The sequence below is a fragment of the Misgurnus anguillicaudatus genome, chromosome 5, assembly GCF_027580225.2.
Source record: "Misgurnus anguillicaudatus chromosome 5, ASM2758022v2, whole genome shotgun sequence".
NCBI lineage: Eukaryota > Metazoa > Chordata > Actinopteri > Cypriniformes > Cobitidae > Misgurnus > Misgurnus anguillicaudatus.
Window position 1 is genome coordinate 41,372,652 of NC_073341.2, and position 283,827 is coordinate 41,656,478.

General features: G+C 43.8%; 17 protein-coding genes and 1 long non-coding RNA gene across 50 annotated transcripts; 11 read left to right on the top strand and 7 right to left on the bottom strand.

Annotated features, from left to right (window-relative positions):
* Nucleotides 1-208: 208 nt before the first annotated feature.
* Nucleotides 209-3,114, bottom strand: LOC129414920 (protein-lysine 6-oxidase). Of its 3 annotated transcripts, XM_055169033.2 has the most exons (7): nt 2,460-3,110; nt 2,272-2,380; nt 1,708-1,839; nt 1,345-1,501; nt 1,117-1,212; nt 925-1,040; nt 209-764 (listed from the first exon to the last, which is right to left on the bottom strand). In XM_055169033.2, the coding sequence occupies exons 1-7, from the start codon at nt 2,863-2,865 to the stop codon at nt 758-760; spliced, it is 1,023 nt and encodes a 340-aa protein (XP_055025008.2). In that variant the 5' UTR covers nt 2,866-3,110; the 3' UTR covers nt 209-757. The 3 variants fall into 3 exon arrangements, 2 of the variants coding, with proteins under 2 accessions (XP_055025008.2, XP_073724290.1); XM_073868189.1 differs by lacking the exons at nt 2,272-2,380; nt 2,460-3,110 and adding an exon at nt 1,999-2,097; XR_008634626.2 differs by lacking the exon at nt 209-764 and having other exon boundaries at nt 1,117-1,219; nt 2,460-3,114.
* A 2,594-nt stretch (nt 3,115-5,708) lies between these two features.
* On the bottom strand, nt 5,709-10,687 carry prr16 (proline rich 16). Of its 2 annotated transcripts, XM_073868190.1 has the most exons (4): nt 10,070-10,687; nt 8,695-9,547; nt 7,640-7,938; nt 5,709-7,577 (listed from the first exon to the last, which is right to left on the bottom strand). In XM_073868190.1, the coding sequence occupies exons 1-2, from the start codon at nt 10,184-10,186 to the stop codon at nt 8,861-8,863; spliced, it is 804 nt and encodes a 267-aa protein (XP_073724291.1). In that variant the 5' UTR covers nt 10,187-10,687; the 3' UTR covers nt 5,709-7,577; nt 7,640-7,938; nt 8,695-8,860. The 2 variants fall into 2 exon arrangements, with proteins under 2 accessions (XP_073724291.1, XP_055025066.1); XM_055169091.2 differs by having other exon boundaries at nt 5,709-7,938.
* A 97-nt stretch (nt 10,688-10,784) lies between these two features.
* Nucleotides 10,785-17,562, top strand: hsd17b4 (hydroxysteroid (17-beta) dehydrogenase 4). The gene is made up of 24 exons (XM_055169090.2): nt 10,785-10,985; nt 11,280-11,333; nt 11,423-11,530; nt 12,236-12,295; nt 12,399-12,420; nt 12,509-12,555; nt 12,636-12,720; nt 12,920-13,107; nt 13,229-13,320; nt 13,397-13,421; nt 13,650-13,778; nt 14,671-14,765; nt 14,855-15,085; nt 15,175-15,226; nt 15,309-15,380; nt 15,579-15,682; nt 15,766-15,831; nt 15,986-16,055; nt 16,136-16,242; nt 16,326-16,412; nt 16,563-16,646; nt 16,726-16,864; nt 16,975-17,102; nt 17,189-17,562. Exons 1-24 carry the CDS (start codon nt 10,934-10,936, stop codon nt 17,276-17,278), a joined length of 2,187 nt encoding a protein of 728 aa, XP_055025065.2. The 5' UTR covers nt 10,785-10,933; the 3' UTR covers nt 17,279-17,562.
* A 1,900-nt stretch (nt 17,563-19,462) lies between these two features.
* Nucleotides 19,463-41,616, bottom strand: LOC129414967 (dmX-like protein 1). Of its 4 annotated transcripts, XM_055169089.2 has the most exons (45): nt 41,456-41,616; nt 40,689-40,809; nt 40,416-40,541; nt 39,792-39,863; nt 39,636-39,714; nt 39,417-39,549; nt 39,256-39,322; nt 37,593-37,771; nt 37,327-37,504; nt 37,077-37,245; nt 35,759-35,914; nt 35,469-35,683; nt 34,236-34,899; nt 33,579-33,700; nt 33,395-33,484; nt 33,224-33,311; nt 33,023-33,142; nt 32,718-32,927; nt 30,985-32,610; nt 30,787-30,897; nt 30,500-30,669; nt 30,219-30,316; nt 29,959-30,124; nt 29,585-29,837; nt 28,413-29,464; nt 27,946-28,134; nt 27,794-27,870; nt 26,252-26,373; nt 25,931-26,173; nt 25,595-25,764; nt 25,377-25,516; nt 25,211-25,296; nt 24,858-25,059; nt 24,634-24,751; nt 24,346-24,378; nt 24,095-24,181; nt 23,890-24,011; nt 23,672-23,813; nt 23,521-23,581; nt 23,062-23,189; nt 22,891-22,968; nt 21,851-21,939; nt 21,712-21,764; nt 21,412-21,629; nt 19,463-20,915 (listed from the first exon to the last, which is right to left on the bottom strand). In XM_055169089.2, exons 2-45 carry the CDS (start codon nt 40,773-40,775, stop codon nt 20,727-20,729), a joined length of 8,778 nt encoding a protein of 2,925 aa, XP_055025064.2. In that variant the 5' UTR covers nt 40,776-40,809; nt 41,456-41,616; the 3' UTR covers nt 19,463-20,726. The 4 variants fall into 4 exon arrangements, with proteins under 4 accessions (XP_055025064.2, XP_055025061.2, XP_055025060.2 ...); XM_055169086.2 differs by having other exon boundaries at nt 35,469-35,914; nt 39,636-39,711; XM_055169085.2 differs by having other exon boundaries at nt 35,469-35,914.
* A 2,158-nt stretch (nt 41,617-43,774) lies between these two features.
* On the bottom strand, nt 43,775-92,203 carry LOC129414994 (uncharacterized). Of its 3 annotated transcripts, XR_008634650.2 has the most exons (4): nt 90,667-92,203; nt 76,765-76,894; nt 51,199-51,301; nt 47,116-51,028 (listed from the first exon to the last, which is right to left on the bottom strand). It is a non-coding gene; the product is annotated as an uncharacterized lncRNA (long non-coding RNA). The 3 variants fall into 3 exon arrangements; XR_008634652.2 differs by lacking the exons at nt 47,116-51,028; nt 51,199-51,301 and adding an exon at nt 43,775-44,594; XR_008634651.2 differs by lacking the exons at nt 47,116-51,028; nt 51,199-51,301 and adding an exon at nt 76,330-76,664.
* sema6a (sema domain, transmembrane domain (TM), and cytoplasmic domain, (semaphorin) 6A) lies at nt 46,914-86,534 on the top strand. Of its 4 annotated transcripts, none has more exons than XM_055169096.2 (19): nt 46,914-47,118; nt 60,704-60,849; nt 61,771-61,888; nt 65,899-65,959; nt 66,316-66,378; nt 66,672-66,773; nt 68,233-68,323; nt 69,120-69,239; nt 69,571-69,659; nt 70,430-70,647; nt 70,991-71,122; nt 73,194-73,349; nt 73,883-74,056; nt 74,614-74,754; nt 74,831-74,908; nt 75,549-75,607; nt 75,871-75,891; nt 78,536-78,655; nt 83,741-86,534. In XM_055169096.2, exons 2-19 carry the CDS (start codon nt 60,750-60,752, stop codon nt 84,817-84,819), a joined length of 2,922 nt encoding a protein of 973 aa, XP_055025071.1. In that variant the 5' UTR covers nt 46,914-47,118; nt 60,704-60,749; the 3' UTR covers nt 84,820-86,534. The 4 variants fall into 4 exon arrangements, with proteins under 4 accessions (XP_055025071.1, XP_055025072.1, XP_055025073.1 ...); XM_055169097.2 differs by having other exon boundaries at nt 78,539-78,655; XM_055169098.2 differs by lacking the exon at nt 78,536-78,655.
* An 800-nt stretch (nt 92,204-93,003) lies between the features above and the next one.
* On the bottom strand, nt 93,004-103,187 carry commd10 (COMM domain containing 10). Of its 2 annotated transcripts, none has more exons than XM_055169122.2 (7): nt 103,034-103,187; nt 102,657-102,747; nt 102,468-102,578; nt 102,219-102,374; nt 101,948-102,061; nt 93,374-93,430; nt 93,004-93,291 (listed from the first exon to the last, which is right to left on the bottom strand). In XM_055169122.2, exons 1-7 carry the CDS (start codon nt 103,060-103,062, stop codon nt 93,253-93,255), a joined length of 597 nt encoding a protein of 198 aa, XP_055025097.1. In that variant the 5' UTR covers nt 103,063-103,187; the 3' UTR covers nt 93,004-93,252. The 2 variants fall into 2 exon arrangements, with proteins under 2 accessions (XP_055025097.1, XP_055025096.1); XM_055169121.2 differs by having other exon boundaries at nt 93,374-93,433.
* A 1,585-nt stretch (nt 103,188-104,772) lies between these two features.
* On the bottom strand, nt 104,773-111,422 carry ap3s1 (adaptor related protein complex 3 subunit sigma 1). Of its 3 annotated transcripts, none has more exons than XM_055169124.2 (7): nt 111,215-111,422; nt 109,758-109,849; nt 109,559-109,670; nt 109,417-109,488; nt 109,225-109,332; nt 108,576-108,632; nt 105,103-105,300 (listed from the first exon to the last, which is right to left on the bottom strand). In XM_055169124.2, the coding sequence occupies exons 1-6, from the start codon at nt 111,281-111,283 to the stop codon at nt 108,582-108,584; spliced, it is 504 nt and encodes a 167-aa protein (XP_055025099.1). In that variant the 5' UTR covers nt 111,284-111,422; the 3' UTR covers nt 105,103-105,300; nt 108,576-108,581. The 3 variants fall into 3 exon arrangements, with proteins under 3 accessions (XP_055025098.1, XP_055025099.1, XP_055025100.1); XM_055169125.2 differs by having other exon boundaries at nt 108,576-108,617; nt 111,215-111,421; XM_055169123.2 differs by lacking the exon at nt 108,576-108,632 and having other exon boundaries at nt 104,773-105,300; nt 111,215-111,419.
* A 1,777-nt stretch (nt 111,423-113,199) lies between these two features.
* cdo1 (cysteine dioxygenase, type I) lies at nt 113,200-118,351 on the top strand. The gene is made up of 5 exons (XM_055169120.2): nt 113,200-113,412; nt 114,726-114,803; nt 116,349-116,512; nt 116,687-116,856; nt 117,492-118,351. Exons 1-5 carry the CDS (start codon nt 113,243-113,245, stop codon nt 117,519-117,521), a joined length of 612 nt encoding a protein of 203 aa, XP_055025095.1. The 5' UTR covers nt 113,200-113,242; the 3' UTR covers nt 117,522-118,351.
* Nucleotides 118,352-124,850: 6,499 nt separating this feature from the next.
* tmed7 (transmembrane p24 trafficking protein 7) lies at nt 124,851-127,000 on the top strand. Of its 5 annotated transcripts, none has more exons than XM_055169114.2 (4): nt 124,851-124,997; nt 125,195-125,367; nt 125,455-125,700; nt 126,221-127,000. In XM_055169114.2, exons 2-4 carry the CDS (start codon nt 125,200-125,202, stop codon nt 126,455-126,457), a joined length of 651 nt encoding a protein of 216 aa, XP_055025089.2. In that variant the 5' UTR covers nt 124,851-124,997; nt 125,195-125,199; the 3' UTR covers nt 126,458-127,000. The 5 variants fall into 5 exon arrangements, with proteins under 5 accessions (XP_055025089.2, XP_073724298.1, XP_055025090.2 ...); XM_073868197.1 differs by having other exon boundaries at nt 124,870-125,000; nt 125,207-125,367; XM_055169115.2 differs by having other exon boundaries at nt 124,876-124,997; nt 125,175-125,367.
* A 712-nt stretch (nt 127,001-127,712) lies between these two features.
* On the top strand, nt 127,713-133,244 carry LOC129414980 (protein fem-1 homolog C). The gene is made up of 3 exons (XM_055169104.2): nt 127,713-128,100; nt 128,941-129,510; nt 130,936-133,244. The coding sequence occupies exons 2-3, from the start codon at nt 128,967-128,969 to the stop codon at nt 132,243-132,245; spliced, it is 1,854 nt and encodes a 617-aa protein (XP_055025079.1). The 5' UTR covers nt 127,713-128,100; nt 128,941-128,966; the 3' UTR covers nt 132,246-133,244.
* A 4,252-nt stretch (nt 133,245-137,496) lies between these two features.
* Nucleotides 137,497-143,122, top strand: LOC129414983 (coiled-coil domain-containing protein 112). Its single transcript, XM_055169109.2, has 9 exons — nt 137,497-137,740; nt 139,534-139,628; nt 139,714-139,803; nt 139,915-139,990; nt 140,075-140,459; nt 141,108-141,521; nt 141,609-141,704; nt 141,803-141,924; nt 142,918-143,122. The coding sequence occupies exons 1-9, from the start codon at nt 137,607-137,609 to the stop codon at nt 142,946-142,948; spliced, it is 1,443 nt and encodes a 480-aa protein (XP_055025084.2). The 5' UTR covers nt 137,497-137,606; the 3' UTR covers nt 142,949-143,122.
* Nucleotides 143,123-143,158: 36 nt separating this feature from the next.
* Nucleotides 143,159-150,948, top strand: pggt1b (protein geranylgeranyltransferase type I, beta subunit). Of its 3 annotated transcripts, none has more exons than XM_055169111.2 (9): nt 143,159-143,410; nt 145,113-145,231; nt 147,664-147,731; nt 147,806-147,960; nt 148,086-148,218; nt 148,912-148,957; nt 149,079-149,263; nt 149,504-149,612; nt 150,155-150,948. In XM_055169111.2, exons 1-9 carry the CDS (start codon nt 143,301-143,303, stop codon nt 150,301-150,303), a joined length of 1,074 nt encoding a protein of 357 aa, XP_055025086.2. In that variant the 5' UTR covers nt 143,159-143,300; the 3' UTR covers nt 150,304-150,948. The 3 variants fall into 3 exon arrangements, with proteins under 3 accessions (XP_055025086.2, XP_055025088.2, XP_055025087.2); XM_055169112.2 differs by having other exon boundaries at nt 143,220-143,410; nt 147,809-147,960; XM_055169113.2 differs by lacking the exon at nt 149,504-149,612.
* A 523-nt stretch (nt 150,949-151,471) lies between these two features.
* Nucleotides 151,472-165,807, top strand: trim36 (tripartite motif containing 36). Of its 5 annotated transcripts, XM_055169103.2 has the most exons (11): nt 151,472-151,711; nt 152,623-152,863; nt 153,280-153,342; nt 156,804-157,147; nt 157,229-157,375; nt 157,762-157,857; nt 158,422-158,675; nt 158,927-159,048; nt 161,899-162,198; nt 163,457-163,754; nt 163,946-165,807. In XM_055169103.2, the coding sequence occupies exons 1-11, from the start codon at nt 151,646-151,648 to the stop codon at nt 164,295-164,297; spliced, it is 2,283 nt and encodes a 760-aa protein (XP_055025078.2). In that variant the 5' UTR covers nt 151,472-151,645; the 3' UTR covers nt 164,298-165,807. The 5 variants fall into 5 exon arrangements, with proteins under 5 accessions (XP_055025078.2, XP_055025074.2, XP_055025075.2 ...); XM_055169099.2 differs by lacking the exon at nt 153,280-153,342 and having other exon boundaries at nt 151,476-151,711; XM_055169100.2 differs by lacking the exons at nt 151,472-151,711; nt 153,280-153,342 and adding an exon at nt 152,054-152,210.
* An 11,077-nt stretch (nt 165,808-176,884) lies between these two features.
* On the top strand, nt 176,885-210,112 carry pym1 (PYM homolog 1, exon junction complex associated factor). Of its 3 annotated transcripts, XM_055169118.2 has the most exons (5): nt 176,885-177,006; nt 177,568-177,636; nt 207,909-208,051; nt 208,748-208,841; nt 209,030-210,112. In XM_055169118.2, exons 3-5 carry the CDS (start codon nt 208,021-208,023, stop codon nt 209,523-209,525), a joined length of 621 nt encoding a protein of 206 aa, XP_055025093.1. In that variant the 5' UTR covers nt 176,885-177,006; nt 177,568-177,636; nt 207,909-208,020; the 3' UTR covers nt 209,526-210,112. The 3 variants fall into 3 exon arrangements, with proteins under 3 accessions (XP_055025093.1, XP_055025092.1, XP_055025094.1); XM_055169117.2 differs by lacking the exons at nt 176,885-177,006; nt 177,568-177,636 and adding an exon at nt 207,501-207,599; XM_055169119.2 differs by lacking the exons at nt 176,885-177,006; nt 177,568-177,636 and having other exon boundaries at nt 207,926-208,051; nt 208,748-208,833.
* Nucleotides 186,010-206,466, bottom strand: spats2 (spermatogenesis associated serine rich 2). 6 transcript variants are annotated; one of them, XR_012369758.1, is made up of 14 exons: nt 206,299-206,466; nt 204,509-204,557; nt 197,863-197,942; nt 197,499-197,607; nt 197,287-197,336; nt 196,861-197,095; nt 196,560-196,754; nt 195,848-195,983; nt 195,203-195,261; nt 192,302-192,411; nt 191,275-191,377; nt 191,040-191,194; nt 187,090-187,781; nt 186,010-186,962 (listed from the first exon to the last, which is right to left on the bottom strand). XR_012369758.1 is itself a non-coding variant. In XM_055169105.2 (13 exons), exons 2-13 carry the CDS (start codon nt 204,531-204,533, stop codon nt 187,506-187,508), a joined length of 1,533 nt encoding a protein of 510 aa, XP_055025080.1. In that variant the 5' UTR covers nt 204,534-204,557; nt 206,299-206,466; the 3' UTR covers nt 186,010-187,505. The 6 variants fall into 6 exon arrangements, 4 of the variants coding, with proteins under 4 accessions (XP_055025080.1, XP_055025083.1, XP_055025082.1 ...); XR_012369757.1 differs by having other exon boundaries at nt 186,010-186,894; nt 186,953-187,781; XM_055169105.2 differs by having other exon boundaries at nt 186,010-187,781.
* A 5,629-nt stretch (nt 210,113-215,741) lies between the features above and the next one.
* On the top strand, nt 215,742-223,289 carry LOC129414993 (protein yippee-like 5). 2 transcript variants are annotated; one of them, XM_055169126.2, is made up of 3 exons: nt 215,742-215,887; nt 221,398-221,571; nt 221,901-223,289. In XM_055169126.2, exons 2-3 carry the CDS (start codon nt 221,431-221,433, stop codon nt 222,123-222,125), a joined length of 366 nt encoding a protein of 121 aa, XP_055025101.1. In that variant the 5' UTR covers nt 215,742-215,887; nt 221,398-221,430; the 3' UTR covers nt 222,126-223,289. The 2 variants fall into 2 exon arrangements, with proteins under 2 accessions (XP_055025101.1, XP_055025103.1); XM_055169128.2 differs by lacking the exon at nt 215,742-215,887 and adding an exon at nt 215,927-215,951.
* A 1,009-nt stretch (nt 223,290-224,298) lies between these two features.
* Nucleotides 224,299-226,542, top strand: slc30a10 (solute carrier family 30 member 10). The gene is made up of 4 exons (XM_055169110.2): nt 224,299-224,773; nt 225,168-225,242; nt 225,335-225,574; nt 225,760-226,542. Exons 1-4 carry the CDS (start codon nt 224,299-224,301, stop codon nt 226,206-226,208), a joined length of 1,239 nt encoding a protein of 412 aa, XP_055025085.1. The 3' UTR covers nt 226,209-226,542.
* The last annotated feature ends 57,285 nt before the right edge of the window (nt 226,543-283,827 follow it).

Below are 283,827 nucleotides of genomic sequence, written 5' to 3' on the forward strand. Positions count from 1 at the left end.
CCCCTCAGATGTTCTGCCTTTATCTCATTACCATGATTTAGTAAAAGGGGATCATTTGAAACTTAATTTGATGGCAAATATGGGTGAAAGAAGAGGCGTTCAGAGACGACATCAGATGTGATGGTGATGAGAACTTGTGGCCAAATGTTCAGACTAGAACGTCACTGTAATTTACCATCATGAACAACTATACATGTTGATTCAGTAATGTGGAGAATGGATTTTATTTGTTCTTTTTTATTAGTTTTATAGCAACTGACAAAAACTGTAAGATTGAGCAGCGCAGTGTGTAGATTGTATGAATCATGTGTGTGCCATATGGTGCCAAAATATGGTTTTATTACATTTTTGTAATGTTTTGAATGAAGTGTTTTGATTTGCAAAAGATCTGAGGTCTTCTTCTACTTATGAATGTGTGGATGTGTGAACATTGACAAAATGAGCCTTGTTTTTAAAATTGAGCTTATGAAATCCTTAAAAAAAAAACTGTAAGAAAATAACTATTGAGTGTAAAACATCTACGGCGATTTCAAAAATATAAACATTCTGACTCCAGCTAGATTGTCTTAAATAAAGACAACATTACATTACAGGTATGTGAATCTAAACAATTAGATGCACAAAAGTTCAAAGTTGACGTTGTCACATGCAGTGATTTTACATTGACAGCTGATATACAGATAATGGATTGAACTGATGTTGATGTCATCATCATGAGCCAGATGAGGCTATATGTCCATCCTCTGCACCTGTTCACTTAATGTCTGTCAACAGAAGAGACACATTATTTATACACTACATTTTGTTATTATCTTCACTGTTTAGTACTGGTTTGGACATTTCTCTTCTGACATACGGTTTAGTTTCACACAGCTAGGACTTTTATTATGAAGCAGTCAGTAAAGGAAAACCTCAGGCACTTACGCAGACGTGATGCATCCAGACACGTGAGCATAGTTACCAGTGTAGTGGACATCACAGCGAACAATATTATTGCTGAAGTCTGATTCTGATATCTGGTAACCTGGATTAACAGTAATCTGAACCAAAACAGAGACATTTCACAACCGAGACAGATGATTATTACTCTACATAATAATGTAAATGTGGTGTAACCTTGAGAATGTAGTCCCCAGGCTGAACATCTGTAATATCAATCCACTGGCAGTCGATGTCTGCGCTGTAAATGTCATAACATCCAGGACTCAAACCCTGTGCCCTCCACCACACGTTCATTTACAAGAAGAAAGAAAATGAAATGGCAGAATAATTATAATGATGAACATCTCTTTAGTGTGCTGTAGGAGAGAGAGAGCAATGATGATGATGATGATGATGATGTACCTGTGTATGGGACGTGCAGGCGTACCGTCTGTAGTATCCCGGGTCACAGCTGGTGTCCTCCAGACAGAAACTGGCTTTATGACCTTCTGCACCTTTTTTCTGTGTGTTTGAATCCAGCAGGTCGTAATGGCAGAACTCATTCATACTGTTATAATGTCTGATTGTGCCACAGGAGAGAAAAGACATCATTCATATTTATGAACCCTTCTGCATTAAAAAAATCATGTTTGATCATCAACAATACATCCAGAAACAAAACATGGATATAAGGTCATTGCAGTGAACGAAAAACAATCTTGACCTGTATGTGATGTGAATCACAGTAACTTAATTCATACTTATAGTGTCAAAGGTTTTTCTCACTGGTGACAGCTGTGCCATTCCCACGCGTGTCGTGGCCTGTTGGGCAGGAAATCTGCAGTGCCCTGATTCTTCACACGCTGTGGAAAGCGCAGTAAAACTCTGGTGTCATAGTCACGCGCGTGAGCAGCCGAACTGATGAACAGAAAAAAGATACAATAGTCTTAAAAAATAAAAATAAAGCTACTTTAATAGATCCCAATGACTCTTCTCTTATCCAGAAGAACCATCTTTTATGACATATAGATATATGGGTCTGTGGAGATTCAATCAAGTTCTTTTTCTGTCTCTGACCTTCTTATGGATTTATCAGCTGTTATAGTGCAGTGTTTCTCAACCCTGGTCCTCAAGGACCCCCTTCCAGAAAGTTTTAGATGTCTCCTTATTTAAAACACCTGAACCAACTCATCAGCCTCCTTCCAGAATGTCACCATATCAAGCTAATAATTTAAATCAAGTGTGTTAATTAAGGAGACATCTAAAACATTGTGGAAGGGGGTCCTTGAGGACCAGGGTTATAGTGGATGGGTGTACCGTGTGATCTATGAGTTGTGTTTTATCACTAACCTCGCCAGGCATTTTTCCTCTGCTGCACATCTGAGACTGTACATGGAAACCCTCTGGACATACGTGGACACCTGGATCATATAAGGGTCCATCACGAGATCTGGAAGCCCTGAGGACATTAACGAGCTCTTTGGGTTGGTTACCTCATAATAATCATCAAACTAACTCTCATAAACATCACATCTTACCATTTTGGAAATATCTGGTGCCATAGCCGTGATGTCTCTGTGCGCTTCTCTGCCTGTAGTAGGAGTCATAGTAATTGTAGTAGGGATTATATGGACTGTTCCGGAAGGATTTGTAAGGATCATACGGGTCATCTCCGATCATTATGTCTTCTGCGCTCAATGCGTTTGGAGAGCTCGTGTTCTGAACGACTGCTGGCGCTCTGCCGTTCGTTTCTGTTCGGCGCGGTGGCGCGTACTCAGATCCGGCACTGAGCAGCTGATAAACGCGTCCGTTATTCGTCCATCGCGTCCGCGCTCGCAGCGCACCTGCCTGTTGCGCGCGAGGAGCTTCTCGAGATTCTGCGTTTAAAAGTGTCGGGACACAAACACACACAAACAGCAGAAGCACACAAACACAATTCTCCATAATACACACAAAACCAAAGAAAAATGGCAAAGAAAATGCTGCTCTTTCTTCGACAGGAGTCTGATGTGGCTCTTCTGTGCTCTGATGTTGTTTTAGGAGGGGGCTGTTCAGGTGCTCTGGGAGGGTTTTAAACTTTCTCTATGGGTGACGTATTAATCCTGTACTTTCTGCCTCTCGTTTCTATATTTTATGATTTATATTCGTACTGAGTTACAGTAATGTAATTGTAGGGTTAAACTGAGATGAAGAACTGAATGATGCGCAGAATGAGTTCACAATGACAGACAGCAACACAAACTGTGTAAAACTCTTTTCCAAACAAAGGATTTACAGTAAATAAATATTGATTTTCTCGACTTTATTCGTGCTGTACAAACAGTATTTGCATATCCTTAATATGCAATACATGATTATAAAACCTAACACTGCATCGCTTTGTTTAACACAAAACCTCATTATTATTTCTCCATTTAAATAAAAATCTTTTTTGTATTATACCAGAACAAAGCTCAATAAAAGATCAATAAAGAAAATGCTGAGTATGTGTTAATTCTTTAAAAATATAAAAAAAGCTCAGTTTATAAAGCATTAAAGGTTGTGGGTTTAATTCCCAGGGGTCACACATGGACACAGAAATAAAGAAATGTCTATAGCTTGAACAAGTTGCTTTGGATGGCAAATGTAAATGTAACGTTTAAGTGAAATGACTCCAGCAGTATCTTTAAGATCAAGATTTTGTTTAGATCTCTTACTGCTGGATTTCAGTCTCTCATCCACTTCTTAATGTTCTCGTGGACAACACTTCAGAAAGACAGATAACAGAAGAAGCACGATATGAGAGATCTCCAGCTATTACTGTGATGACAACTTTCACTTGTGGTTAATGTGCAGCTTTGTCTGTATTGAGGTTTTGAACGTGCTTGCCCAGCTGTTTGCTAAATATGCTTTTTTTTAGGTCTTAAATGGTGTCCTATAGGTGTGTGGGTAACCTTTCCCCATTAAACTCAAATAAAACCTCCTCACACACCACATGTGGCTCAGAGCTTTAACTTCTCCAGCACAGCAGGACCACAGCTAGAACCACATCAGCACTGACGTGAAGGACTCATTTCACAAACATCATTACGCTTTGATTCGGACACATGTAACATCCGTCACAGAGACTTCATCACATGCAGAGCTTCTTTGAGACAACACACATTGAAAAAGCGCTTTAGAAATAAAGTTATATAATCATTTCATTCATTCTGAAATATGTGTTACATTCTCATAAATTAAGGTTCCTGAAAGGTTCTTTGTCTGGCTGTTTGGTTCCATAAAGAATAAAAACTTTCTATTGCACAAAATGTTCTTTGTGGTAGAAATCATGGTTCTAAGTAAATCAATGTCCTTTTGGGGAACCAAAAATGCACTATATGTTTTTATGTTACTTTACCTTAACAAAAGTTAAACAATTTCAACTTGTTTTTATAAGTTATGTCAACTTATCACAGGTTAAAACTTTAAAAAGTGGGTTAAATTGATTTTAAACCAAGTTGTTTGAACTTCATGCTGCATTTTTTTTTTTTTTGCATCACTGTGCAAAATATTTTTAGCACCTTTATTTGTAAGAGTGTACAAACACACGTGAGAGCAACTGTGTGTGACAACTAGCCCCCGTTAGTCTCCTCCGGTAACCAAATACAGGCCCCACAGCCTTTTTACGAAAAAATCCTTAAAAACTTTTCAAAGTGGAAGAGAGTTTGAGTCGGTCAGATTATTTCAAACAATGGAAAGAATAATTCCTTCTTACTTATTAAAAGAAAACATAAGCACACAGAAGCTACAAGCTCTTAAACACGCATACAGACACACACAAACATGCAAACGCATATACGCACACACGCACACGCACTTGGTTATTTGTACAGCTCTGGAAAAAGTGAGAAAAAAGTGAGAATGTGAATGCAACAGTTTTTAAACTGTAGTTAAGATCAAAGTGAAAGGATTTTTATCGCACTGAAAGTATTTCCTACTGAATATAAAGTCAAGTAGGTGGATGTTTGGATGAGATGCAGATGTGCAGCAGTGATGTGAAGACTTTAATCTGCAGTATAATGAGGAGAGACTCGGCAGGGAGACCAGCGTCTTAAAAACCAGCAGCTCAGATCACCGACTATAAAAACATGAGTGCTGCTGCTGCTGACCCCCTAAAATCTCAAAATCAGATGTGTTTTATTAAAGCAACACTATGTAGTTTCCATGTAAAAATGACTTACAGCTCCCCCATGTGGTTGAAAAGCGCAACAGTGCCTGGTATCAGACACTCTTCTGCAGGCAGGGGGAGGGGTGGGGCTGTGTGCTCTACCCTCCACCTTAACCCTTTCAGGGTGTGCTCGTAGCAGCTAGGAGGCTGCTCAGGTTGCAGCAAAAGTACAATTTGTCCAGTTAAAAGTTGTTCTATCACTGAAATAATTTTAGAGACATTATTTAAAGGTAAAAAACCCACATAGTGTTGCTTTAACATTAACATATTTTCATGTTTACATGCTTCATGTTCTTCTCCAATAGAACCAAGCTAGAGAAGCTGTACACTCCAGTGCTCTGATGGTTTTCATTTCACAAAGTCCATCACAATCTCTGGCATGATTCTGCTTCTTCTACTTCATCAGCATGTGTGAGCCACAGATAAAAGTCATCACAGACTCTTTGCTTTGACCAATTTGAAATAAATCATTCAGAGTTTTTAACCCTTTAAAGCTAAAATGTGTAATTTCTTAGCAAATAAAGTGAATGTTTTCTAGAACACGCTGTCCTGTCCAAACATTTTAACATCCAAAAAACTACTGAACACAACCAGACCATTATTATATCAAAGCATGTTTGGCTGCAATTTTCATGTTTTTAATTGGTACTTAACGTACAATTTTTCATTTTATACTGTCAAAAATGCTGACATCTTTAAAATCATCTCATATCAAAAATAAGCTCTTTATATATTTCAAGGTTCTCTATACAAAAACAAATGCCTTTAAAAATGTCAAGTTCTATACACTGATTGATTGAGAATGTGGCAGAAGTGAACAGTGTTCTTTTGACTTTCTATTGGCAGAGCTCAGCACTGTATACCTGATCTCACACTGCATCTCACACCGCATATGTCATCTTACACTGCATGTCCCACTGCATACGTCATCTCACACTGCATCTCACACCGCATACGTCATCTTACACTGAATGTCACACTGCATACGTCATCTCACACCGCATACGTCATCTTACACTCGATGTCACACTGCATACGTCATCTCACACTGCATACGTCATCTTACACTGCATGTCCCACTGCATACGTCATCTCACACCGCATCTCACACCGCATACGTCATCTTACACTGCATCTCACACCGCATACGTCATCTTACACTGCATCTCACACCGCATACGTCATCTTACACCGCATACGTCATCTTACACTGAATGTCACACTGCATACGTCATCTCAAACCGCATACGTCATCTTACACTCGATGTCACACTGCATACGTCATCTCACACCGCATACGTCATCTTACACTGCATGTCCCACTGCATACGTCATCTCACACTGCATCTCACACCGCATACGTCATCTTACACTGCATCTCACACCGCATACGTCATCTTACACTGCATCTCACACCGCATACGAGATCTCACACCGCATACGTCATCTTACACTGAATGTCACACTGCATACGTCATCTCACACCGCATACGTCATCTTACACTGCATCTCACACCGCATACGTCATCTCACACCGCATACGTCATCTTACACTGAATGTCACACTGCATACGTCATCTTACACCGCATACGTCATCTTACACTGAATGTCACACTGCATACTGCATCTCACACCGCATACGTCATCTTACACTGAATGTCACACTGCATACGTCATCTTACACCGCATACGTCATCTCACACTGAATGTCACACTGCATACGTCATCTTACACCGCATACGTCATCTCACACTGAATGTCACACTGCATACGTCATCTCACACCGCATACGTCATCTTAAACTGACTGTCACATTGCATACGTCATCTCACACTGCATACGTCATCTTACACTGAATGTCACACCGCATACGTCATCTTACACCGCATACGTCATCTTACACCGCATACGTCATCTTACACTGCATCTCACACCGCATACGTCATCTCACACCGCATACGTCATCTTACACTGAATGTCACACTGCATACGTCATCTCACACCGCATACGTCATCTTACACTGCATCTCACACCGCATACGTCATCTCACACCGCATACGTCATCTTACACTGAATGTCACACTGCATACGTCATCTCACACCGCATACGTCATCTTACACTGCATCTCACACCGCATACGTCATCTCACACCGCATACGTCATCTTACACTGAATGTCACACTGCATACGTCATCGCACACCGCATACGTCATCTTACACTGAATGTCACACTGCATACGTCATCTCACACTGCATCTCACACCGCATACATCATCTCACACTAAATGTCGCACTGCATACGTCATCTCACACTGCATGGCGCACTCAAAGTGTCACACTGTATACATCATTTCACACTGTATCTCACATCTGTATACAGCATCTCACACTGTAAACATCATCTCACACTGTATATAGAACTGTATACATAATTTCACACTGTTTACACCATTTCACGCTGTATCTCACACTGTATACATCATCTCATACTGCATGTCACACTGTAAACATCATCTCACACTGTACGTCACACTGTATACATCATCTCACACTGTATACATCTCATGGATGTTTTGATGTAAATCAGTATGTGTAAAGTTCAGTTTGAGTTGATAGCAGCAACATTAAGAGCTCTTTTAACCCCACAGACTTCATGTTACTAAATCCTTTTTAAATGTTGATCTTAGAAGAACTCAAATAAGTCACATATAAGATGAAACGTTGTTGTGTTTCTCTGTGTGGAGATTTGTGATTTTCCAGCAGAATTCCACTGCCTTAGATGTTCTGAACATCATGTTATGAGATGAAGATGCTCATCACAAGACCTGCAGGGAAACATGAGAAAGACATTCAGCTGAATTCATGACAGCAACAGATGAAGAGCTGTACTGACAGAAAATGAAGCAAACGGCAAAAGAAAGGAAATAGTTCAGCCCTATCAAGTGTTAATATTTCAATTAAAAACATCTAATGGCAAAAGTGAAACATGCTCCAGACAGACAGAGCAACGCTTACTAAATGAAACCCCATAATATTCCAAGAAACATGACAGCAGAACCATAAAACAAGTCCTGGATCTCTGCGTCTTCTGCACATCAGCAAACTAGTAATCTGATATAAACATTCAATGACACAGTAATTTCCATCAAGATAATATTGAGTCAGCAGTCAAAATATAATTTGACACAACATCAGAATCTCAGTGACAGACAGACAGACAGACAAACAGACAGACAGACAGACAGACATACAGACAGACAGACAGACAGAGAGGTCACATTAAATCTGTTTTTTCACTGACTCTATAACTGACCAGTGGCTTCATCAACTGGTTATTTCCTATCTACTGTACCTTTAAGAAACCCATAATGATCTCTTGATACATTGTGTGATATGAGTCATAGCGCTGTTATGTTTGCCAGGTTGACTAACTTTATAACATTTTATTTTTTCTCTTATCATTAATCCTTCAGCGGTTTAACATCAACAGATGTTAAAATCTTTAAAAGATTTTGATGCCTCAGTAGATAAATAATCTCCAGGTTTGTTATGACGAGTAAGCTCTGATTGACAGCACTTACCATTCAACATCTCCAGCCATGTGAGGTGCAGCGGTTCTCCTGTGTGGTTCTCCTGATCCTCCCTCTTAAACTAACTCATGAGCATCTTCAGGTGAAGTGGATGGAGCTCCTCAAATGAAAGAGACCTGCAGAGAACTAAACAGCGTTCAGTCAGATCCAACAAACATCAGACAGTCGTGCTGGTGGACTTGCGCAGGATGGTCTTGTGTGGTTTTTGCGAGGCGCGGGCCGTTAGCGGGCTGAAAGCGAGGTTTCCGTTCTCCGCCAGGATTTGAGCCGGTGGCGAACACCGATGATGACTCGGACTCAGTTTGACATCCATCACTTCTGTATGCAAGTGCAAATCCGTCTCGTCCACGTCGCACTGCAGGTCACAGTCGGGACAGTAGCCGTGATATTGGACCTTCTCGCTGAACCGGACTCGTTCCCTCGTGGTCTGAGGACAGCGGTTCTTCGCGTGCCTCGACATCGGAGCCACCGGCGGCCCCACGTTTCTGGGTCCGTGACAGGAGCCTCGGCTGGATGCGATGGCTGGGAAAGCGCCGTTCCGCATCAGCGGCCCGTTTGCCGTCGTTCGCATCCCCGAAGATGGGTCTTCGTGATCCTCGCCTCTGGACAGGGTGGTGCGGGGCGGAGGCAGGGGCGGGTTGGGTCTCTTTAGAACCGTGAGAATGGCAGAGGAGACAGATGAAGGTCTGAGGAGCGTCTCCTCTGGGTAAACTTTGATCCTCTCCATGCTGGAGGTGGTGGTCATACTGCTGGAACTACTGTTGAGCGTGTCCGTCTTTGAGCTGTCCCTCGTCTCCTCCTCCAGATGAAGGTCTGATGTCAGACAGTCAATATCATGGACCACCTGAGATCAGATCATCACCAGATATAATGAGAAAATCAGCTGCTAATACACAACAGATTAAACTCCATCAGTATAAGAATCTGATTATTATTCATTTCAGGTATATCTGTGAACAAGTTTGATTTATATCACATTAATGTGCCTTTGGTTTTGTATTTCTGTGTTTATTATGCAAGCAAACATCCAGCTGCTCTCTGACATCATCAAGACTGATGTTAATGAAAAGTGACCAAAGCACTATTATAGAAAAAACACAACAAACTACATCAGACAGATGTGATCGACATCAGACTCGAACCAAAGGAGGACACTCTCAGTGTTTCATAGATAAACGCGATTTGTGATGATGTGTCCAGTATCAGGGACAGTAAATGTTTACATGAAGGCCTCAGTTGACATCAGATATGATACACAACACACATCAGCATCACATTCACATATGTCTATACTGTGAGAGAAACACACACACACAGAGAGAGAGAGAGAGAGAGAGAGAGAGAGAGAGAGAGAGACCACACACACCTCTTTGAGTTCCTTCGCTACATCCTTCAGATCTCCTAAGATGTTCTCCAGATCTTTCACGATGCCACGGATCTGTCGCTTGACCTGAACTTTATTCACGGCTGTGACGCCGGACATCCTCCGAACCGGAGCGGATCACGGCTGTGTTTCGTGTCCTCTCATGACGATCACCACACATACTAATAATGTTCGCGTGTTTTCTTAAAGATGCAGCGGGTCCCGGTGAGCTCGCGCATGCGCACTGGAGCGACTCAAACGGACAAACGCGCCACATAAACACCGACCTCATGAATCACGAATAATGCGGAGAGGACGAAAATATTCAGTTGTTATTATTCATTCATTCCTCCTACAACATTTAAACACTGACACGAGCATTATACACGAGCAGCAGCAGCAAGTCAGAGAGGGCAACAGATTTTATTCACATAACTTTTCTCTGACAAACACACACAGAGCCTGGGACTGATATCGGCTCTCTTGAATCTGAATCGATCGATCAGTTCACTGACGTGTATCTGCTAATAAATAACTACACGAGTACTGCTCGTGGATCATTTAATGTGACACTTTAACCAACAAAAAATAGATATTTAAAGGTATGTAATTCTTTCCATCAACAGTGAACATAAAGGAGGAATGATGACAAAAAAACATGAAACGTTAAACACTTTCTCTCAGCGTTTAAAGATTCGCGGATCTGATTGGCTCCTGTGGCGTGAGGTCGGGGGCGGGGCTCCATAAGCGGAAGTAGGGCAAAAGTCACTGTGCAGTGCAAGTTTACCAAGATCCGAGGATATTCAGACCGATAGATCCCGAGAATCTGACGCTGTAACAGATTATCTGAATTATCACAATCTAAAGATGTCTTTGACGTTTGATGGCAGAGTTGTGCTCGTGACAGGAGCTGGAGGAGGTCAGTTTGGTTTGATTCTTCATCACTGTCAGTGTTTGTGTGAATATTAAAGATTCAGTAGAACTGTGAGCAACATCTTTAAACGTTGTTATTTTCTATGATTGCACGTTATTATGAGGACAGTGAGTGTGAAATGCGCTGACCTTTACCAGAGTTACTGTGTTGATCAAAGTACAAAGAGCAGATGGAACACAAAAGTACACACTTACATAACATTAATAAATCAAGCAGCACTTTTAGAGTTCTGTGCACGGGTGTCATGATGTCACGAATGTTGTTTTGTGCATTTCTCAGGTTTGGGGAGAGAATACGCGCTGGCGTTTGGAGAGAGGGGTGCAGCGGTCATCGGTGAGAAAAACAACACACGCACGCGCACACAAAGCAGGTTATTCATTCATCTCCGTTTGATTGTGATCGCAGCTTCTGTTGTCACGCAGTCAATGATTTGGGAGGAGACATTAAAGGAGGTGGCAAGAGCTCCGCGGCGGCTGATCGGGTGGTCGAGGAGATCAAAGCTAAAGGAGGAAAAGCGGTGGCCAACTACGGTACGTGACGTCATAAGGACCGGGGTCAGGGTTTATGTGAGAGGCACTGACACATACAGCTGAATATTCAATTCAGTTTTATTTACAAAGCAGCTTTACAATAATAGAAAGAGAAAAATCATAGGACAACAAAATAGAAAGCGGCTAAGATTAATCCGTATGTAATAATGTAACGTAAAGTTAATGTCAGCTGACTCCCAAGGAGTTTATATTATAAAAATGTATGTGAATTAAAAGTTTTAATAATTTAAATTATAAGGTAAAGGAATTGGTTGGTTGTCACCTTTGTGATCCATTAAAAAAAAGAAAATTATAAGATTTATTAAGAATGAAGAAATAAACCCCCAGCATAAGCTGGTAGCTGTTTTAAGGTGGCAGTAGCTGGTCTTAAGCTGGTTCTCCCAGCCTGGCAAAGCTGGTTAAGTTGTTGGGTCAGCTGGTCTTCCAGCCTGACCAGCTAAGTCCAGCTTGCTACACCAGCTAAAACCAAGCAGGGAGACCAGCTAAAACCAGTAGGGTTTCAGTAGGGAAGCGCTCTGTGGTTGCTGGTCAGACATCAGCTATATCATCTCATGACTGAAGGATATCATCCTGATTTTTATCATATTTGGGTGTTTTAAATCTTTTCTTTTTAGGCAGTATATGAATAAAAGTTGTATTATTAATTTAAAGATGATTACTGGTATGCTCATATTATCTACACAGATTCAGTAGAAGATGGCGAGAAGCTCATTCAGACAGCTTTGGATGCGTTTGGACGAATAGGTGCGTTGAATATTTCCACATTATTTTTTAGGATATTAATATGTTAAAGGTTTGTGAGGACTGCAGTCAACAATGTTTTTTGTGTGTGTTTGTTTTATTGTAGATATTGTAATAAACAATGCTGGGTAAGTTCTGAATATCCTCAAGATGTTTTTGGAGGAGCTGTGATCTCACGAGAAGATGAACTTTAATTGTCTTGTGTGTTTTGTTAAGGATTCTGCGCGATCGGTCATTCGGCAGAACAAGCGATCTGGATTGGGGTATGTAAACGGAGCAGAATCATATACGTGTCACATCTGATGTCATATCACACGAGTCACGTGAGCGTTTCTCCCTTCAGATCTGATTCATCGAGTTCATCTGAGAGGATCTTTCCTGGTCACACGAGCTGCCTGGAATCACATGAAGAACCAGAAATTCGGGAGGTACCTAATCTGTAACAGGCCAGAGACAAGTGATGATTATAGGAGAGATTTAATCAGCTGTCAGAGAAGTTTGCTGTCTGAAACTCAAAGCTGTTTTCTGTTTATCGTGAAAATTAAAATCTGATCTTCAAGAAACCGACTAGAAGAGTTTGTCATTTCACTGGCTGTTGTAGTCGGATGATATCGTATCTCTTTACAGAATCATCATGACATCATCAGCAGCTGGTATCTATGGTAACTTTGGACAGGCGAACTACAGCGCCGCTAAGCTGGGTGCACTTGGCCTGTCGAACACGCTGGCCATCGAGGGCCAGAAATACAACATCCACTGTAACACGATCGCCCCGACCGCAGGATCTCGCCTCACGCAGACCGTCATGCCTCCTGGTACATGAAGCTTCAGCAACAGAATCATGAACGCTCATATACGCACAAACACAACGCCTTTAATATAAGGAGAATGATGTAGTGCCACATTATGATCTTGCCTCACGTTGTCTTTGTTTAGATCTCTTGGAGTCGTTGAAAGCTGAATACGTGGCTCCGCTCGTTCTCTGGTTGTGTCACGAGGACTGTCAGGAGAACGGGAGTCTTTTCGAGGTGTGTAGAATAATATTTCTCATCATTTAAAGCTTATATGAGAATTATAGATCATTTGCTGTTTGTCTTTCTTTAGGTTGGAGCCGGGTGGATCGGTAAATGTAAGTCCTGCTCTCTTAAGAATCTGATCTCTGTGGGAGGAGTTCACCAACAGAAATAAATACATGAATCACTGTTGCATATATAACAGAATATATCACATATGTTAAAGACGACCGTAAGCAACCCTCTAGAAACCTGATGGAGAGTTTTGCACCCTTTATAAGATCCAGTTAGGTAGATCTGTTACGGTCAATCCTGTATAAATCATTATAAATATGTTCATACAGTACGGTGGGAGAGGAGTCTGGGCCGAATCGTGCGACAGAAGAATCTCAGCATGACGCCGGAGGCCGTACGAGATACGTGGAATGAAATCTGTGACTTCACCGATGCCGGCAAACCTTCCAGCATTCAGGGTAACCGGCTAGAGAAGATCTGTCCTCAGTTCAGCTGTTAGCACACAATGGTCTGGTTTCAGCTAAAGCCAGGACTAGGCCTTAGTTAAGCATCTTTTATAAACATGCCTTGGAAAAGATGTTACTGGTGTGTATCTTGAGACAAATCAATGGCACTGGCATATGTTAAAGGAGACATAATCTAACTTTTTCCATGTTTAAAGGTGTAGTGTGTAATTTTTAGATGGATCTTTTGACCAAAAACTATATGATCAGTGGTGTATAAAGACCTTTCATAATGCAGTAGACTGAGCCATTGGTTGCAATTCACCAGCACCTCACCACTAGATGCCTCAAAATTTACACACTGCACCTTTAAATGCTATAATTGGGTCCCCAGAACTTCTATCAACTAGAAAACGTAAAAAAGATCAACCCAGTAACTTAGTTTTGGTAAACCATTCTCTGCAAGCATGTGAAAAAATAGCTCATTGAAATGTGGCTCCCTTGTGATGTCAGAAGGGGATATAATAATAATAATAATAACGCCCTTTAATCTGCATTATCAAACCACGGCACTGACATTTAGTACAGAGATCAGCTCATTTACATTTTAAAGGACACACCCAAAACGGCACATATTTGCTCACATCAACAAAGTGTCAATTTAAACATGTTATTATAAATTATCTAGATGATATTTTCAGCTAAAACTTCACATACGGTCTCTGGGGACACAAACGATTTATTTGACATCTTAAAAAAGTCTTGTGAAATGTCCCCTTTAACATCTGTCAGTGCAAGTTTTTTTCAGTTGAGACGGCTCGTCTATAAAACCAGACTAATAGAGCTCATTAATAAAGAAAATGATTCAGGTTTAGTAAGAGCAGTCTATGATTGTCTGTTAATGAAGAGTCACTGCAGACGCTGGTGGACGTTCTGTCAAGAGTCGACACTGAAGATGGAATTAAAGCCAATCCCACCAGCGCTGCGGTCCGGATCAATCCTGTGAGTGCATCACACACACACACACACACACACACACACACACACACAGACAATAAACATGTTTCATAAGAAATCTCCTGCTTTCACAGTCAGATGCTGTTGGTCGATCTCTATCAGAGATGAGCTTTACGTACACACACATGAACACAATCCTGTACGCTCTCGGGGTGGGCATGTCTACTAAAGAGCCCGATCACCTTAAATTCCTCTTTGAGGGTCACGAGAACTTCAGCTGTCTGCCCACGTTTGGAGTGATCCCGGCCCAGGGCTCCATGATGGGACTGGGCAGCGTTCCAGGACTCGACATCGATTTCACCAGGGTGGGCGACTCGCTACTCGCAGCTCCTAATACAAAAGTTTTTCCTGTGGAGTTGTTTTCTTAAATGTTTTCTCATCATTGGTTGTACAGCTGCTGCATGGTGAACAATACCTGGAGCTGTTTAAACCTCTGCCTACTTCAGGTCAAACATTCAACACAATCTCACTTCAGCTCACGTGACTTCATTAACTTGCGCTTCATTAACAACTTCACTTTATTCACAGGGACTCTGACGTCTAAGACGACGGTGGCAGATGTTTTGGATAAAGGATCCGGCATGATTATTCTGCTGGATGGTGAGTGTTATTCAGCTTACATCCACCAACATATTCATAAACCTGCAGAGTTTAACTTTAAACTCAAACACATCTGAAAGGGTTTGGTGTTAAACTCTGCAGGACACAGATGTATATTATAATAAAAGATACGAGATGAACCGTGAGATTCATCAGTAAATATTTAGTGGTAATGAGGTCACATTTGTATTGTCACAGTTCATACGTACAGCGGACAGGAGCTGGTGTGTTATAATCAGTTCTCGGTGTTTATCGTGGGAGCCGGAGGATTCGGGGGGAAACGGACGTCAGAAAGGGCTGTGGTGAATAACTCTCTCAAAACATACTTCAGCTCATCTGTTCTCATAGCGGTTCATTTTTCACTAAATGCTTTTATTTGATGCAGGCTACAGCTCCTCCTCCCAACAGACCACCAGACGCTGTGACAGTAGACCAAACCTCCAAAGATCAAGTATTATTTTCATTTTGTTGAAATATAAGAGTTAGATTCATTTATCACCTGTTGATGCTTTTAGAAATTCTTAAAGAAAGAGTTTACGCTGAATTAAAACAGAAATGTTAAAGCTATGAGATGGAGTGAGTGTAATGTTGAGTGTTTGATTCAGGCAGCGCTGTACAGACTGAGTGGCGACTGGAATCCACTTCACATTGACCCCAGCTTCGCTGCCATGGGAGGTACGAGACCTTCAACATCTTTATTTTACTCGTTCCTTTCTGTTGATTTGGCTGAATAATGATTTTAAAACGGCACACAGGGTTTAAATCTCCCATTCTTCACGGTCTCTGTTCATTCGGCTTCGCCACCCGGCACGTTCTGAAGCAGTACGCAGATAATGACGTTTCCAGATTCAAATCCATCAAGGTAAAGCATGGACGACGACGAGGAAACCCCTTCAATAACATCAGACATCCCATAATAATCAGCTTCTGTCTGTTGTCACGCAGGTCCGCTTTGTGAAGCCCGTGTATCCGGGACAATCTCTGCAGACTGAAATGTGGAAAGAAGGAAACAGGATTCACATTCAGTGTAAGGTCAAGGAAACATCTCCCAGAATGCCCCTGGGCCAGACGAGTCTTATTTTTAGTTTAGTTTTATATGTAATGTAGCCATGGGCAATGATGGTTCAGTAATGGCACAGTTTGCTTTAAATGGTGATGCAGTGATTTGTTTTGGCTTTCTAGGTCAAGGAAACAGGAGGCGTTGTGCTGTCTGGAGCGTACATAGATTTACACGCAGGCTCATCTGTCAGCCGCGGGCCGCCGGAGGCACGTTCACTAACACTTAACACCAATCTCATACATCGTGAAAACACTGCTTTATATGAAAATCTTTGCATTCATGTAGAAGGAAGAACTTCAGAGTGATCTGGTGTTTGCTGAGATCGAACGCAGAATCAAAGATGTCGGTGGTGAGCTGGTGAAGAAGGTCAATGCCGTGTTCGGGTGGGAAATCACTAAAGATGGAGAAACAGTCAGACGGTGGAGTAAGTGACGCCGGGTTATATGGCACAAACATCAGAAACGCTCCAGAATAATACACTGAAATTGATTAAAATCAGTTGTGGATTCCCATCTGATGCTCGATTGATTTCAGCTATGGATCTAAAGTCAGGACGTGGAGATCTTCACAGAGGAGCATACAAAGGCAAAACTGATGTGACCTTCACTGTGCCTGATGAGATCTTCATGGAGGTGGTGAAGGGGAAACTCAACCCTCAGAAGGTACAGATGAAACCACACACACACGCACACGCACACACAGTTTAAACGCACATCAGCAAGCTTTTCTTGGCTTTGTTTCTCTCAAGGCGTTTTTCGCTGGTAAGCTGAAAGTCCGAGGGAATATAATGTTGAGCCAGAAGCTGGAGACCATCCTGAAGGACTATGCCAAGCTGTGAAGATCTGTCTGAGAAACACTCAGGAGTTTATGGATTAGAGAAATCTAAACACATTCAATCCTGATGAGTTCTCTCTCTACGACATAATTAATGATTAAGATTTCAGTTTATCTCCTAATTCTGTGTTTTATTCAGATTTAAGGTGTTGATCTGGATTTTGTATCTTCACACATTTAATATCAAACTTGTACATTAATTGTAATCTTGTGAATGCTAACGGTTAGTGCTGCATGGCGAATAATTGCAACTAATTGTTTGCAGAATAAAAGTTTTTGTTTACATCATATATGTGTGTGTGTGTGTGTGTGTGTGTGTGTGTGTGTGTGTGTGTGTGTGTACTGTGTTTATATATTTATATATTAATATCTAAATACTTTTTTTCTTAAATATATACATGTATGTGTGTATTTATATACACATAATTATACACACATACAGTATTGTTCAAAATAATAGCAGTACAATGTGACTAACCAGAATAATCAAGGTTTTTAGTATGTTTTTTTATTGCTGCGTGGCAAACAAGTTACCAGAAGGTTCAGTAGATTCTCAGAAAACAAATGAGAGCCAGCATTCATGATATGCACGCTCTTAAGGCTGTGCAATTGGGCAATTAGTTGAATTAGTTGAAAGGGGTGTGTTCAAAAAAATAGCAGTGTGGCATTCAATCACTGAGGTCATCAATTTTGTGAAGAAACAGGTGTGAATCAGGTGGCCCCTATTTAAGGATGAAGCCAACACTTGTTGAACATGCATTTGACTGCTGAGGAAAATGGGTCGTTCAAGACATTGTTCAGAAGAACAGCGTACTTTGATTAAAAAGTTGATTGGAGAGGGGAAAACCTATAAAGAGGTGCAAAAAATGATAGGCTAAAATGATCTCCAATGCCTTAAAATGGAGAGCAAAACCAGAGAGACGTGGAAGAAAACGGAAGACAACCATCAAAATGGATAGAAGAATAACCAGAATGGCAAAGGCTCAGCCAATGATCACCTCCAGGATGATCAAAGACAGTCTGGAGTTACCTGTAAGTACTGTGACAGTTAGAAGACGTCTGTGTGAAGCTAATCTATTTTCAAGAATCCCCCGCAAAGTCCCTCTGTTAAAAAAAAGGCATGTGCAGAAGAGGTTACAATTTGCCAAAGAACACATCAACTGGCCTAAAGAGAAATGGAGGAACATTTTGTGGACTGATGAGAGTAAAATTGTTCTTTTTGGGTCCAAGGGCCACAGGCAGTTTGTGAGACGACCCCCAAACTCTGAATTCAAGCCAACGTACACAGTGAAGACAGTGAAGCATGGAGGTGCAAGCATCATGATATGGGCATGTTTCTCCTACTATGGTGTTGGGCCTATTTATCGCATACCAGGGATCATGGATCAGTTTGCATATGTTAAAATACTTGAAGAGGTCACGTTGCCCTATGCTGAAGAGGACATGCCCTTGAAATGGTTGTTTCAACAAGACAATGACCCAAAACACACTAGTAAACGGGCAAAGTCTTGGTTCCAAACCAAAAAAATTAATGTTATGGAGTCTCCAGCCCAATCTCCAGACCTTAATCCAATTGAGAACTTGTGGGGTGATATCAAAAATGCTGTAAAACCAAGAAATGTGAATGAATTGTGGAATGTTGTTAAAGAATCATGGAGTGGAATAACAGCTGAGAGGTGCCACAAGTTGATTGACGCCATGCCACACAGATGTCAAGCAGTTTTAAAAAACTGTGGTCATACAACTAAATATTAGTTTAGTGATTCACAGGATTGCTAAATCCCAGAAAAAAAAATGTTTGTACAAAATAGTTTTGAGTTTGTACAGTCAAAGGTAGACACTGCTATTTTTTTGAACACACCCCTTTCAACTAATTGCCCAATTGCACAGCCTTAAGAGCGTGCATATCATGAATGCTGGGTCTTGTTTGTTTTCTGAGAATCTACTGAACCTACTGGTAACTTGTTTGCCACGTAGCAATAAAAAATATACTAAAAACCTTGATTATTCTGGTTAGTCACATTGTACTGCTATTATTTTGAACAATACTGTATGATACATAAACAAAAACGTATTTTGCAAACGATTAGTTGCGATTAATCGTTATGCAGCACTACTAACGGTGTAATTCACTAAACCTGCACAAGCTAAACAAACTTGTAGTAAAAAAAGACAAAATATGAGAATGTTGTAGCATTAAATGGATTTATTTTGTCATGATGTATTTTGCACAGAATCTTGCTAGTCGTTATAAAATTAGATTGATTTGAGTATATTCACATTTGGGGTCAAAGGGGAGGAAGCGTGATGGACTACAACACATCATAACTAACAGCTTCATCCTTATTTCACTTCGGAAAGAGCTTTGAGATCACCTTCATCAGCTAAAAATCTCACATGAGAAACAAAAGTCAAAAGTTTGTGCATTGGCAGGAGGTAAAAAAAATAACAAAACCAAAACCCTAGACAATATCTCTAAAACCCAAAATCTGCCTTAATGATTATAAATAGTTCTTATATTTTTATACAGATCATTTCATCAAGCTCATTTCTTAAGTGACATATTTACATTGCAGAATAAAAGAAGAAGAAATAATCTTTAATCCAGTTGTTCATTCTGATATCAAGCTTATATGAACATATTTACACTCTTTAAACTCTCCTACACTTGTGATTCGTTAACCTGTGTGACCGATCTCAACCGATCATCAGACTGATCTGACTCTTAATCATCAGTGGAGATCGGACACGCAGGATTTATTTGTACATTGATTCGTCTGTGGAATGATATTCCAACTAAAAACAAAGTGCTTCATTAACATGAAAATGATTGAACAACAGGTACACGTCGTACATACGGACGGGTGAGATCAGCTCCTCTTTACCTCGCTGGTTTAATACCTAACGGTAACGCTTCAGTACCTGCTAGTTAATGGGGCTGTGGAGACTAAATACTGCTTATTGTAGTACTATACAGTACCCGTCCAATATAATCATTATTCTTACAACACAGTAACTACCACATGTAGTTTAACAGGAACTTTATGTTTCAAGACACTTCTGCAACTTAAACCAGTCCACAATAATCTGTTTAACCAGCGAGCTGAGATCCAGGTACATTATGGATATTAGGTAGAAATATAAGGACACTTAAATCACTAATTCAATCTAGAGCACAATCACAACATTGCTTAGCAACTGTTTGGCTAGTTAAGGCTGATATATATGTATGTATATGATGGGTTAACTTGCTGTGTATCCCAACGAAATGTGCTTCAGTAAGTATACCGTCCCGACGTGGGATGAACCAGGACTGAGATCACAGAAACCGATTCCCTGTATTATTAGGGGAGAGGGAAAGATTTGGAGCAGTGATGTCCGTGTCTCTCGTATTGCTTCTCTTACCGTGTGCAAAGATAAAGAATGTGCTACGTGATAAACTTCACATCAGTTTAGACGCCGCCGACGCCGTTCGGCAGGACTCGCATCTTCATGGTACCGTCCGCTCCGCAGGAGAAGAGGTGATTGGCCGGGCCTGTTTCGATCTGCATGACGCCCGTGCCGAGGTTGCGGAAGAGGGACTGGCGGGCGTGTTCGTTGCTAAAAGTGTGTAACAGGCTCTGGGTAGACATGCTCCACACCTGACAGATTCACAAACATTCACAATATTATAAACATCATACAAACAAACAAACAAAAACATATTGTCAACTTCTGTGTCTGTATTAATATTTCATCTTATTTTAGGTGTGCGTGTTAGACTTTAGATTTATGTAAGATTTCTGGTTAGCTCCAGATGGTTGTTTACACCAGTTGGTTTTCAAACTGGGGGCCCCAGTTTTATGAAATACATAAATTTATCGTGAATTCTGTGTAATTAAACCTACAAAAATAAGGCTACTAACCAAAAGCACAATTTTTTTGTATAATTTAAATGGGTTTTTTTTTGTTAAAATGTTGAGTTTTAGAACAGTTTTTTGTCACAAATTTTCTTTGGGGGGCCGCAAAGGAATGCACCGTACACAAGGGGGGCCGCATGCTGAAAAAGTTTGGGAACCACTGGTTTACACGACTTTTCAAGATCAAATTTCTCTCATTAAACATCAATCTTGCCCATCAGACGTCAAGGTGTCGTACCTTGATGTTTCCCTCAGCCGATCCGCTGATGAAGCGTCCTTCGGTGGAGTCCACGGCCAGGGCTTTGACGGGCGAGTCGTGGGCCTGGAAACTCTGCCTCTGGATCTTCTGACTGAGGTCAAGGACACTGATCCAACCCCTCCGGCCTCCGCTGATCAACAGCTGCTGTTTGGAGGCTAAAGCCAGGACGGTAGCGCCGGACTCGTGACAGTTGAACGCTGGAATCACACGCAGAGTTGAGTTGGATTCATTCGTTCGTTCAGATGCGTGTGTTTGTTGAACAGCATGTATATGACTTACCCTGCACCAAACTATTGGCTGGCGTGACCAGTGTGTCCCACAGGCAAACGTTTCTGACGAGAAAAGAAAGAAAGAAAACACGTTCTTAGTGATCTATCCAAGCAATGATTTTACTGAAGTGTGTGCTTGTACGCCGTACCTGTTGTCTGTCGACAGGCCTGCTGTGGCGATGAGAGATGATGATCCCACAAAAACAAAATCATTGGCCGTTTTATGACACTGAAGCGTCTGCATAAAAACACAAAACACACATCTGACTGGAGATCACATGATGTTCATTCTTCTCTATTGACTTCTGTAGTGCTCCAGTGATTTCTATCTTCCTTCTTATTACAAAAGACGGCGGCATTACAGCGGCTGCGCTCTGGTGTGAAAAAGTGTTGAACCCCTTCCTGATTTTTTTATTCATCCTGATTTTTTTGCATGTTTGTCACGCTTTAATGTTCGTGATCATGAAACAAATGTAAATATTCATCAAAGATTACACAAGTAAACACAACATGCAGTTTTTAAATGAAGCTTTTTATTATGAAAGGAGAACAAAATCCAAAACTACATGGCCATGTGTGAAAAAGTCCACCTTTGAATGGCTGAAGAAAAACAAAATAAAGACTTTAAATGGTCTAGTTAAAGTCCTGACCTCAATCCTATTGTAATAAAGCGGTTCATGCTCGAAAACCCTCCAATGTGGCTGAATTACAACAATTCTGCAAAGATGAGTGAACCAAAATTCCTCCACAGCGCTGTAAGAGACTCTTTACAAGTTATCACTAACACTTGTTTGCAGTTGTTTCTGATAAGGGCGGCCCAACCAGTTATTAGGTTTAGGGAACAAACACTTTTTACACAGGGCCACATGTGGGTTTGGATTTTGTTCGCCTTTCATGATAAAAAACGTTCTAAAAATTGCATGTTGTGTTTACTTGTGTTATTTTTGATTAATATTTAAAAAAAATAATGATCTGCAAAAAAATTCAAATCAGGAAGGGGGCAACACTTTTGCACATCAATGTATATCTGTAACATCTAAACTGTCCTTATATACACACACAAGTACATCACATTGGTATCAGCAAGTGCCAAACAAAATCTCAATAGTCAGACTGTTAGAATAGACTCATTAATACAGCTAATAACGTATATATACAAACATGAGAAGAGGAAAAAAAACGGATTTACCAGAAATGGTTTGGGTGTGATTCCACTGGTGCTGGTCTGCCATAAACTCAGAGCTCCATCTGCATCCACAATCCCAAACTACAGAAACACACAAAACTACAGAATCACACAACTCCTCAACACAAACACACATCGTAGTGAGTTTTTCTGGTACATACAGTCCTAACCCACCTTGTTACCCTGGTAATTGAAGCGTATTCTTGTGACTCTGGGGTTTCCAGGACTTCTGAAACAGGTGATCTGCTGTGAATGACCCCATTCAAACATCCGCACACTTCCATCTTGAGCTCCGGTTAAATCTACAGACAGAGAAGAAGAGAGCTTACACTGGGAAAAAATCCTGGTTGTATTTACATTTTTAAGTTTAAACTACATTAACTAATTTCTTGACTAGTGATATAGTTGGTATATATAAAAGTTGAATGGGCTTAAGTTTTGCATTTATCATTTATATCAACAACTAACTAGTCAAAAAAGTTGAAATGCCTTATGAATTCAAGTTAACATTTAAGTGCAGCAAGCATGTTTTTACAGTGTAGTGAGGGCGATGGTCAAGAGAATAATGAGAGAGGATCTGTGCAGATTTATTGAATGAAGATGACTTACAGTATAAGAGATTACAGTACTTACAGTATGGGAGGGTGGGGTGCGATGCCATCCGTCTCACATTATTAATGTTTCGTTTGATCAGCTGCATTAAGAAACAAAAGAGCAGAATATTCAAACTCAGCTCAGTTTTCAGAAGCGTCTGGGACACAAGTGACGTGTCTGCTCATCTCACCACGGCCGCTCCTCTGCCCGTCTGCAGGCTGCCTAACCAGGGCATGTTGATGGGCGTCCCGGGGCTGCTGTGCGTGTACGGCGTGGCACCATGTAACGCGCCAAACTCATCGCGTGCGTGTACCACCAGGAAATCATCATTCCTATCAAAAAGCATAATGTTGTGATCGAAGGGATAAATAAAGACTTGAGACGAGCTCCGTAAAACAAATCTCTCACCCTTTGACCTCCATCTCCGCCTCCTCATCGATCCACGTCATTATCTGAGTGGCGAGGATGGAGGAGACGTCCAACTCGTGGATCTCGTGAGTGGAGGCAATCACTAAGCAGTTACGATTGGCCTAAAAAACACAGCGAGATGTTAATGAGATATCAGCTTATACAAAGAAAGGTGTAAGAACAGCAGGCAGATCTTTCACTTCACCTTATTGATGGCGAATGCAGTGATGAGGTCGGGCTCCTTGTGGATGATGCGAGCTTTGGCACCTGGACTGCCCAGATCGGTTTCAATCTGCGTGAGAAACAAGACATCGCTGTGACATCACAAACACTAAGATCTATTGAATGCTGCTAAAACAATGGCACACGGAGGTGAAATGTGGGGTGTTATTTATCCAGAACCGAGTGAATGGTGAAACATCAGTTAATCGAGAGGTTGTGAGCAAAAGCTGATACCTGATGTTGGTTGGGCTCCGCCGGCACAGAGTCCTGATTTAAGATTAATGATGAAACGTGCAGGACAATCACACACAGCACAAATCACAATTAGATGTTATCAAATTACAACACAAGAATTACATGACATGCATTCATTATTAACAGTCAGTGACAGTTAGAGATAACAAAACAAACCAGCAATGGCTAACCGAGTTTAGTTTGCTCACGTGAGGTTATTTCAGGGGTTATAAAGGAAAGCTTTCATTTTGAATCATCTCTTTCAACAAGCCATGAAAGCACAAATACCTCACTGCGATCTTGTTTTTTAGTGAAGATGTTTCGTATGAAGGTTTCCTGAACGTCTTCCTGTTTGACCAGGAACTGCCACAGTCGTCTGACGGGCAGGGCAGAACGTCTGCGAGACCTAACACCAAAACATTCACACAATTACTGCAGGACATCACAAACAACATTACTCAAGTCTCACATTCAGAAACTACACACACACACAAGCAGATATCAATCTTTACTTGAAAGGTGTGTTGGCGGGTTCGAGCAGGGCTTTGTGGCGCAGGAGCGCCGGTCCAGACGACACGCTCTCATCGTGGAGCTCTGTGGAGATGTAATCTGATGGAGGACCTCCGAAAATCTCCAACCTCTGCAGCAACAACTGCTCCCATCGCTGCAGGGTCTTCAGAGCCGTGTGGCACAGCGGTGAACACACAGGCAGATCTAACACACACACACACACACTTATACACTATACTGCACATGCTCGCATTTATTCCTGTAGCAGATTCTTTAACCCAAAGTTACAGAACACAGATGGAAAAAGTCCTAGTTGGTTAGTTAGTTGGAATTATGTAAAGTTGATTGCGGTTACCTAACAGGTCATGACCGGCCGTCGGGTAGAAGCTCTTGAGGTTCAACATAACCTTCTGAACCATAGCCAGTCGCATCAAACACCAGCTGCACATAAACAACATGACATCATAGTTTCTTTGGTTTCTGACAGCACACACACACACGGTTCATTTTAAGACACACACCTGTATGAGTTATTGTTGACGTGTTCATCCAGTTGAGAGTTAGCATCACAAACATCTCCATCTTCATCTTCCTCATCTTCACTGCCTTGGCTTTCTTCAGAATCATATTCCACACGGCTGTCAGACGGAGGCAGGTACGGCTTCAGGGAACAACACACGTGATGACACACACACATATACAAACAGATGCAAAACACAAACACAAAATAAGCAGAGACCTTTGCGATAAAGTAATCCCAGATGCTGAGCTCGGGTGGAATGAAGCGCTCTCTGAAGACAGATGTCGCCTGCTCCGTCACGGGTCTGGGACTGAGAGGACTGTCGGGAATATCTCTGGAGTTACTCGATGAGGAATGAAGCCTGGAACGCCTCTGCTTAAGTTCTGCATCTTACACACACACACAGACACACTTTAAAGTAATTTATTTACTTCATAAAGTTCATAGCACAAATTTCATTTTAGAGGCACATGAGGTCGGTGGGAACCACTAAATGAAATCATGAAGCTGAAGTTGACTCTGAGAATCTGAACCAAGTTGAATAACAAAAAGCACCTGGCGTTGAGCTGGACTTCTGCACCGCAGGAACACTAACACCCCCTCCAAACACAGCGACCCAGAGCCGGGCGTTGAGCGGGTGAGCCACGATACGATAGAGCTCATGACTGGAGTGAGTGGCCAGACCGTGAACAAACAGACTGAGGAAGACCGCGGTCAGAATCTCACACAGAAGCACAGACGGACCGGGCTGATTCTCATCTCCTGAAGCGCTCAGCAGACGCAAAAGAGCGGCGATACCTGCGGAGAAAACCAGAGATCGTCCATGAGTCTGTCTCATTGAAATCACATGGTGGCGTTCAGAGAGACGACGGTTACCGGGCCATTGAGCAGGTGATGTGTTGGGCAGAGAAGTTTCCTCCATGCTGATGCTTCTCACCGGTGACTGATGGGTAAGCAGGACGCTCTGATAAACGGTGCCAGTGAACGGATTCACGTGACTGAAAAAGAAGAAGAGGACAAAAACAGATTGACCACCATCAACAAAAGACACCACTGAAGAAACGTTTGTAAATCCTCTAAATCTCAGTTGCCAAGGTTTGATTGTGATTGTGTTGCATTACAAGACACATAAAAATTTCCATTAATGACTAGATTGACACAAACTAAATATTTCCTCCCAAAACACACTTTGACTTTAGTAGAACGTGTTGTTTAAACTAAACTAAACTCCAGTTGTTGCTGGTTTCACCTTTAACCGTCATAAAGTACAGCTAATACAGGTTTATAATTAGAGAAGTGTTGAAGCCACTGATCTATAATAATGACTAGATTGAGCATAAAACACTTAAAATAACAGCGAGAAGTCAAGTCATTGCAGTGTTCGAGCGGCCATCTTGCTATATCCCACCGACAGAGGGCGTCATTGACTTACATTTAAAATCATGATGTAAATTCACCCAGCTTACAGCGCTATCAGTCACAAAAGATTTATTTTTAGGACATTTTAATCGGGCAGGATAAGGCATTTATAAAAAACATTAAGGTGTCTGTTGCGTTCTGTTGTAATGACACAGATGTGTAAATAAAGTTTTATGACATTAAGTTGTAACGTAAAGAAGACTTAAATTAAATGGCTTTTTATAAACATAGCGCCATCAAAATTGGTTGTTTTCATTTTGTTGAATCAAATGTTAGTTTAACCACGGTTTAAAACATGCCATTAACATTTTACTGTACAAACAAAAACAATAATGTATAACATAACATAATTGCAAAAACAGCCCATTATTGCATGCATACATGGCACTTAAAACATGATTGTTTAATTAAATTTCAGAATGACCATGATTTTATTAATAATACATGAACTGATAAGTTAAATTAAAATAAGTTTAAATTACAATAGTGAACACATCAGATCATCAGTTCATTTATTATTAATAAAAACTATCTGAAATAAAGTTCAATGTATAGTAACTCACTGTTTTAAAACTAAAATGTACAACTTTAGTTGAGTAGTGTTTTATCATTAAAATCTGATAACTTCTTATGTATTTAATCGAATGTTTGGGCATACCAACATGGCAGCACAGTGGCTTCACAATTGTGATGTCATGCGCAATCTGCCACAATTTCAAACAAGCCCACACATATTAGTGTAATAGAGATTAGCTTCCTCTAGAAATGCTTGTTCCTCTTGTCATTAACAGACTTCACAAGTCAAAGAGATTACAAGAAAGACCCTGGACGTAGGTCAGCACGAGATGTGTGTGTGGTGTATAATGTTATATGTCTTTAACCCAGCCCTGCTCCAACACTCCTGCCTTTAATCTTCAAGTGAAGATCTTGTTTAGCTGGATCAGGTGTGTTTGAGTAGGGCTGGAGGAAGGTTGAAGACCTCTGATGTAGGGGACCCACCTGTAAATATGTCCATCACACAGACACTGATAGATGCAGGCTGAAAGAGATGCTGCCAGCGTGTGGATCACATAGATCTGACAACACAAACAGAAAAACACATTCAGAGAAGATATCACAACGATCAGATTGTCAGGTTCTGTGATGAATACCTCATTGTTGAGCACATCTGGGTGTGGAGGAGAGTCCACAGCATTGATCGTGTGCAGTATGTCGTGAGTGAGATTGGTCAGGTGCACTATGGGATTGGCCACCACAGTTTTGGAGCGGGCGGTCCAGGCCAGCAGAAGAGGAACCGATGCGTGTTGTTGAGCAGGGACAGAGATCTGCTGACTGACATCCTGTTGAGAGCAAATACACATTTAAGAGAAATAAAACTGAATTCTGGGAAAGACGTTTATCAGCGCTTGTGCCTTAAGTCAAGAGACAACGAGAAAAGTAGTCAATTTTACCACACTGCTGTGTGTGTGTGTGTTAGTCTTAGAGCATCAGCTTCATTGCTCAGTATAAGAAGTTATCATGTTTGTGTAAATCTCATGACGCATGTCATCATTGTGCTATTGTCCAACATCTAAACAAGATAGAAATTTGGACTCCAAGATCACAAGTACGCAAGTACCTGTTGAGACTCTTGCAGCAACAGAATCAGCTCCATTCTGACCGAGGCCAAACCGCCTCCGTGAGAGCCATGCAGGCTGCAGTAGCTGAGGAAGATGCGCAGGAGCGGTTGGTTCCTCTGCAGCCACTGTCTGCGTCTGCGCTGCACGTCTCTGGCGTGTTCCGGCGCGCCCAGGACCTCCGGATCGTCTCCGGCACCGAGCCGGCTCAGGTCTGCCGAGATGCCTTCGGGCAGTTGTTGGAGGAACGGGTTGTAACCGCAGCATCTCTGCAGGGCCGCCACCCCTCGCTCCAGCCAGTGGCACAACTGATGACGCAGCTTCCCTCCTTCCAGCTCGTAGCCCGTGGACAGCGTCCGTAATTCTGTGGTGAGGATCTTCAGACAGGAGCTGAACTTGAGTTGAGCGGCCAGGATGTCCTCGGAGAGGGCGAGCGAATCGTCGTCGGCGTTATCTGGGGAGGTCGCTTCCGAAGCGTTGTTTAGAGGGACGGCGCTGTTCTCCGGCAGGATGGTCTTCATCGCCAGTCCGGATTCTTCTTCCTCCGAATCGCCTCTGTCACTGTCCCACTTGAGCTCCAGAGGTTCATCCTGCAGGGTCACGGAGGGCTGACTCCAGTCAAAACTGAGCACAGAATCCGACTGGCTTACTGGCTCTCGAGGAGAAGAAAGCGTATCGGACAGCGACTCAAAGCCGTTCAGCACTGGGCGAGACCAGTCTAGAGCAGATGCCGTATCTTCGTGTTTCTCACTTAACGACATGGACGAATTGTCTTGTCTGTGTCGCGCGTTTGATTGTTTAACAACGTCCGGCATTTTGGAGAGGACTTCCAACGCAAGCATGGGACAGCCAGCTTGTAAGTGTGCGTGAGCAGCGGTGAAGAAGAGCCTTCTTTCTACAAAACTAATAGAGTCGGTCACACGTCTCTCCCCGGTCAAAGCCACTTTGGTTTTGTCTGCCGAGCTGATGTGATGGCGGAGCAGCAGCGGGTGAGTTCGAAGGAAGGTGTAAAAGTTGAACACGTCAGGATTACAGGGCGATGCGGCTGTGATTTCTGAAAGGAGAACCGAGAAAAACCATTGCAACATTTTGGAATAACATCTAGACTAGCATTAGTTAGCATCAACGTCTGGTTCATTGCTCCAAACCAGCAAAAAAATCATCAGCGCCTCACCTTGATTTAATATATCTGTACGTCGTATATGGGGCTCCTCAAGTAAAGTGTCCAAAGCCCTGCTGTAGTCATTTAAGACCCAGTACGCCATGCTTCGCAAGAATGGATCCTGATGGGCCGGGATCTGGCGGTCCTGACCCAGCACGTGTCTCTGCAGGATTCGTTTGTACGTGCTGGACATCTCAAACTCAGACTCGTACAGTCGACATATGACCAGAGCCAGCTGAAGGTCCTGCATCTTCTCTATACAAACCTGATCATTAAACAAACATCATCATCACAAAACTAGTTTGCATGTGTAGACTAAAAAGAACAACATTTCAGATGAGACTGTTACCACATTAAAACAGCTGATATTTACAGGAATGTCATACCTCAACAGCATCTTTCAGAGATCCGGCCAGTAGAAAAAAAGCAGCAGAATGTTGGAAGCGTTGTTTTCCGAGCAGAGAGAAAGCGTTTTTTAACGCAGCCTTCCTCCAGCGGTCCTCGCTGAAGTTATTGCTGAAGAATGCCGTCATCTTTACATTGTGTTGAGACCTTCAACAGACATACAGAAGATCTCATAAGACATGTTAACAGACGGAAGGCTTGTCACTCTTTACTTTAACACGTTATGATGTGTGTGAATTACCTGTACAGCCCCCAAACAACAGCTTTCTTCTTCATTGCAAGATAAAACAACGCTGCATCCAAAGGGTCATTATTCCTCTGATACGAGGCTTTTGCCACCTGGTGGTAAACAAGACAAAAATAAAATCATGTCGGCACTGAGGACGCATTCAAGCCTTTAAAACAAACACTTACTAGATGGCAGCACAAAGAGTCCAGCACGTAATGTTGTGCAACTCGTGTAATTCATTTATCATCAGAAAACATGCAGAGAAGGAGAAACATATGGCTTCCTTGTCAAACCTTTTCAATGCATCTGCGAAGTTTATTGGTGCTCCTCAGCCACCAGCCCACGCCCATGGATCTCAGCTCCGGCCACGTGGGATCTCCCTTCTGCAGGGCTGGAAGCATGTTGAGAAGTTCCTCCTCAGCCTCAGAGTGAAAGGCCCAGGCATAGTGACATGTAGACAATCCTGTTGACCAGAACTTCCCAGTTACTGACACAACAACAACAACATATTGTATTACAGCTGAAGAAGCCGCTCGGTGGGACAGTCCTCACTTTCATTCACTATAAACAACACTGATACCTCGACAAAGGAGCTGAACTCGATGAGCTGGAGGTAGAGACGTCAGGAGGAAAGTGTGAAGACGAACAGCCAGAAGAAACTTAAGCCCGCATTCATCCAGCATCTCTCCACCTGATTAAAGACATTTGAGCATCTTATCACCGCTCTTTACAAACAAACGTACATAAATCGACAGTGAACAGAAACAGAAATAATGACCTTGGCCTTTCCCTTGACTTTCTCCACAGTCTGTGCTGGTAGAAGCAATCGTGTCTGCCAAAGCCATCAGGGACATCTGCTCCAACCGCGTCAGGCCCGGCAGACTTGAGTGCAGCAGGTGATCAGATAACACCTGAGCATGCTCGGGGCCAAAAAACGTGGGGCCGTACTTTGACAGATCAATGACTTTGGCCTTTTCGTCTTCCTCGTCCACAGTGAATGTGTCTGCGTCGTCCGCACTGATCCCGGTGGCTTGAAAGAGCTCGTCGTAAGTGTCCGTTCGGCTGGACGTACGGGGACCGTCGATGCCATCCATTCGTTCTTCGACTCGTGGGGCAGCCTCCTCGTCAGCCGCTAACAGAGCATACAGGGGCAAGGGAGGGATAGAGTCGATCTCTGTGTAGTCCGAGCTCTCGCTCTTGCTGAACATCTTGGGGTCTCTGGCGGTGCTTCCGCTGGCACTGATCGTGAGGGAGCGCAGACGTCGCTCCTGGTTGACAGGGGTGTCTTTTAGAGGCACGATCTCCCCGGCGATGCACTTCACCAGATGGGACAGGATGGCTTTGGCCCTTTTGACCTTCCCGAGGTCCATCAGCTCTAACAACTGTACCGGATGATATTGGGCCAAAGTGGGAAAGAGGTGTTGAGCTGCCTCAAATAATCCATAGTCCTCCATCTCGGCCGGGAGGTCGTACATTGTTTTCTTTCCGCTAAGTTTCTGAGCCAAACTAGTCATTGACCTGGTGAGCGTCTTTTTTGGGGGATTAAAACTGAGGCCCTCCAGTTTCACAGCAGCAGGAAGAGATGTCATGCTACCCGTTCCGACGCCGTTTTCGGCTGCCGGCTTGGGCGGGGCAGGAGGCTGCCACTGAGAGTAGACGTGCATCTCGCAGTCCATGCCGACCACCAAGATGCCATCTCGCACCCAAGACAGAGAGACGGGATACGGTAGTGACCCCTCGACAGAGGACACCAAATCCACTACTCGCAGGGGAACCAGGCGTGAAGAACAGCGCTCCTGGCTGCTGTCGGACAGTCCCATGTCTGGAGGTTTTCCCGAAAGCATGCCGTACATGTAAAGTTTGGATCCCAAACCCACGGTTAATATGTGAGAACCGTCCTCCCGGGAAACCCAGTCTAAATGGACTCGCCTCTTACCGAGAGCTGAGCAATTGTTAACAGCCAAGCGAGCGTCCCTGACGCTCGGTACCGTCAAGCTTTTAGTGCAGCCGTTACTATCCGGACTGTAACAGTCACTTACTTTAAGCGTCTGTTCCAGTATCCACCGGGATCCGCCCGTGGACTGGCACTGGAATATGCTCACGTGTGTGTGAGGCTCACCGGCGACACCCCGAGGTCCCTCGTTCCTGTGTGCCACCGCTACTCTGCTAGTATGACAGCAGCTAAGACCCAGGAGCTGTCCAGACAAACTCAGAGCACTGCTGCTGGGCAGACTCTCCTCTACCAACAGAGGCCACTCCTCCCAGACGTATGATGGTAACACAGAGGTAACGGGGTCAAAGACGGCTCTACACCTCCAGAACCTGACGGTGCCATCCGAGCAGGACGTGGCAAACAGATACGGCGCTCGTGCGGCCGGCTGCAAAGACGACGAGCTCAGGTGACCTGCAGAATAAATGACAGCGAATCCATTTTGATATTAACACTGAATGCACAAAGAAAAATAATGAAAGTATCTGCACACTTGAATATTTATTCGTTGGTATTATCACCTGCAGCAGGTGTTACACGTATGACCTCGACACCCTCGGGCAGATGGAGTTCCTCGCAGAAAACCTTAGCGTTTGTAAGAGTGAGGCGACAGGCAGTCTGTAGGTTTGATGTGTTTAGCTTTGATTTTCGGGTTTGCGGTGAACTGAACGTCTCAAAGTTAAACTGTGAAGAGTTCTCAGGCGATGTCACAGGAGGTGTTTGACTTTCATCTAATGGAATATGAACAAAATGTCATCAACAGTGAAACATTTTAGGGTGTAATTTATTATTTAATGCATTATTGTGCATCAGAGCCATTACACACCCATAATGACCGGCTCTGCCTCTAGATGGAGACGCCACATATGAAGGAGCGATCTGCCACTGCGAGTAAACTCTAACACCACCAGAAAGAAACGAGCCGAAAAGAGCGTCCGGCTGGAATCTGAAAGAAAAACAAGAGCTGATGAATTTACACGGATGAAGAAGAAGCGGCACTATGATGTTATTAGAGATTGTGCCCTACCCGACTCCTGCAAGCAATCATCTGATTTCTCATTTCCCAGGATCAGGTCTTCCTCGAACACATGCAGGAGCTGCGTCTCTTTCCCCTGCTGCACAGACAGAGACAGAAACGCAAGACTCTTACATCTGATGATCAAAACGTCTGTGTGCACATTATATATCGTATACGTACAAAGTCTGTGATGATGTCCAGCTCAATAATGCAGCCTGGTCTGGCCGTAGATTGTTGACTGATGATATTAAAAACTTCTCCAACATATTTCTGAAAAATCAATCAATCGTATGACATCAGCTTAAATACGCTACTAGAAAAGGTAAAATAACAACTGGTTTTATTCAATTTGGATGTTGCTTACAGAAATATCAGGATTAGAGAGTTCACTCAGCAGTTTTTTGGCCTCAATAACAGCCTGATAAAGTCTCAGTGAATGTCCATCACTGGCTACGAAACAGGCACTGGGTGAGTTTCCATACTCGCCTTTTAAGAAAAAAAAATATAAATAATGTCAAAGTAGCATCCCATTAGAAAAGAGCATCACAACATGCAAGGGTTCACAAATTAAACTTTTAAAGATACACACTAAATATTCATGAATGCTGAATACACTTTAATGAATATTCAATGTGACGCACTGTAGTGGACTCAATATAGCGTGCAGCAGACCATCACAAAATAACACAGAAGTGTTGGACTGAACTAGAAACAAACTATAAAAGTTGCCATAGTGAACCTGTCTGTTTCTACTGTTACACATCAGATGTTTGTGTGCATCAGGATTTGTGTGAGCTTCACAAGCTGTCTTCTGCATTGGCTTTATTTGAAATCATTTTCATAAGTGGAGAAAAAGACAAAACTCTCCACACCGTGTCTATAATGTAAGTCTGATATTGATCTGGTAACATCTTTGATTACATGGCACACAATGCCTACCACCCAATCACAGCTGTGCTGATATTCAGTACTCTCGATGATGTGATGTTGTTGTATTAGAAACGGAGAAACCTATTCTCACCGAGACAGCTGCTGGGGATGAACGTGGGCAGCCAAGCCACATTCGAGAAGGCGGACGTGTGCAGCGAGTTAATTCTGGCCAGTTCAGAGACGCCCCCCGAGAACGACAGCGGCCCCACCGGATCCACCCGCCACAGGATCAGCTCGCTGTAAACAGCGTTGGGGTCCTGGGGGACGCTGCCCGATGACACTCTGTTCCTGCGAGACGAGGCGGGGTGGGGCACAGAGGCGCCCCCATCGGGCGTCTTCGGGGCGTTGTGGTGTGACGTGGTGAGCAGCAGAGGTAGCAGAGAGTGACAGGCCAGGTCGTTGAGATGAAACCGGTGGCCGCAGTATCGGGACTTGTGAGAGACGCTGAGCACCGTGGAGAAGGCGGAGTCCTCGGCGAAGCTGACGGCCCACTGGTTGAGGGAGCCGTCGGTGTGTTTAGAGATCATTAGGACGTTAGGCGTGGAGATGCTCAGACGGAGGCCATTAGAGGTGGGTTTGTTCTGGCTCAAGCCGATCAGAGCGGAGGTCGAGTGGGGCAGACGTGCGGGCCGCTGACGTCCGTGCTGAATGGCCAGCTCCACATTTTTGTTGCAGGCGTACATCACCACACTTCCACTTAGCGAGTTGGCATCGCCGGTGGGAAAGGCCACGGGAATACGTGACACGAAGGAAACCTTGAAACGGAGAAGAAGGTGTGTTCGTTTAAACAATTCAATCAATTCAATAGTCATTTAAATGCTTCGTTATAGATTATATGAGACAACTTTATTAATCCCAGTAAGGGGTTAAACTCATTTACCACCATTACACATTACAAAAGACAAAGTAGACAATCACCAAACATTAGACAACAATCAGTGCATACAAAAATCATGAAAATGGAATAAAAGACCCTCTAAAGCACTCTGTAAACACTGGGCCATTACTAGTCTTACACTAAATTAACTAAAGTCCACTAAAAATACTAGATAGTGGATGACTTCTAATTAATAACATCTAAATAATTAGTAATGGCACATAAAGGGTCAGTTTCCCAGAGAGGGATTAGGTTAATTCAGGACAAGGTCTTGGTTATATTAGGACGTTTAAGTAGTTTTTACAAACAAACCTTACAAAATAACATTAATAACACTAATACTACAATAAGAAAAATATCATTTATTCTATAATTTAATATCAAAACGAACAACAGAATAAATTCCCACGACAGTAAATCAACATGATTGCCAATCCTATTATAAACCTGTGCCTGACGAAACATGCCGGGCTGATATTCGTCCAACCAGTCAACGTGCCACACCAGCAGCGATCCGTCCATCGAGTGGATGCTGAACAGCATGTCAGCGGCTCTGTTCCAGTTACACAGCAGCACGTCCATCTGATGATCCACAGCAGCCGCAGGGAGAGAGAACGAGCGTGCGGCAGAGCCGTCTGCGCCGTCACCGTCCTCATCTGTATCTGCTCGGAGAGGAAATTTGTTATGAATGACGAGAATCAAATAGAGGAAGAGCGGTGAAGGAGCTGTGATTTTACCATTCTCCTCTATGCTGCTTCTGATCTGCTGAAGAAACACCTCCATGTTCAGTGTCAGGTTCAGCTCTTTGTTATTGAGCCAGTGTACGGTGAAGGCGCTGCCCGCTTCCTCCTCAGAGCCGCTCATAGATGAGATTGAGGGCAGCAGAGGAATGTCTGGATGAAAAGTTTCATGTTCAATTCACTCAACAGAATCACTTTATCGTGTTCATCTAACACTAGTCATTTTTTTCTATTAAAGGGGCCATGGCATGAAAATCAGACTATTTCCATTTTTAAGTGCTATGATTGGGTCTCCATTGCTTCTATCGACCTAGAAAATGTGAAAAAGATCAACCCAGTAACTTTGGGTAAACCATTCTCTACAAGCACATGAGAAAATAGGTCGTTGAAATTTGGCTCTCCTTGTGATGTCAAAAGGAGCTCTTATTATAATAATACCACCCAATCACAGCACTGACATTAAGTGCAGAGAAAAAGAGAGAGAAAATAATTCACAGCACAATTGAGTTTCAATTGCAACAAACCATTCATTTGCATTTAAAAGAACACACCCAAAACGGCACATTTTTGCTCACACCTTCAAAGTGGCAATTTAAAATGCTATAATAAATGATATGTGGGGTATTTTGAGCTAAAACTTCACATATGTACTCTGGGGACAGCAAAGACTTATTTGATATCTTAAAAAAGTCTTGTGGCATGGCCCCTTTAAAATATGTACATTATTTGCTGTCAAACAGTGATGCATGATTTTTTGAGGAAGCATAATAAGAATTTTCAGTGTGTTCCTCACACAAAGCTTAATTATGACAAATGGGGCATATACACACCAAATGCAAATTCAACAATTTGAGAATTGATTACGTACAACTCACTCAGAGAAATGCAAATGATGCGAATTGGGCAGGGCATTTGCCGCGAAAACACACACTATTCAGCTCAAACACATCTTTACACAAGTTAAAAATATCCAACTCGAGCAAAAAATGATCATGACACAAAGTTAAATCCTACGAGTGATTTAGAGCAAGGAACACAATGTGGTGTGTACGCAGCATTAGAGTCAGATATACTGATGAACTAATGAACTGTGTTTACTGTATACTTCTTTATGACCTTTAAGTCACATTACACTTTAATAAAAAACTGCAGTGTGATGGGGAAAAATGTATGATGGACACAGGAAGTAAACGCTTAGTTATATCTTTTATTTCAATTCTTTGTCATAATCTAACACAGGTTGTATTTGGTAAGATTCATTTGGAAAGCAACATCATTACTAAAGACTAGTTAAAGGTGAGGTTATATCTATTACCTGTGGCAGGATTTATGCTGGCGGCGATGTGGAAGTGACAGAGTGAATTGGCGTGCAGCATGTTTGTTCGATGGCTGTAATGTTTGTTCTGTTGCTGAGGCAGAGGGCCTGTATATGAGAGCTGAGACAAACATCTCACCTGCTCTCTCCACGACTGCTTCAGGTTCACCTGCAATCACAAACGAGCCGCTTTAGTAGATTCAACATCTAACTGAAAACAACTCTTTTTTTTTTGACCGCACAATCTCACCTCCATCGGGTTCTGAGTCAGGCTGTTGCTGGAGGATTTCTTCACATCAAGGTTAATGCTGTTGCTGGGATTATGTCTGAGTCCAGACAGTAGACAGTCACTGGGTAAGAGCGTTTCTGCCCAGAGTCGACACACGCTGTCTTTGCAGCAGGTCAGTAAGACGTTACACACTGCACCTCTGGAGAAAAACACACGCTGGCTGCTCTGTGAACTTCTCAAAGCTCACGTGAACTTCATATACGTCAACCTCGGATTCCTGGACTCACCTGGGCATGTGCTTGCTGGTCTTCCTCCAGGAGAAGCCGGTGACGGAGCGAGGGTGAGCCAGGTAAATGAAGGAGAAATTGATCTCTTCCCCAGTGCCCAGATCAATGGGGCTGAACAGTTCAGTGATATCTACCTGCCACCTGCTGGTGCTGTACCACACCTTCACCAAACAGTCATCCTGTAACCAGAAAATCCTTCACTGAGACCACCCAACAAATGCATGACATCACATGGTCACAAGCCAATTCCTTAGCTGATATTTAACCACTTTTAAACGAATGGTGGATTAACATTACCACATTACACACACACACGCACATATACACTCACCTAAAGGATTATTAGGAACACCATACTAATACTTTGTTTGAACTGCCTTAATTCCACGTGGCATTGATTCAACAAGGTGCTGAAAGCATTCTTAAGAAATGTTGGCCCATATTGATAGGATAAAATCTTACAGTTGATGAAGATTTGTGGGATGCACATCCAGGGCACGAAGCTCCCGTTCCACCACATCCCAAAGATGCTCTATTGGGTCGAGATCTGGTGACTGTGGGGGCCATTTTAGTACAATGAACTCATTGTCATGTTCAAGAAACCAATTTGAAATGATTCGAGCTTTGTGACATCCAGCCATCAGAGGATGAGTATATGGTGGTCATAAAGGGATGGACATGGTCAGAAACAATGCTCAGGTAGGTTGTGGCATTTAAATGATGCCCAGTTGGCACTAAGTGGCCTAAAGTGTTCCAAGAAAACATCCCCCACACCATTACACCACCAGCAGCCTGCACAGTGGTAACAAGGCATGATGGATCCATGTTCTCATTCTGTTTACGCCAAACTCTGATTCTATCATCTGAATGTCTTAACAGAAATTGAAAATCATCAGACCAGGCAACATTTTTTCAGTCTTCAACTGTCCAATTTTGGTGAGCTTGTGCAAATTGTAGCCTCTTTTTCCAAATGCTTTGCTGCATACCTCGGTTGTACCAAGTGGTTATTTCAGTCAAAGTTGTTCTTCTATCAGCTTGAATCAGTCGGCCCATTGACCTCTGACCTCTAGCATCAACAAGTCATTTTCACGCACAGGACTGCCACATACTGGATGTTTTTCCCTTTTTCACATCATTCTTTGTAAACCCTAGAAATGGTTGTCCGTGAAAATCCCAGTAACTGAGCAGATTGAGAAATACTCAGACCGGCCCGTCTGGCACCAATAACCATGCCACGCTCAAAATTGCATAAATCACTTTTCTTTCCCATTCTGACATTCAGTTTTGAGTTCAGGAGATTGTCTTGACCAGGACCACACCCCTAAATGCATTGAAGCAACTGTCATGTGATTAGTTTGATTAGATAATTGGATTAATGAGAAATTGAACAGGTGGTCCTAAAAATCCTTTACGGTGAGTGTATACACATATATACACAGGTGCATTTCAAAAAATAAGAATATCATGGAAATGACTTTATTTTTTGCAGTTTCTCCAAACAAGACACTTCCAGTCCAGTACTGTATTTAAGTGTAAATCAAAATAAAGTACTTGATATCTATTATAATCTAATTTCTTGAATATAATTTACGCACCTATACGTAGACACACACACAAACACACAGTTGTCTAACTGACACACAAGGATGGCCAAAGCACAAACCTTTCCGGCAGTCGCAAAAAACTCTCCATCTGGTGAAAACTTGATGAAATGAGTCTGTGCGGCCGTCCTGCAACATTTCAGGATGAACAAAATATTATTAGATGAGTGTGTCATGTAGTTGATGAATATGAATGCAGTAGATTTTATAGTGGACTACTGACTTGCATTGCCATACGCATCTCCACGGGCTCAAGGGACCGTGAGTCACAGACGCGCCCTCCTCTACAGCATCTGAGCTGACGTGTAGATTACACCACAGCTGGAGAGACGCCGAGCCCGTCAACAGACACGTCACTATAAACAGCGTGACAGAAGAAAGGTCAGCCGTTAGGCTTTGACAGAAGTTTAACAGCGGTCGGATGTCACAGTTGTTGATGTACCTGTGGGATGCCAAGTTAGGATGTGTGCCGCCGACTCCAGAACAAACTGACCGCTTTTCTGCCAATGGTAGTTCAGCTTCTAGTAAACATTAAACACCAATCAATGACATCACACAAATATTACCATTAGGGTTAGAAGAGAAGAAGAAAACATACTTGTGCTTTCCCTCGTGGACTGACCTCTACAGGCTCAAACACACAAACAATGTTTCCATAAGACGCTGCGATCTGTTGATGTGAAGACGAATGAGATTTTAGTCAAGCTCATGAAACCCTTGCCCAGTAATAAGCTTGTTAGTTCCTTGTCGAAATCTTGCTGTGAGTACAAGAGCCGTGGCCATGTGCACAGCATTTTGGGTGAATTTGTGGCCCTCTCTTCCTGTCTCTCTCTATTATTCTATAAAAAAGCCCCAAAATATAACTCAGCAATGAATGCTGTGAATGAATCATAAAAATCAGAATCAAGGACTGAAACTAAATGTTTCATAAAATTATTTTAGAAAGATATCAAACTAATGACTTATGAAAATGTATGTTAAATCAGTTGTGAATGTAACAAAAAACACACACGCACATTCATAGAGAAGTTATAATTGGAGCATCCAAAAATGAATATTGTATATATTGGACGGTTACTCCAAGACTAAAATGCTTGTTTGAGCAGTCTATACTGCAAACACTGAGCTGTCTTTTGAGACGTTGAGTAAAGATAGGACAAACAATAGCAAGAGCTTCTTAAATCAACATGTAAGGTACACAGTGAGCGTCTCTCTCTCTTACCTGACCGCCGTGCAGCGAGCAGTCCACACAGCCCACCTGAATGTTCCCATGTTTGGCTCCTGGAATGATCTGGATCCTCTCAAAATCACCACCCAGAATGACAACATCACAGCCTGAAGCGTACGCCTGTTACACATGAACAAGAACGTATATCAGTCCATCTGTACAAAACTACTAAGGGTTTCTATAGCAACGTCAGGGCCGCAACATGTACAGCGTGAATGCACTTTAAAATGCGTTTTGGTTAAATGTGAATGAGTTGATTGTCTTTACCGTGAACGGCTGGTTGTTTATTTTGCCCACAGAGAAGCAGTTGTCTCCGGGGTTGACGGCCCCTGTGAGCACCTGGTGAAGGTTCATTGTTCTTGGCACACTTGAGTTTTAGCACAAACCCCTGAAATCAATGACAGCACAGCAGATGTGTTCACCACCAATAGTGCAAAACATAACCCCCCTGTCAAAGCTTCAGCTCATCTTGAACTACTGTACACAGATCATGAGACTCCTTTAGTAATGTGTGTCTACCAAAACACTCATCCCATCTATTTGATCAATAAACTTATACATTAAACTTCAATGTTTCCTCAAACATAATCTTACGTCACAGGAACACACTGCGCACAACCCTGATGTGTGATGTGTCACTCACGTGATGTTAACGCTAAAGCTTTGACCTCTTTTAAATAACGTTTGAACTGGACGATGTTTCACTTGTTATTCTCTCTTTAGTCTTTGGACATTTGTTTATTTGTGTGTTTAATAAACTTCAGATTGTTCACTTCACGATTGCAGTCTCGAGCTCCAGTGAGTCTTGCTAAACCGCAACAAACTGACAGCTTTAACAATGTTATTATTTTTCAACACTTAACAGTTACACCTCTCACAGATCTGGGATGTTTAAATGATGGATGTCACTATACTCATGATTGTTTTAGGTCTGTTGATTTGATCTGAAAGCCGTTAACATGATTAGCATGTACTATTAGCATGACAGCAGACGAACATCCGAAATGAAGTCATTCAAGATAAACGCGCCTTACCTCACAAACGGGTTTCACTGATGTTTCAATTCAAATATAACTCGTGTTTCTCTCATTGTGAGAGATAAATAACACACACACACACCCGCGCGCGCAATGATTAGTGCTGTTTGTGTGCGGAGACTGAACTGTGCGGCTCAGGAAGTAAAGCGCGCACTGCATGATGGGATTTGAAGTTCATCTGACTCTGAGCGCTCTCTACTCTCATGCATACAAGGAATTCATCGTCATCTTTATAATTATGCCCAGGACTAAACTTATTTACAAAGTAAAGTATAGAAATTTTGTTTAATAAATTCTTATTCAAAACACATATGGGCGGTTTCCCTGACAGGGATTAGACTAGTACTAGACTAAAATTAATGTAAGAGCTGTCCAAACTAAAAACAACCTGCTCTTAAAGGTGCAGTGTGTAATTTTTAAAAGGATCTCTTGACAGAAATGCAAAATAATACACAAAACTATATTATCAGGGGTGTATAAAGACCTTTCATAATGAACCGTTATGTGTTTATTACCTTAGAATGAGACCTTTTTATCTACATACACGAGGGTCCCTTTACATGCAAGTTGCCGCCATGTTTTTACAGAAGCCCTTTACGGACAAACTTTTTTATTAAGTTGTCTCTGGCGATGACATGTTTGTCCGGTGGTGGCTACCGTAGCTTTTCTATGTGTATCAAAAGCGAGGGGTGAGCAGTGGACTGAGCCTTTGGTTGCAATTCGCAACCTCACCACTAGATGCCGCTAAAATGTACACACTGCACCTTTAAAATACACCAGTGCCCTTTGTTTTGCCTCAAAATGTACACAAGTAATGTTTTTATTGAGGCATGTTTGTTAAAACTAGGTATACTTCTTAAATAAACTAAGGCCTAGTGCTGGTTTAAGCTAATCTCTGTCCAGGAAACCACCCCTTAAAGTCAAGTTCTAACATCAAGTGGACTGTGCAGCAGTTTCTGTGCCTTTATGGTCAAATAAAGACCCTGACACACACAGGGGTACATCTCTACAAAGCTACCATAAGACTGGTCTCATGTAGCCAGACCTTCAATACCTTCAATGTTTAGCCAACATTCTGTGGCCGTGACGTCTGAGGCTGAGACTACCGTAAGACTAATATAAAAATCTAGTTTTAGGTGGATGATTCAGAGAAAAAAATTAGTAATCGAATGGTCAGCATACATGGAGACATTTCTGGTAAATACATACTTTCCTATCTGTCATTTTATTGCTTTAATGAGTATTTCTGTGTAAAATAAGTCAATGTTTGACAGGTTGTGCAGTTATACAGTATATGAGTACAATTAAACACAAAAAAGTACACAAAAAGCTGTTGAATTTTAACCTATGTTAGATGACGATTCTGAAGGTTAAATGAATATAAATGAGATCTTGCTGAGTTTGTGACATCTGACCCGACTGGCATCAATCCATTAAAACACTTCAGATATATGACAGTGTCAACATCTCATCCTCCTGTGCTGTTCAAGGACTTTTAACATTATAGAAAGCAGCGCATCCTTTATCGTTTCTAAATCTAGTGTTCCTGAACATGGCAGACAACAACATTCTTCAACACATTTAATGTCCATCTCTCTATCATCTCTTATTGACTGCAATCTGCACATATTTAAATTTTATTGCTGTTGTTCAAATATTTACACTGTAATTATATCAGCTTTGACATGATTTTGGTAGGGGTAACATTTGATAATGTGGAACATGATCTGATCCCATCATGAACGTACAGTAACATTACAGTATTATGTGATTAAGTACAGATCGCACATTATCATTGATTCTGTCTCATCATCACAGTTCTTTGCACTTACAGGCCTGATAAAGCTGACACACAAAATTAATCAGAAATAATATCCTCTTTCTATCAGACTACACACCTGACTTTTTACATTTTAAAATTCGTATACAATTTTATATTATTTCATATAAAGTATACTTTTAATAGGATCGCCAAGTGTCAACAAATTGCTTTCTTAAATTTTCTTTTCATTTCTAATTCCTATAAAATTGTATAATTCAATATTTAATATATAGTATATTTTCTATAGGATCTGCTTAGTCTGTCTCTCTCTCAAGGGTTTATTTCTGCCTAGGACTTTTTTCCCAGAGGGTTTTTCAACCCCTTGAGAGTCTGCTAACATTAGCCTCCTATACGTTATTAATACTTCGCTCACTAGTACGGTTTAATTTCAACTGTATGTTCCTTCCTACATTTATTGTCCTCTGATTTTTAAGCTGCTTTGGAACAATTAAGCAATTGTGAAAAGTGCTATATAAATAAAACTGAATTGAAGCTGAATTGAATTGAAGTTTAATTTTGCTGGATGTGATTCAGTCTTGCTGCACATGATGAGAGAGACACTAGAGGGCAGAATTGAAGCTCTCTGCAGGCTTTGATGGACATCAGAGACTTCACACAAACATTCAGGTTGGAAAATGGTTTTGGAATCATAAACATACAATTAAAGAAGCAATGAGAAACTGTTTTCCTTGATTTTAGTACAAAACTATTTCTTGATATTTTTCTTTAAAGTTTACGTTTCTCTCTGAAGTCTGATGAAGCAAAGACAAATATTTCTGAAAAGAATCAGAGTATAATTGACATGCTCTCTACCAAACCACGAGGAGTGTCATATGTCACGTAAATCAGATTGAGAGGAAGAAAAACAGCAGCAGCTTTAGCTTTGAAGAGAAAAGTGCACGTTGTCCTAACACGCCATCTGCATGCTTTCTGAAGGTTACTGTGTTGTGTGCTGAATGTCTGATCTCAGTGTGATGTTGGCCGAGCACCAGCTCACTGTGTGTGTCACAGGCTGAGAGGCCTTCGCTTTTCTCTTCATCTCATGCAGCGTTTTCTTCTTCTGCTCGCTTTGTTTTCTTTCTTCGTGTCTCTGAACGACTGATATATCTCACAGGATTCTTCTGCAGATGAGGACCAGGACAGGGTGTCCTCTAAAGCTGTGGGAAACAGAGGCCTGGAAGGAAAATAGGGAGTGTCCGGATTTCCTTTCTGTTAACTGCACCCTTTTCCTGATGGGCTTTCCAGCAGGATCGTGGAAGCGGCTGAAGAGGTTGACGAGCCCTTTCCTTCAGGACAGTGACCGTCAGCTCTTCTCTAAAAACACAGATCACGACATTAAATTACATTTAGCACACGCTTTTTATTCGACAGTGCATTCAAGCTATATGGTTTTTCATCAGTACCGTGTGTGTGTTCCTTGAGGATTAATCCTCACACATTTGTGTTGCTAACCCAACTGAGCTATAGGAAGACTGTTAATCATACTGAAAACTCCTTCTGTGTATTCGTTTGGTGTATTATATCTGGGTCCTTGAAATGCACACCCTTACACTTAATGTTTGGAATTTTTGTAAGTAAATTGTTCCTTGAATAAGTCGAATCTTTTCACACATTTCATCTGTGTGCATAAATTCTCCAGTTGCTGACACAAAGCTGATCTGCGCAGCAGGTTTAATGAGGAGAGGTGAATAAATTTACACACTTTAACATCTGAGACAGACACACACACACAAGCTCATGCTCAATTCATGCAGCACTGAACTATTCAACAACTAGCAGCATTATTTATTTAAATCAATGTCGATTCTTTAAATACATTATACTCAATACTATACATTTATACTTTGGAATCAAGGATTCTTTGGACAAATTCACGTTATTCTGAGTTTTGTCTGGGAATGTGTCCCTACTTTTATTAATGTGTTTAAATGTGAAACAGGGAGGAAAACCACATTTGTCTGCATCAATGTCTGTTGCTTAAACTACAGCACAATCATGTGGGGTTTGTTTTGTTTAGAGATCTGATCTGATCTCAGAGACATTGTCAAAGATGACTCTCTTTTGTTATATCTGTTGACTCGTGTGAATAAAGACTGGTGCTACATTGGTGTCATCCCGAACTCTTCAAGTGACCCGATCGGATTGTCCCGTAAAGAAATTCAAACTGCAGGAGGAACGGATGAATAAGAAATGTGAGCTCTAAATAGTCAGATAGCGTCGGCCTTTCACATACTGTACGCATGCATAGGCAGTAAGTAACTGTGATGCATGAGCTGAAAAATTGATAAGCACTATGGTGTGCCAGTGCTACACGATTATTTATTCAGCAGGAACTGTGAGTGCTTGTCACTATACCAGCAGGTTTACCTACATCTAACCTTTCAAGAGGAAAACGCATCTCATAGAAGATTTTTAAGGCTTTTTCTTTATCATCATGTCTTATTATTTCCCAAGAGATACTTTGGTGACAGGTTGGCTTCTCCCAAAAGACACCGTGAAGCCACATCTTCCTCTGCAGTCACCGCCTGTTACAGTAATAGAGCCAGAAGTGTTTCACTTATTCATGGATTGATGCAGTTCTGCCGTCGCATCTGCCCATCTGGACTTGATGATTTGAGATCTTTTCAGTCTGATTTACAGCAATCTGTCCTTCCTTTAACATGCTGATGTGTGCGTCTGCTCACACTATATTCAGTTGTTCATTAGGGGAAGTTGACCCGACCAGTGATTGTGTCTTAACGGATTGATCAAGAACAACAGAAAGGCCATAACTCCTTTTATAAGTTATCAAATGGTTAACAATAATAGAATCCCCCAAAAATCGAATAAAAAAACCGATATGCTATTTTTAGAGGAAATTGGGTTGTGGTATATTTATATTATTCATTTTCTGTTTTGATTCATTGAGATGAAGGAAGTGACAGTGATGTCATTCTTTGAACAAAAAGTGCCTACAATAAAAAATCAATTAAACTTTACACCGTGTCATATTAAAGCTTGATGTGCTTTAGTAAACGTTTTCATGACAGTATTTTACAGTATGATTCGAGCTGCATGGTTAAAATGAAGGGTTATTATGTATGCAGCACTACACCCTGTTATTACTGCTGGAGAGTCGTACAGTATGGAGATACATGTAGGAATGATTGACAGTGTAATGATGGAGCAGAGTTACACAGATGGCTGTAGTGTATAAACACAGCATGGCAACACATCATTATAATATGGTACCTGCTTTGCCTCTGTGACCTGACCATGGACCCCATTCACACACTTTTTTTCATTTGAAACTTTGAATTTTGACAAATAAATCTTGACGAGTTTAAAAAGAGGTCATGTCACTGTGCCTTGTCTTCCTCACAGTTTCACTGGCATGTCTGTTTGTCAAAGCATCAATATGAATAAAACTAAACACACACACACACACACACACACACACACACACACACACACACACACACACACACACACACACACACACACACACACACACACACACACACACACACACACACACACACACACACACACACACAGGTGTCAGTACGAGGTCTTGTTGATGTGTGAGGTTGACAGCATCTCTCTCGGATGAAACAAAAGCTCGCGGAGGTCTGTGGCTCCTCCCTGGGTGCGCGCGCGCGCTCCCGCGTGTGTGACAGCCGCGAGCTGATCTCAGTCAAGCTTCAGCTGTAATAGGATGAGCAGCGCGCGCCGCTGAATGAACCCTTCATTGTTCGCTTTATTCTTTGTCTGCTGTGTTTTGGGGATCGATCGGTCAGTGATCGGATGTGATCGGGTATCAGATGGATATATCGATGTGAAGAAGGGATCAAACAGGGTATGTGTGTGGTAAAAATAGAGATGAGATCTTTAAACTTCAGCCTGTGCTCTCGTTTTATCTGCAGGAATAACAATAAAGCGCTCGCACTCTCATATCTGACTGTATTTCTGACTGTATATTGTCAACGTGTATATTGTGTATTATTGTGTTACATGTTCTCCTGTTAGTTTGTAGCCGATTACACGCGAGGGGCTTTATGACGTCACTCCGCTAAACTTCTACAGTCGTTTATTTTATCAACACGTGCCAATTAGAAACAGTTATAGTGATTTATGAGTTGTAATCGATGAAGTCCGTGTGCTGGATCTCACCTCTGTGTTTATGGCTGAATGTTGCACTTCACAATGAAATTAAATGCAATGCTCTTCTATAATAAATAAACGTTTGTTTTTTTCGTTTATCTGCAGCTCAGTAAGAAGTAAAGGGCTTCGGGAATGTTATTGGGATGTTATTACGCTTTCTGACATATGTCAATATTCTCTGTATTTGTAAAGTCTTACAGTAGTAACAGTTTGCTTAATATTATTCAAGAGATTAACAGGCCTGTATGCCTACAGTAATAGGCTGTTAACTCATTCAGGTTGGCAGTGAAATATGAGGTGTGATGGAGGTTAAAGGGTTAAAGGGTGGTCCGCTCTCCTCTGACCCCTGAGCTGGTGTAAGGGTGTGTCTGTGGGTTCATCTGCAAGAGTCTGGTGGTCACTATAAAAGCGACATCTGTTTGCTTGCTGTGGTCCGGGTGTTCAAACGGCTTTTGCCCTCAGATGCGGAGACTCTCAGCAGTGATTGCTTTGATTTGGTTGCTCTAATGTTTGTTATTTTCATTGTCTGCTGTTGTTTCTGGGTTTTCTCTCTGTGATATGGCAGGCGACCACACATGCGACCCTGCCAACGTTCTACAACCAGCAGTGGTTTTTGTTTTGCTGATGGTGGATTTGAAGTGAAACTGTATCTTTCTGCCGTGTTCTCTCTCAGGTGTGACTTCTCATCATCATGTGTCATATGGAATCTGTAATGCACGTTTATATGTATTCATAGGTATCATTTGGGAAGATCCTGAATTATGGATTCACGATACAATCCCACTGTCTCTGTGATGTGGTGACTGGGATCATTTTGATGAAAAAAAATCCACATCTGCTGAAGCTTGTACTTAAAAAAAAAACAAGCAATACATGAATAATTAAGAGTGATCTCTTTTGAAGCGTGTCATGATGATAATAAACAAGTTTCATTTTATCTAGAAAGGATTTTTTTATTTTAGGATAATGCATGTCATGTGTGGAAAATAATTCAAATATTTTCATGCATGAGTACAGCTTAATAAACATGGGAAAATGCTGGAAAGTGTCCAGCTGATGTTATATTAAATAAGGTCATGATTTTGATGCTATGGTAATGAGGAGAATTGGCTGTGCACTCTTGCACAAAGGCAATGAGGCTTCCATTGAGCGTGACTGATCGCTGTTTGTCACACCAGCGAGCGTCAGTCGTGTAGTCGTATATTTGAATATTCTCAGTCAAAGAGCGGCAGATTCACTCAAGCTGAATTATTGATGACAGCCAATGAATTGCACTCAATTATGTTAAAAGAGCGCAGCTTAAATCAGAGCTTCAGAAATACTCTCAATATCTCTCATGTATGATTCACAGCAGGTATCATCTTTTATGATGAATGAGACTTTGAGAATAAATGAGGGCTGTTAGGGTGCAATCAGAACATTTAAATATTGTATCTTTACTCCAGTATACATTAGCAATAACATGTCATACTGTATCTATAATCGGTTTTTTTACTAATCAATTTGGCAAAATGTTTCATTTATTTTTAGGTTTTGATTGTTTAATAGAAGCATAAATGCTGTTTAAAATGAAAAGTCTTCAGATGATGATGAGTGTTTTGAGTAAACTTGAATGGATACAGGTGCAGCACAACAAACAGAGTAAATATCCACAACAATAAAACAATGTGTAGACATTTACTGTATACATCGTCTATAACGTGGTTCTTTAGTAATAACACATTTGAATTTATTTGAAAATATTTGTAATGATCGCCATAGATTACATAGTTAGGGTTTGAATAACATTATTGAATGAATGTCATGAAACTAAAAAGACTCATTCTTGCTAGGTGTATTAAAACATGCTATAAAATATGATACGTGTGTGTGTGTGTGTGTGTGCGCACACATGTGAAGTCATTTCATTCTACATGCATACATGTGTGTGCAATCATTCTACATGTGTTGTGTTGTTCATATGTATGTATGTATGCGTGTGTGTGTTGTATTATACATGTGTTTGTGTGTGTAAATTTGTGGTGACATTTTGTGATTAGGCAAGGTTTTCACAGAGAGAGAGAGAGAGAGAGAGAGAGAGAGAGAGAGTACATGTGTCTCGTCCCCAGGCCCGGCGTTTGGCACCGATTCGCTCATCTATTAATCATGGCTGCTGCTTTCTTATTCTGTTGCCATAGTTTCAGGCTGTAACAGTGTTGGGGTGTGTGTGTTTGTGTGTGTGTACAGTATGTGTGTGTGCATGTGTTTTTGTGTACTGTGTGTGTATGTGTAAGGGACCACGCTGATCTTTAACGGCTCTCAAACATCTTCATAATGCAGCGATTGAATCTGTCGGCTGTGAAGATTCAAGCATCGCTCTGTTCTTGTGAATAAACCGTTAACGCTGAGACAGACACAGAGAATTGAGCTGGATGCTGGTTACGCAGGTGAAAAAGAAGTACACTTCCATATATTTGTGCCCTAATTTTGTACTTACGTTACTAAAACAACTTCTTTAATACTTGATAAGAGAATCTTAAGTATTTATCTGTGCTATTTTGAGACACTATGAACTAAAATGTGCTAATTTTAATACAGAGATAGTATGTTAAAAGCACATTTTAGTTCATATTCATTGAAGTACACTTAGATAATCTTTAAAGAAGAATTTTTAGTATATTAAGTAGAAAATGAGTATGTGAAAGTAGCGCACTTTAAGTACATTATTGAAGTGTGCTACTTTATCAGATGGGCAGAGATTGGTGACAAAATCTCAAGCACACCATTAAAACCCCACATTAATACCTCAGACTTGACTCGAATTGACTGTAATGTGGGATTGTTTGGTGTGATTGTGTCGGATCATTTCAGTGTTTCTGTTTCTTTACTTGAGCTGAAGCACATGAATGTATTTGGTGAATTGTTGCCTGTAATTTGTGTCCATTATGATTTGGGGCTCTTACTGTTTTATCTTTACACATCACTGATCTTGCCGTGTAACAGAAGCTGTAATATCATGCGAATGAAGATGTTTGTCAGTCTTTGTGCTCTCAGGCTGATATCAGCTAATGGTTTTTCTGACCTGATCTTCTCGCTTTATTTCTGCTGTGGCTGGAAGTTTCTGTCGGGGGCCGTAAATGAATTTATGATCTTTATTTTAAGAGCTACACAGCAGAATTCATTCAGACATTTACACAAAGTGTTTTATCATTGACATTTCTCTGCTGGGAAATGTGTTTTTTTCTCTCTCTCGCTGGATTAACAGCACGCGTCTCATGTTTACTTATATATTTTGTTACTTAAGTACTGAGGAGTTGACGTGTATGAAGAGATTTGAACAGTCTAACAACACTGCTCCTTTGTGTACATTTTATTTCATATATAATGAAGAAATTGCAGCCATGTGGCGTGGTGAGCACAAGGAGCTCAGTGTTTGACTCGGTCTGTCCGTCTGAAAACACTTCGCACCTCACAGACCGCCCGGCCCACCGCGTCTCTGCCACTGCAGATCTATTACAGATGTGCCTTTCATCACCAATGCCTTTTTGCTCTTAATGATCTCTGATCTTTGTTTCTTTAAGTGCTGTGCTGATGTGATTTCTCATATGATTTGATTTACAAGCACGCTGATGAAAAAGAGACAGGTTTATGTTGAAAATGCATGCGATACTAAATGAACAGTCTCATTTTAAAAGACAATAGATAGACATAAGATCTCCAGCTCAGGCCGGCTGTACAACATGTGAGCTAATTTGAGGTTACCGCATGGTTCTCCAGACATACAGCAACAACTGACCTACATATGGAGCTGTCGGTTCATTTCCTGCACCTGTCTTTGATCTCGCAGCAGCTCTCGGGATTTCTGCAACCCGTCAGGGCTCGTGCAGCACCGCCTGTGTCTTTAAACAAGACGGAGAAAGGAAAACAAACAGTGCTTCATATACCACACGGATAAGAGGGAATATGAGGGATGTTCATTGTGTTCATTCATCTCAAGAATAATTCATACAAGCATATCAATAGGTTGAAAATGGAGAAAATCGTATTTCCACAGGCAGACATGCTGGACTCAGTTGGACACGCTAGAGGTTTCTATCTACATAAAAAGGCAAATCTGTTCGTACTTCAGCAGTACAGAAATATTCTTATGTCTATGGTCACTGCTTATGTCAAATCCTAGAAGAAACATCTGAGGCAGTGTCGATACTTCAATGACACGTAACAAAAAACTCTGATAGGTCTTGAGGATGTTGGACCCTGATGGTCTTTATAAGAGCATCACGGATGCGCTGGGTCTGATGTCCTGATGGCCTGTTAGGTGTCTGATTCACGGATCGATTTCAGGGAGTTTCAGCCGCTGTGATGTTACTTCAGTCGTGTCACTTGAAGGTTCGAGATGGTCTTATATGCTGATATAGCAAAGTTATTAAGAGGATATTTACAGTAACATGACAGTTTAAACCTTCATTGTGAGCAACATTTATCAACTGTATATTACTGCGTAGGGTAATTGCCTTTGAACTGCGTTTCCATAATGAAAGGTTTCCAGATTTACAGTCCAGGCATCCGTATGGAATGTGACAGTGTTTTGAATAAATGCGGCTTAATTGAGTCTCATTAAAGGAGAAAGGAGAGGGCGGCGAGCGACAGGCTTCATTATAATGCCGCCCGTCCGCTTCACTGCCGATTCGGCTTAATGTGAAGCTGTTTAATGGTTAAACATCACAAGAGCTGCACTCATTTTCAACTTCCTATTTTGTAACGCACGGCATGCTAAGAACAATCCTCGTTGGCAACTAAACAGATGCAGAACATTAAACTGGATTAAATGTGTTTGTCAGTATATTTATACACAGTACACAGAGTATAATATCTGTGTAAATACAGACAAAGACTGAGAGAATTTCATACTAAACAGAATTAATCTGTTGTATGTGGATGTTGTGTGTGTGTGTTTTATACTGTAGATGAAGCATTGAACCTTGAGTCTGGAGAAAACACTGTCTGTCTGGTCTGTACTACTACAGTCGTAAAGAATCCTTGTGATAATCAAACGCAGGATCTTTAGAAACCTGTCTAACTGACATGTCTTTTATTTGATGTGTTCCTTTATAGCTCAGTGGTACAGCGTTGCGTTTGCAGCGCTAAAGGTCATGGGTTTAAACCAAGGGAACACATACTAGTAAAAAATAATGTATAGCTTGTAATGCACTGTAGGTTGCTTTGGATAAATGTCTGCCAAATGCATAAACATAAAATGCATAAATATTTGAGATAAAACTCAATCCAACAGACATCTGTGTTCAGCCGGAGGACCGGACGGCACATTGAAACGGTTTTAGTAAGACGCTGAACCAAAAGATGCATAACCTGGAGCGCAAGAGTTGAATTAAACAACTTTAATTGAAGTCAAAGCACAAAATAAATCCTTTTATTAAATTGTATTCAGACATGCAGTAGGAGCGTTTATCCAGCGAATGTCCTGTTTAATGGATATTTTCATTAGAAGTTGGCATAGTTGCATTGTCAGCTGCAGTTCTCAAGGCAACCCTGAAGGAACTCGCATGAGAAAAAGACACACGTCAAGGTGAAAGATAACGTAGATGAAGTTCACTTTAGGCAGCGTGCATTTCTTTTTGGGAAATTGTTTTAATGTGGAGGACGAGGCTGTGGTGGGGGGCGTGTCCAGGTGGAGGTAACATCACGTATATGCGAGACACATGTGGAGTCTATCGCTCATTCTCTTTACTCTGTCAGATATGTATACGCTTATGGAAAAAAAGTAGTTCTCGTTTATGTTGTGAAGGCATGCTGACCCAATGAACTCAAACAAACACAAACAAACAAACTTACGTTGACGTTTATCAGATCAGTGTGAATTCTTTTTTATCATTAACTCTCTATGAGCTTCTTTTGAATAGAAAATTCAGCAAAAAATTATTTGTGTCTTTCCACAGCCTGAGAATTTGTAGGTATTTTACGAGTTGGATAATTCCTATGAATTTGTACAAAGTTATTCGTACTAAACGATTATGATAAAAATGGCAAAACCCTACCCATAACCCCCAGAGTCAAAGGGGCAAAAGCAAATCATATGAAAATGTAGGAATGAGGTGGTATGAATTAATACAAATTAGCCACCTCATAAAATATGCACAAATTGCCATGAACTGCCTTTGGTCTCGCTGACTGATGCGATAGATGTTTCTTTCACTTTCTTGTATGTTTTTGGAACGCTGTGTTTATTTAATGATCAGTATTAAGTGTTGTTTTTATTGTTCATCGTCTAACATATTTTTACATTACAAAATATTTTTTAAATCAAGTGTTCCTGTATAGCTTAGTTGTAGAGCATTGCGTTAACAGCGCACGAGGTCATTATGTGTTTGACAAACTAATAAAAAAACTTGTATATCTTATAATGAATCTTGTAATCTGTTTTGTCTACCAAATGTATAAATGCAAATATTAAAATAGAAGTGGTTTTATAAGAAAATCAATTCAAGGTTGGACTCTCTTGTCAGTTGCCACGTTTGTCGTGTTTTGGCCTCTACAAGCACAAATGACAGCAAACGATTTCCTTCGACTATTTGAGTTGCCGTGTTGTACGATGAGTCGTGATTGGCCACCTGCTGAACTCTTCTCTTCTTAAAGGCGCAGTGTTGCTCCTCTCACAATCTCATCTTACAATTTTTGTTGTGTCCTTTGGATGAAAGAGCAACAATCTCATCTCATTTCGAGCTTTTCTTTTACTGGGTGCTCGACACACCGAACACAGAGGTACGTGGGACCCCGGCATATATACAGACCGTGTCACCCCATGGGGTTCAGCTAATTGGTGGTCCTGGCTAGAACTGGTTTTCAATGGGTTTTGGACAAAGGCGCCAGTGTAGATCACGTGGGGAAGATGTGAGAATGAGAGACGAGACGAGGGGCCCAAAACAAAGAGCTCAAGACGCCCCTTTACTGACCACAAATCAGCCCAGTGTTTGGCCCCGGCGCACTATCTGTGACCCACATACTCGCCCGTGTGTAAAGACCTCCTTTATTTCCCACAGTCCCACATCTCTGGAGGAGGAGCGTCTTCACAGGACTGAAGATTATTATTGATCTTCAGTACATTGATAGACACCTCTGTAACACATTGACTATTGAGTACGGTATGTATGATGTTTAAAAGCACAGGGGCAGATTGAAGAATAGATTTAAATTCATGTGAATCCTCGACATTTACAGAAAGAATTCAGTCTGAATCGTCTTTCTTTGTGATGTTGTTGTTTGAGTATATAGACGGCAGTAAATGTGTACGGTTGTATCCACTGCCACTAGTGCTTCAGAAATGTGAATATTTCACATAAATCTCAGATTGTATGACTGATTGTAGATCAGTGAATCTCTGATGATCTTCTGTGGAGGAGTCGTGTGGGATGTGAGAAACAAATTCAACAGGAACGCTGACCGTTTTAGAAAGGTTTCTTACAAAACACGCATCATTTAACACGTTCCAGTGAGTGTAAACCCAATGAATTCAGTGTTTAGCGTCATATCCTGTAAGAGATGAACCGCCAACCGCTGTGTGTTTGTCTACTTTTACAGGGTTCAGTGGGGATGATCTTGTGTATGTTTGACATAATGTTTTTCTGACTGAAAACCTTTCCCCGCTAATCTCTCTGTGTGTGTACTTTAGTATTTGTTTGAATGAAATTGTTTAATCTCAACCCTAACTGATTAAGACTAAATCTACAACCCTCACTCACTTCTTGTTTATTACTGTAAAGGACTAATGGACCTTAGTTAAATGAGGATATTTAAATCACTTCTATAAAAATTTCTTTAAAAAAACATTACAGATGTGCATCATCTTCAGACAAAACAATGGTTCATGTTAACGATAAGTAAACCCCAAAGTAAACGATGATGTGAGTTATCATCTCCAACGTTAATCTCTTTTCTTGGACTACAACAAACACACGGATTGTAGGCAACAGTTTACTTCCTGGGATTAGTGATGTAGACGAGAACGACATTATCATAATTCCTCACGCTTCTGACTCACAGCCTGTAAGTTAACTAAGCTAATAAGCTCACTGCCTTCTCCAGCACAAAAGCATGCATGAAGTCTGATAATGTTGTTGCGGTGACGTGATGTAACGGTGTCTGACTAGAGTCGAGATGTGGGGTGATGACATCATCATGTCTCAAAATATAGGCCCTGTCCCAAATGGCGCACTTCATGTGGACTTTCGGTCTCGTGTCCTTAAATTGCGCGTGCTCGCTTAGTCTACGAGTCCGTAGGGTGTCCCATCTGTCATTTTTACACTTCAAAGTGTGCTCCTCAGCGCTCCCTTGAGCACTGCAGCAGGCTTCATGCACTTTACCAACCCAGAAGTCCTTGCAAAAGAGCGAACAGACCAATCAGACGATGGAAGGGAGGAGTTCACACTGATGGGGAACTTCTCTACCTATTTCCAGTTTGACGCTCGAGTCTATCCCAAAATACGACTCTGGTGCACCCTTGTGGACTGCAATCAAGGGTCCCTAAAGTCTGAACTACATGATGTCATCAAAGTGTGGACTCTGAGGAGAACCACAAGTCTGGAGTGTGCCATTTGGGGCAGGACCATACTGATTGGCTGTTCACATGACACCGGCAGGGTGTGGTGGTCAGATTTGTGCATTCTGGTTTCAAAAACGCTTTCAGGCTCCCAAAACTCCGGATCCGTCTGGACGAAATGCCGATACGATACAAAATATTTACATATACAGCTGAACGCGTCTCTGTGTGGACGGCTCTAACAATCCTATCTGCTGATTGGGAATGTTTGTGGATTTTCATGGCTTTAATCCCATTGAGTGAAACAAAGGAGCAGCACTTTGATTTGTAGTGCGGCCGTCTGTTCTGGCAGATAAGAGACATTAATCCGCTGCAGACAGTGGGATTTACCTGAAGCGCGTCATACTCGCCCTGCTTTCATACACGTTCACTGTTCAGCTCTTCTTCCTCTCTTCGCTGAATTTGGCATTATTTGAGCGACTTGAGCTATGTCTTAACCCGCTCCATACTTCAGCAGTTAAGTACACTACCCGGACAGTCAGGCTTTGTCCCCGTGCACCCCAGACATTCCCAGAATCTCATTACTATTCGTATGTAAATGATGCTGCTGGCACATGGACAGAATTGAAAAAATAAACCTTAACATAATATGAACAAAAGCAATCTTCTAAATCTTTACCAATTGTAAAACAAATAGTTAGCATTTAAGCAATTTTATATGAAATAATCGATGGAAACATGGATTGTATCTGTGCTTTGAAATTGTTCAGCTTAATAGATCCAGAAGTTTCTTCCTTTCAAATGTGACAGTATAGAAATGGGTAAAGATGTTAAATGAAAGCCACTTGACTGTTTTGTAATCTAACTGAAGGCAAATATAATTCAGCTTGTTATTAATGTGAGAGCTGGTTGCACGTAGTGTGGCCTTATGTTCAGAAGTCTGTTGTCCTCTGCAGGGTTTCTCCTCATGACCGCCGTCAACGCGTCTTTGACATTTATTGGTCACGTGAAAAATTGCTGTAATTGGTAAAGCTTCTGTCTAGTTGTTTGACTTTAAGTCTTTATACAGCTCTGTTTCATTTTAAATAAATGTGGAGGCTGAGAGACATTAGTTTGACATCTTGCTTTATCACCTTCAGGATTTCTTTCGATGTCTGTATAGTTTTATGGCTGATGTGTGTTCAGGTTGCTTCATATGATTATTTAAACAATGACTGTAAAACATGAGTATCGTGTGCAGAACAGTGCCGAGAGCTTTTTCTGAACAGATATTATGTCTGCGGGAACAGCCGTAAAGACGCTGGGATTATCTCAACGCTGAGACGCAGATGAAACGCTTCAGTCAACGATGATAAATGACATTGACAAAAGCGAGTGAAATGAGATGTTAATGTGGGTCGCTTGTGGCTGTGACCTGTTTGTGGCAGGAGCTGTATAGGAAAAAAGCATTTTAATGTAATCATGATTATCTTTCATGACTAAATGTTTATAGTCATGACATAGACTTGTGTTTGGTTTGTCCTCACTGGATGCTGTTCTGTTTTAAACTTGTTTTGTTATGATGTGGAAGATTTTACTTTAATTTCTAATAAAAGAGATGTATATATATGTTTAAAGAGCCAACTATAAAATGATTTAATGGCTTTGAAGCTTAAATAGTCTGTTATTATTATATCAAATGTTTTTATGCATTTGTCTAAAGAACCCCAAACTGCATTTAAATCCACAAATCTGTTTGTTTTTGGAGATGATCTGTGATATGAGGTTTTAGATGAACGTAAGGTTATTATTGATATGAAAACTGCTGTCTGTTCACATCAAGATACGCTCTTCTCACCACAGACGCTCAAGGCCATTGAATCATTTTCACGGTGAGCTCTTTGTTTTTTTCAAGTCAAAGTCAAAACTTCCACTTTGTGATATCAGAATACAATTTCAAATGTCTGGTTTATAAGCAGCTTTAACGCGTCGGTTTATTTTGCATCAGCGGAGGTTTTTATCTGAAGTGAATGATAATCCTCATGATGGCAGCTCTGAATCTCTCATTACAGAGCACAATCACAATCTTACTTTCAATAATGATTCTTTCACATGTGAAAAAACACTCATGAGCTCATGATTCAGTTTAGTTTTCGTCTAAGACTTAAGTCTTCACTTCATTTTTTCTTCATGCACGTGTTTGTAATATGTATGTATGTATATTGTATAGCACATTCACAAACACAGTGGTAATTTAGAGTGCATGAAGAAGATATATATATATATTATATATATATATATATATATATAACATTGGTTTCTATATTGTCATGAAGACAAGGGTTTTAGATTTGGCATGTAAAATGAAATGAATGGTTCAAACCTATGCTTTAAAATCTGTAGTCTGCTCACGTAAGACCACGATTCAATTTAGGGGCTTCCACAGAGTTTTGCCTTCGAGCAAGACATGGACTCTCACTGTAAGCTTTGAATGAAACAGATACCTGCTGTGATCTATGGTGCTACCCACTAAATTAATGAGAAATTTCCATTAGAAAAATTGCGTGACACAGCTGATATCAAGAGTAGCTCTTCAAAATTGCCTCTTGACGCAGTAAAGAAAATGAGATATTGAACAGTCGTCGTGTGTCTGCAAGAGAAAATCTCACGGGAGAAATATAAAACATCTTCTTCACTATGGATGGCTCTTACGTGTATTTGCTTAAAGGTCTCAGATGTAGGTTTATGTTGTAACGCTGACTGACAGGCGTGTCACGCTGTGATGAATGAAACCTCTTCTTTACTAATGCTATTGAAAAGCAGAGAGTTAGCATTGATATTGACCATATTTTGTATATTTACTAGCGAGGAGTGACACCAAAAATGATGAATAGTGAAGCGAGTGGATCTGTGTGACTGCGCTGCTGTTATCTGATGCTTAATGCGGCTTTAGTCCGGTTCAGAGATTCATGATATCCAATTAACACAAGCTCTAATGACAAAGTACGTCTTGTGTTTCTGTTTTGTTCTCTATGTGTATCAATAACACTACAGACGCATGTACATGTTCTTTATTTTGAGAATCTAAAGAATCTGTGAAATGATGTCACCAGCAGTGCATCATGGGATCAGCGTGTTACTTATTATTAATGCAGTGTTGAGGGGTTTTCTGAGAGACAAAACTACAAACATCAAAAATATGTGTGTGTGTGTGTGTGTGTGTGTGTTTCTGGTTTCTTCGGACCACTGTGAATTTCATTTAATTTTCCCACAGCTGTGCGTTGGAAGTGTGTGAAGGTTTTGGCAGGCTTGCTTTGGTGTGTGTTGCATTCTGTCTTGTGTTTTTTGACAGCAGATAAATTGGTTCAAAGACTCGAGATGGATGCCCTTCAATGATCTTTGATCTTCCTCTCAGTGTTTCTCATGATTGACACACAGGATGGAAAAGGTTGTGATATTTAAATGCATATAGTGTCATGTTGTATTTGGGTGACTTGTGAGCAGCATGCCGCCAATCACACACCACGAAATATTCAATAAAATCAATGCCGTGTTCTTTTCCTATAAAGTGTGTAGTGACGGCAGATCTGCTCATCCGGTCCTGTTTTCATTTATTTCTGCCGGTCAGTGTTTGTGTTTACTAGTTTCTATTAACAAGAGTGACTTTCTATTTGAGGGAGGGGAGGCAGAAACATCATTTAGCCGAGTTTCAATTACAGGGCATCTGGTGAAGTATTGCAGTAATGAATAACAGGTCCTGTTAGTCTGAATGAGATGCGGGTCCGTGTGATGTTCCTCTGGAGGTTTGCTGCGGTGTTCTCGCTCATCAATCAACACAGCTTGTTTTATTTGCTGACTGTTGAAGGACGTCTGATATCTGTTGTGTAGCTGGTTTGGGTTTGTGGTATCAGGAGATGATGTTAAACTGCGTCATAATGTGATGTTGTGTGGATTGAGTTAAGGACAGACCGTGGAGTTCAGTTGAATTTATAGAAAGCTTTAAAGGTGCAAACTAGTTGTTTTATCAACATTTACAGTAACTTCCAGAATCCTCGGCTGCTGGGATTTATTTCAGTTGAAATCTTTAAAGTGTGTTGGTCGCTCTCAGCCGACACATCTGTCAATCAATCAAACTTGAACTGAAACCGTCAAACGAAGCATCTGAGTGCAGAACGCTCGTCTGTTCGTCCTCTACACACAGAGAAGATAAATCCGCTTTCTTTTAGTTCAGATCTGATCTTACATAAACTGAATCTGATTCAATCTCACATTTATAACCTCTCTCTTCTTCTGTTTCTGTGTTCAGAAATATGATTCAGTGATTATTGTTTTACCACACATGTGTTTGTTTGCAGTCTTCTATTTATCTGGTTTATCGATTCCTTCACTTGTTCTTTACACAGATGGTTTAAGTCATCGAGTAGCTCAGTGTTTTCTCAGGATGATCTTTAAGCGCTCCTAAGAGTTCCTCCAGTTTCTCAGATAGATAGAAGTTCATCGTTAGGACGGTTTAGGTCACGATGAGCATCATTCAATCTCATTCTGCATCCAATCACTTAAGCTCTGCTCTTCATTTCACTTATTGGCCAAGATCCAATGAGATCAGCAGATCCCCAAAGTGCCCGTGATGCTCAGCGCTGTTTTCCACCTCAGACACAGTTAATGTGACGCGCTGCTCATTTGATCTGAACCAGAAGTCGTCGCTCTGTTATCTGTGCTTGTTTATTTGGCATGAAACGTTTTTTTTGTGCATGTCTGTTTCCTGCAGGCTGAAGTTCAGAAGTGATCGTGTGGGACGCGGTGAGCAGGGAAACATGCGGTCGGGGCTCTTGTTGCTGTATTTCACACTGGTGCAGATGGCCGGCGCCGCTTTCCCAGAAGACTCTGAGCCAATCACTATTTCACATGGGAACTGTGAGTCTCTATCCTTTCATTGCTCTCCTCCCTTCATTTCTTCTTCTCTCTGCTTCTGTAAAGCTTAATTTAGTGCCTGACTGTAAATGAGTGTCTGTGAGATCAAAGCTTGATTTTTCCTCCCCGCCAGGCATCTAAATGTTGTACGGGTCCCTCAGATACCACATCAGTCTCCACATTTACTCAAATCACCTGCCGTTCTCTTTGATAATAGTGTAAAACTTAAGAGAATGTATTGGATATATTCAGTCTGGACATTATTTCTGTTGATTTAGCACAATTTGTTTCACTAGAGGACATTGCGATGCTGATGTAAACCATTATTGCATCCATGCATTAAAACAAATAATTGATCATTTAAAAAGACAGTGCAGTTGCGTCTCTCTCTCTCTCTCTCTCTCTCTCTCTCTCTCTCTCTCTCTCTCTCTCTCTATGAGGTGGTAATGAAGCACATTTTTGAACATGGACCGCTGTTGAAAGTTCTTTCAGATCGCTCAATCGAGAAGTTAAAGATGCCACATTGTGTCTCTAAGCGATACACACCTTATCAATGAAGAAGAGTTTTAATGCTGGGCTTTGACAACAGTAAAAGTGTGCGGGAGTGAGGGAGATACACTTACACATGCAATAATATTTCACCAGTTCACATTAACATGTCATCAAATATGAAACAAAGTATATTTGACATGCTGGGAGGTGAGGGACAGCTGAGATCTCTTTGTGCTGTGTTGGATTACATGACCATGCTGAATGAAAATTGTTGATATAATAATCACAACGTGACGATTCAACAAAAATGTCATTCTGTTGGTGTTGAAGAGCAAACACAAATATAAAGCACATGACCTCAACACAAACTAAAAGGAGCTGGAAGACACAAAACTAAATAGTTTAACTGCACAAATTGTTTTTTTTTTACAGATACAAAACAATATCCAGCATTCGTTGGACACAAACCAGGCCGGAATAACACGCAACGGCATAAACTGGATATTCAGCTGATTGTGATTATGAATCGGACTCTGTATATCGCTGCCAGGTGAGTGTGTGCTATTTAAAGATTTCAGCTGCTATCAGCAGTGAGTTAAACCAAATATCCTCCAGATTGTTGGCATGGTAACCAGACATCGTTCCAGTTCAGCAGCGAATTGAAATAAAACATTGTGTGTGTAGTATCGTATGAGTCAAAGAGCAAAAGAGTTCACGTAATAGGATTCTGGATGTGTCTAGAGATTCAGTACTGTATGATAAACACACTGCTTTTTGGGCTAATAATGAAATCCAGCCATTAAAATAGTCGCCAGTTAAACAGCAGGAAAGAAAAACAAACACACACAGTTCTGTCGCGTCGAGCTGATTATTAAAAACTGATGAGGCGTTGGATGCCAGAAATGTGTTTATTTACAGAATAACTGGTGTTGTGTTTTGGCACGGCTGTATATTAATTATGGGTTCAGTTCATGGCTGTAGTACGTTTGCATGAGACGTTCAAAGCTCATTCTCAGTGCTATGATATCAGACTCTGTGATCAGACACACACATTCACTTCTGGAGGTATCGGTCTGTTGATGCTTCTGTATGTAGGACATTATACACATTACACAGAGCAGTGCACCATAGAAACCACATCTCCCCTTCAACATCCCATCATGAACGTCTGCTAATATCAAAATGACTCAAAAAACAAAAAAGAAAACATGTGTCCGTGTGTCTCGGTGTGTGTGTGTGTGTGTGTGTGTGTGTGTGTACCTGGTAATTATCACGTTAAGATAGGAATACCAGTGTTTTTGTGACCTTGTGGGGACATTTTGATGTTTCTTGAAAATGTGAAGTAGTAGAAGTGTTTCTGTGATGGTTGGGGTTAGGGAATGGGGTAGGTAAGGGGAATAGAATATACCGTTTGTACAGTATAAAATGCATTATGTCTATGGAATGTCCCCACAAAACATGGAAAGCAGAATGTGTGTGTGTGTGTGTGTGTGTGTGTGTGTGTGTGTGTGGTATGTAAAATAGACTCAGATCATGCATGATGTTGTTATGAAAGGTGGAGCTAAGCAGAGGGGGGTGTTTCATTTATGTGGATTGACAGGTCTGACACGCATACTAATGAGATCTTTTTTGTGTAAGCGTCGGAGAGTGCGATTGTTTGACAAAAGGCCACCAGATGGACAGCGCTGGCCCGTGATCGGCCCGCATGAGAAACACATTCCTCAGCACAAAGACTTTCTGTTGAGCTATATGGAGACTCTCTGTACCTCACACACCCATCAGCTCACACATTCACTAATAAATCCACTGCACGTTACAGTTTCAACAAAACAGCGTCGTGTTTAAAGAACTCACCAGTTAAAGTCTGTTGTGTTTGTCTGATTTCAACTGTACATCAGTGATATGATATCAAACAGCAGATCACGCTTCATGACTGTGACAAATAAAGACGGTCAGTGATGAACGAGTGCTTTGATGTGTCAAGACAGGACAGAAAACTTCTTGTCAAGTTATTCCCGAATGTTTGTATATGTGCACACAGAACGCGTATATATATGTGTGTGTTTGTGAGTGTATGTAAATATCTCTGAAGTGAGCAGGTGTGGTGATGGATGTTTACTGACCGCTCACACTCATTGAGGATTATTTTATTACTGGTGTTTGTCAGGTTAATCATCACTGTCTGCTATCTGTCTATCACTCATAAACAATCCAGATGTTTTAAAAGATATAAGAAAGCTCTACAGTATAATGAAATCCTCACTGTGATCTTCAGCTGAACGCGTATGGGTCACATTCACCGCATGATATGAAAATATAAACATGTTGTGAATCATCTGTCATATTATTTATCATCTGTCAGGTCTTTAAGAATGAATGAATGCAATGTGGAGCAGCAGATGTTTGTAATGATGAGCTACAGCTGACAGCTTCATCACAGTATATATATATATATTACAGTGCCCTCCACAATTATTGGCACCCCTGTTTAAGATGTGTTAAAAATGGTCAAATAAATTCTTTTTTTTTTGCAGAAGCATAATCTCTAACAGAAAAATTGTGATAAATATAACCTTTAACACAAGTTAATAATCATTTTAAAAAGTCCATGACATATATATTCACCTGTTCCACAATTATTGGCACCCCTAACAATTCCTATAAAAAATGTATTTATTTTTTTAAATATATTTGTCTGTGGTTGCTAAAGTTGGTCAGGGTATCTAGGAACTTTTAATTAGTAATTCATGACTTCCTATTTCTCTGGGGTATAAATACGACGTGACACAGAGGCATTATTCTCTCACCCATTTGTCAACATGGCAAAGACAAGAGAAAACACCATTTAAGTAAGGCAGATGTGTGTTGACTAAGATTGAGCTTTTTGGCAACAAACACTCTAAGTGGGTCTGGTGTAAAACAACAGATGAGTATGACGAAAAGCACCTCATGCCCACCGTGAAGTACGGTGGAGGATCTGTGATGCTGTGAGCCTGTTACTCTTTCAAAGGCCCTGGGAACCTTGTTAGGGTGCATGGCATTATGAACGCTTTGAACTACCAGGACATTTTAAATAAAATCCTGTTGGCCTCTGCCAGAAAGCTGGGTCGTCATTGGGGCTTTCAGCAGGATAATGATCCAAAATATGTGGCAAAATCTAAACCAAAATGGTTCGGCAGTCACAAACTTATGGTCCTCCCATGGCCATCTCAGTCCCCAGACCTCAACCCAATCGAAAACCTGTGGGGCGAGCTAAAGAAGAGAGGACCCAGGACACTGGATGATCTAGAAAGATTATGCAAAGAAGAATGGTCAAAGATCCCTCTCTCTTTGTTCTCCAATCTTGTGAAATGTTATATGAGGAGATTAAGTGCTGTTGTGTTGGCAAAAGGGGGTTGTACAAAGTATTAACATCAGGGGTGCCAATAATTGTGGAACACATGATTTCCATTTTTTTTTCTAAATGTGTGATTTTTTACTACCAAAGTAATGTACTTAAATGAAAGGTTTGATTTTTCTCTTTTTTTACATTTGGGTTTTATGTTGTTTAAAAAAAAGGAGAATAAAAAAAACACAACCACATATTAAACAGGGGAGCCAATAATTGTGGAGGGCACTGTATATTGTACCCTAAAGTTTGATTTTTGATTTCAGATGTTAAAAAATGAAATTAAATAAATAAACTTGGCAGACGTGAAGACAGTTCTGATGAGACCTCAATGGTCAGGTGTAAAGGAGACTCAATGTATGTGTGATGAGCAGGGACTTTATCTGCTTTATAAAGGAAAGGGTTTCTTCACTTGATCCCCATTGAATCTTTTCCAATGCATAGTACCCCACCCCACAGGTCGGGTAAACTCACTTTACTTTGGCTCGGTTAGCTTTTCCACTGAGTCTGGTAACACTTAAGAGTGGGAGGGATTATAGACGTGTCATCATATTTGCGCTGCATACTGCTGTGACATCATATAAAAAGTGGGAGCGAGCATCATTGGAAAGCAGTGTTTCCCAAACATTCATTTATTTCTCAGTCTGCCACAAAATCAAAATTGACCACCACAAATAGTTGTTTGCACATCACGTTGCACATCACTCTGTCTCACGTGACAGTTTCTGTACAAACACCCGTGGCGTCAGTCGATGTGCACCACTAAGTTGCAAAAATGCCGTGCATACATGCGGACGTGCATGTCGCAGATGTACCGCCACAAACTCTGTAAAATGCTGGTATGGTGTTCCTGATTCTCAGCCTGTGGATAACAACATGTTTGCTTGAGACAAGCATCAAGGTAAAGCTAATGACGAAGGTTTAGCATGACGCTCGTCATGATTCTCTCAGACCAATCAGTGATCTACAGTGTTTTCGCGTCACATTTTAGTATGAGCTCAGCTCCCTGGAACCCAAACCGAGGCGGTACTAAAAAAAGTATTGGGTACTACGTACTGTGTCCAATGGAAAAGCCCCCAAAAGTAAGCTGACTCAACCCGTGCTGAGCTATGAAGATGTTAGATTTAAATTTGATCTATAAGAAAATAAATGAAATGTTTATCTCTTTACAGGGATCACATTTACACCGTCGACATCGACACGGCCAACACAGACGAGATCTTTTTCAGCAAGGTGAGTCTTCCTCATGTTTCTGTCCCTCCTTAATTACCTGGCAGGAAACGAACCCGAGCGGCTCTGTGACCTCACTAAGCACATTATCCTATCAGGAGTGAGTGTCATGCGTCATCCGGCCAGAATAACAGAGGAAAGCGGCGAGCCAAAGATTTGTTTGTAACAGCGGTGAGATTGATGAAGGTGAATGAGATTGATGAGCACTGGCAACAGGCTGTGTTTAATCATTGGGTCTGTAAGTCCTCTGTGAAGTCTGCTAACAGAGCCACAGCACTCTCATTTAACCTCCAGGATCACCAATCGCTCAAGCGTGTCAGCGTGTCACTATTGATCTGTGATTGATTTCCTGTCCACAGAAACTGACGTGGAAGTCCAGACAAGCTGACGTGGACACCTGTAGAATGAAAGGCAAACACAAGGTATAGTGACCACACACACACACCGTTCCTCACTCCGTCTGATGCGTTGATGTAATTGAATAAAGGCTTTTAGACTGATGGGGTTTGGTATCACAACATGAGAGTCAGGTTACCATGACTTTATATTTGGTATTGTAATGATGTCATTGATAATGGACAGGAATGTTTCTCATCATCAGGTCATCTGAGATGAACGTAAGAGGGATTTGCTGTGTTTTGTTGTTGAACAAGTGAGCACTAACTTCCCTGCTGAAATCTCAAACTTGATCTTTCTCGCCATCTCTTTCATTTAGGATGAATGCCATAATTTCATCAAAGTTCTCCTCCAGCAGAACGACGAATCTCTGTTTGTATGTGGAACAAATGCATTCAACCCTTCTTGTCGAACCTACAAGGTATGAATCCTCTGTTTCCATTACGTGTGATCTCGCTATTCAATCAGGCCAATAAAAACATGACAGAGTGAAGGGGGTCCGGGCAGTGATGATAAACCTAAAGATATTGAAGATATGTTCATAGTGATTTTCGTTCCTCACACATTAGCTCAAACCCTTATGAAGATGTTTGCACGGCTCAGTGCCTCTTTTGATTTGAGTTTTGTCAGTATCTGGGGTTTTTAGGTTCGAGTTTTACTTTCTAGGGCCTTTAGACTCAAAGCATTGCTTGAGATACTTGATGTCTTGGTGTCATTTTGTGTCTGTAACTGCTGTGTAATAACTGGCGTAGTGGAGCGTTGCAGGAAAATGATGCTGCAGCACGTTTGCCAAAAGCCACTTGCAGATTTTCGCCCTGCGGGTCGTCTGCCTTCTATGATGGCGTCTCTGTCCTGTCCACCTTGGCCACGGTTCTGCTTTCCACGTCCCCGGTGTGACGGTTCTGAAAAGGCGTCTGTTTCAGGGCCAAAGTCGTTCCATTAATCATCATCAGTATAAGGGGGGCAACTGTTCTCCTGAGCACCCCGTCAAGAGGGCCCATCTGCGACCCGCGGGCCCTCACCCACTCCGCATTTGTGTTCTCTGTTGGGACGCTCGCTTGCTCGAGGGCTCCTGGATTTACGGCCGGTGTCGATTACATCAGCTGTTGTCGGGCGGAGCAGGCCGATACGCGGCGAGGGGTGCAGGTGATACCCCTCCAACAATAACATGCCTTGAAATGAGCTCAGCACATAAAGAGTGTTGTCTTTCTTTTTTAATTAAAGCTCATTTAAATCAAAACAATCATCGCTTTACATTTAAGACAGTCACATCTTGGTTGTTTATAGTTCAGGAACTGAAACATTTTAGAGAAGATTTTGCCGGGAATCAGGCAGGAGGTTCAGAAGCCCCTTTGTAAATGTGATACACAGCTGAGTATGTGAATATTTGCACTGTCTGGGAATCTTTTCCTTCTATTGAGTAGCAGAAATAGCAGCGTGAGGAAAGCTGTGACCTCGGGCGACTTTTACACACAATTGACCATCGGGATTTGACATTACTAGACGGTTACCATTTCGGATTCCATTCCAGAATTCCTTAAAATTCATTTCTTGAGTACTGTTAGGTTTCCAATACGTCACAACTTAACCTCGGCGGGTTTTCTGTGTTGGATTTTTTTATTGGATTAATGAAAGATGGAAGCAGAAAATAAAATGACCCATTTAGATGCCAGGAATTGGTGGCACACTGCCTTATTGAGAAAGAAAATGCTTTAAAATAAATGCTGGAGAGAAATACTTGACGACTCTCATGGCGCCCCATTGGCTCTCCGTCCATCATCATCATCATCATCGTGGTGTAATTGCTGTAGGTGTTGGGCATCTTTCAGTGCTGCTATGTGGGTGTGGTTGACGTTTGACCCTTCTCTCCATTCCTGCAGATGGACAGCTTGGACGCTCTCGGCGAGGAAATCAGTGGCATGGCCCGCTGCCCGTATGATGCTAAACAGGCCAATGTTGCCCTCTTTGCTGGTAAGCAGAATTTCACAGTCCCGAATTAAAACACCATTAGTTACTCAGGGATCACGTCCGAGTGGCAGAGATAATTGCTGTTATGGATAAATGTTTACTGATTTGATGCCCAGGAATATGAAGTATGCCAGGAATATGAGGAACTCCCTGACGCAGCCTGCGCTCATACAGTTGCTCTTTTTTTCTGGGAAGAGCGTTTGCTTGGCAAGCGCTGATGTAGTTGGTCTGGAATCACATGAATCTATTGTGGTATAGGCAGAAAAAAGGCTGGGAGTTTCCATAAAATACATGATCAAAAATAACTCTAGATGGAAAAAAGCCAACGAGTCATTGCTTCATTAAAGGAGACAATTCACAAGAAATTTTTAAGATGTAAGGTTAGGTGTAAGGTGTAAGTCTTTGGTGTCCCCAGAGTACATATGTGAAGTTACTGGGTTGATCTTTTTTACATTTTCTAGGTTTATAGAAGCACTGGGGACCTAATTATAGCACTTAAACATGAAGTCAGATTTTCATGATATGTCCTTTTTAAAACATTTCAGTTAAAGGTTAGTGTTTTGCACCAAGTTAAACTAAACTGCACTGTGCTAATGTTTCATACTTCATGATTCTAATGGATGTCAGCTATCACACTTACTACAGTGTGTGTGTGTGTGTGTGTGTGTGTGTGTGTGTAGATACTGAATTGCTTTAATAACTCTGTGATTGTTGCTCTCTGTTTGTGTGTCTGTCTGTGTGTGTGTGTGTGTTTGTGTAGTTACTGGATTGCTTTAATGATTATTTCTCTCTGTTTTAGATGGGAAGTTATATTCTGCCACCGTCACAGATTTCCTGGCCATCGATGCCGTGATCTACCGCAGTCTGGGAGACAGTCCAACCCTAAGAACCGTCAAACACGACTCTAAATGGCTGAAAGGTGGGGAGCAGATAGAAATGGGCCTTATTTTCAAGAAGACATTTCACGCATTCACACACAAACACGACCTGCCGTCACCTCATGTCTTACAGCCACAGAAAGCCTCTTAATCTGATCAGTCTCTTACAGACAAGACGTGAGTGACGTGTGTGCCTTACAGAGCCACAGCTGAATTTGTGCAAAACAAACAAACATGCGTTGTGTAGGAGTATTCTTATAGCCGTGTTTGCATTACACCATAAAGCAATTCTTACTAATGTCAAGTTTGATGTTTCGTTAAGGTGCTATAGCATTTAAGATCAGAGTTTTTCAATCTTTTGTTGATCTTTAGAGCCATACTTTGTTCAGGCGGTGGATTACGGCGACTTCATCTATTTCTTCTTTCGGGAAATCGCCATGGAATACAACACCATGGGAAAGGTATGGATACAGAAGGGAAAAACATCTCGTGTTTATTCAACTTCAACCCCATAGACAGGATGTGACATCATAAATCAACAGGAATTGGGCGTATGGAGTATATAAGAGGTTCTTAAGAATTGTTGCGCAGGATGCAGGTGCTAAAAATAACCGAAATCATTTAGCGGCCATTGTTTGGTATTTGAGCTGAAGAACCTAAATAACATTTCGTTTATAATTCACTTCCTTATCTGTGGATGTTGTAGAAAAACAAAGACTGCACTACAAAGGCTTATTGTTCTCAGTTCAAAGTCAAAAGTCAGAGAGATTTCAGATCTCTTTCAGGTTCAGTGAAGGCAGTAATTACTGTAAGCCCGTCCTTTGAATATAACTCTCTCCAGTTACTGTACGGATGTACCTGCCAGATTACTGTAATTACACTATGATCTCTAGCCGGACTGACTGCGAGAGCTTCTCAAATAACATGAACGTGTGTGACAACAGTGCTGCTGATCTCTGAACGAGTCCATAAACGTGCAAGCTTTTCGTTTCTAATCTCATTCACCGACAGTAAGAGACGCTTACATCTGGAGCTTCACTGCTCATGCAGATACATCATCATTCAATCTAGAGATAAATCACCATCATTTGGTTCACACTGTGCCTCAGTTTAAATCGCTTGCCTATATAAACCCGAAAGTGTAAAGCCAGATGGAAACTGCAGGATGAAAACAAGCATACAACAATGTTTAATGAGGGGAACAAACAACATAAATCATTTTTCTGAACAGGTGGTTTTCCCGCGTGTGGCACGCGTGTGTAAGAACGACCGCGGCGGATCTCAGCGCGTCTTGGAGAAACAGTGGACATCGTTTTTAAAGACGCGAATGAACTGCTCCATCCCCGGAGACTCGCATTTCTACTTTAACATCCTGCAGGCCGTCACTGACGTCATCCGCATCAATGGACGAGACGTCGTCATGGCAACCTTCTCCACGCCATATAACAGGTACCGCTCGCTGCCCGTTGACTTTATCTAAATTACAATCGTGCCTCGAGATAAGACGAGTGCGGCCGGGCTCCATTCATGTGAGCTTTAGGATTTCAACATTGGCAAAATTCCAGTTAATGTCAGAGAAATAACTGATCTGATTTGAAATGCAGCCACACAATGGCCCGTTTCATTCAGACCGACTGGTTTCCCGCCTCACACTTCATATTACAAAGATTTAACAGAATCACAATTCCTGCCGCGTGCCTCACCGCTCAGAGCGTCAGAAACTAAAGATTCACAGTTTGGTTATTGGCGTCTCTGTAGTAATAATAATAATAATAATAATAATGTGTTTCAGCATCCCGGGCTCGGCTGTTTGCGCGTACGATATGACAGAGATCGCGACGGCCTTCACCGGACGCTTTAAAGAGCAGAAGTCACCGGACTCCACCTGGACTCCCGTTCCTGAGGAAAAGGTGCCTAGACCGAGGTACAGTATCAGCAGACTCATCTTACAGCACAGCTCACAATTTCTGTCCTCAGTTATTCATGAAGTCTGAATTGTTCGTTCACATCCAACACTCTTTGCCGTATTGTACGTGAGGAATAATTGACGAGGGAGCGTTAAAATTTAACGTGCATGCTGATTCGGTAATCCGGCCACAACACGACCCGTCAGATGCACCACTGTGGGGATTATAGTTCAGAATGTGGCGGAGTGATATGATGATGTAGTGAGGTCAACAGGCCTGGAACTACTTCACAAATGAACTGTTGGAAGGAATTAACACTTTCTTAAAAAAACATCCCCGTGTCATCCAAAATGTTGATGTCTTTCTTTGATCGAGAAGAAATGTTTTTTGAGGAAAACGTTACAAGAAAAATAAAAAATATGCACTTTTAAACCACAACTTCTTGTCACGTGCCTACTAAGACCCGCCCCCCTTAGTTTTACAATGGGGGCTGTCAGTTTGAAAACCTTGATATATTTTGGACACAGAAGGACCACCTCTCATCGAGTGGGACTTAAATATGACACAAAGGGATATTAATATAAAGATTTAATTTAAATATAATTAATTTAGAAGTGAGGGTTTACATCCCTGCTGAAAAAAACAATAAAACCATTAAAGAAAATTCTAATGGCTTCCATTAAAATACCAATAGGAACCATTAGCTTTTACCATTAAAACCACTACACTGTAGTGTGTTTTGGGCAATATTCCATTTGAACCAATACATAGAGCCAATAGAACCAATACAATTCCCAATAAAACCATTAGAATTTTCTGTAATGGTTTTATTGTTTTTTTCAGCAGGGATATCACAATTCAAACGGTTGAAGCCTCGTGTTACGGTCGTCACGATCACAGATGACATCAGGATTAACACTTCATGTACCGCAAGATAAGATTTAATAAATATTTAAACAGTTTAAAGGCGCTCTTAGCGAATTCATGCGTTTTAGACCATAAAACATTTTTTGTTACATACAGCAAACATCTCCTCACTATCTGCTTGCTGTCTGTCCGCTGATCAAACTGTAAAAAACGCGACCTCTGTAGACAGCCCAGGCTCCACAAACTGCAATACAAACAAAGTGGCCAAACCTACAAACAGAAACCATAACAAAGTGTTCCAGACAATAAACGACAAGAAGGATTTGAGGGTGGGGGTTTGGCGCATCCATGAAAGCACGGTAGGGAGGGGGAGGAGTTAGCTACACTCCATTTGTTTGAAAACAGTTCAACAAAAAGTGACGTCACACCGGACGTGGCTGGTTGCTGAAACCACGCCCACCCAGGTCGACTCTAGTGACAGCAGTGGCACTTCACCTGTCACTCAAGTGGCCACGCCCTTAATTATGCAATTTATCCAAGTTTAAGGCTTCATATAATTTAAACGGATGAGTTACAAAAAATTCACCCTCTTCACAGTTGTCATGAAGGGCAAAATTAGCTATACAGAGCAAAAACACTTTTGGTACCAGGCTGTAAACATATTTTTTTCTGCTCTAAAAATGATTCTTTTAACATGAGGGTCCATGAGAATTGATTCAATGAATTACAGTTTAAATCACTTTCGTATTGTCTTCATCAGAGAGAAGTTGCCCCTCGATTTAAACCGTAAACTGTTGAGGTCCAGTAAAGTCTAATAAATTGAGAAAAATCCTGGAATGTTTTTCTTAAAAAACTTAATTTTTTGCAAAGCAGCTAAGTAAAGACAGTAGATACATGAGTAAAAAAAGTGATCAGATGGTATTTGATGCACAAGTTATTGGTGAGTCTCATTTTCCAGACAAATGAGGTGATTTGATCAAAGTCTGATAGAATCATCTTACAAACAAAGATCTTCTGCTTTATTCCTCCATGTTTCTGTCATCTTTGTGATGAACATGAAATGTTGTTTGTGTAAAATGGCGAGAGCAGCTCTCTTTCATTATCATGTAATCTGTCAGTGAACCGTTCTGTATGTGTTGGTTTTTCATTGGTAGTGTATTAACCTTCTCTTGAGAACATTCAAATCAAACATCTCTGAGAAATATTCATGTGTGTGTTTAGACCTGGTGTCTGTGCAGGATCGTCTTCTGTAGAAAAGTTCAAAGTGTCTAACGAGTTTCCTGATGAAACGCTCAACTTTATCAAGATGCACCCGCTGATGGACGAGGCTGTGCCCTCCATCACAAACCGGCCCTGGTTCCTCAAAACGATGGTTCGGTGAGTGGACAATATCAGTGTTTAATTATTTAAAAACTAGTTTTTTGTTTAGATGTAATTAAAAGAAGCTGTTTTGGATGTATGAGGTTTGGGTTCACGCTCATATGTTTCTACTCATCAGGGTTTGTTATTCTGCATAAGTTATACTGAATTATTGAAAACACACGTGCTACAGCTGTGTGTGTGTGTGTGTGTGTGTAAGTTCAAAGACTTGAAAAGATGAAAAAATGATTGCTGTATAATTTATTTGTCTTTCCATTTCTATCTTGCCAGTTATAATTACCCTGAAAATGTATTTGCATACTGATTTGGAAATGATACATAAAGTACATTAACACAAATAAGTGAGATAATTGGAACGACAGTCGCCAGATAAGAGTTTAATTTCTTCAGTGAGAACTGAGCCACAAATCCAAGGATTTCATTATAACCCTTAATCTCTGTCTGTCTCGCTTGTCGTCTGTTTCCGTCTATCTCTTTCTCTCTCTCTCTCTCTTTGTATGTCTTCCTGACTGTCTGTCTCATTCCCTCAGATATCGTCTCACTCGAATTGCGGTGGATAATGCTGCTGGTCCCCATCACAACCACACGGTGGTTTTTCTGGGTTCAGAGCGAGGGGTCGTCCTGAAGTTTTTGGCCAAGATGCGGAGCGGTTTGCTCAATGACAGCCTGTTTCTGGAGGAGCTGAGCGTCTATAATCCTGAGAAGTGTGTATTTTATTAAGAAGAGGGCTACTCTGTTATTTACACTCGTTCATCAGGTTACAGCGCTGCACGCGCGGTTGCTAAATTAAAGGGAGCGCTGTGGAAATTCTTCTGCTGTTGGTTTGGACCACGAGGCCCGACCAAACAAACAGTGAATGATGAAAGAGTTTGACTGCGGCTCACATTTCAATGAATGATGTGGGTTTTTTCAGAGAGACTCACAAACGCTCTTAAATTAAACAGACACACACATACTAGATAAAGATTTAACCCTATACACACACACCTTACACTGTCAGTGTTAGCAGTAAGCCATGATGTGCATTAGGGTTAGAGACTATTATAACCTCAGGTTAGGGTCTTGATAACCCCGACATGAAGCCAAATAACTCTACATCATGTTCTTGTGACCTTGAATGTCTTTTAGAAATGATGGCAACAGCACTAATGTTCAAATGATTAATAATACTCATCTGAAAGGCTTTTAATAAATCATGACTGTTGACAATAAAGTATATTTCTATGGGCACGTGTAAAACTGAAGTGTGTGATGTGTTCAGGTGCAGCATTGATGGAGTGGAGGACAAACGCATCATCAGCATGCAGATCGACCGCAGGAGTCACTCGCTGTTCGTGGCGTTCTCATCATGCGTGGTCAGAGTTCCGCTTTCTCGCTGCGAACGACACGGAAAGTGTAAAAAGTAGGTCCGAATTTCAGTTTGACGGTCGCGCAGGACGTGTGTCCGTGATTTAACTCTTCGTGTGTGTTTCTCTCAGGTCCTGTATCGCCTCCAGGGACCCGTACTGTGGTTGGATGTCAGACGGCACCTGCAGAGAAATCACGTCTGACACAAAGTACGACGCTTTATTCTCAGTCCTGTTATTATAGTTCACCCAAGCCAAATGATGATGTCAGTCTACCCGAAATCTTTTGCATGCGGCTCGATGTGATTGTGGTTTGAACTGGTGGAGAAACGGAGCGAAGGGTCCATATTTCATCATTAGAGTCTATTTATATATCACGGTTGAAGAAACAACATGTGGCGTTTTAAAGAAACGAGGTTGTTGGCATCCCATCACACAGCAGCTGATCTGTGCCAAGCTTCAATGGATTTTTAAACGATGGCATTATTGCTAAAGTTTCTGCTCTTCAGAACAACTTTTCCATTTCCAATCTGAACATACGAGCTTTCTTTAAAATGACTCAGTGTGGGATTATGAGGCTATGATCGATGTGGTTTGTGACCGCGATGGAAAGTCTTTTGACTTGATGTTTTGCCCGATGCTTCACCACAGCTTTTATATGAAGTGAAGAGTTCAGAAATCATTACTTACTGGTTTAGCTTTAGTGATAGTGTTGTAACTCAATCTATTGACCTTATTATTATTTTAAAATGTGCTTGTTTGAGATTATAGTTATTAAGTGTAAATTTTACTCCAAAAGATCTTGAGCTTTCAGTCACTGTGTGTGTTTGTGTGTGTGTTTATTGTGCAGATGGTCTTTTGAGCAGGATGTGGACCAGGGCAACACAGATGGACTGGGTGACTGCCAAAGTAAGCAGAACCAGTTCACTGAGAGATGTGGACATGACAAGATCCTCAGATACACACACACACACACAATTATGTTTTTTTGTATACAGATAATGATTAACATTATTTTACATTGTGTCATTTGTACCTTTAAAAACTTAATGTTCACATGTAAATATGATTAATGTTATTGTGTCGTTTATTGAGTTAGTGAGCTTCTCTAGTTGTCTTTCATGAAATCTTGAAGTCATCCAGTTAACATGTTTTTTAAATTTTGTTTTTAGATTCCTTTGTGGCTCTTAATGGTAAGTAAAAGCTGATAAGAATCATTAAATGTTCATATTTTTATCTCAACTTGCTTCCTATTCCTCACATTTTCATCTGTTTCTCTGTTAGTTCATGTATTATTTCTTTTATGCGATATTATCCAGAATCCTTCACCTGATCAGTTTCTTATGTTTTTAAATGAGTTTTGTGCACCCCATAGATGAAGTTTCACAGGCCCCGCCCCCTGTGTGTCATTCATTCTGACTTGTCATCATCTGATTGGGCAGATTTCTCTTCATACTGTCACACAGGACACATGACCGCTCTGAACATATTATGATTGTGTTATATTAAAGTTTTGTAAAATAAATGCCCATTTATTATTTGTGAAATATAACTCTGACACACGCACTTGTTGGGTTAAGTATGTTCCTGAGAACATTGTCATAACCGGCTCATTATAATTGTGTATCCCAACGGTAAATGAAAAATATGATTTGCCTGAATTATGAGCAATTAGCAATTACTTAAATATCTTCACCTGAACATTGTTAATTCCCTACGAATATAAGCAAACACGCACGCAGGCACGCACGCACACACACACACACACACTGAATATAACACTAAAGCTTCTGAATGGATGAGAGACACATATAACCTCAGCTACTGTTTTTTTCTGAAAAGCATCTCATCTGAGTCGTGTTATGAAAATATCAGTATTTGGTATTTTGAGCTTCTTTAGTCTTCAGTACTGTGCTCTCATTGCCTTCATCCTCTCTGTGTTTGTCATTTGCAGTATTGAGTTTTTCTGCTCATAAGAATGTGTTTTAAGTCATTATAATGTAGAATATAAATGCATTTATAATAAAGTGAAGCGTCATTTTAGGAACAGATCCATGTGGATTTACCTTTTGAAACTATATTCCTCACTCCTGGCATCAGCGTATGTGCAGTTTGTCAGTTCAGAGATTATTTTTGTAGGGAGCTGTCACCTTCTTCATCTGGGTGTGTCATGCTTTTTTCTGGCTCTTCCTCTGCCTGTGGAAAATGAATTATAAAATAGCGCTGTCACAGTAATCTCTCAGCCTGTGGTACTTTCTTAAATAAATCATTTTAATGGCTTTGGCTGGGAGCTGCTCGGGCGATCGCCGTGAACAACAGCCACAGCAGGGATGCATGAAAGAACGTTTATCTGTCCATTCATACATGACATGACAGTAATGCCCGGGTGTGTCTTTCTACCAGAGTACCAGTTTATAGAAAGAAGTGTTTAGTTTTTGTGTTTGCTGATCTGTCTATCAAGCTCTTATGAAAAATGACCGTGAAAGCATTCCGCCCGCCCCTGAAAGCATTCTGCCCGCATTCCCCCCGCCACTGTTTGCATTCCGCCGGCCCGTGAATGCCTTTGGCCCCACCCTGAACGTATTACGCCCGCCACTGAACGCATTCTGCCCGCATTCCACCCGCCACTGAACGCATTCTGCCCACATTCCACCGCCGCGGAACGCATTTCGCCCGCCACTCAATCCATACTGCCCGCATTCCACCCGCCACACAACGCATACTGCCCGCATTCCACCCGCCATTGAACGCATTCTGCCTGCATTCCGCCCACCACTGAACGCATTCTGCCCGCATTCTGCCTGCCACTGAACGCATTCAGCCCGCATTCCGCCCGCCACTGAACACATTCCGCCCGCCACTGAAGGCAGTCTGCCCGCATTCCGCCCGCCACTGAACGCATTTTGCCCGCATTCCACCCGCCACTGAACACATTCTGCCCGCATTCCGCCTGCCACTGAACGCATTCTGCCCGCATTCCACCCGCCACTGAACGCATTCTGCCCACATTCCGCCCGCCACTAAACGCATTCTGCCCGCATTCCACCCGCCACTGAACGCATTCTGCCCGCATTCCGCCTGCCACTGAACGCATTCTGCCCGCATTCCGCCCGCCACTGAATGCATTCTGCCCGCATTCCACCCGCCACTGAACGCATTCTGCCCGCATTCCACCCGCCATTGAACGCATTCTGCCCGCATTCCGCCCGCCACTGAACGCATTCTGCCCGCATTCCACCCGCCATTGAACGCATTCCGCCCGCCACTGAACGCATTCTGCCCGCATTCCGCCCGCCACTGAATGCATTCTGCCCGCATTCTACCCGCCACTGAACGCATTCTGCCCGCATTCCACCCGCCACTGAACGCATTCCGCCCGCCACTGAACACATTCCGCCCGCCACTGAATGCATTCTGCCCACATTCCGCCCGCATTCCACCCGCCACTGAATGCATTCTGCCCGCATTCCACCCGCCATTGAACACATTCCGCCTGCCACTGAACGCATTCTGCCCGCATTCCACCCGCCACTGAACACATTCTGCCCGCATTCCGCCCGCCACTGACCACATTCTGCCCGCATTCCACCCTCCACTGAACGCATTCCGCCCGCCACTGAACACATTTTGCCCGCATTTCACCAGCCACTATTCGCATTCCGCCCGCCACTGAAGGACCGCAGATTTTCACGCATTCCACCTGATGTTTCCACCTGAGCACCGTGATGTTGGCATCGTCTGCCTTTAGTGATGTTATCTTACTGATAAGTGACATCACAACAGAAAGAAATACAGAATCCAGGTTGGGTAAGAGACAGAAATGTGTTTGTGCTCCAGCAGGCCTTCTCACCACTGTACCGCCCGCTGCCAGCGGTCCACTGGGCCGGGGTCGCATGGTCAAGCCGAAGGACCCTCCCCAGCCTGACGATAAGAGGGACACGCAGCCCGAGGATGCGGGTAAGCCTTGGAACGGGAAAGGGTTCGTCCTGTGGAGGTCTGCTTCCAGCTGTTTCATTCACTTAACCGACCGATTCATAAATCTAGTAACTGGATAAGAGAGAGATTTATCTAAGACTGTAACGTCCAGAGAGTCTCATTACTCATTCAATCATCTTCAAGATTTTTCTGCCTACATAGATGCCGTTTTAAGATTTTAAAAAACAGCATTAAAGTGTTTTCTGCATGACAATCCCAAAATGCTTTGTGAAGATCTCTTTGACTGTTAACAGAGTTGATGTTTTATTAAGAGCAGTACAGATGAATGAGGTTTATCTTTGATTTAAAACATATTGAACAGGCTGATGGTTTTATCTCCTGACTGTGGTGTTTTTGTGGTGTTACATTATGAACTCATTACAGACCGCATTCATATTCATTGTCATTCATTAAGTCAAGTTAAGCCCCTGACACACATCAGTCAATATAAGGTTTAGATTGATAAATCTCTCTTTTTCTTGGTTTACTGAGACGAAACCTTTTCAAGTCTTTTTCTGTTATAAACAGAGGATGAAGTTTGGCTTCGATCAAATGAAACTCAGCTGGAATCAGACCATGTGTCACATTTACACAATGGTGGCAGAGAAACTCATCGCTGCTGATGTTTGTGCCTCAGTTACTGTGTTTTTACCATGGTACTGAGATCAGGCTTGTGTGAAAGCTTCTTATGAAATGCTTCTATTTATTTCATGCAGATTTTGTTTGTGATTTGGGTTTTGCTCTCTTCTATTCTTTAGTTTAAGTTGATGATTATATTTCTTGTTTTTTGATGCATGTCTTTTGTATTTGCTGCTTTGCTTTGCTGAATTTTGTGGCTGTCACTCTGTCACATGTGGCCCAAATGTTTCCTGTGCTCATGAATATTCACGCAGCCCCTCCTCTCTGACCACACCCCCACTGTCTGCTGATTTACTTTTGATGGGTCAGATGTACTGTGAAAGAAGACCGCCTGTCCGGTTACATCCGGCTCATATTTTACCTCAGCATTTAAATTTGATTCAAATGTATTTCTTTAGTGCTTTCCACAATTTTGCATTTTATCAAAGCAGCTTCAGAGTGAATACATAAAAATGCAGGCAAATAAAACTATGAATACATAGATGATATTATTACAAATACTAGAAGTGCTATTATAAAAAAAGACATATCAAATTTTTATGTCATGTAAATTTCAGCTATAATGTTAATGCAAACTTTTCTATTCATTCATTTATTGTTTATTTATAGAGCGCAAAGGTTGACCAAAGTGCTGAACAGGACAATATAATCCAGAAATACAAACATAAATTCATTAGGTACTGTACATTTTGTAAAAGCAAATTTTAAGTAAATCATTTTTAAGTTTAAATTTTAGAGATGTTGTGATGAAGATGGTAAGCTATTGCAAAGTTTAGACCTTGTGTTTCTGTTTAGACCTGAGACCCTCAGACCGAAGCGGTCTTGATGGGTTAGGAGGACGTAACAGTTTAGACTTTTATTAATTTAAAACAAAAATAAATCATTTTGAAATCAATTCTTAGTGCAAAGAAGATAAACTAAGGGTGATATGTTGAAACATACGACTGCCCGTCAACAGGCGGGATGCAGCGTTCTGAACCATTTGTAAACGATCAGTGGATGATTGGTTGACTCTCTGATAAAGTCAATTATATTTATCAATGAAACCAGAAAATATTGATAAAAGTACATTTAGTAAAAAACTAAATGTTTTATCTTCACATATAACACAAACATCTCTTAATTTGATTGACGTTCGCTCGCAGTGAAGATGTTTTCATGAGCTAGTTGTAAATATTTGATAGTAGTGAGTGCCCTAAAATCAACACCTGAACTCTGGGAGGAAATCTACCGATGAATATTCATAAATGAGTTATTTTGGTGCCATTTTCACAGTACGTTTGAGTCCTGTTTGTGTATGTGTGTTCTGGTATATGTGGTTTATGAGTACACAAATCTTTATAATGATGGGTGTATAACCACATAAACATCATTTAAATCAAAAGGCTTAAAAACATACGTGATGATTTTTACAATGAATTAGCAATCACCCTCGCACACCTGTAGCTAAAAGGTGCGTAGGAAGAAAGACCAAACATGGTCAATATTCAAAAACAACAGAAAGATCTCGCACTATAAATCTTGCAAAAGTATCCAAAATATTTAATAATCACATGAAACATAAAGACCAAGAAAAACTAAGAAACAAGAAAAACTAAGAAACAAGAAAAACTTCAGGTGCGTAGAGCCAAGAGGATATTTGAGAAAAAAACAAAAAGGTGGCTAGCGGCACACTGAATAAAACTTGACTGGAGAGGTCTAGAAAAACATTTTTTAAATTGCATAGTGCATGTGAATTAAAAACACAATTAACTGAAATTACTGAACATTTTCAAATTAAAACCAGAGAAAGTTTTCTAGAATATAGCCTACAGTTTATACAGCGTGAAAACATTAATGTACCCTTATGAAGGTCCCCGTAAACCACATATAGTGTTTGTGTCATTGGGTGTGTGTTGTATCTGTGTGTGTGTGATTCCAGCTTTGTTGTTCACCGCTCAGCCCCCCCCCTCCCTCCCTTCATCTGCTGCCATTGTGACCTCACAGGATTTCCAGCTCTTGCGATGGATCGTTCCAAGGCTGAACCTCTAATGAACCTCAGTGTTTGACTAACTAACCTTAATCTAGTCTCTCACTCCCTCTTCAACCAATAGATGCGAGTCTCTCTCCCTCACTTTATCTGGTTTCTGTCCCTCTTCCACTCCTCTGTAGCAGCATCTCTTTCTCTCTCTTTTGTCATTTTCTTCAGTTGTATTTATTGTAAGCGCTCGGTTTTCTGTGATGTGGGTAAACAGGTATTTGATAATGAAGGTGGGAAACTGTGTGCTGTTAATCAGTGATATTTAACCCTAGTTATGGATATGCATATGAGAGTTTAAACGTATGATGCTGTTGTAATAATAATAATAATTGGTGGTGGTGATATTATAGTGGTTAGGTTAACTAACTTCTATTAGTTACTATGACTTAGACTAGTTTGTATTCTCAGGACATTCTCTGAAATAATTGAATGCTGACACATAATTCATGTAAAGATGATCTCATACACATTCATTAGATTATAATATTTGCACACAGGACATTGACCTTCTGACCATCTTTGAATTAAAACCAGCAGATTTAACTGATGAAACGGTGAGATCCATTAAAGGCTGTAATATTTTACACTGGAGTCATGTGTTATAATGAGATATAAGAGCGCTGAATGAGGCCGTTTCTCATTTACAACCACTGTCTCTATTAGTTGGGTCAGTTGAGATAATGTGAATTATGAACACATTTTACCAGAAGATGATCTGTGAACATCAGTTGAGTTGATGCTCTCTTGTCATGACGCTTACGTGTTGGATTTTTACTCGCAGACGCAGGAAGAGAATCGCGCTGTGTGTGTGTGTGTGTGTGTGTGTGTGTGTGAGATGATCTGTCTTACACCTTTAATTATCAGCAAGTCACATAAAATGTAAATGTCATGCGTGTCTGTGTCTTGAGAGTCGCCTGCAATGTACAACATATACCAGCTTTTACAATCTACAGCTAACATTGAGATATTGATTTTACATAACAAACTGTACAGATTATTAAGCTTTATTTAGGATCTGAGTAAAGGAAAGTTGTTTTAGTATTATTTCACGCTTTCCAAAAGGGAAGAAAAAGATTTTGTCTGTGAGTTCAGTGTTGAGCAAACCATGACCTCATCCTCCTCATAACAGACGCTTTGATGTTGAGAAACAATTGACTTTATACATGAAAGTTAGATGTCTTCAAAGGTTACGTGAGTGCTGGCAGTGTCTTCAGAGAGTCAGACCAGAAGCTCTTTAACTATTATACGGAAGAAGAGTCGTCGTTCATTCGTGCTGGATGATCTCCATTTAAAAAGTGATTTACTGTCTGTTGAGAATCTGGTGATGTAGTTTAGAAAGGCGGAAGACCTTAAATAAAAACTGAATACGCATCCGAACATCAAATAGATTATAAGGAAGAAAAAGAAACGCCTCTCAGGTCTTTCCATTAGATTTAGATAGTTGTGGTCGTGTAGAGAGACGCCATCCATTCGGCTCCATTAGGAGATCCACAGCAGAGGCCAGATTAAAGGAAAATGAAGCGTTATAAATGAATATGCAGCGCAGCACAAGACTCGGTGTCCATTAAACACAAGCTACTGGTGTACAACACATTACACTTTAGATTTGTCATGAGTAATAAATCCATGCGGTGTCTGTCCGTGTTAATGCATCTTTACTCCCCATGCGCTGTTACACACTACAGCCCAATGGATTAGCTTTAATGTGTTTGTAACTATTGTAAAGCACTGAATTGATTCGCCTCTGTGGAAATGTAAGCGTGTCCTGTTTGAATTTTAAATTGTGGATGAATTATGTGGTTATCTTGGGATTTAGTGTCTGGCTATCTACCTCAATGAGTTTTTCTTCATTTAGCAACAGATGGGCAGCTTTAGTATTGTCTTAAAGGATACCTATAACTATATGGCAAACGTTTGTTGATTTATGTCCAATTCCAGTAAAATTTTTAAAACATTGCCTTTTTAAGAGACCAGAAAAACATTAGGCTATGTATACAGCATATTTATATTACAACAGATTGATCAGTACGGTTTGAGTCTAATTAAAAGAAATAGTTCATTCAAAATGAAAAAGTAATCACTGTCATGCCAACTCGGATGACTTCATTTCTTCTGCCAAACACAACAAAATGATTTAGATTGAAATGACGTCATGTTATTTTCTTATGTGGAGTTTACATGGCAAGGCTCCAAAAAGCTTTCTTCATTAAAGTATTCCAAACGACTGCAATGGATGATCAATCTCAACCAGTCTCCCATAGGTTTTATGTAAAGCTGCTCTCTTTAATAAAAAAGCAAAAATGGTAGAATTGTCCAAGAGAGAGGTTCAATACAGCGTTTGTTATTAGCACTTACAGTCTCTGTGAATCTAAATTCCTATTAACCTCATTTTGAAAATCTCTTCGCAGGGGTCATTCGAGAGACGTACCATCGAGATCGAGATCAGATGGTTCCCGTGACCCTTCTGGCCATTGCCGTCATCCTCGCCTTCGTGATGGGTGCCATCTTCTCGGGCATCATCGTCTACTGCGTGTGCGACCACCGACGGCGTGACTTCGATCTGCCCAGCCACAAGGACAAGGACCCCGTTCAGTCCAGACGAGGTTCCATGAACAGCGTCACCAAGTTGACGGGCCTCTTTGAAACACAAGGCAAAGATGGCCGCCCGGAGGCCGTTCTCACCCCGCTCATGCACAACGGGCGTCTGGCCAACGGCAGAACGCTCATCAAAGCGGACCAGCACCCGGATCTGAGCGGCCTGCCCACGCCGGAGTCCACACCCCTGCAGCCTCGCCGCAAGTCCAGCCGCGGCAGCCGCGAGTGGGAGAGGAACCAGAACCTGATCAACGCCTGCACCAAAGACCTGCCCTCCGTGGGCTCTGTGGTCATCCCCACCGACCTGCCGCTGCGGCCGTCACCGGGCCACATCCCCAGCGTGGTGGTGTTGCCCTTGCCTCAGCACCAGCAGGCTTACCAGCACGAGTACGTGGAGCAGCCTCATCGGGTGGATCTCCCAGACGACCGAGCCGCCACGCTCGAGTACAAAACCCTCAAAAGCCCGTGTCACGGCCTTGGCATCTCGGACTGCGATGGCGCACCGCCGCGGGTTCCCCAGCGCGAGGCGTCTCTGAGCGCCGCCGTCCCTCCTGCCGTCCCGCAGATGGGTAAGAGACTGGACGTGCACGGTTCCGTGTACGGCCGCGGCTTCCCCGTGAGCTCGGGCCTCAAGAAACAACATAACACCAACTCGTCCAACTCTTCCCACATGTCCAGAAACCACAGCTTCCACGTGGACACGCCTCCTCCCGCTCCGCAGAGGGTGGACTCGATGCACATCACTTCCCCGCCGATCCTCGGCCTCTCGCGCCACCTCGGACTGAGCTCGTACGCCTCGCTGTCACGCAGACACCTTAAGCCGGACGTCCCTCCCAAACCGTCGCTCGTGTCCCTTTCCACGAAAGTCAAGTCTAGCGACTCCTGCACATAATCCGTGCGCATCTGCAGGTTAGACGGTGCATCTGCTTTGTACAGCTGGAAGCGCAACTCTTTATTACCTTTCTTTTGATACATTTTCCAATCCATACACGTCCAGCTCGGACTGACGAGTTCCCGGACGGCAACCCGTAACATCGGTTTGTGAGGAGCGATTAGAGATGGAGACTCTGCCCGGCTGACGACATGAAGCTACGTTGCGGCTGTCGCGTTATCTGCCAAAAGTGGGCAGGAATTACACGACACACCCCGGTTATCAAGCACTCGGACATGCTGAGCTCGAACCCGAAGAGCTGCTGGAGTTTACAATGTGAAGAAATGCCTGTGTCAGTGTTAATGCGCTACTGGTCAAAGCGAAACAAAAAAACATCTACTGTAACTGTTGACTAAACTAATAACAGCTTGTATTTATTTTTTAATAAAGTGCTTTTGGAGAAGGACAGACTCTTTTAGGATGAAAGGGAGAGAATTCTTTTTACTTTGAATTAATCAATCAATTATTTAAAGTCATTAAACTGGAGCCAGTACTTTTGTCCACTAACGTTTTGGACGTTGTTAAGTGAAGGCTGGAAGAGTCAGTATTTATCAACCTGTGCCAGAAGAGCTTGTGAAGCTCACACAGGAAAATCTTTTGTCTTACACATCTCCATTGAACACTGACGGCCACTGATCACCGATCATCACAAGCAAAGCACTTAGCAGGAGACTCATTAATAGCCAACGTGTTTCATTCACACACACATTTCAGTTTTTTCTTTCACCTGTAAATTTGTGCCTTACACCCCGAGTAGTGAAGAGTTGGTTAGCTGTTAACTGTTATCTTACTGTACTTATGATATTTTTTGTTTGTTTGTTCCCCTTGTTTTGACTCGAAAAATGAAAAGAAAAAAAAACGACGTAATTATAAGAATGTAGATGTTGTCATTGTCAAGTCTAACCACAAATGATTCTGTGCTTAATTTCTCATTGTGCCAATGAAACGGCCTCTAGAACGATGTGATTTGATTTCAGTTTTTCTTTTCTTTTATACTTTTTAAGATGGATGTTTTTACACTGTTTAGTGGATGAATTGATGTTGTTTAACCTCTCTTTATCTGGCTGTTTATAAGGCAATAAGATAAAAGATGACGTCTCTCCCAAACACACACACACACACACACTTTCTAATGTATTTGAGAAACAGAATTTGTAGGCAGTGAATACAGGCTGGCTCCTGTGTAGACACGCACTCGAATAATATTAGAAAATATATTAATGTTATCAATGTTTGTGACAGATTCCCATTAATATAATTTTCTAGCTCTATATCATTGTAATGTAATATGACGGGTTTGTTATTTAACTATTTTGACACGTTTTATTAAACACTCCACGTGCCGTAATCTAGTGCACGTCATCTGACTCGGTGTAGATAATTACATTTACGTGTCGATTGCAGCTACGTTTAAAACTTTTGCCTCAATCCGTCTGAATATTCCCATAAACTCCAGCTGTGTTCTTCACACGGTTCGTCCTGAGATCGCATCTCATCTGTGGACGTAGATTTTTGTGCTGGTGCCTTTTGGCGGTGGTCCTCAACTTATTTGAGTTTGTGTGAATTTGTGTGATGTTGTTTTGTCACAAGGTTTCTCTGGATCTCTTCTACATCTGATTCATTCACAGCTAAATGTTGTAAAGAAATTCTCTTTAATAAATGGAAAAAGTAATGATTCACAGACATTTTGCTTCTTTCTCTGAGATGTAGAAAGAAACCCGAGCCGTTGTAGATGTGGGGTCACCGTCATCCATAGAGAAACGGCTTCCTGTCGCCAAGCTGACAGATTTACGCTACGATGAGCTTTAGTACAGCGTGTCAGATAAGTCATCATATGCGGGCTTGACAAAATATTCAATTGTTTGACATCTCTAGCCATGGAAAACGCGCCGATAAGAATCGCTCTGGCTCGTCTTCAGACTTTTCAGTGGGTTTTTATGGTCTCACGTCTCTTTGTCTTTTGTCTCAACAAGCCCTGTTGTTGTTATGATGCTATTTTCTTCTTACAAAGACTAACTCGGCCAATTATTGTGTCGGTATAACATTACGTGTCTCAGCTGAATTAGCACTACAGTTCTGAGATCTTCATATATATTCACATCAAGGTATATTTTTGCATAAAGAATAATGTGAGCAACTTCATCGTACTCATTTTAGGCGAGGTTAAATTATAAGGAAACACAATTCAAGTCATTAACAATGTGTTCTGGTATGTAGAATATAATAATGGTTATTGTTTTACGTTTAGACCTGGTTAGGGTGAGATGATGTGTTTATATCTGAAACAAAGCTACACCTGATTTATTCCTGAACTGGATCATAAAGCACATGAAAGCAGGATCAATATGACACGGGCTACTTTGCCTTGGCTTGTAAAACTGTTAAATATGAAACTGATCTCAGAACAGTGAGTGAGCCAAGTGTTTGCTGAAGCAGTTTGAGCCATCGAAGTGTCTCCAACCACAACAAAAGACAAACGAGACCGAAAACAGGCTTGTACTGACATGTTTTTGTCTGTATGATTCTGGATGTCTCTCTGGTAGTTCAGACTGATCCCAGATCGGTGTAAGAAACGCAAGCAACTGTCAGATAAATGGGTCAAACAGATTTGGTGAGGTTTTCTGATGTTCATCTCATTCATGAAGCAGCTTCACAGTCTGGACTGGCGTGTGGTTCTCCATCTCAGGTTTGTCACCGCTGTTTTCTGTCATAAACTCTTTTGATCTGTTGTTATCCACAGAGTAAATCAATGGACTGCTAACAACATTGTGCTGTGGTGATTTTTATTTTGTCCTCGTGACAGAATCACACAAAGAGCCTCCAAACAGACGGCTGAATACACAAAAGACAGCTGATCTTCTCTGCAGGGGGATCAGGTGTGTTGGGACAAACACTGTTAAGTGGTCATTTTGTTGAAGGTCTCATGCTGCTGATCTTCTGTCTGATTGGCTCACAGATTGATCTTCTGTCTTTCATCACAGTAATAGCAGCATCAGATGTACAGTCTCTGTATCAGACATTGTTGAGATTTAACCTCCCAAAATCTCTTAATGTTTTTCTCTATGTTCCTTTCACCAAACTAAAAGATTACTTTGAGGTCTCGTTTGAAATGGATATTTTGCAGTGTTTGTTTATTGTCTATGCACTTGGTCATTCATCAGTCTGAGTGCTGATGTTCCCTAGAGAAATAAATGTGTCTCAGGGGGAAGTGATAAACACATGAGATATTGAATAGATATACATACATATGTTCAGTGTATAGTAAATGATTCTGTCTTGTGTAAGCTACAGGAACTTCACCGTCTCATCTGATACAGACCGAAACGAGACCGCAGCAACAGATTCATCTATAATAAATGATGTGTGGCTCCGCCTTATCATTTCCAGGTGTCCTACAGCTGTGACACAATTTGCATACTTTCCCGCCCACTTTCCTTAATCATGCTGACGATCCAGAAACACAAACACACAGACGTCTCAATCTACCCTGGTAAGCATCATCCTAATGGATCGCCTTGAATCTGTGTAAGCTGCAGTTTGAAATAACCTCGTGTTTTTAGCTTGAATTTGTGTGTTGCATTTGCAGATGCCACAACAAAAGGAAAATGTAAATAAAAACAAGCTCATTTTGGTCATTAATAATGCATGACATTGAGCTTCTAATCTGAGCCTGAGGAAAGATCTCCATTAGATCCGCTCTGCAGCTCAACAATCGAAATAAACTCACGGGGCCTCATTTAAAAAATGCTGCATAGAAAACTTACTACATTTGATCTCACTATTACTTCACAAAAATGCATGTGTTTCATAGAACAAGAAAATGTGTGTACCTTTCTTTCAGATGTGAAATCTATAAATGGCAAATGATCTTGAACTTGTGCGCAGCTGAGCGGTTTCAGATCTCACCTTTCAATGTTTAAATCCTCGGAGCAGCAAGAAAGACTTAGATTTCCAAAAACCTGCAGGAATCAGACAAGCAAAACGATACGTACGTCTGCTAAGACCCTGAAGTGGCGCTAAATCAAACACGTTTTTATAAATGTGAACGTTGCCGTGAATTTTTGTGTACGCACACTTTAAGATCAGAGCACAGCACCCGTAAATGAATTATTGATAATGATCATTAATGTTTCTCTAATATTAATTGAGGATATTTACAGTAGTGTTTTTAAATACAGATATTAATATTGATCAAAAGTTTCTTCTGAACATTTGTTTGTTATTTCAAACGAATAAATACATATTTAATGAAGTGAGACCACAGATTCTGTTCCAGCTCATTTCTCAGCATGTCTTATTGTCATTTAATGAAGATTTTGTAGGTTTTTTTGTGGATTCAAGAGAAGCAGATGTGGGAAAGAGTTAAATCAATACCCATTTCATTAATAAAAAAAAACATTGTTTTGTGTATTTGGTATAATACAACTCGTGAGGTTTATGGTTCAAAAAACACATTATTTTTCCACATACCATACATTTTTGTAGGCCAAGAAAAGAGATTTACGTTGGAGACGATAACTCGCACCCTCGTTTACTTTGGGTTTGTACCTTTTGCATATCGTTAACATTAACTAATACACACTTACACACTAAAGGAAATGTAAAATCATGAATCGGTCCATAGGTGTCCTTTAAATTCAACTCTGTCAGATCGGTTTGGCCTATAGGACAGTATGATGAGTGAAGCCTTGGGCGAGATTAGGAGAGCTACTAATATAGCAGTAAATGAGAAGCGAATGTTGACGTTTGGATGAATCAATCCTTTAATCCAGCAGATTTGAGCTGAAGCTCTAAAGGCAAAGGCAGATCTTTGTGTTAAAGAGGATCTATGAGAATGTGGGATTTTTTTCCATGGATCCATCATGGGTACCTGGATTTAGGAAACAGGATTAGTAAGTGTGTAATTGCATGTGCTTGTGTCTTTAAATACTGAAGAATGAAAACTGCTTTTCTCAGCTTTAAAGGATTCAAGAATGCTGTCGTAGTTTTAAAAATCTTGGCTGTGTTAATACTGAAGCTTCATACAGTTACAGTGCAGGTCCAGTGGGTTTAAAACACTAAACAATGACACTGAACCCAACACGACGCTTTAAAGGCTTCTTTATTTTCAGAGAGATTTACATTAAAAAGTTTGTTTAATCACCGGACGTTTGTCTGTAATTCAATGCAAACGAGAAGCAGCTCATCTGAGATGTTTGACAGGTCGTTAGGCTTAAATAGGTCAGCGCTCCAGAATTCCTGCCATGAAAAACTTCAGTTTTCCACGTTGAATATCATGGCAGTCAGTAATCTGATGTAAAAATCCCGTCTGGTCTCTGATGAGGTCATAAACTTGCTAAAAACACCGCCGGCCGCCTCGCTCAGGGCTACATGTGTGAATGTGTCTCGTGAACAGAGAAGACTCGTGTCTTGACTCGAGGCAACAGCACAGCAGCGAGTGAAAGACGAGAATTGAGACGAAAAGTGAAGAGAAATAAAGACTGCTGTGCTGTTTGCCAAGAATAGAGTCTGGAGACATCTTCACTAGACACAGAGTTGTGTGAGAATCTCAACAATGACTAAAACTGCACAACTCTCTCTCTCACACACACACACACGGTTTATAATTTGTACAGCACCATGGTCAACATTGTAGTTTTATTGTGTGCTTTAGCAATAAACTGAGTTGAATATTAAGATGGTGTGTATGACGAGTATAGGGTTAGCACTGCCGTCATGTTAACTGGATTAACGTTACTGAGTTAAAAGTGGAGCGTTTGGTTAATGGCGGTGGTTTATAATCGTGCTGTGTATTTCGTGTCCTCTTACCTGTCTGACACACTTTAAGCTGTGTATAACTCCAAATTTGTGTGTCCTTCCCTCGCAACGTTCTCCCAATCTCGTTGACTCGGAACACTTGAATGGGTTTAAATGGATCGCGCTGTCTAACCCTTGATGACGTACAAACAACGCATCGTGTGTGTTCGATTTTATGTACGTAATAACGCGTCCTATGGAGCATGCGTCTTTTCTAGGCCAGTGCTTCTTGTAAGTCTCCATGGCAACGTCATAACGGTTCCCGCGCCTGTGGTCACGAGATGCGGCGCTGCACGAACCGCCAGCCGGAGGACGTCAAAGTACCGCGAGAACGATTCGAGAAATCATACGAAGTGTAATTTCGTCTCGCTCTCGCGGCACTTTAACGTCATCCACCTGTCAGTTCTAGCAGCGCCGCATGAAGTCGAACAAGCCTAATATATCACCACTAAAAATCTTTTCATGAATACAGTGCAGTAATTCATCTATCAACTGTTGTGGTCTCACAATATGTGCAGTTTACATTACATGATTAATTTACAACAAAATAAAAGAAAACAAATTTATATGTAGCCTACGTAAACATACATTTAATACTGAAATTGGGTGAGCCCTGTGCCCACTCGTTTCCTACCAATGTTTGACTTATATTGGCAATTTGATTCTCGCAATGTTTTTTGAAAGTATTGTGGGTGATTTAAAGGGGACACTTAACACGATTTAATCTGATTATGTATGTGAAGTTTTATCACAAAATTCCTTACAGATAATTTATTATAAGATGTTAAAATTGACACTTTGTAGGTGTGAGCAAAAATGTGTTGTTTTTGTGTGTGTCCTTTAAAATACAAATGAGCTGATCTCTGTACTAAATGACAGTACCATGGTTGGATAGTGAAGATTTAGGGGCCATATTATTATATTATTATAGCACTTAAACGTGGAAGAAGTCAGATTTTCATCATATGTCACCTTTAAAGGCAAGAAAGATACAGTTCAGGCATCCTTCAAAAGTGGCAGAATGAAGCATCCTTCAGATTGAGATGTCCTTTGACGTTGAGTGATGACATGTCAGTCAAGATATACGGCCTAGGACGCATCCTCGTGTTTGAGAAACATCCGTGGCAGCGAGTGAAGTGCTTATTGAAGATCACAAGTGCGTGTTTGAAAGGGGAGTGGTAGTCTCAGCCTCAGACGTCACGCCCCTAAACTGTTGGCTGAACGTCTGATGTTTTTCGTACACTTTTCTGGAAACCCTGTGAGAATGTTAAAGTCGTCTTTGATTGGTTGGAAAAAATACGGATATCCAGGAGACGCGAGTGTCGCGATTAGTTTCAGTCCCTGGAAAACAAAGCTCTGATGTTCCATTGAGGAAGAGAATCAGTCGTGTTCACGTGGATAATAATGAGCAGTTATCATGATCAGCTAAACATTGGATTCTCAAAAATATGCATAGTTCGCGGCATCGACTCTCTAAAAGACGTCCAAGAGTTTTCTTTAAGGCAGTTAGTGGAGTTTAAAAGTTTGGTTCTCCTGAATTGCTTGTATGTGTTAAAAAGTGTAGAGATATGCTTCAAACTGACGTTTAACAGGATCGTCTCATTGGTGTGGCTGTTGATGAAGTGCTCAACGTTGTCCTATGGTGAGTAATGTTGTTTATTTAGATACTATTTGGTTGCGGCTGGTTATTTCAATAACTGACTTGTTGCCAGCCGGCTCGTTATTGTGGGGAGTCCGAAACGTGACGCTAGATGAAACAAACTGTGATTGGTTTTGAAGGTCTGGCTACACGAGACTAGGGGAGTGGAACTCACCCTTAGTTCAGTATATGAAGCCCTTATCTAATGAGATGATGATGATGATCAGAGTCAGGTGTGTTAGATAAGGGAGAGCAGTGGATCAGCGGGAACATGATTAAACCCCACAGATTGTTACATTACTGTAGCAGCGTGTTAACCCTGTGAACAGCTCGACACATTCATGTGAGGAGAATCAGGTAAATCATTTGAGAAAACTGAAACTCTTCTTGCTATTGTGTCTCTGTAGTTTCTGCAAGTAGCAAGAATGAGGAAAAGCTGTGAAGTGATGCTTTACATCTGCTGCTGCTGGATCACTTCAATAGACCGTAAACCATCTGTTGACCGATCTGCGCTTTCACAATGTGGATGAGACGGTAAATTGGGCAGAAAATACCAGCACTTAAAAACATGTACTGCTAATTCACAGATAGGGCGGCTGATGGCGAGTCAGACCATCATTAGTGTGAATGAGCAACTAGAGCGTTAGATAATGTCAACCATCCAGAGAAATCGTGCTTAACCTCCATTAACACCACAGAAATAAACCACATAGGTGGAATGAATCATTTAATGAACACTTTAACAACGATTCTGGCCAGAGAGCCAAAGGCAGAGGTTTATGTGAAACTAAAGGCAAATATGATTTAATCATAATGAAATAAACAAACAAACAAAACAAACGTGTGCAGACGGTGTCTTGTGTTCCTGTTAGATCTCAGTAAAACACACAGAGCAAGAGCTTATCTAACCCTAATTCACTACATATCCACAAGATATACAAACAATAAATGACTGCATTTTAGCTCAGAGAGTCGAGCTGTGTCTGAATCTCCTCCATCTGTAAGACAAACACACAACATTCATCAGTCTTAAGCAGACCACCTGAGCAGATCAGACCATCAGACACAAATCAAGCTCACCTTATTGTAGAAGTCCAATAGTTCCTGATGGTCAAATTCCACAAAAACATCCTCCAGCTGCTAAAAGACAAAAAAAGAAACTCATTTCAAAATCTGATCTATGAGCTGTTTCAATATCAGTATATCAATATTACAGATACTGTACAGATGTGAATATAAACAGGAGGTGAATGTTATTCTCAAAAGAACCTTCACTATGTTACACTATATCAGAGGATGATGAAGACCTCTTCAGGGCAAGAACGTGGCACGTCGGTCCACATTAATGGTGCAGACATTAATCAAACACAACATTATTATCCATAATTAAGAGTCAAAGGAGAAGTGTGATCTTTAGCAGACCCGCTAAGACAAAACAAGAGGAAACCTTCAGATTCATTTGTGAAAGATTCTCCGCTCTTTATATATCTGAAGAACATCAACAGTCTGAGACGCTCTCAGCTAACACAACATTAAACACACAACAATCTTCATACATACGAGATGTGAGGAATCAAGGAGTCAATTCATCAGGAGTTTACTGACTCTTCTGACATATCTAACGCTAAAGACGTGTGCCCATCACAGGGTGTTTGCTGCGACTCCAGCAGGTTTTTACACACACACACGCACAGACGCACGCACAGACGCACACAGACATGAAAGTCAACTTAAAGTCAATCTGGAGGAGATGAAGATAAAGGACAAGGTCTGTAAAACTCAGAGGAGACATTGCAGAAAGCCCTAATGAAGAAATTCACAAACATAAGGCAACAGTGTTGGGGCTAACGCAATAAAAGTAACGTGCATTACGTAACAATATTACTTAAGTAAGGAGTCAAGTAACGCATTACTTTATAAATGTATACATTATTTGAGTATCAAGTCTTAGACAAGTAACAAAAAGTAATGCAAAAGTAAATTAAAAGTAACGCATGTACTACTTTCCTTAAAAAGTAACTAAGTAATGCATTTATTTACTTTTTGGGGAGTAACTTAATATTGTAACGCATTACTTTTAAAAGTAACTTTCCCCAACAGTGTAAGGCAAGCAAGATGGACAGATGATCAGACAGATTAAGAGGAACTATATATCAGGACTCGATCAAAGCCCTGGTATTGTTCAGAGCTTCACAACGTGACTAAACGCACTTCAGAAAACCAGATGATTTGATTAGACCTCATTTCATTTTGCATCGACTACAAGAAGCAATTTAGTTAAATTACACAAAACAACAACAACAAATGTATTTATTGGACAGGAGTACCGTGGCATTCTTTAAAGGGGACATTTCACAAGACTTTAAGATGTCAGATAAATCTTTTGTGTCCCCAGAGTACATATGTGAAGCTCAAAATACCCCACAGATCATTTATTATAAGATGTTAAAATTGACACTTTTAGGTATGAGCAAAAATGTGGTGTTTTTGTGTGTGTCCTTTAAAATGTAAATGAGCTGATCTCTGCACTAAATCTCAGTGCCGTGGTTGGATAGTGCAGCTTAAAGGGCATTATTATTATTATAATAAGATCCCCTTCTGACATCACAAAGGGAGCCAAATTTCAATGACCTATTTTTTCACATGCTTGCAGATAATGGTTTACCAAAACTAAGATACTGGGTTGATCTTTATCATATTTTCTAGGTTGATTATAGCACTTAAACATGAAAAAAGACATATTTTTTTAAAGATATGTCTCCTTTAAAACACCTTGGAGTGGTACATTCAGTAACAGGGTAAATCAAATCAAATCAAATATTTCTCTCAAAGTCAATAATTAATTTATTCATTCATTCATTTTGCATTCACTGAAGTTAAGAGTTAAAACCTCCCCGCACACCCATCTTAGAGAATAAAACCCAGAAGTGTTCAGCTGAACTGTTGCCATGGTCACAGGAGACCCAGCTGCCGTTTCAATGTGAATGTAAAGTTCTGCTGGATGTCAATCACGAGCCGACGGGACCCACAGGAATAATACTGGAATATAAATACGCACACGCACGCTCATGTAAAGCTTAAGGGTTGTGTCAGCATCACAACAAATCATGGGTTCAAACCCAGGCAACACACGTGTTGATAAAAATGCACTGCAAGTTAGTTTGGATAAAATGATCTGTCAAATGTGTAAATGTAAATATATATAAAGATCGAGTCTCAGAAATCTTATCTGAATCCTTTCACACATGTGATGTCTCCAGATGATGGACAGGATCCATTTCATGTCAATGAGCAGATCTGTCTGTCTTCATCTCAAACACACTGGACTACAGACAGTCTAAAGTTAAATATTATTTAAAGCAACACTATGTAGTTTCCATGTAAAAATGACTTACAGCTCCCCATGTGGTTGAAAAGCGCAGGCGGGGAAGGGGTGGAGCTGTGTTTCCTACCCTCCACCATAGATATGTATAAAGGCTAGATGTCTTACGGCCGAGTCCCTACAGTCATCACCTGGCGGCCATCTTACCACAGGGTGCTCGCTCACTCGTAGCATTGAGTTTAATGGTGCAGGTACTTTTAAATGACCATAACTTGCTCAGTTTTCTACCGATTTTTAAACGGTTTGTTTTTTTACAAACGTTATTAACGTGGCTATATTTCTGGATGCTTTAACATGTTTCATGAATTTTTTATTTTTTTTTAGTATAGGTATGCAGGTACATATATAGGTACATATTTGACGTTTATAACAAACCAAACCGTTTGAAAATCTGTAAAAAAATTAAGCAAGTTATGGTCATTTAAAAGTACCTGCATCATTAAAACTCAATGCTACGAGTGAGCGAGCGCCCTGTGGTAAGATGGCCGCCAAAATGCGGACGCTCCACTCAATTGGCCAGCAGCGCGGATGAGACATCTAGCATTTATACATATCTGTGCCCTCCACTGCCACTTTCAGAGTGTGCTCGTAGCAGCTAGGAGGCTGCTCAGGTTGCAGCAACAGTACAATTTGTCCAGTTAAAAGTTGTTCTATCACTGAAATAATATTAGAGACATTATTTAAAGGTAAAAAAAACTACATAGTGTTGCTTTAAGTATTAAGCAGTGGATGAAGTTATTATGACAGCGTTGGTTAATACCGCATTTACTTTTGTAGTTTTTTTTAAGGGATATTTTATTATAATACTACTGGTCAACACCTGATATATTCTTTTAAAATGAGAGTTTGTCCATCTATTGCCTATTCTTCAACTGTAATGAACTGAAGATGAGTTACAGATAACAGCAATATCAACATTACACAATCAGTAACATCATCTTAAAACACAATGTCTGTGACAAACAGGGTTCATCACCTCATGGTCTGATTTATGATCACATCGACATCACCATGAACCTTTTCATTTGTTAACTAAAGCTTGTGGTCACTCATGAGGATTTTTGCTTCCTCTATTAGAATAAACCACATCCCCCAATCACAGAGAGTCACAGGACCATCAGACACAACACAAACCTCATTTTCCACTCAGCAAATAATATTATGATCATGTGATATAGTAGCCTAATAATGATCCATCAAAACTGTCTGTCTCTGCGCCTGCCTGTCTCTCTGTCTCTCTCCGTCTGTCCGTCCGTCCGTTACTCAGTAAAAAAGTGACACCTGGTTGTTCCATCACAGTGATACATCAGATCACTCACAAAAAATTTAAGGCAGCAAATAATTTTTTTGCATCAATTCAACATTTAATTTACATTTATTTTTCTGTGACCTTGTGTGCTTCACATGAAAGGTTAAAGATGAATTATCACTAGCTGGGTTTCCATCCAAATGTAAAGCGAATCTTGTCAAAATTCACAAATGAAGAAAAACAAACAAACCCGAACGAGGTGCGTTTCCATCAAGTTGTTCGAGTGAATTGGCATGTAGTCACAACAGGGCAAGTTATAAATTAACTAGCAGTGCTGCTTGTTTGCTAAACTGAAGAATCTTTGCACAGAAGAAGTAATGCAGAGTTTCTAATGCAGGCATGAGCAGCAAGGGCATTACGACAGCGTCGCGCCACATAAACGATAAAGACAGCTGATACAGCTAGACGATCAGTCAGAACGTTTTTGCAAATTTATAATCGAAATTTGGCGTTCCCATCAGTCGTTTTTGATGCGATACTTCAAAATGCGCATAAAATCAGTGTGATGGAAACCCAGCTATTCATGCACTGCAGTAGCAAAACAACAACAGAGACTTCTCCTGAGATCTGCTGAGAAATAAATGCATATCAGTTGATGACGGCCTGATAACAACAGTGAAGACAAAGATATCTGATGTGTTCTGATCTGCCTGTATCACCCATGCTTATATGAGAGAGAGAGAGATGATGTGTGTTGAAACTGCTCACAGATGCTGGCATCTTTCATCTCTTATCTCTTATTTTGTAGTAGAGAAAACAGAAACTCATGACATGACAGCACGGTATAAACACGCTGGCATATTCATTTCTCTTGGCATCAGAGAAAGAAATCCATTCAGCTGCAAAGTGCAAAGGTCAACAGCAATCACGTTACACTGCTGCGATGATGATGATGATTTACAAGCCAAGGGCAATAAAAGACTGTCAGTGCTGCTTCAATCAGAATGATTGGTATAGTCTGACTCTTGATGTTAAATGTTACGGCATTAAAGATCTCACTGGGATTACAGCATACAGTCTGACATACAACAGTCATACATAAAAATCACTTATAAGACTCTGTAGTTTCTCCTGATACTGATCCAATTATGTAGGTTTTATTTTTGAAGACATCATGAGATCTTCACTACAGATATTCCTGCAGCCCACTGTTTGGTTACGCATCTATAATTCAGACGACACTCGAACAAAACGCTTGTTCAGACACGAGCAGAAGCACCTTCATTTCTCCTTCAAAACGTGTTTTAAAATCACTGATGAAACCATTTCATCCTTCAACAGACCAGATCAAAGACGACTGATTGTGTTTATCATTTCAAAAATATACATGATGTCACAAAAATGAGTACACCCCTCACATTTCAGAAAATACTCCAGCACATCCTCTGAAGAGACAATACTATAGAAATTAAATTTGGAAATATTTTAAAGTAGTCAATGTGCCGCTTGTATAGCAGTATAGATTGACTGTCTTCTGAAAATAACTTAATGTACAGCCGTTAATGGTAATGATGTATATTATTGTTTAACCATAAAAGCCACAAGTCCTGTTTATCATCTTCATGTTAAAAATGTGTGTATCTTGTATTAGAGCAAAACAATTCTTTCATCCTGACCACTGGATGTTGAACACGCACCTCATGGTTAAAAACTCGCTGAGGATTTGAGAATTGTTGCTCTTCAGAAAAATGGCCTATAGGCTATAAAAAGATCAGTGGCCAGGGTCATACTGAGGTTTCTCAAGAACTCAGAACAAGACACGCAAGAGTCGATCAAACAAGTTGAGTCCTCGTGCTGTGCATCAGGGGGCTTTAAGAAAACAGATGCATGAGCGATGCCAACATTGCTTTACAGGTCGCAAAAGGTCAGCTTGTCAGTGCTCAGTCCATACACAGCAATAACTCGGTTTGCATGGCCTTCGTGCCTGAAGGAATCCTCTTCTGAAGACCATACACACATTGGTATGGTCCTGTTAACCAGATGAAAACATGAAGATGATAAACAGGACTTATGGCTTTTCATGGTTAAATGATATACATCTATCATCACTTAGGGTGTACTCGCTTTTGTTGGCAGCTATTTTAACATTAATGGGTGTATGTCAAGTTCTTTTCAGAGGACAGTAAATCTATACTGTTATACAAGCGGCACATTGACTACTCTAAAATATATCCAAATTTAATTTCTATAGTATTGTCCCTTCAGAAGATATACTAAAATATTTCCTGAAATGTGAGAGGTGTACTCACTTTTGTGAGATACTGTACATGATGTCATTGCTTTAAAATAAAACATTTCATCAACATTAAGCTCAAAGAACAAAATATACAAGTCTTTACAGCTTGGAAACTACAGAAACACAGTGAATGTAAAAGAGCAACACCAAATTCCTGCTTTGGATTAACATCCTTTTGTCCATAGCGAGAGCGAGAGACAGACCGAGTCTATTGAGAGGGATAGAAGCCTCTTCAGAAATCACCTAGACGCTCCTGTGGACGTCTCAGGCATGTGGACACTGAGAGGCCTTGTTGTCTATTATACAAACTGTACAACAGTAACACACAAGAATTCAACACCACATATCAAATTCAAACATCTGTATGAAAAGAAATTACACCTGTAGCTATTTTACCACAATACTACACCGATTTACTCTACCACTGAATTAAAGGCTTTCACACATTCCTACATGATTTCAAACGTATCTGCAGTTGCATCAACATGCTATTAAGATTCTAGTCAGCAAAAGAAACACAGATCCAGAAACGGTGCTGAGCACAACCGTGTGACACGGATTTACACAAAATACCTCCTTAACAAGAAGATGCTTCATTCCTCGTGGAAGGCCAAGCGCTCCTAACGTGGGCCCCACACGCTGAACTTCAGCCAAACCCAATCAAAAGAAAGAGAAGCAAACAAAGATGTGACATCACGCTCTAGTGCTTTCTAGCAGACAATAGCATCAGCGTGTGGGAGAGAGCACAGCGCTGTGTGGAGATCTGTGAAGCGCTTAACCACCACTCGCAAACAGACTTACATTCACGCCAGCAGGTCACAAGACTAAAGGTTTGCTATGGTTTGGGTATAAACCTTTCTGACACATGAAACTTGTACGTACTCACAAAACTATACAAGCCACAAAAGCGTCTTTCTACCGAATAAATATTGTTCTTGGCACATACTGTGATATTTACTAGCTTAAGGTTATGAAACATTTCTGCACTGATATTCACAAAAAAACAGTTTCAAAAGAGAAATGGGTTATATTTATAATTCTTGACTGATGTTAGAGAAGAAACGAGATGTTTAATGACTCTCTTTATTACATGCTGATGGTGAATGAGGTCGACGCTACACCATCGAGAATTCAACAAAGACTTTTCATTCCTCTGTGACCAAACCCAGAAAAACAAGTGAAAGCCTCCAGCCCCTTTGATGAAAACATGAGGAATAAACAACAAGCGCAGTCTAAACTTAAGAAAGACCTCGTGTGACGCGTCGCATTCATAAACTTCACTGCATTCATTCTGTGACTGTATCTTCTATTTATTTTTGTTTTTATAACACTTCTCTAAAAAAAAAAAAAACATTTGACTACTTTATGTCACCTTTAAGCATTCAGCTCCAGAAGGTGAAAGAAAAACATTTTTTGGTGAGATCAGCCTCGGCCCACACACGGCGTGAACACGGCTGATTCTTCACGATGTGTATAATAACACAGAAGGATATTTAAGATAAGACACATGATTGATCAGGTTTGCGTTCCAGTTGACACAGATCAAGACCAACCGTTTCCCAAAAACACCTCTGTTATCACAACTCCATTATAATCTCACAGCTTCCTCCACAGATTAAATCTCCCACACCAAACACTTCAAGTCAACAATCATCTCATTGTGCCAGTCTCTGAATGCATCAGACAAAATACACACCCACACATTATCAGACATCACTGATTCACATCTTTAACATCAAGATGAAACGAGAGCAAAACAAGCCAACAGATCAGAGATCAGTATCACTGAACCTGAGGTCTGTTTATATAATGCAGCACTTTATTGTATTCATTATTATAATCCATTGATTTAGAGTATATTATAATATTGTCTAATTACTGTCCAACTTTAACGAAGTACAAGACATTAAACAATACATCAAATGTGCTTTACAGTAATACACATTCTTAAATTCAAAAGGTTTGTTTTCACATTAAATCTTACTAAAGCTATAACTTTAAATAGACATGAATATAATTACTCCAAGCATGTTTGTATGATGCATGTGAAACTTTAGATTGAGTGTCCATGAATAAAACAAAACTACTTTAACCAAACGAGTCAGACAGTTTTTAGTTTATATTAACTGTGCTAAAAATGTTAAAGTGACATGCTGAGAAAATAATCAATAATATCTGCAATAATAACATTATTATATTATATATACACACACAATAATATCATATAGTAATATTCATAGCATTGTGACACATTTTGCTTTTAAGACGTTCTCAAAATAAAAATCTGGGCACAGCAGGAGTCGCGCACTGGCATCGATTTAAGAGCTTTAGACATCATCTGATCTACATTATAAGAATCCACATGTGATGCAGTCTATACATATGACCACAGCGCCACCAGCAGACACTTTAGAGGAATCACAGCCAAGCTTAATGTTACTCCTACTGTTCTCAGGCCTGTCACTGTCCAGTACAAAATACTCTGAACGCAAAAGGACTATAACCTCTTCAGACCCTGAATCCACTAGAATAGACATCACGTTTTGTGGTTCAAACCAATCAAAAATGCTGATCAACCAATCAAAATAAGGCAGACCGTAAACACTGGATAATCAGGTCTGAAGGGGTTAAATGATTTTAAAGGTGCAGTACTGTAACGCATCTTCTGTCATCATAACAGAGGACACTGGCAGAATTCATTGACAGTCTCCACGAGTGAGTGTTTACCTCTGTACCGTCCTCCGCTCGGAGCCCTAAATCCAGAACAGCATGCGGTGCTTTGAGTTTACTCTGAGCGGATCGACCCATCTGAAGATTGAGCTGCCAGCCCACCTGAACCAACTAGAAGATGACAACACAAACTTTATTTCTACTATCACAATTTACAGCCATGTTATTTACTTATGGCATAACCAAGACGTTTTGTAACAAACATGCAAGGAACAGTAAAAGTTTTAGTTTTTCCCCACGTGTGAGGTCAGATCTCTCACATACTCACAGTCTTAGGTGCAAAAATCCTCTGTCTGATCTTCTCCAGTTCATCTGGACCGGCTGCAGCCCAAATCTGACTGAACGCTTGGGCTTTATCAGACACAATCTTGATGTTCTCCAGCTGCTGCTTTAGAGATGCTGGCTTCACACTGTGATAAACGGCCTGGAGAAACACTTTCAGATTCATGCTTCATACTTTAAATCACATTCAAACAAATATCAGTTCAGAGATGAGATGAGATGAGGTCAAATCCACCTGCTCAAAAATAAAGGAGACGGTTTCCAGCACCAGCTTAAGAGTTTCTTTCTCCAGACATAAAGCACTTTGTAATTTCTCTTCTTCTTCCTCACTGAACGATCGCTCTGCCTAACAAACAAACAAACAAACATGAAAGTCATGAAATGATGAGAGATGTGTAAACTGATGCAGGTTTGACAGAGAGACCTTCAGATGAAGCTTGTGCAGAACTCGAGACAGAAGACGAGAGAACTTGCTGTTGTCGATGGAGTTGATATAAACCACAGCCTCTTTAATGCTAAAAAACAAATCAAACCTCATGAACATACAGAGATACACATCTGGATCGATAACAAGTCACAAACTATCTTATATCAAATGGTGTGTAAAGGACAAACATACATGAATACGAGACACACACACAAAGAAACTTATCATAAAAGATACAATGTGTTGTGCAGTTTAAGTGTTTTAAAGCTCTTTACGCAGATCATTTAAAACGGTTCAATTCTGCTCATTACGTCGCCAAACATACACAGACGTACAACCGTGTGTAAATCATGGTAAACGAGTAGTAACTTTACCTCTGGGTCTCTGTGATCATTGAATTCATCTTTGTTGTTTTAAACTTCAATTTATGAAACACGAACACTTCCTTCCGCTCAAGCACGTGACGCGTGACGTCAGCTCGACAACACGCCCATCGTCTTTATTTAGAGATAAAATGCAGAAAAATCTATTAAACATTCCAGATTATTTTATTGCTCAAATAAACATCAGACAGGGAAATAGGTTTTGTCTCATGGGCAATCTTAAAAATGGTCAAATGAAAGTATGAAAATACAATAAATGAAAGCCAAAATATTACAGTTTTTTCCGATTGCTAAACGACAGTGAGCACAACTGGAGCCACACGTGCAAAACTCCAACCACAGTCCGCACTACCAAAAGTCACGTGAGCCAAACTGTTCACATCACCTGCAAAACTCACTACAACTAACACAACTCTTAACACATGACTCAAAACAGCTCAGTGCAGCTAAACACTAAACACAACCCTCACTGAGATAACACACACTCTCACTCACAACACACTGAGAGGAAAAACACTAACATCAATACACAAAATACTAACTTTTTATCTTTACAGTTTGAACAATTTGAAGTAATTTTTTTCTTCTAAGAAAAGAGTGACAGTCTTTCTCATGATTAATTTACATTTTTTAGAACATAACAACCCTGCTGAAAAAAACAATAAAACCATTACAGAAAATTCTAATGGTTTCCATTAAAATACCAATAGGAACCATTCGTTTTTATCATTAAAACCACTACACTGAAGTGTGTTTTTGGTCATATTCCATTAAAACTAATAAAATTCCCAATAAAACCATTAGAATTTTCTGTAATGGTTTTATTGTTTTTTTCAGCAGGAAAATTAGCAGTTTGCTTAGTTTGTAATAATTTACAGAATTACAGTAATGAGGAAAAAAGGTAGAAACTAAAAGTACATACTGTAATTTGAACAAATGATTGAGGGGCTAATCCTGCCTCTCTCTAGCATCAGGCCATTACATGCCACCCTTCTCCCTCCACAAACCCGTCTTCTTTGTTCCATTTCCACAAAATTACTCTTTCTGAGCTCTACCTATATCTATTTATATATAGTTAAATGTATATATTTATATGAAATTGCAATCAGCAGTGTTTGAAAGGCACAAGGCTGAAATCAATTCTGTTTTGAATGTGTGGTTCACACAGTTTTGACAGCAGTGTGTTAGCATTTGAACAAAGTGCTGTAAATCCACAGTGTTGTGCAGGTTGTGTTTAAAGTCATGGGATAAGTGTGTAGAGTTTTGAAAACTGTGTTTAACCAATGAAAGATGAACTAGAGTTTGGTTCACATGAACTGCTGCTGTGCAGACTGTAGTTAGAGTTTTGCACATGTGACTCCAGTTGTGCCCACTGACGTTTAGCAATCGAAAAAAAAAATGTAACATTAAAGTGTGTTGGCCACTAAGACATCAAAACAAGAAATGCAATCTTTTGCAAAATATTATATTTTTACTAGCAAATATATATATATATGTGTGTGTGGTTTGCTATAACCATAGTTTAACTATGCGTTTACAACATGAAAAAAACAAATAGGCCTACTTCACTTTTAGTTAATTTTCGCAGGGGACAATATATGAATTCAAATGTAAGTCCTTTATTTAACCATAAAGTAAAGACGTCGGTGTGTTGGTGTGTTTTGGATGTTACATACCAATCTGAGTGTTTGTATTTTTATTTAGACAGTTTATAAACTGACAAAGCCAAGTTGCAAAGAAAAAAATACTCCGCCACTTTATTTTGTAGCATAAAGGAAATACATGCACCAATTAAAATCCAACTGCGTAAGAAAAGAGAAATAATGTATAAAATACTCTGAATAGTACATACATAGACTATAAGCGATATCATTAAGCAGACATGATCATTTAGATATTTTCCATACTGGAATGTTTGTTAGGTGTGAAATATACACACAATAAATACTTCACCCAACCTTCATATCTGTGATGATTATACACACACGCACGCACACACGCACACGTGACCTGCAGCAAAGAGGAGTCAATAAATACTTCGTACATCTTCATATCAGTCATGTAGAAAGAGTTTTGCTTTGATTCTGGTAAACACAGTTTGATTGTAAAGACACAGTCACAGTAGTGCACTATTTAAACGACGGCAGGTTTGGCACTTTGATGCTGATGTCCCCAATGTTTATGTTCTTGGGCATCTCTGGAAGGTTCATGTTCTTGACGGCCGACACGGCGCGCGCCGGAGCCCCCGCGATACCAGCCTGTGCATGCGCACAAACACACACACATACAAGTAATTAAACATGGAGAATGTACTGTACACACAGAGACACGCACACACACACACACAGACACAATCACAATCGATCTGTCAATCTGAACGCTAAATGCTCGACATCACATACAGAGACAGGCACGATGTTTTGCGCATGCTCACATTTCACCTTCAGCTGTAATGAAAGAATAGAGAGGGATCATTTTAATGTAGGGATAATGAAAGAAAACAATCATGTGGAGGAAAAGGCAAGCAAACGCGACAAAAGCCAAAGAATGTGTAAAGAATATGAAGTAAATCTGAAACAGATGACGGGAGGAATAACTCATCATGATGATATTTGTGTTGACTTTCATTCAATGTGTAAAGAATCATCATGTGCAAACGATTCATTGAGTCTGATTGACACACATACTTAACTGGATTTAAAGGGATAGTTTGACCAAAAATGACACCAAACCCACGATTCACTCACCCTCAAGTTGTTTGAAATCGAAAATGTCCATCATTTTCAGACGAACACACCTACAGTTATTTTAGAAAATGTCCTTTAGACCGTTTCAGCAGTAACAACATAAACAAGCGGCTGTCGCGGTCCGCACGTAACTTCCGGTAATCTCCGCTAAGAATAAATAACAACAAAGTACTTTAAACGCAGTTTATTTATATAACAAGCAAAAAAAAAACAGCACATAGGAAACCAAAACATTTGTTATTTTCGACGAGGCATTTGTTCAAGAGATCAGTTTAGCAACTAGTCAGACCGTTAAAAAAACAAAACCGGAAGTAAGGTTCGGATCCAGACGTGTATCACGTGCGTCCGATGAAACGTCTATAGATCTCAGTTTTTAAAATGCATGGACACGGGGTCCACCGCCCCCAAGCCCAAAGACCGCGCATCCATCCCCCAGAAAAGCAATCCACACAGCTCCAGGGGGATAAATGTGGATATTTCTACGACAAAACTGCGTTGATTACCCTCAGAAGGCCTTTGTTTATCCCCCTGGAGCCGCCTGGACCACTTCTCTGAAAGATGGATGCACAATCCCCGAGCCCGAAGGCGGCGGACCCCACATCCATACATTCCAAAAACCGAGATCTATAGGACATTTTCCAAAACAACTGCAAATGTGCCTGTCTGAAAACGATGGACATCTCGAACAGCCTGAGGGTGAGCAAACCATGGGTCCAATGTCACCCCTGGCCAGTATCCCTTTAGCATTTTAAAACTTAAAGCTCTCCTCAATAATCAGATGGTGACGTCACGCCCCTGCTCGTTAAACTACAGAATTACACCGTAAATCCAACCATTGGCTCAGTTCCTCTGACATCATGACAATAAACTACAAATGAATAAAGATACAGGTTAAATGTATTCAGACCTTCTCCATGTTGTGTAGTGTAGTTTAGTTGGTGAAACTGTAATGTTTTGTATGCCTACTTGTGTAACACAAGTAAGCTCTGTCAGTAATGTTGACTTGCACACCACCTTATTAACTATCAGATGAATCTCATATAGCAACTGTGCTTCAGTGCTAAAATAATAAAGATCATAAGCATTTCAATACACAAATTAAGACTCATTGAATTGAAACTAACTGATAAGCACAAGTAAAGACTGACTGACTGCATTTGTTTGTCAGTCTGATTCTGATATTTTTTTTGTTCTGCACGGATATCACATAGGATACAGTAGGAGGGGAACGAAAACCCAATTGGGTTTATACAGAGTTCCACTCCACTTACATGAATAAACAAAAAAGCTGATTTAATCGCGTATGGCATTGGATTAGCTGTAATATACTTATGTAAATGTATGGAAGTTTTTTTTCAGTTCATTACATGTAAATAAATGAATGATACAATAAAACTTGATGTACCATTTCATTATGGAAAACTGTACGCAAAATATGTGCCAAAATTGAAGCTTAAATGAAATTATTTCCATTTTTATTTTCAAGGTGATAATACATCACCCCTGTTAAATAAAAAAAATGCAATTGATGATTTAAGAATTAATTTCACTACAATCTCGAGGTTGCCAAAATTAAAATTAAAAGGCAAATGTGAAATACATTTTTAAAAGGTTTATTTATTAATTCTCACAAAATAATGGAGACAAAAAAACTAATTAAAACATAAAGTTGACTTTTCATTTTATGTTTCCTTTTATTTCATGAGTTTCGAATTCAACTTCTATGTTAATGAGTGGGTGGGGTTTACTTGCTCACGTAACAGACGGCGTCTAAGGCAGCGTTGCCAACTTACCGACTTTATTGCAAGATTTATTTTATATTATATAACGACAAATCTAGCAAGTGTCCAGCATATCTGTACAGATTCTGTGTCGCCTTTATCGGGCCACGAGCGCCAGGTCTTGCTTTCCCGGTGAAATGCGCGGCTCTCTCTGCCTTTCTACATTGAGCTGAGCAGCATTCAGTTCAGACCATACAGAGTTTACAAGGACTATATACACAGATAAATGACAGGTCATTGGTAAGCTGTTTTGTATGTGTGCATCATGTGAATGAGCCACAAACACGCACACACACAAAACAGCGTCTACTCTGAACTGAACGTGTTTTCAGTTTTCTATCATGAAACGGTAAATCTGATTTAAGTTTTTTTATTTATTTAATTACTTTAATGAAAATGCCTGGTTAGTAATTGATACTCAAGCAGTCAGTCTTTACATGCCATCTGTTCAGCTGTAGCAATGCATCATGGGACAGTGCTCAGACAAACACTGAACAGCCAAAACAACAGGAGATATCGGCATATTGTACTTACCAAACATTAGCTGTCATTGTATTTTTGTCAACAATATCTTTGTGTCTGTGCACTACACTAATGGTGTCTGGCTCCATATGCTAAAGATCTACTGGGTCAATACTGAGACAGATCTGCTCTATTCTAACCTGTGATCCTCAGGACTAACATTCCCAACAACATATTTACAGCCAAAATCCTCGGATAACAGTGACCTGCTCAGAATGGTGAAGATTTGCAGTCACAGACAGTATATGTTTTAATAACATCTGAGCCGAGTCTATGTGCGCGTAGGCACTATCGGCCATTTTCTGTCAAAACAAGTTTATGTGTCGTTTACAAATGACAGTCTGGTAATATCTTAATATTCAGCAAGTTATTTCGTCACATGAGCTTCAGTAATGTGTAATTTTCCATGTCCTGATGAGGATTAGGAATGTTGGTCCTGAGGCAGAGCGGCTGCAGTATTGCATGTTGAATAAACAGCAGTACCTGTGTCTACCTGTCCTGCCTGGGAGACTGAAAGATAAACGTCTGCAGAAAGAGAAACTAGAGACAGTGAGGAAGAGAGATAGTTACAACAGTTTACAGACATTTCATTCATTTAAAGGTGACGTGTGTCCTATCAATGCACACACATTCATATGCAGTGAGCCATCGGGGAGATCCATTTCCCATGGGACTCTTTTAAGAGCAACGCTGTCATGAAATGAAGCTTCATGTTTCTATCACTTCATTTTCTTTAAGCAAATTTCTACAGACAATAATCACTAAAACATTAAAAGATAACGAGAGCTTTAGCTGAAGGTCGTAACGCTTTCTTTAATGATATAATGACTGCATCTGTTGTCTATTGAATGTGAGTGTGTGTGAATTAAATAAACATTGTGCTGCTCAGTTTTCAGTGAAATAATCCCAGACACTTACAACATGCTCTCTGTAGTAATAAAGCCTCATTCGACCGGACGCCACTTTTGTTTCTCGTAATAGCAGAAAAGCAAAGAAGTTGACACAAAGAGTTTGATCTTCAGTTTCATCACAGAAGAGCAGCCAGAGCAAACAGCATCACAGAACGGCATTCTGGGACATGCGCACCACACACACACATGCCCGCTCACACGTGCACGACCGTCGTGCTCACCTCTGATTTCTCCATCTTGTTTTGGGCCTCCACCTGCGTGATGATTTCACTCATGTTGGTTTCAAGAACCATCCCTCCCATCACCATCTCTGCCAGGATATTGTGGACCTGCAGTCACATTTAGAAACCTCTCGTCATCCAATAAAAAAAAAAACACTTGATTGTGTGTGCGTGTGTGAATCAACGCTTTACCTTATCCATGTGAAAAATCAGGTCCAATTCACACACGTTCTCAAAGCATTTGTCCAGCGTTTCCACAAACACCTGCAGAAACAGAGACATGAGCCAAAGCCTCACAAACAAAAGGACTTTAAAGCCACGAGGACATCAGCACCTGAATCAGATCCAGAATGCCGAGCTCGCTCTCTGATGAATCCACGCAGAACACAAAGTACAGCGTGGCGTAATGTCTGTAGATCAGTTTGTTGTCCGACCCGCCGATTAACCTGAACACACGTGACATCACACGATGAGCGGATGATACAAAGACATTATAATATTCATCATTAACTCTTTAGGATTGCGAGTCTTACAGCCCCCCTTCCAGGAAATTACAAACGTTCTCGTCTCGCTTGGACACCAGATGAAACGTTTCTCTTATTATTTGTTGTTCTGTGTCTTCAGTCTGTTAAAAACAGATAGATTTAGTTATTCAGACGTTCAAATAGAGAAATGTCTCAATCTGAGCAAATGATGGCGCTGTTTCACTCATAACATAAATGCCACGCTGGCAACCTTCATTAAGTCCTGCAGAGTTTAGCTTTAACTCCATCACATCTGTCTGGATGTTTCTAACCGTCTCACAGATCAGCTGCTTCAGATGGCTTGGACCCTTAACTCTGCAGGATTAAAGACCTCCATAAAACTGCTAAAGCAAAGTTTAGTTTTAGATGTTTGTTTGTTTGTGAGTGATCTTGAAAAGTACATTTTAAAGCGTATAAGAATAAACTTTTGTGTTTGTTATGGGTTTAATTGGTTTCGTTTTAAATACAAAACTCGTGTGTCATTCAAAGAGCTGATAAACAAAATCTCACAAAGTCCTTGTCAAAATAAATAGCTTTTATTAACAAATAAATCTTCACTGCAGTTCCCGCTTTGATTGTTAACAGCCTTTAGAAAACGCTGAATATATACAACATGTAATAAAGTAGAAGACAGACAGACAAGACACAAAAAAATTATATATTTTATCATTTGTTACATTATAAAGATTTAACACTTGAAAGCAGAGACATGAAATAAGATCAACATTAAAAGAAGAGAGCCCGTGTCAAATGAGACTATTGTGAAGGTCACTGCATGTGTGGTTACACTGTTTATGAGACTCGTCACGTGACTCTCTTCTCTTTATGATTCATTACACAACACACATTGAGTTTGTTTACAAATATACAAATAATGAAAGATTATCTGATTCTGTCTACACAGATGACGAGGACATTAACCGATGTGACGTCACCTGTAGGGTTTACAGCACAACACAAACTATTTATAAAGAGAGAAATGTGTTGATTTCTATGTGATGGTATAATAAGATCTGAATAAAAAAAGCTTTTGTGCTTACATTACTTTACGTTTTGTACAGGATATTATTGTGAAGCTCATATTCGTCTTTGCTGTTTGCTTGTGCTGATAAAACAAACAGAAGGTGAAAATTGATCGTGTAACTCGAGATGATGAACTTTGACCCTTTTTAATATTTCAAAGGACTTCTGTTTATCTACACAATTATCAAACATTTTTCCTTACATAAGAAGAAGAAAGGGATTTAAACACAGCACCACTGCACCGGGTTTCATCCTTTATATATCTGCGACATTATAATGCATTTCAAATCCTTTATTTAGCTACGACAAATTCGCAATAAATTCAAACCTTTGGTGTTAACGCGTAATGTTAAACTATTCATGTGAATGTTCAATTAACAGACAACAATTACTGAATAACATTAATAATAATAATAATAATAAACAGCAGCTGATTTACTCACGTAATGCTCGTAGAATTTAGACAGTCGTGGTTTACCATGATTGTTAAATATCAGAATGGCTTTAATCATGTTTACGGATGAACGCTTTCAGCTGCGGTGTAAGAGATTAATAATCTTCAAATAATCAATAACTAATAGTTACAGGAATCTGACACTCACTCACTCACGCGCACAACACAGCGGAAGAGTGCACACCGGAAACTGTCCGCGTGACGTCCGCAAACATAGACATAGTAAATAATAGACCGCCCATTGGACGCTCGATTGCTGTCAACGCGCCGCCATATTAGTCCTGGCAAGCGCTATAAACACAAACGAGTACACAAACAAGTGAATGCGATTTTACTTAAAAACACACACACACACACACACACACACACACACACACACACACACACACACACAATAACGTTTAAAGTTCTCAACCGAACTTGGCAGCAGTGTAACTTATAATATCGGTAGTTATACTTGAAGAATGATTTATTGTTTTAATGAAATTTAAAAATACACGATTGACAAGCATTCCCCTACAAAAAAATCATGTGATCACATGTGAATAACATCAATTTAACATGTGAAAAACATTTCAAATGTGTGTTTTTTGTGTGAACCCCATGTGATTAGATGTGCATAATGTGGTGACTTTTTACATGTCATCCCACAAAAAAGTTCCAAAAAACACACATTTCACATGCGAATTTGCATGTGACTTTTCTTTAAGAGTTTGATTGATTCTTATGCTTAATAATTGCTCAGACATCCCTAATGTAATAAAATGTAGGGCACATGATCAGAACACAGCTCGTTTACATATTGCTATTATTTATACTAAACGGTAGTATCATAGTTTTTACCATATCACACAAATGTTTGAACAGCTTTCTTAAATTTTTGTAATTGTATGTTTTTGAGTATTCTGTATGCTTTAAAACTTTATATTTCAAAAATAAAGACAGCAGACTGCCAGTGTCAGTAAGGTTAGGTTCTGATGAAAACCTGTCATAAACCACCACCTGATGGCGTGAGAGCTCTAAACCATTACTGAATTATACACAACATGACTGGAAAATCATATTTTGAAATGTGTAAGGTCTTATTTTTATCTCATCAGTGTGTTTATTTATGATTTTTTTACGGGGCTTAAACTAAAGAATCGGCTTCAATGAAATCTTCTTAAATGTGTTCTTTCTATTAATTTGGTCCCCTATTATATGTTGATGTTTATAATCTTATGTTTATAAATTTAATGTATAGCTTTATTCTACACTAGTCAACATTTGAAGTGGATCAGAACCTTTCCTAAAAGTTGTCTTAAAACCAAAACCCGTTCTTGTCTTATGACAAGTTTCCTGAACGTTTTTGATCCACTTCAAATGTATTATTTAACTTTGTGTTTACCTTTTTGTTGCTATTCTTTAATGTTATCTATTTTATTGCCTACTGTTTAACTTTTAATTTTGCACTATATACTTTGTTTTATTTTTACATTTTATTTGCACTATTTGTACGCAGCCTAGCTGCAAATGCTTTGGCAATGCAAATGTACAGTTTTTCTCATGCCAATAAAGCACACTTAAATTGACAAAAAATATAAACTATGAAATGAACTTTAACTACTAATTAAAATCGCTCCTCTCTAAGACAATGAATGAACTGAAGAAAGTTGCTCTCACACACGCACACACACGCGCACACGCGCACACACACACACACACACACACACACACACACACACGCACACACACCTCCCCCTTGGTAAATCCAAGTTTAAAGTGGGGGTAGATCGGTAGGTAAATCGAAATAAGTAAACATAATCATAATTTTTATCTCATGTGATTTTGTTTGAATGATTCTGTTTATTATAAAGCACTCAGTATTTACACTCAGTATTTGTTTGTATTTTGGTTTGCTGTAAATGTCTCTGAATGTCTCTTATATGGCAGTGGTACAGTCCACCAAAGTTCGCTGAATGTATAAAAGCTTGAAGTCTCTCAAAGAACCTAAAAAACATCAGCACAACAACTGAAGATGGAGCAAACTGAAGTGGTCAAACCCGAATCTTTGGATGATTTGATTAAAACTCTCCACAAGATTTTTGAAAGTGACTCCATCAATGTGGACGAGGTGCAGAGCATCATGGAAGCCTATGAAAGTAAACCACAAGAATGGATGAAATTTGCTAAATTCGACCAGTACAGGTATATTTATTTATTTATGTTTGTAACATTATGTATTTTCATTAAGATGACTACAGTCATTGTTATTCTTTAAATGTGTTTTAATAAATGATGCGTATGCCGGATGCGATTGTTGCTGCTTATGTGGCGAAAACGAATTAAAGTTTAACTGTTTTCTCTCCGTCATCACCCAAAATGTTTTCTGCAATACCAAAGAGAAAAACGAGTTACATGCAAGTCGATCTGTCTTTTTGTTATGGCCATCATTTTAAGCACAAGCGATGTTGTGTAGAAATGTTTGTGCAGTTTTGTTTTTATTATTGAATTGAAAACAATCATCAATCAAATAGTTGACAGTAACAATATTATAACAAAGAAAAGATATGCTAGGGAGAATTTACAATAAAATATGAAATACAGTAAAGATTTTCAGTGTTTGAAGTGCATTTTGTTTTAAAGAAAATTTTATTGAATCAATATAATGCTTCGTTTCTTTTTAAAGTAGATGAAACAGGGATTTTTTTTCAGGAAATTTGTGAATATATGAATCTCTTTGATTCTTTAAAACACCACAAAGTGCATGCAAACACACAATTGAAAGTAGTAATGTTTGTGTAGTATAAATGTATTTTCCTCCGCTGATGTCAGTTTGTGGGCGTGGCTTCGTGTCGGGGCGTAGTTGAATACAAACCAATCAGAGCTCCGCTTTAAACTCACACCCGCTGCGCTTTTCCAAATCAAATAAAGTCTGAGATAAACACATCATCATATTCCCTTTACACAGAACTTTCTGGATCATTACACCGCACTGAAATAAAAACTCAGACGGATCTGTTTCTTGTGAGATATTTTAAGTGTGAACAGTCAGTGATTACATCTCAGAGACGTCTATTTGATGTCTGCATTTACATCTGAAAGATGATTTCTGTGTATTTGACTGTGACATGATTTAATTTAAGACGTTTCCTATAAGATGTCATATAGACCTATTGAAGATGTCTTTGATTGAGACTGTATTTACACCCAACCAACCCCAACACTCAAAGTCTCATTCATTTGAATCCAACAAGGCTTTCATATTGAAGATTTGTTTGATCAGTGTGAATTGACCTTTATCAGATGTTTTTACACACCAGATGTTTTCCAGATCTTTAGCAGACATCTGACACACGTACCTGTGCTATCTGAGTAGTGAGAATAGTCCTAAATTAATTGACTGACAGTATAGAAAGAAAATTGAAAACCATCATCATACATTTGAGCATTTTCATGCTAAACAACATGTCATTGATTGATTGATTGATGTGATTGTAAGTGTGAATTTGTCTGCATAGGTACACCAGGAATCTTGTTGATGAGGGAAATGACAAATTCAACCTGATGATATTGTGTTGGGGTGAAGGACACGGCAGGTAAGAATGAATAACGTTAGTTCAATGACTTGAGTTTTGAAGTGAACTGTTTTAGCTCTACAAGCTAAATAATGCTTAGACATCGCTGATTAATAATTAAACAAACAGATAGCACAAGTCTGTAAATTAGAAATATTAATATCCTGATAAAGGGGTCCAATGTCTTCCCTTAGCACAGTCATAAAAGAGATAATAGACTGAAACCTGTTAATAAACACAATACAGGACTGATAAAACTTCCAGAACAACAAAGATGTTATCTTATGATGTTACTTTATAAAAAAGCGCATGGGTTTATTTGCGGTGGGGTTTCTTTGAGTCACAAACGAACAAAATAAAGACTAAAAAACTCTGCAATGAAATGAACATGAATTTACATTGTGACCATGCAAGGCTTAACGCTGGTCTGGGGTTATTTTCTACTGTCTGGGTTGGGTTAGTGGTTTGAATTTTTACTTGCCCTGCTAAAATTTCCACTGGCACCATCACAAAAAATCATAATGAAATAAAACAGGCATTTTTGAGCCATGTAACCTTAATAAATAGGGTTATGAAACCCTAACAAATGAAATAAACAGTGCTTTTTAGCTTGCCTTAAACTAGTTTTCAGACACAGAAAGTAATCAAATGTAAAAAAAAAACACAAAATATTATAGATGAATCTTTATAAAGGAAGATAAGAAGAAGTGACAAAAGTGAATTAGTTAAAAGCAGTGAGTCCATTTTGATTTTTGGAAAAAACTGTGTTCACATCAGTAAGATTCACATCAGTAAGCTGCTAGGGTTAGGGTTAGGTTAGGGTTAGGGTCGAGCTAAAACAAGAGTTTAATATATAAGGATTTTTTTTACATCTGAAGGGGTTAAATACTGGAACAAAGATGTGACTTTATCCTCTAAACAGGTAAGACATATATGTCGAACAAACCCGTAGCAGATATATAACTTGTTCAGATGACATTTTTCAGATATATGACTTTTAGGATGTACTTCTTCTAACGATGACAGATCCGCTCTGATGCTGTGATCACAAACATCAGATTCACCCGCACAGAGTAGCGGCGCTAAGCGCAACACACATACAGATTATTACTACACAACTGTCTACACAATACAATGTTAAGCTTTAAACAGAGATGGCGAAAGAAAGCAAGTAAGACAGCAGCAAGTTAATCTGCTATTACTTTAAGACTAAATGCACAGATTCAACATATAGGCTGCTTCAGAAATCACTTCTTTGAATCAGTAAATAACTCATAATAAGTCCGCTCTATATAGTATGAATGAAATCCAGACATACTACATTTAACATGCTGTCAGTTGTGTCTCATCATCTCCATTCACAAATCCTCTCCTATGGCCTCATGGGTAAAAAAAGTGCCCATGGATTGCACACTTCAGAATCTAGCTAGAAGTATTATGTCATCTGGTTACTTTTTCACTTACATACTAAATAGTAGGCAAGTATGCGTTTCTGAGGCAGCCATACCGTTACACGATGAAGTCCGACTGTGTTTCTGAGTTTCTCTGTGTCTTCTATCATCGCAGCAGCATCCACGACCACACAGACTCCCATTGTTTCCTGAAACTTCTCCAAGGCCAACTGAAGGAAACTTTATTTGAGTGGCCCGATCAAAAGGGATCACCGCCAGGCGGCATGGTTCAGAAATCTCAGCAAATCTTACTGGAAAACCAGTGTGCATACATAAATGGTAAGATGTATCAGCAGATTCATCAACCACTAACTTAATCACGTATGTCATTTGACTTGATAGCAAAAGGGCAAAAGGGAGATTCTAATATAGCGATTAAGGCCAATAAAACTCCTACATTATGTAAGTGAGATTGATCTGTATTCACGTAAAATGAAATGTTTTTTGTTTCAGATTCCATCGGTCTTCATCGGGTGGAGAACGTCAGTCATACTGAATGTGCTGTAAGTTTACACCTCTACAGCCCCCCCTTTCAGACGTGCCAGACCTTTGACCAGAGAACTGGACACAAAAACACCGTCAAGATGACTTTCTGGAGTAAATTTGGAGAAAGGACACCGTATGTAAGTGTGGTCCAGTGGTAATATCTCTAAATGTAAAACTTATGAACATTTCATGTAGACTTTCTTTACATTGAACTCTTTGATGTTTAAAAATATTTACTGTAGCATTTTCTGCAAAGCGGTCGTAAACGCATTTTGTGTCAATGAATGGATCCTAAAACATTTCTGCAGATAAACCTGATAGTTCATGAAGTCATTCTTTTAGAGATGATGGAGAAACAATCAATATATTAGTCAGAAGAGTTGTTAGAAACACTAAAGCGAGAGAAGAGAACTGTATGTTCTCTGAACGACGCCAACATTCCTTCTAGCTGCATTAGACCTCCGGTGCCAAACCCCCTCACCAGCGCCAGGATCCCCAAAGTGTTTTCCAGTCCTCCAGATGTCTACAGATTAATTTCTTGCACATGTGCTCCAGTTTTGTCATATACACTACACGCTCTTATCCATTCAGAAGTTGCATAAGCTGCTTTGAGGACATTGCTGTCTGGACAAAAGTGTTTCAACATCAGAGCAGAACTTTGATAAGATAAGATAGGAGAGTATTGATCAGCCCATCCTAGTGCTATTTGTTTTTCTTCGCTTAAAGCTTTATTAAAGGGTTATTAACCACTGCATTTCCATGTCCCTTACAGGAGACCACCATTTCACAAGAAAACAACTGAGAGAGAAAACGACGACGTTCGATGGAGCTCACAGACAAAATTGACTTTTTTTACACGAAATCGATTGCGGCTGCAACATTGAAAACCCGAGCAGTGATTGAACACTTTTAGAGTCTTAATCAAAGATGTTTTATTATAGTCTAGATTCCTATTGGCCAATGCGGCTGAACGGCAGTACGGTCATCATGAATAAAGCTGTGAATCAGTTCTTTGTTCATGGGTTTCAGAAGATTCTCCAAGCATTCCTGTTTGTCTGTGACCTGTGTAATTCCTCTTTTGTACTGTTACGGATGAGAGCTGTTTGAGTGAAGGGTGTAAATTATCAAAAGCAATTACTCGTCTTTTCTTTCATTCCACCCATCCACAGACTTGATGAACATAATGCAGCAGCACTTTCTATTCTGATGGATTGATTTCTGTTTAAATTGACCTTGAAATCTCCACATGCTTTTAGATTTAATGCAAAGATGAGCAAATACATTGAAAATAATCTTTCGCTGCCAGAAATTGACATAAAGGGTTTTAGTATTTTTACATCTGGAGGTTTTATATTTACATTCTTACATGGAAGTTAGTTGTTGTTGTTGTTATTGTTGTTGTTGGTTATAACACTGAGGTAAATAAAGTGCTTAGACAGATTTCTTGTGTTTAAACTGCACGAGTATTTAAAGTATTGAACAGGTTTTGTTATTGTCATTATCGTTCATTATAACCGCTGGGCTTGAGAAATCTTGATGGATTGATTTACTTATGGTAATATGATTTCTGTAAAAAGGCTGTGCTTGTTTTGTCTAATGCATGAATAAAGTATGTAAATACTATCCTACAAACAGCAGTCTTGAGATGCTACATGAATTGTGTCATCGTTCATCTTACAGGTGTATGTATGTGAAGTATGCTGCGGCACTAATTCATGTTAGGACACATTTACTGCATTCTTCTTGCAACAGTTTATACTCACACTTACTGAATGTGTATCATTACTTTATAATCAAATCAATTGTTTTATTGACATTGCGAATAGAAAAAACAAATGCATAATAACCCATTCTTTAGGATATAAGCTGAAAAAACCCATTTCTGCATTTTGATCATTTCTTTACAGCCCTGTTTATAAACACAAATGACTTTCTGTACAATTATTATTAGACACTGAATGACACGTTGAATGCTCTGCACAACACAGACTCGACACTTTATTTTTGTAAAGACGCTTTAAACGGCCTTGGGTGACTTGAAAAACAGCCACATGACACAATTTAGGGTTGTGTAATGTGCAGGACGGCATATATCGCTCTGGCACCTTCCCATCGGACCGTTTCATTAATAATATGCCTGCAAAATCAATACTGCAAGAACCTTGAGCCGTACCGAACGAGAATTCTGTCACGTATCGGCTCACGTTATCTGAAGTAGAAGCGAATGAAACGGAGAGAGATTACGTTAATGTCTTTCTCTGCTGGTACAGAGCTTCACGCTTTACTGTCAGACTTGGTTTGAGAGTCTGTCATGTCAAAGGTCATCATAAAATCTTGCTTTCTGATGCACATACATTTTCTGGCCTTTGTTTATCATACAGTATGAAAAAAGCAGTTGTGAAAATAATCATAAAAGATAATTACTGGGTGGGTTTATCATTTATCGCACCTTTCTCTCGGGACATTCTCCATGTTTGTAGCATGAATGATCATAACAGTGATAGAAGTAAATTAATTAATAACTTCCCTGCACTTAATAACTCATTGAGTCACACAGATGAAAGAACATTTGTATCTCGAAAGCAACAAGATAAAAGTATGATTTTTACTACAAAACAATAAAAAGATAAATCATATAATCATCAACAGAACATTTAACAATACAACACTTATAAAAGTAATCATCTGATTTCTGTCAATTGTAGTTTTATCATTTCATATATTTGAGATCATTCCTACAGGCCTGTAAGATACTGATACTTTCTGTGTCTGTGAAATGATAGTAAATAATAATATAGGGTTAGTGTTAAATGAGACGACACGTGTTGTACTGTACACACATTCAGATGAAGTGGACATCATACAGAAGATTCGGATAGACCCTCAGATCAACTCAGACCTTAAGCCCTCGTGCAAGAAACTTAAAGCAACACTATGTAGTTTCCATGTAAAAATTACTTACAGCTCCCCCATGTGGTTGAAAAGCGCAACAGTTCCTGCTATCAGACACTCTTCTGCAGGCAGGGGGAGGGGCGGGGCTGTGTGCTCTACCCTCCACCACCACTTTCAGAGTGTGCTTGTAGCAGCTAGGAGGCTGCTCAGGTTGCAGCAACAGTAGAATTTGTCCAGTTAAAAGTTGTTTTATCACTGAAATAATTTTAGAGACATTATTTAAAGCCCCACTGTTTAGGATCTACTCCCATCTAGCGGTAAAGCTCTATATGACAACCAACTGATTATTAGTTTCTAGCCCCCCCCCCCATTCGGAACACGTTTTAACTAGTACGGTGGCCCTGTCATGCCAAGGTTAACATGGCTTCCAGTAGCTAAAGCAAAAGCAATGAAAAAAAATGAACAATTTGCATTGTCCTTTGCCTGTGATCCGTCAAAGCACACAGATTTATGTTAAACATGTAAAAAGTCTGATTGTCATGATATGTCCGCTTAAAATCACATAAGTTACAAAAAGCAATCATAAACGTAGCTTAGACACTCCTTTTTCATCCACGCGAGGAAAAATATCACAGGGGCTGTTACACTTGGTATTTAGATGTGTTTTCATCGATCAGATCACAAGTGGACGAGAGAGAGAGACATTACGTTTACACTTGGTGTTTAAATCCGTCTCTTTTTGTCCATTTTCGACCGCTTCTCTTCAGATTACTGAGGAGATGGTCTGTGGACCAGTTCCTCTCCTGTCATTTACTCATGAGCTAGAGTAATGACGGGTTTAAATGGACGCGAACTAATATGTGAGAGTCCAATGCTTATGTTTAAGTAAACGTTACATGTCCGTGTATATGCAAGAGCTTTCTCTGATATTGGTAATAAGATCGCTCAACTTTCACACGCTTGTAAAATGAAACAAAAGACGCGCATGTAGCACCCTCACACCTGATGAGGGGAGATATTAATGTTATAGAAAAAACACACACAAGGCACGGAGCTGCTGCTTCACAAGGAGTCTGTGTATTTCTGAGCAAATCAATAACTTATTCAAATAATGCAACATGTGTCTCATGAATTATTTCACACAATACAAATAAACATGAATGAAATATAACAGTTCACATTTTGTTATATATGGCACATAGATTAATGTAATCAATTCAAATAAACATGAATAAATTCACTAAAGGTAAACTGAAAATGACAGTATGTCTTTAGCATCATCAAGTGGTATATATTAGAAGAAAATAGAAACTTACATCAAACACTTTCTCTACTGTCCACAACAAGAGAATCATATTTCTTTTACACTATATTTGAACACCTCTTTTCATCATATTGTTTTATCACACTGTTCATACATGACAATTAACACTGTAGATGAACGTAACTGTATATAGTTATCTGATTTAAGTGTGTATTTACTATTATAATACATTTTCAACTTCAATCTCCCTTTAAACCTTTATCATCTGCACTTATGTAATGTAAAACTTCATACATATAAACATATAACATATCATTTTTAACACGTTATCTCAAAGACCACGTGAACACATTAAAATGGCGCACGTGTTCAGTCTGAGTAATATACAAGTTGAACGGAGCAAACTTTTAAAGTGCTAAACACAATCACTTTAACAATTTGAGCAATAACACTTTTCTCTGTGATATTTTAACATTTTAGACACGCATTTTTATGACATTTATAGTCCATACCTGATGAGGGGAGATATTAATGTTATAGAAAAAACACACACAAGGCACGGAGCTGCTGCTTCACAAGGAGTCTGTGTATTTCTGAGCAGCGCGCCCGTCTCCCCCTACAGGTCAACACTTGCAAGGAAAAGCAATCAAACACTGCAATCATCGATCAAGGCAGAACAAGACAAGATAATAATTGTTACCACAAAGTAATTAATTATTATTAATGTTCTTACTCTCAGACATTTTTCATTCAATATTCAGACATTGTTGCATAAAATTTATAATTTTGATCTCCAAAAAAAAATGTATAACACCACATATATTTCAACATTTTTGTAACCACCACACGCAGATCAGACGCTTTTATCAATGAAAGGCTAAAAATAGCGCTGTACACCGTGTGTTTGTGTTAGAGGTCAGAAAAGATGAAAAACATTTATCTCAGTAACAGTTACCTCAGATTACATAAATAGGGACTTTAAGCAACAGCTGGGAATGGAACGGCTACGGCGACCGGAAGTATGCTGTCACACCGCCGTAGCCAAGAACGTTAAAATCACTAAGCAACCGTAAACAGGACCGCGCAACACGGTATTAATTCATTTATTGAGAAACAAAAAAATGTCATTTAAAAAAGCAAGAGAAGGGTTGGTTTTGGCATTAAATGACAATCTTTTGTCAGAAGAGAAGTTTTTACTATTGTATGATGTAAATAAGTCTAAAAACCTAGATTTAAGCAATACTTGAAAACATTGAATACTTAAAAATCTTTAAAATTAGCTTAAATTTAAAACATATTAACAGATATTATATAAAAGACTTGTGGTACAATCATAAACTGATGCAATTACAATGTCATATGCCATTAAACATAACATTTATTTACACAATCTCTCACGTTGTAGCGACTACGGCAAATCAGCTGTTCTTCCGTAGTAGACCGTTACAGTAGAACGTCGCAAAATAGCAGTTAAATTCGCGCATGCGCAATACAACGCCAGAATGCCGTTGCCGTTCCACCAGAGGCTGTTGCTTAAAGTCCCTAATGGGCGGAGAGACGGCGTGTGGCTGTTCCAAGACATTAAACCACATGCATGTTTACACTAACAAGTGTTACGCATACCCATGCTATAGTTAGCCAAGGAACTATAAAACTTCAAGTTTACAACATAAACTGTATAGATGTAAACGAATATGCTGAATTACCTGTGGTGAAGAAAGTAACTTAGCAACTTCATTGTCCAATGAGCCCCATCTTGGAAAACTTACTCCAATATTGACTTTGGTCTTGATGTTTTTCCTGTCGCGTTGTCGTTTAAAATCCCTGTTTCGCTTCCTTGGCGACTTGTTTTAATGTCCTCGAGAATAGTTCTTCAACAGGCTTTCAAAGCATTAGATCGCAGGTTTATCACGGCGTGCGGCCGAAGGATTCAGTCTAACGCAGGTCGCATATCCGGGCTGCATACGTCATCAAGCCTGGTTTATTTAAATTAACTGAGCATTACATTCGCAAGTCATAAGCATATTACATCAATTTACAATTAACTAAGAATAAATGTCAGCTTTATAATTGTTAGTATTCTGAAATAAGACTGTCTTGATGACGTATACCGCCTACACATGCAACCTCCGTAGGCTTCAGCTCGCGGCCAGCTTGAGTGTAGTCTGAAAGCGTGAAAGGCAGAGCTTGAATTTCAGGAATGTCCCTCGTCGGCGAATGTATTTCAAAGATGGAGGCACAACATGGATTCAGCCAGAGAGCGCTACGGCGGTATGTATTTTAAATAGCAGATTCTACACTTATGAGAATACTTTGATTAGTGGGGTAGAAGTAATTACACATGAATGAGCACATACTTTTGGAAGAAAACATGGGTTTTTGCTAAGAATTAACTAAAAAAAGTACACACTGGAGCTTTAAAGGTAAAAAAACTACATAGTGTTGCTTTAAACCAAAACAATCTTTGCATTACACAGGGTTAACCCTAACCTAACCCTAACTGCTTTTATCGACCTGTTTGATGATCTTCTGGTAAGATTTGAAAAACTTTGATGTGTCTTCTTTAGACAAAAAGTGTTTTAGAGGCATGAAAGTCAATTTCTTTATCATGTGGGTTATGGATTTCTGAGTTGGGTGTGTAACCTCATATTATCTTAATCTCTTTCTTGTTGCCTAAAATGTAGCACTATTTTCAAACATGTCAACACTGTAAAAAATGTGCAGCATGTTTGTCAAATCAACACAAATTTTGATGTTACTTTAACCTAAAAATGTATAAGTTGTGTCAACATTTTTAAGCCCAAGCTTAAAATTGTAGGTTGAATTGACGTGCAAAACCAAGTTGTTTTAACTTTGTGCTGTTTTTTTTTTACAGTAATACTGGCAACTACTAGTAACTGATAGCTGGACCTGAAAGCATTTTTTACACAGCGCATTTGCTAAGACTTAATTGTACAGCCCTTATCACGTTTCTAACCGTATGTATTACTGCATAATTGACAGATGATTAGATGAAGGATGATGGATGGATGAATATGTGGATATCTGTCTATTATAGGGAGATATATAAACAATATTCACCTTAAGTATATAGACAGAATTTGATTGAATTATTTGTGTTTAAACTAAATTTTCTAGCAGGTGTTACAACAAACCCTCTGTTTGATACAATGAACCCCAACTATGGGGTAACGTTTGCACTCCTCTCATTTTGTGATTGTATGAGAACGATAGATACTAGAAACAAACTTTGGGTGTTTATTTGCATCAGAGATATTTTAAGATAAAATATCTTATTGTACTAGTGCTAGTAATAATCCAAAAGACTAACCATATACCCGGGGTATTATGGCTGGTAAAGCAGGTATGGCAGGAAATGTATTTTAAACGTTTGCAAGTTATAAAAATAAATTTGAACTGCTGGCCCTCATCATCATCATCTTCATCATGTAGAAGCAATTGAATGGCGCACCCTGCTGGTCAACATTAAGAACATCAGCCAGCACAACAACGATGTAAAACCTTGATGCTGGATGGTAAATGTAAGTCACATTCTAATACAAGTCTATGTGTAAAGAACATTATGATATTGTGTTGATTTTTGTTAGTGGAGAATATAGATTACTCGCAGACATTATAGTATTATAGTTTAAAACAAGTCGTTTTTAGCAATCTTTCCCATTATTGCACAATATATAATGCTATACTGACGTTCGGCTATTTTTGTTCCAATATTTAAAGTGAAGATTCTCTTGCTATTGATAATTAAAGGCAATTATCATCTTACCCACTGTTTCTAAGGTTATGGAGAAATGAGTAAGTTAATTCATTTACCTTCCACCCAATGCAGTTTTTATGACGTTAAAACCGCGAGAGCGATTCGAGAAATCATAAGGAGGAGTCTGCTTTTATTTATTTATTTTATGAGGAGTCTGCTTTTAAATCGCACCGTGACGTCATCCGCTTGGCAGTTCTTGCGACGCCGCATAAAGCCGAACAAGCCTATTTTCACGTGGAACTTTGTGACGTAATTACGTACGTACGTGCAATGTCACCGTCAGGCAGCTTCCTGCTTCCGGTTGTGTGTTGAGGTAAGCTACACAGTTGGATTAATAACCGTCGGTGAGTGCTTTAAACATATTCATTTAGCATCACAATTTCGCGGATTTTGTCAGATTTGTGCGCGCGCGCGTGCGTGTATGTGATTACATTTAACTTGTATCTGGTTGAACGTAGCGCAATGCACGAGCTGTAATGATGATTAGGTCTACTCGATTGATTTCGGGTAATCTCTTATAGTGATCGTGTGTTGAGTGCAGGTGTGATGATGATGATGATGATGATGCGTTGGGGTCTGGTGTTGGTACTGGGCGTGCAGCTGATGTTCGGATGGACTCGCGGGTCAGAACTCACATTCGAGCTACCGGACAACGCCAAGCAGTGTTTCTATGAAGACATTACCATCGGGACTAAATGTACCCTTGAGTTCCAGGTAAATGAAGACAATATATCCCATCTGAGCTGAATGACAGTGAGTCTGGACTTTGATGACGTGTTTCCTCTCTCTCTCTCTTTATAGGTGGTTACAGGAGGACACTACGATGTTGACTGTCGTCTCGAGGATCCAGATGGTACAGTCCTCTATAAAGAGATGAAGAAACAGTACGATAGCTTCACGTTTACAGCGGCAAGAAACGGCACCTATAAGTTCTGCTTCAGCAACGAGTTCTCCACCTTCACCCACAAGACCGTCTATTTTGACTTTCAAGTGGGCGATGACCCTCCTTTGTTCCCCAACGAGAATAGGGTCACTGCTTTAACCCAGGTCATTCACAAGCACACCTACATGTTGAGATTATCACCAAGGTTCTGACCCTTCTGAACTTGCATTGGTAATTATGTAGAGAGAGAGAGAGAGAGAGCGCGAGCGAGCTTACATTTATAAACAACTTGCATTGACATATTTTCACATATATCAGTGCTATTGTTTTATCTCAAGATGCACACCAGTTTTTTAAGGGCCATTTTTATCTAAGATGTGAAGGCATGTCATGTTTAATATGACCCGTGTCAATTATATCATATTCATTGGCTAAATGTTTATACTCTCAGAGTTAGTATATACCGTTATCAGGTATTACAATCTTTTTCATGAGAAAAATAACATTTGCAATAATGCCATGCAGTCAGTTTAATATGTATTCTGTGTTTTAAATGATTTTCCAGGATTTTTGGCTTTCATTTTCATGTAAAGTTGCTTTAAAACATTGTATATAAGCGCAATATAAATAAGTTAGAATTGTATTATTTTGACTTTGTGTAAATTTTATGTCTCTGTCTTTCAGATGGAGTCTGCATGCGTCTCTATTCACGAAGCCTTGAAATCCGTGATCGACTATCAGACGCATTTCCGCCTGCGAGAGGCGCAGGGCCGCAGCCGAGCGGAGGATCTGAACACCAGAGTGGCGTTTTGGTCCATCGGCGAGGCCTTCATCTTGTTAGTGGTCAGTATCAGTCAAGTCGTTCTTCTTAGGAGTTTCTTTTCAGACAAGAAAACCACAACAACTCGTGTTGGATCGTAATGCGTGCGGGTGATCATCGCTGATCTACGTCACACACGGGGACCTCGGACGGGGTTGCATGTTGATTTTTTTTTATTAAAGAAAGTCACATACACAGTAGAGTTATTTCAACAACATCTTCACTTTGTTTCCTTGGAGTCTGTGTGTGAATTTTGTGTCCAATTTCCAGCAAATAAGGTTTTCAAATCTGAAAATGAAACTTAATCTAATTTATTTTGTGGACGTACGTTAAAGTTTTACATGTGATGTGTAAAAGTGAAGAATAAAGGATGTTTATACGCTGTAGATCTGCTGGACACACGGCTGTAGTTTGTTTATATCCAGAGACTGCAAACAATAATTCTGTCTAAATTCAGGAGAGCTTCATGTGCTTTATTTGTGGTGTTAAAAACAAGTATTCTTGCTTTAACCTAATTTGTCTTTTCTTTCCATGACATCGGTGTAATTTGTGTGTTTTATAGTAGCCATGTTCATTTCTTTTTAATAGTGATGTGTTTATTTCTTTACCATATTTGTTTGGGGTAATAAATGTCTTGAGAAACACTCACAGCCTCTTCATATTACTTTGTACTGTTTTTCAGCTTAAATATTTTCAGTTTTAATGATATATATAATCACTCAATCGTTCAATATTATTTGCCAAATAGAAGTTAAAAAATTCACATGTTAGAAATGTATGACTATCTTCAGACTGAGACACGTATTAAATTGGATTTAAAGGGATAGTTCACCCAAAAAAGAAAACTGTCGTCATTTACTCACTCTCATTTTATTACAACCCTGTATAAATGTCTTTGATCATCAGCCCCATTCACTTCCATAGTATTCTTTTTGCTACTACTAAAGTGAATGGTGCCTCCACTGGGTTATCTTTGCTACTTTTTGTTTTCAGTCTTAGATGACGGGAATAGTTTTTTTTAAACCACAACTGTTCTTTAACAATTACTCAATTGAAAAACAAGGCAAAAGTCAGTTGTGAAAACCAATAAGCAGAAATCCACAAAACCCTCAGTATGAGCACACTGATCTCAGGACAGTTTCTCATGAAATCTTTAGTGCCGCATGCAGGGAAGCACTGCAAATGATTATTGACGTCACGTTGATTTCGATAAGTTAAATAGGTAATAGGTTTTATAAATCCTCGTTGGTGTTGTTACAGTCACCGATGGGTGTTATTAAAAGCATTCGGGCTCGTGTCGTGACTCTTCTGCTTTATCTTTAAATGGGAAACGAGGAGTGAAGACAGTGATTGGCCCGACGAACTGTCAATCACCTACAATGGGGCGGAACCGTCGGTCGCTGTTACAGACTGAAAAATATCAGCGAGCTGATCAGCAGTCCTCGAGCTGAAAGACAAACTGACGACGACAGACAGAAATGGACATAAAAAGAAAACGAATGTTATGTTTGTCTTAAGTGTGTAGTTGAGCGGCGTTAATCGTGTTTGTTTAATCTCGCTCAATGTTACAGGAAGCGCGTGAAGCGGGGGAGGGAAGATCCGCAGCGACGCTCTATTTTTAACATTTTGTATTATTTTGACTAAAGAAACTTCACAGTATTGGCGAACAACACCATAAACACAATAACAGGAACAGTTAGTGGATAAATCAACACATCTGAGCAAAAACACCGTGACTTGAGAGGTGAGTACTGTGCGCGCGGCCTCCAACCTGATGACAATATTACAGAAAGATCACAAATTAAACACAGACACAAACACACACAATAACAGTTTGATATCAGAATCCGTCATTGTTTGTTACTCTTTCAGATGTTAGACTACAGCCTTATATAGTTAAAAACATTGTTGAGCAACGTTAAACCTAATACTAACCATCACATACACGTAAATACTGAATATTACTGCAACTAAATCCACAGACACGGAGTATAACGCTAAAGCTAAATATCAGACACACTTATTAGGGCTTTTCACACTATAAATAGTTAACCCTGGGTTATTCTAAACTCCGGGTTAACGAAACCCTGGTTTCACACTGTTCATATTTAGGCAGGGGTTAAAAGATAACCCTGGATATTTATAATCTGACGTTTCACGTTGTGCTTTCCTAAACCCAGGGTCAGATGTCTGAAACCCTGCTCCTAAACACACACACCTGTCTACGATTATCAAGCACCTTGATGAGCTGCTTCAGCGGTCACAACATTATAACTCTCCTTCCTTTCACACTGAATGTGTTGGCACAGCAATGCGGGGTTAACCCAAAGAAGCAGCGCTTCATAACCCTGGGTTAATTTCAGGGATAACCCAGCTTCTAAATAACAAGTGTGAAACGATACTTAACCTAGGGTTAAAAGCAGGGGTTAGAACCAAGATAACCCACGGTTGTGCACTGTGTGAAAAGCCCTAATATTACTGAAACACTAACTTTAAACATCACACACACACACACACCTGAACCGAGGGCTGATAAATCTACACAAATTGTTAACATGTTCCTTGTCTCATGTTTTGCTTGTAGGACGGGGTCACAGCGCACCTTATGTCATGGATTTAAAAACTGCCGTTTTCAACGCCGCCAGAGACGGCAAACTGAGACTCCTGCAGAAACTGCTGGAGAACAAAACCGATCACGATGTGATGAAACTCATGGCGGAGAAGACGAACGGAGCGACGCCGTTACTGATGGCTGCCCGTTACGGGCACCTGGAGCTGGTGGAGTACCTCATCGAATGTTGCTGCGCTCCCGTCGAGATCGGAGGCTCTGTGAACTTTGACGGCGAGATCATCGAGGGAGCGCCGCCGCTGTGGGCCGCGTCTGCCGCCGGACATTTAAAAGTCGTGCAGTCGCTGCTGGGTCACGGCGCCTCTGTGAACAACACGACGCTCACGAACTCGACGCCGCTGCGAGCCGCTTGTTTCGATGGACATTTGGACATAGTCAAATATTTGGTGGAGCACAAAGCAGACCTGGAAGTGGCTAACAGGCACGGCCACACGTGCCTCATGATCTCGTGTTATAAAGGCCACAGAGAGATCGCGCAGTATCTGCTGGAGAAAGGGGCAGACGTGAACAGGAAAAGTGTGAAAGGTGCGAGTTTTCTTGAGGCAGCAATGACAGCTGGGAACACAGACTTAACAACAATCAGAGCTGATTGGAAATGTTCATAATAATTAAAATGATCAATGTAACATTGATAATGTTAAAGCTAAGTGTCTATGAAGAGTTTCGTTGCAAAACGAGATAACCACCATTTTTTTTTAATTGTTCAGAAATCTTGTTTTTTGGTTGTGCATTCCAATTAATTTCAATGCAACTGCAGTTGGTTTGTTTTGATTTAAACCTTCATAACTTAAAAAATACAGCTAAGTAGCACCATAAAACAAGATAATAACATGATAACATAATAATAAACATGTTTTGACAAAAATGTAAAAAAAAATGTGCAACGAAACTCTTCATATACAGTTTAGACCAGTTGTCACCAACCCTAACTCCTGGAAAGCGACCGTCCTGCAGACTTCAGTTCCAACCCAGCTCCAACTCACCTGTCTGTATCAAGCAACCTTGATTAGCTGCTTCAGCTGTGTTTGATTGAGGTTGGAGCTAAAATCTGCAGGAAGGTAACTTACCAGGAGCAGGGTTGGTTAGACTTTTCTCCCAATTCCATAACCTTTTTTTTAATCATTAGTGCACTCGAGTAGGGCTGGGCAAAAAAATCACTTGCGATTCTCATGCATATCTCATCAGTAAAGCCGCTTCGGTGATTAGTAGTAAATCACCTGCTTTCAGATGGAGCGGCATTTACTACACAGAGCCTTATTTCACCAAGAAGATTTGCATACATTATCGGAGGCGATTTTTCACAATTATGAACGTGATTTCTTCTCGGCTCTGTGTAGTAAATGCCGCTCCATCTGAAAACAGGTGAAGACGATTTACTACTAATCAAACTGAGGGAAAAATTAGATTTTTTGCCCAGCTCATCCCATTAAAAATGCCTGTCTGAAATCGATTCTGAATCGCAAGGCTGCGATTCTTTGTTTCATGCACAGCTTGTGGGTCTACTACGGCATTTGGTCAGTAGGAAGTCCTCATCAATGTAAAATCAATATGAGTCGGAGTCGTTCATAACGTGCATTTTAAAAAGCAACACTCGTAAAATAAAAATCATTCAAAATATTTTTTTTATCATGAAAATACCTGAAACAATTTGAAGAACAGCAATATAAATATTCCTGTGGACATTTCCTGGAATAGCGTTTGTAATGCTACTTCTTCTGTGGCACCAAGGGAGTTTCTGCATGAAAGCGCCCCCTGGCGTTTGGATGTGCCGGGATTTCACCGTAATTCATTAAAATTAATTCATTGAGAAAACGCGCATTTGCACGATTAATCGTTACACCCCTACCAGCTCTAACCTTAAGCAAAAGTTTTTCCTGTTTTTAACTATTGCTTGTATGTCATGTTCATTTGTGGTTTATTACTGACAACTCCCTTTCATCTACTTCTTAGGCAACACAGCTTTACACGACTGTGCTGAATCTGGGAGTTTAGAGATCATGAAGATGCTTTTGAAGTTTGGAGCAACAATGGAGAGGGACGGTTACGGAATGACGCCATTGCTCTCTGCCAGCGTGACGGGCCACGCTAACATCGTGGACTTCCTCGCGCAACATCCTCAGACGAACAAAAGCGAGCGGATCAACGCTCTGGAATTGCTTGGGGCGACTTTTGTGGATAAAAAGCGGGATCTTCTAGGAGCGCTAAAGTACTGGAAGAGAGCTATGGATCTGAGATACAGCGATTCGAGCCACGTTCTCCTGAAGGAAGAACCCAGGCAGCTGGTAACGGCGTACGACTGCACCAAAGAGGTGAACACGTTGGATGAGCTGGACGGCTTGATCGCGGACCCCGACGACATGAGAATGCAGGCCCTGCTAGTTCGGGAGCGCGTTCTCGGCCCGTCGCACCCGGACACGTCCTACTACATTCGCTACAGAGGCGCCGTCTACGCCGACTCTGGGAATTTCGAGCGATGCATCAAGTTGTGGAAGTACGCGCTGGACATGCAGCAGAATAACTTGGACCCGCTCAGCCCCATGACGGCCAGCAGCCTCCTGTCTTTCGCTGAGCTCTTCTCCTTCATGCTGCAGGATCGTGCCAAAGGCCTCCTGGGAACCTCGGTGTCCTTTGACGACCTCATGGAGATCCTCAGCAAGAGCGTTCTGGAGATCGAGCGTGCCGTCAAGCAGCCCAACCCCGGGCCGGACCCCACCCAACTCGGCAAGGTGCTGTCAATCATCTTGCACCTCATCTGCTTGCTGGAGAAAGTCCCATGTACCGTCGAGGAGGATCACTTCAAGAAGGAGACCATTTACAAGTTTCTCAAGCTTCAGCCCTGCGGGAAGAACGGCTACAGCCCCCTGCACCTGGCCGTTGACAGGAACACCACGTGCGTGGGCCGCTATCCGGTCTGCAAGTTTCCCTCTTTCCAGGTAGCGTCCATCCTGCTGGAGTGTGGCGCTGACGTGAACTGCCGCGACGAAGATAACAACAGCCCCCTTCACGTAGCTGCCTCCAACAACCATCCGGACATCATGAACCTGCTGATCGCCTGCGGGACGCATTTCGACAGCACCAATTCGTTCAAACAGACTGCGTGTGACTTGCTGGATGAGAAGGAGATGGCCAAGAACCTGATTCAGCCCATCAATCACACTACGCTGCAGTGTCTGGCGGCCCGAGCCATCATTAAACACGGCCTGACGTACCGAGGAAACATCCCGGAGCGGCTGGAGGCGTTTGTGCTGCTGCACAGATAGTGACGCAAAAATTAGCTGCTTTGGGATTCGGACAGACAGAGCTTCCTTTCTTTCTCGGATCGGCAACGATGGAGGGATTCTGTTACGTTGGCATGCACGACCGATTCCTACCATCTTTGCTCGGATTGCTGTTAAAACGTTATTTCTTCACGCTTTATACAGGTTTGTATCTCCAGCTGTTTCCTTTGCTTTGTAAGAATCTCTCTATGCAAAGACGGTAGGACACGGACGGTTAGTTTGTTTGTTTTTGTTGCCGGTATCTGGACCGTGCGGTACGGTTCATTGAGTTAACCCAGCGCCGGCTCTGCAGTTTTACTCTCGCTGTTGTGTTGTCGAGCGCATTGGAACGCTGTCATTACTCCCTCAATCAGAAACGAGCATCGTGACGTGTTTACTGATGTTTGCAGATACCATAAGTGCTTTTATACTTCCTATGCACAGGCTTTATTATATTGGGACTGTTCTGTGTTACTGGATTGTGCCATTTGTTTTTGTGACTGCCTGTTTTTTGTTTTATTTGGTTTGGTCAATTTTTACACTCATCTCTTTCCTCGGTCTCTCTTCGTTTGGTACACTAATTATGCTGCGATGAAATCGAGCGATCGGACACGAGCAAATCTGGCTGCATCCACATCTATTAGTCCTGAATCTTTGAACTCGGTCGAGCTGTAACAACAAAACTAAAGTTTGATCAAAGTCGATCGAGCGATACGAACAGATCCTTGCGTTTCTTTTTTAGTTTTCTCTTGTGAGATCTTCACTGGAATCTTCATCAGCTCTGGGTAGTTTAACTTCATCTTGGCTACATTTGTGCAGTTTGATCTCAAGGGCTTTTGATTCCTGGACAACAACCCAATACACTAGTCAATGAATCACACATACAGTACTTTCAGAAGGACTTGCACTTTATTAAAGTGAGATTTGATATTCATATTATAATAGCCTAAAGCTTGTTAATGTCCTTAGAGCATCATTGACAATAAACCTCTGTTGCACTTGTTTCATTGACATCGTTTCTTTATTTCTAGCCTCTGTGTATAGATGTCTTTTTAGTAACCCTAAAATCTTTGGATGTTTCTGTTGAATATGTAAGAGCCGGTTTCTCGGAGAGGGATTAGACTAATCCTAGACTAAAATAAATGTAAGAGCTGTCCAAACTGAAAACAACTTGCACTGACTTATCTTATCTAATACATCAGTGGCCTTTGTTTTGTCTCGAAATGCACACAAGTAATGTTTTTAGTAAGGCATGTTTGTTCAAATTAGTTATCTTTCCTAATTAAACTAAGGCCTAGTCCTGTTTTAAGCTAATCCCAGTCCAGGAAACCACCCCTAAACCCGGCGGTTTCCCAGACAGGGATTATCTTAGTCCCAGACTAAAATGAATGTTTGAGCTGCTTTTATTTAAAAACACCTTGTCCTGTTTAATTTATATTAGTGACATTGTTTTGTCTTAAGATGCACACCTGTAGTGGTGACATGAATTGTGATGTAGTCATTAAAAAAGAATAATAGATTAATAGATTAATTTACACAAATGAGCAAACCATTTTTATTACCAAAACCTGTCATGAAACTTCATGTGTATTAAAATGTCAGAATTTAAGTTACTCTTAATTTACATGTGTGGAACAAGTGAACACCATAAAGTATTTGAAATATTAGGAAAATTTTAAACGCATGGAGATGAATCGTATACAGTTAATACACAATTGTGTTTTGGGCAGGTCTGAGCCCTTTCGCTAAGGGTCTTTCACTTGCTTAAATATTCCTTTAGCCAAAAGCAAACTGACAGGCTTATTATCTATTCTAGACATTTCAATCTTCTGTATTTTTGTATGAAAGCAGCACGAGCAAATTACAGCGAAACCTACCACATGTACTGTATGTACAGCGTCAAAATAATATATATTTACAATATGATAAAACCCCCATATACTGTTTCAGATTTACAAGAATACTGGAACAATATAATGTTAAAACAATGCTAAGGAGAATGAATCTCTTACGACACGTCACTAATGCACGACTGCTCTCAACGTTTCTCACTGGTCAATGAATCCATACGACATTTACAAAAGACAGCAATAAATATGATAAATAACACACTGTCAACCCACCAAACACAAAATAACACAAGATATGATTTGTAATCAGGTTTGCCTGCTCTTGAACCGTTTACCTGCAGGCCTCATCAATCACAGGTTTTTTTAATAAAAAAAGCAATGTAAACGCATGCTTTCCTAAAACCCATTTAATGTGTTATAAAATGATCTTGACACTTTTTTAAATGTCTACATTATTTTTGGTCAGGAGTTTATGACATGATGGGTTTATTCGATTGGTGAAATCCTCAATGGGATCGCTGGTCTTCAATGATGATATTGGTGGCGGTTGTTAATGAAAAAGCTGTTTATGCAACCTTTTTTAGTGTTACAGTCACATGTGAGCACATGTGTTACAGTAACCTATTCACACACACTGAGATTCAGAAAGAGTCAAGTTTGTATGAAATCTATGACTTGGTTTTTCATGCACTTTCTGTTTTTACATCTAGTGTCGACAAGTGTCACTTGGCCTACTTTGCTGGTGTCTTTAAATAACCTTGAATAATGTCCCACTCAAAATATGTCCTACATACAAGCCTACATCAGGTAATAAGAAGACAAAGCTGCACAACAGGCCACTAACTTGACTTTACTCGAGCTGTACGTCTCATGATACTGAGTCTGGACGTAAAAGGACTATGGGTCGGTTTCCTGGACAGGGATTAGACTAGTCCTAGACTAAAATAAATATAAGAACTGAAAACAACTTGTACTTACATATCTTAAAATACATCAGTGCTCTTTGTTTTGCCTCAAAATGCACGCAAGTTATGTGTGTTAAATCTTAAGCTTGTCCTCCAAACCACCCTTAAGTGTGTTATCTTTCATTCATCCGTTCTCTAAACCTGTTTGTCTTCAGCAGGGTTTGGGATGACCATGGACCGTCTGTAATGTCCTGACGGGATATTCACTCAAATTCATACTCAGGGACTCAGATTTTGTGTGTTCGTGTGCTAACCCTTATGTCATATGAGATGATAATAGTTCATCAAACATATCTAATATATTTCACAACAATTAACTCATTCAGGTCTTCGGGATCCCTTTTTTGCAGAACAGTTGATCCTGGTTAAAGAGTCTTTGTATGTTTAGGTTTCTGAACCATCATCAGGTCTTTTCTCACCTTTTTAAAAAGGACTCGTCAAGCATCAAAATACTCAAATGTCTTCCTGGCATACTTTTAGCTTGTCTCACTGGATGCCTTTTTCCAGGTGAGGATTGATGTTCTGTTATTAATGGTTAGCCAACCCATTTAGTGCATCACTCCAACACAGATGTTGACATATTTTCAGTTGACATTTTTGGCAAATAGATGTAAAGACCAAATTTTTTTTGTTTTGGTTTTACTGCACAGCACAGCAAGAGAAAATGAATTTAGAGGAGGGCTCATCAACGTTGGTCCTGGCAGTCTGCTGTCCTAAAGCTAAGAGTTTATCTTTAACCCTAACTCAACCTAATGCAAGTCTACAGAGTTATGTGATGATAACAGGTAGGTGTGTGTGTTCGATTAGGGTTTGAACTAAACTCTGTAGGACATTAACCCTTCAGGAACAAAGTTGACTTACCCTGACCTTTTAAAACACCCGCATATAAAAATGTCAGACTTCATAAAACTGAAATCAATGTTTGATGTCCTGCAGATTCAATGACCGAACACAATGAGAAAATGAGTTGTGATGAAATGAGTGGAGTTCATCTGGAAGCATCTTCAGGGTTAAGGTGTGGGCAGACATATACGTGTCATTGTTTGATTTCCGGCCTAAATTCGTTTCTTGCATACGCCAGTGTTTGGAAAATGGCATCACAACAGGAGACACATTTCAATGAGCTATTTTTTCACATGCTTGCTGAGAATGGTTTACCAAAACTAAGTTACTGGGTTGCTCTTTTTCACATTTACTTAAACATGATTTTCATGATATGTCTCCTATAACTGAGAACAGCTTGCTTTGACGTATTGCTTTTCAGTGCCATTGTTCAGACACCAGTAATGTTTTATGTAAAGCACATTTATTAAAGCTACTTACATCTCCTTATTTAACCTAATAATCCTGGCTTAATGGAAGCTTAGATTGTGAAACCGGACTCATGTCTTAGAAAAGTACTTTACTGATCTGAGACTCATTGATGTTTGTGTTGACAGCAGAACATCTCTATACTGAAGATGTCCTAAAGAAACAATTTAAAGTGAATCATCAGTAAGTGTATCATACAGTATGCTAAAAAAAATCACAAAAATGATTAATCAATGAAAAATATTTGCATGTGTTAATCACATCATTATCTTGTGAGGTTGAATTCAGTTCATTTCTGATCTTAGTTTAATTCTCCATTTCTTCAGACCAAAGCCATGTTGTGTTCTTGCTGTCAAATACACTCAGTCCAGGTCCAGTCGGATGAATGAATACTGTATGTGCTGGAGTTTTGTTTCTAAAACTCTGTTCTAAACAACTTGTGGGGATATAGGTTCTGCTTTTCTTTGTTTTAAAGCTTTCTGACTCCAAGACTCGACAGATTTCTGAAGTTCTCCATCTGTGATCGATATAGATCCTCTTTCAGGCAGATTTACATCTCCAGTCAATACAATCATCTTCCTATTGCTCTTATTGTGGAAATAGATGTTTTTTATGGTTTAAATATTGCCTTAAAGCCACATGCTTGCGTAGCTCAACAATCTTTTGCTGTAAGTTACATATAAGTTAGTCTTTGGTTAGATGCATTGTGATAAATAATTAAGGGGATTTGGGCTTTGTGTTACTAATATTAATTATCCCGTGAAACAGGAATGTTAAATTTAATGGGAATATACTTCAGAGATATTTTACTCATAATCCAATATTTGTGTCCAGTTAGGGTTAGAGAAAATGTAATCCCTTCCACTTTAGTTGTTTTACTTAAAAAAACACTGTATTTTGTGATTTCTTAAAAGAAGAAATATTGTAGATTTATTTTCACAGCTTTCTTTACTCATATTTACCAAGGGTGCCAATATTTTTTCCTCAGCTGGATAGTTGACCACATTTACTGGCAAAATCCTTCTGATCAGATGCATAACTCTCAAAGTGCATCATTAAAAAGAAGTATTTATAAATACAACAATAAACCATAATGTTCTGTTTTTTTCATAATGTTCTGTTTTTTTTTTCATAATGTTCTGGTTATGAATGGACGGGCGTTTGATCTACGACGTCATTTCTTCAGGTCTCTTATTTTGAAGTGACTACGACGGCTGAAGGCAAACAGCGTCGTTGTTATGGTAACAGTGATCCGATCAGATCGCACTTCACCTCCTCGTCTTCATTATTCTCTTCATGATTATTTTTCTCAGGCACGCGCTCGAATGTCTGTTGCGGATTTTTTGCGGGAATCTGAACGTCTCAGAAAGTTGTAAGCGGTTTTAATGAACTTAATGTCTTTTGCCAGGTTTCACAGACAAAACTTAAGGCTATAACAGTTCGTCCCTGACTAAAATTAATGTTTGAGCTGTCTTAACTGAAAATCATTTGTCATGACACAATCTTAAAGTACGCTTGTTTTGTTCTCAAGATGCACACTTGGAAGTATTTTTCTAAGGCATTTTTTTTTATAAAAGTGACTTAAATATTCTCATTTAACTAAGGCAGGGGTCTCAAACTCAAACTGGCTTGGGGCCATTTTTAAGACAGACATTTCATTGGGGGGGCCGCAGAGCTATTTTAACGTTCAAAAAAGTACAATGTTTCTGTAAATGTCATGTTTAATTTCTATTATTTAATGTATAATAATACTTGAAAATATATAAGCAATGGTTTTATTTTTTTAATATACATTATTTTACAAAAGTAGCCTAAGTAAATCTTTTCTTAATCTTATCTTAACTAAGACCTATTAAAACCTTGCACTAAACTAACAAATTTAATTCCTGTATACATTTATAAACTATTATAAAAATTACCACCAGTAAGTGTTTCTGTTTTGATTTTTTTTGGATTGTTTTCAGTCATAGTATTGACTTCATTATGTTCTTTATTATTTCAGTTTTCATACATTTTCTATTATATGTGGGAAAATATTAATAATTGAAAGAGATCCCATAACTTTTGAATTAGTCCATGTTATATAAGATATATTGGACAGAAAAAAATAATAGTACTGCTCTATGTGTAATTGAATAGTAAGCTACATAATAATATATTATACTTCATTATATATAGCAGTATACATACTTTTATCTTCTTTACATTTCTCCTTTATCTTTTCTCTTTTCTTAACCTGGGCACTTTGATGGCTCTTTTCTTATCTGTAGTTTAAAATGTGTTGCATTACATCTACCGCTCTGCCTCCATATGCGGTGTTTCCATTAGATGCTGTGACGTGAGGTGAACTAAGCTCACCGCAGCTCGATCTTCTCTGAGTAACAGATGATATCCACCCGGAAGTAACAAATCTTATCTAGACAAACACTACAAAGTCCCGACCAGATTAACTGATCGCATGGTGACAGTGATATGATTGACGCGAGGTTCAGTTGAGGAATTAAAATCCGATCACGCATTCAGTGATCCTCGACATCACGGAGCGTGCGGTTCATGGCTGCGTAGCAACCGGTGACGCGACCCACGCCCCGGAGCGCAACTTCCACTCTCGAGCACTTTGGAAAGTAATGCTTTGACTCGTTTCAACGCGTTGTTAGACGTGACATGTGAACGAACACTTGAACGTTTAAATAAAAAATCAAACGAATATAAAAAAAGTGAATAAAACTCTTTCTGCGGGCCAGATTATTTTATATTTTTGAAAGTTGACGCGGGCCGCAGAGAGGGGGAGGGCGGGCCGCAAATGGCCCGCGGGCCGGGAGTTTGAGACCACTGGACTAATGCATAGTCCTGGCTTAAGCTTAAACCGGGCCTTTGTGATTTGAAGGGGCGGTTTCCCGGACAGGGATTAGACTAGTCCTAAACTAAAACATTTTTAAGAGCTGTCCAAACTGAAAACAGCTTGCACTGACATATCTTAAAATCCATCAGTGCCCTTTGTTTTGCCTCAAAATGCACACAGGTAATGTTTTTAGTGAGGCATGTTTGTTAAAACTAGCTATATTTCCTAATTAAACTAAGGCCTAGTCCTGGATTATGCCAATCCCTGTCCAGGAAACCGCCCCATAATCTCTATAATAAAAATCATTCATTCACTTTATACAGAGAGAGTAAACACGACAGAGAGACGATCAGAAGAAAAGATTTCAGTGCGTTTGAGGAAATCCACAATAACCTAAAAGCTGATCTCAGAGCGGACAGTAAAATCATCTTTATTCAGCTTTCTCATACATTTTAGCTTGAGCCGAGCGTGTGTGTGTTTATTACTGCTTGTTTATTTATCAGTCATGAAAGTGGAAAAGGAATTGCAGAAGATCAGGAATTGTGTCTATAGATTCCAGGCGCAGCTGACAGATATGAAATCTTCTCCAGACTGTAAGTTTTCATGACACTGAACATTTATGTGGAAAATATTTTTACATTTCTGGACTTTTTAAAAAAAATTAGTTCTTACTTAGGTATAGTAATTTTTATATTGAATTTTAGTATTAGACAAATTAAAGGAGACTATGATAGATATCGAGAACTCCATCAACATTTTTAAAGACACGCAGCATCAAAGGTATGTTTTTTATGTTTATATGTTATTATATGAAATATGATTATAATTTGCTGTATTCCTCCTAAACTATCTTGCCCTTGTTAGTTTTGAGGAACTCTTGAAAGAAGAGAGAAATCTTTGGCAGGAAATCTGTGCCTTTGATCAAAAGATTGATGTCTGGTCATTGGCTGTGAAAGCAGACGGCCGGGATCTTCAGTCAGCTGGACCCTGCGCAGGCCGTAAGGACTCGAGAGATCTTCCGGCAGAAGTGACGGCATTGGAGACCTTTCTCCAGCAAAACGGCGGACCACAGGGCGGCTGGGACAAGTACGACCATCAGAGCTTCATGAAAGTTTGGACAAAACACAACGGAAAACCTTCATACAGAAAAGAAGCAAAGATTTATTTACCCGATAAGACTGAGGAGAACATTCGGCTGCACGAGGAGTGGTATCTACAGTTGTGCCATCTCCAGGAAAAGAAGAGGGAGGTATTGACATTGATTTTCTCTTCTGTAACATCTCTATTTGTAACTAGTTTGGAGGATTTGACAGATTTAGACAGGAGCAGATGACACAATGCCTGTATGAACAGGTAACCAGAGTTGATTTACTGCTAATTTAAAGGATTAATAATATAAATGAACAATAATAACAGGGAGGAGGTAAGGAAAGTATACATTATTAAATACCAGTATCAAACGTATACAGTACATATCAGTGCATTTACATTATTATAAATAAACATCTATATACACACTTATTTATTATACTAATCCCAAATTAAAAATGAAAGGAAAAAACTCCCTCATCTCACCCTCAAAAAAAAACAAGGTTAACCATTCCTATCACAATTAGGGTTTACTTAACTAAGGATGGTAACCCACCTTTAAAAAACGTAAAGATTCTTGTTACATAAATATTGGTCACCTTTAATAATTCCCATAGGTAAAAAGCAAAGGGGTTCTTCTTGGTACTTTACATCCAAACACTTCAGACCTATATATCATATCACATTTTTTAAAGGTCTTTTTTTAGGATGTTTTTATTGAAATAACTTCATCTTGCTGTTATGTGAATGCACTCATGTGTTCTGTAAGAGGATCTAGATTCAGTGCGCTGCTTTGGTTTTCCTCAAGGCCATCCACAGATGGAGAGCAGCCAAGCAGAGAGACCTGGAGCTGCAGAGAGAGCATCAGCAGAGGGAAGGTTTGACAAAGGAGCCGGACGAAGCCACCGTCGCGGCCCTGCGTCTCAAACAGTTGGAGCAGCGCAAGGAGGCGGCTGAGAGGCTGGATGCCTGGAGAAGCTGCAGAAAACAGCAGATGGACCGAGAGCAGGAGCAGAGAGTCAGAGACGAGATCCAGCGGCGAAAAAGAGCAAAAGAGGAACGGAGGAGACAGCTGGAGATGAAGCTCATGGTGGAGTCTCATGCTCGACAGAAGAAGGAGGAAGAGGAGCTGCACGTCCTGCAGAAAGAGGCGCAGGAGCAGGCAGAGAGAGAGCAGCGGCGCAGGCTGGCCGCTGAAGGCATCAAACGATTTCAACAAAGGGTGAGATGAGGTTCTGTGAAGATGTATCTTCTCATAAGATCCATTAATAATGATGACGTGTGCTCACCACAAAAGTGATCTTCTCAGGATTCACAGCACTTGATGACCAAACTGCAGGAGAACCAGAATAAAGAGCAGGAGGAACAAGAGCGACAACTGAAACTAGCTAAACTAAAGGAAAAGGTTAGCTGTGAAAATGAATCCATTAATAAAGAGTTCTTATCAATATGCATCATCATCAACTATAGAAACAGAACTGAAATTGAGTTTATTTGCTTTAGGTGCAGGTTCACGTCGACCGAGATCCATCGAGACTCTGGAAACCGACTAAAGGCTGGGAGTCACGTACTAAAGAGATCGGTCCATCCGAGGCCAGCGGGCCAATATATCAGATGTTTCACAGGTACTACACTACTAAATAGCTCTCACTTAATCAATCACATCTGCTGGTTAAAGGGAAATTCCGCCTTGAAATGATCCTAGGGTTAATAACAAACGTGTACCGAGTTCGACCGTTCACTGGAGTTTGTTTTCATGCTAGTCTAACGTGACCAGTGTTATTGCTAAACGCAAATTAGCATGTTATGGTAGCCTTCGGGGCATCAGTGCATTAAAAACGAAATCGCTATGTCTATACTACTAATAATGCTCAAAATAACCCCACACTTACACTGTAGCACAATGAGGGTCTCTATATGTAAACCGAAGCATTTGAGAACTTTGCAAGTGTACAGGCAGTTTATTAAAAAGAAACATTTACCGTTCACGTCTGGATCACATATCCATGCGGGCGCCATCTTGGGAAAACTAAACTCTCGCGTGAAACGTTGTTGCCCTGAACAGGTGTTGTGCTTTCACGCGAGAGTTCAGTTTTCCCAAGATGGCGCCCGCATGGATATGTGATCCAGACGTGAACGGTAAATGTTTCTTTTTAATAAACTGCCTGTACACTTGCAAAGTTCTCAAATGCTTCGGTTTACATATAGAGACCCTCATTGTGCTACAGTGTAAGTGTGGGGTTATTTTGAGCATTATTAGTAGTATAGACATAGCGATTTCGTTTTTAATGCACTGATGCCCCGAAGGCTACCATAACATGCTAATTTGCGTTTAGCAATAACACTGGTCACGTTAGACTAGCATGAAAACAAACTCCAGTGAACGGTCGAACTCGGTACACGTTTGTTATTAACCCTAGGATCATTTCAAGGCGGAATTTCCCTTTAACTGCCCAACTTTGAAACGGTGCAAATTATTTGATGCACACATTCAGTAAGAGTAATCAATCAGTTTGTTTTATTTGTCATTACCTTAGTTAATATTGTGTGAAAACATGAATCGTGTCATGTTTATTTGCATTTATGAGTGTTTATTTTTTGCATTGTTTTCACCACAGGGCAGTTCCAACCTGGAGACAAGACTTGTGAAATGATCTCGACACAACATATCAATGAAATGTTACATACAATATAAAAACATGTTTTTGATATATCAGTTGTTTGTGAAAGCAGGCAAAACTGTAGGCTTTTCTTACAACTTATTCTTTGATTGTGTGAACAACACCATGATTTAAATGGTCATTAAAATACATTTTAATATCACATTGCGTCTGTTGATCGATTATAACATGTAATAACATCCTAATATACTAAAATTGACAGGAAAAAATAATGCTATTTTTTGGAATGGTTCATCATCACCCAAAGCGAACCGGCCGCACTTTTATTTTGTCTCGTCTTCGGCGCAGCGGAAGTGACGCATGTGCTTTTCCGGTGAGTGATGATGGCGGATTTTGATCAAGATGATTTTTTGCGCGAGCGGCATGTGCGGTTTTTTCAGCGCTGTCTAGACGTGTTGCCCGAGAGATACGCGCCGTACGAGACGAGCAGGTAATAATAATGACAATAATGAAATGAAATCACTTTACTGTTAGTAAATAGATAACAGCTGAGTTAACCGACTCGAGGCAGTGACTTCCGCTCAACACAAAGTACGTGTTTACATTTGGTTAGTCTGATAGTTCAGTTACACACAATTATTGAGCATCATCTAAACAACAACATTGTGTGAACAAGATGACACGAGACTATTATTATCTTTATTCCATTTCATTTATATATATATGCTTGTTGTTATTTCATGTTAGCGTATGCATTCACTAATGTTAACAAATAGGGTTACCAAACAATCTAACAAAACATAGCTAGCTAGGGTTAGTGGTCTTTCTGGAGCCCGATTTAAAATCCTACGGCCACGATTTGCTTGCAAGCAGTTTTAAGGTTTGATTTGTAAACGTCACAGAGGAGCTAACTTTACTTGATAATCTGAGGCGAACATGATGACTGATCGAGGTCCTCTTCTCGTGAAGAGTTTATAGGAGTAAATGTCTGCAGTAAAGTTAGTTTGACATTTGTTTGATATTTAAATTCTTAAACTTATTAAACTCTCTGTTTTATTACATGTTTTGAGCCCAACCCAGTGTAAATGTGCATAAAAAAGGTTCTGTTCATGGCACAAAACTTTCATAGACATGTCAAACCAGCTGCAAACTCTTCTGAATAATATCCCCTCGATGACAAAAGAGCTATTTTGGACACTTTCTGTATACAACATTTTATATATAATCCTTTTAAATCCATTAAACTCAAAGGGGCGGTTTCCCGGACCAGGATTAGCTTAATCCAGGACTAGGCCTTAGTTTAATTAGGAAATATAACTAGTTTTAAACAACATGCCTTACTAAAAACATTACCTGTGTGCATCTTGAAGTAAAACAAACGGCCCTGATGTATTTTAAGATCTGTAAGTAAAGTTGTTTTCAGTTTGGAGAGCTCTTAAAAGTGTTTAAGTCTAGGACTAGTCTAATCCCTGTCCGGGAAACCACCCAAAAGAGTAGCAGTTATCGAGATGTCAATCCAACTGCAAATTACTTCATTCATTTTTGGGATATTATTCAGTGTCATCTTTTGTAAAGAAGCCTGTTGTGACCAAAGTGTTTGGGAACCCAATAAATCATTTTCTTTGAATTTGACAGTAGCTTTTTTGTTTCCCTAAACATACACACCAAAACATACCGAAACAAGGCTTTACTCCTAGTTGAACTCTCATAAGCCCTGATTTTCCTCCTGTATACGTTAGAGTTCAGTGGGGATAAAAGTCACCCCAGAAAGTGTCTGTTTTTACAAAATTCTACAGAATTTTGACTGTGTGTGTGTGCACGTGTGTGTGTGTAAGTGTGCGTGTGTGCATGTGTGCTTGCGTCTTTATGTGTGTGTGTGTGTGTGTGTGTCTGTATCTTAATGTGTGTGTGTAAGTTTTACTGTGACTGTGTGAGTCTGTGTGAGCATTTGAGCCCATCAATTTACATCTTTGTTTTGCATCTGTGGCTGTTTTTTTTTTTTTTTTGCCAAATTCTGTAGAAATGCTCTCTGTGGCAGTCATACCTTTGTGTGATTGAGCATGTCTTTTCTATATTGCAAGAAGCAGCACAGATTAAACTGTAATAATGGCGGCGGTCATGTATTCAGTGAATAAGGATGTATAGTTTAGAGGGTTAAGTTTGTGCTCCTCATTTGTTTTTGACTTGTGCAGGTTGACGATTGTTTTTTTTGCTCTGTCGGGTCTTGATGTCCTTGATGCCTTGGATGTTATAGACAAACCCAGTTTAATTGAGTGGATTTATTCACTTCAAGTTCTTCCCACAGATGATGGTAAGTCCCCTGTAATAAATCTTGTATATACAGTATTTTTATATTACTGAAATAGATATGGTACAGTAAAATGTCATTCTGTTGGAAATATTATTTAAAGTCGGAGTCCACGATGTTTGAAAAACGCGTTGGAAAAGGAGACGGGCCGGCTACCAAAACACACGTATAGCCAATCAAATCAAATCAAATGCCGGGTTGCGTATGTGTGGGGCGGGTCTATCAACAGAAGGTCCAGATTCTATTGGGGTAGGGGCGTGTTTGTTTAGGTGATTTCAAATATCAACATTGGCTTTCAAACATCATGGACTCCGCCTTTAAAACACTGAAACGCATCAGTTAATAATTACAAGGTAACATTCGAGGTCGTGGTAGGAAGTATTTTTATTAAAAAAACCTGAAATCCTGTGCTTGCAGAAGTATTTAACAAGCATATGTACCAGCTTCGCACTTTAATAACACCAAAAACTTGATTGCTTCATGAGCCAAAAGCCATAAACGGTTAAGCGCCGCAACAGACAGCACTGAGAGAAGCCGCATACAACTCACAACCCCAAGACGGAGGTTTATTGTAAAACTTAACGCTGTGATATTATTTAGGTCAAAGCTGTGAATTATAACATTAATATGGTTACCTCTGTGTCAATCATCACATTTTCGGAAGTGAGTCTTGTTCCGTACGCACATGAAACCAACATTTAGGGGATTCACTCCTGCATTTAAATGCAGTCTTTACTCTTGAAAGTTTGCAGTGTGTATCTTGCCAATCAGTTTATATGGGGATGATTAGTAGGCCAATGGGCAAATTTGGCCAGGATGTTAGGGTACGCTCATACTCATTTCCAAAGGACATCATTTTTAGCAGACTCTTTTGCAATATCTTTCTATATTTTGATACATTTATTCCTCCTTCAGTTCTCATGAGATGCCTCTCTATGTGTTACCACAGCATGATGCTGCCACCACCAGACTTTACTGTAGGGATGTTGTGCCTTCTGGCATGAGAAGTTTTAGGTTTGTGCCCCACACAACATCTTGGTTTCAACTAACCCGTATTCATGAAAAATTTTAGCTCAAAGGGTTGCTCCTAGTGACAAAATTCGTAGTAATGTGGGCGTTTCTTCTAAAAATTTAAGAAAGGATTTTAGTAAAGAAAGAAGTAATTCAGAATGCATTTTTAACCCTTCATAATGTCCAAATTTATTAGGATTATTGACGAGGACTTTCTTTAGCAGCAGGGAAAGTGGACAAAACATGAAGAGGGAATTGATAAGTGACCATGACAGTGAGTTAATAAGAGACAACACATGAGATTGTGGAGGGATCATTTTTGTGACTGAGTTTATTAGAGACACGCTAATATCTGATAAAAGTTATCACTACATTAACTACAGTAAACGATTCGGCAACTAAAAAAAATGCAGCAGAGATGATTTGGAAATCTCTAACAGACAGAAGTGATCACCTAACCTACAGAACAGTGTGTCGCTGGTTATTTCCTTTCAAATACGTTAAGTATGACATGAAAAAATGTGTATATATATATATATTATTTTACTGATGGCTTATAATAGACCCTTCCATCTCGGACAACCAACATCACATCTTCATAAGAATGTGTTGTATGTAGCAAGGGGGTCAGCCCCGCCTACTCACTAAGATCAAAGTTTTTGGTCCTACATTGATCTTAATCTAAGACTTCTACATAGAAGTTTTTAAGCTAAATTAGGAGCTCTCTGAGAGGAAGCTTTATAAGATGCTTTAAGAATGAATGCCCAGATGTGCCCCTATTTCAAGATTTTTTCTTGCCACCCTCCCATAAAAGCCGTGTGTGTGTGTGTGTGTGTGTGTGTGTGTGTGTGTATTGATATATTTGAATTGTGCACAGCTCACACACTTACTGCGCTACTGAACTCTGTTGACATCTCACACACATTTCAGCTTCTGTGCTCACTGGGATATGCAAAAGACTTTGATATTATTTGACATCTTCTTCCTAATAATCTATGCATTTCTATTACATTTCTCCAACTTCTGTGGAATGCTGTTTGGTCCTCTTTTAGCATCAGATTCACACACTGACCAATAATCAAGTGACTAATGATCCAGAACATTTGACAGAAAGTTCAATAGTTAATAATGCCTCTGTTAAGGTAAATTAAATCTTCTTGTTAGGCAAATTTCTTTCACAGCACGTGGAATGAATACTTATGCAAGTGATAGATTTCAGTTTTTTTTCTTTTAAATATTTCCCAACATAAATCTGGTGTCACCATATAATAGTTGATTATAAAGTCAGTGATATGAAAGCAAATGCTCACAGGTCTAAATACTCTTGCAAGTCATATTGTGTGTTTCAGACATTTGCTCTGTTGTGTAGTTATTATGGTATAATGTCTTCAGTTGGGTTTCTTCTCTCTGCTGTTCAACATCAGGATGTAATCTCGGGCGCTGTGGGTTTCGCGGTTCCTCGCACATCGGTGTTCCTTACAATAACTCAAAGGTATGAATAATACTCTGCTGCGATGGCACAGGTGATCTGTAAATTGTGCATATGACTTACGCGATTTCTCTTAGCAGGGTCCAAGTACTCCTCATGCGTATGACAGCGGTCACGTGGCGATGACCTACACTGGACTGGCGTGTCTTGTTATTCTAGGGGACGATCTATGTCGGGTTAATAAAGAGGCTTGTTTGATTGGCTTAAAAGCGCTGCAGTTAGAGGACGGCAGGTACGTCTTTCTGTGTAGTTTTAATCTGGCTTACTGCACTTTCATGCTGTGTGTAATCGTCAGGACACGACGCTGTACACTGAAATTTGGTTGCTGTAATTAGAAACATCTTGATGTGTTTGCAGTTTTTATGCAGTTCCAGAAGGAAGCGAGAACGACATGAGATTTGTTTACTGTGCCGCCTGTATCTGTTACATGCTGGACGATTGGTCTGGTATGGACCGCCAGAAAGCCATAGATTACATCAGGAGAAGCACAGTGAGTCCACACTCGTCCGTCCGTCCGTCCGTTCTTCCTGGCAGAGGTGGACGGTGCCGTATTGATGACGCATGTTATTTGTGCTGCCATGCAGTAGCATTTCTACTTGATTCATTTAAAGTTGTGAATGTGTATAATCCCCATAACAATCAGCAGAGAGAGGTCAGCTGATGTCAAAGGTCAAGTACAGAAGCAGTGTTTGAATTCATTTGACTGCTGTCATCTCTGTATGCTGTAGTTTCTCTCTTTTCCTAGAGCTGGCTGTGATTCTCAGATTCTCATGCGTGTCTCATCAGTAAAGCCGTACTACACAGAGCCGTAGTTCACCGAAGGGTTAGGCGACATCACGTTCATAATTGTGGAAGATCGTCTTCGATTGTGAATGCGATTTTGCCTGGCTTCTTGGTGAAATACAGCTCTGTGTAGTAAATGCCGCTCCATCTGAAAGCAGGTGATGGCAATTTACTACTAATCACCGAATCGGCTTTACTGATAAAACACGCATGAGAATCGCAGGCGATTTTTTTCCCTTATCCACATAAAAACAAACATTTATAGTGAATGATTCCCTTCAACAACATGAAGCAACAGAGATGCGTACAAGATTCAACTATTGTAGGTCATCACATTTACAAGATATTTAAAGTCAGCTGATAAAATTATTCATGTTAATTTTGTTTGTTTGTTGTTTAGTCATATGATGGTGGGATTGGTCAAGGGTCTGGACTTGAGTCTCATGGTAAGTATGATACAAATTTGAAAGGCACGCGTGCACACACACACACAAACTCCTGTAGTTGTTTATAGAGTTCCAGATGAAGCGTTGTGAGAAATGCTAACTGCGAGTTTCTATGTGTCAGGTGGCTCAACGTTTTGTGCCATTGCTTCTCTGTGTCTGATGGGAAAATTACAGGAAGTGTTCAGTGAGAGAGAAATGAGACGCATACGACGCTGGTGTATCCTGAGACAGCAGAACGGCTTCCACGGGCGTCCCAACAAACCTGTGGACACCTGTTACTCGTTTTGGGTGGGCGCGACGCTGGAGGTACACTGGTTCACCCATAGTTTACCAATGTTTTCATGTAGCTTACACCATGCCGTTAACACGTCCTGTTTGGAGTTGTCCAGTGACACACGCAGTGAAATCGGAACACGGGCCATGTTTACACGCTGTTTGTTTTTTATCACTAAGCTATCTTGTGACAACAATCATTTTTAGGATTAAACCAGACTAAACTGTGTTTGCTCATCACACAACTTTGATACTTTTGCTCGCTGTCCTCAGCTTTTAGATGTCTTCCAATACACAAACTTTGAAAAGAACCGGAACTACATTCTGTCTACGCAGGACCGTTTGGTGGGCGGTTTTGCTAAATGGCCTGACAGTCATCCGGGTAAGATTACAGTCGTATTGAGATTCAAGATCATTTGTTTATCGCGGTCAGTTGAAACCTCGGTGTAATCTAATACGCGAGCTGTTTGTGTGCTGATGAAGAGACTCGTGTTGCTGAATAGTTGTTTTCGCCGTTGATACCTTTTGGACCAAAATGTTTCCCTTTTGGGTAGTTATTTTTGGGGTCAGTTGCACATTGATGTTGTATAATAATATTCTTGATGTCCTTTCATAACGTGCGTGATGATTTTCAGAATAACATTAATTCTGTTTTCTTCTCTTAAATTACTCTCATTTGTCTTTTTATTATCACCCATAATCACAGAAATGTTGTGTAACAACAAGACTAATAAAATCATGTGATTACAATGAATTATTCATATTGTAATAGATAACAAGTATTAATGCATGTTAGATTTGTTGAAACCCAGTGAACATATATACAGTAAATCTGAATGCAGGAGTCACGTGAAGAGCTGAGCAGCTCGCTCTCTTATCTGTCTGTAACACTGATCTACTTTTGTTTCTCTCGTGTCACATCAGACCCTCTTCACACCTACTTTGGCATCTGTGGCTTGTCTCTGATGGGAGAGGAAGACCTCCGAAAGGTTCATCCCGCCCTGAACATCAGCAACCGAGCGTTCGACACACTGCGGCGGCTTCACGGGGTCTGGAGGACAAACAGCACGTGACGGCAGATCCCCATCCGTCTGTCCCGACCTGTGATACCTCAGCAATAAAACATCCCGCTGAGAGCCGACGAATAACCGATCAGATCCACCGGCGTCAATTATTCAGTCGCTTCTCGGCCGTCGGCCTCCACAAGCTTGTGTAGTTGATTTCTGCCTTACCAACAGAGAAACGTCTTGTTTGTGTGTAAATACAGATTGGAATTGGATTGACATAAACAAGATCGGATTCTTTTCTATTTGTTTTTGGTTCCAAAACAATATGCACCGTATAACTTTGTGGTTTATGTTTTATTATTTTGACCAGCGACAGTGCCATCTTAGTATTTCTTTATCTTCATCTCTCTTCTCTTGAATGTGCCTCAGATATCAACGCCAGTGTTCTTTCTTACATCTCCACTAAAGACACTTGTGAATGTCGCTTCAAGGATTAAACGATGAAATCATTTTTTCTGTCTTTTAAACATCAAGTGTAGAGATGACAATAATGCTGCTCGTATTTTGATGTAAAGCTCTAGTAAACTCCGAGCATGCAAGATTCAATAAATGAATCGCTTTTATTGTATGACTGTTCATTGATGATGGTGCCAGTGAAAGAGAAAACATTTAATAGAATTTAAATAAAATAAAGTGAATTTTCAAAAGTCATTTAAGCTCCTAAAGTTTTTTGTTGCCATTACATATGAACCCTAATGAATGCTTCAAAACAGCAATGTCATTCACTTGTAGTCATTGAGTGTCTTTATATTTTTCTGTGGCTTTATTTTCATTATATTGTTTAATTAATTGTTTCATTATATTGTATAATTAATAATTAATATATTGTTTAATTTTTACTACAAACATATCTGTTGAACCTGAAACCATAGAGTAAAATACTGAATTAATTTGAGGATTGTGATGATTGGAGAGTCATGTAGAGGTCAAGGGTCACACGCAGAGCTTTGATAAATTTGCCTACTGAAATAATCATCTACTCTACATCACCGTCTTCTCAGTCTGATCATGATAGTTTAATGATGGTGGTGATGAGTTTAAATGGTTTTCTGCTGTGATATGTTTTCATGTTTTCATTTGAATCGTCTTCTTTCTAACATCATTTGTTTATATGTGGGACATGATGAAAGTTTCATGAGATGTTACGTAGATCCGCACAAAGAACTGTCAGTCCAGCGAGGCCACACCCACAGAGACACGGGTGGGCGGGGATTCATCTGATCCTCGAGATTCATCACGGTCCACCTTGGAAACGGCAAGCGATCGATGACGCATGAAGTCTCCGCGAGTGAACGATCAAATAAATAAATGAATCAATCTTCTGTGATCGGTTATCTGCTGTTGTCCGATGATGTCTGATTCAGAGGAACTGACAGAGTTCGGCAGTATCGTGGAGCGTATTGAGAGAGGCGAGGTGAGCTGATCTCAGATCTGTCATATTAATATGAAATCGTTTAGATGTCAGATGGATGCTGAGTCTCTGAATGTTTCACAGTGAGTCTGCTGTTCAGAGACAGACGAATCACTAAAAGGCCTGCATGATTTCTTACACTGATGCATTGTTATAGCGTGTGAGTGTCTCTTTTGATTCCATTTATGCACGTGGCATTGAACGGAAGTATATAAATATATATTATATACAAAGTAGGAGATTGCAATCTCAATAAAATGCAAACACAATGCAAGTTTTTTTCCGCCGACCCCGCCCCTTATTTAAATACTTTTGTATCGCCGCAGTGTTACTATAGTGACGGACATTGGCTCCGCCCACATTCTCTCGCGTTCATCAGTAACGGCGCGTCACGTTGTTTGATTCATTGTTCAGTTCTTCGACTCGGTGATTTAAAGTTAAATTATATCGCGTGCAGTTTATATCGAATGTGTTCACGATGTCCAGGCGAAGCTCAGTCTGTGTGAGTAGTTACATGAAATCTCTTTAGCTGTTTTTATTTGTTAATTTGTTTAAGAACACGAGCAATGTGCGTGTGATAATCGTTTATCCGTAAGTTAGCTGTAACGGGGTTTACGTGTATTATCTCCGCTTTATTTATCGAAATAAAAAGTGAACAGTGACTAATGCCGGGTACATGTGAATCAAATCCAGATTTAACGTGAAGTCCTCTTCTTGATTGCGATAATAGTGTAGCAAATCCGGTTTTTATCATCATTTAGACTCAATTCCTGTGAATATCCAGACTGAATTTACTTTAAAGGGTAATTTGACCAAACCCAATTTTTTCTTTCTTTAATGCTTTCGTTTATCATGAGAAATTACATTTCACGCAATTAGACCAAGCCCTGGTTTTGTTTTGTTTCACTTCACAGGTGCCGATGAAGAACATTGAGCGAGAGTTGATCTGTCCGATCTGTAAAGAGCTTTTCACCCATCCGCTGATTTTACCCTGTCAGCACAGCGTCTGTCATAAATGTGTGCGTGATCTGCTGCTGCCCAATCACGATGACTCGTTCAGTACAGACGCGGGATCTGAGGGCTCGAACCCGGGCAGCCCTCGATCCAGAGTTCCCTCCCCGAGCATGGAGAGGCTGGACAGACTCGTGCGCTCAGGTAATAAAGCAGCCCTGCACTTCTCGATTAAGCTCATAAAAAAAAGACAAAGTCCAACATTCAGTTCAGTAGTTGAATTGCTACTTTGTCTCTAGTAACAATAACAACAACAATTATAAAGACTTGTGTGTAATGATTGTTTTATACTCCCTCCTTAACATAAATAATAATTGACACGCAAAACAAATCTGCTGTTTTTCTTAATGCAGATGTTATTTTAGCCCAGCAGGTAACAGCATCTAAAGCTAGATAGATAAATGAGTTTGTTGTCTTTCATTGCAGTTATTATGACCCTGAAAAATGTGTTGTTGTTTTCATGTTTGTACATTCATTGGTTGTGAATCAGGTTTCACTCCACTTCTGTTCACTTTTAATCATTGTTAGTTTTGTTTCACTTTTCTCTTTGTTGCTTGCAGCCTCAGTGAGGAGGTCGTTTGGAGGGCGAGGTAGATTTGGGTTACATAATTTAATTAGCTGTAGTGAGTACTGTGTCTTTAAAACCCCTCGATACGCTCTCGCTCTCTTTCTCTTCTCAACGCTAGAGCGTTTTTCTGTAGTGGACGAGTCGACCGATAGCCGCAGAAGCACCATTGTCATTGCATTATCATAGTGCTGGGTGGTTTGACAAAAAAATCTAAAAAAATCCTCATGTGTTTTTTTTTTGTGGGTGGATTCTGGCATTACAAGTTTTTGTTGATCATAGCAAGTATGCATAGTAAGAAGGTTAGTTGAGTGCATCACGCCGGAAGAGCCGCAGACGCATCTCGAGACGTTTAGCAATCCATTCCACTCCTACTTAAAGTTCATCTATTTCATTGCTTAAAACAAGGTTATTTTGTGTATTTGCTATAATACGATGTGTTCGCGTGGGTTATGGTTAAAAACACATTATTTTCCACATACCGTACATTGTTGTGGTCCAAGAAAACTGATTTACGTTGGAGACGATAACTCGCGTCATCGTTTATTTTGGGGTTTGTACCTTTTGCATATTGGTAACATGAACTAATACACACTTACAAACCAAAGGAAATGTAAAATTGTGAATAAGACCATAGGTGCTCCTTAATATTTTTTACTGTGTAGGGTTTGATATCGCCCAGCACTATATCACTGATATGCGTTTCTACGTAAAGAGACTTTCTGTTATATGTAAATCCTGTGAGCCCGAATGCAGTTTTCAGTGTTTCTCTCATTTAATGACTATAGAGGGTTTTCACCGACGGCACGTTCTGGGCGGTGATCCGGATGCGCGGCCATTGTGGAGGCACTCGGTGTAAAGAACTGAACGGAGTACAATGAATTATTGTGCGCTTTGGATACTTTAAGTGAATGTAGACATGTCTAAACAACAGAAAACGCGTACAAGATGCAAAGGCATATAGGGAAGGACTTGGACCACAAGAAAAGGCACGATATTTTAAGAAATTATAATTTAAAGGTGGTGCAGATCCTTACGAGTTAGCTCCCTCTTCTAGGATCCGTGACGACCCGGCGATTCTTCCTTCAGTTGCATCTGCCGATCGCGATATAGTCAACTATTTGGTTTTCATGCCGAGCCCATATGTTAATGTCAGCTTTATTTATATAGAAAATTTTAAATAGTCATTGTCCCACCAAAGTGCTTTACAGTAAAATAAACACACAGTAAAACAATAAAAGCAATAATTGTTTTGACCATTTACTATTAAAAATATTATTTTCATTACAATAGAAAATTTGTTGAGCAATTAAGCACTCTGGCATTAAGGCATTGCAGCGCAAATTTTAGTTGTGTTTAAGTATATTTTGTGCATAGCTACACTAAAAGTATACTTTTAAAAAGTACATATTAAATACTCTTTAAATAAAGCACAACAAGTAGAAGCATTCTTGTTTTATACTTCAATCATATTTCTAATACTACTACTCTTTTTCTTGTGCTTTGCCAACCACAACCGCCTCTTCCTCTGATAATTTCTTGCATTCCTTTCCCTGGTTTTTAATAAGTTTTGGAAGTCGATAATATTCCAAATGTTTTTCTCAATCTGTCCTGTTGGTACAACCTCAAACACGGCAATAATTAACCATTTTCCTTGACGACGTTCGGGATTTACATCAGTGCCTGTGCTGTGTTGTGATGCGGAGTGCCTCCAATATGGCGACTTCCGCTCTGATGACGCGTCGTGAAAACCCTCTATATTGAGACGTTTAGGTTACGCAGAGATGTATTGTAATGAGGTAAAGGTTTAGGGCAGGTTTCTTCTGTTTTCTCTGCATGAATTTCTACAAAGTGTGGATGGTTGAAGCTGCATTGGCCTCGTGTTAAATACCCTCAGCACAGTCATTTAACAATCGATAGAGAGGATGAATTTCAGATGCTGCTCTCAAACGCTTCTCTCGCCATCAGACTCGACCCGCATCGGTCGGCGGCCTTCCAAATATGAAGGCGTTATATATGAGTTCTCACTGATGGGCTGATGTGTGGTTTTGTAGGGGCCGGGATCTCTCTGCCCAACCACAATGACCTTGTGCAGATTGGCCTGTGTCTGGTCTGAGCCTTTATCTTTCTCCCTCTGCACTCTGAGTATCGATGCGGCAGCATCAAGTCCCAACGTGCCGTGCCCAGGGTCCCACCAGCCCCTCCCCTCCCCGAGCGGCGCTGCACACTCACGGCCTAAGTACACGCTTTATTTGAATCATTTACGCTCTCATTACCTGATCTGAATGCAGGCCCTCGTTCAGATCTCACCTGCCATGTTCACATCCATGGTCCTGTAACCCGCGACGTGTCGGCATGTAACTCATTTGTGCTGCATGTGTCTTGTTGTGTATGTATGTGTATTAGTTTGATGTTCGTCATAAATGTCACTGAGAAATTGTTTTTCTTTCCTCTGCCTGTGAAGTAGGGAGAAACTGCGACACTGACCTGGACAAACGCATCCTGCTGTGCTTGTGTATAAAATAAAACCTTTAAATATCGCAGCCTTGCAATCCATTGATAGTTTGGAGAAAAGTAACTCGTTAATACGGTTAAAGGAAGATTCTTGGCCGAAAGTATTTATTCTGGACTCGCTGGGTCGAAACCCAGAAATGCTTTTTTCTTTTTTAAACTGGCCTCAGTGTGAACCGAAATAACCAAATTATCTGAGTACTTGTGAGTACTAATTGTTTAAAAAAAAGGGACAACTGTATAGAATCGAAAATGCACCATCACGTGTGTCCATGCTGATCAATGCGTCTCCAAGATCTTTGGACTTTTATTGAAAGGCACGAATTCCTCGCAACACGAAATGCTCTCAAAGCATCTGCTGTCCGACGTGTTTTCAATTAATTTTTTCTGCATGTTTTTTTCTCTTGATCTGGCGTACAGTGTTATTGCATTTATGGCCAAACGTTTTCGGTTCTGTTTTGTTAATGGTGTTAATAAGATGCTTTATCTTAACCTCAGTCATTGTGGCGTAAAATAGCGTGCGACGTAAAGTTTGTCTTTCAGTTATGTTGTTTCTTTTAATGTCAAAATTTAAGTTGTTGAAAATCTCCTCTTGTCCAGATCACTGTCAGGTTTTGACTCTGTCTACCATTCTGAAACTTTGTGTGTCACCACTTTTGGTCTCCTTAAAGGGATAGTTCACACAAAAATGAATATCCTGTCATGTTGTCCTAAACCTCTGTTGAACACACAAGAAGACATTTTATTGAATGATGGTAAGCACACAGTTGAAAAAAAAACGAATTCTATGGAAGTAAATGAGTACTGCCATCTATGATATAAAATGTTTTCTTTTGTGTTCAACAGGAGAAAAAAAATCACACTGAGGTTTAGAACAGCATGAGGGTGAAGAAATGATGACAGGATTTTCATTTTTGGGTGAACTATACCTTTATTAACGGTGTGTGTGTGTGTGTGTGCGCCTCCACTCATCCTTCTCTTATGTGACTTTCACATTTGATAAATCAGGATCCGTCTCTTCTCCTGGATGGAGACGTTCTTCCGTTACACCTCGTGTTACCACCTTCCCGTGTCCCGGGTGCCAGCATGACATCGATCTTGGGGAACGAGGGATCAGCATGCTCTTCCGCAACTTCACACTGGAGAGCATCGTTGAGCGCTACAGACAGGCGGCCCGTGCGGCGGTGGCCATTATGTGCAACATGTGTAAACCGCCTGTTCAAGAGGCCACCAAAAGCTGCATGGACTGCAAGGCCAGCTACTGCAACGAATGCTTCAAGATGCACCACCCGTGGGGAACGCCTAAAGCCCAGCACGAGTACGTGGGGCCCACCGCCAACTTCAGACCAAAGGTATGGCCGGTTCTAGTTTTGGTTTGCTAGCCACGTTTTTATAATGAAAGCTTTTCGACGTGCTCTTGTTCTCGCTCGCAGGTGTTAATGTGCCCTGAACACGAGATGGAGAAAGTCAACATGTACTGTGAGGTGTGTCGACGGCCGGTGTGTCACCTTTGTAAGCTGGGCGGATCTCACGCTAATCACAAAGTCACTTCCATGAGCAGCGCCTACAAGATCCTTAAGGTGGGTCTGATTAAACAATCGGTGACGTGTCAACAGAAGAACATCAGGCCTCTCCTTTCATGTCTCTTTTGGTCCTTTGAAAGAGCTCATAAAGAATTGATGCCTGACCCAAAAACCCTCGCTATCATATTTCTGGTGAATGGGTCTAAGCGAGGTGGGGTCGTGTGGAGCTTTGGCCTCGAGTGAAGCCGATCTTCTGAACGACAGACGGGAGGTCAATGACCCAGAAACATCTGCCGACGCCTCGTTCGTTTTTAATGGCGCCGTCTATGTTGTATGATGTTATGTTCAGATCAAAGCTTTTATTCCCCCATCGAGCATCCAGCCGCTGCCTGGAAAAGATTTTCCAGCGTGTGTCCTGATGCACTTTACTTGTCTGTTAACAGGAGAAGCTGTCGAAGAGTATCCATTACTTAATAAGCAAAGAGGACCAAGTGAGGGTTCAGATTTCTGAGCTGGAGCTGTTGATTCATCAAACTGAGGTAAACCGCTTGTGGCACTACAGCAAGAATCCTATCATGTTTGTTCATAACAGCCTGATTTCATGATTAGTTTGCATTTGCAAGTTGTTGAAAGGAATGAGAAACTGCTACTACGATGTGTACAAATGACTTAATGTTGTGGAGGTTGAACTAACTGTTGTGCAAATGTAAATAGTCATGTGAGAAATGCACCAAAGCGACCTGAGAAAAACTGTAAACAAAACTGTGCATCAATATATTTATCAGCAGTACTAAAAAATAGTTGAATAGTTGAAGTTGGGATTTTATAGTGATATTAAGCAAACATGCTAAGGTTTCATATGGTGTTCATTAGTGATGCTTATTCTACTATGACAGCATTACAAATTCCTTACAAATGACAAATTCCTTACTTTTCCAAAACTTTAAACGACCGAGAGCGTCTGCAAGAAGGTTTGTGTGGCTAGTTTCCTCTCTACTGCTGAAAGTGACGTTTTGATGTTGTGCATGCAACTAATCGTGTGTCTGATTGCGCAAACGTCTTTGAATTGAGGTTGATTTTTACGTGAGCTTTTCTTCCTGCAGGAAAGCGGACAGCTCGCAGAGCGAAGCGCCAACGAATGCTTCGAACGACTCTTCGAGATCCTTCAAGAAAGAAAAAGCGAGATGTTGCGTTCCATCGAGCAGTCGAGGACCCAGCGTGTGGAGCGTCTGCGTGCTCAGGTGGAGGGCTATCAGGGGATGCTGGAGAACAGCGGTTTGGTGGGCTACGCACAGGAAGTTCTCAAGGAGACCGATCAGTCCTGCTTCGTTCAGACAGCTAAACAGCTTCACGTCAGGTTGGGTCACTTTGGTTTACCTTAAATCTAAAGTCTCTGTTTGATTTATACCTGGGCTGATTTAGTTACGTTGAGATACAGTTTGGCCTCGCTGCTTGTATTTCTAGATTTAAAGCCCTACGTCTAATTCTGTCTCGTTTAATCCTGATTGTCATTCGTTCACTAAGCAGCTTTTGACATTCACTTTTTTACACTTGATTCTCCCTAAACAGCAAGAAGTTGAATAAATGAACATAATTTATTGTTGACAGGATTCAGAAAGCCACAGAGTCACTGAGGACGTTCCAGCCGGCGGCGAACACATCGTTTCATGAGTTTCTGATGGACACGACCGGGCCAGAAACCTCACTGAAGGAGCTCAGCTTTGGGGGTGGTGAGAATAATAAACACACTTACACATCTCACAGATTTCAGAAAGTTATTCAGAGAGCTTCAGATTGACAGATCAGCAGAAGCATGTCTATGATAAACACATAAATGTATTGGTTCTAGTTAAGTCTGTCCTGCTGATCTGTTGTTATGAATGACTGTCGTCCTTAAACTGTGAGGTTAGTCATTGACGGCTCACAGCGACCAAAAGAGGCTCAGTCTTTGCTGTGCTTTTAAAATCAGAATGAAGTGTCAGGACGAAGCCTTTTTTAAGATCATTTGCTTTAATTCTGCTGAACTTGAACGTTTTCAGCACAACTTATTTTCCTTCACTCTGTGAGGGTTGTTTTTGTTGGTATTTTCTGCTCTGCATCTCATCGTCTTGCTTCTCTTTCTGGTTAAATGCGTCTCCTGTTGAGATCAATAGCTGCTTGTTCATGGGCAAATGTTCCCGGCTTCCAGCCCGGCCTCTTGGCAGACTGATGGACGGCTTTTCTTCTGGTGCAAAGCACAACTTTATCCCATCACTCTCTGTGTCACGTGCGTGTTTGATGGCTTAGAGACATTTTTTTAGAGACAATGACGGCGACACTCTGTGAACTACCTGCAGAATTATGGGATGTTTAAACAATGAACCTTTTATTTTCATTGCATTAGCAGTGCAAAAGATCATGGGTTCAAACCCAGGGAACACGCATATACAAACAAATTCATTAAGCCACTTCCAAAATCCATAAATGTGAAGACGACGTTTGTTTCGGTTTTGCCAAAGAAGAACGACTGTAAGTCTGTTTTTTATAAAATTAGTCTGCCATCATTGAGTTCACATCAGTGTTTAAAAGTCACGTTCTTTCTTTGTTTTTGAAGCTATGATTGTGTTTACAGTCTGCAATATAACACGTGTTCATGTTTCACGTGTAAAAAACACTGTATTTTTCACATAATTTACTTATCTGTATAGCGCTGTTTTCACTGTCCTAAAAACGGGCTGATTGTTTTTCTTGTTCTATGAAGTCCCTCCTTCAGAAATACGTAACGAGTTCTGATTGTGTAGTTTGGGTTAGTGTGTTGTGATTCAATAGCTGCTTAGCTTGTCGTTAGCTTAGCTGTAGACTGACGTATTCCTGTGGGCGGAGTTTAGTCAAAAAACTGTTCTACTGACCTCATTAAAGCAGGAAGTAGAGGGCTGTAGTCCAAACCGGCCGTTCGCTGTAGGCTTTGAATTTTGAAGAGTTTGGTTTCAAAACGCAATAAACTCCATTTTTGAAAAAAATGAGTTACTGCCAAAATCAGTATTATATCAGGTCAGTAGTTAAAAGTAAATTCTTAATTTTATGCAAAATCCAATATCCGCCGTGTTATTCTGTCATCTTTTGAGCAGGACCAAAACATTTTACAGCTGATCGCTGTGAAAAACGTTAAGCGACGACGTCAAGTATAACCGCAGCAAGTGTTTTGATTAATGCCATTAATGTTTATATTTTTAATTAGTGTGTACAACTAGTCAACTAAATGAATATAACATGGCAAAGATGAATGCACATTTATATAGGCTATTTATTTAATAGATTTATAGCATTTTGAATAAAAACTTGTCATGGATTTATTGCATTTTGTGGAAAAAATAATCCGTTTTTATAATAAATCTTTGAAAATCAAGTTATGGATTTGAATTTTTTATGTTTTTATAACCTAAAGATGCTATGTGAAAGTTTGTAACAGAAAATAGTGGTTTTCATCTTGTCACTTTCTTGGTATAGAAAACACGTTTTTACCGAAATGTGTCAAAATGGATTTATTGCGTTTTGGAACCAAACTCTTCATATATCGCCTGGCAGTGAACTTTGAGCTTTATCATTTTACAGATATTATTTATGCTATTATAGCAACATTACACACTAACTAGGGTTTAAAAAATGGGATCAGGAAGAATGTGACCTTTAAATTGCCAGAAAAAAATACCTGTATTGCAGTGTATCATGTAGGTTCCCATTCATGTAAATGATGGATATTGATGTCGGTGTTTAAACTCTTAATATCTTGTCTGTGAGTCACGTTAGCAAACGGCTAACACGTGTTGCACTACTGTTTGCTATGGCCCTGTTAGCTTACATACTTGCTTACATGAGTGTAAAAATGTTATTGTCTGTCGTTGTTTTTATTGCTTTGATGAATGATGTGTATTGATGTCGCTAATGTCTTCTCAGTAAATCATGTTAGCACTAGGTCAATACATGTTGCACTGTTGTTGGTCTGTGCCACTGATGTGTGGTCTGTGCAGAGACTCCGTCAGTTGACCAATCAGAGTAGGCTACTGAAAGGTGGGGTTTAGGCAGACTGAGTCGTTGAACGGCTTCACACGAATCGTTTGGGGATCACTGAGAAATTGGTTAATATTAAATTTATATTTTGAGAAAATATTTAACCTTGCATGCATTTAAACCTCTTCTTAAGGGACTCCTGCATGTAAAACTAAACATTGCACAATGTCTTAATCAAGATGTGCAATGTTTATACTGTATCCTAACAGCTCCTAATACTGCTGATGCCTTCTGCACCTTTGAAACTTTTGACATTTGACATTGTACGAATATATTTTGGACTTGGATTATAATTTGGTGTGTTATTTCCAGAGCATCGTCCCATAACAGCATCCCTACTGGGTTGCAGGTTCCTGTCACCGTTATATGGCCAAATCAATATTATTATTGTTATTGTTATTATTCTAGCGTGTAACCGTGTGGTTAAAGATACACATCTGTTGCTCGTTCATAAATCCTAAGCTTATATTGCTGATTAAATGAGCAAGAGTAAAACCTTTAACACACAATGTTCATTTTCTCCCTTCTGTCAGTTCCTGACCCTCCTGTGATCGATCTGTCCCGTTCACGCGTTTACAATGAAGGTCTGATCCACTGGAGGACGTCTGAAGACGCTGTGCCATCAGACCGCTACGTTGTAGAGTTTAAAAGGTTGAGCGGTGAGAACGGAGAGCCGGACTGCTGGAGGACGTCTGAGCGCGTGTATGGCAGCAGTACGGTCGTCTCTGATCTCGACAGCGACTGCCAATACGTCTTCAGAGTTAAGGTCTGTCGTAATGACGTCTTCAGCCCGTGTGGTCCTGAGGTGATTTTTCACACCCCTCCGGCGCCAGGTATGAGTATAAACACACACACACTCGCAGCTTCTGCTCTTTATTTTGCTTTATTCACCTTTGATGATAGAGAAGACGTTACTGGCCGTGACCACAGCAAAAAATCTGAGATTTTCTCTTAAGACTACAGTGTCACCGCCCCTTTTCTGTGATTGACAGCACTAGGAGAGACAATAACCCCACAGTTCCGCAGGCAAGGCTTAAAGGGACAATCCACTTTTTTTTGCTCATTTTCCAGCTCCCCTGTAGTTAAACATTTGATTCTTACTGTTTCGAAATCCATTCAGACCATTAGCATCGTGCTAAAGAATAACCAAAGAGTTAGGATATTTTTCCTATTTAAAACTGGACTCTTCTGTAGTTACATCGTGTACTAAGACCAACAGAAAATGAAAAGTTGCGATTTTCTAGGCAGATATGTTTAAGAACTATACTCTCATTCTGGTGTAATAATCAAGGACTTTGCTGCTGTAACATGACTGCAACAGGCGCAATGATATTACGTAGTCCCCGAAAATAGTCCCCTGCTATTGAAAGTTACCATGTACAGTTTTCTATAATGAAATAGTAAATCTGGATTTAATCAGAATACAGCATTCAATGGTATAATGTTTTATACATAAAACACACGTCACAATTTAGATGTGTTCCACCCTGCAATGTTATCCTAGAACCACAAGGTGGCGTTGGAGTCAAGAGTACCTCAGTGATTCTCAACCAGGGTGCCGAGGCTCCTCATCAAGCTTCCAAGAGGGCCTCAAGATGACTTAAGTTATTTAATAAAGACAAGGCAAGCAATAAGCTAAGAATATGCTAAAGCACAAAAATAACCAACCTTAAAAAATCTGGATTTTTAGTTGACAAATAGTCATCTGTCTATTTCTGTCAAGCTCTCTCTAGTATATTGTATTGGTGTAATTTGTGAGTAGGGGGCTTCAAATATTGTTGTGGACAATGGGGGCCTTAAAGTGAAACCTTGATAACCCCTAGAGTACCTGGAGGCAGATATATGAATACTCTATCCAGTCATAAGCATTGGCTAAAAATGAAATATGAATAATTATAGCACAGGGACATGACTCTATTCTGATGTTTTACGGGTGTTGATTATTTTAAAACGCACACCTGACCTGTCAAATGTCTTAAAATATTCACCAGAGCAATGTTTGTGGTAGAAGAAGAATTGTGGATCCGTTTGTGTGTGTATTGTTGTATTATAACCTCACTGATGTTAATGGGTTGCGTTTCCGCCCATCAGTGTTTGGCTTTCTGTTTAACGAGAGATGTGGATTCAGTGCTGAGCGACTGCAACTGAGCAAACAGAGGGATTCGGTGGAGAGCGCAGCCGGAATGACTTTACTTCTGGCTGCTGAACGCGTGCAGACAGGAAGTTACATCTGTCTTGACTACATCACTGGAGATACGGGCATCACGCATGGGCGCCATTACTGGGCATTCCGTGTAGATCCCAATTCATACATGGTGAAAGTGGGAGTGGCATCTGACTCCAAATTAACAGAGTGGTTTCATAATCCCCGCGAAACCAGCAGTCCCCGGTGAGAACACACACGTGCGCACACACGTCTCACACGTAAACGTATCGCACACACACGCACGTTTATGTTTGCAATGGTAAACTATTATCAGAGAAAGAAGAGGTTTTTTTTTTGTGAGAATTATATAAGCCCACTAATGTATGCCCTGTCTGAGGTGTTATTGTATTTTATGGGTTATTTGTGCTTTATAGGTACGATCATGACAGCGGCCATGACAGCGGAAGCGAGGACACCTGCTTGGAGACTTCACAACCCTTCACTTTGCTCACTGTGGGCATGGGGAGGATTTTTATTCCCAAAGCCTCAATCACTGCTTCCTCAGGGGACCCGGGCAACCGCGTCCTCCCCATGCCTCAGAGAATTGGAGTTTGCCTGGACTACGATGCTGGCCGTGTCTTTTTCTATGATGCTGACACAATGCGGTGCCTGTTTGAGAGACAAGTGGAATGTTCTGGTACCATGTACCCGGCGTTTGGGCTCTTGGGCGGTGGGGCAATTCATCTGGAGGAGTTTATCACAGCCAAGCGGTTGTCATACATGTGAAAGTGTGTTTCGAATGCTGCTTTCATGTTTCCAGGCAATCGTTATGCGGTCGGTGAGTCTGATCTTCAAGCTGAGTTCAACTTGAGACCCACGTGCCTTCGACAACATCAGCCATCAGGTTTTACTAAAACGCATGCAACGCAGGGGCACTTTAATACACAGTCACCTAAAGCAACGCCTCACGTTGACACATTCTAAATTGTGTGCACGTACACCATTTTTATTTTTTCATAGTTTACATTGAGTTAAATGATCTTTAAAACAAGGGTTTCAACATTTTTACACTGTATGACAAATCACATCTGAACCTGACGGTTGAGTCGTGCACTATTTAACTTTTCTTCTTATTTTGTTATGAATGTAGCAGCACCTGCGACACTAAGCATTATTACACCGTTAAATGTTTCAAACTCCTGTGTTCAAAAATGTTTTACTTCATGTTTTCTGAAGTGAAAATTTGGTGCTCAGCGTAACCAAAATCTGATTTATGATGGGCAAGTTATAACACCTTTACTATGCACTGTCTTTGACATGGCTGATATCTTGACTTACCTTAACTAATATGGCCTTACTGAATAACTACAGACAGATTGCTGGCTAGAAAGAGAGTTTTAGTCATTCATTCATTCATGGTGACAGGAAGTGGATCCGCAGACACGGCGTCTATGGCTTTTACGCTACCTCTTATTTAAATCTTTGATTAATCAAAAGTATTTTGTGGTGTTGTACTGTACTTGTAGGCTACTACTAGACTTGTTTTATTTTGCACTCCTTTGGAGAAGACATCATTGATGGTGATGTGGTTGATTACTGAAGATCTGCAACATTTTAAGGACACATCATACTACTGATGAGTTGGACATTTATTTCCCTCTCGGTTAATCTCATGAATTATTTTTAGCAGTAAAAGCAATGTAATCCTATAAATAGACATTCATAAACGTGGTCACACTATGTCTGTAGTTTATGAGCAACCATGACCACTTTAAATAATTACGGTTATACATGTGTGAAAAAAGTGATGCATAATATCTGTGTGGTGTTTCCAAATCTACTGCTGAACTCTGTGTGAATAACTGTAATATTTAGTTGTTCACCTTGAGAATGCTTGCACTGGATGTTTTTTGGGTTTGTGATTGAACATTAATGTTTTGGGAACCTGTAACCAAATGCTTTGTGTGTTTCTTGTAAATGTTCGACTGAGTCTCCGATGAATTGTTGCGATTTGTAGCGTATGAGTATGACAGTGATCTGAAGTCAATAGTTAAAGGAAAACTTGATTATTCACTTGTAAATTAACCACTTTAGTTCTCAAGCGTGCACTTTAAAGCATGTAAGCTCGTGGGCTTGATGCAAGTAGACTTAAAGAAGTGTGTAATGTCATTTTAAACATGCTGGCGCTAAATATGATGCTTTAATGGAAATAAGATAATTGTCACCTGTCTTGATGATTTTATTTTGAATGTAGTGTGTTTTTGTTTTCGATTAAAAATAAATGACTGTCCTTTTAGTTGTCTTGTCAGTTTTATTTGTTTAGTGCTTAAAATCCGTTAGATAAATGTAAGATAAATGAGTTAGGATAATATTTGGAAATTTTTGTCCATTCAAACAGACTGGCAGCACAGTGGGAACTATTGAATTACCTCGGGACCATGCAGCGGCCTGAAGGCGTTATTTAATTATAACGTTATAGGGCTGGTTTCCCGGACAGGGATTAGCTTAAACCAGGGTTTAGTTTAATTAGGAAATATAACTAGTTTTAATAAACATGCCTTCCTAAAAAAATTACTTGTGTTCATTTTCAGGCAAAACAAAGAGGATTGTTGTATTTTAATATATGTCAGTGCAAGATGTTTTCAGTTTGGACAGCTCTTACATTAATTTTAGGACTAGTCTAATCCCTGTCAGGGAAACCACCCCTTAAAGTTATAATTATAAAGTTTACTACTGTACTTGGTTAAAGGGGCCATGGCACAAGACTTTTTTAAGATGTCAAATAAATCTTTGGTGTCCCCAGAGAACATATATGACGTTTTAGCTCAAAATACCATATAGATAATTTATTATAACATGTTAAAATTGATACTTTGTTGGTGTGTGCAAAAATGTGCCGTTTTGGGCGTGTCCTTTAAAATGCAAATGAGCGGATGAAGTGCAAACACTGATCACAATGATGGTGGTTTGTTGCAATTGAAACTGAATTGTGCTGTGAATTATTTTTTTCTCTCTCTTTTTCTCTGCACTAAATGGCAGTGCTGTGATTGGGTAGTGCAGATTAAGGGGGCGGTATTATTCTAATAAGAGCTCCTTATCACATCATAAAGAGGGCCAAATTTCAACTACCTATTTTTCTATGTGCTTGTAGAGAAACTAAGTTAATCGGTTGATCTTTTTCACATTTTCTAGATTAATAAGAAGCACTTGCGACCCAATTATTGCACTTAAACATGGGAAAAGTCTAATTTTTATGCCATGGCCCCTTTAATCGTAAATAGTTGTAATATGCTGATGACTTGCAAATGTAATGCTTAGTTAACTCTGTTAATAAACCAAGCTTAATGACTTATGCAGCCTGCATATGTGACCTCCGGAGGCTGCATCCTTCTGAAAGATACGCTCTAGAAATCTGACTAATAGTCTTACTTCTAATACAGTCTGACTAACCAGGGCTTAACCGTCCGTCTTTTAGCTGCCGTGATATGTCAAGATCACTTATATCCCAGCACTTAGACTCTATCTCACCAGAATATCAACACATTTCAACTGTGTCTGTTCCCCAAACAAACAAATACAGAGCACCGCATGCAAATCTAATTAACATAAAATTAGAAAACAATACATTAACAGATGAACCTCGAATGTTAAAATTCGGCCTTCTAAACATTAGATCGCTTACCAATAAAGAACCTATTATCAATGATATAATTAATGACCATTCAATTCAATTTTATTTATATAGCGCTTTTAATTGTTGCAAAGCAGCTTTACATGAGTAAAGGAGAACACAGAAAATCAATAGATAATATAAGAAGTAGAATATAGCGGCTAAGGTTAAACCATACAAGCAAGCGTATTAATAATGTAACGTATACAGTAAAGTGCTAAGTTAAGCCAAAGTTGGCTGACTGTCCCTGGGACGAAAAAACCCCCTAGGAGAAAACCCAATGGGAAAAACTCCTAGAAGGACAAAAACCCTTGGGAGGAATTAATATATTCATATATGTAGAAACGGTAGGGATAGGAAGCGGGATAGGAAACTGTGGTCGTTGGTCGCGCATCGGCTAGGCATCACGTTAAAGGACAGCCAGTAGATCAGTGGTGCGATGACCTTCACAGCAACAGGAACTGGGTCTGTTTGTCTCATTGTCCTCGGGGTCGAGGACGAGAGAGGGAGACAAAAACAGAGTTCTATTAGCGTAGGAGCCATTCGCATGTAATGCAAGTGTCATACATTATAGTGGTTTAAGTCACCTCGGTTCCAGACAGGCTAACTATTGCGGCAATAGTATATTACCCATATGAGGTATGTGAGTGCTTTGTTCTAGACAAAATAACTACTGCGGGAAAAGTACATTTACTGGACATTTTATGTGAATGCTTTGTTTAAGAAGAATGTCTTAAGTTTAGATTTAAGTTGATCGACTGTGTCTGATCAAAACTTAGATGCACTATGTTTAACAGAAACCTGGCTTAAAGCAGACGATTACATTAGTTTAAACGAATCCACCCCACAAGACTACTATTATAAACACGAACCTCGATTAAAGGGGAGAGGGGGTGGTGTAGCTACAATATACAACAAAATATTTAAAGTAAACCATAAATCCGAACTAAAATTTAAATCTTTTGAAATAATGTTGTTAAATATGGAAATAACTGATCGTAACAACAAACAGCTTTCTTTTGCCTTAGCTACAATCTATAGACCTCTGGGCCACCACGCAGATTTCCTTAAAGAAATAGCAGATTTCCTGTTTGAGCTTGTAGTCACTGTAAATAAAGCTCTTATCGTTGGTGACTTTAATATCCACGTTGATAACCCAAAAGATACATTAGGACGTGCGTTTATGGATGTTCTGAATTCTCTCAATATTAGACAAAACGTGACAAGGCCAACGCATACTCGTAAGCACACATTAGACTTAATTCTGTCACTCGGACTCAATATTAATGACATCAAAATATCACCTCAGAGCGATGCAGTTTCTGACCATTGCCTTGTGTCATACACAATACTTCTAGATAGGATCACTCAATCCACAACATGCTACAGATTAGCCAGAACAATAATTTCCACCACTAAAGATAGATTTATTAGCACTCTTCCAGACCTGTCCCAAATTAAACATGTAGCAGATAACTGTGACAATCTAGATATTGTAATAGAAAACCTGAACAATGTCTGTTCTAACACATTGGATGCCGTTGCGCCCAGTGGTGTAGTGGTTTCTGGAGAAGTGGGTATACTCTTAATGTATGCCCCCAGTAGAAGTGGGTATACCCCATGCCATCAAATAAAGAGGTGGGTATACCTGCAATACACCACTGGTTGCGCCCATTCGAAAAAAGAGAATCAAAGCTCCATGGTATGACCATCATACTGCAGCACTTAAAAAGGTAGCTAGAAAAATGGAAAGAAATTATAGAAGCACAAAGTTAGAGGTATGGCGTTCAGCATGGAAAGAGAGTGTTCAACACTACATACAGGCTATAAAAATCGCCAGATCTACGTATCTCAGAAATCTTATTAAAGGAAATCATAATAACCCTCGTTTCCTCTTTAGCACAGTTGCGAAACTAACTAGAAACAAAGAACAAACAGAAACCAATAGTAAACTCCAACACAATAGTGATGACTTCATGAACTTCTTTACTAAGAAAATTACGTTTATTAGGGAAAACATCGTAGGCACGCATGCAGCCACCACTCTACCCAATAGTGCATCTAACACTAGATTACCATACAAACATCTTGAGTCATTTGAAGCTACTACAATAGAAGAGCTCCCTAAATTATTTACGTCATCCAAATCATCGTTCTGTATATTAGACCCCGTTCCCACAAAACTACTTAGAGGTATTTCATGTAGTGTCTGACACGGTACTAAATATTTTTAACTCATCACTAGAATTAGGCTACGTTCCAACAGCTTTCAAACTAGCAGTTATTAGACCGCTCATTAAAAAACCAAACCTTGACCAGGGAGATCTTAATAACTTTAGACCAGGGGTGATGATTTATACATTTCTAATAAATATTAAATACATATTTTAAAAGCCCTTTTCAGGCAGGTGGCTAGTTTGTTTTTAATATGAGAGATTTGCGGAAAGCAGCAAAACGCGGAACATAGACTAAACACGGTGCCCAAAAATCTTGCCGTTTTATTGTTACCGCTCCGCTAAAGATCCACTTTGTGTTTTCCCGACCGCTCCGCAGCATCTCTGTGTCCACTCTCTGCCTGGAGAGCGAAGACGACAGTTTCCGAAGTTCGTTGCATTATCAGGTAGATTCATTACATTATATCAGTTGTTAAACCGCAGAATTAGTAATTTGTAAGTTTGTTTATGTATTTCTTCCGGTAATGATTTGCTGTCAGTGTTCTAAAAGTGCTAACAACTTAGCAAGCAAACAACAACAAAATATCCAAATTCTTATTATTAATGTTACAATGCTTGTCTTATCGATTTAATGTTCCCGATCAGATCATAGTTAATATAAACACTACATTTGCTGTTGTTGGCACACTTTGTAGAAAAAAAAATACAAAAAACACCAATGCCTTCACAAAATAACGACAGAGAACTGAAAGAGAGGCTGCTTAAGGCAGTTCAACATTGCAAACATGGATTCAAAGCTCCATCAAGCCAGCAGGTAAATCATATTGAATGTTTAGCAGACTTTAATTCTTGTTATTATATTTCCCATTATAATCACTTGTCTAAGTTGATGCTAGTAATATAACACATCATATTTATAATACTTCATTAAAACCATAATAATAGTACCACCCCCCATAGTGCCCTTTTTGCTTTTGGGCCACTGCCCCATCTAGCATTTTCATTTTCTAAATTACTGTTCTCATTACAAAGAAAAGTGAATGGTTTATAAATAATTTTGCCATTAAGGCAAAAGAAGTTAAATTAAAGCTTTAGGCCAGTGGGTTTTGTACAGATGTAAATTTGTGTGTATAATATGTACAAAATGAGTGTGACTTATGAAATGTAGTTTTCACAGAGCTGTGTGTTTCTCTGGATTTTCTTGCTAAACAAACTAATTAATTGGTTTGTTTAGTTAATTTTAAGACACTTATCAGCACACTAAGGTTTAAAAAAATTATCCGGCCCTCACTTTGTGGCGTTATTTACCATCCGGCCCTCGGCCTAAAATGAGTTTGACACCCCTGCTTTAGACCAATCTCAAATCTCCCTTTTCTTTCTAAAATATTAGGAAAAGTAGTTGCAAGCCAGCTTCGCACATTCTTAGCAAATAATAGTATGTATGAAAAGTTCCAATCAGGATTCAGGCCCCACCATAGCACAGAGACAGCACTGCTTAGAGTTACAAATGACCTCCTCTTAACCCTTGTGCATCAATTAAAAAAAGTTACACATAGGTTCACAGGGGACAAACATGTCCATGTCCAAAAAGTGTCATAAAAATATTATAGATTAATATTTTTTTCCACTTTCACTGATACCATTTTTTTAACCAACATCAGCTCTAATCACAATGACCAAACATTCATTAATTTTCAGAATTTTAACCCTTTAAATGCTGGTTTGTTTACACAATGCCACTGCTGTTTTTCATGAAAAAAAGAAAAAAAATTATTTTCAATTTACTAAATGCTAAGCAGATTTTTTTTCTTTGAGTATTACAGCCTTGGATATGTCAATGATTAACAACAACATTAATTTTTATGCATTCATATTTTTTATGCAGTATCAGATAAAAAAAGTTACAGCTCAGGTCCATAAAGGACAAAAATGTCCATGTCAAAAAAGTGTCATAAAAATATTATAGATTTATATTTTTTTCCACTTTCACTGATGCCATTTTTTTAACCAGCATCAGCTCTAATCACAATGACCAAACATTCATTCATTTTCAGAATTTTAACCCTTTAAATGCTGGTTTGTTTACACAATGCCACTGTTGTTTTTTATGAGAAAAAAAAACGACAACTCCTTTGCAGCGGTTGTAGTCTTGTGATTTCCAGTACGATATTTTTTTTCATTCAAACTGTTCACACACGCCCACACACACGCTCACACACACGCTCACACACACACGCACATTCTGGTTTCCATGTTTTGTGGGGACATTTCATAGACGTAATGCATTTTATACTGTACAAACTGTATATTCTATTTCCCTTACCTAACCCATTCTCTAACCCCAACCATCACAGAAACCCTTCTACTACTTCACATTTTCAAGAAACATCATTCTGTTTGATTTATAAGCTTGTTTTCTCATGGGGACCTCAAAATGCCCCACAAGGTCACAAAAATACTGGTATTCCTATCTTTGTGGGGAAAATTGGTCACCACAACGTGATAATTACTAGGTACACACACACACACACACACACACACACAAAATTTTCAGTACACACATACAAACCACACTCTGACACCCATACTAACACACCCACACAATTATAGCTTCATAATATATCTAATTGGCTCTATAATATGCATAAGCAGAAAACAACAATAAAGCAATAATTTGCTTTATATGCCAAACCTAAAAAACTGGCCCCATCTGGTTAAAAATTTAAATTTTTGCCAACAGAATGAAAGCCTGTTAACAAAGATTGGATCATTTTATAGTTGAATGGCACCGGGATTAAAAATTGCAGTTTTAATGGGTTTCAATGGGGACATTTTTGTCCAAAAGGTCCTGAGAGGAAGTATTTTGTGTACCTAGTAGAAAATAGATTTTTTTTTTTAAAGGAAATGAAGGTGAAATATTAAAATTCCAATAAAAATGCACACCTGTGGCAAATTTTATGCAGTTAGCATTAACGCAGGCAAAGTTACCAAAAAAAAAAAACTGAAAAGGACAAAAATGTCCTCAAGGATGCACAAGGGTTAACATCCGATCGTGGTGAAATCTCACTCCTTATATTATTAGACCTTAGTGCAGCCTTTGACACAATAGATCACACAATCTTACTCAATAGGCTAGAAAACTATGTTGGCATCAGTGGTCAGGTGTTAGCCTGGTTCAGATCGTATCTAACCAATCGCTATTACTTTGTTTATGCAAATGAGGAGGAGTCATATCACTACCTGGTTAAATATGGCGTACCGCAGGGATCAGTTTTAGGTCCTATCCTGTTTTCGTTATATATGTTACCTCTAGGAGATATTATCAGTAAAAATAACATACGTTTTCATTGCTATGCGGATGATACCCAGCTTTACATCTCGTCACATCCTAGCAAAACCCACCAGTTTGCTAAGCTAACAGACTGCATTAGTGATATTAGGGACTGGATGGCACATAACTTTCTTATGCTAAACTCCAATAAGACAGGGATACTTATTATCGAACCGAATCGCTACAAACATAATATGACAGATTACAAGTTGCCAACTTCCACAGTTAAGAATTTAGGTGTGATGTTCAACAGCAATTTATCCTTTGATAGTGATATCTCCAATGTCTGCCGCACAGCATTCTTGCATCTTAGAAATATCTCAAAAATACGCCATATGTTGTCTGCATCAGATGCAGAGAAGCTTATCCATGCTTTTATGACCTCTAGAATAGACTATTGTAACTCGTTACTCGGAGGATGCCATGCAAATCAGGTAAACAAGCTTCAGCTAGTTCAAAACACTTCTGCAAGAGTGCTTGATTTAAGAAGTATGACCACATAAGCCCAATGCTGGCATGTTTACACTGGCTACCAGTTAAATATCGCATACAATTTAAAATATTACTAATCACCTAAAGCCTTAAATGGCCTAGCACCCTCATATCTACAATCCATCACGTGCATTGCAGTCGCAAAATTCTGGTCTCTTAATTATCCCTAAAATATCAAAAGTGTCTAAAGGTGGTAGATCCTTTTCCTACTTAGCCCCTAAGCTCTGGAATGATTTACCAACAGATGTCCGAGAATCAGACACAGTAGGTAACTTTAAATCTAGACTTAAAACTTTTCTCTCTAACAAGGCATTCACATAATTTGTTTTAGTAATGGTACTTATCTCACAATAGCTAGTTGGTACAACCTTATAAATAAATAAATTAAAACCTCATTTTCGTCAACACTTCAAAGCGTGGTAAATATTATTAATATTCTTAAGAAATATGTTGAAACTTTGAATTAGTAGTCGGTTGAGTCTAAATTGGGCACATATGGTTGGGTTGCGATTTTGTCTTTTTCCCATGATCTTGAGAATAGTATGTCATACAGAACCGTTTGCCACTGTACGTTAGTATTAACGACGGCAGTGGGGCCTCTGGCCTTAGTCAAACGAGTTTCTGTTTCCATTTTAAAGATCAGATGGGGGCCCATACATAGACTCGCCCTGTTCCCACAAATTTGCTAAAATCCTCAACTATAGGTAATACACTTAAGCAGCAATAGTTAGCCTGTCTGGAACCGAGCTGACTTAAACCACATCACCTTGTGACACTTGCATTACACGTGAACGGCCCCTACGCTAATAGGATTTTGTTTTCTCTCCCTGTCTTGTCCTTGACCCCGAGGACAATGAGAACAGACCCAGTTCCAGTAAATTTGAAGGTCGGACCATCCCTGATTTACTAGCCATCCTTCAACGTGATGCCCAGCTGATGCCTGACCAACGACCACCGGCAGACCCCGTTTAATCTCTCCTTACTCGTTTACATATGTGCAGTATATGTATGTCTGTGTAAGTGTGTCTGTGTGTGTAATATATATATATATATATATATATATAAATGTACATGTGTATATGTATGTGTGTCTGTATGTATATATGTATATGTGTGTATATGTATGTGTACATGTGTATACATATATATGGCCCCAACGCTAATAGGATTTTGTTTCTCCCTCCATGTCTCGTCCTCGGTAAATGTGAAAGTCGGCACACCTCTGGTCTACCGGCTGTCCTTCAACGTGATGTCCAGCTGATCACTGACCAACGACCACCGGCAGAACCCGCTTAATCTCCTTATCCGTTTCAATGTATATAGATAGATATATATATATCTCCCAAGGGTTTTTCCCTCCTAGGACTTTTTTTACTTCCCCGGCTAAAAAGTCCGGGTTTTTTTTCTCCTAGGGGGTTTTTCAACCCAGGGAGGCAACCAATTGTGAAAAGCGCTATATAAATAAAATTGAATTTAATTGAAAGAGAGACGGCCAGTAGCTCCTCACTGCAGAACACAATAAAATTACACAACATGACTACAATAAAAGTATTTACATTGAAATGTAAGGTTTTTTGCTATAATGTTTTGGAGTAAAACATTTCGGGTACTAGTAATCTTACCACCCGCTGTTTAATACCTATGAAATGTATACAGTATAAATATGCATAATTATTAATATATATGGCATGTTATTTAGAAATTAATAAATTGAATGTTTATCTTGTATGGACTTTTAACTTGTTTATACGCGTCTTTGCTTACAGTCATTAACAGGTTTACCTCGCAGAAGGTTTACTTTTCTTACAAATGTGCTAATAAAATAAAATTGTTTTTATATTTACTAGTATAGAAATAGCCATGTAATAATGGGATAATGTACACAGACAACCGGGTCGCAAATAAATCCCTTCAGTGATATCATCCTGTCGGGAACGTGTCCCTTCTTACACCTAACCGATAATTACTTATTAAATTATGAATCTTTCTCGGCTATATTATTAATCAAATGTAGACTTAAATTGATAAGACCACATGTTGCAACCATGGCCGTAGCCAGCTATGAGGTCACAGAGGTCCGGACTCTGGACCTCGGTAATTACATTTGAAGTTCTCTGAATGACTAATTAGTTTATCAAAAATAATCCGCATATATAATTAAGTTTGGACAGTTTACTGTATAGTTTAGTGTAAAATGACGAAGATTGGTTTAAGCTGCGACGGCGCGGGTATAGAATTTGCACTGTTGCCAGATCCTATTGTTAAAAATCCTCTTTAGACGTAGTGTTTTAGCAATTAATGTGACACTTTGACATTATCTATAATGTGATTGTTAGGTATAGGTTAGTATTAGAGATTTCTCTGATTTATTTCTGAAATACAAGGTTTGGACGAACTTTGTTTTTTAAGGCCAATCATTTTTGCTTGTTTTTCGTACTAATATCTGGCAACATGGAAACTGAAAGTTATCCAAAAACGAAGCATCATTCAGCGCGAGCATATTGCTGATATTATATTCGGTAAGATAAAAGCAGTAATCCTCATAATTGTGTCTGCAAGAGTATCAACAGTATCAACAACACTATCGAAAAACATAAAATAACTCTGGTACAAAATGTAGAAGAATTGGGTTTAAATAAAATATGCCAAATATGTTAAAACACGTAGCGTAAAACGGTAAAGCTAATCTCAACAAAACATAAGCATCAAGAATTCTGTTATTTCATTTAATTTAGAAGTTAACCTTTAGCAAAGTCATGCTGAAAACAATAAGAGCACTAAACAAGTTCTTGTTTAAAATCTTATAACGTTTTTGTTATATAATATTGCTTATTAAAATGATTACAAAAATAAACATTGTTGCATGAAGAAGTAATAAATAATCCAGCAGTCCCAGTCCATCCCCCAGAACAGAGAGTGTGTTCCCAAAGTGTAAAAAGGTTAAGACAGAATATTTTAGATCCCAGGTAAAAATAAAGTATGCTTCAATGTACTTAAACCACTTAAATACTAGCAAGTACATTTGTAAGTTATGTAAAGTTATGCTACAAATATACTTATTAAAAGTAAAGTTCTACTTGAGCAGTACTTCAGTTTACCTGAAAAGGTAAGAATACCAGTGCCAACTAGATTTACACTTAGATGTTCTTAACTTAATTTTAAGAAGTACCAAAACCAAATGTGATATATAAGCCACAAAATGAGTGCACGGAAATAGTACATTTACTAAGTGTACTTAAAAAGTGCACTTTTTTCACCTGGGATAGCATTTGTTAACTCTTAACACCCCCACCCTGGACCTCTGTAATTTTCAAACCCTGGCTACGGCCATGGTTGCAACTAATTGCAGGCTGCAACAACGCAAATATACTGGTTCGTTTGTCGGAGCAAAGTATATAAAGTGTGAGGAGTTGGATGGATCCAGATCCAACCTTGCCGTCTGGATGTCGAGTTCTGAACCGAACCGAAGTGAGGACCATCCGAGTCTCGCAACTGCGTTCTCAACTAACCCGCCTCCCTAACCCACGTAGCTTTATGGTTGGCTTTAGGTTTGTTCGACCCCTAAGGTACGACTTCATACGGCTTCGCAAAAACGACAAACGGATGACGTCAAAGTGCCGCGAGAGCGAATCGAGAAACCATAAGGAGAAGTCTCATTTCGCCTCGCTCTCACGGTACTTTGACGTAAGCTTTCTGTCAGTCGTTTCCGCGCCGCATGAAGTCAAACACACCTTTTGTCTTTTCTTGTTGTACTACGTACAGGCGTCAGCTTAATTTGGTTAAACGAAGCACCAAACTTAAGCCTTGTCAACTTGACGTGATTGACCGGTAAGTGAAAGAAACCAACTGATCTGTGCACAAGACAAATCGCAGTGGACCGTGGACTTTTGAAATACATATATTACTATGTAACGTTACTTGTCTAAATAAACTAGTTGAAAGCGCTCATGAATTGTCCAAATCATGTTTATATTTAAATCTAGAGATTAGCAGACGTTTCTATAAGGGTTAATTTATATTTAGGTTTGGGAGTTTTAGGCAACATCAAAGGAAGTCTATGATCACTAAAGTGAAACAAACGGGGAGGTGTGCCAGGCAAAAACTAAAGGTAGACATTATTAGAAACGTATTTAAAACAAGTCGAAGTTTATCACGAAGTAGTTTCTTAATTGTTAATGTGTAAAGTCGTATATTGTCAGGTCAGGTGACAGAAGCAGGTCTGACAGACTGAACCACAGGTGGGTTTAGTGAGATTTAGTATTGTCTACTAGTTCTTCAGTGCGTGCATGTTGTTGTTGTTGTTGTTGTTGTTGTTGTTGTTGTTGTTGTTGTTGTCGTCGTCGTCTCCTCATTGTTTATATGTCACGCATCATTGTGTTATTTTATCAGGTGACAGATCTGCAGTCTTACAAGGTTTGCAGCTCAGGCAGATTGTCAGATGAAGACCCAGGATCACAGGTGAGGCTTAATGATTATAAGAAAACATGAAGAGCTCAGATGCAAAACCCTCGAAGTGCTTTCTTGTAAATGAGCATTTTTATCAGACTCATAATGGATTCTGCCAACAAACCAAAAACTGGTATTTCTGAATGGCCTGAGGCCGGGATTGAACGGATTTGAAGTACTTTGGGTACCACGTTTTCATTTAAAATGGCCCTGCTTGGATGTTACGTTTGTTTTGCACAGATAATGTCATTGTCACGCATTATTACAACAAACAATGAAGCTTCCTACTGCATATTCCTAAACAAATGTTATCATCTGGATGATAGACTTAATATAATGCTTGTCCAAGTCAAGAACATTTGAGACTGACGAACAAAAGGAAACCTGCAGAGACACAAAGAGTGCTTCTCAATTCTTCTTTGTGTATCCTCGCATTACGTGAAATGGTGTACACCATCCTCTTTTCTCACTCTCTGTATAAAGTTCATTCTCTGTTATCAAACTACCTGCTTGAGGTTTTTCAGTCTGGTTTCAGAGCAAAGCACAGCACAGAAATGGCCCTGTTACGAGTGTGTAATGATATCTTGCTAACTGTCTGATTCGGGTGTTCCTGTTATTTTACTTTGATTCGATCTGAGTGCAGCCTTTAATACCGTTGACCACAATATACTGATCTCTCGCCTTAAGAGCTGTGTTGGGATACACGGAGTGGCTTTACAATGGTTTCAATCTTATCTGAGATTTTTCTTCTCCACAGGTCATGTTAAATATGGGGTCCCTCAGGGGTCCATCCTTGCACCATTGCTTTTTTCAATTTATTTTCTGCCTCTGGGGTCTATGTATAGGAAACATAATGTATCATTTCATTGTTATGCTGATGACACGCGGTTTTATTTACCTTTTAACAATAACATTTCTCCTATCTTTGAGTGTCTTGAGGAGATAAAGATGTCCCAAATTTCTTTAACTAAATGAAAATAAATCAAAGATTATTGTTTTTGGGCAGAGTAACACAGTAAATCTGGGACCATTGTAAATTTATAACAAATTGATGTTAAACAATTTGGGTGTGTATTTCGATAATGTTTTCAAGTTCGACAAGCAAATCAATGCTGTCCACCTGAGACTCCTGGCAAAGGCCAAATCCTGTCTGTCTTTTAGAGATCTTGAGAAAACTATTCATGCATTTGTTTATTCCCATCTGGAGTATTGCAATACACTTTATACAGGAGTTAGTCAGTCAGCATTATCACAGCTGCAGGCTGATCAAATGCTGACCGGCACACGAAAACACAAACACATTACTCCAATTCTTTTCTCCCTTAGTTGGCTGCCGGGACACCTCCAAATTGAGTACAATATGTTAGTGATTTTTAAAATCTCTACATGGTTTGGCACTGTCCTATCTTTGAGACCTTTTAAATTTTCACACCCCTACAAGATCCTTTAGGTCCACAAATCCCATTTTCCAGGTCCCGATTTAAGCGTAGAGGGGACCAGGCTTTTTCAGTTATTGGCACCAAGCTTTGGAATGATTTACCTCAAAATGCTAGGGAGGTACAATCATTGTCAGCTTTTAAAAAGGAGTTAAAAGCATACATGTTATCAAAAGCCTTTTCCACCTTTGATAACTGTATAGTGTTGTGTTATATTTTTGGTTTAACTTTTTATATTCTTAAACTATTTATTTCTACCATTAATATTTCTTATAGTTGCTTTTGTTTTAAAATTGTACTTATGATTTATTTTAAGACTGCTCTGTACAGCACACTGGGCAGCACTTAGCTGAAATTGTGTGCTTTATATAGAAATAAACTAAACCTACATGATGACAGAGCTCGATCTGTTTCTGGGTTGTAGGAGCGAGGAAGCATATTGAGACTACGTTTACACCCGAGTGCCTATTTTAATAAACTGACATTTCCTCTCCGGTTTCAAAAATAATTTGTGCACATATGTCAGTTTTCAGAAAAGTGTTCATTGACACGTATATACCATCAAGAGCATGCCAAACCTCTAAGTCGTGGTGTAACGAGAAGCTCAAGCCCATGTAAGCCAATCAGAATCCCTAAAACAGCAACAAAACATTTCCTGTTCCTCTTTTCAACAAGGTCGCACTTTTGGCGTAGGTGCGAGCTCTGGCGCATACTGTGACGTTGGCCTAATAAACATCCGTTTGTCTCAGTTTACATGCAACCATGTTACCGAAGACTTTCAAAATCTCCACTCTTGATGGAGTTTTTAGAAGAAATCGGATTCAGAGGCAAGTTCTCAGTTAGCGTGTAAACGAAGGGTAGCCTGTTTAACACCAGACCAGTCTCATAGAGAATGAGACGTGGTCTGGGAACCACACGCTCATTTTCTCGCATTTGAGGCGTGGTTTACGAATGCCCAGAAGCCGTTCATTGGGCGCTACGAATGTCTATCAAATGCATCTGTACGTAGCTCATAGACAATCGTTTCAATTACACCAGCTGATTTATGTAGAGCCACATAAATTCAAGCATCAACAACTTTTATTGGCTTTGTTTGCACACAGCTGAAAGCTGTGTATGCCACAGTACAGGCATAATGACAATATGATATTTAAGTAATATCGCTCGAGTAGGAGTGTGGTGTAGCTCTATATCATCACGGCTGTGATTAGGCCAGAGGCACGAGGTCGTAGGCAGTCACAACCGGGATTGAGAGCCACTGATATAGAGCTATGTCACACGACTCCCTCCGAGAGCGATATTGCTTTTATACAACAGTTCGACGGCACACGTTTGAAAAACGAAAACTAGAAAACAACAACGGAGTTATTTTAAAAGCCTCTTTGTTTGAGAACTACTTCTTCCACTACAGATTTAAGGGCGGCCAGAATGACAGGTAACACTTTTGGCTGCTTTGAATCTCATAACAACTCAATGGACGGAAAAGCCGTTACTTTATATTAACATTTCTTGGTCACAAAGTGTAGTTTTAAGATTAGTTCAGTCGAGAATATATATTTATTATATTTAAATCTACAGTCAAGTAAAGATAGCGCCTGTTTGAACGTTTGCTTAGTGAGATTCGGTACGTATGAGAACCAAAGCATAAGCGGACGTTAGTGTTCACTCGCCCCGCTGACCACCGCCCTCTCTGGGCTACATCTCTGACAGGGATTCCCTGGCTCTGATATTCGCCTTGTTTGTTTTTGATGGTCAAAATGAGATCAAATCAGCAGTATTTGGTGTCATGATAAAACTATAACTTGTTTTCTTATTCATATTTAGTGTATTTTGTGCTGTTATTGATTTGGCGCGAGGTAAAAATTAATAAAACTATACTTATATAATGTTACTATTGGTTTCCCATTTACTCTTAACGCGATAACGCGATTATTATTAAACTTTGTTCTTGTCAGTACTATATAAAACGTTTTTTTTAGTGTCAGAGAGATGTTTTTGCATGCTGCTTATAAATATACCAGTGGCGATATTCTCATAACATGTTTTAATAGTCACGTCGCGATTAAATAAATGATCAATGTCCACATTTAAAAGCTGCGGTGCTTACCTGCAGTTCCACGGTGTTTTCGCGTTCTGATAAGAGATATAGCTCCAGAAAAAATGAGTGTTTACATTCCTCTTTCCAAGTATCCACACGATGTGACAAGACATTACTCCCATTAAGTTTAACGTAACATCCAAGAGCGCTGATCTTTAACGGAATAATAACTTCCGATTGGGATTCACCGACTGATTTACGAGCTAGTGAACTAATGAGACACACGGAGAGTGTTTAAAAACAGCGCGTCTGTGTTTTTCCATTCAGAGATGAGCCTGTTTAGGACCTCCATTCACTGGGTGGCGGAATGATACGAAAGGTGAAGCGGTTACTGTGCCGTTATCAGTACAATATCGCATAGCTCTTAGCCAATCAGATTCGAGAACCAGAAAGAACTGTTGTATAATAATAAATACCACTTACCATTTATAAAAGTTACTTCGTCGACGACAATGCCTAGCAGGTTGGTCCTATAAAACTCCGTGGCTATCATGTCTTGCCATATACAAACATCCTTCTAAGATATGAAATTGTTTAACGCCAAAAGTTGCTCTTTTTAAAATAAACTTGCGTTCAAATCTACTTAAAACACTATCTAAGGCTGCATCGAAAAGTAACTTCACGTATGCTGCCATGTTGGATAAACAAAACTGCTTTGGTGTGTCGCATAGACGTCGTCATCGTCTTTCTGCCCCCTCCCCGTTCTGTGGTTGGTTCCCTATTTCAGGGGAAAAATAGGTCCATGGTTCCCATGCTAGACTTGCAGCATGAATAAATTTGCAGCATGAGGAAACCCAGGCTAAACAAAGGGCGCAAACAAAGGAAAATGTCTCAGTTTTTCAAAATAACCATGTATGTGTAAACAGGGCCTGAGAAACACCCAAAGTTTCTGAAGAGCAAACAGGCATTCAGTAGGATTAAACTGAGGAGCTAGGGAATGCTAAAATATCCTTCCTCTTACTAAATGTTTTCTGCTGCTTTCTTGAAATAACATGTTTACAAACGTTGGCTTCAGTAATGTGCAAACTAGTACCTACAATTAGTTCTTGAAAACTAAGTTAAGATTAAAAAAGTATTTCTCAGATTTGGTCAGTTAAAGATGCAATTTATATTTATGCGCCACTAGATGGCGCCAGATCAAATCAATAACAATAGCGTTGTTTAATGACACTCTGAAGCAGCGAGGAATTATGGGATTTGTAGTCTTTAACTCAACCGCTGATGGCCATCAATCAGACGAGAATGAGAAATCACTTTGATGGATAAGGTAATCAAGTCTTATAAATGTTGCGTTTGATGACATCGTTTATTTCATTATTTAAGTTTATATGTGATGTTCAAAACTAAATTGTTAGTCATAGATGTAACACTATTAGTCCAAATTCGATGGTTAACACAGCTCAGAATTAAGTTTCCAACTTACAATCTACAATGATTTTTCACATAATGTATTGACAGTACAAATCTTATTGTGAAGTGTCTTAAAATGGCCATTTATATTGCTGTACAATACCTTTTGATGTGCATATCGTCCGCGGGAAGACACGCTGATTACAATCTACACACTAATGTTGTGATCAATATAATAGCATACGTTTTTTGAAGGGTTACGAATCAAAACAACTCACCCATCGCGTAAAACACAAGCACAATCAGAATCTCTGTCTAGTTAAAGGAATAGTCTACCCTTTTGCCATATTAAACTATGTTATTACCTCAACTTAGACGAATTAATACATACCTATCTTTTATCAATGCGTGCACTGTACAGCGCATAGTAAATGTGCTAGCATTTAGCCTAGACCCATTCATTCCTATGGTACCAAACAGGGAAGCCACCAAACACTTCCGTGTTTTCCCTATTTAAAGACTGTTACATGAGGAGTTATACCAGTAAGTATGGTGCCACAAAACAAAACTTTTTTTTTGGTACCATAGAAATGAATGGGGCTAGGCTAAATGCTAACACATTCACAACGCGCTGTACAGTGCACGCATTGAAAAAAGATAGGTATGTTTTAATTCGTCTAGGTTGAGGTAATAACATGGTTTGATGTGGCAAAAGGGTAGACTATTCCTTTAAATGTTGTCGTGAAGCTCTCTCCATCCAGATAATGCAACAACAAGTTGATCCTCTCTCGTTTTGTTCCAAACTCTTCTTGGGTTGTTTGGTTGGCCCGTATGCTTACAGGAGCTGACACAACCAGCGGCAGACGGTAAAGAGTTATCCATAAGTTCATAAGCAAGCGCATAGTTCCGCATTTGTCCACGACACTGGCTACGTCCGAAAACTCAAGGCAGTGACTTGTTCCTCGCTGCCTCATGAGGAAATGACTTCGGAGGCATGAAATGACAGCAGCTCAGAGAAAGGCTTTCGGACGCACTTCAAAGGCAGCATGGTTGAAATATAAACAGAGAGCGCCTTTGTGATAACTAATCACATATTTGAAAACTACAATAATAATTTCTTGCTAAATGCAATTAAAATGTGTAAAAAGTGAAAATATAAGTTTATTTACACTAAATTTGTGCTCCAGTCGCTTCCTTGGTCGCTTCCTTGGCCGGGCGGCAGTGGCTCAGTGGTTCAAGTGGGTTGTCTACAAACCGGAAGGTTGGTGGTTCAATCCCCGGCTCCACCGGACCAAGTGTCGAGGTGTCCTTGAGCAAATCACCTAACCCCAGCTGCTCCCGATGGCGCCTTGCATGGCTGACACTGCCGTCGGTGTATGAATGTGGGAGTGAATGGGTGAATGTGAGGCAACTTGTAAAGCGCTTTGGATGGCCATAGGTCTGTTAAAAGCGCTATATAAATGCAGTCCATTTACCATTTACCATATTATTTTTTCGAACTCTACCACTGTTGTCATGGTTTTTACGTCAGTAAAGGCGGTGACAAAGGGTCACATGGATATTAACGTCATTGACAGGAGACTGCACTGCCCCATGTCAATGTTTTGAATGTAAATCGTGAGAAAATTTCCAAGTAGTTGAAAACATTACAGATATTGATAGTAACCAGCTGGACAAAATATATAACACTGGCCTAGTGGTTTTTGGACATTTTACTGTAAATATCTTACAAATTGCACCTTTAACATTCAGAGGACAATACATGGTCCAAAGTGAGCAGCAGCTTTTCATCAGAAATTAAGGGGTAATTTAAATGTTAATGTCAAGTCATGCTGTACTGAACGATTACCTGTAAAGAGTCTAGTAAAACTGGTTGTATATCCCAGACTGCATATCATATTACTCTTGTATATGCAATTTTAATGTAGAAATCCCACTTATTCTATTTTAGCACAGTGAATCTGGGCAGAAGGGTTTGATTTTAAAAACTTAAAAATAATCCTGAAAATTATTATTCACCATTATAATATAAATCACATCAAATTATTAAAAACAAAAAACAGTTTCTGTCAATCCCAGTTTCTGTGACCTATAATTAAGAAAAGTGACTGCTGCACTACCAGTATGAGCAAGGGTGGGCATTCCTGGTCCTGGAGTGCCACTGTCCGGCAATGTTTAGCGCCAACCCTAATCAAACACAACTGAAAAATCTAATCAAAGGCTGCAGGATAACTGGAAATGACCTTCAGGTGTGTTAGTTTATGTTTGAAGCTAAACTTGCCCTCCAGGAATGCCCACTAATGGGTTAGGGTTAAAATAGTTTAACATGTTTCTAACACAGGGGTGACCAACCCTGTTCCTGGAGATCTACCCTCCTGCATATTTTAGTTCCGACCCAGTTTGAACACACCTGAATCTAATTTATATGTAGCCCTGAAACATATTAGATATGTACACTAGAGCCGTTTCTCAATGTCAAGGATACTTCCTTGGCAGGACTAGTCCTTACAAGTCACTTCCTTCAGAGGCTAGGCGAGGCTCCTTTTAAGCATTCGGAGAACACGTTAAATGGAACAGGCTAGCAAGTGCGCATCATTGCGTGATTGAAAGGTGTGCTTTCGGTGCTGCGCGCATAGAATTGTGTGTGATTTCAGCGCGTGAAAGATACACATACGCATCCTTTCCTGTATATGAGATATTTCTCGAACGAAGGACTCAGTCCTTGGCTGAAATTTTAGAGGATCCTCGACATTGGAACAGTCCTTCGATGGACGTCGATGACGTAGCATCCTCGAAATTCTGGCTTCCGAGGATCCGTCCTTGACATTGAGAAACGGCTAATATGTCGCCTTGGCTACAGCAGTTAATTGGACCGAATGCGTCAACTAGTGTCGCCATCTTGAAACAGGGGAACCCCGCATCAGCGTCATTGTAGGCAATGGTGTAACAGAAATAAAATCATAAATAGTCATGAACGCGATTTTCTCGGTTTTCTTTTGGTTCGTTTCAACAGTCAGACATTTATTTAGCATTTAGTACAGGAAAAAATAAAATTTTTGCTTTTATGAAAAATGACTTTTTCTAACTGTAATGCATAGTGCTTGTAGCCCTAACATCCATACGCAGCACAAATGTCCGGCATCGTCGATGAATTCGAAGTACAGGCGGAGATAGCAGCTTTACCTAGCTACTTCCTATGACAAGACCCCTGTTCTAAGATGGTGGGGGTTATGACACAGAGCCCCAAGGCGACTTCTAGTGTATATATCTATGGCCCTGAAATGCTTGATTGCCAGGTTCAGGTGTGTTTGATTGGGGTTGAACTTTGCAGGACAGTAGATCTCCAGGAACAGGGTGGGTCACCACTGTTCTAACACAATACTGCACATGGCACAACTTGGGTTAGGTTAGCTCCACTGTTTGCTGTTATTTTCATGTTGTTTCATTGGGTCTTGTCAATTAACAATATTGTCAAAACTAAGAAACAGACTGTAAACGGAGTTGAGCATCTGCTACTAATCCTTTATTCATAATTAAAGAAAAAGTAGGAGGTCAGTTAGCAAGAAAGAAGACAAGTGTTTGCTAGTGCAGTCTGCATGACAGGAGCAGATGGTATCTAATGGCAGCGTGTCTGGATGGGTTTGATGTCTTTGGTCCAAATGGGAGCAGAAAAACAACATGAAGAAAAAAAGATAAAGCACACGACTGAAGGCACTTCAGATTTTACAGCGACAGGAAAAGACAATTTTCTCAATACATGAGGAAGATCAAAACTGCTTAACTGGGAGTTCTACATACATGGCCAGAGGCTAGAAAAACATTATACATACTGTTACATATATACAGGAATGAGATGAGAAACTAGTGCTGGACAAATAACATGAACCTTCATATGTAACCGTTAGCAAAACAATCCAGACATTCTGAAAAACAGAACAGCATCTTTACATACCGGAGCGTGTGGTACTGATCTTTCATCATGCAAACATGGACAATCATGGACAGTTAGGTTAACACGAGAGCAGATTGTGAAGAGCATGTGTGAGTGAGGTATATCATGAGACTCGGTCATAAAGACTTGTGCGCTAGCACCGATCGAGGGCACGTGACAAAGACAAACAGAAACTGAGAACAGCTTCAGTTACAAAACTTCAATGCGACTCTCATGCATGAAAAGATGAACATGCGCGACCAGGCCACAGACAGACCTGAAAACACATCTCCAGACCATGAACCATAACTCTCAGCCTCTGTGACCTCCACACGCACACACACACACACACACACACACACACACACACACACACACACACACACACACCCTAACCCTCTGTGACCAACACACACACACACACACACACATGCATGCACGCACGTCTCCCTAACCTTCTGTGACCTACACAGACACAAACGCACGCACACACACGTCTCCAAGCACCCTAACCCTCTGTGACCTCCACACACTCACAAACACACAACATCACACCTCCAGACACCCGTACCCTAGCTCTTAACCTTCTGTGACCGCCACACACACACAAAAGCACACACACGTCTCCAGACACCCTAACCCTCTGTGACCTCCACACACTCACAAACACACAACATCACACCTCCAGACACCCGTACCCTAGCTCTTAACCTTCTGTGATCGCCACACACACACACAAAAGCACACACACGTCTCCAGACACCCCAACCCTCTGTGACCTCCACACACTGAAACTCTGGCTGTCATCTTAGTGTTGAACTTCACAGACTTTTAACACACATAACAAAACATGAATCTTTCCTTCCTCAACACTTGACAGTAGCACTCGCTTACAAATGACTCAAACACAAAACCTTTACATAAGCAGATTAGAGAGAGAGAGAGAGAGAGAGAGAGAGAGAGAGAGAGAGACAGAGACAGAGACTGGGTCACAGCTCAACAGGCCAGGTGTAAACGTCAGTGACAGGTGTATTGTAAGAAGTAATGAAGGTAAAGTGTGACTGTGTCATGGGCCGTGGGTCCGTGGTTGCCTCTGTGGAAGCCCATTGTGGGAGGGTCGATCTGAGCGGTAGACTGAGGAGTGGGAGGGGCCTTTCATGCTATTGGTCGGCTGAGAGTTTGGAGTCTCCCCATAGTCGCTCTGGTGACTGCGGTCTCCATGGTAACGATCACCCTGGTTGCGGTAGTTGGTCCGGCCAGGGTTTCGGTCAGGATGTCCATTTCCATTATATCGCTGATTTCCTTGGTAACCGTGAATAATGCGCCTGTTGCCCTGGAAAATCTGAAATAGAAAAAGGAAGCACACGTTTGTCATGCAAAAGACAAAAAGAGAGATTTATATTAGTCTTATGCAAAAAGTGCCGATCAGTCAATCCTTCAGTCAGTCAAAAGAGCTACATCCAGGTTTGTTGTGGTGGTTTTAATAGCACCAAAGAAAGATGCTGTGCTACTGTTTATTTAAAACCTCTTAAACATTGTACAAAGTTGTTTGCAGGACTTTGCTCTTCTGCAGACAAACTTTTTTTTTAATCTAAGAACATTAAAAAAAATACAATTTAATTTTTTTTTTTTGAAAGTTTTATTTAAAATAACATATAGGCCAATGTATTTTGGCTGTCACTACAACAATGCATCTGACAAGCAAATGTTTAGTTTTTCTTTTAATCATAAGACTATACTCATCTTGTTTTACTTTTCTGTAATAAATGTAAATATATTAGTTATTAGAATCTATGATTTAACATAAGCAAAAAATACAAATAAAACACTGCACAGTCCTCACTGTAGGATTTTAAATGTGGAGCTGCAGAAGCTTGTTCAGTTAAGAGTAAGGACTGATTTTAATTTTTGGTGTGTAATAAACATTTCTGACACAGAAAGCACCAGTGGCCGGTTGCATAAAACTTTAAGACTAGCTTTAAAAGTTAGTCATGAATTTTTTTCTTCAAGACTGATCATAACTGTTTTAAGTATGTTACATAGAAAGGTAGATTGGTCTAATTTAAATCCAAATAATAAGACTGATTAGCCCTAACTAATTGCTAGTTAGTCAGAATCATACTTAAGACGCAGTCTTAACGTCACGGCTATGTTTATGCAACCGGCCACTGGTGACTGTCACTTTAAGACACAAGACAGCTTTAAAACGGCTCTGCTTCAATATACTGATAAACATCTAGCTGTTTATGTTCACTTAGACAAGAAAGAAAACTTACGTTTAGTGATCACGTGTGTGCTGACTGCTCTCTGTGTGCGCGCTTCATGAACCCTCGTGCCTGTAAATATTCAAAGCGGTGCGGATGTGCGCGTGCAAGAAAGTATAATGTACCTCTTTCGTCTGCTGTGTCCCGGGCTTTAATGAAAGCTGCTTATAGTCTGATGAGGCGCTTAGTTTGCGATGCATGACGAGAAACGGACGTATATACACACCTTTCTTTAAGTCCAACATTACACAAAAGGGAAATGTTTTCGCGCATTTCTGTCCTTTCATTTGCCGGTTAATGAGTTTATAATGGGTTTTAAAAATGACTGAATCCAAAATCTGCCAACTTCATGACATTCCGCGTTGTGCAGTTCATTCCATTTGTATGCATTTCGCGATTCTGTCCGTGTTTTCCGCATCGCGGAAATCATATGGCCCTACACTTTGTTGAGGAGTTGAACTGCTGCTCGCTCATGTTTTCCAAATGGTGTGATGACGTCTAGTCAGCACCTCAGTTTTAATGCACTCTATTGGTTTAAACTGCATCAAACGTAAAATGCGCATGAAGCGAACTGTCAAAAACTGCGTACTAGATGATTGTTATATTTGATCGTTTTGAATCGAAATAACCGCAGCTCTTGTGATTCGAAAATCGCATCCATTCACATCGGGATTTCGGTTTAAAACGATTAATCGTGCAGCCCTACCACGGACTAGGGCTGGGTAAAAATATCGATTCATCAATGCATTGCAATTATTTGCTCCTCAATTCAATATCGATTCATCAAATCCTATGAATCGATTCATCCTACCGGCCAGTGGCGGCGCTGTGGGTGGGCAACACTCTAGCGCCCGCTCCCCGAGGTAATTTGATCCGGCCCTTTATGTAGTCTGTGAAAAAGACATGTATAGAATAAATAAATGTAGAATTAAAATAAATGTAGTTGGACAACGGGCCATACAGTTACGAGTTGATGAGCGTGCATCTGTTACAGCATGAGTTGCAGAGCGCGCGTCACGTGACTGGCGCGAGCAGCTGTGTCACGTGTTTATATTCGCGCTTTGGTCTACCGCGAGCCGCTCGCGCCCGCATATCAAGACGCGACAGTGGTAAGACCACGGACTCTATGGCTGTTTTAACTCCTTGTATTTCCATATACATTGACATGTCGGCTCAAAGATGACTTGCTTATCCACAATGACATTAGATGTCTTAATAAAGGAAACGCATTGAAACGATTAGTAACAGTTAATCACCCATCGCGCCCAACACCTGCACCACTGAACGCGTATCTACTGACAAACATACACCTGATTTTACTGCTCTAGCGAAATCTAAAAGTATAATTTCTCTTATTAGAAGCTAGACTAATGTTTGCCAGTTATTAAGATGGCTGTTGTAGTTTAAATAGAGGTCGTGAAATAATTAGCTTTGACAAAAACAGCATAAAACAATGTTATGTTACATATTGTGAACTTTTTTGTTATGTGTACTAAAGTGAGTAAATAAGTTAAATTCTCAATCAGTGTGATATGGCTCTTATTTATATGTAAATTAAAGCATCTTACAGTGCACTTATGTTGTTATGCAGTTTTAAAATACAACATATGAACATGTCTGGATGTAGAAAAAGCCTACTTGGACATCTTACAATGCACTCATTTTGTTGTATGCAGTTTGAAAATACATGTTTGTAGAAAAAGCCTATTGTACAATGCACTGATTTTGTTGTTATGCAGTTTAAATATAAATGTAGTCATAATCACTGATATATCTTCGGCCCCTTATTTGAGATGCTTTTCATGAACTGGCCCCCATGACAAACTAACTGAATAGCCCTGCTCTAGTGAGAGCATTCAGCGTTGTACAAGACACGCTTTACCAAAACATGCTTTACCAAAACAGCAAGATGGCAAACAGCAGCTGCACTCCATTCAAGTCTGCACTAAAAGCTAAAATTAAAATATAGGCTACTCAGGTACTTAATTACTTGTGTATCTACTTATTATTGAATCGATATTGAAGCAAACAAATCAATATCGAATTGAATCGAAGCCTCAAGAATCGTAATCGAATCGAATTGTGAAATTCCTAACAATACCCAGCCCTACCACGGACCCTCCTGATGATGAAAATTTTGAGCAGCTTTTGAACGTGGACAGCTGAAACATGTTGGGGCTTAACCGTCATTAGATGACACCTGGAGCCCTACAGAGTTTTCATTGTTAAAATCTGCAAATCCTAGCAGTGGCACACAGCCCCACAGTCCACAAACACACACAGACATCAAGACTGACGCTAGCTGGGTTAATGACTACGTGAGTTTTGTGATCTACCTGTTTGTGTGGCACACCGGGACGGCCCATGTAAGCAGAAGCCTGATGCTGAGGCTCAGAGGGGGGCGGGGCTTTCACAGGGGTGGGTCCTGTGACAGAGGAAGAGGTGGAGCTGCAGCGAGAACGGCTGGAGTAGCTCGTCTGAGGATGATAGACTACAGAGAGAGAAACAGACATCATAATCAACTCATGTCTACTCAAACTGAAGAGAAACAGCTTATGTTCACTATCTTACCTGATCCAGAAGACATGATGCTGCACTTGAGCGGTTCTAGATCAAACGAGAACTTCACAGCTTTACCAAGATCCTCGTCATACTTGCGCTCACTGACAAAGTGCTAGAGAGACAGACGGATAATAAACATGTGGCACAGGCGAGTTCAGATCACTGTGTGTGTGTGTGTGTGTGTTTGTGAATGTAATGAGATGCGTGTACGTGTTACAGATGCTTGTGTAAGATGCATGTGTGCATTTTAGTTGGGTGGTAAACTGCTACTAGAAATTTATACACACACACACACACACACACACACACACACACACACACACACATATAAACCCATTTCAAACTGTACAATACCATGATTTGACTCATTTTGGTATTTGTTCACTGTTATGCGCCAGTGTGTGCTACCTGAGTTTGATTCTGTTGTACCAATTTGCACCATAGTTTACTCAATATTGGGCATTTATGTTTATATATTTGTGGTCTTTTCAGTCACAAGTTTGAGTTTTTATTGCGCTTAATGGGAATGGGAAGAGGGCACTGAAGCAGGCAGTTCAAAGGCTTATAACGGAGTAAATATCCATCAAGATATGGTTTCGAAAATAGTTGGTATAGCGTTTATAATCTGTTCTAATAGTTGGAGTGCAGACCTTTAACAGTATTAAAATGACCAGCTCTCATTTGTGCAGTGAAAAAGAGAGAAGAGCGGTGTCTGCCATCACTAATTAGTTGTTTGTATTAGTGGCATAAACTTTCATTGTAGTAGTTACGTGCTAGTTTCAGGTGTTTATGAAGTGAATTAACACATAATGAACTTCAAAGCAGCTGAATGTCTGAGTAAAAAAAACTCTTGAACAACATCTGATAACATCACTGTCATGTGTTGTGGGCATTTATCTTTTCTTATTTGAGGTTGGTTGTTTTTCACGGATGGTAAAGGTTTAGTACCAATACCATGGTACTATATTCCAGTACTGTACTGAACCATTGTACGCTTGCATGTATGACGTGTTTGTGTGCATGTATATTTGTGTACCTTGATGTCAGCTCTTAGTTCTGTAAGCTGTTCCTCTGTCAGTGATGTTGATTGGTCAGTGAGTCTTCGGAGCTCCTCTGCTTTCTTCTGACGGCCGTCCAGAATCATCACTGAACAAACACAATAATTATCGTACTCATTTGGCAAGATTTTTTTCCGATTATTTTTCTCCTGTACAAATATGCATTTACTATATAATCGCTAGCAGCTCACCGTGTATACACAACTGTTGTCAAAATAAGTGTGGCGTCTTCTTCTCTTAATGTGGTACTTACTGCAGGGAGCATAAAATGCCCTCAGCACTGCCCATTTTAAAGGGGACATTCCACAAGACGTTTTTAAGATATTAAATAAATCTTTGATGTCCCCAGAGTACATTATGTGAAGTTTTAGCTCAAAATAACCTATAGGTAATTTATTGTGGCATGTTAAAATAGGCACTTTATCGGGCTGAGAAAAAATGCACCGTTTTTGTGTGTATCCCTTTAAATCCAAACGAGCTGCTCAGGTGGGCGGAGTCTCAAGCGCTCGCGCTGTAGTCAAGACAGAGCATCGAGGGAGATTCTCTCAAGAAAGAAGTTAGTAAGAGATGTTCAGCATTATATCTTTGAACAAGTTTAAAAAGTCAATCATCTGTTTTATGCACACTAAATACATGTTTATCAGCAGATGGGGAACATTGTGGAAAAAAATAAAGACTTTTAGGTCTCATGCTGCCAGTGTTTTAAACAGGCACAATGATTTTCAGCATGTTACAAATAAAATACACTTCCACAAACACTCAGACGTTTACTTTTTGACCAAACCACACGAGCACATTTAAATGATCTGTAATAAAACAACACGTTTAATGCTTAAACTTTAGAGAAACAGATCAAATGACATGTTTAAGTTTATTGTGATTAAACACATTCGCGTTTCTGTCAGTCTCTCACTCTCTATCTTGTAACTCCTCGTATTCATTTGAAACTTGAGAGAAACATTAAACAACATATTTATGCTTATTGTGTATGATAGTGAATACGCGTTGTTCCCTCACTCTGTCTCATGCAGTGCATTAATCCTCGTGTTCATTCATATAAACTTCAGAGAAACATATTAAAGCTGACATAACACAAGACGTTTTTGCCAATCTAATGTTAATCTTGCTTATATATAGAGTAGTATTTCATCAATCATATGTCCAAAGAGTCTTTTGTTTAGTCAGATTTATAAAAGAAGAAACAGCCTTTCCGATTTTTGGTGTAAAAGGTTGAACACTTGAAGGTAGGCGGTAGGCGGAGCTTAAGAGTTACCAGTACGCACAGCTTCGGATACTACTTTTGTATTTACAGCCGACATAGATGGAAATCAAACTTAAAAAAAATGTTTTTAAATAACCAGCCTTATCTTATAAATATGATCCAGAATCGGATACTTAGTCAGTAATGGACGAACGGGAACAATAGCAGCAACGATTACACCAGGACGTCTCTGTCAGGTAAATTAATCCTTGCTTGTTTATCCGCTATTTTAATAAAAAAGCAACATAATCCAGTTTTTAACTGCAGTACAAAGTGCTGTTGTTGGTGTTGTTTACATTACATGCACGTATGCGCGATTGCAAATAAAACACGTGAGATTTTGAATTACTTGCGCCTGTGGTTCTGACTTCTAAACGGGGTCTTTTAAAGTTTTGACCGCTCCATTAGTTGTAAAAAAGAGGAAAATCCGGTGTCAAACTGTTTGTGTAAAGCAGTCTTCTCCGAAATACAGCCGGGGAACAAACAAACTCATTCGCAATTACGTTGCTGTCTGGGAAAAAACGAACTGCATCCACTGTTGTCTTACGACAGGGAAAGCTAAATAAGGTTTTCTTCTCCTTACATCCAAAAAACACACTTCTTTTGTCGAACTATCTTGCTAAAACAAAGTTGTCGCGCGTGCTGTGCAGTGATACCGGTGACTTCTACTCGACAGAGCAATGCTAATGAGCGTTCTCGCTTCACTTGACGTGCAGGGCCAGCGTGCTTTTCTAAGAGTAAAGGCCCATAAAAGGAATATGGGGTCAATCAGTCGTAACGGATACCCCCATTTGAAAAAAACTTTCCGAAACTTGTAGGAAAAAGGAGGCGTGAGTTTGGCTCAGAAATACTGTTACAAGCTCAACTGCTTTTTTGAGACTTTGCTTATGTTTAGCACGAGGACTACAACTCTTAAACTGTGTTAATAAGTCAGAATGCATGAAATAGCATTAAACCTCCCCTTTAAACAACATACTTGTATTGATGAAAGTGAACCGTTGCGCTGCTCTCTCTCTCTTGTTCGTTTGCTCACTCGCTCTCTCTTTGTTGCACTAAGGTAAAGTTAATCCTTTAGAACGTTAACTAAACCTTTAGAAAGATTATTAAAATTACAAGTTATAAGATTGTAGGCTACTGTTTGTGTTTGATGGAATACAAACGTGTCGTGCTGTCAGTCATTCTTTCTCTTTGTCGCTCGCACTCGTGAGGCCGCGTCATGGTTGGATAGCGCAGATGAAGGGGCGGTATCATTATAATAAGATCCCCTTAATACGTCATTGGGGGAACGAAATCGGAATGACCTATATATTAACATCCTTTCAGAGAGAGCCTTACCAAAACAAAGTTACAGGGTTGCTATTTTTCATGTTTTCTGGGATGGTAGAAGCACTGGGGACCTGATTATAGCACTTAAACAGGGAAAAAGTCTGATTTTCATGGAATGTCCCCTTTAAAGCGTAGAAACTAGAGAGAGTCTAATAAATTATTTGTATTTCAATGAATTATGATCCAGATTAAACAAAGCTGAGGTCTGTAAAATGGTTACTCCTAATATAGACAAACAAAGCAGCACATCAAAATGATTAAAGCTCCTACAGACTGCTCTCTCTCAACTCACTGGCTTCTTCTTTGACTTTGTCCATCTCAGCGAGGAGCGCCACCTCTCGATCCATCAGACTGAAAACAAAAACAATTCTTAATTTAGTATTTGATTTTAAAAAGCAGCTTATTGTCATTTGTAAAAAAAAAGTGCACTAATGTATGAGATTATTTTACACAAATTTGTCCATAGACCATAAAACCAATTATAAGTAGCAAAGGGTTAGTTGTTGTAGGAAAAAATGCTCTTTTATCAAATATTTTTTATCATACATATATCAAAACTTTATATTTGTGAGTGGATGCAACTGCTCAGGACTTCATTTAAACAACTTTAAATGTGATTTTCTTAATATTTGGATTTTTTTGCACCCTCAGATTCCAGATTTTCAAATAGTTTTGTCTCAGGCAAATATTGTCCTATCCTAACAACCCATACATCAATGGAAAGTTTATTTATTCAGCTGATAGTGTATAAACCTCAATTTTAATAAACTTGATCATCATGTCTGGTTTTGTTGTCCAGGGTCACAAATGTGAACAGGGAACAAACACAAGATGATGTTTTTTGGGTATAACCCTTTCTGCATCAAACTTAGGTAAAATATCTTTGATGTAATTGATGTGTCATTTACACGTGTGTGTGCGCGCACGCGTGTAATACCAGCTCTGGAGCTCCGCAAACGTCTGCTTGATTCTCTTGATAGACGAATCCATCTCATCTCTCACCACGACTCTGTAGCGAGTGAGCGATGCCGCACAACGCTGTAGGTCTTTCACAGAGCGGTCAACATTAGCACCTAAAAAAACCCAACAACTAACGCTTCAGTTTCAATGCCAAAAAACAAACATCCAGGAGAGTTACAAACAAAGGCAAACATTTAGACACCTACCCATATTTGAGAGGTGATAAATAGAGAACAAAATAAACACATCTTTACTGCTTATACCACTAGCAGTGAAATAAAAATGTTATCTCATTGTTTGATTGGTTTTCCGCCCGTGTTTCTAGAATAACTTTGTTAAGCTCTCTATGGTAAAGCTCAGAGGGTTAACCGCTTCTTCAGTGCTTTGAGTGCACATTTGACGGCCATTGTCCATAGCGCCAACTGTCATACGGGCATGAAACAGCTGAAGGTGAACAATCGTTTTGTCTTTGATATGAAGAGATATGAAGAGTTTTTTGTCAGTTTGCCTCGCTTTATTGCATCGCTGACAGTGGGGAGCGACCTTAAAAGTCAGGTGGTAGTGTACCTAACCATTCACGTAGACCCCCAGTTAACTCTTAGACAAACAGATTGCCATATTTCAAGAATTTCTGATGATATAATTGATGGGTAAATCCTGTGGGAAAACCACCCAATTACAAATATTACCAATTTTTTTGCCAGATGAAGCTCCCATTCTTTCCCAATCTGTAGAGAGAACGGAGGCAGAAGAATTCTGGGAGCTGGAAACAGGCTTATGTTGAGACTTGTTAGTACGTGAACTGTGATGGTTCTGTCGCGCTTCAATTCTGGGGCCGGGCTGAGGGTTGGGGCTGGATGTTGGGATTGATGCAATCTCTCCATCTGCAACAGACCACAAACGTCATTGTGACTAACATCTGAAGAACAAACAGGAGCACAGGCAGGAACTAGAGAAGCGTTAACATCACACAATCATCTCTAACTCTACCTGTGACATCTGAAATCTCAGGGGCAACAATGTCTGCATCAATTTCAGGTACATCCAGGGAGGCGGAGTCTAGCTGCTCACTAAGAGAATCTAGGGAATCTACGTCAGCACATGTCGAACCGTTGGCGTGGAAACCATTCACAGCCTCTGAACCTTCAACATCCGGTGTTGACTCGTCAGGGGCGGTGTCCAGAAGGGCTTCATTCTGAGGTTTTGACTTCTTTTTCTTCTTAGGCTGCGAGTAAAACAGTCGTTTTAATCAAATGTGCACTACAGACTCTGCAGGTCAGAATTCTGCTTTTACGCCATTTCATAGCCGACTACAGATAATTACTCTACAATGTGTGCAGGACATTTTTACAGCAGCCCTTGGAACTACAAATGTAATAGCACTTTAGATTTTCTAAAGATTGACAGATCACATACCTTCTTTTTTCCAGTTACATTCCATTCTTTCAGAATCTCCACGGCACTACCTGACAACAGACAAACACATTACTGTTGTTTTACATCACAACACACCAGCAGTAAGAGCAGCCCTATCTTCTCAAAAAGAGAGAGAAAAAAAATTGTATAATTCAGGCTTAACTTCAACCATGAAGGGAAAACGGACGTGATCCAAGTGTGTGTGTTTGTACCTTCTACAAATGCTTGCACTGCTCGATCCACCGAGTTCTCGAAATGCTGGAGCACCAAAGTAATCTCATTGTTACTCTTATTGGGCACCACAGCTCGCACAGCATTAATCTGTAGATGGACACGTGAAGAAATGTCAAAGAAACAAGGAATCAAACAAAGCACTCGCCTGCCATTAAAGGGGTCATACGATGGTTTTACAAAAACATTATGTATTTTGTGCAATACAATGTGTTAACATTGTACACACACATATATACATACACACACACACACACACGAAATTGCATCATATGACCCCCTTTTATTTAAAGATTGGCACAAGCAAAGAAACAAGGAAACAAAAGTTCAACTACAGGTTTTTACCTTCTCCTTCATGTTTTCAAAAGTTCCTCCTTGTGACATCGCCATTTTAGAGTGCGTGTCGAACACCACTCCAGACATATCTACAAACAAGAAAAAAATTAAAGAAAGGTTCACAACTATATAGATTAGGACTTCCAAACTTCTGCTAAAAAAAGAGAGAGTGTGTGAGATTCACAGACCATTTTTCACTAATTTGTTCAAGTCTCTCCGTGGTCGATAATTTTTTTTTCTTAAAACTAATTATTTGTGATGCACCAATGTATCAGACGATTTTTGATGAATTTTAAACCATCGGCATATCGGTAATAGCACGAGAAAGGCCGATACCGATTTTTTAATTAATTAACTGCATAAAGAAATCCATTATATGTAAAAAATGAGTTAATGTTGTTAATAAATGCTGAATAGCAAAAACCACCTTTGAAGGTTGTCATGCTGTCGTATTATATTTGTTTTAGCTTAATTTGTGCCTATCTTATTATGTTGGTCAGTTAAATGTTAATTAGATCCAATCCATGTTCAGTAAAAATAATTTGATGCAGAAATAAACTAGCTAATAGACCAACTGTATAGTATTGTATACAAGTGTTTAATACCGGTATTGGCATCGGCCAGAAGTTGTCCGTTTAAATCGGTATCGGTCAAAAAAATCCTATCGGTGCATCCCTACTAATTATCAATGACATATTTAAACATTTTATTCTGTGTAGGGGAATGTCCATGCCTTAAAATTGCTTGATTGGAAATGTACACCCCTGCTTCATTTAGAATAGGTGGATCTATGAATATGCAAATTATTACCCACCTTCACTCAGTGATAGCAGCTTCACTAACTACTGACTTGGTCAAACGTAACATACCCTGTATAATTCACTCTTACGCTTAAGACGTTTGCTTTGCAGCATAGTTAATGATATGCATATGACAGGAAAAGTCACACCCTGACGTGATTTGTTATAAACAGCTTATTAAAAACTTATTTCTGGGTTTTTTAGCTTACTAGCTGTACATATTGTTACACAGCAGCTTTAAGGCATTATTCAGTTTTTTGTTAAAAGCCAGAAATGACAAGGAGGAACCTCTCGCAATACAAAGTCAATGGAGACGGATGGATTGTTTTCCCCCGGTGGGCGTGGTTTTCAGATTGTGACGTGATGCGCTCTGTTTCTGTGCTGTTGGCTACAGAGTTTGCAAATGGTATGTCTTATAAAAGGCCATTTCAAAAGACTCTAAGATGTCACATAAGTCTTTGGAGTACCTAGAGTCTGTATGTGAAGTTTTAGCTCCATATAGATAATTTATTATAACGATAAAATTGCCACTTTGTAGCTGTGAGCAAAAATGTGCAGTTTTTAGGAGTGTTCTTTAAAATGTAAACGAGCTGATCTTCGTACAAAACGTCAGTGCCGTGGTTAAATAGTGCAGGGTAGTATTATTATAATAAGATCCCCTTCTGACATCACAAGGTGAGCCAAAGTTCTATGAGCCATTTTTTCACATGCTTGCAGAGAATATTTGACCATAACGAAGTTACTGGGTTGATCTTTTACACATTTTCTAGGTTGATAGAACTGGGGACTCAATTATAGCACTTAAACAGGGAAAAAGTCAGAAATGTCCCCTTTAAACCCTAACCCACCATATAGTCATATAAACACTTGATTTTCAGTCCTTTAAATCACTTTTCCTTCACTTACTTTCAGAAACACATTTACATTAGCAGTGGAGGTCACAACTCCAACCTGCTGCCTCAGATATCAAAGAAAACTTTGACAACTAATAATTATATTTTGTTATCAAGATATGTTTAATGTCTACTAGTATTAGTCCATAAAAGTCCCATTTGCAAACTAATGAACAGTTTCTCAATTACTTTGTGATATAGGGAATATATACAGATGCAGAATAGGGTGGTCCTTATTTTCCAACTTTTAAAAGTTCATGCTCTCACCCCACCAATAAGTTTGAATAAAAAAAGAGCAATTTTTTTTTTTAATATTTAGAGGTTGCTCAAGACCTTTAAAATGTAACACATTTGCGTATTATGTGATACTTCGTGCTAGCATGTATGTGTGTTTAAAGAGCAACAGAGATCCCAAATCGAAAAGGACATGTATTGCAGTGTGTAGCTTTCTATCAATGTAAGCTATGTGCAAAGTAGTTGAATCCAAAAGTGCATGATAAATAAAGTTATTGGCTTCTAAAGTAGGGAGTCGACTCTGAATCGCTGAAACGAGTTGTCTTATGGATTGAATCTCCTGCCTGTCTTTATCCACATAATACCAACATTTTGCATAATAATCTCCGCCTACAGCCTTGCCCGCAGGAGAAACAAAAACTATGACCTGCCCACAGCTAGTTAGTTAGTGATAAACATCATATCACGCTGTGTTTTCAGTTTGTGTTGTTTTCACTACCAAAGGATGAAGACATATGAAGAATCTGTGATTAAAGGTCACATTCTTCCTGATACCATTTTTTAAACCCTAGTTAGTGTGTAATGTTGCTACAATAGCATAAATAATACCTGTAAAATAAAGCTCAAAGTTCACTGCCAGGCGATATATTTTCTTCAACAGAATTCCTCTTTAAAAGCCTACAACGGACGGTCGGTTTGGACTACAGCCCTCTATTTCCTGCTTTAATGACATCAGTAAAACAGTTTGTTGACTAAACTCCGCCCACATGAATACGTCAGTCACCAGCTTTGGCTCAAACGCAGTGTTTCCCATACATTGATTTATTTGTGGTGGCCCACCACAGAATCAACACTGCCCCCACAAATAGAATTTTCATGATTCCCATTTACATTGTTATTTCACTATTTAAAACAGCTTAATTCGGCTTAAAATATAATTTGATATATAATACAGATCAAATACAGATACAGAGTAAAATCCTCAAAATCCTGTGGGAAACACTGCAAACGGCTCTGCTAAGCTAAGCTGCTATCGAATCACAGCACACTAAACAAACTACACAATCAGAACTTGTTACGTATTTCTGAAGGAGGGACTTCACATAACAAGGAAGACATCAGCCTGTTTTGAGGACAGGGAAAACAGCGCTATACAGATAAGTAAATTGTGTGAAAAATACCGTGTTTTTTTACACGTGAAACACATATTACCCACTATAAACACAATCAAAGCTTCAAAATCACAGTTTCTCGGAGGGCTATACTAGACGTTTGGCTGTGAAGAACAGTGGTTAAAATTACTTTTTCACGTAGAGTCACGTTAGCAAGCGGCTAACGCATTCTCACTTACAGTTTTGCTATGACTCGGTTAGCTTACATAAATGCTTAAATGAGTGTAAAATGTTAGTTTCTGTCGGCATTTTTATTGCTTGGATTAATGATGAATGATATTGGTGTTGATATTGATAATGTCTTCTCAGTAAATCATGTTAGCACTAGGTCAATACATGTTGCACTATTGTTGGTCTGTGCAGGGACTTTGTCAGTTGACCAATCAGAGTAGGCTACTGAAAGGTGGGGTTTAGGCAGACTGAGTCGTTGAACGGCTCCACACAAATCGTTTGGGGATCTCTGAGAAATGGGGTAATTTTAAATTTATATTTTGAGAAAATTACAGTGTTTTTTGACCTTGCATGCATTTAAACCTGTTGTCTGGGACTTATAAACAGTGACAGGACTCTTAAAATTGGCATCTTACTGGCTCTTTAATAATATATAGTTATGCCAGCAATTAGGGATGCTCCAATCTGGATTTTTGCAGCCGATACCGATCACCGATTTGTAATGTTCATGATCGGCCGATACCGATTTTTTTTTAGCTGATATGCAAGCTCTTTGATGACTGTAACTGTTCCATTTTTTCTAGATAAAATAATACCACAGATGTTGCCTTTGTTATATTACTTGCAGTAATTAGGTATATTATTGTTATAATAGAGACTCAATAAATAAGCACAACAAATACTTATTCTGCAAAGAGAAATTTAATATGGCTTTAAAAAGGCTTATGCCTCCTAAAAGTACTGAAAATAAAACACTTCACAGACTTTACTGTATTAATTAAATATACACGCATTCGTATGAAGTATAAAAATTCTTTAGTCAAGAGCAGAGAGTGATTTTATTGAGAGATGAATTAGGTTACTGCAGCTTTAAGACGTGAGAGAGAGAGATCGCTCTGTTCACGTGCACTGATGACAGGCTGCTGTGTGTTGACCGGAGCGCGATCCTCATAGAAAATACGCATGTCTCTGTAAAGGCAACAAATCTGCACGCTGCACATGAGCAACAGGTTGTAAAAATGCTCGCGCTACGTAAAAAATGTCTTTAATTGCAGCTGCATTCAGGATCCTTTTGATGACAAAAGTAAACAGAAAGATCGGTTTATGAGATCGGCAGATTTAGCGAGCACCGATCGAGTCATTTAATGCCATTATCGGCCGATACCGATCGGCGGCCGATCGATCGGAGCATCCCTAGCAGCAATGGACTTGTTTGACCATGCTCCATGCAATTAAAACTCCTGTTTTAGTTGTGATATGTCTTTCAAAGCAACAAAGCTTCAATGTGAATGAAGCGCAATAGACAATATACACTGAGACAATGGCTGAAGCAACATGAAGCAAGTCCGCTATATGGTTACTCAGATCAGAAGAGACTGAAATAACTGGAACAAAGTTACCCTCCAAGAAGCAAGTTTTATGTGTGTTTTTAAATTATATGGTATTTGCAAAAATTTGTGATTTCGGAAATATTCAAATGAGCAACCTTTAGATATTGTAGGAACAATTCAAAATTTTGCACAGTGTGTTTTTATTGATATCCTAATCCTAAAACATTGAGGGGGTGAGAGTTTAAATTTGACCCATTATAAGGACCACCCTAACACACAAGTTAATTAGATGCGTCGTTTATAATACTCTGTAGATACATTTGGCTGACCACAAAGCTTAATGAATTCTTCACAAGCTCTCTCTGTCACTTTAACAGGCTAAAAAGAAACCAAAACTATGCTGATGTGCATGTACGCCATGGCACTTTTCCTATGCATAGTACCCCACAGGTCAGGTCAGCTTAATTTTGATTTGGCTCGGTTAGCTTTTCCACTGAGTTTAGTAACACTTGAGAGTGTAAAGGCATGTAGTTATATTTGTGCTGCATACTGCTGTGACATCATATAAAAAGTGGGAGCGAGCATCGTTGGAAAGCAGCGTTTCCCACACATTCATTTATTTCTCAGTCCGCCACAAAATAAAAATGGATCTTAATCACGGCTTCATTCAGCCACCTACAACTGAAGCTCCACTTTATTCCAGAGTCCTAACTAACAGGTTAACACAAACTAACTCTCACAGTTTGCACACATGCAGTTTTATTTATGGTTGCAAAGCTCAGGAATTTAATTATTTTGGGTAATTATACATACTGTATCATAATACAAACATTAACTTCGTCGACACCTGACTTATCTTCATCCGTGTGCCACAATTCCCATACACACACACACACACACACACACACACACACACACACACACACACACACACGTGTAAGTTATCAAAATTCACAGAATTCTGCACCCCTAGTTTTATTAGGCTACACATTGTGGTATAAAAACAGCAATAAAGAATCATAAAATGATTAATAAAGCACAAACAGTCAGACTTAATGTTAACACTGCAAAAACAGCCAAGATCATCAACCCATGGGATTATTTACTTTTCAAAAGCCAGAATGGTTTATGCCCGTTAAAATTTACTACAGACACTCTTAAATATCACTCAAATAATTACTAGGTTATTTCACTGACACTTCATTGTAATAAACCAATTTTTTAAAATTCAATTACAGGTTACACGCGGCAGATGACCGCAAGCCGACATCCTCTCGTGAGCAGACATGCATGCACGGGCTAAAGTATAAAAAGAACAAGCAGCAGAGAAACTTAAGTACAATATTTTTGTAAACTGACATTCATGACTCTCAATAAAGCTCACACTAGGTGTGACTAAATGCACGCTGACGTGACATGACGTGTAGCGCTTTGCTTACGTGTGTGGAATTCCCTAAAGCAACATTTCTGAAACCTTTTACCTGTGGAACTGATAACACGCACGCATTAATCATTTAAAAGAGTTAAGACTGCAGCCATACACACTTTATCTGGTCAAAGGGTGCTCAAAGCACACAGTTTACACTAGTATCAGACACACGTACGCACTCGATCAGAGTTTAGAAATTTGCAAAGCCATTGACACGCAAAAGTTTTCATTTGCCAAACAAAACAAGTGAATGTTTAGAGAGCCACTACAACTCAATGGAAAAGGGTTATCAAATGTCGGTCATGATGGGTAGCATTTCAGCAGACTCCACAATAACATTTCTGCACAGGACCACAGTTTTGTTCAGGACTGTTTTTAGGGATGACATAAAATCCCTCACATTTCTATTTAGCTTTGCTCAAAACGTTTCAGTGTGAAAAGCAATTGGGTTAATGGTAAGAGAGGTGAAAGATTGAATTAACTTAAGGTGACACATCATCTCTTGGCATCATCTGTATTTCTTGTGTACTTCCCAAATGTGTCCAACCCTCAGGACTGAAGTTATAAGGAAGTGACTTACAGGCTCAATGAAGCTCGAGAGCATACGGAGCGACCGACCACTCACCTTTATAAGAACCTTTCCTCGCCATCGTCCCCCTCAGTCAATGTCAATTCTACAGGATAAGAAAAAAAAAATCATTTAAACATTGTCATTCAGGATTGGAATTAGATTATTCATGCCTATATATTATTCAAAAGCAGTCGCGATTTCTCTAGCAGCAGCATCTTTATGACTGAAAAAATCCTGTAAACAACTTAAGAAAGAGCATAAATCTGTCACACAAACACAATGTCTACATCACACGCACGCACGCAGTCCCTTTAACTGAGAACTTCTCTTTGCGAATAACTTACTGGTGTATGAGTAATATCAGCACACTCAGTTGTGTGCAAACCTGTGCTCCTTTAACGAAGAGACAGACCACAAATGAAACGTACGTCCGACAATGAAAACTACAGCAGAAACACACTGAGAGGACATGAAGTTAGTTAGGTATCAACGGCTGAAAGTTGAATGAAGTCTAGTCTTTCCAAAACCTTAAACCCACATTATTACTGGAGAAAACAGGAGGAACCTTCAGTATTTTACCCGAGTAAAAGCGAATGTCCCTGGAGGTCTGAAGACACACAGCTATCTTGAATAGTTCAGTGACTGTGTGCGTTCCCACAACAGCCTCCACCCTGAGCAAACCAGCCGTATCCAGAAACACCTTTATGAGTCCAAGAAGCACAAACTCTTTCTTGTCAGGAAACAGAAACTTAACTATACAAACATGCAGGCTCTCAGAGTTTACACATACACCCATTCCTGATCCTGACCTAGTGCGTCTGTCCCTGAACGTCACTGTGCCGCAAGCGCGTCACACACCTGTGTGCAGTTCAACAGGTGAAGCCACATTCAATAGCTATATATAAACCAACAAGAAAATGAACCGGCTATTTACCAAAGAGGCGGCACACATCTCTCAGATCTCTTATGTAACCCTAATCTTCGAAGAGTGAAAGTGAAGACACTGCTACTTTAGCTCGAATATAACAGGATCCATATGAGCTCAGAGTTCCTGTTTAGCCTGTTGTGTGGATATAATGCAACACCGATGAAAAAGAGACGTAACACGAGCCAAGCAATGAAAATAAAGAAACACAATAGAAATCCATGTTAGGGTCTGGAATTGGGCCACAGTGACACAAGACAATACATTTAATTCCTGAAACCCAAAGACAGGCAGGAAGACTGTGAATGATGATGATGATGATGATGATGATGATGGCCTGCCCACTGTGATGTGGCACAAAGCAACAAAAATAATGACATCTAAACCTCAAAGACTACACGCACAACAGAGAGATAGAGAGAATCTAGTGTCGTACAACAAACCCTATTGATGAACACTTGCTGTACTTAATCCAAACTACGACAAAATCACGAATATTACGTTATGATTTAGTTATTGAGTAAGTCAACAGGTAATTAGTTTTAACAGGTTATTTATTAATCATTGATTTACCTACGATTACACGCATAAATGTGTAAGTTATGTGAACACACCACCGTTTATAACAACAACAATCTCCGTAATCAATTAAGCGTCAGGCGCGCGCTGGTTATGTGGCAGTATCTTAGCAACGACTCCGTTAGCACTAAGCTAACGTATGTAACTAAACTGAGAGAAACGCGTATTCATGCTGCTTAAATGAAAGCACCGAGGCAAATGCAAATCATTTGTTTTCACAAATCAGTTCTGCTGTCATTTCAGATCAAACGGGCGAAATTTTCATGTTTTGTTAACACTCGCGCAGACATCACGCGCGCAGCCGCATCGTTCACCATTTATCACGAGGACAAACTCGTACCTGAATGAACTGCTGAAACCCGCAACACTTCCACGCACACTCGCGCTTTTTGATATTCCTTCTGGTCGGTCGGTCGGTCGATCGTTTATGTGCGAATTTCTGTCTTTTCTTTCAGCCGGCCCACACGTCACTTCCGCTTTTCCAGCGCGCGTCCCCAACATCCGCCCTATTTTGTGTCCGCATCGCGGCTAGAGGGGGCGGAGTCATATTTGAACCAATTACGAAACAGCATCTAAGTTCATTTCAAGTTCAGTATTTATGAAATATAGACATGCATAACAAACAGTTTACGTTAATACTTAAGAATGCATGTAAAGATGTATGAATTATAATAAATGAACTTAGCTGGGACGTCCCATGATATTATTATAGTAATGCACATTACACGTGAGGGGCATTAGGGCAGTTAAAGCTACTCAATGCTCAGAAGCATCGGCCACAAACCAGTAGTTCAAGAGGTTTGTCTCCATTGTTTGTGCAGTCTGTAATGTTTTTTTTCCTGCTCTCTTCTCTCCTGAAGGATGGGCATTGGGCAAGGAGCACCAATAATCTCAGCAGTTCTGACGATCAGTTGTAGTCTTTGGTATTTACAGTTATTGATGTGCATAGAAGAGACTCAATGACTGCTGAGTAGACTATATTTAAACTAGATTTAAAATGACCATGCTTTGCTGTTCTTTTTGTCTGAGTTTTCTTTTCATTTGTAGCTGCTTTGCAGTACAAGTTCCTCAGTGGCACCAGAATCTGTGACATTCAGATCCTCTGATTGTGATAATACTTCCTTTTGCTATCCAAATCCACTAGTCAGACTGAAATAAACAGCCTTGTCCAGCATATATTTGTCTGCTGGTTAGGGTTAGGAATTAATATAAATATGGGAATAAATATGATGGATGGTTAGACTTACTAACAAAATTGCATTATTATTTTATGCAATTTAATCATATTTGGCTTTTAAACATTATTTGTGAAGCCCAAGGACATCAGAATATGTCCAGCGGATCATATTTATAAATGACTTGTCAGATTCATTTATATATTTTTTTCCTTATCAATTTTTATGTTTTCCCTTTTGTACCTCAATCCTCTTTTTTTATCCACCATCATTAACAGATCACCATATGTATTTGTATTTAAATGATGAAGCATATTTTTGTCTCTAAACTTTTTGTGTATTTTACAGTGAGCTCCATCAGTCTGCATTGTGTGTAACCATAAGAAGCATTAGAGCAAAGGTCTCCAACCTTTTAGTGAGCAAGGGCTACCACAATGGATAAAACAATCTGGAGGGCTACTTTTTGGTATAGTCTACTCAAAACGTTTTGTTTTGTGTGTTGATTTTATTTAATTTTACTTGTTGATATCATTGTTTAAAATGTTAACATACATAAAAGAAGACAAGCTAATATAAAATATGTAATAAATATTCAAATTGAGGCTATTAATAAAAATGTGCATGTTGGAGACCACTGAATTAGAGTATTGCACTTAACAAAGAATCAATGGCACATTTACAATTATTACATGGTTATGGATTTGTAACTTATGTAAGGGGTTAGGGTTACTGACGCGCTTACATAATGAATTGTCATAAAATTTTATTGTTTCAGAATCTGAACGCAATAACCTCCCTCCCACACAGGCACGCGCCCGTGCGTTTGCAACACCGCAAGTCTCGCGAGAATCACGGGGAGCGAAAAAGGAAGTTCGTCCTTTTTAAAGATGGCGACCCCCTATGTGACTGATGAATCTGGTAAAATATTTTACATTAAATTTATACTTGTATATTTATATCTTCATAGTTTCATATGTTATCTCTTCGTCCACGGACAGTATGCGTGTCCGATGATAAACAACGTGATTCCGGTTGAACACATGAACCGCCCGCCTGCTCTTAACTCACAATCTTGGGGATTTCAGTCTGAAAGCCTTGAAAAAAAAATCACCGAACTCTCCAGATCTCAACTTATCACTAAAGATTGAAAGTTTTTGTTAAATTGCTTCTGTAATGGATTTATCTGCATATTCTTACTGTTTTATAGTGAGGGGAATAACTTTAGATAGATACGCTTCGGCGATGCTTATAGATTTATAGTAATAACAATGATACAATAAATATACTTATAATATAGGATATAAAATGACGTTATTAACAATAAAACGGCATATTATCAAATGTTGGTTAACAACAACAACAACAACAACAACAACAATAATGGCATTTAGCAGAACAACAGTTCATTTCTACTAGTCTACTGAGCAGCAAAATCATTTTACAACCAATAAACTAAATATGTTTGTTCCTCGCAGGTGTTGTATACGGATCCTATTATATATTTTAAACGAATTAATTATTATAAGTCATAATTATTATTTGGTCATAGTTCTTTTTCAATTTCTTTTAGTCCCGGCTGCTTTTTCAAGTAAGTGAGTGTGTGTTTGTTTGAAGGTAAATATATTGCCGCCACACAGCGTCCGGACGGCACGTGGAGGAAACCGCGGCGGGTGAAGGATGGATATGTACCGCAGGAGGAGGTACCGGTGTAAGCACCCGAGCAACAATTCAACTTCTCAGCAGTGTTTACATGAGAATATTAAATAAACGCACTCCAGCAGAAAAAGCCTTCAGTGAAATTTTGCATAATAGATTTTTGAACTTTTTTTTAAAATAGGTGATTAATTTTTTTAAGTTAAAAGTAATCAATACTTGGCCTCTTCTTTTTATTAACAGCTATGAAAACAAGTATGTAAAATTCTTCAAGAGTAAACCAGACCTGCCACCCGGGATGAACCCGGAGGATGCGGCTGTGGCCCGTCAGCAGCAGGTTTCGAGCGCAACAGACAAGCAGAGCGATGCAGCCGGACTCTCAAAAACAGCCAAGCGCAACATGAAGCGCAAAGAGAAACGCAAACAGCAGAACCAGAACCATCAGGAGACCAGTGAGGAGGTCTTGACTAAAGACATGGATGGAATGGATATCTCTGCAGAGGAGAAGAGGGTCAGCCCCGACCCAAACCTGGACCCTGTCAGCACGGATACGTCCGCAGCTGCTGCAGAGAAGGCCAAGAAGATAAAGAACCTACGTAAGAAGCTGCGGCAGGTGGAGGAACTCCAACAAAAGTTGGATTCTGGAGAGCTGAAAAACCCCAGCAAGGAACAGCTGGAAAAACTGGGGCGGGGCCAGGCGTTACAGGAGGAGCTTGAGATCCTGGAACGGGATTTGTAAACTGAATGAGCGGGATTGTGGCTTTGAGTTATTTGGAGGCTCAGATGATCAAATGAAGTGTTTGTGTCCAACATGTCAAGTTGTATTTTTGTGTCAATTCAAGTGGGCAGCAGCCATTTTTGTGTTTTATACATAATGAAGATAGGGGAACGTCTTGCACTCCGGACTCTTAAAGCAGGTCATTGGTAGAACCTACATGAGTGCAAATGATACTTTTCACTCTTCATTTAAATCGGTGTTTCCCAATCCTAACCCTCGCGTATCCCCTCCCAGAATGGGTTAGTTGTCTCCTTATTTACAACACCTGGTTCAACTCACCACCTTGTTAGGGAGACATGTTACCAATTCTGTAAGGACGGTTTCAAATAAGGAGACATCTAAAACATTCTGGGAGAGGGTACCAGGTTTGGCAAACACTCATCTAAATTGATCATGATATCACTCTCTAAACTAGTTTGTGAGCTTACATTGACCGATGGAACTAAAATCCCATGGTTTGATAAACATTTTTTTACCATTGTTGTGAATAATGGCATGAATATTAATCTGTAGAATTGTGTTATAATAAATGTAGCATAAAAATGAAATCTTTTTTTCTTTGTTAATGATCTGTAAAGGTCATGACTAGGATGAAAAATCTCATTTCTTATTATGGGGGAATATGTTTGCTCTGGGATTTGTTTTCTATTTTCATATTACTCTTATGATCAAATATTTTTTCTAACCATATAAGAATACAAAATGTAAATGATTTCTAATAGGGAAAGTTCACCCAAAAATGAAAATTCTGTCATGTTTTATTCGCCCTAATGTTGTTCAAAACCTGTATGAGTTTCTTTATATTGTTGAACATAAAAGAAGATATTATGATAGATGATGGTAACCACACAGTTGACGGTATCTGTTTACTGCCATAGTGGGAAAAACAAATACTATAGTAGTCAATGGTGTGCTTAGTATCAAAATTAATTATTTTTTGTTGAGCAAAATAAAAAAACTCATATAGGTTTAGGGTTATAACAACACGAAGTTGAATAAATGATGATGTATAAAAGTGAGGGAGGTGAAGCCGCCTCGAGTGTTCAAGAGGCCATATTGGCATACCCAACCGATTGAGGGCATCACTTGCATTCAAAATTATGATCTGAATTAAAAAGGTTTACAGTGTCACAAAATATTAGTTTTAAAGATATGTCTGTGTAAATAAATGATTACTTCTGATGTTATTTGCAGTGCTTTATGTTTTACTCTGGCATGATAAGCGATTTATAGAAATCAATAAAGTGAATGTGTCTGCATGAAAATTAAATAACTATGTATGTGCTTAGGACGTTTTCACTCCTTGTGATAAAACAAAGTAAACTGTAGTGTTTTAGTGGTAAGAAATAATAACAGAGAAGCAAGTGACAGCACAAATGTATTGTATTGTATTGTATTGTATTGCAATTGTATTGAAATGTTGCAATGGCATATAGCAATTGCTTGCAATATACAATTAGGTCAAGAACAGACTTACTGAGCATTATCTTTATGATGCACAAGTCATGATTTTTTCATTGCCGATTCTGCTTGCCGAGTTTTTATCAGAGAATAGGACGACTCTGACTTGAACTGACAACAAAGTAGAGTACATTAACAATATTTTTTTGCTTGTTAACAGGCTTATCTGGCCTTAAACAACAAACTATTTGTAACCATTTGAAATGAGAGCTGACAACTGTATCTTATGCACAATGATCAAACAAAGATGCTACACACACGTGGCATCAGCTGATATTACCCACAACACATTGCGAAAGAGAGGAGTTTAGTAACGCTGCAGAACCATTTAAATGAATAAATCAGTGAATCACTTATTTAACAAAATAAGCTATATAGTAAACATTACATAAGAAATAATTAATAAAGAAAAGCTGAAAAGCAAGAAAAAGTTTTGATGTTTGTTATTGTTAACAATCACCAGTTTTCTAAGCTGTATTAGCGATATCAGTGACTGGATAGCAAATAATGTCCTTATGCTAAACTCCAATAAGACAGAAATCATTATTATTAACCTGAATAGCTCCAAACTAATTTACAAGTTTCCCATAGATGTTCCAAACATAGATAGCTGCACTGTGGTGTCGTCTTCCACAGTCAAGAACTTAGGTGTGATGTTTGACAGCAATCTATCTTTCAATATATCTCCAACGTCTGCCGCACAGCATTCTTCCATCTTTAGAAATATCTCAAAAATACATCATATGCAGTCTGCAACAGGTGCAGAAAAGCTTATCCACGCTTTTATGACCTCAAGAGACTACTGTAACATTACTTGTGGGTGTCATGCAAATCAGGTAAACAAGCTTCAGCTGGTTCAAACGCAGCGGCAAGAATTACTATCAGAATACAATCCATCAGTACACTGCGGTCGGAAAATTCTGGTCACTTAACTATTCCTAGAATATCAAAAGTATCTAAAGGTGATCGATCCTTTTTCTACTGGAATGATTTACCAAAAAATGTTCGAGAATCAAAGAAAGTCGATCAGTTTGAATCTAAATTAAAAACATATTTCTTTAACAAGAATTTGTCTGGCAAATATTCTTATGCCACAAAAGTTAGCCTGTTCAGAACTAAGCAGATATTCAACCATTATACTGTATGTATTCTTGGGTTACATGCGAACGGCCCCTACGCTAATAGGATTTTGTTGCTCCTTCCCTGTCTCGTCCTCAATCCCGAGGACACTGAGACTAACAGACCGAATTCCTGCTGTCGTGAAGGTCATCACACCACTGATCTACTGGCCTTCCTGCAACGTGATGCCCAGCCAATGTGTCTGACCAACAAGCACCTCCCGTTTAAACTACATGTATTCATATTACATTTAGTTCAATTTTATTTCTATAGCACTTTTCACAATTGTTTAATTATTTCAAAGCAGCTTTACATGAATAAAAGCAGGAGAAACATGGAAAAATTGATGGACAACATAAGCAGCAGAATACAGCAGAATATTTTTGAAATAAAGGGAATGTAACAATGTGCAGGTCTTTTTTCTCCTTTTTGATTCATCCTTTGATCTTGCACCTAGTTGAGACTTTTTTTTGGATGTCCGTATTTTGATCTTTCTTCAGGTGCTAAGTTAAGCCAATGTCAGCTGACTCTCCAGGGGTTGAAAAACCCTCTAGGAGAAGAAAACTCCTGGCTTTTTAATCCTGTGGGGGAAAAATCCTAGGAGGGAAAATTTGAATTGTGCTAAGCTATGTTAAAAGTGGTAATGCCAGACCCGGAGATCAGCTGAATGGATTCCAAAACTGTAAAAATCAAATGTTTAAATATAGGGGAGCTGAAAAATTTGCATATTTTCCTAATAAGTTGAATGTCCCTTTAAATATTTTATTGTAGATTGTAGCCACACTGTCAGGACTCTGCCTTGAAGTCTTGTTATATTTGCATTGTGTCATGGTGGCAGAGTTCTGGCAGTCCCTGGCCTTGTGTGGAGGTTCATGCCTTGTTTTTGTGTTTGGCATGTCCCTCCGGTGTCTTGTCTCTTGTCCCCGCCCCCTCGTTCTCCTGCTTATTGGTAATCATTAGTTTATTCCCATCACCTGTTCCCCGCTCGTTATCTTGTTTGGTTCATTCTATTTAATGTCAGTGTATCTTTAGTTCTGTGCAGGATCATTTTGTTGTGTGCTCGTGTTTCGTGTACATTCTAGTCAAGCTATCTAGTCATAGTCATAGTCATAGTCATAGTCATAGTCATAGTCATAGTCATAGTCATAGTCATAGTCATAGTCATAGTCATAGTCATAGTCATAGTGTTATCTGTCAGTTTTATGTTTCATGTTGTGTACCCCCTCGTGGGTTTTGTGTTTGTTAAAATAAAGTGTTTTCTGTTTTCCCCGACATCGTCTGCTATTGGGTTCATTCGTCCGCTATTCCTCACACACACACAACCGTTCTCCCCTTTAAGCGAGGTTCATGTTTATAATAAAAGTCTTGTGAGGTGGATTCATTTAAACGAATGTACTTGTCTGTTTTAAGCCAGGTTTCTGCAGAGCACATCTAAGTTTTGGTCTGTAATGATTTAATTGATAATAGGTTATTTATTGGTATGAATTAATAAAGGTTCACTAGTTCGCCTGCGCATTCAGGTCTTAATGATTAATGGTAAACGAACTTGGCTTGCTGTCCTCGAAGGGAGCTCTGAACCTTCAGAGAGAGCGAGGCTGGGGCTCGAGCCTCAAGTTCAACCCCCTGCAACGAAACTGCAAAGAGGAAGAAAGACAGATTGAAGGAGGAGGAGGGATGCCAGAAAAGAAAGCATCTGGACGCAGAGGCCTGAAGGCTGCCTTATATACACCCATGATGATGATGATTGACAGGCCTGAATGTTTAGGCTCCTCCTGAACCTACGTTTAGAACTTCGTAATGAATGAAGTTTTATTATTGTGTCATACGTAAGGTTACGCCCAGCCCTCATGGGCTTGCAAGACACCATCATTAATATACAGAAGTAAAATAATTAATATACAAAATAAACATACAGGATAAACAGATCCAGAGTACCTCGAATACAACACTCCCAAAAAAAGACAGGCAATAGAGACAAAATAATAATAGTAATAGTATATTTTCAAGTACCAGCATATATATATATATAATCATGCACCACTGTATTCTCCTTTATTGTAGTCCTACACAGATCAAAATGAAATCTAATTAAACAGGCTAGCTTGTCTTCTTTTCCAGGCCTTTGAAACAAAATTTGCAAACTTAAATACTCACCATGACTACACAAGCATAGTAATTTTTGATCATCATCATACCAAAATATTTCAGAAATTTGTCGTATAACTTCCAGAAACAAAGATTCTCTCCATAATGTGTACAATACAAAAGAAAATGAGATTCACTTTCCACTTGACTAAGATCACATAGCACACAAAATCTGTTTTCCTCCAGAATATTTTTGAATCAGGTTTTGAATTTGAATTTGGTAAGCGATCTAATTTTAAGAAGGCCAAATTTTACCATTAAAAATTATTTTAAAACATATGTATAATATATTTATAATGTATAATGTATAATATAATGTATAATGTATAATATATTTGTGTGGGTTGTGTACTTATTAGGTATATATAAAACGCTATTTTTTAATTTATATATATAATATAAAATATTATATATTATGTTCCAGTGCACGCAACTTATTTAAGGTGTTTCATCTGGACACATGTCCCAAATGTACTCAGTTTACCCGAATGAAAAGATTTGTTTTGCTGTTCTCTTTTGGCTTATCGCTGTTGTTGAAATTTTCCAAATATCTTCAGGAGCATGATCTTATTCTTTACATAATATACTAATAATTTTTGGTTTTAAAAAAATCTATAACGTAACTTGGTTTTGTGGTCCAGGGTCACATGTATTTATACATAATGTAAAAATGTTTATGCATAAATGTATATACATTGCATATTCTGTTTACCTCAGGTTTAGAAAAATTTTGACAAGTTTTGACAATTCCTTATGTTATTAATTCTTCAAGTCTAAACAGTGAGAAGAGACAAAAAAGGTGTTTGAAATCCTCGTAAATTATAAATCAGAGAAATCGGTTGAGAAATGTAAACGTTAGTGGTTTTATATATAAAAAAAAACAGCACCCCCGTTCAGTTGTATGTGTTTCGAGTGCAGTCCGGCCAGGGCTATGATGGCGGCGTCGCTGACGTACGCTCCAGCCGCCAGGGCGCGGTCTATGTAGTTATTATGTCTATGATCCGAACCCTCTATGACGCCATCGCCATCGCACCGGATGTTGATACACAGAAAGAAAACCAAACGTCGCTGAGAAGGATGTCATTATCTCAAGACTAAGAATTGGACATACAGCATTAAACTATAGTCTATTTAAAATAGGTAAACATGAATCGGGAGAATGTGACAAGTGTGGAGAATTAGAAACAGTAATACATATTATTAAGGAGTGTTCTGCATATGAAAGGGAGAGATTTCAATTAATACAAGAATTACGATGTATGGGAGTTGAAAATTTTTCTTTAAAAGTATTGTTAGGAAAAGAGGGTAGGCAATCAAGAATTCAAGAAGTGTTATTTAAATATTTGAAAAACATAGGAATAATAAACAGAATTTAGGTTTTAAATAATTTTTTTTTTTTTTTTTTTTTTTTGCATTTCTTTCTTCCAAATCTATGCTCACTCCACACTCCAGATCAGTAGGTGGCGGTAATGCACCTTTTTCGTTGGTTTGCCAAACCGCCATAAAACACCAGAAGAAGAAGAAGAAGAAACGTCGCTGAGCTCGAGCTGTGTGAAAAAGCTACAAGACGAAAAGAAACCGTTTATATTAAAGGGCTGGTAAGGACACGACGCCCAGAACATCACACCAGACAGCCAGATAATCGTGATATTTCATTTCCGAGTTCGTAACATTTTATGTTCCGTGTTGTTTGTGAACGCGCAGTAAGGAAATATGTCTTTGTTTGTTTAGCAACAGCTATTTATTGTTTCCCGACAGTGAGTAAATATAAATGAATGCAACGATTGATGAATTGTGTGCAGTTAGTGATAAAAGGTTAAGTTAGTTGGTGGATGTCCTAATCCGTACATGACATTACTCTCTCTGAGACTTTCTCAAACGCAAGGTTAGGGTCTTCCTCAACATTAAACCCTAAAATGAGACGGTTTAGTTGGCAACGTCATGACGGTAGCCGCCCCTGTCGTCATTGCGTGAAAACTTTAAATAGAGAAGTTGAAAATAATGTCAATTTAACTTTCCTTTAATGCAGTACAGTAAATGTGAATCATGTACCAACCGCTTGTGCTCTCCCAGATCTTAACATCACGGACAGTTTAGCATTATGTGAATAATTTACAATAAAACAGACAATAACACAAATGTCTTCGTCTCTATAAACATATTCTACCTTAAATATCATAATGAAATTGGGTGAGCTCTGTGCTGACTCGTTTGCAACTTTTTTTTTTTGGCTTATGTTTCACAGTAAAATTTGGGCAAAGTAAGTGCGGATTCGATGTTTTTGTAATGTAATGTAGGAATTGGTTATTGCACACTTCATGCACCCTTCAAGAGAGGCCAAATAAAGGACACGACATGAAACAAAGGTTGCCTTCGAAGCATCCTTCGGTCTAACCCTGCGTCCCAATCTGCATACTATCCATCTTAAATAGTGTTTGAAATTAGAGTTATTTTGTCCCAAATCATAGTATGTCAAAATGGGTATCCATAAAGTTCTGATGGTGTACTGTTTTTGTGTATATCCATGGATACTAACCAACCATAGACTGTAAAAAAATATGGACATAGTGTCCATGACATCACCTATAAGTTTGTTAAAAGCTTTTTTTGAAGCCAAAGGTAGGCGGTGGCCTGCAGTTGTCATCTTGGCTGCGCGTCACAGAAAATGGGTAATGTGGCGGGACATGGGTGAAGCGGAGGTGGCTGGTTGCTGAATCCACACCTGCCTAGCTCAGCTCTAGTGACAGCAGTGACAGTTCACTCGTCACTCAAGTGGCCACGCCCTAATTATGCAGAGTTTGGATGAGTTATAAAAAATTCACCCCCCTCACAGTTGTCATGAAGAGCAAAATTAGCTAAAAAGTCCAAAATCATTTTTTGTACCAGGCTGTAAACATATTATTTTCTGCTGTAAAGATGGGCATTTTAACATGGGGGTCTTTGGGATTTGACTCCCTTATGGAGCCTCTAGCAGCTCGTCAATGAATTGTAGTTTAAATCACTTCCGTATTGGCTTCATCAGAGAGATCGGAAGGTTGCCCCTTGGATACTATACGGCTCATGTTACCCAGAACTCTTTGCGAGAGTTTTAGTTGTGCTGCACAGAATTAACAAATTAAATTAAAGATGCCACACTGAATCAATAAATTAAACTACAGAGAAAACAATACAAGAACAATAATGAATGAAGAAATCATACCTGAATTCGCGAGATCTCATGTCATGATCTGGGCTTGTCCGGCTAAGCGTCAGCGACAGAACTAGATATCGCGCGATCATCACATGAATTAGCGAGACCTCATGGGTCCTCGTCACTTCAGCACGCAGCCGCTCTGTGACAAATTCGGAACTGGTGGGTATTGGCGGAATGCGGAGCCGTAACGCAGCGGAGCCGATCTGCAGCCGCTCCACAGTTGGTGGAAATCCAGTGTATCACACAGTAGTCCTTGTGTTATCCTAATACAAAGATCAGTTACTTATTGTTTGATTTTTATTGATCTTAAGCACAATGGTTAAATATGGAACATACTTGTGGTATCAGGAGGTGTTTTTGTTTTAAATTAGATTGATTTGTTCTGTAGTTTATATCAGGGGTCTCTAACTCTCCTGATGAGTTACCGTCCTGCAGATTTTCCAATCAAACACAGCTAAAGCTGCTAATCAAGGTGTTCAGGGTTTGTTTGATAATTACAGACAGGTGTGGTGGAACTGAAATCTGCAGAAAATAAAACAGAGTGGTCTGACTTCAGCTTTGTGAAATTTGATTAAATTAAATAAAACACCTGCACAAAACAAAAACACCAGAAGGTCTGAATAAAAGTGCAGATTCACTCTGTGACTGTAGATGGTGCTCTTACAGTGTTTTCCCCGTAATGTGTGTGTGTGTGTGTGTGATTATAAAGAGCTCTTTATCAGGCATTATACTGAGATAAGATAAAATGGGAACAGCATCAAGACTTTTCTAGAGACAGTTCTCTTCAGAGACGCATTCATATCATATCACACAGCTTTGTATCCATAATACAGATCGGTTAGAAAGTGTAGCTCTGTCTGGATTTGGTTTGGGTGACAGTGTGGACACAACATCTTCTGTGGCAGGCAGCCATGTTTTTTTCTATAGTGAGCTTTTGTCCACTGAGTGTGAAAGGTCCCGCTATTTCTGTGTTTTTTAAGCTTTGATTGTGGTAACAGTGCTCAATGTAACATGTGTTCATGTGTTCACATGTAAAAGAGCGGTATTTTTCACACATTTACTTATCTGTATAGCGCTGTTTTCACTGTCCTTAAAATGGGATGATGTCTTCCTTGTTCTATGAAGTCCCTCCTTTAGAAATGCATAGCGAGTTTTGATTGTGTAGTTTGTTTTGTGTGATGTGATTCGATAGCAGCTTAGCTTGCCGTTAGCTTAGCTGTAGACTGACGTATTCCTGTGGGCGGAGTTTAGTCAAAAAACTGTTCTACTGACCTCACAGAGACAGAGCGCAGTTATGCAAATTTGAAAACCACGCCCACCGGGGGGGAATTCAATCCAACCGTCTCCATTGACTTTGTATTGCGAGAAGCCGCCTCCTTGTCATTTCTGGCTTATAACAAAAAACTGAATAATGCCTAAAAGCTGCTGTGTGACAATATGTACAGCTAACAAGCCAAAGAACCCAGAAATAAGTTTTTATAAGCTGTCGAGCCGTAAAACCCAGTCTTTAAGGAGAATAAAGTGGATCGCCGACTGCGTTTCCCCCTGGTTGACGCAGTTCTACTGGTGGAAGTGCTGTGAGGGGTTGCCTGTGTCCATTTTTGTGTCTTTTAAACGCTCGTTTTTTGGGGTCAACAGTTTATAAAAACGTATTTACAGATTAAACAGAATAATACCTAAAAGCTGCTGTGTGACAAGGTGTACATCTAACACGCCAAAAAAATAAATAAATACGTTTTTATAAGCTGTCGACCCCAAAAAAACGAGCGTCTAGACACAGAAATGGAAACAGGCAACTTTTCATAGTACTCCTATTAGTAAAACTGCGTCCAATAGGGGGAAACGTAGTCTGCGATCCACTTGTTCTCCTTGGGGACTGGGTTTTGCGGCTCGACGGCTTGTGGGGACTCATTTCTGTGTTCTTTGGCTTGTTGGCTGTGCGTGTTGTCCCAAGGCGGCTTTTGGGCATTGTTCAGTTTTTTGTTATAAGCCAGAAATGACAAGGAGACGGCCTTTTGCAATACAAAGTCAATGGAGACTGTTGGATTGCTTTCCCCCCCCGGTGGGCATGGTTTTCAGGTTGTGACGCGCTGCGCTCTGTCTCTATTAAAGCAGGAAGTAGAGGGCTGTAGTCCAAACTGGCTGTTCGCTGTAGGCTTTGAAAGAGGAATTTTGTTAAAGAAAATATATCGCCTGGCAGTGAACTTTGAGTTTCATAATTTTGCTGGTTTTATTTATACAGCAACATTACACACTAACTAAAGTTTATAAAACGGGAAAAGGAAAAATGGGACCTTTAATGAATGGACACCTTCCGCAAGGAAAACACATTTATTTTCTTACTTATTTTTATTTAACTTTTATGTAAGCAATAAGGTACGAGAGGCTGTGCTGTGTCGTGAGTGAGTAGCGGCTGAGGGGCGTTGTTAGGCACGACGCGAAGCGGAGTGCCTGCAACCCCTTCGGCCGTTGCTTGTTCACGATGCAGCACTTGCCTCGAGTACCTTATTGCTTTTATAAAACGGTTACCACACAATATTAAAGTAAAAAAAATATTAGTGCAACTTTCATGAAGTTAAATCAATAAAAGCATTCCTTCCGCTAGAAAAAATAGTCCCTGACTGCGAACAACAACATGAAAGCTCAAATAAAAACAACAAACTGTTCTCAGACTTTGTCTCATTATATGTTTATGTGTTGCTAAGGGTGTTGCTAAGGGCGCAGTGATATTAAATAGAACTGTTGGGTGAAGCGGTCATAGCAGTGTTTTATCGTGAATAAAGCACACCTATTGACCAATCAGAATCAAGGATTTGAACTAACCGTTTTATAAATAATATTAAATTGTACCTGTCTAAATAATTTGCAGCAACCTTCTTGTTACTGTGTGTTATTATTTTGAGCGGTTGTTGTCTTGGGAGTAATGTCGCACCTGGCCAATTAGAATCAAGCATTCCAACGAGTCATGTAATACATTTTTATGAGTTTATCAGTTTTGTCGTGGGTGAGATCACCAGTGTGTTGATGAGTATCAGTAGATATTAATGAAACATCAAGACTGAAGCTCTGAATCACTTCAGAGAAGGGGTTTGTTTCTTAAAGCCACAACATTTTGTGAAAAACAAGATTTTTGTATTAAAATACCCAAAAAACCCTTGCAGATTGTGATATATTTAATACAGTTGTGTACTTACATTATCCCAAAAGTTTCTGAGGATTTGTAAATTCAGAGAAATTTCTGTTTTAAATCGTTTGACACTGTCCCTATGTCTGTGGTCTCCCATGGATTTTTAAACTAATCTCCTACTGCTCCATTTAAATAGCAGGGTTCCTGTAGCCCTACTGTTGGATCATTGTGTTAGCAGCAAAAAATGTCATTGGTTCATTAATTAAAGAGCACCTATTAACCGATTCATGTTTTTACATTTCCTTTGGTGTGTAAGTGTGTATTAGTTCATGTTAACGATATGCAAAATGTACAAACCCCAAAGTAAACGATATCGCAAGTTATCATTTCCAACGTAAATCTCTTTTCTTGTAATACAACAAACACACGGATTGTAGGCAACAGTTTACTTTTTGGGATTGGTGATGTAGAGAAGACCGACTTTATCATAAATCCTCCCGCTTTTACTCACAGCCTGTAAGTTAACTCCTCTTAGCAAGCGAATCTTTCAAACATGGTTTTTAAACATAAACCACACAAACACATTGTATTATACCAAATACACAAAATAACGTTGTTTTTAGCAATGAAAAAGGTGCTCTTTAAAGTAAACCAAAATGTTTAATGAAGTTGTAAAATAATTCATTGTGAAATCCTTTCTTAACTCACCATCATTAAACTCTTACAATTTTACTATTGAGGACAATCAGACAACAAAATGAGTTCTGATGTCAAATTGTCTTTTAAAGGTTACTGTAGTGCATTTGCCTGTTATTGGAGCCATGGGCCGCATCTTTCTCGATCACATTGGCGGGACGCGGCTCTTTTCCTGTGCTAACTGTGACACCATCCTGACCAACCGCTCTGAGCTCATATCTACACGCTTCACGGGTGCCACTGGCAGGGCCTTTCTATTCAACAAGGCATGTTAACAACAACAACACTGTCTGCTACACGCATGCACAACTTTCCTTTGCTTTATAAATGAGGACTTGAGATAGAATTTTATTGTTTTTATATCAATTGAATTATTATTGCTACAGGCTAACTATACAACAACTTGTTAAAATCTTTTGCAGTTTACATTTTTTCTCAGATTTTTCCATAGAGAGCTTTCCATTTGTTTATTTTTTATGTATGTAAAAACATCATTCATACATAAAATGCTTTTATGTCGGGCACTCACGTCATCGGTGTTGTGTTACTGATAGTGTAAACTGATATTACACACCGCTCTTGTACGTGTTTTCAGGTGGTGAATCTGCAGTACAGTGAAGTGCAGGATCGTGTGATGCTGACCGGCAGACACATGGTTCGTGATGTGAGCTGTAAAAACTGCAACAGTAAGTTGGGCTGGATCTATGAGTTCGCCACTGAGGACAGTCAACGTTACAAAGAAGGTCGTGTGATCCTCGAGAGGGCGCTGGTCAGGGAGAGCGAAGGCTTTGAGGAGCACGTGCCCTCCGACACGTCCTGATGGGAGTTCATCTCTCATATCTGAGCTCAACTTCTCTCTTTCATACATGTATTCAGGCTTTGTGAGGATCTTTCGTCTGTGTTTTTTTCCTCCAGCACACAACCCAAGCTCTGTAGATGTTCTCTGACAGCGAGACACTGAGTTAATAATTACAGCAACAAAAACCATGCAAATCAGTGTCTAAGGTAAAGATTTGTGAGATGACAAAATCTCTTCCTTGTTTAATTGATAACAACAACACCACATAAAAGTCAAGACGCTGGCTTAGAAGGCCATTAGAAACATCTGCTCATCAAATGCATTGTTAAGTTGTATCTTAACGCTAGCACTCTATCATAGTGTGTATAAAGTTGAACTTTGGACAATTTAGGAGATTGAACATGAAATATATGCGCTGAAAGATGTCTCTACTGATGAACTGTGGGTTTCTCAAAAATTGTCCCCTTAATATTTCAAGCAGGTTTAGAGATCACCTGACCAGTAAAGAAGATTTATTTTTGTGTAAATAACTGGTTTATTTGGGTTGACCTTCCAGTCAAGGTTTGGGTGAGATGGCCCCTCAAGGCTTCTCCAGTTTCTCAGAGTTGTGTGTCTTTTGTTGAAAACAATGCGTTCGGCATTTCAGTCTGAAAGGATTTAAAAAGCCTTAAATCCTTTCTGGTTGAACAGGGTTTCTGTCATTACGATCTAATGAACATGACCACATTATCACCATTTAAACAATTTAGAAATGATCTGCCTTTATTGATTATGTGCTTAGTTAAATTGCATGTTCAATATTTTAAGTGTGCGCACACAGCAGGCTTAGATGAATTTGCTTTATCACAGACACATAATATTGTTTAAATGTTTTTGTTGAAAAGCAAATCATTTGGTCACGTTGTTACATCTGAATGTTCCAAATGTGATGTGGCCAGTTTGTAGGAGGTTTGCTATTAGCTGCACTCTGCGTGCATGTGTTAAGAGTATTACACCAAACTATGATTCATTTGATCATTTGTGACTTCAAGACCTTAATGTGATTTTGTTTTTTTTATTTGGTCGAAGCTTCAAACTTCTGCTGATTTAAAGGTTGCAGTTTGTTTTACCTTTACCTTAAGTGTGAACATTAAGGTCATTTTATGCTTTCACATTCTCATTAAAGAACCTTGTCTTGAATATAAAGACGGTGGCTTTTGATGCTTTTCGATGCTCTTTGATAATTAAGCTCAGTTACATTTATCTTTTTGTTAGTTTAACAGTACATCTGCACAGAAGCTCAGTTTTATGTTGATTCAGACTCGGGTTAATTCTTTAGTTTACTCTGAATCATTTGGTGTCAGTGAAGCTCAGTGATGTTTTGTTGCTATAGTAACAGCACGCAGAGCTCGAATTTGCTTTACTTAAAACCCGCAGGTATTAAAAGAGCATCAGATTATACACCGGATAACCTTCCACACAAACTACGGGTTACACAACAGTTTCAGTTTCCTGTCATTCAAACCTTAAGGAAAAAAAAAACAAATTTCTGCTGAGACAGCAAGGTATAGGTTATATTGACAGTGTTTAAACACTAAACCAATTCATAGTAAGACACTTAAACATATCTTGATGTGCTAGTCCAGACTCAAACGCGTGTGAAATCTTTATTCATCTTAATGATACAATAAAATAAACCTCCTGTGTGATCGAGGGAGAGAGACCTTGAAGATTGAAATGTATATATACGATTAGTTTATGACAAGTTTAGAACAGAGCCATATTCAGTTTAATATATGCCAGAAGATAGCATACAAAGGTTATTTAATAGATGACTCGTTTTACAATGTGCAGTTATGCTGAGCACGCTTGACTCGTAGATAAATAACCCCGATGACCTGCACGAAACTACTAGCTAACCCGTCAAAGAGACAGTGAGCGAAAAGCACCCGGATAGCTCCGGTCTTAAACTCTGTGTTTCTTAGTAAAACAAACTCGTGTTCATCCGATGATCTGATGCGGGTCTGATATGCTGAATGCACGGAAAGTGCTCAGTCATGATCGGTAACGCGAGAGCAGGTGATGAAGTTTGTACGTGACAAAGTGTGCAGATAAACACACCTGCTGCGGTATCACCTGACACCCATTCTTTTCCATCATCAGCATCATCATCATAATCAACATCCTCGCTGTTTGTACGGAATAACGCGCGACCATGGGACGCTACAGCGGAAAAACATGTCGCCTGATTTTTATGCTCGTCATCACCGTGATCTTCTTCGTGGCAGAGATCGTGGCGGGATACGTGGGCAACTCCATCGCGCTGGTATCGGACTCATTTAACATGCTGTCGGACATTCTGTCACTGTGCGTCGGCCTGACGGCGGCGCGGGTGGCGCGTCGCGCCGGCTCTGGTCGCAGCACGTACGGGCTCGGGCGGGCGGAGGTGGTCGGCGCGTTGGCAAACGCGGTGTTCTTGGCCGCGCTCTGCTTTTCCATCTCAATGGAGGCGCTGAAGAGGCTCGCGCGCCCCGAGGCCATCGATGACCCGTTGCTGGTGCTGATCGTGGGCTCGTTGGGTCTAGCCGTGAATCTGGTGGGTCTGGTGATCTTCCAGGACTGCCGCTGGCTGTGCGCAAAGCGAGAGAAAGACGCGCCGGACAAGAAAAGCCCGGATGCAGAGGAAGCAGGTGACTATTGTAACGAAAGATAACTATTCAAACAGGGTGTCTAAGTTTATAAAGGTTCTTGTGTCATCTTTCAACCTTGACTTAACCAGGAAAGAGTTCAATGTTTTGAGTTCACTCCCAGTCACAAACATATAGCTACTGCATTTGCATTTATCTCTATACATTTGGCAGATGCTTTAATCTAAAGGGACTTGTGTATTAATTGTTATCATTGATGTAATGTGTATCATGGGGATCGAACAGCTAAACGTATAAAAACAATCAATTAGTTGACATTTGTTGAATAATCCTCACACAGAGCATCTTGCCATACTAATGTTGTGAGGTTGCAGGTTAACGTATGTGTCACGGGCTTCAGTACTGCACTCCACGCTTGTACATTATCCGTCCACAGGCAGCCTGGCTGACCAAACCGCTTCTAATGATGAGGAGAAGTCTCAGAATGACGGACCTCCTCTTAACATAAGAGGTGACATTCAGCATACTTCTTCTGATGGTTTGACAGCTAAGTTTTGAAGAAAATTGAGTGTTTCAATTATGTGGTTTATCTTGTTTCTTAAGGTGTCTTGCTTCACGTGTTAAATGATGCCCTGGGGTCAGTCGTGGTGGTTGTGGCTTCAGCTTTGTTCTACGTGAGGCCCCTGGGGCCCGATACCCCGTGTAACTGGCAGTGTTACGTAGATCCAAGTTTAACGCTCATTATGGTGGCCATCATTATGTCATCAGCTGTTCCACTGGTTAAAGAAACCACAGGAATACTGCTTCAGATGTGCCCGGCCGACCTGCCTCTGACCGCTGTCTGTAAGTTTACACTCTCTCATTGAATGTGGCTTGTTCAGCTTGCATCCAACCAATACAAGAATGTGTTGTAGCAAAACTGGTTATTGTCAAATGTCATGTACTTCTGCCCAAATCTAACTGCTTCTCTGGCTATTGTGTATCTCTACCATATTTACTGTCCTCTCCTATTTGCCTCTCTTTCTCAGTGCAGAAGGTTTGCAAAATCACCAGAGTTGTGAGTATACACGATGTCCATGTGTGGGAGTTGACCAAAGGACGTAATGTGGCTACCCTGCATGTCAAAGTCTCTACTGACCATCACGATCCGTCCTGGGGAACAAACGGTATATTGAAACTTCACACAGAGATTCTCGAAATCTTCCATCGTGCTGGAGTTCACAGTGTGACCGTTCAGTTTGAGCCCATTGAAGGAGAGCAGGACGGAGGGCATTGCAGCGCCCCCTGTCTGTCCCCAGCCTGCATGAAACTTTCCTGCTGTCCTACCGGAGCCTCCTCTGTGTCTGTTTTTCACGGAAGGCCATCCTCACCCTCTGGGGATGAAGCTGTTGACATGCTAGACGGTAGCAACGCCCTGTTGAGAGAGAAAGAGAGCAAACATATACCAGTCACATGCTCTGAGAGCACAAAATTTTAGCCTTAAAGTTTTGTTTCTTTAGGACCGTTTCACTGGATTCTTACTCCATTACTGAATCCTGATTGGTTCTCCGAAACAGACCTATAATGTTTCATAGAACAAAAGAGATTAAATTCTGTATTTATTAACTTAGACACTTTGTCTGATGTACTTCGGACTTAAAATCTCAATGATGACTCTCACTACTCTTTAACCTCCTGAGATTGACTCTCAATAATGACTCTAGGTCATTTTTGTTAGCTAGTACTGTACAACAAAGGCTAATGGTTTGAATGCCATACTGTAAATATTGAATTATGATTTGCTTATCTTTTATTAGAGTTATTAAAACCTATATTTCTTAAGTGTGACAACCATATTGCCTTTTGAAATTTTAAAATCTTTTTTCATAGAAAGTATATTTTTTCCCTTTTATTTTAAGATGGAATGTGACCTGGGCATGTTTATGTAAGATTCAGCTTATAATGTTTTTATGTTTATAATATTTTTTTCTATCCTTTCTATCAAACTTAATCATTTAGTGGTGATTCAACTTAATCATTTAGTGGTGATTCAAGGAAAACTGTATGGATAACTTAAAGGTATTGCGGAGGATTTTCTTTTTCCGGGTGGAAGGCGGTTCTTTTCTAAAATTTGAGAAAATCCTCCGCTACACCTTTAATGAATTCAACATATATTGTGAAAACTATTGAAACAAGCTGGTTAAATTTCATTTCTCAATCCAAAGGCTGCAGCCCCTTGAGGTTGCATATGTAGGCTGCATATGTCATCAAGATTGGTTTATTTAAGTTAACTGAGCATTACTTTCACGAGTCATAAGCATATTACAACAATTTTGATTAACTAAGAATAACTTTGTATGCAGCTTAAAAAATGCGACCTCCAGAGGCGGCAGCCTTCGGAGTGAGAAAGGGCTAAGATATGATAGAATTTGATAAAGCCCAAAAATGTAAATATAGAATTGTCACAAATAGAAGAGGGCATGGGTTTGACATGTTTGAACTTATAAAGAAATGTACTGTGGTAAATCATTAAATGATGGGTCATAGTCATTTTGGCAGTTATCTGTCAGGGAAGGTTAGGATCCACTGTGACACACCATTGTGTCCCTGAGCAAGACACTAGACCTAGTTGCTCCAGAGGCATGTGACCTCTAACATATAGCCATTTGGATAAAAGCGTCAGCTAAATAAATTAATTAATAAAAGAGAATTATTGGATGTTAACATTATCTTCTAAGATGCCACTAATGTGAAACATAATCTCAGTGTATATGTCTTCAACAAATCACATAATGGGCCCTATTTTAACGATCTGAAACGCAAGTCCGAAGCGCAAAGCGCAAGTGACTTTGTGGGCAGATCTTGGGCGCTGTTGCTATTTTCCCGGCGGGAGAAATAACTGTGGGTTCACACCAACCGTGGAAGAGGCGGCAAAAACGCGCTATTCGCGCGTAGTTGGCCGCTTGAATATTTGAGTTCACTCGCTTCATTCTCGCGTGAAAGCCGCGGGTGAAATTCTAGTCATTCGAGAAATTCACGCGGAAATTCGCGTCAAGGGAGGGGCTTCTGCGACTCCCCGGAGACTACAGCCTTTTCTCAATATGCATTCTTGTCTGTACTTGTGTTCTTGTGGACTTGTGAAACGTCATCAGTCGCGGCCCAAGTACTGTTCCAATTCAAAGTTCGCATCAAGCCCAAGTTCACATAAAAACCCCGGATGTGTTCTTGATCCGCCCATTTTATCGAGGATGCATCAGAGGAGACTTGTGTGGACTTGTGACAGCGAAGTTTCCCAGAATGCATTTCGCGTCAGGAGTTCGTTTTTCCGAGTCTGAACTTGCAAGTTCGAACTACGAAGGACACAAGTCCGAGTTTGGCGTACTTGGTATTGAGAAACGGCTTACACCACTCCGCTCGCTTCCTGTAATCACGTCACTACTACAGCAAGCTCCTGATTGGTTAACGCGGCGCGGAATTCCGCCAAAGTTCAGATTTTTGAACTCGCGCGTTTCCCGCGGCAACGCTCAATTCGTGCGTGTACCGCGCCGCAGGATGCCTAATCGCGTGTTTGCATTGACTTAATATGTAAATCATCCGCGCTTGCCGCCTCTTCCGCGGTTGGTGTGAATGCACAGTAAGTCTTGCGCCGGGCGCAAATCAATAAGGGTGGTCTGAAGTAGGTTCATTATTCATAGGTGTGGTTTGGGCGTAACGTCAAATAAACCAATCAGAACGCTATCCAACATTCCCTTTAAACGCAAGGGCGCAAGTTCCATGGCGGGTTGCTATTATTATGACGGATTTGACAGGCGCACGCCAGGAGTGGTTCACAGCCGAGGAGACCGACGTTCTTGTAAGAGCCGTCAAAGACAGAGAAGTTGTTTTGTATGGGGATGGGAGAAACCCACCCAAATCAGCGTCGGTTAAACAGGCGTGAGAGGAAATAGCCGCAATTGTCTCATCAGCTGCGCCAAGCACTACAATGATGTCAGGAGACGGGGGAATCCCAAGCTTGCCAGCATAAATCGGGCACGCCGGGCACACAGGAGGACATCGCTGCGTCCACCCTCACCGCTGAAAGGGTTTGGGGGCTTTGAAATCGGACACAAGAAACGCAAGCAAGGTCCAACCCCAAAGTACACTTACAAATCAAGTTCACATACATGAAGGTTTCTTATGAAAATATTTTAATTATTATTTAGATTAAATAAACGTAATACAGCCACACAACAAACTTATGAAAATATTTTAATCGTTATTTGCATGATTATTGTTTAACGCTGCCACACAAAATAAATAAAAACTATCACCACAATGCTTACCACAATGATTTCCCTTATCTCATGTGTTAATATTTTTATTGTAACAATTTATGATTTAATGAATTCCCTTATCTTATATTTTTTATTGAAACAATTTATGATTTGCAAAAATAACTGTTGCATCTGTGTAGATAAGCAATGCGCGTTGTGCACGCTATACATTATGGTCAAGCATGCGCCCTTAAAATAGCATAATGAACCACGCGCAACGCGCCACTGACTTTAGACTAGTTTTTTTTTTTGGTTAGTAGCGCAATTGTTTTTTGAAACTGCAAAATAGCATAAGAGATGGTTTGCGCCGGAGCACGCCTCCTTTTTTTGCGCTGAACCGCCCAGGGAGCGCAAGTTCATTCCCTAGTTTGCCGACGTGCGTCTGTGGAGGGAAAAACCCGCTGTGCGCCAGTGCAAAATACGAAATGATACATGCGTCACTGACAAAGTCAATTGCGCTGGGTGCAAGATAGGGCCCAATGTCTGTGTGAGCTTGATATGTGCTGCTTTTTAGAAAATATAAAAATTTTGTTGTGGTCAAAAAGATAAAAGTCTGACACAACTAAATTATTCAAATTGCTTTACTGTGTATGTGAGAAAACCAGAGAAACTTTGGTAAGGAACCTCTTATACTTCCCTTTCATAACACATGTAAAGTCGGACATAAACTGCTGCCGTATTACATACATAAATACATAAAATAACACAGCAGTGCCCATGGTGGCAAACCTCAGTAACTATATTTAAGTTGATAGGTGTCCTTAAGGTGTTTGACATTCTTTCATCCTTAAAAAGTAAATCATACATTTATTAAATGTCTTCAGAGATGACAGGGTGGGGTTTTGCATCTTTGAGTAAGAGGTCATCCTTTTGCTTCACCTAAACTGTCTTCTAAATTAGCTTACAACCATAATTAATAACACCTGTTGTTTCACCTTAAAATAATTTAATAATCTTTTTCATTCGTTTTAATGGATGGGCTTTTTGGCGATTTAAAAATGGGGCACTATGCAAAGCCATTATAAAGCTGAAAATTGCCAGGATATTATTTAATATGAATTCGACTGTGTTTGTCTGAATTTCATTGTTGAGTGAACTCTGGATGTCCTTGAATTTTCTAAAAATCAATAACAATCAATAACAACAAAACTGAAATATTGGTGATTGGCACAACTACCTTGGTCAAAAGAATGGACCTGTCCATTGATATTGATGGGGTTCATGTTAAGCCTTCTTCAACCATCCGTAATCTTGGTGTCTTATTTGACTCCACTCTATCTTTTGCCTCTCATATTTCTTCTGTTGTTAAAAACTCATTTTTTCATCTCCGCAACATTGCCCGTCTTCGACCTTCTCTCACTTTAGGTGACGCTGAAATTTTAACCCATGCATTGATCACATCACGTCTGGACTATTGCAATGCACTGTTTCTTGGTCTGCCTAAAAAACTCATAGCAAGGTTACAGTATGTTCAAAACTCTGCAGCAAGAGTTCTCACCTCCACCAGGCGTTCTGCTCACATTACACCACTACTGCATGATCTTCACTGGCTACCTGTGGCGTCACGCATTCACTTTAAGATATTGCTTCTCACATTTAAGGCATTACATGGTCTTGCACCTCCATACCTGTCTGACCTTCTTTGCCCCTATTCTCCTGCCCGGCCCCTCAGATCATCTGAGCTTGGTCTTTTGTCCATTCCCCGGTTTCGTATGATGTTGGACTTTAAGGTGTCCATCTGCATGTTCATAATTGGAGGAAAGACACGGTATTAAAATTAAGTTATTTATTGATCAGATATGAAAAAGTTTTACAGCGCTGGGTCATTTCAAGCAATGAACGACCAGCCCAAAGAGTAACATGCATATTTATAAAATATGTGACGTCGATCTTTCTTCTTAGAGTCTCCACCCACAAAGGCCGTTCCCCTCGTACATCTGACTCCATCACCACCCAATTTTAGCCTGCAGAAGATAGACACACACAGCAAAGAAAAAACAAACTTTTCTCCGCTCATCCCTGAGGGCCATGCAGCCCGTAACTTCCTCCCCAGTACTCCTCCACTTCACATATGATTGACTTCACATAGAATATAATAATGCTTTCTTAAAACCAAATCATTAATAAAACATTCATTTATTCATAAAAAACATAAGCTGTAAGATGAAAGTGATTATTATGTAAAACACATTTCAATATCATGACATCATTTCATTATTCGTACAATTGGTTATATGAATAAGGCACACATTAACTTCTTTGGATAGATAAACACATATTAAATCTTTTACTGCAATACTACTTCTAAGCAAACACTTTAATCATTATTAAAAAACATCTGTCAGGGAAGAAAACACACACACACACAAAGAACAAGCGCAGGAGATTCTGTTCTTCAAGGTTGAGCTGCCATCCCCCCATTAGATTATTTTGTATGCAACCTTCATTTCATTGGTTAATACACATTTATCAAGGACAACATCATATCTTTATTACATCAATTATTCAATGATTAATACTGATTAAGTAAGGAATATATTGCATATTTTATCCTGTGAATATTAAAGCATTAGTTAATACATGGTTGTCTGTCTGCTTTTCTTCTTTAAGATTCGCTCTTTATCTTGAATGTTGCCACCTGCAAATTCCTCACTAATCCAACCACGACCTTGTAACTTTTGCAAACACAGAGGCTGCTTCCTCTCAGTAACTTTCCACTCAGACAAACACAAACAATATTTTACTTCAGCATACTATAATGATTATTGGAAACACTTCTAAATACAATATTAATAAAACATATGACATTAAAATCCCACAATGACCACTGTAGGTGGTAGGTCCTTTAGTGTAAATGCACCCAAACTATGGAATTCCCTACCCCTTTCAATTCGTACAATAACAACCTTGTCTACCTTTAAGGCCCAACTTAAAACGTATCTCTTCAGTAGTTATTATGGATAATGTTGTTGAATCTGATTTAATGTACTTGTATTGTGTTATGGTCTTATGTGTTGTATTGTATTGGTGGAGGTATTAATGTACTGTATTATATTATGTGAAGCGGCCTTGAGCCATGGAAAGCCGCTATATAAATAAAACTTCTTCTTCTTCTTCTTCTTCTCTTTCTTTAAGATAAATACAACAATTTTTAACATATCTTGCAGTAGACATGGTAACCATTTTTTTGCAGTCTTACAAGTTCAAAAGGTCAGGAGGGTTACTCCAGTATGGATAGGGTTACACCAACTGTAGATTTATGCAATACATCTTGGGGGCTCCCTTTTGGAAATGAAACGTCACAGGCGAGTGGGAGTGCTCTCTCTGGATAGGTCTAATCAGAGTCGTATAAAAAGAGAGTAACGACACGCTTTGATCTCGCCGCCGCGCGGTCACGTGATTCATGTAACGTTCTACAGTTCCAAAACAAGCCGGGCTGTCAATCTGTTTGCATAGGTTTTCAGCTATTTTAGGTAAATATTAGCTTGTAATGTGAATTGATTACTATACTTACTATGTTTATAACTTTATTTACTAGGGAGTGATGGAAATACAGTAAATCACTATATAAAGATAAACAGTTAATTGTGACCCAAAGATAACTGTGGTTTTATACAACCAGTACAGCAACACAGTTTATCTTTTATTTTTGTAGTAAAAATATGGCTATATAAATGGCTATCAATTTTCTAAAAACGTAATTCATTACACTATATTAAAATCACAAAAAAGATTGCCGACGCGGTTATTTGTCACAGTGAAACATAACAGATACACACTAAATTCATATTTAATTATATTTATAGTACACATTAAATGTTAATATAATTATACATGATTTTCGAGGATACATCACTCATCTTTTATTTTTGTAGTAGAAATATGGCTATATAAATGGCTATCAATTTTCTAAAAACGTAATTCATTACACTATATTAAAATCACAAAAAAGATTGCCGACGCGGTTATTTGTAACAGTGAAACATAACAGATACACACTAAATTCATATTTAATTATATTTATAGTACACATTAAATGTTAATATAATTATACATGATTTTCGAGGATACATCACTCATATTAGGCTACCTACCAAACACAATGAAACACATAGCAGCATTGTGAAGCAGTGCGACTTTCTTATGAGGCATTTAGCTTCTTGCTGTTGCCCCCTAGTGTTACTCGTAATAGATATAAAGATATAATAAGTATATATTAAAGTAGATGGCCACCAGTAATAAAATATTAAGCCATTAAATCTATATTATTCACACATTATAACTCATTAAAATATACAAATTTAACTAGTTATTATTAACGATAATTATTACCTACAGCAGAGTTCATAAAATACCACTGTCATGAAATGTCCAAAAATGTAGGGAGAAACAGTAATTTCATCGATTTACCAGCAGGTGCCATTGAAATTAATGGGCTTCAGTGCTGCGTTTGGAACTATAGGTCACTACATGACACGGTGTTACTTCCGCATTCCATTCTTCCAACGGACGTCTATGTGAGTGTCGTAACTCTCTTATTATACGACTCTGGTTCTGATGAAGACCTTCACAAAAACACCTGGATGTTGGAATAAAAGTGTACCCCTCAGCTTTGTTTTCTGCTATAGGACTGGACTGCTACTCAGTACTGGTTAGGGCCAGGCCAGAATGGCCTGCACCGTGGGTGCAAAACCCTATTGTTTTTGTCAGTCTCTTCTTTTTTCTCATGAGATTTTGCATAAACGTCAGAAGTGGTATAGGCATCAGAAGTGGGCGTGCAGTAATGACTCGATAGCGCCACCTTCAAAATTTCAAGAGAACAGCCCACCTGCTACCAAAAAACGTACAGATATGAAATTTGGTAGGATCATCTATAACCCCAAGACCTACAAAAAAGTCCCTTGGAACCAAACTCTAAACCCCACAGGAAGTCGGCCATTTTGACTTTTCTCCGTGGCGCCTGACAAATTTAGGCGTTTTCGCTATGAAACAGGAAGTTGTTATGACTCAGGCATACAATGTCCAATCTGCCCCAGGCTTCACATGTTTAATAAGGGTCCTGACCTAAACTCATCAACATGGCATAATTCAGTAACAGTCATAGCACCACCTAGAGGCAGCAGGAAATACCATGTTTTACGTTGTAACTTTATTATATCATTATTATTATATATTATATTATTATTATTAAGATCTTTTGTGATGATAAACAGCGATGACCTTGACTTTCCATTAAAGGGCGTGTCCATGGCAGCCTTGCAAAATATCGCTAAATGAATCGCATTTTTGACAGCCTAAACAAGCTCAAAAAGTCATGAAATGTTGCACACGTGTAAAAGGTGGTGACGTTTTTATTTGATATAGGCTTCAGACCTGGGTCTCTAACCCAAAGCCTGGCCGAGATACGGAGTACCACTGCCGCACCTTTAGACGGCCGTAGCTCGGGCGCCTTAAGTCCGAGACCTTAGCCCTTTGGGTCATTTGCTCCACCGGAGGAGACCTTTCCAACAAGCCAACCCACGTCTCTCTAACCCTTTCCCCGGCCGAGATACGGAGTACCACCGCCGCACCTTTGGACGGCCGTAGCTCGGGCGTCTTAAGTCCGAGACCTCAGCCCTTTGGGTCGGTTGCTCCACGGGAGGGAACCTTTCGAACGAGCCAACCCGCTTCTCTCTAACACTTTCCACGGCCGAGAAACGGAGTACCACCGCCGCACCTTTAGACGGCCGTAGCTCGGGCGCCTTATGTCCGAGACCTTAGCCCTTTGGGTCGGTTGCTCCACGGGAGGGGACCTTTCGAACGAGCAAACCCGCTTCTCTCTAACACTTTCCACGGCCGAGATACAGAGTACCACCGCCGCACCTTTAGACGGCCGTAGCTCGGGCGCCTTATGTCCGAGACCTTAGCCCTTCGGGTCGGTTGCTCCACGGGAGGGGACCTTTCGAACGAGCTAACCCGCTTCTCTCTAACACTTTCCACGGCCGAGATACGGAGTACCACCGCCGCACTTTTAGACGGCCGTAGCTCGGGCGCCTTATGTCCGAGACCTTAGCCCTTTAGGTCGGTTGCTCCACCGGAGGAGACCTTTCCAACGAGCCAACCCGCGTCTCTCTAACCCAAAGCCTGGCCGAGATACGGAGTACCACCGCCGCACCTTTAGACGGCCGTAGCTTGGGCGCCTTAAGTCCTAGACCTTAGCCCTTCGGGTCGGTTGCTCCACGGGAGGAGACCTTTCCAACAAGCCAACCCGCGTCTCTCTAACCCAAAGCCTGGCCGAGATACGGAGTACCACCGCCGCACCTTTAGACGGCCGTAGCTTGGGCGCCTTAAGTCCGAGACCTTAGCCCTTTGGGTCGGTTGCTCCACGGGAGGGAACCTTTCGAACGAGCCAACCCGCTTCTCTCTAACACTTTCCACGGCCGAGAAACGGAGTACCACCGCCGCACCTTTAGACGGCCGTAGCTCGGGCGCCTTATGTCCGAGACCTTAGCCCTTTGGGTCGGTTGCTCCACGGGAGGGGACCTTTCGAACGAGCAAACCCGCTTCTCTCTAACACTTTCCACGGCCGAGATACAGAGTACCACCGCCGCACCTTTAGACGGCCGTAGCTCGGGCGCCTTATGTCCGAGACCTTAGCCCTTCGGGTCGGTTGCTCCACGGGAGGGGACCTTTCGAACGAGCAAACCCGCTTCTCTCTAACACTTTCCACGGCCGAGATACAGAGTACCACCGCCGCACCTTTAGACGGCCGTAGCTCGGGCGCCTTATGTCCGAGACCTTAGCCCTTCGGGTCGGTTGCTCCACGGGAGGGGACCTTTCGAACGAGCTAACCCGCTTCTCTCTAACACTTTCCACGGCCGAGATACGGAGTACCACCGCCGCACCTTTAGACGGCCGTAGCTTGGGCGCCTTAAGTCCGAGACCTTAGCCCTTCGGGTCGGTTGCTCCACGGGAGGGGACCTTTCGAACGAGCCAACCCCCGCGTCTCTCTAACCCTTTCCCCGGCCGAGATACGGAGTACCACCGCCGCACCTTTAGACGGCCGTAGCTCGGGCGCCTTAAGTCCGAGACCTTAGCCCTTTGGGTCGGTAGCTCCACCGGAGGAGTCCTTTCGAACGAGCCAACCCGCGTCTCTCTAACCCTTTCCGCGGCCGAGATACGGAGTACCACCGCCGCACCTTTAGACGGCCGTAGCTCGGGCGCCTTAAGTCCGAGACCTTAGCCCTTCGGGTCCGTTGCTCCACGGGAGGGGACCTTTCGAACGAGCTGTAAGGGGAACAAATATGACCCCATCCATCCGTTTGGCCCAACGACGGAATCCAAACGAAGGGTTATAGCGCGTTCGGTCTTTTCCGGCGCTTATAAAGACAAATTAACGTTTCGCAACTTAGGTAGCTTTATCTGACTCCAAAAAGATAAAGACATATTGTAATATGAATCAAATTGATATAAATATAGAATTTGGATAAACATTTGATCATTCTATTTAACTGATCGTTATATTGACTCGTTCAAGTGGATCTCAATTGTCGCTTAGAATCCTTGCATCGGCTGCTGCAGGTTCACGATCACAAACTCGACCATACAACTAATCAAGAGTTAAGAAGTTCGTCAGACCTTATAATTAAAGGCAGTCGATTCGCCGATGCTTAACCCTGTAGTTAAAATTAAGTGGTTCGTCAGACCAAAGGCAGACGATACGCCAAACTTAACCCTATTAAGAGTAAGTGGTTCGTCAGACCAACATAGTAAAAGGCAGACGATACGCCAAACTTACCCTATTAAGAGTAAGTGGTTCGTCAGACCAAAATAATAAAAGGCAGACGATACGCCAAACTTACCCTACTTAGAGTAAGTGGTTCGTCAGACCAACATAGTAAAAGGCAGACGATACGCCAAACTTACCCTACTTAGAGTAAGTGGTTCGTCAGACCAACATAGTAAAAGGCAGACGATACGCCAAACTTACCCTATTAAGAGTAAGTGGTTCGTCAGACCAAAATAATAAAAGGCAGACGATACGCCAAACTTACCCTACTAAGAGTAAGTGGTTCGTCAGACCAAAATAGTAAAAGGCAGACGATACGCCAAACTTACTGTTATGATTTCGGTCTTATTGGCTGCTTTGTCTTTGTTTCACTATGTGTTGTGTTTTTGTTTTGACAGCTCCACACGTGCGCGTCTTCCACCTGGTGATCTCATTACCTCTGACTTCTCTCACCTGCGACCCGCACCTGATTCTCATTATTGTCCAATCCGGTTTGATTTAAATTCACCTCGTTTCCTTTGTTCTTTGCAAGTTCGTCTTTGTATGTACCTGCCCGCTAGCTTGTCTAGTTCCAGTCTTGTTGTGTCAAGTATTCTGTTTCTCGTTTTGGATTTTTCACCGAGCTCTCTGCTGCCTTGCTTCTAGATTTCCCTGTCAGTCTCTCCCGAGTGGTGTGTCAACCGTCACTCAACTAAAGACACTCTGACTGTGGTTTCTCCGAGCGCTGCTCCACACCTTGCGCTGTCCAGCCGCAGTGCGCTCTCGGGCGCGTAATTCTGCGCTTCACTCGGACCACTACAGTGCGCTGTCCAGCCGCAGTGCGCTCTCGGGCGCGTAATTCTGCGCTTCACTCGGACCACTACAGTGCGCTGTCCAGCACGGATTCTGCTGATGTATTGACCGCCTCTCTCTCTCTCCCATCAGGATTCCCTCTCTGTGCCCTGTGAGGATTTCAGCAAGTGATTGTCAAGTGGATGTCCTTCAGTGTTTCCCACTTTGAGACTTTTGCATTTACACATACACACACACACTAATACATGAAGACATTGACTGTTTTTGATTATACATACCCACTGATTTCTCTTCATTAAAAACCCTCTGCATTGGGATCCTTGAGTTGTGTCGTTCGTAACAGGACGAACTTGCCAGTTATGGATCCCGCGGAGGTTGACGCCCTCCGATCTGCTCTCGCCCAGCAGGGCTCATGGTTAGGCCAACACTCGGCCCGTCTCACCACCACGACACACCGAGCGCACCCGGGTTGCATATGTCATTACCCTGCTGACTGGCAAGGCTCGTGAGTGGGCTACAGCTGTGTGGGATGCCGGCGATCCTTGCTGCCGATCCTTTGATGAATTTCGCGAGGAGATGGAGAAACTTTTTGATCGCTCCGTTCGCGGGGATGCCGCTGCGGCTCGGTTGGCACATTTGGTCCAAGGAAAGCACTCTGTCACCGAGTACCCATCAAGTTCAAAACCTTAGCGGCTGCCTGCCACTGGAACGAAGCTGCTCTTCGAGCGCAGTTTGTCGAGGGGTTGACAGACGGGCTTCAGGATGAGATCGCTGTTCACGATCTTCCCCCCACTCTGGATGCCATCATTGATCTTGCTCTGCGGATCGAAGCTCGGAGGATGCTTCGCAGTCAGCGCCGTTCTTTGCGACAACGTGTGTTTGTGGATGAGACTTCCATTTCTTCCTCTGCCCCTGTGTCACCCTCAGCCGAGTCGGAACCTATGCAACTGGGGCGCATGCGCCTGTCACAGAGAGAGAGAGAGAGGCGGTTACAGAATGCCCTCTGTCTCTATTGTGGAAAGCCCGGACATTTTGCCAAGACTTGCCCGTTAAAAGCCGCCGCCCATCAGTGAATACGGGAGTCCTGGTGGGCGCCACTTCTTCTAAACTCTCCCCTGTTTCCAGTACCCAACTCCCCGTCATGTTATCCTTCGCCGGGCGGGATTATCCATCCACTGCCCTTCTCGACTCTGGCGCAGAGGGCAACTTCATTGATGAAGCACTGGTTCGCGCCTGTGGTATCCCGGTTGTCCCTCTCCAATCCCCTTTGGATGTCTGGTCCCTTAAGGGGCAGCAGATGGCGCGGATTACACACTGCACTTCTCCTGTGAGTCTCTCTGTGTCTGGTAATCATCGTGAGGAGATTGTGTTGCATATCCTTCATGCATCTCTATCTCCTATTATTTTAGGGCATGGATGGCTAGCGCAACACTATCCTCACGTTGATTGGCAGCATAGTATTATTTTGTCTTGGTCTCAGTCTTGTCATGTGTCATGTCTTGGTTCTGCTGTTTCTGGTTCTGTTCTTTCTCTTCCTCAGGTTCCGGCAGTCGATCTGACCGGGGTCCCGGCGGAGTATGCGGATATCGCTCAGGTGTTTAGTAAAGCCCGGGCCACCTCCCTTCCTCCTCACCGGCCATATGATTGCGCTATTGATCTCCTCCCCGGCACTTCTCCGCCTAAAGGTAGACTTTACTCTTTGTCGAGTCCTGAGAGAGAGGCTATGGACCAGTATATTAATGATGCCCTGCGTGCCGGTCTCATCCGTCCCTCCACCTCGCCCGCAGGGGCGGGGTTTTTCTTTGTTGAAAAGAAAGACGGCTCCCTGCGTCCTTATATTGATTATAGAGGATTGAATGACATTACTGTTAAGAATAGGTACCCCCTTCCTTTAATGTCTACTGCGTTTGAGCTTTTGCAGGGAGCGCAGGTCTTTACTAAGCTAGATTTACGCAATGCCTATCATCTGGTGCGTATAAGAGAGGGAGATGAGTGGAAGACAGCATTTAATACCCCTACTGGACACTTTGAGTACTGCGTTTTGCCTTTCGGGCTTTGTAACGCTCCCTCAGTCTTCCAAACTTTGGTCAATGATGTGCTGAGAGACATGATTAACAAGTTTGTCTTTGTGTACATAGATGATATTCTCATCTTTTCCCCCTCTATGCAGGAACACACTCAGCATGTCCGCCGAGTCTTACGCCGGTTGTTAGAGAATAAGTTGTATGTTAAGGCGGAGAAGTGCGAATTCCATCGTAAGTCAGTTTCGTTCTTGGGTTTTGTTGTCGCCCCAGGTGAGATCCGTCCTGATCCAGCCAAGATCAAAGCGGTAGCCGAATGGCCAATCCCCGAGTCTCGTAAGGATTTATTAAGGTTTCTGGGTTTCGCCAATTTTTACCGGCGATTTATCAGAAATTATGGTCAGGTTGCTCAGCCTCTTACTGCTCTCACATCCACTAAGGAGAGGTTTGTCTGGAATTCTAGTGCTCAGGAGGCCTTTGATAATTTAAAGTCCCGGTTTATCTCTGCTCCTGTTCTCTCTATTCCAGATCCGGCTGCTCAATTTATTGTGGAGGTGGATGCTTCGGATGTCGGGGTAGGCGCCGTTTTGTTTCAGCGGTCTGTTAAGGATGGCAAGGTGCATCCCTGTGCCTTTTTCTCCCATCGGTTAAACCCAGCAGAGCGAAATTATGACATAGGTAATCGGGAGCTGCTGGCGGTCAGACTGGCTTTGGGTGAGTGGCGTCACTGGTTGGAAGGGACCTCGGAGCCCTTCCTGGTCTGGACGGATCATAAGAATCTCGAATATATCCGTTCAGCCAGGAGGTTGTCTTCTTGTCAGGCTCGTTGGGCACTCTTCTTTGACAGATTTAACTTCACCCTCTCGTACCGGCCCGGTTCTAAGAATACCAAGCCCGACGCTCTCTCTCGTTTGTTCGAAAGTCCCGGTTCTGATGGGGACGAAACCATCCTCCCTGAGGGGCGGGTGGTGGGTGCCCTGCGCTGGGGAATAGAACAACGGGTGAGACGGGCCAGCCGGGAGGGGGAAGTGCCAGAGGGGTGCCCAGCGGGTCGATTGTGGGTACCTAATGCGCTTCGCTCCGAGGTCATCCGGTGGGGTCACGAGTCCAAGTTTGTTTGCCATCCGGGGGTTCGGAGAACGCTGGCTACCGTACGTCAGCGTTTTTGGTGGCCCTCTATGGGTCTCGATGTCAGACAGTTTGTGTAAGCCTGTCAGGTTTGTGCCCGCAATAAGGCCTCTCATCAAGCCCCTATTGGTCTGCTTAAACCGTTACCCATCCCCTCTCGTCCTTGGTCACATATCGCCATTGATTTTGTAACCAATTTGCCTAGTTCTAAGGGAAACACTGTTGTTTTGACCATTGTGGACCGCTTCTCTAAGGCGGTTCATTTTGTCCCTTTGCCCAAATTACCCACTGCCAAGGAAACTGCCCAGGTAATGATTGAACACGTCTTTCGCTTACATGGTCTGCCCACAGACGTTGTTTCAGATAGGGGTCCTCAGTTTATTTCTCGTTTCTGGCAGGAATTTTGTAGACAAATAGGCTCCACAGCTAGCTTGTCTTCAGGGTATCATCCTCAGACCAACGGGCAATGTGAACGGGCTAACCAAGATTTAGGTAGAGCGCTCCGCTGTCTGACATCGCAATATCCGAGCTCCTGGTGCCAACAGTTACCCTGGGTTGAATACGCCCATAATTCTCTCCCTGTTTCTTCCCTTAACATGTCCCCTTTTGAGGCGTCCATGGGGTTTCAGCCCCCTTTATTCCCGTCACAAGAACCTGATGCGGTGGTTCCGTCTGCACTAGCTTTTGTCCGTCGTTGCAAACGCACCTGGAGAAAGGCTAGATTTACATTACGTCAGGTTTCCAGACGCACACAAAGCCGCGGCCGATCGTCACCATAGAACCGCGTCCCGCTTTATTTGTGGGCAGAAAGTATGGCTTTCGTCCAAGGATTTACCTCTCCGTGAGCCTTCCCGCAAGCTGGCTCCACGATTCCTTGGGCCATACAGCATTGTAAAGGTTATTAATCCCGTGACGGTCAGGCTCAGATTGCCCCCAGCACTCGGTCGGGTTCACCCAGTTTTTCATGTGTCTAAACTAAAGCCTGTGTATTTTTCCCACCTTAATCCTGTCCCCTCTGCCCCCACCCCTCCCACCCCTCAGCTTATAGATGGTGCCCCTGTGTATTCAGTTAAATCTTTACTGGATGTGCGTCGCCGGGGTAGGGGATTTCAATATCTCGTTGACTGGGAAGGATATGGTCCGGAGGAGAGGTGTTGGGTACCGGCCCGGGACATTCTGGACCCTGGGCTGATAGAGGATCTCCGCCGGCGACGGGGTGAGCCTCCTCATGGACCGCCCGGTGGCGGTCGTGGGGGGGAGTCCTGTTATGATTTCGGTCTTATTGGCTGCTTTGTCTTTGTTTCACTATGTGTTGTGTTTTTGTTTTGACAGCTCCACACGTGCGCGTCTTCCACCTGGTGATCTCATTACCTCTGAATTCTCTCACCTGCGACCCGCACCTGATTCTCATTATTGTCCAATCCGGTTTGATTTAAATTCACCTCGTTTCCTTTGTTCTTTGCAAGTTCGTCTTTGTATGTACCTGCCCGCTAGCTTGTCTAGTTCCAGTCTTGTTGTGTCAAGTATTCTGTTTCTCGTTTTGGATTTTTCACCGAGCTCTCTGCTGCCTTGCTTCTAGATTTCCCCGTCAGTCTCTCCCGAGTGGTGTGTCAACCGTCACTCAACTAAAGACACTCTGACTGTGGTTTCTCCGAGCGCTGCTCCACACCTTGCGCTGTCCAGCCGCAGTGCGCTCTCGGGCGCGTAATTCTGCGCTTCACTCGGACCACTACAGTGCGCTGTCCAGCCGCAGTGCACTCTCGGGCGCGTAATTCTGCGCTTCACTTGGACCACTACAGTGCGCTGTCCAGCACGGATTCTGCTGATGTATTGACCGCCTCTCTCTCTCTCCCATCAGGATTCCCTCTCTGTGCCCTGTGAGGATTTCAGCAAGTGATTGTCAAGTGGATGTCCTTCAGTATTTCCCACTTTGAGACTTTTGCATTTACACATACACACACACACTAATACATGAAGACATTGACTGTTTTTGATTATACATACCCACTGATTTCTCTTCATTAAAAACCCTCTGCATTGGGATCCTTGAGTTGTGTCGTTCGTAACACTTACCCTATTAAGAGTAAGTGGTTCGTCAGACCAAAATAGTAAAAGGCAGACGATACGCCAAACTTACCCTATTAAGAGTAAGTGGTTCGTCAGACCAAAATAATAAAAGGCAGACGATACGCCAAACTTACCCTACTAAGAGTAAGTGGTTCGTCAGACCAAATAACCAACACAAAATGGCAGACAATACGCCTACTTAATCCTGGCCGTAGATTTGCGGTAACAAAGGATACATCAATTTACTTGTAGTCAATAATTCAGAGTAAGGCAGAATAAATGCAAATGTAACAATTTATTAACCAGGTAGGTAAAACATAATTCAAAGCCAATTAATATATCCAATTCAAATACAAAACAATACAACGAAAAACCATTGCATACCTGGTAAGGAGATGAAGATCTGGTTACAGATTCCTCAAAATAAAATAAAAAGAAACATGATGCTGTATCAAAGATACAGCATCATGGGGGTGCATTTCTAGATATCGAAAGTCCCCTTTAAATCTTCTACACATCTCCTTAAATAACCAGAGAACAAAGCATATAGGAATTTGGTACTGATTGGTTGTTGTAAAATCAGGGGTGTAGCCTAATATACATGCAGTGGGTGATTGGTCAACATGTCTAAGTTAGGAGTTGTCTCCCAACATTAGGTAAAGTTTACTTATTTATTGTCACAGATTAACATTGAATCCTGTTGTCATATTAATAAACCCAAATGTACCACTTGCATTAAAACACTTCATATAACACCAAACAAAACCAGTTTCACATTCTTTGTACATGTAGAATGTATTGCTTTTATAAAACATGAGGAGAGGGGGACAAGAAAGTGTGGTCGGGTGTGACTCTGCCCCACACCATGGGGTAACTGTCTTGGGGGGTAGATGTGAATTCTTTGAGGAAGGTTTCGGGGTAGATGTGAATTCTTTGTGGAGGGTTTCAGATGACAATTCAACAAGGAATTAGGAAGCGGTTTCCTGTGGATTCAGCCATTTGTTGCTGGCTTCAGGAAATACCTTTTGTCAGGGTTTGGCACCACCATTCAGCTCTTACAGAGCCAACCCGCTTCTCTCTAACCCTTTCCCCGGCCGAGATACGGAGTACCACCGCCGCACTTTTAGACGGCCGTAGCTCGGGCGCCCTAAGTCTGAGACCTTAGCCCTTTGGGTCGGTTGCTCCACCGGAGGAGACCTTTCCAACAAGCCAACCCGCGTCTCTCTAACCCTTTCCCCGGCCGAGATACGGAGTACAACCGCCGCACCTTTAGACGGCCGTAGCTCGGGCGTCTTTAGTCCGAGACCTTAGCCCTTTGGGTCGGTTGCTCCACGGGAGGGAACCTTTCGAACGAGCCAACCCGCTTCTCTCTACACTTTCCACGGCCGAGAAACGGAGTACCACCGCCGCACCTTTAGACGGCCGTAGCTCGGGCGCCTTAAGGGCTGGTTATACTCGCGCTTTGGTCCGCAACGCAAGCCTCCGCGGATCGCGCGCGCGTCTCACCAAACGGACGAGGCGTTTATAGTTAACGCGCTCGCCGTTGCACTATTTTTTTAAACCACCAGGCGGCGACGCGAGCAATAAAGTCAAAAACAAACACAAAGAAGAGGATAGAAGAAGTTGTCCGCTGGAACAACCCTACTGCTTTTAACATTAGAGTTTGATATATATAAATATGAGAACATGAATAAAACAACAATCTTTTAAATATGTCTTTATTAAACATTATCATTTCATTAACGTTTTTACTAAACAAACAGTACAGACATCTTAAGGTTTATATTTTATTCCTCATCCAGTGGTTCATTCAATACAAATATAAGCCAAACATTCTGATTCTTGTAAAATAATTTGTGTTTTAAACTGCAAAGTTTCCATACTTTACTTCCAGAGTGTCAGATAAATATATACATTGTTTTGCTTGGATTTATCAAAGAGATACGTCACAGGCTTGCCTGCTCGGACAGAATCGCCTCGAGTTCGGTCATTTTCGGATGCTGAGCCGCGCGGAAAGTTACAAAAAATGCCGTGCACAGCGCCACGCGAAATGGGGTCTCGCGCACCCAACGCGCGCGACCGCCCACTCCGCGTTGACGTCATTTTTGTCGCGCGCACCAACGCGCTCTTGCGGACGCGGCGACTATAAACTAGGCTTTAGCCCTTCGGGTCGGTTGCTCCACGGGAGGGGACCTTTCGAACGAGCCAACCCGCTTCTCTTTAACACTTTCCACGGCCGAGATACGGAGTACCACCGCCGCACCTTTAGACGGCCGTAACTCGGGCGCCTTAAGTCGGAGACCTTAGCCCTTTGGGTCGGTTGCTCCACGGGAGGAGACCTTTCGAACGAGCCAACCCGCTTCTCTCTAACACTTTCCACGGCCGAGATACGGAGTACCACCGCCGCACCTTTAGACGGCCGTAGCTCGGGCGTCTTAAGTCCGAGACCTTAGCCCTTTGGGTCGGTTGCTCCACGGGAGGGGACCTTTCAGACGAGCCAACCCGCGTCTCTCTAACCCTTTCCCCGGCCGAGATACAGAGTACCACCGCCGCACCTTTAGACGGCCGTAGCTCGGGCGCCTTAAGTCCGAGACCTTAGCCCTTCGGGTCGGTTGCTCCACGGGAGGGGACCTTTCGAACGAGCCAACCCGCTTCTCTTTATCACTTTCCACGGCCGAGATACGGAGTACCACCGCCGCACCTTTAGACGGCCGTAGCTCGAGCGTCTTAAGTCCGAGACCTTAGCCCTTCGGGTCGGTTGCTCCACGGGAGGGGACCTTTCGAACGAGCAAACCCGCGTCTCTCTAACCCTAAGCCCGGCCGAGATACGACCCCGGGAACATCGCCCCGTCTACCCGACCACCGTGCACCCGAGGCCGGCCTCGGACCCCGCGACGGACACCCTGGAGCTCGTACCCGGCGCACCGTTCGGTCCCTGCCATCCCACTCTTAAGCACTCCCCCACCGGACTAAGCCCCATCCTCCCGGCCCTTCTGGAGAACCAAACAGTTGGTCAACCCCAAAATTTCTCCAACCGTTGGTCAACCCGAAAGATTTTCCAGCAGTTGGTGAACCCCAATCGACTTAGGTTTTGGAGCGTTCGCGTTTCCAGCAGTTGGTCAACCTCAATCGACTTAGGTTTTGGAGCGTTCGAGTTTCCAGCAGTTGGTCAACCTCAATCGACTTAGGTTTTGGAGTGTTTGCGTTTCCAGCAGTTGGTCAACCTCAATCGACTTAGGTTTTGGAGCGTTTGCGTTTCCAGCAGTTGGTCAACCTCAATCGACTTAGGCTCTGGAGCTTTCGCCTCTCCAGCAGTTGGTCAACCACAACGACTTAGGCTCTTGAGCTTTCACTTCTCCAGCAGTTGGTCAACCCCATCGACTTAGGTTCTGGGGCGTTCGCTTCTCCTGCCATAGACTTAGGTTCTAGAGTTTTCGCCTCTCCGACAGTTGGTCAACCCCAATCGACTTAGGCTCTGGAGCTTTCACTTCTCCAGCAGTTGGTCAACCCCATCGACTTAGGTTCTGGAACTTTCGCCTCTCCGACAGTGGGTCAACCCCGATCGACTTAGCTATATACCTGATGGCACCTATTCGCCCTACCGTCCCCCGCGAAGGGGGAACCCGCCGGGTCCGCGGCCGGGAGGGTGCGCCTCGGTCGGCCCGGGGGACCGGAGATACTTCCGGTCGAAAATCCGAATTTCGTTACAGCGCCGCTCCGGCGCCTCGGGCCCGGGTCCTTAGACCTTCGGGTCGGTCGGTCCGCCGGAGGGGCCCTTTCGAACGAGCCCACCCGCGAGTATCTGGCCCTTTCCCCGGCAGAGATACGGGGTGCCGTCTCCAGATTTTCCCACGGCCGCTGCTCGGGCGCCTTAAGTCCCAGGACGTCGCCCTCGGGGTCGGTCGCTCTACCCGAGGGGACCTTACGAACGAGCCCGCCCTCGAACGAGATACGGACTTCCACCCCTGCACCTTTAAACGGCCGTAGCTCGGGCGCCTTAAGACCGAGACCTTAGCCCTTTGGGTCCCTCATCCTCCAGGAGGGGCCCTTTCCAACGACCCCACCCCCGTCTCCGTACCCCCTCCCCCGGCCGAGATACGACCCCGGGAACATCGCCCCGTCAACCCGACCACCGTGCACCCGAGGCCGGCTTTGGACCCCGCGACGGACACCCTGGAGCTCGTACCCGGCGCACCATTCGGTCCGCGGCCGGGAGGGTGCGCCTCGGTCGGCCCGGGGGACCGGAGATACTTCCGGTCGAAAATCCGAATTTCGTTACAGCGCCGCTCCGGCGCCTCGGGCCTGGGTCCTTCGACCTTTGGGTCGGTCGGTCCGCCGGAGGGGCCCTTTCGAACGAGCCCACCCGTGAGTATCTGGCCCTTTCCGCAGCGGAGATACGAGGTGCCGTCTCCGGAATTTCCCACGGCCGCTGCTCGGGCGCCTTAAGTCCCAGGACGTCGCCCTCGGGGTCGGTCGCTCTACCCGAGGGGACCTTTCGAACGAGACCGCCCTCGACCCTCCGACCCTTTCCGCGGCCGAGATACGGCGGTTCGAAAAAAAAAAAAAAACGCTCGTCCGGAGTTTGCTCGCCCGTAGCGTCCGCTGCGTTCGTCCGCCGGAGGCGCGGCCGGTCTCGTTCGAAAGGTCTTTCCCGGGGCTTTTCGGCGACGCCGGCCCCGAGTCAGTGCGACCCCGTGGACCGGAGATACTTCCGGTCGAATATCCGAATTTCGTTACCGCGCCGCTCCGGCGCCTCGGGCCCGGGGCCTTCGACCTTCGGGTCGATTGGTCCGCCGGAGGGGCCCTTTCGATCGAGCCCACCCGCGAGTATCTGGCCCTTTCCGCGGCGGAGATACGGGGGGCCGTCTCCGGATTTTCCCACTGCCGCTGCTTGGGCGCCTTAAGTCCGAGGACGTCGCCCTCGGGGTCGGTCGCTCTACCCGAGGGGACCTTTCGAACGAGCCCGCCCTCGACCCTCCGACCCTTTCCGCGGCCGAGATACGGCGGTTCGAAAAAAAAAACGCTCGTCCGGAGTTCGCGCGCCCGTAGCGTCCGCTGCGTTCGTCCGCCGGAGGCGCGGCCGGTCTCGTTCGAAAGGTCTCTCTCGGGGCTTTCCGGGGACACCAGCCTCGGGTCCGTGCGACCCCGGGGGCCGGAGAAACGGACTTCCACCGCTGCACATTTAAACGGCCGTAGCTCGGGCGCCTTAAGACCGAGACCTTAGCCCTTTGGGTCCCTCATCCTCCAGGAGGGGCCCTTTCCAACGACCCCACCCCCGTCTCCGTACGCCCTTCCCCGGCCGAGATACGACCCCGGGAACATCGCCCCGTCAACCCGACCACCGTGCACCCGAGGCCGGCTTTGGACCCCGCGACGGACACCCTGGAGCTCGTACCCGGCGCACCGTTCGGTCCGCGGCCGGGAGGGTGCGCCTCGGTCGGCCCGGGGGACCGGAGATACTTCCGGTCGAAAATCCGAATTTCGTTACAGCGCCGCTCCGGCGCCTCGGGCCTGGGTCCTTCGACCTTCGGGTCGGTCGGTCCGCCGGAAGGGCCCTTTCGATCGAGCCCACCCGCGAGTATCTGGCCCTTTCCGCGGCGGAGATACGGGGGGCCGTCTCCGGATTTTCCCACGGCCGCTGCTCGAGCGCCTTAAGTCCGAGGACGTCGCCCTCGCGGTCGGTCGCTCTACCCGAGGGGACCTTTCGAACGAGCCCGCCCTGGACCCTCCGACCCTTTCCGCGGCCGAGATACGGCGGATCGAAAAAAAAAAACGCTGGTCCGGAGTTCGCGCGCCCGTAGCGTCCGCTGCGTTCGTCCGCCGGAGGCGCGGCCGGTCTCGTTCGAAAGGTCTTTCCCGGGGCTTTCCGGCGACGCCGGCCCCGCGTCCGTGCGACCCCGTGGACCGGAGATACTTCCGGTCGAATATCCGAATTTCGTTCCCGCGCCGCTCCGGCGCCTCGGGCCCGGGGCCTTCGACCTTCGGGTCGATTGGTCCGCCGCTGCGTTCGTCCGCCGGAGGCGCGGCCGGTCTCGTTCGAAAGGTCTCTCTCGGGGCTTTCCGGGGACACCAGCCTCGGGTCCGTGCTTTCCCGGGGGCCGGAGATACGGACTTCCACCGCTGCACCTTTAAACGGCCGTAGCTCGGGCGCCTTAAGACCGAGACCTTAGCCCTTTGGGTCCCTCATCCTCCAGGAGGGGCCCTTTCCAACGACCCCACCCCCGTCTCCGTACGCCCTTCCCCGGCCGAGATACGACCCCGGGAACATCGCCCCGTCAACCCGACCACCGTGCACCCGAGGCCGGCTTTGGACCCCGCGACGGACACCCTGGAGCTCGTACCCGGCGCACCGTTCGGTCCCTGCCATCCCACTCTTAAGCACTCCCCCACCGGACTAAGCCCCATCCTCCCGGCCCTTCTGGAGAACCAAACAGTTGGTCAACCCCAAAATTTCTCCAACCGTTGGTCAACCCGAAAGATTTTCCAGCAGTTGGTCAACCCCAATCGACTTAGGTTTTGGAGCGTTCGCGTTTCCAGCAGTTGGTCAACCTCAATCGACTTAGGTTTTGGAGCGTTCGAGTTTCCAGCAGTTGGTCAACCTCAATCGACTTAGGTTCTAGAGCTTTCGCCTCTCCGACAGTTGGTCAACCCCAATTGACTTAGGCTCTGGAGCTTTCACTTCTCCAGCAGTTGGTCAACCCCATCGACTTAGGTTCTGGAGCTTTCGCCTCTCCGACAGTTGGTCAACCCCGATCGACTTAGCTATATACCTGATGGCACCTGTTCGCCCTACCCGCCGGGTCCGCGGCCGGGAGGGTGCGCCTCGGTTGGCCCGGGGGACCGGAGATACTTCCGGTCGAAAATCCGAATTTCGTTACAGCGCCGCTCCGGCGCCTCGGGCCTGGGTCCTTCGACCTTCGGGTCGATTGGTCCGCCGGAGGGGCCCTTTCGATCGAGCCCACCCGCGAGTATCTGGCCCTTTCCGCGGCGGAGATACGGGGGGCCGTCTCCGGATTTTCCCACTGCCGCTGCTCGGGCGCCTTAAGTCCGAGGACGTCGCCCTCGGGGTCGGTCGCTCTACCCGAGGGGACCTTTCGAACGAGCCCGCCCTCGACCCTCCGACCCTTTCCGCGGCCGAGATACGGCGGTTCGAAAAAAAAAAAACGCTCGTCCGGAGTTCGCGCGCCCGTAGCGTCCGCTGCGTTCGTCCGCCGGAGGCGCGGCCGGTCTCGTTCGAAAGGTCTCTCTCGGGGCTTTCCGGGGACACCAGCCTCGGGTCCGTGCTTCCCCGGGGGCCGGAGATACTTCCGGTCGAATATCCGAATTTCGTTCCCGCGCCGCTCCGGCGCCTCGGGCCCGGGGCCTTCGACCTTCAGGTCGATTGGTCCGCCGGAGGGGCCCTTTCGATCGAGCCCACCCGCGAGTATCTGGCCCTTTCCGTGGCGGAGATACGGGGGGCCGTCTCCGGATTTTCCCACGGCCGCTGCTCGAGCGCCTTAAGTCCGAGGACGTCGCCCTCGCGGTCGGTCGCTCTACCCGAGGGGACCTTTCGAACGAGCCCGCCCTCGACCTCCGACCCTTTCCGCGGCCGAGATACGGCGGATCGAAAAAAAAAAAACGCTGGTCCGGAGTTCGCGCGCCCGTAGCGTCCGCTGCGTTCGTCCGCCGGAGGCGCGGCCGGTCTCGTTCGAAAGGTCTTTCCCGGGGCTTTCCGGCGACGCCGGCCCCGCGTCCGTGCGACCCCGTGGACCGGAGATACTTCCGGTCGAATATCCGAATTTCGTTCCCGCGCCGCTCCGGCGCCTCGGGCCCGGGGCCTTCGACCTTCGGGTCGATTGGTCCGCCGCTGCGTTCGTCCGCCGGAGGCGCGGCCGGTCTCGTTCGAAAGGTCTCTCTCGGGGCTTTCCGGGGACACCAGCCTCGGGTCCGTGCTTTCCCGGGGGCCGGAGATACGGACTTCCACCGCTGCACCTTTAAACGGCCGTAGCTCGGGCGCCTTAAGACCGAGACCTTAGCCCTTTGGGTCCCTCATCCTCCAGGAGGGGCCCTTTCCAACGACCCCACCCCCGTCTCCGTACGCCCTTCCCCGGCCGAGATACGACCCCGGGAACATCGCCCCGTCAACCCGACCACCGTGCACCCGAGGCCGGCTTTGGACCCCGCGACGGACACCCTGGAGCTCGTACCCGGCGCACCGTTCGGTCCCTGCCATCCCACTCTTAAGCACTCCCCCACCGGACTAAGCCCCATCCTCCCGGCCCTTCTGGAGAACCAAACAGTTGGTCAACCCCAAAATTTCTCCAACCGTTGGTCAACCCGAAAGATTTTCCAGCAGTTGGTCAACCCCAATCGACTTAGGTTTTGGAGCGTTCGCGTTTCCAGCAGTTGGTCAACCTCAATCGACTTAGGTTTTGGAGCGTTCGAGTTTCCAGCAGTTGGTCAACCTCAATCGACTTAGGTTCTAGAGCTTTCGCCTCTCCGACAGTTGGTCAACCCCAATTGACTTAGGCTCTGGAGCTTTCACTTCTCCAGCAGTTGGTCAACCCCATCGACTTAGGTTCTGGAGCTTTCGCCTCTCCGACAGTTGGTCAACCCCGATCGACTTAGCTATATACCTGATGGCACCTGTTCGCCCTACCCGCCGGGTCCGTGGCCGGGAGGGTGCGCCTCGGTTGGCCCGGGGGACCGGAGATACTTCCGGTCGAAAATCCGAATTTCGTTACAGCGCCGCTCCGGCGCCTCGGGCCTGGGTCCTTCGACCTTCGGGTCGATTGGTCCGCCGGAGGGGCCCTTTCGATCGAGCCCACCCGCGAGTATCTGGCCCTTTCCGCGGCGGAGATACGGGGGGCCGTCTCCGGATTTTCCCACTGCCGCTGCTCGGGCGCCTTAAGTCCGAGGACGTCGCCCTCGGGGTCGGTCGCTCTACCCGAGGGGACCTTTCGAACGAGCCCGCCCTCGACCCTCCGACCCTTTCCGCGGCCGAGATACGGCGGTTCGAAAAAAAAAAAACGCTCGTCCGGAGTTCGCGCGCCCGTAGCGTCCGCTGCGTTCGTCCGCCGGAGGCGCGGCCGGTCTCGTTCGAAAGGTCTCTCTCGGGGCTTTCCGGGGACACCAGCCTCGGGTCCGTGCTTCCCCGGGGGCCGGAGATACTTCCGGTCGAATATCCGAATTTCGTTCCCGCGCCGCTCCGGCGCCTCGGGCCCGGGGCCTTCGACCTTCAGGTCGATTGGTCCGCCGGAGGGGCCCTTTCGATCGAGCCCACCCGCGAGTATCTGGCCCTTTCCGCGGCGGAGATACGGGGGGCCGTCTCCGGATTTTCCCACGGCCGCTGCTCGAGCACCTTAAGTCCGAGGACGTCGCCCTCGCGGTCGGTCGCTCTACCCGAGGGGACCTTTCGAACGAGCCCGCCCTCGACCCTCCGACCCTTTCCGCGGCCGAGATACGGCGGATCGAAAAAAAAAAACGCTGGTCCGGAGTTCGCGCGCCCGTAGCGTCCGCTGCGTTCGTCCGCCGGAGGCGCGGCCGGTCTCGTTCGAAAGGTCTTTCCAGGGGCTTTCCGGCGACGCCGGCCCCGAGTCCGTGCGACCCCGTGGACCGGAGATACTTCCGGTCGAATGTCCGAATTTCGTTCCCGCGCCGCTCCGGCGCCTCGGACCCGGGGCCTTCGACCTTCGGGTCGATTGGTCCGCCGGAGGAGCCCTTTCGAACGAGCCCACCCGCGAGTATCTGGCCCTTTCCCCGGCGGAGATACGGGGGGCCGTCTCCTGATTTTCCCACGGCCGCTGCTCGGGCGCCTTAAGTCCGAGGACGTCGCCCTCGGGGTCGGTCGCTCTACCCGAGGGGACCTTTCGAACGAGCCCGCCCTCGACCCTCCGACCCTTTCCGCGGCCGAGATACGGCGGTTCGAAAAAAAAAAAAAAAACGCTCGTCCGGAGTTTGCTCGCCCGTAGCGTCCGCTGCGTTCGTCCGCCGGAGGCGTGATCGGTCTCGTTCGAAAGGTCTTTCCAGGGGCTTTCCGGCGACGCCGGCCCCGAGTCCGTGCGACCCCGTGGACCGGAGATACTTCCGGTCGAATATCCGAATTTCGTTCCCGCGCCGCTCCGGCGCCTCGGGCCCGGGGCCTTCGACCTTCGGGTCGATTGGTCCGCCGGAGGGGCCCTTTCGATCGAGCCCACCCTCGAGTATCTGGCCCTTTCCGCGGCGGAGATACGGGGGGCCGTCTCCGGATTTTCCCACGGCCGCTGCTCGAGCGCCTTAAGTCCGAGGACGTCGCCCTCGCGGTCGGTCGCTCTACCCGAGGGGACCTTTCGAACGAGCCCGCCTCGACCCTCCGACCCTTTCCGCGGCCGAGATACGGCGGATCGAAAAAAAAAAAACGCTGGTCTGGAGTTCGCGCGCCCGTAGCGTCCGCTGCGTTCGTCCGCCGGAGGCGCGGCCGGTCTCGTTCGAAAGGTCTCTCTCGGGGCTTTCCGGGGACACCAGCCTCGGGTCCGTGCTTCCCCGGGGGCCGGAGATACTTCCGGTCGAATATCCGAATTTCGTTCCCGCGCCGCTCCGGCGCCTCGGGCCCGGGGCCTTCGACCTTCGGGTCGATTGGTCCGCCGGACGGGCCCTTTCGATCGAGCCCACCCGCGAGTATCTGGCCCTTTCCGCGGCGGAGATACGGGGGGCCGTCTCCGGATTTTCCCACGGCCGCTGCTCGAGCGCCTTAAGTCCGAGGACGTCGCCCTCGCGGTCGGTCGCTCTACCCGAGGGGACCTTTCGAACGAGTTTGCCCTCGACCCTCCGACCCTTTCCGCGGCCGAGATACGGCGGATCGAAAAAAAAAACGCTGGTCCGGAGTTCGCGCGCCCGTAGCGTCTGCTGCGTTCGTCCGCCGGAGGCGCGGCCGGTCTCGTTCGAAAGGTCTTTCCAGGGGCTTTCCGGCGACGCCGGCCCCGAGTCCGTGCGACCCCGTGGACCGGAGATACTTCCGGTCGAATGTCCGAATTTCGTTCCCGCGCCGCTCCGGCGCCTCGGGACCGGGGCCTTCGACCTTCGGGTCGATTGGTCCGCCGGAGGAGCCCTTTCGAACGAGCCCACCCGCGAATATCTGGCCCTTTCCCCGGCGGAGATACGGGGGGCCGTCTCCGGATTTTCCCACGGCCGCTGCTCGGGCGCCTTAAGTCCGAGGACGTCGCCCTCGGGGTCGGTCGCTCTACCCGAGGGGACCTTTCGAACGAGCCCGCCCTCGACCCTCCGACCCTTTCCGCGGCCGAGATACGGCGGTTCGAAAAAAAAAAAAAACGCTCGTCCGGAGTTTGCTCGCCCGTAGCGTCCGCTGCGTTCGTCCGCCGGAGGCGTGACCGGTCTCGTTCGAAAGGTCTTTCCAGGGGCTTTCCGGCGACGCCGGCCCCGAGTCCGTGCGACCCCGTGGACCGGAGATACTTCCGGTCGAATATCCGAATTTCGTTCCCGCGCCGCTCCGGCGCCTCGGGCCCGGGTCCTTCGACCTTCGGGTCGATTGGTCCGCCGGAGGGGCCCTTTCGATCGAGCCCACCCGCGAGTATCTGGCCCTTTCCGCGGCGGAGATACGGGGGGCCGTCTCCTGATTTTCCCACGGCCGCTGCTCGAGCGCCTTAAGTCCGAGGACGTCGCCCTCGCGGTCGGTCGCTCTACCCGAGGGGACCTTTCGAACGAGCCCGCCCTCGACCCTCCGACCCTTTCCGCGGCCGAGATACGGCGGTTCGAAAAAAAAAAAACGCTCGTCCGGAGTTCGCGCGCCCGTAGCGTCCGCTGCGTTCGTCCGCCGGAGGCGCGGCCGGTCTCGTTCGAAAGGTCTCTCTCGGGGCTTTCCGGGGACACCAGCCTCGGGTCTGTGCGACCCCGGGGGCCGGAGATACGGACTTCCACCGCTGCACATTTAAACGGCCGTAGCTCGGGCGCCTTAAGACCGAGACCTTAGCCCTTTGGGTCCCTCATCCTCCAGGAGGGGCCCTTTCCAACGACCCCACCCCCGTCTCCGTACGCCCTTCCCCGGCCGAGATACGACCCCGGGAACATCGCCCCGTCAACCCGACCACCGTGCACCCGAGGCCGGCTTTGGACCCCGCGACGGACACCCTGGAGCTCGTACCCGGCGCACCGTTCGGTCCGCGGCCGGGAGGGTGCGCCTCGGTCGGCCCGGGGGACCGGAGATACTTCCGGTCGAAAATCCGAATTTCGTTACAGCGCCGCTCCGGCGCCTCGGGCCTGGGTCCTTCGACCTTCGGGTCGGTCGGTCCGCCGGAGGGGCCCTTTCGAACGAGCCCACCCGCGAGTATCTGGCCCTTTCCGCAGCGGAGATACGAGGTGCCGTCTCCGGAATTTCCCACGGCCGCCGCTCGGGCGCCTTAAGTCCCAGGACGTCGCCCTCGGGGTCGGTCGCTCTACCCGAGGGGACCTTTCGAACGAGCCCGCCCTCGACCCTCCGACCCTTTCCGCGGCCGAGATACGGCGGTTCGAAAAAAAAAAAAAACGCTCGTCCGGAGTTTGCTCGCCCGTAGCGTCCGCTGCGTTCGTCCGCCGGAGGCGCGGCCGGTCTCGTTCGAAAGGTCTTTCCCGGGGCTTTCCGGCGACGCCGGCCCCGAGTCCGTGCGACCCCGTGGACCGGAGATACTTCCGGTCGAATATCCGAATTTCGTTCCCGCGCCGCTCCGGCGCCTCGGGCCCGGGGCCTTCGACCTTCGGGTCGATTGGTCCGCCGGAGGAGCCCTTTCGAACGAGCCCACCCGCGAGTATCTGGCCCTTTCCCCGGCGGAGATACGGGGGGCCGTCTCCGGATTTTCCCACGGCCGCTGCTCGGGCGCCTTAAGTCCGAGGACGTCGCCCTCGGGGTCGGTCGCTCTACCCGAGGGGACCTTTCGAACGAGCCCGCCCTCGACCCTCCGACCCTTTCCGCGGCCGAGATACGGCGGATCGAAAAAAAAAAAACGCTGGTCCGGAGTTCGCGCGCCCGTAGCGTCCGCTGCATTCGTCCGCCGGAGGCGCGGCCGGTCTCGTTCGAAAGGTCTTTCCCGGGGCTTTCCGGCGACGCCGGCCCCGAGTCCGTGCGACCCCGTGGACCGGAGATACTTCCGGTCGAATATCCGAATTTCGTTCCCGCGCCGCTCCGGCGCCTCGGGCCCGGGGCCTTCGACCTTCGGGTCGATTGGTCCGCCGGAAGGGCCCTTTCGATCGAGCCCACCCGCGAGTATCTGGCCCTTTCCGCGGCGGAGATACGGGGGGCCGTCTCCGGATTTTCCCACGGCCGCTGCTCGGGCGCCTTAAGTCCGAGGACGTCGCCCTCGGGGTCGGTCGCTCTACCCGAGGGGACCTTTCGAACGAGCCCGCCCTCGACCCTCCGACCCTTTCCGCGGCCGAGATACGGCGGATCGAAAAAAAAAACACGCTGGTCCGGAGTTCGCGCGCCCGTAGCGTCCGCTGCGTTCGTCCGCCGGAGGCGCGGCCGGTCTCGTTCGAAAGGTCTTTCCCGGGGCTTTTCGGCGACGCCGGCCCCGAGTCCGTGCGACCCCGTGGACCGGAGATACTTCCGGTCGAATATCCGAATTTTGTTACCGCGCCGCTCCGGCGCCTCGGGCCCGGGGCCTTCGACCTTCGGGTCGATTGGTCCGCCGGAGGGGCCCTTTCGATCGAGCCCACCCGCGAGTATCTGGCCCTTTCCGCGGCGGAGATACGGGGGGCCGTCTCCGGATTTTCCCACTACCGCTGCTCGGGCGCCTTAAGTCCGAGGACGTCGCCCTCGGGGTCGGTCGCTCTACCCGAGGGGACCTTTCGAACGAGCCCGCCCTCGACCCTCCGACCCTTTCCGCGGGCGAGATACGGCGGTTCGAAAAAAAAAAAACGCTCGTTCGGAGTTCGCGCGCCCGTAGCGTCCGCTGCGTTCGTCCGCCGGAGGCGCGGCCGGTCTCGGTCGAAAGGTCTCTCTCGGGGCTTTCCGGGGACACCAGCCTCGGGTCCGTGCGACCCCGGGGGCCGGAGATACGGACTTCCACCGCTGCACATTTAAACGGCCGTAGCTCGGGCGCCTTAAGACCGAGACCTTAGCCCTTTGGGTCCCTCATCCTCCAGGAGGGGCCCTTTCCAACGACCCCACCCCCATCTCCGTACCCCCTTCCCCGGCCGAGATACGACCCCGGGAACATCGCCCCATCAACCCGACCACCGTGCACCCGAGGCCGGCTTTGGACCCCACGACGGACACCCTGGAGCTCGTACCCGGCGCACCGTTCGGTCCCTGCCATCCCACTCTTAAGCACTCCCCCACCGGACTAAGCCCCATCCTCCCGGCCCTTCTGGAGAACCAAACAGTTGGTCAACCCCAAAATTTCTCCAACCGTTGGTCAACCCGAAAGATTTTCCAGCAGTTGGTCAACCCCAATCGACTTAGGTTTTGGAGCGTTCGCGTTTCCAGCAGTTGGTCAACCTCAATCGACTTAGGTTTTGGAGCGTTCGAGTTTCCAGCAGTTGGTCAACCTCAATCGACTTAGGTTCTAGAGCTTTCGCCTCTCCGACAGTTGGTCAACCCCAATTGACTTAGGCTCTGGAGCTTTCACTTCTCCAGCAGTTGGTCAACCCCATCGACTTAGGTTCTGGAGCTTTCGCCTCTCCGACAGTTGGTCAACCCCGATCGACTTAGCTATATACCTGATGGCACCTGTTCGCCCTACCCGCCGGGTCCGCGGCCGGGAGGGTGCGCCTCGGTCGGCCCGGGGGACCGGAGATACTTCCGGTCGAAAATCCGAATTTCGTTACAGCGCCGCTCCGGCGCCTCGGGCCCGGGTCCTTCGACCTTCGGGTCGGTCGGTCCGCCGGAGGGGCCCTTTCGAACGAGCCCACCCGCGAGTATCTGGCCCTTTCCGCAGCGGAGATACGGGGTGCCGTCTCCGGAATTTCCCACGGCCGCTGCTCGGGCGCCTTAAATCCCAGGACGTCGCCCTCGGGGTCGGTCGCTCTACCCGAGGGGACCTTTCGAACGAGCCCGCCCTCGACCCTCCGACCCTTTCCTCGGCCGAGATACGGCGGTTCGAAAAAAAAAAAAAACGCTCGTCCGGAGTTTGCTCGCCCGTAGCGTCCGCTGCGTTCGTCCGCCGGAGGCGTGACCGGTCTCGTTCGAAAGGTCTTTCCAGGGGCTTTCCGGCGACGCCGGCCACGAGTCCGTGCGACCCCGTGGACCGGAGATACTTTCGGTCGAATATCCGAATTTCGTTCCCGCGCCGCTCCGGCGCCTCGGGCCCGGGGCCTTCGACCTTCGGGTCGATTGGTCCGCCGGAGGAGCCCTTTCGAACGAGCCCACCCGCGAGTATCTGGCCCTTTCCCCGGCGGAGATACGGGGGGCCGTCTCCGGATTTTCCCACGGCCGCTGCTCGGGCGCCTTAAGTCCGAGGACGTCGCCCTCGGGGTCGGTCGCTCTACCCGAGGGGACCTTTCGAACGAGCCCGCCCTCGACCCTCCGACCCTTTCCGCGGCCGAGATACGGCGGATCGAAAAAAAAAAAACGCTGGTCCGGAGTTCGCGCGCCCGTAGCGTCCGCTGCGTTCGTCCGCCGGAGGCGCGGCCGGTCTCGTTCGAAAGGTCTTTCCTGGGGCTTTCCGGCGACGCCGGCCCCGAGTCCGTGCGACCCCGTGGACCGGAGATACTTCCGGTCGAATATCCGAATTTCGTTCCCGCGCCGCTCCGGCGCCTCGGGCCCGGGGCCTTCGACCTTCGGGTCGATTGGTCCGCCGGAGGGGCCCTTTCGATCGAGCCCACCCGCGAGTATCTGGCCCTTTCCGCGGCGGAGATACGGGGGGCCGTCTCCGGATTTTCCCACGGCCGCTGCTCGAGCGCCTTAAGTCCGAGGACGTCGCCCTCGCGGTCGGTCGCTCTACCCGAGGGGACCTTTCGAACGAGCCCGCCCTCGACCCTCCGACCCTTTCCGCGGCCGAGATACGGCGGATCGAAAAAAAAAAACGCTGGTCCGGAGTTCGCGCGCCCGTAGCGTCCGCTGCGTTCGTCCGCCGGAGGCGCGGCCGGTCTCGTTCGAAAGGTCTTTCCCGGGGCTTTCCGGCGACGCCGGCCCCGAGTCCGTGCGACCCCGTGGACCGGAGATACTTCCGGTCGAATATCCGAATTTCGTTCCCGCGCCGCTCCGGCGCCTCGGGCCCGGGGCCTTCGACCTTCGGGTCGATTGGTCCGCCGGAAGGGCCCTTTCGATCGAGCCCACCCGCGAGTATCTGGCCCTTTCCGCGGCGGAGATACGGGGGGCCGTCTCCGGATTTTCCCACGGCCGCTGCTCGGGCGCCTTAAGTCCGAGGACGTCGCCCTCGGGGTCGGTCGCTCTACCCGAGGGGACCTTTCGAACGAGCCCGCCCTCGACCCTCCGACCCTTTCCGCGGCCGAGATACGGCGGATCGAAAAAAAAAACACGCTGGTCCGGAGTTCGCGCGCCCGTAGCGTCCGCTGCCTTCGTCCGCCGGAGGCGCGGCCGGTCTCGTTCGAAAGGTCTTTCCCGGGGCTTTCCGGCGACGCCGGCCCCGAGTCCGTGCGACCCCGTGGACCGGAGATACTTCCGGTCGAATATCCGAATTTCGTTCCCGCGCCGCTCCGGCGCCTCGGGCCCGGGGCCTTCGACCTTCGGGTCGATTGGTCCGCCGGAAGGGCCCTTTCGATCGAGTCCACCCGCGAGTATCTGGCCCTTTCCGCGGCGGAGATACGGGGGGCCGTCTCCGGATTTTCCCACGGCCGCTGCTCGGGCGCCTTAAGTCCGAGGACGTCGCCCTCGGGGTCGGTCGCTCTACCCGAGGGGACCTTTCGAACGAGCCCGCCCTCGACCCTCCGACCCTTTCCGCGGCCGAGATACGGCGGATCGAAAAAAAAACACGCTGGTCCGGAGTTCGCCCGCCCGTAGCGTCCGCTGCGTTCGTCCGCCGGAGGCGCGGCCGGTCTCGTTCGAAAGGTCTTTCCCGGGGCTTTCCGGCGACGCCGGCCCCGAGTCCGTGCGACCCCGTGGACCGGAGATACTTCCGGTCGAATATCCGAATTTCGTTCCCGCGCCGCTCCGGCGCCTCGGGCCCGGGGCCTTCGACCTTCGGGTCGATTGGTCCGCCGCTGCGTTCGTCCGCCGGAGGCGCGGCCGGTCTCGTTCGAAAGGTCTCTCTCGGGGCTTTCCGGGGACACCAGCCTCGGGTCCGTGCTTTCCCGGGGGCCGGAGATACGGACTTCCACCGCTGCACCTTTAAACGGCCGTAGCTCGGGCGCCTTAAGACCGAGACCTTAGCCCTTTGGGTCCCTCATCCTCCAGGAGGGGCCCTTTCCAACGACCCCACCCCCGTCTCCGTACGCCCTTCCCCGGCCGAGATACGACCCCGGGAACATCGCCCCGTCAACCCGACCACCGTGCACCCGAGGCCGGCTTTGGACCCCGCGACGGACACCCTGGAGCTCGTACCCGGCGCACCGTTCGGTCCCTGCCATCCCACTCTTAAGCACTCCCCCACCGGACTAAGCCCCATCCTCCCGGCCCTTCTGGAGAACCAAACAGTTGGTCAACCCCAAAATTTCTCCAACCGTTGGTCAACCCGAAAGATTTTCCAGCAGTTGGTCAACCCCAATCGACTTAGGTTTTGGAGCGTTCGCGTTTCCAGCAGTTGGTCAACCTCAATCGACTTAGGTTTTGGAGCGTTCGAGTTTCCAGCAGTTGGTCAACCTCAATCGACTTAGGTTCTAGAGCTTTCGCCTCTCCGACAGTTGGTCAACCCCAATTGACTTAGGCTCTGGAGCTTTCACTTCTCCAGCAGTTGGTCAACCCCATCGACTTAGGTTCTGGAGCTTTCGCCTCTCCGACAGTTGGTCAACCCCGATCGACTTAGCTATATACCTGATGGCACCTGTTCGCCCTACCCGCCGGGTCCGCGGCCGGGAGGGTGCGCCTCGGTTGGCCCGGGGGACCGGAGATACTTCCGGTCGAAAATCCGAATTTCGTTACAGCGCCGCTCCGGCGCCTCGGGCCTGGGTCCTTCGACCTTCGGGTCGATTGGTCCGCCGGAGGGGCCCTTTCGATCGAGCCCACCCGCGAGTATCTGGCCCTTTCCGCGGCGGAGATACGGGGGGCCGTCTCCGGATTTTCCCACTGCCGCTGCTCGGGCGCCTTAAGTCCGAGGACGTCGCCCTCGGGGTCGGTCGCTCTACCCGAGGGGACCTTTCGAACGAGCCCGCCCTCGACCCTCCGACCCTTTCCGCGGCCGAGATACGGCGGTTCGAAAAAAAAAAAAACGCTCGTCCGGAGTTCGCGCGCCCGTAGCGTCCGCTGCGTTCGTCCGCCGGAGGCGCGGCCGGTCTCGTTCGAAAGGTCTCTCTCGGGGCTTTCCGGGGACACCAGCCTCGGGTCCGTGCTTCCCCGGGGGCCGGAGATACTTCCGGTCGAATATCCGAATTTCGTTCCCGCGCCGCTCCGGCGCCTCGGGCCCGGGGCCTTCGACCTTCGGGTCGATTGGTCCGCCGGACGGGCCCTTTCGATCGAGCCCACCCGCGAGTATCTGGCCCTTTCCGCGGCGGAGATACGGGGGGCCGTCTCCGGATTTTCCCACGGCCGCTGCTCGAGCGCCTTAAGTCCGAGGACGTCGCCCTCGCGGTCGGTCGCTCTACCCGAGGGGACCTTTCGAACGAGTTTGCCCTCGACCCTCCGACCCTTTCCGCGGCCGAGATACGGCGGATCGAAAAAAAAAACGCTGGTCCGGAGTTCGCGCGCCCGTAGCGTCTGCTGCGTTCGTCCGCCGGAGGCGCGGCCGGTCTCGTTCGAAAGGTCTTTCCAGGGGCTTTCCGGCGACGCTGGCCCCGAGTCCGTGCGACCCCGTGGACCGGAGATACTTCCGGTCGAATGTCCGAATTTCGTTCCCGCGCCGCTCCGGCGCCTCGGGACCGGGGCCTTCGACCTTCGGGTCGATTGGTCCGCCGGAGGAGCCCTTTCGAACGAGCCCACCCGCGAATATCTGGCCCTTTCCCCGGCGGAGATACGGGGGGCCGTCTCCGGATTTTCCCACGGCCGCTGCTCGGGCGCCTTAAGTCCGAGGACGTCGCCCTCGGGGTCGGTCGCTCTACCCGAGGGGACCTTTCGAACGAGCCCGCCCTCGACCCTCCGACCCTTTCCGCGGCCGAGATACGGCGGTTCGAAAAAAAAAAAAACGCTCGTCCGGAGTTTGCTCGCCCGTAGCGTCCGCTGCGTTCGTCCGCCGGAGGCGTGACCGGTCTCGTTCGAAAGGTCTCTCTCGGGGCTTTCCGGGGACACCAGCCTCGGGTCCGTGCTTCCCCGGGGGCCGGAGATACTTCCGGTCGAATATCCGAATTTCGTTCCCGCGCCGCTCCGGCGCCTCGGGCCCGGGGCCTTCGACCTTCGGGTCGATTGGTCCGCCGGACGGGCCCTTTCGATCGAGCCCACCCGCGAGTATCTGGCCCTTTCCGCGGCGGAGATACGGGGGGCCGTCTCCGGATTTTCCCACGGCCGCTGCTCGAGCGCCTTAAGTCCGAGGACGTCGCCCTCGCGGTCGGTCGCTCTACCCGAGGGGACCTTTCGAACGAGTTTGCCCTCGACCCTCCGACCCTTTCCGCGGCCGAGATACGGCGGTTCGAAAAAAAAAAAACGCTCGTCCGGAGTTTGCTCGCCCGTAGCGTCCGCTGCGTTCGTCCGCCGGAGGCGTGACCGGTCTCGTTCGAAAGGTCTTTCCAGGGGCTTTCCGGCGACGCCGGCCCCGAGTCCGTGCGACCCCGTGGACCGGAGATACTTCCGGTCGAATATCCGAATTTCGTTCCCGCGCCGCTCCGGCGCCTCGGGCCCGGGGCATTCGACCTTCGGGTCGATTGGTCCGCCGGAGGGGCCCTTTCGATCGAGCCCACCCGCGAGTATCTGGCCCTTTCCGCGGCGGAGATACGGGGGGCCGTCTCCTGATTTTCCCACGGCCGCTGCTCGAGCGCCTTAAGTCCGAGGACGTCGCCCTCGCGGTCGGTCGCTCTACCCGAGGGGACCTTTCGAACGAGCCCGCCCTCGACCCTCCGACCCTTTCCGCGGCCGAGATACGGCGGTTCGAAAAAAAAAAACGCTCGTCCGGAGTTCGCGCGCCCGTAGCGTCCGCTGCGTTCGTCCGCCGGAGGCGCGGCCGGTCTCGTTCGAAAGGTCTCTCTCGGGGCTTTCCAGGGACACCAGCCTCGGGTCCGTGCGACCCCGGGGGCCGGAGATACGGACTTCCACCGCTGCACATTTAAACGGCCGTAGCTCGGGCGCCTTAAGACCGAGACCTTAGCCCTTTGGGTCCCTCATCCTCCAGGAGGGGCCCTTTCCAACGACCCCACCCCCGTCTCCGTACGCCCTTCCCCGGCCGAGATACGACCCCGGGAACATCGCCCCGTCAACCCGACCACCGTGCACCCGAGGCCGGCTTTGGACCCCGCGACAGACACCCTGGAGCTCGTACCCGGCGCACCGTTCGGTCCGCGGCCGGGAGGGTGCGCCTCGGTCGGCCCGGGGGACCGGAGATACTTCCGGTCGAAAATCCGAATTTCGTTACAGCGCCGCTCCGGCGCCTCGGGCCTGGGTCCTTCGACCTTCGGGTCGGTCGGTCCGCCGGAGGGGCCCTTTCGAACGAGCCGACCCGCGAGTATCTGGCCCTTTCCGCAGCGGAGATACGAGGTGCCGTCTCCGGAATTTCCCACGGCCGCCGCTCGGGCGCCTTAAGTCCCAGGACGTCGCCCTCGGGGTCGGTCGCTCTACCCGAGGGGACCTTTCGAACGAGCCCGCCCTCGACCCTCCGACCCTTTCCGCGGCCGAGATACGGCGGTTCGAAAAAAAAAAAAAAACGCTCGTCCGGAGTTTGCTCGCCCGTAGCGTCCGCTGCGTTCGTCCGCCGGAGGCGCGGCCGGTCTCGTTCGAAAGGTCTTTCCCGGGGCTTTCCGGCGACGCCGGCCCCGAGTCCGTGCGACCCCGTGGACCGGAGATACTTCCGGTCGAATATCCGAATTTCGTTCCCGCGCCGCTCCGGCGCCTCGGGCCCGGGGCCTTCGACCTTCGGGTCGATTGGTCCGCCGGAGGAGCCCTTTCGAACGAGCCCACCCGCGAGTATCTGGCCCTTTCCCCGGCGGAGATACGGGGGGCCGTCTCCGGATTTTCCCACGGCCGCTGCTCGGGCGCCTTAAGTCCGAGGACGTCGCCCTCGGGGTCGGTCGCTCTACCCGAGGGGACCTTTCGAACGAGCCCGCCCTCGACCCTCCGACCCTTTCCGCGGCCGAGATACGGCGGATCGAAAAAAAAAAACGCTGGTCCGGAGTTCGCGCGCCTGTAGCGTCCGCTGCATTCGTCCGCCGGAGGCGCGGCCGGTCTCGTTCGAAAGGTCTTTCCCGGGGCTTTTCGGCGACGCCGGCCCCGAGTCCGTGCGACCCCGTGGACCGGAGATACTTCCGGTCGAATATCCGAATTTCGTTCCCGCGCCGCTCCGGCGCCTCGGGCCCGGGGCCTTCGACCTTCGGGTCGATTGGTCCGCCGGAGGGGCCCTTTCGATCGAGCCCACCCGCGAGTATCTGGCCCTTTCCGCGGCGGAGATACGGGGGGCCGTCTCCGGATTTTCCCACGGCCGCTGCTCGGGCGCCTTAAGTCCGAGGACGTCGCCCTCGGGGTCGGTCGCTCTACCCGAGGGGACCTTTCGAACGAGCCCGCCCTCGACCCTCCGACCCTTTCCGCGGCCGAGATACGGCGGTTCGAAAAAAAAAAACCGCTCGTCCGGAGTTCGCGCGCCCGTAGCGTCCGCTGCGTTCGTCCGCCGGAGGCGCGGCCGGTCTCGTTCGAAAGGTCTCTCTCGGGGCTTTCCGGGGACACCAGCCTCGGGTCCGTGCGACCCCCGGGGCCGGAGATACGGACTTCCACCGCTGCACATTTAAACGGCCGTAGCTCGGGCGCCTTAAGACCGAGACCTTAGCCCTTTGGGTCCCTCATCCTCCAGGAGGGGCCCTTTCCAACGACCCCACCCCCGTCTCCGTACCCCCTTCCCCGGCCGAGATACGACCCCGGGAACATCGCCCCGTCAACCCGACCACCGTGCACCCGAGGCCGGCTTTGGACCCCGCGACGGACACCCTGGAGCTCGTACCCGGCGCACCGTTCGGTCCCTGCCATCCCACTCTTAAGCACTCCCCCACCGGACTAAGCCCCATCCTCCCGGCCCTTCTGGAGAACCAAACAGTTGGTCAACTCCAAAATTTCTCCAACCGTTGGTCAACCCGAAAGATTTTCCAGCAGTTGGTCAACCTCAATCGACTTAGGTTCTAGAGCTTTCGCCTCTCCGACAGTTGGTCAACCCCAATTGACTTCGGCTCTGGAGCTTTCACTTCTCCAGCAGTTGGTCAACCCCATCGACTTAGGTTCTGGAGCTTTCGCCTCTCCGACAGTTGGTCAACCCCGATCGACTTAGCTATATACCTGATGGCACCTGTTCGCCCTACCCGCCGGGTCCGCGGCCGGGAGGGTGCGCCTCGGTCGGCCCGGGGGACCGGAGATACTTCCGGTCGAAAATCCGAATTTCGTTACAGCGCCGCTCCGGCGCCTCGGGCCCGGGTCCTTCGACCTTCGGGTCGGTCGGTCCGCCGGAGGGGCCCTTTCGAACGAGCCCACCCGCGAGTATCTGGCCCTTTCCGCAGCGGAGATACGGGGTGCCGTCTCCGGAATTTCCCACGGCCGCTGCTCGGGCGCCTTAAATCCCAGGACGTCGCCCTCGGGGTCGGTCGCTCTACCCGAGGGGACCTTTCGAACGAGCCCGCCCTCGACCCTCCGACCCTTTCCGCGGCCGAGATACGGCGGATCGAAAAAAAAAAAACGCTGGTCCGGAGTTCGCGCGCACGTAGCGTCCGCTGCGTTCGTCCGCCGGAGGCGCGGCCGGTCTCGTTCGAAAGGTCTCTCTCGGGGCTTTCCGGGGACACCAGCCTCGGGTCCGTGCGACCCCGGGGGCCGGAGATACGGACTTCCACCGCTGCACATTTAAACGGCCGTAGCTCGGGCGCCTTAAGACCGAGACCTTAGCCCTTTGGGTCCCTCATCCTCCAGGAGGGTCCCTTTCCAACGACCCCACCCCCGTCTCCGTACCCCCTTCCCCGGCCGAGATACGACTCCGGGAACATCGCCCCGTCAACCCGACCACCGTGCACCCGAGGCCGGCTTTGGACCCCGCGACGGACACCCTGGAGCTCGTACCCGGCGCACCGTTCGGTCCCTGCCATCCCACTCTTAAGCACTCCCCCACCGGACTAAGCCCCATCCTCCCGGCCCTTCTGGAGAACCAAACAGTTGGTCAACCCCAAAATTTCTCCAACCGTTGGTCAACCCGAAAGATTTTCCAGCAGTTGGTCAACCCCAATCGACTTAGGTTTTGGAGCGTTCGCGTTTCCAGCAGTTGGTCAACCTCAATCGACTTAGGTTTTGGAGAGTTCGAGTTTCCAGCAGTTGGTCAACCTCAATCGACTTAGGTTCTAGAGCTTTCGCCTCTCCGACAGTTGGTCAACCCCAATTGACTTAGGCTCTGGAGCTTTCCCTTCTCCAGCAGTTGGTCAACCCCATCGACTTAGGTTCTGGAGCTTTCGCCTCTCCGACAGTTGGTCAACCCCGATCGACTTAGCTATATACCTGATGGCACCTGTTCGCCCTACCCGCCGGGTCCGCGGCCAGGAGGGTGCGCCTCGGTCGGCCCGGGGGACCGGAGAAACTTCCGGTCGAAAATCCGAATTTCGTTACAGCGCCGCTCCGGCGCCTCGGGCCTGGGTCCTTCGACCTTCGGGTCGGTCGGTCCGCCGGAGGGGCCCTTTCGAACGAGCCCACCCGCGAGTATCTGGCCCTTTCCGCAGCGGAGATACGAGGTGCCGTCTCCGGAATTTCCCACGGCCGCTGCTCGGGCGCCTTAAGTCCCAGGACGTCGCCCTCGGGGTCGGTCGCTCTACCCGAGGGGACCTTTCGAACGAGCCCGCCCTCGACCCTCCGACCCTTTCCTCGGCCGAGATACGGCGGTTCGAAAAAAAAAAAAAAAACGCTCGTCCGGAGTTTGCTCGCCCGTAGCGTCCGCTGCGTTCGTCCGCCGGAGGCGTGACCGGTCTCGTTCGAAAGGTCTTTCCAGGGGCTTTCCGGCGACGCCGGCCACGAGTCCGTGCGACCCCGTGGACCGGAGATACTTCCGGTCGAATATCCGAATTTCGTTCCCGCGCCGCTCCGGCGCCTCGGGCCCGGGGCCTTCGACCTTCGGGTCGATTGGTCCGCCGGAGGAGCCCTTTCGAACGAGCCCACCCGCGAGTATCTGGCCCTTTCCCCGGCGGAGATACGGGGGGCCGTCTCCGGATTTTCCCACGGCCGCTGCTCGGGCGCCTTAAGTCCGAGGACGTCGCCCTCGGGGTCGGTCGCTCTACCCGAGGGGACCTTTCGAACGAGCCCGCCCTCGACCCTCCGACCCTTTCCGCGGCCGAGATACGGCGGATCGAAAAAAAAAAACGCTGGTCCGGAGTTCGCGCGCCCGTAGCGTCCGCTGCGTTCGTCCGCCGGAGGCGCGGCCGGTCTCGTTCGAAAGGTCTTTCCTGGGGCTTTCCGGCGACGCCGGCCCCGAGTCCGTGCGACCCCGTGGACCGGAGATACTTCCGGTCGAATATCCGAATTTCGTTCCCGCGCCGCTCCGGCGCCTCGGGCCCGGGGCCTTCGACCTTCGGGTCGATTGGTCCGCCGGAGGGGCCCTTTCGATCGAGCCCACTCGCGAGTATCTGGCCCTTTCCGCGGCGGAGATACGGGGGGCCGTCTCCGGATTTTCCCACGGCCGCTGCTCGAGCGCCTTAAGTCCGAGGACGTCGCCCTCGCGGTCGGTCGCTCTACCCGAGGGGACCTTTCGAACGAGCCCGCCCTCGACCCTCCGACCCTTTCCGCGGCCGAGATACGGCGGATCGAAAAAAAAAAACGCTGGTCCGGAGTTCGCGCGCCCGTAGCGTCCGCTGCGTTCGTCCGCCGGAGGCGCGGCCGGTCTCGTTCGAAAGGTCTTTCCCGGGGCTTTCCGGCGACGCCGGCCCCGAGTCCGTGCGACCCCGTGGACCGGAGATACTTCCGGTCGAATATCCGAATTTCGTTCCCGCGCCGCTCCGGCGCCTCGGGCCCGGGGCCTTCGACCTTCGGGTCGATTGGTCCGCCGGAAGGGCCCTTTCGATCGAGCCCACCCGCGAGTATCTGGCCTTTTCCGCGGCGGAGATACGGGGGGCCGTCTCCGGATTTTCCCACGGCCGCTGCTCGGGCGCCTTAAGTCCGAGGACGTCGCCCTCGGGGTCGGTCGCTCTACCCGAGGGGACCTTTCGAACGAGCCCGCCCTCGACCCTCCGACCCTTTCCGCGGCCGAGATACGGCGGATCGAAAAAAAAAACACGCTGGTCCGGAGTTCGCGCGCCCGTAGCGTCCGCTGCCTTCGTCCGCCGGAGGCGCGGCCGGTCTCGTTCGAAAGGTCTTTCCCGGGGCTTTCCGGCGACGCCGGCCCCGAGTCCGTGCGACCCCGTGGACCGGAGATACTTCCGGTCGAATATCCGAATTTCGTTCCCGCGCCGCTCCGGCGCCTCGGGCCCGGGGCCTTCGACCTTCGGGTCGATTGGTCCGCCGGAAGGGCCCTTTCGATCGAGCCCACCCGCGAGTATCTGGCCCTTTCCGCGGCGGAGATACGGGGGGCCGTCTCCGGATTTTCCCACGGCCGCTGCTCGGGCGCCTTAAGTCCGAGGACGTCGCCCTCGGGGTCGGTCGCTCTACCCGAGGGGACCTTTCGAACGAGCCCGCCCTCGACCCTCCGACCCTTTCCGCGGCCGAGATACGGCGGATCGAAAAAAAAACACGCTGGTCCGGAGTTCGCCCGCCCGTAGCGTCCGCTGCGTTCGTCCGCCGGAGGCGCGGCCGGTCTCGTTCGAAAGGTCTTTCCCGGGGCTTTCCGGCGACGCCGGCCCCGAGTCCGTGCGACCCCGTGGACCGGAGATACTTCCGGTCGAATATCCGAATTTCGTTCCCGCGCCGCTCCGGCGCCTCGGGCCCGGGGCCTTCGACCTTCGGGTCGATTGGTCCGCCGGAAGGGCCCTTTCGATCGAGCCCACCCGCGAGTATCTGGCCCTTTCCGCTGCGGAGATACGGGGGGCCGTCTCCGGATTTTCCCACGGCCGCTGCTCGGGCGCCTTAAGTCCGAGGACGTCGCCCTCGGGGTCGGTCGCTCTACCCGAGGGGACCTTTCGAACGAGCCCGGCCTCGACCCTCCGACCCTTTCCGCGGCCGAGATACGGCGGATCGAAAAAAAAACACGCTGGTCCGGAGTTCGCGCGCCCGTAGCGTCCGCTGCGTTCGTCCGCCGGAGGCGCGGCCGGTCTCGTTCGAAAGGTCTTTCCCGGGGCTTTTCGGCGACGCCGGCCCCGAGTCCGTGCGACCCCGTGGACCGGAGATACTTCCGGTCGAATATCCGAATTTCGTTACCGCGCCGCTCCGGCGCCTCGGGCCCGGGGCCTTCGACCTTCGGGTCGATTGGTCCGCCGGAGGGGCCCTTTCGATCGAGCCCACCCGCGAGTATCTGGCCCTTTCCGCGGCGGAGATACGGGGGGCCGTCTCCGGATTTTCCCACTGCCGCTGCTCGGGCGCCTTAATTCCGAGGACGTCGCCCTCGGGGTCGGTCGCTCTACCCGAGGGGACCTTTCGAACGAGCCCGCCCTCGACCCTCCGACCCTTTCCGCGGCCGAGATACGGCGGTTCGAAAAAAAAAACCGCTCGTCCGGAGTTCGCGCGCCCGTAGCGTCCGCTGCGTTCGTCCGCCGGAGGCGCGGCCGGTCTCGTTCGAAAGGTCTCTCTCGGGGCTTTCCGGGGACACCAGCCTCGGGTCCGTGCGACCCCCGGGGCCGGAGATACGGACTTCCACCGCTGCACATTTAAACGGCCGTAGCTCGGGCGCCTTAAGACCGAGACCTTAGCCCTTTGGGTCCCTCATCCTCCAGGAGGGGCCCTTTCCAACGACCCCACCCCCGTCTCCGTACCCCCTTCCCCGGCCGAGATACGACCCCGGGAACATCGCCCCGTCAACCCGACCACCGTGCACCCGAGGCCGGCTTTGGACCCCGCGACGGACACCCTGGAGCTCGTACCCGGCGCACCGTTCGGTCCCTGCCATCCCACTCTTAAGCACTCCCCCACCGGACTAAGCCCCATCCTCCCGGCCCTTCTGGAGAACCAAACAGTTGGTCAACTCCAAAATTTCTCCAACCGTTGGTCAACCCGAAAGATTTTCCAGCAGTTGGTCAACCTCAATCGACTTAGGTTCTAGAGCTTTCGCCTCTCCGACAGTTGGTCAACCCCAATCCGGAGTTCGCGCGCCCGTAGCGTCCGCTGCGTTCGTCCGCCGGAGGCGCGGCCGGTCTCGTTCGAAAGGTCTCTCTCGGGGCTTTCCGGTGACACCAGCCTCGGGTCCGTGCGACCCCGGGGGCCGGAGATACGGACTTCCACCGCTGCACATTTAAACGGCCGTAGCTCGGGCGCCTTAAGACCGAGACCTTAGCCCTTTGGGTCCCTCATCCTCCAGGAGGGGCCCTTTCCAACGACCCCACCCCCGTCTCCGTACCCCCTTCCCCGGCCGAGATACGACCCCGGGAACATCGCCCCGTCAACCCGACCACCGTGCACCCGAGGCCGGCTTTGGACCCCGCGACGGACACCCTGGAGCTCGTACCCGGCGCACCGTTCGGTCCCTGCCATCCCACTCTTAAGCACTCCCCCACCAGACTAAGCCCCATCCTCCCGGCCCTTCTGGAGAACCAAACAGTTGGTCAACCCCAAAATTTCTCCAACCATTGGTCAACCCGAAAGATTTTCCAGCAGTTGGTCAACCCCAACGACTTAGGTTTTGGAGCGTTCGCGTTTCCAGCAGTTGGTCAACCTCAATCGACTTAGGTTTTGGAGCGTTCGAGTTTCCAGCAGTTGGTCAACCTCAATCGACTTAGATTCTAGAGCTTTCGCCTCTCCGACAGTTGGTCAACCCCAATTGACTTAGGCTCTGGAGCTTTCACTTCTCCAGCAGTTGGTCAACCCCATCGACTTAGGTTCTGGAGCTTTCGCCTCTCCGACAGTTGGTCAACCCCGATCGACTTAGCTATATACCTGATGGCACCTGTTCGCCCTACCCGCCGGGTCCGCGGCCGGGAGGGTGCGCCTCGGTCGGCCCGGGGGACCGGAGATACTTCCGGTCGAAAATCCGAATTTCGTTACAGCGCCGCTCCGGCGCCTCGGGCCTGGGTCCTTCGACCTTCGGGTCGGTCGGTCTGCCGGAGGGGCCCTTTCGAACGAGCCCACCCGCGAGTATCTGGCCCTTTCCGCAGCGGAGATACGAGGTGCCGTCTCCGGAATTTCCCACGGCCGCCGCTCGGGCGCCTTAAGTCCCAGGACGTCGCCCTCGGGGTCGGTCGCTCTACCCGAGGGGACCTTTCGAACGAGCCCGCCCTCGACCCTCCGATTCTTTCCGCGGCCGAGATACGGCGGTTCGAAAAAAAAAAAAAACGCTCGTCCGGAGTTTGCTCGCCCGTAGCGTCCGCTGCGTTCGTCCGCCGGAGGCGTGACCGGTCTCGTTCGAAAGGTCTTTCCAGGGGCTTTCCGGCGACGCCGGCCACGAGTCCGTGCGACCCCGTGGACCGGAGATACTTCCGGTCGAATATCCGAATTTCGTTCCCGCGCCGCTCCAGCGCCTCGGGCCCGGGGCCTTCGACCTTCGGGTCGATTGGTCCGCCGGAGGGGCCCTTTCGATCGAGCCCACCCGCGAGTATCTGGCCCTTTTCGCGGCGGAGATACGGGGGGCCGTCTCCGGATTTTCCCACGGCCGCTGCTCGAGCGCCTTAAGTCCGAGGACGTCGCCCTCGCGGTCGGTCGCTCTACCCGAGGGGACCTTTCGAACGAGCCCGCCCTCGACCCTCCGACCCTTTCCGCGGCCGAGATACGGCGGATCGAAAAAAAAAAAACGCTGGTCCGGAGTTCGCGCGCCCGTAGCGTCCGCTGCGTTCGTCCGCCGGAGGCGCGGCCGGTCTCGTTCGAAAGGTCTTTCCCGGGGCTTTCCGTCGACGCCGGCCCCGAGTCCGTGCGACCCCGTGGACCGGAGATACTTCCGGTCGAATATCCGAATTTCGTTCCCGCGCCGCTCCGGCGCCTCGGGCCCGGGGCCTTCGACCTTCGGGTCGATTGGTCCGCCGGAAGGGCCCTTTCGATCGAGCCCACCCGCGAGTATCTGGCCCTTTCCGCGGCGGAGATACGGGGGGCCGTCTCCGGATTTTCCCACGGCCGCTGCTCGGGCGCCTTAAGTCCGAGGACGTCGCCCTCGGGGTCGGTCGCTCTACCCGAGGGGACCTTTCGAACGAGCCCGCCCTCGACCCTCCGACCCTTTCCGCGGCCGAGATACGGCGGATCGAAAAAAAAACACGCTGGTCCGGAGTTCGCGCGCCCGTAGCGTCCGCTGCGTTCGTCCGCCGGAGGCGCGGCCGGTCTCGTTCGAAAGGTCTTTCCCGGGGCTTTCCGGCGACGCCGGCCCCGAGTCCGTGCGACCCCGTGGACCGGAGATACTTCCGGTCGAATATCCGAATTTCGTTCCCGCGCCGCTCCGGCGCCTCGGGCCCGGGGCCTTCGACCTTCGGGTCGATTGGTCCGCCGGAAGGGCCCTTTCGATCGAGCCTACCCGCGAGTATCTGGCCCTTTCCGCGGCGGAGATACGGGGGGCCGTCTCCGGATTTTCCCACGGCCGCTGCTCGGGCGCCTTAAGTCCGAGGACGTCGCCCTCGGGGTCGGTCGCTCTACCCGAGGGGACCTTTCGAACGAGCCCGCCCTCGACCCTCCGACCCTTTCCGCGGCCGAGATACGGCGGATCGAAAAAAAAACACGCTGGTCCGGAGTTCGCCCGCCCGTAGCGTCCGCTGCGTTCGTCCGCCGGAGGCGCGGCTGGTCTCGTTCGAAAGGTCTTTCCCGGGGCTTTCCGGCGACGCCGGCCCCGAGTCCGTGCGACCCCGTGGACCGGAGATACTTCCGGTCGAATATCCGAATTTCGTTCCCGCGCCGCTCCGGCGCCTCGGGCCCGGGGCCTTCGACCTTCGGGTCGATTGGTCCGCCGGAAGGGCCCTTTCGATCGAGCCCACCCGCGAGTATCTGGCCCTTTCCGCTGCGGAGATACGGGGGGCCGTCTCCGGATTTTCCCACGGCCGCTGCTCGGGCGCCTTAAGTCCGAGGACGTCGCCCTCGGGGTCGGTCGCTCTACCCGAGGGGACCTTTCGAACGAGCCCGGCCTCGACCCTCCGACCCTTTCCGCGGCCGAGATACGGCGGATCGAAAAAAAAACACGCTGGTCCGGAGTTCGCGGGCCCGTAGCGTCCGGTGCGTTCGTCGGCCGGTGGCGCGGCCTGTCTCGTTCGAAAGGTCTTTCCCGTGGATTTCCGGCGACGCCGGCCCCGAGTCCGTGCGACCCCGTGGACCGGAGATACTTCCGGTCGAATATCCGAATTTCGTTACCTCGCCGCTCCGGCGCCTCGGGCCCGGGGCCTTCGAACTTCGGGTCGATTGGTCCGCCGGAGGAGCCCTTTAGAACGAGCCCACCCGCGAGTATCTGGCCCTGTCCCCGGCGGAGATACGGGGGGCCGTCTCCGGATTTTCCCACGGCCGCTGCTCGGGCGCCTTAAGTCCGAGGACGTCGCCCTCGGGGTCGGTCGCTCTACCCGAGGGGACCTTTCGAACGAGCCCGCCCTCGACCCTCCGACCCTTTCCGCGGCCGAGATACGGCGGATCGAAAAAAAAAAACGCTGGTCCGGAGTTCGCGCGCCCGTAGCGTCCGCTGCGTTCGTCCGCCGGAGGCGCGGCCGGTCTCGTTCGAAAGGTCTTTCCCGGGGCTTTCCGTCGACGCCGGCCCCGAGTCCGTGCGACCCCGTGGACCGGAGATACTTCCGGTCGAATATCCGAATTTCGTTCCCGCGCCGCTCCGGCGCCTCGGGCCCGGGGCCTTCGACCTTCGGGTCGATTGGTCCGCCGGAAGGGCCCTTTCGATCGAGCCCACCCGCGAGTATCTGGCCCTTTCCGCGGCGGAGATACGGGGGGCCGTCTCCGGATTTTCCCACGGCCGCTGCTCGGGCGCCTTAAGTCCGAGGACGTCGCCCTCGGGGTCGGTCGCTCTACCCGAGGGGACCTTTCGAACGAGCCCGCCCTCGACCCTCCGACCCTTTCCGCGGCCGAGATACGGCGGATCGAAAAAAAAAACACGCTGGTCCGGAGTTCGCGCGCCCGTAGCGTCCGCTGCGTTCGTCCGCCGGAGGCGCGGCCGGTCTCGTTCGAAAGGTCTTTCCCGGGGCTTTCCGGCGACGCCGGCCCCGAGTCCGTGCGACCCCGTGGACCGGAGATACTTCCGGTCGAATATCCGAATTTCGTTCCCGCGCCGCTCCGGCGCCTCGGGCCCGGGGCCTTCGACCTTCGGGTCGATTGGTCCGCCGGAAGGGCCCTTTCGATCGAGCCCACCCGCGAGTATCTGGCCCTTTCCGCGGCGGAGATACGGGGGGCCGTCTCCGGATTTTCCCACGGCCGCTGCTCGGGCGCCTTAAGTCCGAGGACGTCGCCCTCGGGGTCGGTCGCTCTACCCGAGGGGACCTTTCGAACGAGCCCGCCCTCGACCCTCCGACCCTTTCCGCGGCCGAGATACGGCGGATCGAAAAAAAAACACGCTGGTCCGGAGTTCGCCCGCCCGTAGCGTCCGCTGCGTTCGTCCGCCGGAGGCGCGGCTGGTCTCGTTCGAAAGGTCTTTCCCGGGGCTTTCCGGCGACGCCGGCCCCGAGTCCGTGCGACCCCGTGGACCGGAGATACTTCCGGTCGAATATCCGAATTTCGTTCCCGCGCCGCTCCGGCGCCTCGGGCCCGGGGCCTTCGACCTTCGGGTCGATTGGTCCGCCGGAAGGGCCCTTTCGATCGAGCCCACCCGCGAGTATCTGGCCCTTTCCGCTGCGGAGATACGGGGGGCCGTCTCCGGATTTTCCCACGGCCTCTGCTCGGGCGCCTTAAGTCCGAGGACGTCGCCCTCGGGGTCGGTCGCTCTACCCGAGGGGACCTTTCGAACGAGCCCGCCCTCGACCCTCCGACCCTTTCCGCGGCCGAGATACGGCGGATCGAAAAAAAAACACGCTGGTCCGGAGTTCGCCCGCCCGTAGCGTCCGCTGCGTTCGTCCGCCGGAGGCGCGGCTGGTCTCGTTCGAAAGGTCTTTCCCGGGGCTTTCCGGCGACGCCGGCCCCGAGTCCGTGCGACCCCGTGGACCGGAGATACTTCCGGTCGAATATCCGAATTTCGTTCCCGCGCCGCTCCGGCGCCTCGGGCCCGGGGCCTTCGACCTTCGGGTCGATTGGTCCGCCGGAAGGGCCCTTTCGATCGAGCCCACCCGCGAGTATCTGGCCCTTTCCGCTGCGGAGATACGGGGGGCCGTCTCCGGATTTTCCCACGGCCGCTGCTCGGGCGCCTTAAGTCCGAGGACGTCGCCCTCGGGGTCGGTCGCTCTACCCGAGGGGACCTTTCGAACGAGCCCGGCCTCGACCCTCCGACCCTTTCCGCGGCCGAGATACGGCGGATCGAAAAAAAAACACGCTGGTCCGGAGTTCGCGCGCCCGTAGCGTCCGCTGCGTTCGTCCGCCGGAGGCGCGGCCGGTCTCGTTCGAAAGGTCTTTCCCGGGGCTTTTCGGCGACGCCGGCCCCGAGTCCGTGCGACCCCGTGGACCGGAGATACTTCCGGTCGAATATCCGAATTTCGTTACCGCGCCGCTCCGGCGCCTCGGGCCCGGGGCCTTCGACCTTCGGGTCGATTGGTCCGCCGGAGGGGCCCTTTCGATCGAGCCCACCCGCGAGTATCTGGCCCTTTCCGCGGCGGAGATACGGGGGGCCGTCTCCGGATTTTCCCACTGCCGCTGCTCGGGCGCCTTAATTCCGAGGACGTCGCCCTCGGGGTCGGTCGCTCTACCCGAGGGGACCTTTCGAACGAGCCCGCCCTCGACCCTCCGACCCTTTCCGCGGCCGAGATACGGCGGTTCGAAAAAAAACCGCTCGTCCGGAGTTCGCGCGCCCGTAGCGTCCGCTGCGTTCGTCCGCCGGAGGCGCGGCCGGTCTCGTTCGAAAGGTCTCTCTCGGGGCTTTCCGGGGACACCAGCCTCGGGTCCGTGCGACCCCCGGGGCCGGAGATACGGACTTCCACCGCTGCACATTTAAACGGCCGTAGCTCGGGCGCCTTAAGACCGAGACCTTAGCCCTTTGGGTCCCTCATCCTCCAGGAGGGGCCCTTTCCAACGACCCCACCCCCGTCTCCGTACCCCCTTCCCCGGCCGAGATACGACCCCGGGAACATCGCCCCGTCAACCCGACCACCGTGCACCCGAGGCCGGCTTTGGACCCCGCGACGGACACCCTGGAGCTCGTACCCGGCGCACCGTTCGGTCCCTGCCATCCCACTCTTAAGCACTCCCCCACCGGACTAAGCCCCATCCTCCCGGCCCTTCTGGAGAACCAAACAGTTGGTCAACTCCAAAATTTCTCCAACCGTTGGTCAACCCGAAAGATTTTCCAGCAGTTGGTCAACCTCAATCGACTTAGGTTTTGGAGCGTTCGCGTTTCCAGCAGTTGGTCAACCTCAATCGACTTAGGTTTTGGAGCGTTCGAGTTTCCAGCAGTTGGTCAACCTCAATCGACTTAGATTCTAGAGCTTTCGCCTCTCCGACAGTTGGTCAACCCCAATTGACTTAGGCTCTGGAGCTTTCACTTCTCCAGCAGTTGGTCAACCCCATCGACTTAGGTTCTGGAGCTTTCGCCTCTCCGACAGTTGGTCAACCCCGATCGACTTAGCTATATACCTGATGGCACCTGTTCGCCCTACCCGCCGGGTCCGCGGCCGGGAGGGTGCGCCTCGGTCGGCCCGGGGGACCGGAGATACTTCCGGTCGAAAATCCGAATTTCGTTACAGCGCCGCTCCGGCGCCTCGGGCCTGGGTCCTTCGACCTTCGGGTCGGTCGGTCTGCCGGAGGGGCCCTTTCGAACGAGCCCACCCGCGAGTATCTGGCCCTTTCCGCAGCGGAGATACGAGGTGCCGTCTCCGGAATTTCCCACGGCCGCCGCTCGGGCGCCTTAAGTCCCAGGACGTCGCCCTCGGGGTCGGTCGCTCTACCCGAGGGGACCTTTCGAACGAGCCCGCCCTCAACCCTCCGATTCTTTCCGCGGCCGAGATACGGCGGTTCGAAAAAAAAAAAAACGCTCGTCCGGAGTTTGCTCGCCCGTAGCGTCCGCTGCGTTCGTCCGCCGGAGGCGTGACCGGTCTCGTTCGAAAGGTCTTTCCAGGGGCTTTCCGGCGACGCCGGCCACGAGTCCGTGCGACCCCGTGGACCGGAGATACTTCCGGTCGAATATCCGAATTTCGTTCCCGCGCCGCTCCAGCGCCTCGGGCCCGGGGCCTTCGACCTTCGGGTCGATTGGTCCGCCGGAGGGGCCCTTTCGATCGAGCCCACCCGCGAGTATCTGGCCCTTTCCGCGGCGGAGATACGGGGGGCCGTCTCCGGATTTTCCCACGGCCGCTGCTCGAGCGCCTTAAGTCCGAGGACGTCGCCCTCGCGGTCGGTCGCTCTACCCGAGGGGACCTTTCGAACGAGCCCGCCCTGGACCCTCCGACCCTTTCCGCGGCCGAGATACGGCGGATCGAAAAAAAAAAAACGCTGGTCCGGAGTTTGCGCGCCCGTAGCGTCCGCTGCGTTCGTCCGCCGGAGGCGCGGCCGGTCTCGTTCGAAAGGTCTTTCCCGGGGCTTTCCGGCGACGCCGGCCCCGAGTCCGTGCGACCCCGTGGACCGGAGATACTTCCGGTCGAATATCCGAATTTCGTTCCCGCGCCGCTCCGGCGCCTCGGGCCCGGGGCCTTCGACCTTCGGGTCGATTGGTCCGCCGGAGGAGCCCTTTCGAACGAGCCCACCCGCGAGTATCTGGCCCTTTCCCCGGCGGAGATACGGGGGGCCGTCTCCGGATTTTCCCACGGCCGCTGCTCGGGCGCCTTAAGTCCGAGGACGTCGCCCTCGGGGTCGGTCGCTCTACCCGAGGGGACCTTTCGAACGAGCCCGCCCTCGACCCTCCGACCCTTTCCGCGGCCGAGATACGGCGGTTCGAAAAAAAAAAAAAAAATGCTCCTCCGGAGTTTGCTCGCCCGTAGCGTACGCTGCGTTAGTCCGCCGGAGGCGTGACCCGGATCGTTCGAAAGGTATTTACAGGGGCTTTACGGCGACGCCGGCCACGAGTCCGTGCGACCCCGTGGACCGGAGATACTTCCGGTCGAATATCCGAATTTCGTTCCCGCGCCGCTCCGGCGCCTCGGGCCCGGGGCCTTCGACCTTCAGGTCGATTGGTCCGCCGGAGGAGCCCTTTCGACCGAGCCCACCCACGAGTATCTGGCCCTTTCCCCGGCGGAGATACGGGGGGCCGTCTCCGGATTTTCCCACGGCCGCTGCTCGGGCGCCTTAAGTCCGAGGACGTCGCCCTCGGGGTCGGTCGCTCTACCCGAGGGGACCTTTCGAACGAGCCCGCCCTCGACCCTCCGACCCTTTCCGCGGCCGAGATACGGCGGATCGAAAAAAAAACATGCTGGTCCGGAGTTCGCGCGCCCGTAGCGTCCGCTGCTTTCGTCCGCCGGAGGCGCGGCCGGTCTCGTTCGAAAGGTCTTTCCCGGGGATTTCCGGCGACGCCGGCCCCGAGTCCGTGCGACCCCGTGGACCGGAGATACTTCCGGTCGAATATCCGAAGTTCGTTCCCGCGCCGCTCCGGCGCCTCGGGCCCGGGGCCTTCGACCTTCGGGTCGATTGGTCCGCCGGAGGAGCCCTTTCGAACGAGCCCACCCGCGAGTATCTGGCCCTTTCCCCGGCGGAGATACGGGGGGCCGTCTCCGGATTTTCCCACGGCCGCTGCTCGGGCGCCTTAAGTCCGAGGACGTCGCCCTTGGGGTCGGTCGCTCTACCCGAGGGGACCTTTCGAACGAGCCCGCCCTCGACCCTCCGACCCTTTCCGCGGCCGAGATACGGCGGATCGAAAAAAAAAACGCTGGTCCGGAGTTCGCGCGCCCGTAGCGTCCGCTGCGTTCGTCCGCCGGAGGCGCGGCCGGTCTCGTTCGAAAGGTCTTTCCCGGGGCTTTCCGTCGACGCCGGCCCCGAGTCCGTGCGACCCCGTGGACCGGAGATACTTCCGGTCGAATATCCGAATTTCGTTCCCGCGCCGCTCCGGCGCCTCGGGCCCGGGGCCTTCGACCTTCGGGTCGATTGGTCCGCCGGAAGGGCCCTTTCGATCGAGCCCACCCGCGAGTATCTGGCCCTTTCCGCGGCGGAGATACGGGGGGCCGTCTCCGGATTTTCCCACGGCCGCTGCTCGGGGCGCCTTAAGTCCGAGGACGTCGCCCTCGGGGTCGGTCGCTCTACCCGAGGGGACCTTTCGAACGAGCCCGCCCTCGACCCTCCGACCCTTTCCGCGGCCGAGATACGGCGGATCGAAAAAAAAACACGCTGGTCCGGAGTTCGCGCGCCCGTAGCGTCCGCTGCGTTCGTCCGCCGGAGGCGCGGCCGGTCTCGTTCGAAAGGTCTTTCCCGGGGCTTTCCGGCGACGCCGGCCCCGAGTCCGTGCGACCCCGTGGACCGGAGATACTTCCGGTCGAATATCCGAATTTCGTTCCCGCGCCGCTCCGGCGCCTCGGGCCCGGGGCCTTCGACCTTCGGGTCGATTGGTCCGCCGGAAGGGCCCTTTCGATCGAGCCCACCCGCGAGTATCTGGCCCTTTCCGCGGCGGAGATACGGGGGGCCGTCTCCGGATTTTCCCACGGCCGCTGCTCGGGCGCCTTAAGTCCGAGGACGTCGCCCTCGGGGTCGGTCGCTCTACCCGAGGGGACCTTTCGAACGAGCCCGCCCTCGACCCTCCGACCCTTTCCGCGGCCGAGATACGGCGGATCGAAAAAAAAACACGCTGGTCCGGAGTTCGCCCGCCCGTAGCGTCCGCTGCGTTCGTCCGCCGGAGGCGCGGCTGGTCTCGTTCGAAAGGTCTTTCCCGGGGCTTTCCGGCGACGCCGGCCCCGAGTCCGTGCGACCCCCGTGGACCGGAGATACTTCCGGTCGAATATCCGAATTTCGTTCCCGCGCCGCTCCGGCGCCTCGGGCCCGGGGCCTTCGACCTTCGGGTCGATTGGTCCGCCGGAAGGGCCCTTTCGATCGAGCCCACCCGCGAGTATCTGGCCCTTTCCGCTGCGGAGATACGGGGGGCCGTCTCCGGATTTTCCCACGGCCGCTGCTCGGGCGCCTTAAGTCCGAGGACGTCGCCCTCAGGGTCGGTCGCTCTACCCGAGGGGACCTTTCGAACGAGCCCGGCCTCGACCCTCCGACCCTTTCCGCGGCCGAGATACGGCGGATCGAAAAAAAAAACACGCTGGTCCGGAGTTCGCGCGCCCGTAGCGTCCGCTGCGTTCGTCCGCCGGAGGCGCGGCCGGTCTCGTTCGAAAGGTCTTTCCCGGGGCTTTTCGGCGACGCCGGCCCCGAGTCCGTGCGACCCCGTGGACCGGAGATACTTCCGGTCGAATATCCGAATTTCGTTCCCGCGCCGCTCCGGCGCCTCGGGCCCGGGGCCTTCGACCTTCGGGTCGATTGGTCCGCCGGAGGAGCCCTTTCGAACGAGCCCACCCGCGAGTATCTGGCCCTTTCCCCGGCGGAGATACGGGGGGCCGTCTCCGGATTTTCCCACGGCCGCTGCTCGGGCGCCTTAAGTCCGAGGACGTCGCCCTCGGGGTCGGTCGCTCTACCCGAGGGGACCTTTCGAACGAGCCCGCCCTCGACCCTCCGACCCTTTCCGCGGCCGAGATACGGCGGATCGAAAAAAAAAACATGCTGGTCCGGAGTTCGCGCGCCCGTAGCGTCCGCTGCGTTCGTCCGCCGGAGGCGCGGCCGGTCTCGTTCGAAAGGTCTTTCCCGGGGATTTCCGGCGACGCCGGCCCCGAGTCCGTGCGACCCCGTGGACCGGAGATACTTCCGGTCGAATATCCGAATTTCGTTCCCGCGCCGCTCCGGCGCCTCGGGCCCGGGGCCTTCGACCTTCGGGTCGATTGGTCCGCCGGAGGAGCCCTTTCGAACGAGCCCACCCGCGAGTATCTGGCCCTTTCCCCGGCGGAGATACGGGGGGCCGTCTCCGGATTTTCCCACGGCCGCTGCTCGGGCGCCTTAAGTCCGAGGACGTCGCCCTCGGGGTCGGTCGCTCTACCCGAGGGGACCTTTCGAACGAGCCCGCCCTCGACCCTCCGACCCTTTCCGCGGCCGAGATACGGCGGTTCGAAAAAAAAAAAAAAAAAACGCTCGTCCGGAGTTTGCTCGCCCGTAGCGTCCGCTGCGTTCGTCCGCCGGAGGCGTGACCGGTCTCGTTCGAAAGGTCTTTCCAGGGGCTTTCCGGCGACGCCGGCCACGAGTCCGTGCGACCCCGTGGACCGGAGATACTTCCGGTCGAATATCCGAATTTCGTTCCCGCGCCGCTCCGGCGCCTCGGGCCCGGGGCCTTCGACCTTCGGGTCGATTGGTCCGCCGGAGGAGCCCTTTCGAACGAGCCCACCCGCGAGTATCTGGCCCTTTCCCCGGCGGAGATACGGGGGGCCGTCTCCGGATTTTCCCACGGCCGCTGCTCGGGCGCCTTAAGTCCGAGGACGTCGCCCTCGGGGTCGGTCGCTCTACCCGAGGGGACCTTTCGAACGAGCCCGCCCTCGACCCTCCGACCCTTTCCGCGGCCGAGATACGGCGGATCGAAAAAAAAACATGCTGGTCCGGAGTTCGCGCGCCCGTAGCGTCCGCTGCGTTCGTCCGCCGGAGGCGCGGCCGGTCTCGTTCGAAAGGTCTTTCCCGGGGCTTTCCGGCGACGCCGGCCCCGAGTCCGTGCGACCCCGTGGACCGGATATACTTCCAGTCGAATATCCGAATTTCGTTCCCGCGCCGCTCCGGCGCCTCGGGCCCGGGGCCTTCGACCTTCGGGTCGATTGGTCCGCCGGAAGGGCCCTTTCGATCGAGCCCACCCGCGAGTATCTGGCCCTTTCCCCGGCGGAGATACGGGGGGCCGTCTCCGGATTTTCCCACGGCCGCTGCTCGGGCGCCTTAAGTCCGAGGACGTCGCCCTCGGGGTCGGTCGCTCTACCCGAGGGGACCTTTCGACCGAGCCCGCCCTCGACCCTCCGACCCTTTCCGCGGCCGAGATACGGCGGTTCGAAAAAAAAAAAAAAACCGCTCGTCCGGAGTTTGCTCACCCGTAGCGTCCGCTGCGTTCGTCCGCCGGAGGCGTGACCGGTCTCGTTCGAAAGGTCTTTCCAGGGGCTTTCCGGCGACGCCGGCCCCGAGTCCGTGCGACCCCGTGGACCGGAGATACTTCCGGTCGAATATCCGAATTTCGTTCCCGCGCCGCTCCGGCGCCTCGGGCCCGGGGCCTTCGACCTTCGGGTCGATTGGTCCGCCGGAGGGGCCCTTTCGATCGAGCCCACCCGCGAGTATCTGGCCCTTTCCGCGGCGGAGATACGGGGGGCCGTCTCCGGATTTTCCCACGGCCGCTGCTCGAGCGCCTTAAGTGCGAGGACGTCGCCCTCGCGGTCGGTCGCTCTACCCGAGGGGACCTTTCGAACGAGCCCGCCCTCGACCCTCTGACCCTTTCCGCGGCCGAGATACGGCGGATCGAAAAAAAAACACGCTGGTCCGGAGTTCGCGCGCCCATAGCGTCCGCTGCGTTCGTCCGCCGGAGGCGCGGCCGGTCTCGTTCGAAAGGTCTTTCCCGGGGCTTTCCGGCGACGCCGGCCCCGAGTCCGTGCGACCCCGTGGACCGGAGATACTTCCGGTCGAATATCCGAATTTCGTTCCCGCGCCGCTCCGGCGCCTCGGGCCCGGGGCCTTCGACCTTCGGGTCGATTGGTCCGCCGGAAGGGCCCTTTCGATCGAGCCCACCCGCGAGTATCTGGCCCTTTCCGCGGCGGAGATACGGGGGGCCGTCTCCGGATTTTCCCACGGCCGCTGCTCGGGCGCCTTAAGTCCGAGGACGTCGCCCTCGGGGTCGGTCGCTCTACCCGAGGGGACCTTTCGAACGAGCCCGCCCTCGACCCTCCGACCCTTTCCGCGGCCGAGATACGGCGGATCGAAAAAAAACACGCTGGTCCGGAGTTCGCGCGCCCGTAGCGTCCGCTGCGTTCGTCCGCCGGAGGCGCGGCCGGTCTCGTTCGAAAGGTCTTTCCCGGGGCTTTTCGGCGACGCCGGCCCCGAGTCCGTGCGACCCCGTGGACCGGAGATACTTCCGGTCGAATATCCGAATTTCGTTACCGCGCCGCTCCGGCGCCTCGGGCCCGGGGCCTTCGACCTTCGGGTCGATTGGTCCGCCGGAGGGGCCCTTTCGATCGAGCCCACCCGCGAGTATCTGGCCCTTTCCGCGGCGGAGATACGGGGGGCCGTCTCCGGATTTTCCCACTACCGCTGCTCGGGCGCCTTAAGTCCGAGGACGTCGCCCTCGGGGTCGGTCGCTCTACCCGAGGGGACCTTTCGAACGAGCCTGCCCTCGACCCTCCGACCCTTTCCGCGGGCGAGATACGGCGGTTCGAAAAAAAAAAACGCTCGTCCGGAGTTCGCGCGCCCGTAGCGTCCGCTGCGTTCGTCCGCCGGAGGCGCGGCCGGTCTCGTTCGAAAGGTCTCTCTCGGGGCTTTCCGGGGACACCAGCCTCGGGTCCGTGCTTCCCCGGGGGCCGGAGATACGGACTTCCACCGCTGCACCTTTAAACGGCCGTAGCTCGGGCGCCTTAAGACCGAGACCTTAGCCCTTTGGGTCCCTCATCCTCCAGGAGGGGCCCTTTCCAACGACCCCACACCCGTCTCCGTACCCCCTTCCCCGGCCGAGATACGACCCCGGGAACATCGCCCCGTCAACCCGACCACCGTGCACCCGAGGCCGGCTTTGGACCCCGCGACGGACA

Coding starts and splice junctions, on each gene's coding strand:
- LOC129414920 (XM_055169033.2), bottom strand. CDS start 2,865: ATGGAGAATTGTGTTTGTGTGCTTCTGCTGTTTGTGTGTGTTTGTGTC. Junction 1,840..2,271: donor GAGGAAAAATGCCTGGCGAG/GTTAGTGATAAA, acceptor TCTGTTCATCAG/TTCGGCTGCTCACGCGCGTG. Junction 1,213..1,344: donor CCTGCACGTCCCATACACAG/GTACATCATCAT, acceptor TGGAGGGCACAG/GGTTTGAGTCCTGGATGTTA.
- prr16 (XM_073868190.1), bottom strand. CDS start 10,186: ATGTCCGGCGTCACAGCCGTGAATAAAGTTCAGGTCAAGCGACAGATC. Junction 9,548..10,069: donor TAGCGAAGGAACTCAAAGAG/GTGTGTGTGGTC, acceptor ATCTGATCTCAG/GTGGTCCATGATATTGACTG.
- hsd17b4 (XM_055169090.2), top strand. CDS start 10,934: ATGTCTTTGACGTTTGATGGCAGAGTTGTGCTCGTGACAGGAGCTGGA. Junction 15,683..15,765: donor GGACGTCAGAAAGGGCTGTG/GTGAATAACTCT, acceptor TATTTGATGCAG/GCTACAGCTCCTCCTCCCAA. Junction 16,243..16,325: donor CCAGATTCAAATCCATCAAG/GTAAAGCATGGA, acceptor GTTGTCACGCAG/GTCCGCTTTGTGAAGCCCGT.
- LOC129414967 (XM_055169085.2), bottom strand. CDS start 40,775: ATGAACCTTCACCAGGTGCTCACAGGGGCCGTCAACCCCGGAGACAAC. Junction 30,670..30,786: donor AGTTCAGCTCCTTTGTCGAG/GTATCAGTGTTG, acceptor TCTGGTCAACAG/GATTGTCTACATGTCACTAT. Junction 29,838..29,958: donor CTCTGAAAGATGCTGTTGAG/GTATGACATTCC, acceptor TTTAATGATCAG/GTTTGTATAGAGAAGATGCA.
- sema6a (XM_055169096.2), top strand. CDS start 60,750: ATGCGGTCGGGGCTCTTGTTGCTGTATTTCACACTGGTGCAGATGGCC. Junction 68,324..69,119: donor CAATGTTGCCCTCTTTGCTG/GTAAGCAGAATT, acceptor TCTCTGTTTTAG/ATGGGAAGTTATATTCTGCC. Junction 69,240..69,570: donor CGACTCTAAATGGCTGAAAG/GTGGGGAGCAGA, acceptor GTTGATCTTTAG/AGCCATACTTTGTTCAGGCG.
- commd10 (XM_055169121.2), bottom strand. CDS start 103,062: ATGAATTCAATGATCACAGAGACCCAGAG. Junction 102,375..102,467: donor TCTCCTTTATTTTTGAGCAG/GTGGATTTGACC, acceptor GTGTTTCTCCAG/GCCGTTTATCACAGTGTGAA. Junction 93,292..93,373: donor TATTGGACTTCTACAATAAG/GTGAGCTTGATT, acceptor TTTGTCTTACAG/ATGGAGGAGATTCAGACACA.
- ap3s1 (XM_055169123.2), bottom strand. CDS start 111,283: ATGATTAAAGCCATTCTGATATTTAACAATCATGGTAAACCACGACTG. Junction 109,671..109,757: donor AATTTCCTGGAAGGGGGGCT/GTAAGACTCGCA, acceptor ACGTGTGTTCAG/GTTAATCGGCGGGTCGGACA. Junction 109,489..109,558: donor GCATTCTGGATCTGATTCAG/GTGCTGATGTCC, acceptor CTGTTTCTGCAG/GTGTTTGTGGAAACGCTGGA.
- cdo1 (XM_055169120.2), top strand. CDS start 113,243: ATGGAGCAAACTGAAGTGGTCAAACCCGAATCTTTGGATGATTTGATT. Junction 113,413..114,725: donor GCTAAATTCGACCAGTACAG/GTATATTTATTT, acceptor TTGTCTGCATAG/GTACACCAGGAATCTTGTTG. Junction 116,857..117,491: donor TTGGAGAAAGGACACCGTAT/GTAAGTGTGGTC, acceptor TGTCCCTTACAG/GAGACCACCATTTCACAAGA.
- tmed7 (XM_055169114.2), top strand. CDS start 125,200: ATGATGATGATGATGATGATGCGTTGGGGTCTGGTGTTGGTACTGGGC. Junction 125,368..125,454: donor AATGTACCCTTGAGTTCCAG/GTAAATGAAGAC, acceptor CTCTCTTTATAG/GTGGTTACAGGAGGACACTA. Junction 125,701..126,220: donor GGGTCACTGCTTTAACCCAG/GTCATTCACAAG, acceptor TCTGTCTTTCAG/ATGGAGTCTGCATGCGTCTC.
- LOC129414980 (XM_055169104.2), top strand. CDS start 128,967: ATGGATTTAAAAACTGCCGTTTTCAACGCCGCCAGAGACGGCAAACTG. Junction 129,511..130,935: donor GAACAGGAAAAGTGTGAAAG/GTGCGAGTTTTC, acceptor TCTACTTCTTAG/GCAACACAGCTTTACACGAC.
- LOC129414983 (XM_055169109.2), top strand. CDS start 137,607: ATGGTAACAGTGATCCGATCAGATCGCACTTCACCTCCTCGTCTTCAT. Junction 139,629..139,713: donor AGCTGATCTCAGAGCGGACA/GTAAAATCATCT, acceptor TTTATTTATCAG/TCATGAAAGTGGAAAAGGAA. Junction 140,460..141,107: donor TCCAGGAAAAGAAGAGGGAG/GTATTGACATTG, acceptor GTTTTCCTCAAG/GCCATCCACAGATGGAGAGC.
- pggt1b (XM_055169111.2), top strand. CDS start 143,301: ATGATGGCGGATTTTGATCAAGATGATTTTTTGCGCGAGCGGCATGTG. Junction 143,411..145,112: donor GCGCCGTACGAGACGAGCAG/GTAATAATAATG, acceptor TGACTTGTGCAG/GTTGACGATTGTTTTTTTTG. Junction 149,613..150,154: donor ATGGCCTGACAGTCATCCGG/GTAAGATTACAG, acceptor GTGTCACATCAG/ACCCTCTTCACACCTACTTT.
- trim36 (XM_055169103.2), top strand. CDS start 151,646: ATGATGTCTGATTCAGAGGAACTGACAGAGTTCGGCAGTATCGTGGAG. Junction 157,148..157,228: donor CCGCCAACTTCAGACCAAAG/GTATGGCCGGTT, acceptor TCTCGCTCGCAG/GTGTTAATGTGCCCTGAACA. Junction 159,049..161,898: donor GGAGCTCAGCTTTGGGGGTG/GTGAGAATAATA, acceptor CCCTTCTGTCAG/TTCCTGACCCTCCTGTGATC.
- spats2 (XM_055169105.2), bottom strand. CDS start 204,533: ATGGCGAGGAAAGGTTCTTATAAAG. Junction 197,337..197,498: donor AGTGCAAGCATTTGTAGAAG/GTACAAACACAC, acceptor GTCTGTTGTCAG/GTAGTGCCGTGGAGATTCTG. Junction 195,262..195,847: donor TTTGCGGAGCTCCAGAGCTG/GTATTACACGCG, acceptor TTTTGTTTTCAG/TCTGATGGATCGAGAGGTGG.
- pym1 (XM_055169118.2), top strand. CDS start 208,021: ATGGCGACCCCCTATGTGACTGATGAATCTG. Junction 208,052..208,747: donor CTATGTGACTGATGAATCTG/GTAAAATATTTT, acceptor GTTTGTTTGAAG/GTAAATATATTGCCGCCACA. Junction 208,842..209,029: donor CCGCAGGAGGAGGTACCGGT/GTAAGCACCCGA, acceptor TTTTATTAACAG/CTATGAAAACAAGTATGTAA.
- LOC129414993 (XM_055169126.2), top strand. CDS start 221,431: ATGGGCCGCATCTTTCTCGATCACATTGGCGGGACGCGGCTCTTTTCC. Junction 221,572..221,900: donor GGGCCTTTCTATTCAACAAG/GCATGTTAACAA, acceptor ACGTGTTTTCAG/GTGGTGAATCTGCAGTACAG.
- slc30a10 (XM_055169110.2), top strand. CDS start 224,299: ATGGGACGCTACAGCGGAAAAACATGTCGCCTGATTTTTATGCTCGTC. Junction 224,774..225,167: donor CCCGGATGCAGAGGAAGCAG/GTGACTATTGTA, acceptor ATCCGTCCACAG/GCAGCCTGGCTGACCAAACC. Junction 225,243..225,334: donor ACCTCCTCTTAACATAAGAG/GTGACATTCAGC, acceptor TTGTTTCTTAAG/GTGTCTTGCTTCACGTGTTA.